Raw genomic sequence first — 254,181 nt, forward strand, 5'->3', positions numbered from 1 at the left:
AAAAAAAAAATTCTTAGCCCTCGCCGAAAAGGGTAAAGTTTTGAAACTGCATTTTTTTTAAGTTTTTTTGTTATTATATAATATTATTGTCGGGTCAGGCAGCAGTCAACTGTTAGGTATAGTAGCAAGCGACTCCTTCCCGGCCGCTCGCTTTCAACTAATTTAGCATATTAAGCTATCGAGCAGCCACTCAGCCTATTATCTAAGATATATCTCTGCTTACTACAGACAACATTTTTGTTCGTAGTTGCGCTGTAGCCCTTACTCCAAGCTTAGCTCTGTTGAATTCTAAAGGATCCGGAGGCCATGAAATCATTCATGGCGGTGTCGGGTATAGGCGATACTGGCTTTGCGACAGACCTTAGTTTGGATATTCCGGGAGTCTTTCTTTGCCTCATCCAGAGCTTTTCCGTCCATAGCGTATCGATCTTCTTATCGGAGCCATTCTCCTTGATGAGCTGCTGTATGAGCTGCAGCTCTCCGTGAGCGGACTTTATGGCAGCTAGCGAATCTCTGTATATGATGAGGACCGCATAGTTGGTCGAACCATTTGCTCCACCTTTCGCCACCCGTGTGGGTTGCAACGTTGTAACATTATGAAAATCTGAGCCAGTTCCGTGATGGAGGCCGGGGTCCAGATCCTTGCTCAGCGCAACCAGTGTGGCGCCCTTGTAGACCTCTCCAAGCTCGCCAAGCAGTTTTGTAGAACGCCGCGGATTGCTCGTCGTCGCACGTTACCCTGCAGACTAGGGCAGAGCCTGGTTTCTGACAAGGACCTCAAAACATTTCGTGGCTAGGGCGACTTCCACCCATCTCCACTTTTCTATATCTTAGCGTCAGGTTGGCTTCGGTCAACAAATCCTAGGAGTATGCGACTCTTAACAATTTATGCAAACGACCTCTTCGGCTGAGTGCGTAACCACTTTACCGTAGGTCGTACTTGAATGCCTTGAGAGTGTTCCCGATTGGGTTGCGGTCGCTCCTTTTTGGACTTCTCCGCAGGGGCTGGCTGCTTTGGCGCCGTGCCATATGACAGGAAAACGCTGCTGGCGCTCTCCACCTTTTCAGCCACTTCACTGAGCATTTAAAGGTTTTGACTCCTTCATGGCTTCTTAGAATCAGAGATGTCTCCTTCACTGCGTTGCACACTTTTGACCAAAATTATAATACCCTCTGCAAGAGTATAAAAATATTAGAATACTTTACAGCCCACAATTATACAGGGTGACAATGAATAACCCGGACAAACTTTGAAGCAATCTATCATAAATGTATTATGATGCAGACCTTAAAAAAATGCATTTATCGATAGCTTGTACTTTTCTAAAACAAATATATTTACATTTTTGTGATTCCCATCAATTTGATATTTGTTTGGAGATGTCTAAAAATCGTTGTGAAATTTTAAAACTGTTTCAACAAGGAAATCGCCAATGCGACATTGTTCGTTTGCTTGGAATACCAAAACAAACGGTCTCTGACGCTATCCGGCGATTTAATGAGCTTGGCCATGAAGGTGACCGTCCCGGACGAGGCAGACCATGTACCGCTAACACTTCCAGAATTCGCCAGATAGTGAAGACGCGGATCACTCGGAATTGCAGAGTCTCGGTCAGAAAAATAGCCCGTGAAATCGGAGTGAATCGAGAAAGTGTTCGGTAGATAGCAAAAAATGAACTTAATCTCCAGCCCTACAAGCTCCAAAAAATGCATCTTCTTACGGATGACAATAAGCGCGTGAGACTCCAAAGATGCCGTTAGCTAAAGCGTCGGGCCGCAGGACAAAAATGGGAGCGTATTCTTTTCACGGACGAGAAGATATTCACCATCCAAAAGGCGCGCAATCACCAAAATGACAGAAGCTGGTCTGCTAAAGCTCCAGGTACCTCTGCAATAATCGAGCGCCGTCAATTTGAGCAGTTTTTAATGGTTTGGGGAGGAATATGCGCCACTGGCAAAACACCCCTTGTTTTCATCGATCAAGGGGTCAAAATCAATCAGGAAGTGTACCGCCGGGACGTTTTGGAAACTGTTGTGCTTCCTTGGGGCCAGCAGCACTTCGGTGATACGGAGTGGACGTTTCAATAGGATTCAGCGTCAGCCCATAGAGCCAAATTGACTCAGGACTGGTGCAAAGCCAATTTCCCGGACTTTATCACATGCAGTGAATGGTCACCTTACTCGCCACATCTTAATCAGATGGACTATAGTGTGTAGTCTATTTTGGTGTCCAGGGCATGTGCTTAATGCCACATAATTTTGGAGCAATCATTGCTCCGAGAATGGGATCGATTATCGGAAGAACCTCCTGCGGCCCATTGCGCTAAATTTCCAGAAACGTTTAGGGCTCTGCATCGCAGCCCAAGGAAGCCACTACGAAACCAGCTGAATATAAGTTAACATAATACCTATTTAATAGTTGTGTATCTGCATTTTTTCTCAAATACAGTTCCTTAAAAAGTTATGATCAAAAATGTTTGTCCGGGTTATTTATTGTCACCCTGTAATAATTTTGAAATATCCGAATATTTTATATCTAACAATTCGGAACTAACATTTGATAACATAAATGCCATATATCCTTTTATTCAAATTAAACAAACCAGAATACCACTATCATTAATTGTAATCACATTAATTTCAACATATATAATTTGGGTATTCATTTCTAAATTAAAAAAATATGGTCAAACCATTAAACCACGGCTTAGAAATATTTTAAAAACAAATAATTTGTCCAATCAAGAAATCCCATATGAAGAAATAGCAGAGTTAACAGCTTAATTAAACTCCATGACTGCACCATTAAATTTTGTCTCTGAATCTGGTTTAGCCCATCAAAATATAACAAACAAAAGTTTGGGATATATTAAAAAAAAATGTATAGTTAAGCTCTTCTTTAATTAGTGGCTTAAAAAGAAGTGAAATGAGGATAAAATTTCTAATAAAAATTGTATCGTTATAATAGAAATAGTTGGCATTATAGTTTTTAATAATAGTTTATCTAATAAAGACGCTCAACGGGTCCCTCACGAAACACCCACAGCAGGTCTTATGAAATAAAAAGACATAAGAAAAAATCAAACCAAAAGGATCCTCTTGATATTATTGAAAAAATATCCATACTTTAGGAAATGAAATGAAAAAATACAATAAAAAATAATGCAGAGCTTCTGCATTATTCTGAACGATTGAGGAAAATAGGGAAATTACGAAAAATTCTTATTGTAATTGCCCTTTGCCTTTGCTGGGACCAACGAAGCTTATGGCGTGAGCAACGGAACCTTATGGCGTGAGCAATCACACACAACTCCGTATGAATGAGCATTTGCAAACACAAATGAGCAGCGAGAGCAATGGGATGAGCAACACTGCTTTAAAGCTTTCTTTTTGTCTATTTGGTACAGTAGTTTAAGGTACATTTGTTTTTGAAATTAAAATAAAATTGAAACTTATCTGACCAATTATGTCTTGTTATCCCAATTAACCCATCACTGCTACTTTGTGAAAACGTTGAACACGCCAAGTGTGCCGGGCTTACTGCCTTAATTTCACTATTGCTGCAATATTAATCGTGTTGTCCAGGACGAAATGAGATATATATGCTTTCATATATCAACAAATCTTAACTAAAAGGGTATATCAACTTTGGCTCCGCCCAAAGTTAGCTTGCCTTTCTTGCTTTTTTCATAATATCGAATAAATATTTTTTTAATTTTTCAGGGAGAATCCAACGAAGCAAGGATAGCTGTAGCCAATCAAAGGGCTCATCAACTTTTAAAATAATGAGATTCTATAATATGTCGAAAATATAACACTTCCCCATAATTTTTTGTTTTGTGTGCGTTAAAGCACTAATGAAACTGTCAATTTTTAAGTGCTCCAATAGTTTTTCATTTTTGTGACCAAATTATGTCAAAATCCAAATTTTAACCAAACTTTTACGCTTAAACCGGTTTTTTTAAAGTCATATAAGTAAATGTCTACATTGTTAAAATGGCTTTTTCAATAAGATTTAATATTTTTTTAACTTTTTAGAAATAAAATATGATTTAATAAATAGAGAAATTAAAATTGATATTTTGTTTATATTGAAAATTTTTTTGTTTTTTTTTTTAATTAAATGTTTTAAATATTGTAATTTTAAACGAAAATTCATATTATTGTTTTTGTACACATATACCATTGTACCTATCCAAGCCATTTTTATTCAATAATTGTTCTATATAATCTTTAATTCCACCTAATAATAATTAATAATTAATTAATAAATGACTATTAGTCAAATACAGTAAGAAATATTTCCGAAAGATTATGTTGTAGCTCGAATATGTTGTCCTATTTTGTATAACAAATTCATTCATTATAAATTAAATTAAAGAGAAATTAAGATAGAATATGTATCTCATACGATGAAAAAAGTCTACAAAATATAATAAAATAATTTTACTAAAAGCACTCATCCTTATGAGTCATTTCAGTATAATAGATATTATATATTTTGTGTAAAAACTGAATAAGATAAATTAAATGTATATAGGATTTACTTTGTTATTAATTATTAATGTAACTAATATAATTTACTATTTGATTGGGTTTTAATAACATTTTTTGCTCACTTTAAAATGTTATTAAGATCGTCAGATTTTTACGTTACCAATTAATTAATTAAGGTAACAAAATAGTTTTGACTTAAAAAATGATTGGATTAAAAAATAAAAGTTATGTTATTATTGCCTTTAATTGGTTTTATTGGTTAAGATCCTTAAATGTTAGCGACTTTAAGAAAAGTTGTCCCAACAGATTGAAATAATTTATTATAAAGACTACAATGGGTTGGGAAAGAATCATCTAATTCAAAACTGGTTTTTGGTGTGGGTAACAGAGTAGGAATAAATTGACAGTGAAATTTCAGGGGAAGAGAAATTTGATACTCCCTAACAGAAAAGAAGAGAAGACAGCCGTGTCGATTTTCTTCACTTCTTCTTAAACGAGCGGATGTGATTTTATGTTTGCACTGCGTTTTATCTAAATTTTGTTATTAACCGGTGTTTAATAACTTCATATCCAAGGTAAAGAAACTTTGCGCTCCACACAACAAAAAACGTATCGTTTCGCGTGTGCTGGGATGTATTTGCGAATAAATAAATTTTTAATTTTAATCCAAGCATAGCTCAGCTATTTTCTTTCCCTTTTTTGCTGCGAATTCTTCTACTCCACACTATATTATACCCCATCAGTGTATCTTATGGCCTCAAAACACATTGACCAAACTACGAGTCGTTTTTTATGCATCTTGTAAGACATCAGCTCAGAAGTGCCAGGAGGAGTTATATTCAATTCTTCTTTGGTACCGGCTAAACAGATTTGCTCTAATAGCCGACTTAAAAAAGATGTTTCGCCGAGTAATGGTAAATGAAGCCGATAGGCGATACCAGTTGATAGTGTGGAGGAAAGACCCATCAGAGTCCTTGAAACTGTGCAAGCTCATCATCGTTACATATGGCACTGCGCCAGCCCCATTCCTGGCCATATATTCCCTCGAGCTGCCGAAGTTATTGGGTCCGACTTTTACATCGACGACATGTTAACGAGTGATGGTTGCATTGAGGAGTTGAAGACTCAGGTTAACTCAGGTTCTTCATATCACTGGGTTTGAATTGAGCAAGTGGTTTTCAAACTCGCCTGAAGTTACTGCATCCGAGAGCACGGTTAAGCCAATAAGCTAAATAAAGCGTTAGGAATCGCTTGGGTTCCTAAAGATGATGTATTTAAGATCCGTAAAGGTCGTCTAGTGTGCGAAACCGAAACTCGCTGTGCTATTACGATGTCGGGAAACAACGGTGCTGCAACATATACATAAGTTTTGGGCTAAGCAGTCACAAACAAAACCACTTAAAATAATCATAATTCACTTAGTGTTAGAAGCTTGATTTAGTGTCTCTCAACCAATTTATGCTGAAATTTGTTGTTCTTTTTAGCGTAGTCCGGCTAAAATAGAAAACTACAAGAATATCTAAAAGAATTAACTAAAAGAATTAAAAGAATATCTCACAATAAAAATACGAGTGAAAAAAAAAATTCTTAGCCCTCGCCGAAAAGGGTAAAGTTTTGAAACTGCATTTTTTTTAAGTTTTTTTGTTATTATATAATATTATTGTCGGGTCAGGCAGCAGTCAACTGTTAGGTATAGTAGCAAGCGACTCCTTCCCGGCCGCTCGCTTTCAACTAATTTAGCATATTAAGCTATCGAGCAGCCACTCAGCCTATTATCTAAGATATATCTCTGCTTACTACAGACAACATTTTTGTTCGTAGTTGCGCTGTAGCCCTTACTCCAAGCTTAGCTCTGTTGAATTCTAAAGGATCCGGAGGCCATGAAATCATTCATGGCGGTGTCGGGTATAGGCGATACTGGCTTTGCGAGAGACCTTAGTTTGGATATTCCGGGAGTCTTTCTTTGCCTCATCCAGAGCTTTTCCGTCCATAGCGTATCGATCTTCTTATCGGAGCCATTCTCCTTGATGAGCTGCTGTATGTTTTCCAAATTCAGCTCTCAACCGGCTTGCCGTTGCTGCAGAAAACCCTACTTGGATGGGTCGTGTGTGGGTGCGGTTCACATGTCCAGAGAAGGTCACTTGTTTCCAGTGCCCACAAGGATGTTCCAAAAAGTGCCACTATGCTGGATGATCGGTTAGACTGTCTGCTCCGCCGTCTTTGCGAAATCGAAGACTACTCCGAGCCTATTGTGAAGCGGACGAAGGAGGAGTTAGATTGCGCATTTCGTGCAACATGTTGCTCGTCTGAATTCCAGCGCGTACGCTGTGAGACTTTCGCTAAAATGCGGTTCTAAGTTGCTGGGAGAATCTTACTACCAAGCCGTTTGACGATTTCTCTCCTTCAAAAGGAAGCTCTGCCGCTGTTCTCAATTGAAGGAGCAATTTGCTGCCTTCATAAAGGAGCATTTGGAGTTGGGTCATATGTCTCCAGTCCCTGCTGATGCGAGCGTCACATACCAGTCCTTTCTGCGACACCACTGCATTTTAGTGAGGACAGTTCAACAACCAAGATGAGGGTTATTTCTGATGGATTTACTGTCACCACTTCTGAATATTCATTCAGACAAAGTTTCTGCATATTCTGTTAAGGTTCCATTACTGGAGATATTTGCATAATGTATCCTTTCGTCAGGGTTTGTCCTGAGGACAGCTATCTTTAGTGCATTCTTTGGCGGGGTTCCATCCAAGATGAGTTACAGGTTTTTAAGCTGGATACTGTCACCTATGAAACGAAGCCTGCCTCGATTTTATCAGTTTGGGCAATACATCAATTGGCAGAGGATGAGAAATTAATGTTTCCAAAAGGGGCCAAAATTCTGCGTCGCGACTATTATGTGTATGATCCACTTTCCGAAGGCGACTTTATAGATGAAGCTATTAACACAATGCAGGAAACATCTGGAATCCTCGCCAAAGGCCAATTTCGGTTAAGGAAATGGTGCTTCAGTTTTGCTGACGCGCTGGATAAGGTGCCTGAAGAAGATTTGGAGTCTCGCTTGGGATCCTGCAACTGACCACTTGCTATTTTCGTTTGAAGGGATTCAGTCAATGTCAAATACCACTAGAAGCTGTTATCATCATTAATCGCCTCGTCAGCATGAACATCATTGAGAACCGGAAATGTTCCCAGCTCACGCAAAACTCTAAGATCAACAAATCGACAAATTATCCACGCCCAAGCAAGCAAATCCCAAGAATAAGGGATCCAGCTTCTACAAAGGCAGCACGTTTCACACCGCGATTGGAACCAGCGGTCCCCTTCTCGGCACTCAATGAATTGACTTAATATGATTTTAGTGCATTAGTATTAGCAAAGATTATACAGTACATAGATGGGACATCTCATACAAAGAAAAATTTTTTATGGCGGGTTCCAGCAGTGGAACCCGCTGGAACGAGCGGGTTCCATTGCGCGACAAGTTAAGTTTGAGAAATTTTTCGCGAGACAACGAATGAGGAATAGCCGAGTGGTAGAGTGCTTGGCTGGTGTGCAAAGTAAAACGAGTTCAAACCAGGCTCGGGACATCCATTTTTTTTTAATTTTAAATCTATTTATATTATTGTTTTATTATTTTAATGTGTTTTCCTAAATTTATAATCCAATAAAAAAAAATACAAAATTGTAAAATCACCTTAACAACGTCTCAGTTCGTAGTGGAACCCGCTGTAAAAATGTCTATAAGTGCAGGTTCTACGGCATTTTTGCAGGCCGCGTCGTGGAACCCGCTCTCAAAAGTTTTTATTTTTTCCGTCGTGGAACCCGCTGTATAATGAAAACATTTGAGAGCGGGTTCCACGACAAACGCCTGGCAGATGAGATAGGGAGAGAGAGAATTCTATTTTTAGATCGTAACATCTTTGGAACGATGAAAGTTTGAAACGATGTAAGAGTAAAGAGATCAGAAATATCTTTTACTATCCTTACTCGTCAACTCTGTTTTTGGCATAGACTCTAGCGTCTCCTTTAACACCAATTTTAAGTATCATAAAATCAACTTCGAGGGTAGCCTAGATGGATAGTGCGCGGTCCTTATTCTTGGGGTCCTGGGTTCGACTTCATTAGCGGGCGGTTGTTTCGATTTTGATAAAGTTTTAGTTTTATGATTATTTTTATATTTACTTTTATTTTTTTTATTATTTTTTTTGTTAATTGCATTCTATGGTACTACAGTTGTAAAAATAAGTGACGGACGTGTCGGATGACGAAATACCGGAAGGACTCCCTTGAAATTTTATTAGCATTTTATTAGCGGGACATAATGAAGAATTAAACAATTTTACAATTGTAAAATTAAAGAAAAATATTACAATAAAAAAAAAAAAAAATTATAATAATTATAAAAGAAAGAAAATGTTCAAAGTCCTAACGAGGATTTGAACACAGAAAAATCACACATAGAGTAACTACTCTATGCATTACGCTACCATCCTGTCTTGATCTGCATTGATCAAAAATACAATTTGTTCCACCAACTACCACATCGGCGCATCGAAAACAGAAACGCGAAATTGAAATTGAAATTTGGAAGCCAAAACATTTTTACTCCGTCGTGCGAGCAGTCACACATACACACATAGGCTCACATTTTTGTTGACGGGTACATGTAAAGAGTTCTAAAAATAGAATCGTATGCATGTGCGTTCCCCCCTCACCAACAAGCTCGACGCAAAAAGTTGACCGTTTTGGGCCCTGATGTCCCATCTATGTACTTTATAATCTTTGGTATTAGGAATGAATAATATAAAGTAAAATCAAGGTAAATTACTTTACCCTTTGCCCTAAGATGTTGAATTGGAAATACATTTTTACTGTATTATGAATAATTAGCCGAACGTTAAAGTCTATTTGAAATTTTTACTCTAAATATCGCAATACTCTTGGGCTTCCAGCTATAAACTAACGCAACATTGGGGTTTCTCAATTACTGGTGCAACACCTGAGTGTTATCTACTGTCCAGACGGTTCAGCTTGTGACATCTGGCTCGATTAAGGACGTTACACAACGGTCGGCATGTGACACAGCAGAGTTCGCCGTTCGTCGAATCCATGTAATAAGTCCCCCAAGTCTCCAATCAGTTGATCCAATATTTGACAGTTTTTACAGCAGATTCGCACAGCATACCAAAATGCGGAGCTAAAGGGGGAATAAATGACGTTGGATTATCCGACCAAATGTGTTTCATACTAACTTTTTCAATAAAAAAAAACCGAAAGCTGCACCAATCGCATTTAATGTTGGTCCTAGTCGATAGCAGAAAGTCATTCTTTCGACTGGGAAAGTACTTTGAACCACCTGTTTCACATCATAGTACGAAGATTGGATGAGCAGAAACATTGCACGCAGCTCAAAAGTACCTTTACTCCTTTTGAGGACTGAGAAGCAGCTGAGAGCCACTCATTGGGGTGGGCACCCCGGGACAATATATTCGAGGGATTGAAAGACTTGGGGAAATACCAATAAAACAAAAATAGTATTTTTGTTAAATTTATCGCCGCCAGAATGATGTATAAATACTTATAATCTATATGTCGGCGCACACTAAGAGGGTGTGGATGTTGGTATGAGTGTATGGGTATGCTGTCGTGGGAATTTCACCAGATGCTTTATTTTATCAGTATAGGAATATTGCATCAGCCACTAATTGTGCTGTGATTGGTATGTATGTTGTCGCTTTAAGAAGCGTCGTTTTAGCAGGGCGACAGAGTAGTGTCGCTGTCGCCGAGTATGGTTCGGTGGTAAGCATAGAAAGAAGAAGGGACGACGCAGGCAGTTGCGTATAGATCGTCTAGTGTGCGAAACCGAAACTCGCTGAGCGATTACGATGTCGGAAAGCAACGGTGCTGCAACATATACATAAGTTTTGGGCTAAGCAGTCATAAACAAAACCACTTGAAATAATCAAAATTCACGTAGCGTTATAAGATTGATTTAGTGTCTCTCAACCAATTTATTCTGAAATTTGTTGTTCTTTTTAGCGTAGTCCAATTAAATAGAAAACTACAAAGTTTTAAAAGAATATCTCACAAAGAAAATACGAGTGAAAAAAAATCTTAGCCCTCGCCGAAAAGGGTCAAGTTTTGAAACTACATTTTTATACCCTTGCAGAGGTTATTATAATTTTGTCCAAAAGTGTGCAACGCAGTAAAGGAGACATCTCCGACCCTATAAAGTATGTATATTCTTGATCAGGACCAAGTCAAAACTATATAAGTCATATATAAGTCAAAACGGCCGGGATAAGCCGACTATATCCTAACTACAGGGTGGGCCATTTAAAGTTGACCCACTCGATTCTTAAAACAAAATCAAAGAAAGGGGACAATTTTTTTTTATTCCAAAAATCATTTATTTTGGTCCAAGGAGATTTTTTACAAATTATTATTAAAAATGATATCACGTAAATGGGCACCTTTAGCTCTAACAGCCGAATGCATTCTTTTTTCAGCATTTTCCATGACTGCCTTATCGAGCAATGATAACCGAATTTCTGATGCCTATTATTCGTGAAAATGTCATGGATAACTTCTGGTTTCAACAGGACGGGGCAACTTGCCATACAGCTAGAGCAACAATCGATTTATTGCGAACATTGTTCCCTGGGCGGTTGATATCGAAAAGTGGTTATTTTGACTGGCCCCCAACATCACCAGATTTGACGGCACCAGACTTTTATTTGTGGGGTTATTTGAAATCCAAGGTATACGCTAATAAGCCAAAAACCTTAAGTCAACTAAAAGACAACATTAGACGTGAAATAGCCGCCATATCGTCTGAAACATTGACCAAAGTCATGGAAACGGCTGAAAAAAGAATACATTCGGCTGTCAGAGCTCATTTACGTGATATCATTTTTAATAATAATTTGTAAAAAATCTCCTTGGAATAAAATAAATGATTTTTGGAATAAAAAAAAAATTGTCCACTTTTTTTGATTTTGTTTTAAGAATCAAGTGGGTCAACTTTAAATGGCCCACCCTGTATATCCTATAGCTGCCATATAACTGATTGATCGGTAATGATATAACTTTGGTGTTTTTAGAGTTCAAATTTTACACGAGAGCTACTTTTGGCAAAATATAGCTATAGCTGCCATGTAACTGAACGATCGGAAGTGACCCAACTTTTGTGTTTTTGAAGATAGAAAGCTGGAAATTGGTACAGATTTTATTTTTGGTTAGTTAATTCGATCTACCAAATTTCATTTCTACCAAGTTATATCCTTTGACAATATCAACCATACTATGCTGAAATCGGAGAAGTCCAATAACACAATAGAAGCCATATCATGCTGATCCCAGCATTCCGGGGCGGCATGTACGGGCTTTATTTATCTTTTCGAGATATCGCTCCATCTTTAGCGCGCTTAGAATCCACCCAGATTTCTCCCTTTAATCTTCGCAAAGTTATACTTCTCTTTCTCTCCCCTTGTAAAGTAGTTCATTAAGAAGAGTCGTAGTGTTAAACCCTCAACATATTAGAAGTCTTCGGGAAGGGTTTTGGTTTAATTCAATGGTTTTATTTTATTTAAATTTCATCCGGTGCAACAATGGTGCCGCGTCCAGCAACTGCCGTGGATCGTTTCCGTTCTGTCTTATTATTTCTTATCAACTAAGTAAGGTCTAAGTCTCGTAGATGTTTATGTATTCCTATGCATATATTTATGCTCGCTTAGTATAGAGCGCGCAGAAAAATTAATATGCACTTTAGTTCATATACTTCAGGTCTGCATGTAACAGTTTATCCTGACACTTTCAACTTCCTCGGATTTCGTCCACTTGGTCAAAGAACTCGTATATTTATCGTTTGATTATTTATATGCAACAATATATGAAGTACAGTGCGCATTCGATATATGTGCATAATACATCTCCCTTCTTTTCAAAAATAACGTAATTACATGAAGTTATTTTTATACAATAGTAGTTTTGAAAGAAACGTCTTAAAATTTGTTTTTGTATATTGTTATATAGGTTTTTTTTTCTATGCATGCCTCTGCTTGGTGAATTTATGATATAAGATAAAGTAGAATTAAAATACAATTCAATGAATCGTCTTAATAATTGCAAAAAGCTACAAAATGTCTAGCGCTGTCCGTATTGTGAGGTAATTCATGATTATGTCATATTTCTTGTCATCTGGAAGCATTCCTTGATCGAGAATAGTCACCCCATGCGTAAAAAATTATCATTTTTCTGGATGTAACTTTAGATTGTATTTCCTGCATTTCACAAAATCATCTGCTTAGTTTTTAAGCATATGTTCGGAACAACCTTAAGTCATCCATATAAAGGAATACTTGTGAAGATTCTAATCTGGAGAATGCTATAGTCATCATCCTCTGGAATGAACTTGGCGCTAGTTTGGCGAATCTGGCGCAATCGCGCCAAGCGATATGAACCATTGCTTGTTGAACCACAGCGATATGAACCATTGATTGATTGCTTGTGGAGTTCAATTTGATGAAAACCAGACATTATATCTAGGCATGAAAAGTATTTTGCTCTTCCTCTTCCGTTGATCTAAATATCATCAATTCTAGGTAGCGGGAATTTATCCGACAACAGTTTTTTTTTTATTAATTTGGATAGTAAATTACTAATCGGAAATAGTTTGAACTATTTTGCAGTTTAAAATATTTCATATTTTATTTTTTTTATATTTATTATTTGATCAGTACTGGTCGTATTAAGTAATCGGATAATTGCATTTTTGGTAGTTGCAACTGTGTTTGCAACATAAATGCCATTTTGAATTTCCTGGTTTAAAATAAGTACACTATATTCATCTGATGATAGGTGCTTTTTTCGGACGACTTGGGATCTTGCTGGCAGAATTATGAAACTGTTACTTGAAGTGCATGTTATTGGATCTTAAATCGGATAATTTAAATTTTTTGGTCTAATTATAAGCCAGTCTTCTGATGGATTGATACATTTTTCCCACTTAATTTTTCAGTTATGTCGATATAAACCGTGTGCCATTCACTTTTGGAATTGGATGTAACTCGGCTTGTATCTTCCCCGATGAACCCTTAACAGTTTTACATGTAATGCAACTATTGACAAACTTCCTAACATATTTATTCATCTTAGCAAACCAATAGTATTGAATAGTAGTATAAATGTACCAATAATAGTATAAATGCATAATGGACTCGTGCACTTGATTTATTACTGACCATCGAAATGCATGGGGTACTATTGGCAGTAGGGATGTCGGAAATATATCAAAATATCAATATATCGATATATTTTCTCTTAAAAAAAATATTATTTTCGGAATATTTTTTGGGCAAAAATAGTCGATAATAATATTTTTGAGTTGGTATTTCCGATATTTTATGTTTGGTCACTCTTAAGCCAGAAATTGGCATTAAGTTATCTTATCACGCCTGGAAGTTCGGTTCCATCTGAACGGTTGGCTTCTGCCATTAAATATATTGTCTGTGACTCCCGTAGTCGAATGACAGACCAGCATATAACCGAAAGAGTTTTTTTTAAATTATTGAAGAAAGATTTTTTTTGTAATTAAGAGTAATTAGGATCATTAAATAAGTGAATTAGGTAATTAGCATTATTTAGTACATATTCCATGAATTAATTAAGTTTTAAAGAACTTTTTTTTTATATTAATTTTTTTTATAAATAAATTTGAATACAATGTCCTTAATAATTTTGTTATTTTTTATTTCAATGAACGTTAATAAAAGTTGCTTGAGAGTGGGTATAAATATTTGTTGTTTTTCAATTCACTTATTAAATAAAAAATAGCTCTTATTTGCAGTTCATGGCGGATGAAAACACATATTAAAACCTTTTTTTAAATTTACAAATAACCTTTTTTCAATTTTAGCTGACCATAAAATATATCAAAAATACTCGATATATCGATTTTTTTTTGTGATATTTCTTAATATTATCGTTTGATATTTTTTTCACAGCAAATATCATCAATACGATAATTTTTCAAAAACCAACAACCCTAATTGGCAGACAACGGGTTCTTCCATTTCTCTGAACTTTACGAAACAAGATACATTTTCTCAACTCATAAGTCTGTGCAACATCATCTGTCAACTCTTTAGAGTTAAGTTTGTTAATGATATCAGTAATTTCAGAATCCTGGCGCTGTTCAGCAGCAATCCAGTCACTTGAGATTTCTGCCAAGCTTACACGCTTTTTAGGGACTAACGACTTTTCAACTTTGCTGGCTTTCTGAATATGATTTCTCGATAAAAAATCCACATGCGCCATGCGCTTTCCTTCTTTATATTCTATTGTAAGTTGGAACGGCTGCAAATACGCCCACCAACGATGCACTCTTGGTGTTAGATAAATTTTTGTCCGCGATGATTTAAGAGAATTGCAATCAGTATACACTACGAACGTATGACCAACTAAATAATGACGGAACTGTTTAACGGATTCTACCACTGCCAAGGTTTCTAATTCGTATGAATGGTATCTAGACTCTGCAGAGTTTATAAGTAGTTTTATTAAAATACTCCATTACATGGGGACTACCATTGATTCGATGCATTAATATTGCTCCATAATCGTAAGAGCTTGCATCTGTGTGTAATTCTATTGGATGTTGCGGATCAAAAATAACAAGTACAGGCTCATATACAAGAAAAGCAATAATATTTTTTCTAATACTTTTAACTCGTTATTATCGGTTTCATAATCTGTGAGAACCGAGGCACGAATTTTCGAAAATAAGACGCCAATCCAATAAACTGTCTTACGCTACGAACTGTAGTGTATTTATTTATATAATTTTTCGCGGATAGACCTTAACTCTCCAGCTCGTACCTCATACTCCAAGTATTGTACAGTAGTTTCTAAAAATCCACATTTTGCTATGTTAAAAGTGAATCCCGCTGCAGTCAATACATTTTACAGACGTTTACAGACGTTTACAGACGTTTACAGGTGTCAAGATGATTTCGTATCCTGGACTAAGGATTTCCCTACCAATTACAATATCATTTGTGAGATGCTTATCTGCTATGACGTGAAACAGTATTTCTACAATATTTCCATTAATAATACATTTAGATAGTTTTTGTAGCTTACTGGAAATCCCAGACATCAAATTCTGGGATTTGCAACACTACTTCGAATAAGCGAACATTCAGCTACAGAGTCGAAACAAATAGGAAAGATCTCACCCTGATGTGTCAAAACTCCTTTTGGCTCAGCCACAAAACATTGATGACATTTATTCTCAGTAAGTGCTCCAGGTTTAGCTGCATTGTTCGTGCACCGATTCGCAAGATGCCCAAATTGTCCACACCGGTAACAGGTCACATTCTGTAAATCGCAATGCTGTTTATTTTTCGATCCAGACCGCTTTAATTTACACTCCGCCATTTAATGTCCTGGTTTCTTGCATAAGTGACACACAATTTTGTTTCAGTTCCATTTGGAGTTGACTTCTAGTTTGTACATTTGACGAAAACACCATACGCTGCAAACGGTTCTCAAAATCGACCATATGCGCAAGTATAGTGGATACAGCTATTTCCTCGACGTTCATATTGCGCCATTTTGTGGTCAATAACGTCACCATACGGCTTGGGTACACTGCAGGGCACTCATTGTGGGCTGGACGGCAATTCAGCAGATTCAGGAACATAGCTGCCGGCGTTTCCTTAATCTCGAAGCGCTGTATAAATAGTTCTTTAAACTGCTCCCAATTAATGCCAGGATAGCAGACTGCTCCCAAGCCACGCTGAAGCACTGCCCTGCATGCAACTACTCAACATCATGATAAGTGCGCTGCCATCAATCTTCTTATCGTCCATGAAAATGCTTGCCGTTGCACACCATTGAGTCGCATCCACTCCAGTTACATCTGGGTTAAATTTTGGCAAAACCACTTGATTTTGTGGACGCACAGACGCTTGCATAGCTTTACACCAGGGGTGCCCAGGCTCATTGCTCTCGTTGCTCCTTTGTTGTTGGAATTGCTCTTTCATATGGGAAATGAAATGTCATTTACCTTGTTGCTCCCAGCATATGCAAAGCCCAAATACTAAAACAATTTTTCGTGTTTTCCCTATTCTCCTCAATCTTGCTAATCCGAATGTATATAATGATATTTATTTGAAACTCCTTGTAAATGTTACTATAATTTTATTTTTCAGTGCATCGACATGAAAAAAATGGTGTAAATGTATTGGTGATTTTTTGCATTGGATTGGAGTTTGCTCTGCCGTATGCTGAGCTTGGGCACCCCTCCTTTACACATTTTGACGAAATTGCGATTTTGTAGTTCCATCATGGTACGCCACTGATCTTCACAAAATGCAGGAGTTGACACTGATCCCACTTCTGATGTCGGTTTCAAATTATGATTTTCCATATTTTGAACGGATTGTATACGGCGATCGTGCCACTGCCAACTTGAGACTCCTCCAGCAATTCTAGTTTACCGAAAATGTCCTCCAGAAAAGCTACAACGAACATACTTGTATCTCTGTCTCTCGCAGTGGCTCAAGCATACACGCACAAAAATTGTAGTGCCTATCTAACTTTGGTGATTTTAGAGTTAGAGAGTTCAAAAATGACATGAGAGTCATTTTTGGCAAAACATTACGATCTACCAAATTTTATAACGATCGGCTGACTATATCTTATAGCTGCCATATAACTGAACGATCGAAAATGCTTTTTGGTAGATATACCAACTTTGGTATTTGTGAAGATAGAAGTTTGGGACTTTTTTTAGATTTTATATTATAATAAATTGGGTTATATTATCATATACACATAAGGATCGGCCAACTATATCCGATGTTTGCGATATATATCCGGTTTTAACTCCCGGTATCCCCCGGTTTAACTCCTCCGGGTATATCAACTTCGGCTCCGCCCGAAGTTAGCTTTCCTTTCTTGTTTTTCTTGAATCTTCTCTTTGCGAGACTACAAGAGGTTTTTCAAATCTTATATTTTTAACTGAACTAACAGTCATATTGACTGATATAGAGATAGACGGCCCTAAAAATCGATTGCTGGGTTGGGAGGTCGTTGCGTCTCAGGCGGGATATGCTAGAAACCCGAGTCAATCCCCGACCGAGAAAATTTGGGTGCGAAGACAGTTTTTCTTTGTATGACTCTTTTTGCTTCTGGATTTTGTCTTTCACTGCGAGGATGCCCAGATCCCGGTGGATGTTTTCGTTGCGAACATACCAAGGTGCCCCAATGATAGTTCTCAAGATTTTTGATTGTGCGCGCTGTATGATGTCTATGTTGCTGTACAGTAGTAACTTGTAGTCCAGGCACAGTGACGATCGTGAGTTTATGATCCAGTTGAGGCTTCTGGCATTCAGTTTTAGGTGCATCTTCTTGCATTCGATGTGCTTACGTAAGGTAAGTCGTCTATCAAAGTGGACGCCAAGGAACGTTATTTTATGAACGTTAGGGCATGTTTGTCTATTAAGAGTAAACGTTATATGTTTACACTTTTGTTCGTTTATTTTAATGCGCCAGTACGACAGCCACCTTTCTACTACTATTAGATGATTAGCCAGTTGGATTGTAGCCTGCGTTGGGCATCTGGAGCAACTAAGGATAGCGGTATCGTCGGCGAACGTTGACGTTGTTAGTTGTGCGCTCGTAGGAATATCCGCAGTATACAAAACATATAGACACGGGCCGAGTGTGCTTCCTTGTGGAACTCCAGCTTCGATGATGTAGTCGCCCGAAGTAGGTGCGTTTCATCTCACTGAGAATACACTATTGTAGGGGTATGATTTCAGTAGCTTGTGGGTGTATATTGGCAAATGCGTTTTAATTTTGTGCATGAGTCCAATGAGCCAAACGAAACGAAAGCTTGAGATAGGTCGAGGAAAATAGCGCTGCAGTATTCTCGCTGTTCAAAGTCTGACAGTATTTCGGATGTTAATCTGTTCACTTGATAGTTTCGTTGTTTCTTCGGAAGCCACATTGGAGTGCCGGGATAATATTGCAAGCTTTCAGATGTGGTATTATGCAAGTTAACAAGCATCAAACAATATAGACAAACAAGATAGAAGGCTTATTGGATGGATTTCTTCCACTTTTTTGGGAAAAGGCCAATGGTAATGATTCCATTAAATAGTTTCCAGACGACCTTTATAGCGCATTTTGGAAGTTTGATCAGCATCTTTGGCGTCAATAGGTCATCACCGGGAGCTTTTTTGGTTTTAGCCCTCTTATCACTTTTCGATTTCGTTCTGCCGGAATGAAGGTGCGGCTGGCTGAGAGGAGGACTCTGGCTGAATTACTGGCAGGAGGAATGAATTTGAGGCTGGGTTTGGCTGAAAAATACTTTGGAGATGTGTGGCGAATGTTTCAGCTCGGTCTTCGTCGCTGCGAGCCCAGTATTCCAAAGAGTTTCTTATCAGGGTGGTCCTTTCAATTGGGGCGCTAAGATTTGGGTGGGCCCTCCACAGGGGATACTTTGTGCTTGTTGGCGAGAGATTCTGGATATACCTCAGCTGTGCATTTTCTTCCTGTTGGTGAAGAGCCTGGTCTAGTGATCGGGTTTCTTCGTTGTTGTTTTGAAGCTGGTGATCTACTGTTTTGCCAATTTCCCGCACGAGCTGTTGGAAAGGTCGATCTTCCCATGAGGAGGAAAGGATTTGGTTGCCGCAACGAATACTTCTTCCAGGGCGCTCGTAGTGTAGTCGATTTCCGATTCCATGTTAAACTCCGGGGTGAGTTCTATGTGGGCACTTACGTACTTTTTGCATTTTTTTGAAGAAGAAGAAGCGTTAGAAGCACAGGCGAGTGGTCTGCTGATAAGTACGAGACTGCTTGGCAAAAAACAAAAACTTAAAAGCAATCGGCGTTTTAAGTGACTCCGACTGATAAATACTCTGACACTTTCTCAGTATATTGATTTTTAATGATTCGTAAAAATATATATACAGAAAACATTTTACTACTAACACTTAATCTTATTCCTAAATAAATTAAAAACGTATGCTGAAATAATAAAAAATATAATATAAAAAATAATATAATTTCTTTCGTCATTTCATTAAATAACGAATACCCGAATTTTGTTAGGGTGGCAAGCCTGAAAAGTAAGAAAAATCCAAATTTTGTGCGCTGGCTTCGAAACGAAATCGCACGCACACATACACCCATGTATGTGAATGTGTGGCACGCATACATACGAAGATCAACCGAAGCGCAGGCCAACCTTCTTCATCGCGCTCCGTTTAGAGACTGAGAAACAGAAAACATTTAATGCGAGAATGAGCGTAAGATGAACGAACGATGAGCGTAAGAGAGCGTAAGAAATCCGCTCTGGGGCCTGCTGGGGCCTGTCGCAAGAAATTTTCGCGTCCATTTTCGTTGTATGAAATGGGTTGTCTATATGCTGTATGGTTAGTGGTAACACTAACCCTAACGGGCTCGTGCGAAACAAATGATCAATAAATATTATTTGTAAAACCCACACACAAATTATCTATTATTAACTTATACGGACCAGTCTGGGGTACACCTAAACAACTCCTTATCCCAACAAACAAGCGAGACAAGGTTAGGCCAGTTCGTGAAAAGTCTTAGTCTTAGAAGGGGTTTGCACAGAGCCCTGGCGCAGTATTTTAGCACACAGCCTGGTACTCCACCAGGGCCTGGCGAATACATGTGGATCAGGATCAGATACAAAACATAAGTCTAAAAGCCGACCTAGCGAATTTCTAACATAATTGATCTGACCTAGGGACATGCCAAACATGCCCGCGGTGAAGTCATGGTATAGTTATAAGTGACAAAGATGGTGAGTTACCGACGTTGGACCACTTTAATTCTGGGATATTAAAGTCGCCCACCGCTACGAGTTGGTCACGATCCGTCATAAGATTAGAGACGTATCGAATGGCGGACAAATGCTGCCAATATGTGGGCGGTTCAGACATAGGAAGTATATATGAACATGTCATGTATTAAGCTTTCACGGACATAGTGATTTTAACACAAATAAATTCTATGTCACCAAACTCTTGGGATTTCACCTCTTCAGAAGCAAGAGTAGAATTTACCGAAATGAGGACTCCACCCCCCCCCCCCCTTCGCTGAGGTCGATCCCGTCTAAGCCGCAAATTAGATTGCGAGGTATGTTTTTTGTCACCGCAAAATCAATAAGGTCTGGGAGCTTGCGTGAGTCTGTTGGCCAGTATGTTGCACTTCCAGAGGAAACATAGTCCTGTTTATTCTTCACATTTTAATTGCATTGTACAGTTGCCTTTCTTTGGGAATCTGGCGTATGTTATGGTAGTCTCCTGCGGCTAGAAAACGATCTCCAAGTTAATTGTAGAAGTCCATAATTGTCCTTCCAAGATTGAGAAACGAAGGCAGTAAACGGCAGCGATTGAAAGGATTCCGTTGCTTGACTGAATTTGTATCGATGTGGCCTCGATGTATCGATTCCATCCGGACGATCTGTGTAACATAACGTCAATATGGTGTTCGTTCAAGAATTGTGAAAATTCTAGTTTGATATTGATATTTGTAAAGTCTGCTTAGATTATTTAGACTGTTGTGCTATATGCAGCTGTATCACCATGTTTTGCTTTTGAACAAGTGTTTGCATGGTCGTTTTCATGAATGACATAAGCTCCATCATACTTTGTTGGAGCTGTGTTTTGCTGTGTGGCTGTTCTGGGGCCTTTTGAGCGCCTTGAGAGTTAGACTGAATTGGAATTTCCCTTCCAGATCGTAGAGCGTCGGCATAGGAGAAGCCGTTGGTGGTGTTAAGTGGACCGAATGGGGACCTCGCAGCTTTGGCGACGTAGTTTCTGGCGTAGTTTTTGACGCAATGTACGCATTCTGTGAATTTCGGTAGCGTGTTGCGGTTGCTTGACGCTTGCGAATCTTTAAATCCTTGTACACTATACATCCTCTATAGTTTACCGTAAGGTTACCTCCGCAGTTTCCACATTTCTTCACGGAACTGTCCTTGCTTGTAGTGCAGTAAGCGGAGTTGTGGGAGTCCCCGCAGACTACGCAGACAGCCCGAAGTGTGCCGTATGACCTGGTATGTCCATACTCTTGACAATAAATATCAAGAGTCATTGCACTGTACCGTTGCGTTTATGTGGCTCTGCGACAGTGATTTTTCGATGCAAAAGATATTGCAGCTTGTAGATTTTGTGGACTTCGTTCTTTTTCAGCGACCTTCTTTCTGGCTTAAGCTCGAACTTGAAAAAGGGTTGTGGCTTTTTATCTTTATTTAGAATGTTAATAACATTCTTGGCGGGGAAGCCCTTTTCTTTAAGGGCGGTTTTTATTTCCGCGGAGGTAACATCTTCCCTTTACTACCACTCGTACTTTTACTTTAATTTTACCCTTACTGCTTTTCAGCTGGTACGTGTAATAGTTTTTCTGAGCAATGTCCAGATATTTAGACACGATTCTGAAGTGCTCTTCAGTCTTGGTTTGAACCTTTGTTTCATGGATGTTCCCTTTTGTAAGCGGGACAACATGAAAGTTGTCACCGTTCCCGATCAACGCCGCAATTCGGTTGACCAGGGCACTCGAGCTTTTCTCCCTGATATAGATTGGAGGGGGCTTGGGTTTGTTTGCGGTGTCTCGGACTGATTGGTTTTCCTCAACCTCCGACGGTAGGGAAAATCTTTTACTACTGGATCTGCCTGGTTATTCGTCGATTTTCTGAAAGCGATTAATTGTTTTTTTTTTACTTGCCGGATTACTCTGCGGGCTAAGCTTGCGCTTCATTTGGGTGTAGAGATCCATTCCAGTCTGTGTTGACGGGGCCGCTTGGGCACTTTCCAAAGTTGTTGTTTTTGCACTCGCTGTAGTCGTTGAAATCGCGGTACCTTGAATTGCAGTGGTTGTCGCTGTGATTGCAGAAATTGAAGCACTGCTAATTGTTGTTGCGAATTTTGTTTCTGATATTGAAGGGAGGCTTTACACTGCGAACTCCATGACGCGGGAGTTGGAGTGTGCAAAGCGGGTGAGCAAGACCGTGCCCTTTGGGTTTCAGCGGTCAGTTGAGCCGCTATTTTTTTTTTGCTTGCAGGGTTACTCTGCGGACTAAGCTTGCGCTTAGTTTGGATGTAGCGATCCGTTCCAGTCTGTGTGGCCGGGCCGCTTTGGCACTTTCCAAAGTTTTTGTTTTTGTACTCGCTGTAGTCGTTGAAGTCGCGGTACCTTGAATTGCCATCTGAATGAATAGCGTCACGCAAGGGTATATAGTCCTCATATTGTAGCTTTGCCTGATTGAATCGGATGAACGCTAAACGTTCGGTCTCAACTTTGACATGTCGAAAGCGAATTTTTGAAATAGCCGACGGCACCTCAGAGTGACACTCTATTCTTGTGTACGAATCATCATACGATACGCATAATAATTCATTGCGCTTAGATTTTAATTTGTTGATACTCCTGAAAATGCAAAATGAAATGAATTATTAATGGAAACCAATAATAGCAATAATTAGTGTGTGAATATTGTACCTCTAATTGGTACAAAATGGTAGAAAATGGATCGACCATTTTCAATGTGATGTCGTATCCGTCTTGCTCTTGCCAATTGGATATCAATATCAATCCAAGGATTGGATATTGTAACGCATCGTACAAACCATGTATCTCGTTTAACAATTCATGATATTGCTTCTCCGCTGAACGACAATGTCTCGCGATTCGGTTGGATTGCCAACAATAATATCAGCAACATCATTAACAGTGGGTGCATTGAATCTTTGCACATGTTCACCTGTTGAGGTAAAATCCGCTCTTATGACTAAAATGTGCGTATCAGATGGCATTCGTTTCAATTCCGTTTTTAACATATTAGCCACAGCGTTATTACCGTAAATAAATTCTTGCAAATGTACAACAACAAATCGTCTCTTTAAATGTTGTGTTCCCTGTATATTGCATCGCACATTTAGCTGATCCACCGTCGACGAATTGAAATATATTTGCAGAACTTGATGCGATGCAACTGGTGTTGGCACAATTGAACCATGCATATGATACCTATTTTTCCTTGTATTTGTAATTGCAAACAATCATTTGTTGAAGAATACGGTGTAACTTCTGTTCTAGTGATGGTGTAGTGTGTGGTCGTACTTCCGCTTAGAAACTGATTTTATTTGGTGAAGTTCTCTTATAAGTAGGATACATGAAAACTAAACCTATTTAAAACTACTTATCAACGCACTGCACCTGACATGCTATGCGACCCTTTCTCAAGTGCGACAAGCGCACCATTTATGTCTTTACATGTGTTAGGCTGCAGGGGATCGGTTTTAGACCATGCTGTTTGTCTCGTATTTCCAAGGGTCCGATCCCTTGAAACTCTATCCTTGGAATTTATACCTACAGTTGTGTTTAATGCTTGAACAGTAGTTGTTATGTGTTGCAATTCATTGTGTTGGTTTGAGTAATTGGTTTTGTGTGCTGTATCTTTATGTTGAAGTTGTGTGTAGTATCTTTGTGTATCTTTCCATCAAACAATGTTTTCAGTGGCTGTGTGGTGTAAGTAAGAGACCCAGTTTGACTTTTCCACTTGCGCAGCACAATCCCGCCGTTTACCTTTTGAACTTTAACGCATTGCAATATCGGCATATAGTCGTCATTGGTCCAATATTTTTATTTTCATCATCACAGGAGTTCGCAGTGGGATCATATTGGAATGCCAAGCGATTGTATGAGGCCAATGATCTTCGTGTGTCCACGCGTTGCTTCAATCTAGCATTTTCTCTTATAACAGTTCGTCTTTCTTTTCTTAAGTTGTGTAAATACACTCCTTGCTGGCTTACATGTCTTGGGCAGCCGATGTTCAAACGTGGTCCACTAGGCATTTTGGACTATGGAAAGAGTGGTAAATTTCACCATAATTGCACGATCCACATAATTTACACAGTTCAACTTACCACCTTAATAACAAATGACTGCTGTTTAAATTGATTAAAAATACACGTGACTGATTTGATGTTTTCCAATTGAAATATTACAAAAAAAATTTTTTTTTTTCAAATTTTTTGTACAATCTGACAGAAAGCACAATGTTGGTTTGTCACATGAAATCAGCAGAGAACAGTTAGTAGCTGTCAAACAATGTTTTACGCGCCTGTGCCCTCTACTTAAAATATTGGTTTGTAGTATGATAAGTTAAATCTTGCGCCGCCTGGCCCCTTTCCCACGAATGCAAAACCGTGTAAATCGGTCAAGCCGTTTTCATGTGATGTCGTGACAACGGAAACGGGTTTCATTGTTATATATATAGAAGATAGATCAAAATATATAATTCCAAACACAAAAAACCTTAGTGCAGACTGACTACATTCTACTATACTAGTTTTTCTACATTCATTATTTCGCTGGAAATTGCACCAGCTTATTTGCAATTGTTAATAGATTAACTGAGCTTGTCATTTTATAATTTTTAGTTTATGATCTTTTTATAAGGTTGCCCCAGAATATGTTTGCTTTAAATGACGCTTATGTTTAAACCTTCTTTAAGTTGCCCGGAGATGGTTTAAAACACTTCCGTTCTTTCCAATATTTATTATTCTTGGATATGGCGATCTGACAAATAATAATTATATTTTTACTAGCTTCCCCCGGGTACTGTTTCGTTTTAGGGTCCGTAATAGTATTTTAGTGTTTTAGCGACTGCCCTTGCGATTTATTTATTGACATTGCAAATGCAAGCCGCACTGAAAACTGTACTCGTTTAAAGCTGAATGGCATGTCGTTCGCTATCATACGGATGCGTGGGATTGAAACATTTTCGCCTTTATACTTCCCTTTCAAAATTGTGGCTTCGATGACGTCGTTCAATAACTTCTTCACCGCAAGTCGGGTGCCATTATACAGACGTGGCTGGTGTATGTTCCGTAACATAATAATTACTGATCCAATTTTTAATTGCAGATTATGAGGTGGTAAGCCGGGCAATTTCAGCGATTTTAAAAATTTCTGTTTGTAATTGACAACTTTAACTTCATTGGTAATGGAATTAACGGATTTGCAATTCTTCAATTCGCCAGCTATTTTCTCTTGAATCTGAAAATTCATTTCATTCACAAATTAATTTTATTCACGAATTCATTTCTTTCATTCAAAATTTTTTTCTGCCAATATAACACGTTCGCTTAACCAAACGTGATTTACGTAATTTTGAGCAATGTTTGGAAAAACCATCTCCATGAGTTCGGTCCAGAATGTAATGTATCCAGATGATATATCAACAGCAATAATACCATTACCAATATCGATCAGTTATTGGGAAAACACTTGTCCAGAATGGAGATTCAGTTCATCAACAGGCGTTGAGCGTGGTACCACTGGCAATATTTGTCGAAAATCACCTGCCAATAGTATCATTGCACCACCAAACCGTTTTTTGTTATTTCGTAAATCAGGCATCGAGCGACCTAATGCCTCCAAAGATTTTTTGTGTGTCATTGTACATTCATACCAAATGACCAATCTGGTTTGCTGCAGTACTTTTGCCATCGCAGTATTCCTCGAAAGTCTCATTAATTTGAAGGTTCAACTGCAACTTGAGAGCTGAATGAGCTATTCGACCACCTTTCAACAACGTAGCTGCAATACCTGATGAAGCCAGGCTAATGAAATTCCATTTTGCGATCGAATCGTTGCCAAAATCAGTGATAACAAAAAAGTTTTCCCAGTTGCACCGGGAGCATCTAAAAAATAAAATCCTCCAGATCCATCGTTCACTACTTTCATGAACGTACCGTAGGCGTATTTTGTTGTTGATTTAAAAGGGGAACTGTTCTATCAACCATTTCTCTTAATGTTTCGGAATCGTATTGGGCTTCGCGTCTCAATTCTTGATCAAATGAGTCGTGCATTAGACGATTGCTATTTGTGTTAATACTTTGTTGGTAAGCATCAAGCATATGTCCTCAATTAAAATTCATGTTTCATTGTAAATTTTTTCGTTCATTTGCAAATTTGCATTTAATGTTCTAAGACACATCTGAAGATGAATCTGGTGTGCCATAATGTCGTATATAGGACATCGCATCTTGCGCATATTCACGCATGTATCGCGGACTTTCGACGTATTTTGCTGGGAGAATAGTTGTTCTGCCAACATTCTGTGCGTTTCCATCAGCATTAATGGCATACCGAAGATGAATGTATTCCTCGGAACGGAGTTTTCCCTGGTTCAACCTGATAAATGTCAATCGTTCAGTTTAAACTTTCACATACATATCCACAGAATATTGGTGAAATAGACGCTGACACTTTAAGATGTGATTGTCCTCATTTTGCCGAACCATCAGCCTGTATGAATAATAATTCATTGAACTGACTTTTTTGTTCGTTTCAGCACATGTAAAAAATTTTTTGTGTTAATAATATAAATTTTAAGTAAGTAAACATATATTTTAATGTAGTAAACATATATTGTTAATTTACCTGTAACTGGATTTATCATCTTAATTGAAAAATGATAGCCATCTTCACCCTGTCAAAATAGGATAGGATATCGTAAGGCATCATATGATCGATGTGTTTCAGACACACGCTGAAGTTGATAGTTCCGCCGATGTAAAACAATGCCTCGTTTTCTAAATTTTCTCTTACGACGACAATAGCAATTGTTGGCGCATTAAAACGTCCAGCATGTTTTCTTGCAGGCGGCTGATTATCTGATGGCATGCGGTCTAATGCAGTTGTGAATAATGCAACTATTCATTGTGTTGATGGAAAAATGTTTAATGTTGTTCCACAATGGATCTTTTCACTGAGTTGTTGTGTGCACAACGCTGATCGACTTCTCTTGTTGAATTGCAAAAATTTATAGTTTTCATCAGGCATTGGCAATAAGGAACCTGTTCTATGATATATTTGACCCTGAATCTGCAAGAATATAATTATGTAATATATAGCAAATTGTTTGCCACTATACTTACTTACCTTGAAAGGAGGTCAAAAATGGTCTCGAATTACTTTTGTTGTGCCAAATGACGTCATTTGAAAGCAATTATTGTACTGCTAAATATGAGTCAAAAAATGATTAGAATCTGGCCCATTTCCGGAAACCAATGAATGTAGTGGCTCTGGTGGTGGTACCAATGGCATCAATTTGACTTGGCCGCTGGCGCAACACAATCCAGGAACTTCTTTTTTGAAGTCCAATGCATTGCAATGTGGACACACAATATTCATTAGTCCAATAGCAACAATTTTCTCTGAACTGTAATCAATTGCCACATTATAACTGAATGCAGCTCTGTGGGGATTAAACCCAACATTTCTATGTTGATTTCGATTCCGTTGAAGTTCATTTCGCGCTTTGCGTTGCTCATCAGATAGATTTGCTCTTATATATCTTTGCCGTATTTCGAGTTCTGCGGCTTAAGTTTGTATGTCTGGTTGCTGGCATTGTTGGTTTCTTGTATTGGTTTCTGAGAAGACACCAATAGTTACCAAAAAACAGGGTTTGCATTTACTACTCCGTAGCAGCGGAAGCAGAGCCGTAGCAGAAAAATGAAAATGGAATGCTCTGCTCTGCTCCGAGCTGAATGAATTAAAAATGAATTTACTATTTAACGGCTGTGCCGGAGTATTGAAACCAAGTCCTCTTTATTGAGTTACGTTCTGATACAAACTGAAACTTAAAGCCAACAAAATGTATTTCTATGTATGCGCATCCGGCCAGAAGCTGTGTCAGCAGTTTGGCCAGAGCGAGCTCTTAAATAACCGGACATTGCCGCTGCTCCGTTAACTTCAGTTATGAAGAAGAATGAGGCCGCCCTTGGCCGACCCTATTTGGGCAATCATCTCCTTTAGTTGGGCCGCGGTTCTTCGGGGACTCATCGATAGGTCAAGCCGATGCAAATTAAAGCGCAGCATGTTGCTCCCGCTATGAACAGCATCTGATGTAACTGATGGTGGTTAATCTTCTCCCCGAACTCCATAATATGTTTCAGGTTACGTTCACTCAACCGGTGAAGGTAAGGGAGACTAAGGTAAGGCGTTCCATTACGTTCCATAGTAACGTTAATGGAGGGTGAGCTGGCCACTCCTGGAGCCCTCTTCCGGGTTGTGTCATGATTGACCCATCGGGTTTCATTGACAATGGCACTCCTTTCAAAGGTGACGAGATATGTGCCTTTTTTATGGACACAGGTGCCATTGTCCACAAACACGTGAGCCGAGCGATCATTTACAATTACTATTCCTTCATCAACGTAAGTGATGGGGTGTAAATCGCTTTATTGGATCGCGCAATACGCCGTGCCTCCAACGTGAAGCTCTTCGGCGCATGATCTTCTGCGAGACAGCCGGCAAAATTTAGCTCCTGATGTCAGGGAGCACTTTTCCACGGTGTGGATGTCACCGTCGCATTCGGCAATGACGTTGTCTTCCAGCCTGAGTATAATGTCGTGATGTGACACCGGGAAAACGGTGATCTTGCTGCAGGCCGACATTATTTTCGGAAACTTAATGATAAAATGTAAGATGTTATCGGACTGTAAAATTTTAACCGTCCGTATGGTCCGGACAAAATATCTCTAATCGCGGTCTCGGTGGGCTCTTCCATCCACACACCTTCTAGGTCTGCATGATCTAGGATGCTAGGGCTGACAACATTAACTTTGGCAAGTAGTACTGCCAGCATTAAACCCTGCAGCTCCATTGCTATCATCCTATTTCAAGTTAAAAGCATCTCGACTAGGTGCCCTGTATCAACTTGGGGCTTTTTAGCTGACCTCAGAAGTTGGTTGACGGCAGCGAAAATTTTATTAATTTGAATTTGTATTTTACTGTTAATATTGACTTGCCTATTGTTTGCATTTATAATTTGGATGTGCTGTAAATTTTGTTGAGTTTGGGTAGCCCACCACCAAAGCGTGATTAAAATAATAATGGAAGCAAGACTTATGCCAAGTGGCTAGGAAAAAGGACAGTAATAGAAAATATAGTTACGCCCGGCCTACCTAAGGTTGTCTTTGTGGACCACCCCCCTCTTAATGAAGACTGTGGTCCCCATGTCCGCTTCAACGGTTTTTTCTTCACATAACAGTGAGAGTTTATTTCCTAGGCTTCTGTTGGACTTCACTAGGGCTTTTTCGCCAACCTCGAAGACCCTTTTTTGCAGGGAGGCGTTTTCCCTGTCCAGGAACTTATCTTGGGCGTGTTTAATAGTATTCTGTATCGCGTATTGCGGGTCTTTCGATTCCGTTTTAACCGCGTCGGCTGGCCTATTGTCGTTGGCCGACGTGTAGCAGGGGTTTTCCTTAAAAAAATGAATGACGTCCGAATCATATTCTTGAATGGCGTCGTAATCAATTTCCTGATGGGCGGTTGAAGCTGCGCCGCTGTATTTCTCCCCGGTTTCGCCTGCGCTCTGCACGACGTGGTGAACCCTCTGCCTGTTGTGTAAGCCCAATCGGTCGGGCACGGCTGGCTCTCGGTTTCGGTATGACGAGGCCTAAGATGGATTAAGCATCTTGGACAGCGATGGGTCAATGTCCATGGGTTCGGGGTGTCTGCACTGCATGGAGCAGAGTGTACTTGCACCTTGTGTTGGTTGGTGTAGTATTAACTTTTGCCCGTTATTATCTGGGAATTTGCATGCGCAGAAGCCTATTGGCGTTCTTGCGGCTTCGGATACTGTTTCCTATCCCTGTCTTCCTGACCCTTCGCAAATGAATCTTTGAAGGAGTACCTTTCGTACTTTTCGGAGCATAATATGCGGCTACTACCGCTTGCCGCCAGGAGACGTATGCGTCCTTTGATCCCGTAAATTCGGGCAGGCACTAAACGGCATTTAGGGGCTCGTCACATTTGACATTATCCCTTATTTCTATTGGCTCATAAACCTTAACATATAAACGGGTTTCCGCTTGGGCGCGAGCGATTTGTACCTCATTGAGTCGGCCGTTCAGTTTCTGTATAGCTAGACGCTGCTCATTTTGTCTACGCTGGCTTTCAGGCTTTCCGCTTGGGCGCGAGCGATTTGTACCTCATTGAGTCGGCCGTTCAGTTTCTGTATAGCTAGACGCTGCTCATTTTGTCTACGCTGGCTTTCAGTGTTGGCTTCTTGAAAAGCCAGGCGCATTTCGTTTTCCCTACGCTGGTTTTCAATATTGGCTTCTTGAACAGCACGTTGAACGGCTGCCTGTATGGTGGCCGTCATTTGTTTCATGTTGAAAGCCATGTTCGCGAGTTTGGGAGCGCTAGCGTTAGCGCTTTTTGGGGTGGAAAATCTGGCCGGCCCTTCGGTCTCGGACTCAGAATCACTAGAGAGTTGCCTTGTACTCCTTTACTGGGGATAGAGATTGCTCATGTGGAGCTGTAGCCATAACATCGCCCAAAAGAAATAATGCATGCTCGAATTGCATGCCTATAGAGGTCTGAGCCGCCGCTTCAGTTATGTGTGCGAGCTTGTCGAACTGCGCTGTTGCCTTGCCAAAGTAGTGACAAGGTGGGGGGCGCGGGGACTGAGCCTCCGCTTATGACAAACAAGAAAAAATAAAAACAACAAAGTGCCACACACTGCATGTGCGGCCGTATCGTGTTCTCGAAAATGGAGTGGGGAAAAATAACGGAAAAGAAAAATAAATAACCAAGACAGCGCAGCTATTACCAAGAATTCTTGTGTAACCAAGAATTATATGAATTATTTCGGATCGAAATTTAAATTTTTTGACAGCGGTTTTTTCTCCTTGGTTAAGAATTTTTATTCCGCCCAATTAATGGGAATTTTTTAAACTGAAAAGGTTTATGGGGCTGCAGTTTTTTCTTTTCTTTTTTTTTTGCTGTCAGTGTAAGGAGCGATATTTCACTTTTTTTTTATTGAATGAAATTTATGATGCAGACGTAAAGGGTATTTATGTGGATAAAAAAGCTCACTTACATGATGTTTTCGTTGGGCGCCAGTAAATTATAATATGGTGTGGTATATTATTTTATAATCGGTTATCCCTCGCTGCAGCCAGTGGTGTCGGAAAAGCTAGAGAGATGATGGTGTAGTCGTCCCTGGCGGTTGCCGAGGGGGTTGCTTCTCCTCGTAGATAGTAAGCGATGTTTGGGTCCCTGGCGGTTGCCGAGGGAAATTCCTTCTATGGCAGGAATTACGGTGGTAGCACTTGCTCCATAATCACGGCCCTTGAGGCGCGGTGACCAATTCAATAAAATGAATTTACTCTTTAACGGCTATGCCGGAGTATTGAAACCAAGTCCTCTTTATTGAGTGACGTTCTGATACAAACTGAAACTTAAAGCCAACAAAATGTATTTCATAGCGGCCACGCAAATATGCAGTGCTCGCCACTATGTATGGGCATCCGGTCAGACGCTGTGTCAGCAGTTTGGCCAGAGCGAGCTCTTAAATAACAGGACATTGCCGCTGCTCCGTTAACTTCAGTTAACTTATATAGAAGATGTAAAATTTGTTAAAGAAAAAGCATGTGTTCCAGCCATCTACTATATTATTTTATTTAATCGTTAATCTAATAAGTCGAAAAGGCGCTTAAAAATTAAATGGTTTATTTTTGAGTAAACCAAACAAATTAATATTTGTAAGAATTCTTTTGTTTAATGTAGGTACATTTTCATAACTTAAGTTACTTTTTTAAAAGGTTCTACTCTGGGACACAATACTAACTCAAAACATTTTGCCGGTAAGGCCACAGATGCTTTATGGACAATTACTTTTGATAAATCTATACTTGTTACATAAAAATTTTGCAATATGTTTGCTAATAAAATAAATCCAAAACCTTTTACCAAATTTTGTCCAATACACGTGCGCTTACCTATACTAAAGGGAAGGAAATGAGTCACATTTTTTTTTAGCTTATATAATTTAATTTTTGTTGACTGTTTACCATTTTTTTTTGAAACGTTTTGATTAATTATTTTTTTATTGCCAATTCCTCTATCACTTTCGAACTCAATACCAGAGTCTGAGCCATTTGAACTTCGTCTATTTTTATTTGTTTTCAAAGAGTGGGTGTATTCTTCCAAAAATCGTTCAGGTTCAAACTTTTCTGGATTTAGCCAGTATTTATCGCTCATATTTAACGTATAGTTATTTATAAATATAATAGTTCCTTTTGTTACCCCAAAACCTGCAACTACTGTGTCTTCCATTGCTACATGTGGAACTATAGGAGAAGAAGAGCAGCGAAGTACTTCCAAAATAGTCGCCATGGTGTATGGCATTGTTTTCATATCTAAAAGGCTGATTCTTCGGGATCCCTTTTGTGATATATTGTAAACCTCTTTCTCAATTTTTTCACCAATCATAGGATTCTTTGCTATATATGACAGAGCTAACATAACTAAGTTTCCGACAGCTGAGTGTCCACCAATAAAATCTTCCAGCATAAAAATTATAGTGTTTCGGGATACATCCTTATCCTGCTTTAAACTCTTAAGCAAAGAATCAATAAAGTCTTTATCAGGTTCATCTAAATCCACCCTTTTCTCCCTTTGGTTGATAATTCTATCCAAAATAAATTTTCTTATTGTTGTAGACCAATGCATAATCTTCTTTGTGTGACAACTATAAAAAGGTTTAAGCCATGGCAAGAAATCGAGTGAATATCCCTGGTTAATTTCCCAAAATATTTCATCAAAGTATTCAACTATTTTTTGAAACTCTTTATCTTTGTAATTAAACCGAGTTGAACACATATATTGGCAAAACATATTGGCGCTCGCTTTGAGAATTAGGTGTTTTATATCGTATGATTTTTCAAATGATATTATTTTTAATTGTTTAATCAAGTTATCGATCTCTGTACATCCAATTTCAGACATTTTTGAAAAGTATGAAGATGATTCCCGAGGGGAACAGTGACGACGAGCTAAGTTTCTCCTCCTTTGTTGTAACTGTGACCAATCGCATAGAGCAAGAGCTGAAAAAAGTAAGTAAAATAATAAAGGAAAGTACTATATTTTGACGACTTCAAATTCTTCTAAGACTACAATTTTTTAAGCTATTTTCCTATAAATAGTGAAAACAGTTAAGAAAAAATTTTCGAAAGGAAATATTGTCGTATTGCAAATGCTGTGGCATTTTTAAGATGATCGCTGTTCTTGTAAACTTGTAAATCTTAAAAAATTTTAATTTCGGGTCCTATGGGCCGCCTATTGGCATGGGTCTGGCTCACATCGATTAGCACATGTTAGACATTAAACAACAGTAAAACTTCCACAACATTCAAATTTAAACATCAAAATGTATAGCAACCATGTAACACATTCCCTTATTCCATTTATCCCATTTCCTCCGTTTCACTCTAGATCAGTGGTGGGCAAACTCTCATTTTACATAGCACGCGAGTATATGGTAGGAAATTCTGCCGCAGCGCTGCCGGCACACTGACAATATGAACACTCTCAAATTTTTCTCTCATTTGCTCCCATTTTGATTCATAGTGTAAAATTCCTTCCTCTGGTTATACGGGATCTTCAGTATCTAATCAGCAAAATAGAAAGTCCTTGCTTGGTTGGATAAATTTAGCCTCAGGTTGGATAAGCCTTGCTTGGTTGGATAAAGATAGGATAAAGAAGACTCAGTGAGGTTTTCGTTTATTCTACCCCTTTTCCCCTTATACCCCTTATATTGTGTATATTGCGGTTCAGGAGATTCACAAACAACTTTAGAACGAACCCTTCAACAAATTTTACAACGAACTACCTACCGAACGAGCCGGGTAATATCGGATCCCTAATTTGGGAGAGCACCCGATAAAATATCATCATTTAGCTTAGGCATGGACGATTCCATATTTTATGTCTCGTCTTCCCCGTCTTTATCTCCCGTAGCTACAAAGGGATATTTAAAACATACATTCATAGATACAAAAATGCATGCCCAGTTCTTAAAGTTTTTCAAAAACCTATATTGAAATTGACACTATAAACCTATTATAGTGCCAAATATCCGTGTCATCTGTATCGGTTCGGATGACCAATATCGGTTTTGAATTATATTGGAATTTATGTTTTGGGACAGGACAAAAGATACTGCTGCCTTTCCCCGGTCTTTCACCACGTCCAATATAGTTCTTTAATTATATTGGCATATATGTTCTGGGACCGGTGAAAAAGCTCCCCGACTGGTGTCGCTGCACTCCTAAATGCAAAAGTAAAATACAGTAAACAGCATAGGAAACTTTCGCTACTGTGGAATATTTCTCCAAAATCTTAGCTAGTTATTGGATATGGATATATGGATATTCACATAATTAAAAAAAAAACCATATCGCTTCGCGTGTGCTGTGGTATATTTGGAGGCAAATTAATAAGTTTTTAATTTCCTTACAAATATCGCTCGGCTCTCCATCTTCCCTCTTTTTGTGTTGTGACCCTTTTTTCTTGTGCAATAGAGATTCTTATCTTTATTTCCGCAGTTTCCGTTGCAAAGTTCTCGCTTTGTTTTTATTTGGTACAGTAGTTCAAGGTATATTTGTTCTTGATATTTTTGTTACCTTTGATCTTAATATGAAATTAAAATTGTTCTGTTCAATTAAGACCATGCATAAGAGTCAATTAAGACCGCTGCCGGATTCCGTTTACTCATGATCCGAACCAGTCTTATAACTATGTAAACATTTAACGTAAACATGTATATTTTCCTCCGCTGCTTACCTTCCACCAATCCGAATCAGCATTACACATATAAGAGCCAATCTTACTTTTTGACCATCTTTTTCTAAAAGTGGTTTGTTATCGGTTCCTCTTAAGGGTTAAACCATTTGTTAACCAGGTCTCTGGAAACTTCTCATTTGGAAGGAATCTTAAACTATTTTCTGCATAAACAACGGAACAATCATACACTGCCAATTATAGAGACATTTCTAACTTGTCAGAAATTCAAAAGCTTTCTGAAAAACGAACTTCTTCACATTTGCAAGAAATTATTTTTTTTACTTTACATCTCAATAATTTCTTCATTTCATGAAGCGCCACACCTCTACCACCATTTTTTTGGGGGATAAAAAATCTTTTGTCATGGATGGATTCCGGACAAACAGATGCCATTAACAGATTTTAGTAAGGCATTTGAATCTGTTAATCAATTTTTCCCTTTTTAGTAACTAAGTCTTTTGGGTTTCCCAACTGATCTTCCTGGTATTATGTGTGCTGATACCAATATTAGCTTAATAGTAAGTGTCGGGTCAAGCAGCAGCCGCTAAATTAGTTATAGTTTATTTATTAAGCTAAGGTATGGATATATCGCCTTAGTTGGTCGCAAGCCGACTCTTTCTCGGCCGCTCGACTTCAACGGGCCTATTTTAAGAGAGCTTTATCTTCGCAATCACTATGTCGGGCCGCCCTCTCCGCTATCGACAGCTTTAGCTTCGCGTATGTCTAGTCGAGCAGCACTCTCTGTCCATATTAATAGTCACTACTTAGCACCATAAACTGGATGATCACAATGGTTGATCCCAGTTTCATCTGCCTGCAGTATAATTAAAATATAACGTAAAATAATTAAATTTCGCTTTTCATTTCCCGGCATTGAAAACTCTCAATGACCAAACAATTAAGCTTTGTCTTTAGTATGAATTCACTAGTGCCGAATCTAGACTTCAAAATGGTTTGAATACTCTTTAAAAAATGTGTTTAGAACAGTGGTCGGCACCCCAATACATTGATATGATTTTAACGCATTAGTATTAGTAACAAATAGCAGAAAGTAGGCTGCATGACGTTTCACACATTTATACTGTGTGTGTGTGGCAGAGCTTGGGCAGAGAAATTTCCTATGACCTCGGGATAGGGCCGTGCCGGCCCTACTGGTTTAGAAAATGACCTCAAGCCTAATAAATTGATTTAATGAGCACAAGTTAACTAAAACTTTATATATATCTTTGGCTCGTTCGATACTTAAGTATGCATCATTTGTTTAAAACCATCAAAATAGAGTACTTTTAGATCACATCAAATTTGTACAAAAAAATTTTCTGGAGGAAAAATTGATTGGAAAAATTGGTTGGAGGAAAGGTGGTTTGCAGTGGAAGCCGCCCGAAAAAAACATTTTTGTATAAGCTGTAATTCTCTAATATACATTATACAAGTATATCAGCATCCGCCGACATACCTCTTGGGGTAGCCCAAAATGAGTCTTAGCTTAAGCGTAAATGGGTATATGAAGCGGCAGAAGCATGTTTGGCCTTTATAAACCTAGTTAAAATTAATACATTTTACTAAAATAACTTAAAACAAATCAAATTTCTGGGACTCAAGTTGATACTTTTAATGTTAGACATTATGCCGTCAAAGTTAGAGCTACGCATGAAGCTCCACTTCTAAAAGAGGAATGCAGTTGCAAGCTTTTCAGTGACTGATCAATTTTCATCAATCATTCTTGCCCCAACAGATCAGAACGTGTCGAAGTCAATATGTCGGATGTGCATCGGATACGTTTTTTAAAAACTACTCTTTAGAGAGACGGCCCTCCACGAGATCACTATGTGCGTCGAAATAGAACTTAGTGACATGAAATATGCGCCTATTACTTTTCTAGACATTGAAAGTGCTCTTAACAACATCCTGCCATGTTCAATAACCAAAGCGCTAGCGGGACTAGGGGTAGACGATCAATCCGTGCATTTTATAAAAGTGTTTTTCTATCCCAGGTCCTGTTAAACTAGACTGTTGTCCAGTGTAAACCGTGTGTAAACTGTGACACGGATGGCGTCACTAGGAGGAGAGTCTATTCAAAGATTCGTTTGGAAAGACACTCCGCCAGGTGGTGTACTTTTCTCCTACTTTGGAACGTAACGATAAACAGGTAGCCTTCGTAGCAACTGATGCCCTAGACTAAATCGTCGACCTACTGCCTATTGCGATAATGGGGGTTAAGGTAGCTATGCTATCAGAATTTATATAACGAAAGTCGGGCTTATGGAAAAAGACTTATTATAGTCATACCAAGTTGGACTTATACCGTTCACGCCTATGGAGGGTACGGACTACTTTATACCCGTCGAGCATACTAACTGAAACTATCAGGTCTCCATCCCATCTACGAAAGAATGATATGTACTAATCCTGGAACCAGCGGATTCCCTCCATATATACACGGATGGCTTAAAGCTGAATGGCCAGGTGGGAGGTGGTTTTGACTGCGAGCGTTTTGTGTCTAAATGGGGTCCTTCAAAGCCCTGATTACTATCCTGAATCCCCAGCGCTTCCTGGCACTTAAGAAACGATTTGTACCTTCTCAGAAATTCAAGCAGCACGCAGGGCTTTTGAACGGTTCTCATCTAACTCTAGGATAGTAAACGACAGTCAGGAATCTCTGAAATAGATGCGGGGCAGCATGACATCCACCTCATGTGGGTTTCCGGACCATGAGGAAAATTAGTGTTAAATAGTGTTACACATTTGAAAACATACTTTAGTATATCAGTTGCCGGATCCCATAACACACCCAAGAATTTTTTAGCGACTCCTAAGCCCTTTGTGGATGTGGAACCGCCAGCTAAATGTATTTGTTTGACCGGCTTGAGAACTAAATTGCTTCTTCGTCTTCATTCAGGGTGTCTATATAACCGACGACATAACGATGGCTTTGTAGGCTCTTGCATCCGAATCATATAGTCTACCGAATTTATATCCCGGACGTAATGAGCTATACAAGGTGCGCAAGATATTCCTTGCGCACATTACAAACACATTGGAGCTTTTTTTTTCGCTAGTCAATCCCTAGAATACGCTGTGCATGGATGTCAATTTTCATTTATTCTTATCTGGTGGAACATCTCTGCTCTCTGACAGTGGATGTAGAAGATTCAGACCAGTAAGCATGAAGTTGTTTAAGAAAGCACCATAAGACATAAGGCATTCCGAAACAGTCGAATCTTGCTTCGTTTTGTTCTTCGGTTATGAGCTATGAAAATTGGTAGGTACCAGCTCTCAGGCAATTTAGTCTCTTAAGTAAGAGCGAAGAGTCCTTGGAATGACGGATTCTACGTTAAAGCTTTCCTTAGAAAAGTGTTTTCTTGGCCTTTTCCGGATGCTTGCCCTCCCCAGCCAAGTCTGCACTTGGATTCGATGGGGTCTGTTTACCTTTTTATACCCTTGCAGAGGCTATTATAATTTTGTCCAAAAGTGTGCAACGCAGTGAAGGAGACATCTCCGACCCTATAAAGTATATATATTCTTGATCAGGATCACCTCCTGAGTTGATATGAGCATGTCCGTCTGTCCGTCTGTCTGTTTCTACGCGAACTAGTCTCTCAGTTTTAAAGCAATCGACTTGAAACTTTCCACACACTTTTCTTTCCTTTGCAGTATATAAGTCGGAACGACCGGGATCGGTCGACTATATCTTATAGCTGCCATATAATTGATTGATCGGAAATGGTATAACTTTGGTGTTTTTAGAGTTAGAGAGTTCAAATTTGACATGAAAGCTATTTTTGCAAAACAATACGACGTGCCAAATTTCTTAAGGATCGGCCGACTATATCCTATAGCTGCCATATAATTGATTGATCGGAAATGACCCAACTTTCGTGTTTTTGAAGATAGAAAGCTTGAACTTAGTACAGATTATATTTTTGGTCAGTTAATCTGACCTACCAAATTTTAGCTTTCCTCTCTTGTTTTTCTTTTTTTTTATGTTAAAGGAAACAGGCTTGTTCTTCGATAAGTGTGACCGATGAGCCTTCATTTATAAATGCAAATGTGTCAATATAGGAAATGACAGTGTATATTTTTATCGGTTTGATAAGAAAAAAATATTCTCCTCTAGATGTATTACTTCGATATGAATAGACGATGTTAGGATTCGCACTGCCTTTATGCAGCAAAGGATGGTGTCTTGATTCGGATCCACTGATCTCGCACAGCTTAGGTAAGAAGCACCTGCGACCATGAATCTCTTTAAGCATTTTGGTGTTTAGTAAAAATACAAACTTTTGTATTTTGGAATATAGAAGATTGGGCCTTTTTATAAATTTTTTTTTCTAATAAAATGGTTTTATTATGAAATTATCATAAGGATAGGCCAATCGCAACCGATATTTGCGATACATATCCGATCTTAGCTGCAAGGGTACATCAACTTCGGCTCCGCCCAAAAGTTAGCTTTCCTTTTATATTTTGTTGTACTGTAGAATCTATAATTTGAGTTTTAATTTGTATTAACTTTAGGTGTTATATTTATAAATAATTACTATAATATGTATATAATAAACTTTGTGAAAAAAGAGCCACAATCAAAAAAATATATAATAATCGAATTGGCCACTAATCACACTATGGAAGGAGAGCTGTTAAATATTACACATTTATTTATTCATTAACAATGATCTGTTATTTCTATAATATTATAACTAAGAGTAAGGATAAGGATAAGAGTAAGGATAAATTAAGTTAAAAGATATTCCATAATTTTGGATTTAATTACATCTAGGGATAGTTCAGGGGACAATAAATGGGACAATGAGTTATAGTTTTTACAAATAACGCGGAATGGATCGTGTTCCGCAAAATTAGACCTAGAAATCGGTAACCAAAGGGGTCGGAAGGATCAAGTTACTCTATTAGGCACAGAAAACATTAATTTTTCAAGAAGTACTTGTGAGTCAACCTGTCCAAGAATAAGCACATGAAGTAGCATAACCCCAGCACAAGTACGGCGCTCTTTTAAAGGAGGTAGGTTTAGTAGTTTTAACCGGTAATTATACGATGGGAGGGAAGTGGCAGTATCCCAGTTTAAGCTTTTTAACGCAAATAGCAGAAACTGCTTTTGGACTGATTCAATCCTCCTTTGGTGAACAAGGTATTGCGGACTCCAAACGCTAGAACAGTATTCCAAGATAGGACGAACCAACGTTACGTATAGAGTTTTAGTTGTGAAAGGATCATCAAATTCTTTAGACCAACGTTTGATAAAAGCAAGCACGCCTCTGGCTTTATTGACTGTTAGTAATATGTGGTCGTTGAAGGACAACTTATTGTCAAAAATTACTCCAAGATCGATAATTAGGAAAACACGATCTAAGACGTTATTCCCAAGAGAGTACGAAACGATGTGAGGCACACTGCGATTGAACGTCATAACCTTACACTTAGAGCAGTTAAGCAAAAGGAGATTGTTTGAGCACCACAAGAAGACTTCGTTAAGGTCTAGTTGCAGGTGTCTATGAAGGAAATGGTCTGAGAAAGAAAGACATAACTTGACATCATCAGCATACATAAATGTAGTAGCATAGTTTACAACACTAGGTAAATCGTTGACAAAAAGAACAAACAGAAGAGGTCCAAAGTGACTACCTTGTGGGACACCAGATGAAACATTTATAATCTGTGATGAACTGTTTTTAAATAAAACACGCTGCGTGCGGTTCGATAGATAAGAGGTTAACCACTGTACTATATGTGGAGAAAACCCCAAAAGACACAGCTTATGAAGGAGGAGATGGTGGTTCACAGAGTCAAACGCTTTACTAAAGTCAGTGTACACCACATCAGTTTGCATGCGGCTCAGAAAACCTCTGTGGATAAACGAAGTGAATTTAAGAAGGTTAGTTGTGGTAGAGCGATGCTTGACAAAACCATGCTGTGAAGTGGAAATAATGCTTTTACAAAAATGTTGCAGTTGGAAAGTAACCAGTTTCTCAAGCAGTTTGGGAATCGCAGATAGCTTAGCAATCCCCCGGTAGTTCTCAATAAGTGTTTTAGAGCCTTTTTTATGAAGCGGAATAATAAAAGATTCATTCCATCTCTTGGGAAGACATGCCAGCTCCAAGGATAAGTTGAATAAGATAGTGAGAGGATAGCAAAGGATATCAGAACAGTACCTTAGAACACAGCTAGGAACATTGTCAGGACCAGCAGAGAATGATATATAAGATATTGCTAAAGTTGAACGTCATGCCGACCTGTAGCACTATGTGCTACTACTGTAGCACAGCCTACCTACTAGTAATAAAAGAAATGCGAATAAGACCGTGATGAGAAAGGAAACGCGTTATTGTTTCTTTGTCAAAATAGGTTATTTTAGTGGTGTGTAAGACAGCTGCGTGTTCATGGTTTCACTGCTAAAGAATAACTGACTCATATCTAAATACGACGCGGCGCCATGCGTATACAGAAAATTTAGGGGAATAGGACTAATACATAAGAAATGACGACGCGTCGATCTGTGTTGCCCTGGTTATTTGGTATACACACGAGTATAGTCTGAAAAGTACTTAACCTAACAAATAAAATTTGGAAAAGTGGCAATTTATTTCTCAACATAATCTCCTTTTAGCTCAATACACTTGACCCAGCGATGCTCCAACCTGTTTTACCCGTCTGAAAATACGTTTTCTTGAGGTCTGCAAAATAGGCCTCTCTTGCCTCTGTGGTGGAAACAACAAAAGTCACATGGGGCCAAATCTGGAGAATATGGAGGATGGTGTAGCAGTTCGTAGCCCAATTCGACCAATTTGGTCGTGGCGAGTGCGGAAGTGTGAGCCGGTGCATTGTCATGATGGAAGATAACATTTTTCGTCGCCTAATGGAGCCGTATTCGGCTGAATAATTCTGTATAGTACAGCCCTGTGACCGTTTTGCCCTTCTCCAGGTATGAAGTGTGCCCCTTATTCCAAGTTGATTCCTCCGTTAGATAGGGAGCTTTACGAAAGCATGGGAATGGCTCTTAGCTCGTTCTGATCATCTATTTCCTTCTTATCTTTGGCCGAGCAAAGAAGTATCCGTCATCATATTTTAAAAGGGAAGGAAAATTCTGCTTAGACACGTGTAGTGCATAAAGAAGGAAAACCCCATACAGACATATAGAAAAACCCTTGTGCAATTCGGCCTGAAATAAACATTATTTTAAATGTCATTGTCATTTTAATGTCATTGTGATCGTGTTGAGGGACAAAATTTATAAGGTGAGAGAATATATTAATAGTGCCAATATCCAACATGACCAATCCCTTGTCAGGTGGCACAGCATTACGTCGATTCTGGCCAGGTGCATCCTGATAGGCTTTCCTTTTGGAGTTTTGCCTCGGATCGGAGTAGGACAAGGTTGAAGCATTAGAACCGCCCTATCAACCGCCATGGAGTCAATTGGACTCCCGTAGTACTTCGTAATTTGACTTCGTACCCAACTTTGATATTCTCCTGGACCGCCGATTGTGTGACGTAACCAGCAGCCCTAAAATACATAGTACATAGTTACATCAGTGATATTCAGTGAGAAAACAATACCCTTGCCTGCGAGCATGTGTGTGTGAACACTTTCGGCAGTATTGAATTACGCAAACACTTCCACGGCAAACCTCGATAGCTGCGCCAAATTTGCATCGACTCCCCTCTAATTAAAATTACGTATAATTTTCCCTTATTTTAATATTATAAATTCTTAATTTTCTTAATATCGCACATATGTAAACTCTAAGGAGTATGGAATATTTAGCATAGGAACTTAGCTTAAGTTTAGTTTCATAAGCAAACCAACTTAGTCTCGAAAGAGAGATCATTCAGGTATTTTCTAGCTGTATCCCTTCTCTTTTTTAATAAATAACAGCGAAAATCACCTCATCCTTTTGGGCCCAAAAATCGATGCAGAGTCGGCAAAGCTGAGCGAGTAAACCACCGAGATTAATTGTTTAACTTGATTACAATGGGAAATCCGTGACATATTTTACAATTCCTTTTAAGTAATAGCTTAAGTTGTATTTTTTTTGGGACTTTGTACTAAAGCTATTTTTGACTATCTTTAACTATCTATAATGAACATGAGATAAATTCTTTTATGCTAATAACATAGTTGTTGAATATGGGTAGTGTAAAGTCTACATGGAAGGGAAGGGAAGGGTATAAACGAAGGACCACAACATCTAGCCCTTAATTTATTAGGGTCAGTAAAATCAACCACCCAAGGATCGGCCAACTCCTACCGCTTTCCTTTCCAACTTCCGTACACGGTCTAGTTTGCCGTGCCCACGCTCCTTTTTCGGCTGAGCCAAGCCGTCCCCATTGCTAGTTTCAATTAATCTATTGAAACATTTAGCTTTTATGGAGTGCTACCTGATATCCCTGAAAAAGAGTGACTTCCGAAAACTCTTAATGTTTGATAATGGCGGCAAATTTACAAGGACTATGGGCCTCAATTTAAGAGGCATTAAGATAATCTTTCATTTATGTTTAATTTAATATCTGTCCGTATTCACAGTGGACAAAAGTATATAAATTAGATTATGAAGCATTAAAATGCTAAGAAATTGAATTTAGTTAAACAGGACCCTAAACAGCTCCATCCTCTAACCGGAGATCGAGTAGGTGTGTTCTCTTTAATCTTCTTGTTGTGTTGTAGTTGTCTAGAAGGTTTGTGGCGTTGGGGTTTAGCCCAATTCTGTCCCAATCTGCCCACATACCTGTTGGCAAACCATAGGACGTCGCTGCTGACCAAAGATACTTTCAGTTGGGTGTGAATGACAATGTTCTTGGGGTATGGGTGGGCCACAAACAGCATCCTGAGCGCCCTGTCTTGCGCCAGTTGGGCGATTCTGCGGTTAGTAGGGCTCGCTGTGCGCCATATCTAGATCCCATACGCCCAGATGGTCTTAAAAATTGCTTTAATCCGCTTAGCAGCTTAATCCTCAGCTTTAATCTGGAGCGCTTTTCCAGTAGCCAGTAGTTTTGGGGCTGTTTTACATCCTTTTGTTTCCATTTGTGCGGTAGATGGAGTCTCTCCAAGACGCCTGTCCAGAGTTATTCCCAATTGGGAGTGGGGTCTGGTGGTATTAGATTATAGGTCTGACCTGCGGGCAATCCCCTCTTCTCGGTGACTTCGCAGGATTTAACACGATGCTCCGCCTGCAAATCGATGGGTTGAGAATGATTAGTTGGCGGTGATTACAGTCAGATGAATCCTGGGGCGATCCGGCCGAAGCTAGAAACGCTGTTTCATCGGATGTGGCCATCAGGAAATTTTTCTCCGCGAGATTGGGCATATCGGCGGTGTCTATCAGTAAATGATTTTCCGTAACCCCTATGGTCTTGACTCAGACCTGGAACGATCGGTTTTGCAGGTACGAGATGAGAAAAGCGTATAATTGGTGCGGCACACTTCTTTTCATTTTCATTCGGAGGCCAGGGTACCAGACGTATATTCGCTTATGTGCTCCAGTTTTCTCATCGAGTTCGCCACAAGTGGTTCTTCTGGGTGCAGGGTAGCCACATCAAATCTGGAATCCAACTATTCTTTGGGTGACATAAAGTCTCTTTATAACGAAAAGAAAATCTCGTCGACTGGCTTCCTTGCATCATATTCTTCTCCTTGGACAAGATTGGTTTTGCGATGACTGTTTTCTGAGAGACTCGCCATTTTTTGCAAGATTTAAACCATCTATTGAATCTTGTAAGTATCATCGCGATCTTTAAGCAATCATTGGATCCTATTATTGGGTCATTGGGAAGGTAAACGGTGACGAAGGCATTTCACAAATGTATCGGATGTGTCACAACTGCCAAACGTAATGTTTACAGATATGAGAGGGTTCTTGGGTTTAAAAAGCTACGTTTCGCGTCAAAGATGATGTTGGATCCCTTTAAAGATGATGTTGGAGGCCTGGCTCCAACTGGAGAGAGAATTTCAAGTCAAGCCACAACCGCCATCTACCCTTGAAAATAAATCTTAATTATCCTATGTTGTTTCCTAATAATCCTACTTGCCAACAGGTGTTACTTTGAGCTCAGTAGGCAATTTAATAATAGAGCTCTCTCGACACACAAAAACTATACTCTACAAGACGCTCATTCTTCCAGCAGTTGTATACGGCGATTAACGCTGGACAGTTGCACAGTCACATGCAGCTGATCATGGAGTGTTCGAGTAAAATTCTTCGCTAAATCTTTCGTCCAATCTTCACCAAGTGTATCTATGAGCTGGATAAGCTATATGGTGATGATGACCAGCCAGTCGAATAAAGACTCGAAGACTTCAAGTGGCAAGGTCATATTGCCCGTATGGAAGAAGACGGTATTGCCCCGCTCGTAAGGTGTTCGCTCGTAAAATGGCGATTGTCAGGATCAGAGGAGAGGAAGACCCCGGATGCATTGGCAAGACCAGGGAATGAATGCCTTGACAGGGACGCGAGGAGGAATATTCAGGCTTTGACCTGATAGGTTTGTAATGGCTCAATAATAATAATAATCCTATGTTTACTATATCTTCCCTATAGTTTTTATTCGTCACAAGCCGAACTTTTCGACACAAGCCGAACTGTTATTGTTTTTCGAATGGAGAAATAATATTTATAGAAAAATCTCAATGACTAGAAATAAATCTTCTTCCTTTAAGAACTGAATTAAGTTTTTTAAATTACATTTGTAGTTAAGTTTAACAATATAATTAGAAGAATTAGTTTGTTAACTTTATTTTCTATAAAATAAAATTTAATTGCCTTACCCGACATTTTAAATAAATGCTCGAAAATGTTAATTTTTATTTGGAAATCAAGTACAATATATTTTTTAAAATAAATTTTCACAATGATCTTAAATAATTTTTTTAAAGAACACACAAATTAAATGTACTTACAATTGTTTCGATCTCCACCAAATAATTTATGATATCGAATAAAATCCGGACGTCCACCAAGGTATCTTCCGTTCTTATTTAAAACCTCTTTTATTAAATCAATATTGTTAACCACTAAACACCGCGTGTGACCCAGAGTTAGAGAATAGATGTCTCCATATCGTTTTGTTAGTGAACTGAAAGCCTCGAATGGATTTTTTGAAAATCTACCGAGTAAGTCCAAGTTCCCCACAATTGGCCAAGGTAGTGGACCAGATGCTTGAATAAACTTTCTCATTTCATTTTTTTTATTGAAAAAACCGATTGAAACTAATGCTTTTTGTCTGAATTTTTTTAATATTAGTATGAAGGAAATCAAACTAATTATAAAAAAAAGAATGAATATAAGATAAAGCACCGTAAAAAGCATATTAACACGTAAAAATTGAGTATTTTGTAAACAGAAATCAATAAACTTGCTATTGATTGATATTATTTATTATTGGATGAAACTGACAATACTTGTTCTATGTCTAGCACATTCTGCCTAGTTGACATTTAAATTTTTAGCTTATAAGATCGAACGAATTTTATATGCACAACCACATTAAAAAATCGAGAACAAGTAATATATTTTCAAAAAAAAAATCGTAATAAATAAAATCGATTAAAATGCGCATACTAAGCAAACCTTTAAAGTGGTTCCTAAAAACTTGTTCAAGCATTGAACGCAATTTTAGATACAAGTTCCAAAGATAGAGTTTAAGGGATCGGACCCATGGAAATAAGAGATAAACAGCATTGGTTAAAACCGATCCTCTGCAGCCTAACACAAATAAATAAGTTTTGCGCTTAAATATGTTTTTATAAGCATCATAAACTATTTGAAAATATTTTGTTTAATTTATTCTTGTGTAGTTTAATACACTTTATAGCATGCCAAATTATGCATATAAAAAAAAAGGTAGGTCCCTGGCGCAGGTGATTTCGACTGCTAGAGTCATCCGAAACAAAAAATTAGAACAGATTATTGTTTTGTAAGCTTATGGCTCTGTCCCGTACTAGAATGAAATATTTTCATCAATAAACAACAAAATGGCGAACTCACAAAACAAAAAATTAAAACAATTTATCTTAAATTAATGATAAAAAAAAAACTAATCATTAAAAATAAATGATTCTAGTACGGGACAGAGGTGTTACTTTTAAGAACAACATATCCAAATTTCAGCTAGATCGGTACCATAGAATTTTGTGAATCACCTGCGTTGCACACAAAAATGTCGTTCCGAGAAAAACGCGTTTAAAATTTTGACGCTACCGAGTAACTCATACTATTTGGTGTAGGCACGCTCTCGATTATGGGCTGTATCTCTGTCATTATTTGATATTTTTATTTGAAACTTTAACAGTACATTCTTAATAAATTTAAAATAAATAAATTTCTAATCTTAATAAAATAGATTTTTTCAACCTCACACATGAGACTACATCCTTAAGAAAGGGTCGCGTAGCATGTCAGCGTGCACTGCAGCGTGCAATTTGTCTTAAGTAGATTTAAGATTTTCATGTATTTTTCGTGTAAGAGAATTATATGAAAATTAAACAGTTTTCCAAACGGAACTCATTACAGTAACTCCTTATTACTTGGCGCTCCTCTTGACAAAACTAAAAATAATCAGATAATCTGAGAGAAAAAGTCCTAACAAGAAAGGAAAGCTAACTTTGGGCGGAGCCGAAGTTGATATACCCTTGCAGTTAAAACCGGATATATATAGCAAACATCGGATATAGTTGACCGATTCTTATGAGAATATGATAATATAACCCAATTTATTATAATACAAAATTTAAAAAAAGTCCCAAACTTCTATCTTCAAAAATAGCAAAGTTGGTATTTTTACCAAAAACCATTTCCGATATTTCAGCTATAAGATACAGTCGACCGATCGTTATGAAATTTGGTAGGTCGGATTATCTGACCAAAAATAGAATCTGTACTAAGTTCAAGCTTTTTATCTTCAAAAACACGAAAGTTCGGTTATTTCCGATCGTTCAGTTATATGGCAGCTATAGAATATAGTCGGCCGATCCAAAAATAGCACATTAAATTTGAACTCCCTAACTTTAAAAACACCAAAGTTATACAATTTCCGATCAATCAGTTATATGGCAGCTATAGGATATAGTCGGCCAATCCTAGCCGTTCCGACTTATACACTGTGTGCAAAGGAAAGAAGGGTGTTTGCAAAGTTTCAAGACGATAGCTTTAAAACTGAGAGACTAGTTTGCGTTGATACAGACAAACTAGTCTAGAAACTAGACAAACTTATATCATTTCAGGAGGTAATCCTGATCAAGAATATAGAGACTTTATAGGGTCGGAGATGTCTCCTTCACTGCGTTGCACACTTTTTACCAAAATTATTATACCCTCTGCAAGGGTATAAAAACTAAAACTATGTACCTCTAGTCAGCGAGTTGAAAAATATGTTCCAAAAACAAATAAGAAGAGAAAGTCAGAGCAGACTATATATTGGCCTCTGTTTGTTTTTTTTTTTTATAATTCTGATTGCTTCATGGATTGCGATGGTTTCAGCTGTAAATACAGAGGAATATGATGGCAGGATATTAAAATATTTGTTTCCGTCGTAATGGCGTATGTTATGTTGGATGTTATTTTTGATCCATTACTGAATATGCAGTTGTGTGAATTAAGGTTTGCTTTTATGTCTCGTATAGTTTCTGTTATGTTTCTTTGAGTGTGTTGCTATTTTTATGCAGTCGAATCAAAACAGTCAAATTTTGGTTTGTTTTTACATTATTTTTGTAGATCGTAGGGTGGGTTAAGTTCCATGCAAAGGCTGTTTGGCTGTATGAAGATTTCGTTTTAGTTCTATTTGTGAGTAGGTTATTTATTGTATTGGATTGAAAGGCACACAGGGCTAGCTTAATGGGTTCAATTATATAATTATAATTATAATTATTTGAGATTTTTGATAGATCGATCCTATCCTATAACTGCCACATAACTGAATGATCGGAAACGCTACATCTTCCTTTCATAACTAGAATGCAGATGCAAGCTTAGGTATATTTTTTTAATTGATTTAAGCTTAAATTCCTAAAATGATCAGTCAACTATATCTATTACGTATACGAACTACCGAACTGAGCGGACGTGCTTTGTCCGAGCTCCGGGAAAACTGCACCATAATACAGTTAAACAAAAAAACTGGGGTAACCCAATATAAGCGAAAAGACGCTGAACTATAATTTACTAAAAGCAACAGACAAGCTTTTTATAACAGTTGTGATGTGCTAAACCAAAACTAGTGCATTGTTCAAAAAAAAAGTAAGAGCCACGTAATGAGCTCATTGAGCTCATGAGCAAAAGTAATGAGCTCATTGAGCAACGATCAAAAGAACGAGCGTAGAAGTTCAGTGAACCAAAGAAACGGCTTCTACTCTTACTTTTCAACCCGCGATACCGAAGTGGAAAAATCGGCGATTATAAGCAACCCGGCTTTACTGACCGCTGAAACCCAAAGGGCAACCCAAAGTGAGCAAGGTCTTGCTCACCCGCTCTGCTCACTCCGACTCCCGCGTCATGGAGTTCGCAGTGTAAAACCCCCCCTCCAATATCGGAAACAAATTTCGCACCAACAACAAGCAGCGCTACAACTTCTGCAACAACAGCGAAAACCCCTGCAACTCAAAGTACCACGACGTCAACGACTACAGCGAGTACAAAAACAACAACCTCGGAAAGTGCCAAAGCGGCAACGGCCACACAGACTGGAATGGATCGCTACATCCAAATTAAGCGCAAGCTTAGCCCGCAGAGTAATCCGGCAGGCAACAAAACAAAAATTAACCGTGTTCTGAATAACGATAATGAACCAGACAGATCCACTACTAACAGATTTGCCCTACTGGCGGAGGCTGAGGAAAACCAACCAGCCCAAGACACCGCAAAAAAACCCAAGCCCCCTCCAATCTATATTAGGGAAAAAAGCTCGAGTGCCCTGGTCAACAAAATTGCGTCGTTGATCGGGAACGGTGACAACTTTCATGTTGTTCCGCTTATCAAAGGGAACATCCATGAAACAAAGGTGCAAACCAAGACTGAAGAGCACTTCCGAATCGTGTCCAAATATCTGGACACTGTACAGAAACACTATTACAAGTACCAGCTGAAAAGCAGTAAGGGCCTACAAGTGGTAGTAAAGGGAATAGAACCTGATGATACCGCCGCGGAATTAAAAACCGCCCTTAAAGAAAAGGGCTTCCCCACCAAGAATGTTATTAACATTCTAAATAAAGATAAAAAGCCAACACCCCTCTTCAAGGTCGAACTCGAGCCAGAAAGCAGGTCGCTGAAGAAGAACGAAGTCCACCCAATCTACAACCTGCAATATCTTTTGCATCGGAAAATCACTGTTGAAGAGCCACATAAACGCAACGGTCCAATGCAATGCACTAACTGTCAAGAGTATGGACACACAAGGTCTTACTGCACACTTCGGGCTGTCTGTGTAGTTTGCGGTGTCGCCCACAAGTCCGCTTGCTGCACTACAAACAAGGACAGTACCGTGAAGAAATGTGGAAACTGCGGAGGCAGCCATACAGCGAACTATAGAGGATGTATGGTGTATAAGGAGTTAAAGAGTCGCATGCGTCAAGCGACTGCAACGCGCAACCAAAATCCACAGAATGCGTACATTGCGTCAAAAACTACGCCAGACGTCTTCTTCGCCAAAGCTGCGAGATCCTCATTCGGTCCACTAAACACCACCAACGGCTTCTCCTACGCCGATGCTCTACGATCTGGAAGGGAAATTCCAATTCAGCCTAACTCTCAAAGCGCTCAACAGGCCCCAGAACAGCCACACAGCAAAATGGAAACTATCATGCTTACCCTCCAACAAAGTATGATGGAGCTTATGTCATTCAAGAAAACGACCATGCAAACGCTTGTTCAAATGCACGCATGCACAAAAGTCTAAATAATCTATGCAGACGCTACGAATATCAATGTGGAACGCCAATGGTGTCTCACGGCATAAACTAGAATTGTCACAATTCTTAACCGAAAACCATATTGACGTTATGCTACTGGTGGACACGCATCTTACAAGCAAATACAACTTTCATATAAGAGGCTACACAATCTACCGCACAGATCATCCAGATGGGAAAGCCCACGGCGGAACTGGAGTTCTAATCAGAGAACGCATTAAACACCACTTTCACAAAAGGTTTGCAACAAACTTCTTGCAGGCCACATCGATACAAATTCAGTCAAGCAACGGAATCCTTTCAATCGCTGCCGTTTACTGCCCTCCTCGTTTCTCAATCTCGGAAGGACAATTCACTTGGGGATCGATTTATAGCCGCAGGAGACTACAACGCCAAACATACGCACTGGGGATCACTTCTAGTGACTCTCAAAGGAAGACAATTGTACAATGCAATTATATATGTGAAAAATAAACTGGTCTACGTTTCCCCTGGAAGTCCCACATACTGGCCAACAGACTCACGAAAGCTCCCAGACCTTATTGATTTTGCAGTGACAAAAAACATACCTCGCAATCTAATAAAGGCCAAAGCAGTCTCGGACTTATCATCAGACCACTCGCCTGTGCTTCTAACGCTTCTTCAAAGCCCAGAAATAACCGAACACCCCTTCAGCCTGACGACGCCAAAAACGAACTGGCTAAAACACAAAAAGTACGTGAGTTCCCACATAGAACTCGCCCCGGAATTTAACATGGAATCGGACATCGACAACACTACGAACGCCCTGGAAGAAGTACTCGTTGCGGCAGCTAAAATCTCCACTCCTCATAGGAAAGATGTAGACCGAAACAAACACTTCAAATCTAATCAGCAAATCGAACAGCTCGTGCGAGAAAAGAGGCGCACGCGTCGTGATTAACAAAACAGCAGATCAACAGCTTCAAAACAACGCCTTAAGGATGCAACCCGATCACTCGACCAGGCTCTTCACCAACAGGAAGAAAATGCACAGCTAAGGTACATCCAGAATCTTTCGCCAACAAGCATAAAGTACCCCCTGTGGAGGGCCCACCCAAATCTCAGCGCCCCAATTGAAACGACCACCCCGATAAAAAACACTTCGGGATACTGGGCTCGCAGCGACAAAGATCGAGCTGAAACATTCGCCACACATCTCCAAAGTGTCTTCCAGCCAAACCCAGCCTCAAATTCATTCCTCCTGCCAGTAATTCAGCCAGAGTCCTCCCCCCAGCCAGCCGCACCTTCATTCCAGCCGAACGAAATCGAAAAAGTCATAAGAGGCCTAAAACCAAAAAAGGCTCCCGGTGGTGACCTATTGACCCCAAAGATGGTGATCGAACTTCCAAAATGCGCTATAGAGGTCGTCTGCAAACTATTTAATGGAATCATTAATCTTGGCTATTTCCCAAAAAAGTGGAAGAAATCCATCATTACAATGATACCGAAGCCTGGAAAAGACCACACAATTCCGTCATCATACAGACCAAAAAGCCTTCTATCTTGTTTGTCTAAATTGTTTGAAAAATGCTTGTTAACTCGCATAATACCACATCTGGAAGCTTGCAATATTATCCCGGCACACCATTTGGCTTTCGAAGAAACAATGGAACCATCGAACAAGTGAACAGATTAACATCCGAAATACGCTCAGCCTTCGAACAGCGAGAATACTGCAGCGCTATTTTCCTCGAGTTTGGCTCATCGGACTCATGCACAAAATTAAAACGTATTTGCCAACATACACCCACAAGCTACTGGAATCATACCTCTACAATAGGGTATTCTCAGTGAGATGCAACGCAGCTACTTCGAGCGACTACACCATCGAAGCTGGAGTTCCACAAGGAAGCGCACTCGGCCCGTGTCTATATGTTTTGTATACTGCGGATATTCCTACGAGCGCACAACTAACAACGTCAACGTTCGCCGACGATACCGCTATCCTTAGTTGCTCCAGATGCCCAATGCAGGTAACAACCCAACTGGCTTATCATCTCACAATAGTGGAAAGGTGGCTGTCCGACTGCCCTCCGCTTTTACTAAACGGTATGCAGATCCCTCAAGCTAACGACGTAACGTACCTTGGCGTTCACCTTGATAGACGACTTACCTGGCGCAAGCACATCGAATGCAAAAAGATGCACCTAAAACTGAAAGCCAGCAGCCTCCACTGGATCATAAACTCACGATCGCCACTGTGCCTGGACTACAAGTTACTACTGTACAATTCAGTCCTAAAGCCAATCTGGACGTATGGCTCCCAGCTGTGGGGGAACGCAGCAGCAACATAGACATCATACAGCGCGCACAATCAAAAATCCTGAGAACTATCACAGGGGCACCTTGGTATGTTCGCAACGAAAACATCCACCGGGATCAGGGCATCCTCGCAGTGAAAGACGAAATCCAGAAGCAAAAAGAGTCATACAAAGAAAAACTGTCTTCGCACCCAAATTTTCTCGCTCGGGGATTGACTCGGGTTTCTAGCGTATCCCGCCTTAGACGCAAGGACCTCCCAACCCAGCAATCGATTTTTAGGGCCGTCTAACTCCGTATCAGTCAATATGAATGTTAGTTCAGTTAAAAATATAAGATTTGATACACCTCTTGTTAGTCTCGCAAAGAGAAGATTCAAGAAATAAAAGCAACGTTAAAATAAAAAAAAAAAAAAAACTATATCTGACGTTTACGATCCCATCCGATGTATATACCGTTTAGCCGATAGCTCCGCTTATTGGAAGTCCGTACGTTTTTTGAGTAATTGGATTTTCCAAGATTCTTCGTTTTTACCGTTTATTTACTTCATGTTTTATCTTTAAAACTAATTACAGTGATGTATAATAATGCGTGGTAAATTTACAAAAACGGTGCAGCGTCAGCGCTTCTGATTCTGGCGTTTTCAGCGGTATATAGGTCAGTGGTTTGCTGTTAGGGATATTATCTATCCATCCATCCTCGCCTCGCCATCTTCGGTATGTTTCTTCTAATATTTCCACTAGAAGGGAATTAACGGATCTGATCATCCGTTCCCAGTCCCCTCACATGTGATATAAACGACCATTCGATCTTTTTGTGTTTATTCTCTTTCTCGATCTGCGAGATTCTTTCTCCTCCTCCTCATCTCCTCTTGTAGTAGGCAACTGGCGCCCTTGAAGTTCGTTCCATTGTCGGATACGATTTTCTTGGCTACCTCTCTATTGGCAACGAACATCTCTAGCACTGGCACGAACGCATCTGTGGAGAGCTCAACTCTAAGTGCGCGGGTCGGACTGTCAAGCACGTAAAGAGTTCTTCTTCACACGTTGACATTTATGGGTGCAAAGAAGTCTTTACTTGTGTTTGTAAGCGGTAGCTCCTTGATCGCCAATCGTTACATCGGTAGACTGCCCATTTCCGGGATTTCCGGTGTCAATCGTTTGTTTCGGCACTGTTGGTATAATCTGGCCGTGCTTCTTACGCTTGCTCTTAGCCCAAGTACGCAATATAGCTGTTGCATCTCATTGACTACGACCCCGTATAGTTGGTGTTGGAATTTCTGTTGGTAGTAGTCTATTAGAAGATCCGTGATTTATTATCGTTGTGCACCTCCAGTGTAACCTTTTGGTTTTTATCTGTTACGCATAAATAGTTTTTATTTGGGGCCGAATAAATAAAAACGTTGCAGTTAAATTTTTAATATTTATTAGCGGTTCATCCGCCGAATGCCGAATATACAATTAAGTAAAGCTTAGCAAACAAAGCTCAGAGCTGTCTATTGCTACGTGGTCAAGAGGCAAGGCCGGGGGAGACACACACAAATACATGACAAGTTCTACAATGCTCCCAAAAGTGCATGCGCAACAAATACCAGCAAAGGGCATACAAAACTATGGAGAAACCAAACAAAAAATAAAATGCTTAAGATGCTTAAATTCTGAAAATTTTTGAAGCCTTTTAGACCTTCATCCTTTTTCTTTGGCTGCTTGTTCCAACATCCTCAACCCAATGTGCCAGTAATGTTAACGGATCTTCGCCATTAGCACCCGAGAGCCAGTATGTGGGGTTTCTCATGAAAGTAAGTCAATATAGCCGAAATGGCCGGATGGCTTCTTGGAAGAATAATAATAGCTCCAGAATAATAGCTCGGTGGTAGCTCGAATTTTAGGAACCGAAAAAGATTCTCAGTTTTCAGTCTTTATTTATTTCAGGCTTTGTCTTTATATGTATCTAGCTGATCCGCCAAAAGTTGTTTTGCCACCAGATGACTTTATAATTTCTGTAAAAAATTAACTCAGTTCTAGACTTGTGTTATAAAGTCATCTAGAGCGCTGCGAACCATGAGGAAATATAAAAATAACAAACGAAAAACATTATTTTTAAGTCATTATTTGATCGTAATTCAGAAAGTCAATCTCTTAGTGCTATAGGGTGAACCATATTTTTTGCTAATCCATCTTAAGCTAACACAAACAAACTAAACCCACTCGAGAGCATGCCACGTATAATTTTCCGTGTGAAAATCATGGTGTTCTTTAATCTAAGCCACAAACAGACATCGTTTGACCTTGGGATTTGTTGATAGTCATTGCAATTGCTAATCTAATCGGAAACTGAATACGGTTGAATTGAATTGGCGCATCTGTAAGTAAAATAGAAATCCGTGGTATTCGTATACTTTCACCTTTGAACTTTCCATTTAAAATGCTGGTTTCTATCATTTTTTTCATTAATTTTTGAATGACTAATCGCGTATCGTTGCGCAGTCGGGGCGGGTTCAAAATACGCAAGCCGGATTTCATTGTCCGCTACTGTATAAAGTCATCTGGAGCACTGTGAACCATGAGAAAATATAAAATTAACAAAAGGCAAACATTATTTTTAAGTTATTATTTGACCGTAATTCAGCAAGAATGAATCAAGGATATTATAATCACAACGTGCATTCACGCGATTGGCAATTGTGATTCCGGAATACTCGCCGCCCATAAAGTAGATTTGTAAGAATTTATGTGGCTCGTTTGGTATTGGCAGCAGTGAGTCCATTTTATGATAAACTTGGCCTCTTATTTTGAATGTAGAATTGTAATGTTGACCATTTGCATTAGTATTTCGAACTATATCTGTTGCTTCGAACGATGTCATTTGAAAGCATGACTGTTCGAATTGACTTCAGAAACACGTTAGAATCTGGATCCGTGCCGATAAGTAAGCCCTTCAATGGTTCAGGTGGTGTTTCAATTTCTGGAACCCATACCAGCTGGCTCATTTTTGAATTTCAGAGCATGAAAATGCGGACGTTCCTTGTCTATAGCACCAATTACCACTTTTGGGTGAGCATAATACTCAATATCAGTCTCATACTGGAATGCTAGACGCAGGAATGAATCAGATATATGTAAATGGTCGATGTTGTTCTTTTTTTCTGCGTCTATTAACTGTGAATCGGCATAATTGTCGTTGTTCTAACCTTTGACTTCATTGCGTTCAGCTCGTGTATCTTCTGGCTCTTCTTGATGCAATTGCGCTATTCTAACACGTACATCAGTATTTCGTTGCTGCATTTGTTCTTCGGTTCTTTGGGATCTTCTATTTCGCTCAAACCACCCCCTTTGCGTTTTCGTGGCATTGCTCATTGTACAAAACACTCATAAAAGGATTAATTTATTTACTTAATGATGAAGGATTTTTGCCCCATTTTAAATTAAGTTAAAATGCTATGGTAGCGTGAGTTTGTCAGTGTGATGAGGTAGTAACTCACTTTATATGCGATTTTTGGTAGTCCAACAGGATTTAAGAGGATGAAAAATAGATGTTGGCGGATTCTCAGACCTACTCTCAGTATGGTAACAAAAACTGTGACACGAAAATTTTATATATATTGATATAAAATATATTTATTTTAATACAATGCATACGTTAATTCAAAGTACGATGGGGTATGCGATGAGATGACAGGCGAGAGTAAAGCTCTAGCATTAATAAGTAAAATATGATATTTTAATTCTTTGCAAAGCCCATTTTTTTGTGATTTTTCCATATTTTTCTGTATAATATATATTTCTGCTTATTTATGCAATGCCTTTTGCCTCTTAAGAGATATTTCGATGTGATTTTTATACCCTTACAGAAAGTATTATAATGTTGTTCAAAAGTGTGCAAAGCTGTGAACCAAAGCTCCAACCATATTAAGAAATACATATGTTATTGATCAGGACCACCTCCTGAGTTGATATAAGCATGACCGTCTGTCCGTCTGTCCGTTCGTCCGTCTGTCTGTTTCTACGCAAACTAGGTTCTCATTTTTATAGCTATCGACTAGAAACTTGAATACAACCTTCTTTCCTTTGCACGCAGTATATAAGTCGGAACGACCGGGATCGGCCGACTATATCCTATAGCTGCCATATAACTGATTAATCGGAAATGGTATAACTTTGGTGTTTTTAAAGTTAGAGAGTTTGTATTTTGCCTAATTCATTAGGATTGTGCCTAATTTCATAAGGATTGGCCACTTATATCCTATATGTGTCATATAACTGAACGATCGGAAATGACCCAACTTTCGTGTTTTTTAAGATAGAATGTTAGAACTTAGTATGTACATATTCTATTTTTGGTCAGTTGATTCGAACTACCAAATTTCATATTATCATAAGCATCGGCCACCTACAGTAGTGGCCACAAGTTTAGAACACTATACTTCGCCAAACTTTAATGAAAGATAATTTCATTAAATGAAATTAATTTTAATGAAATTTAATTTAATCAATTTTTTCCCTTTTTAGTCCTTTTTTTCCCTTTTTTGGGTTTCCCAACTGATCTTCCTGGTATTATGTGTGCTGATACCAATATTAGCTTAATAGTAAGTGTCGGGTCAAGCAGCAGCCGCTAAATTAGTTATAGTTTATTTATTAAGCTAAGGTATGGATATATCGCCTTAGTTGGTCGCAAGCCGACTCTTTCTCGGCCGCTCGACTTCAACGGGCCTATTTTAAGAGAGCTTTATCTTCGCAATCACTATGTCGGGCCGCCCTCTCCGCTATCGACAGCTTTAGCTTCGCGTATGTCTAGTCGAGCAGCACTCTCTGTCCATATTAATAGTCACTACTTAGCACCATAAACTGGATGATCACAATGGTTGATCCCAGTTTCATCTGCCTGCAGTATAATTAAAATATAACGTAAAATAATTAAATTTCGCTTTTCATTTCCCGGCATTGAAAACTCTCAATGACCAAACAATTAAGCTTTGTCTTTAGTATGAATTCACTAGTGCCGAATCTAGACTTCAAAATGGTTTGAATACTCTTTAAAAAATGTGTTTAGAACAGTGGTCGGCACCCCAATACATTGATATGATTTTAACGCATTAGTATTAGTAACAAATAGCAGAAAGTAGGCTGCATGACGTTTCACACATTTATACTGTGTGTGTGTGGCAGAGCTTGGGCAGAGAAATTTCCTATGACCTCGGGATAGGGCCGTGCCGGCCCTACTGGTTTAGAAAATGACCTCAAGCCCAATAAATTGATTTAATGAGCACAAGTTAACTAAAACTTTATATATATCTTTGGCTCGTTCGATACTTAAGTATGCATCATTTGTTTAAAACCATCAAAATAGAGTACTTTTAGATCACATCAAATTTGTACAACAAAATTTTCTGGAGGAAAAATTGATTGAAAAAATTGGTTGGAGGAAAGATGGTTTGCAGTGGAAGCCGCCCGAAAAAAAATTGTTGTATAAGCTGTAATTCTCTTTAAAGAGAATTCGCTGTAAATTGTATAAATTCGCTGAACAATTTTTTATAAAAAAAAAAATTTATATCCCTTTTTTTTGCACGATTGCAGGGACCTGAGTCGGCCTTAAAGATTATAATTGGGGCACGAAAAATATGCCCTTCCATTAAGGGTAGAAGGTGACGATTCAGAACACCTTAAAACTTTTCGGTGTTCACAGTTCCATCAATTAATGCCAGATCACCAGCGCCATAGTAAGAAAAGAATCCCCGGACCATTCAGCATGCTCCTTGCCTGACCGTTCGCAGTAAGCAATTATTTTTGAAGCATTTGTCGCAGTTGGGGCGCACGTAGCTCATACTATTGTAAGCCAATTTGATTATTTTGGTGTCGTTAGAAAAAATGACGTTTCGCCAATCATGTTCAGTCCAAGATTCGTGCATTTTGAACCACTGTAGCCGTGCGGTCAAGACTGGGTTTTTCGCTGTTCGCCGGCCATGAATTTTGACTATTTTGACTCCTTTCGACTGGTAAAACTTGCTTCTTACATTTTTTTCTGATTTGAAACGATCAGTCATACTTAATCGTGAAAGGATTCGATACTCGTGGTAGTTGGTTTTATTTTTCTTTCCTGATCCTGGCAAATGCTTTAGGGTTCTGGTTTTCTCAAAATGTTGTAGGAAATCCTCAAAAGAAGACTTAATTAATCTAACGTTAAAGCTTATTCCTCGGAAGCTAAAAGTTTTGGATTCTTAGGCCAATATTGCCCCTTGGACATTTTCAGTCATTTTCGACGAATATAAAAAAAAATTTGTTGTATCATTAAATTATTTGTAACATAAATGCTTTCAGATCATGAAAGCTAAGTACCTTCCGGATATAACGAAAAAATGTCAATGCGATATAACCAAACGCGCTCCTACCACACTAATGCAAAGTTCACATTTAGTGCAATTACTTGTCAGCTAGTATAATAATACTAGGGTCAGCTAGTATAATATTAAATATTTTAATTGCTTGCGAAGCTCATTTAAAGTGTCAAAATGAAATTTTATATACATATTATAAACCAAATAAAAGGCATTTGTCGGTATGTTATGCATTGTCTGCTTATTTATGTAGTAGTTATCAGCCAGTGCACCGTGAAGGCCTTAAATTCTAGACTGCAGTCCTGTCCGTTAAAGAGATGACCATCATAGATCTTTTCCTAGAGCAGCTGTGCCCAATGGGCCATAGCCATGCAAGAGATTCGTCAGTTCTGGAGATTTTTGTATTTTCTTAGTGCTACCAGGTAAAAGTATTTCCTGCATTTCCGCCAACAAGTCGCTATGGGGTTTACTTGTACTTTGGTTAGTAGGAGAGCGTTGGTAGTACCTGCCCTTGCGAATTTTTCAGCGGAGCAACCATATGAGGAGAGCCTTGAAAGTACCTGTCCTTGCGAATTTTTCAGCGGAGCACCCATATGAGGGTGACATGACAACCATGCTGCTCCGCCATTTCGTTGAGATATTTGCGACAGTCATTGACTTTTCTAGAATTGGTTAAAAACCCGTCAAAAGGGTTCTCCCTCCCCATTTGCAACACCTTTGCTCTTGGATCATCTTTTCATGTCAGCATGGCTTCATTAGGCGTCTCTCTAATTTAGTCGAGTGATACAATTTAGACACATGATACAAATATACATGGTAGTCTCGTCGGCGGCAGAATTGTTTGGGCTCACTTCCCTATCGACCAGTACGCTCGAGTCGTCGTAAGAGAGAGGTTGTGCGCGGACGAATTATTTCTCGAAACGTTAACCCTTGTGCGCTACAAAATGTCATATTGGACATTTTTTTTTAACTAAGAAACTAAAACAAAAACTAACTCTAAACTACTCAAAATAAAATTATAAAAATAAATTTCAAATATTTATACATATATTGCATGCAATTTTGTACCCTATGCACAGCATAAGGGTTAAACAACACACTCTGTTTCTGTTTCTTTCGCACGTTCAGGAAAACACTTTTTCACTCGCACTCATTGTAGTGTCACTCAATAGGGGTGTGACGCAGCCGACGAGACTACCTTGTGTTCACACACTACCTCACTGTTCACACAGATACCTCACTAATTAACCGTTTCTCCAGCGCCCCTTGGTCGTCTGGGCCTCTAAGCTTTATAATGAACTTAGCAATGCTAGCTGATGCTCTAATTGATGCACAAGCCATTAAAAAATTCTGAAAGACCGCGAAAGAAGAGCCCTGAGTGTTGTTCTTTTATATGAGAAGATATAAAGTGAAACTTGGTATGACCATATTTAGTCGTTCTCCATAGGCCCGTCTCTCGTAGCCTAATTGCCGAAAACGTAACTATCTTGACCCCCATTATCTGTACATTCAGTCGAGAACAAAGGCTACCTGTAATTCTGACCTTCGCCATCCTCTGAGTTTTCCTAAACCTTTCCCTATATAAGGAATTTGTTAGGGCAGGCCACCAGACTACTACCCCGTAGAATAGGATTAAATAAGATAACAGTCATGTAAAGCTCTCTATTAATTTTTGGAGAAATAGCGTATTTAAGCCCAATCGCTTTACGACAGGTATAGAGCCGATAGCCGCTTTGTTTGCTCTATCCATTAGCTTCCAGTCCAGTTTTCTGTCTAGCGTAATTGTTTGGTAATTGGCGTCACCATTAGGGGTAAGAGTTTCTCCTGATAGTTTTGGAAGCCTTAAACTTAGAGGTTTGTATTTCCTAGTGAAAAGGACAAGTTTGGTCTTAAATGGGTTCGTTCGTAGACCGTTCTTATCTGCTCATGTTGAGAGAACCACCAGCTTGTACGTCATGCAGTCACACGAAGTTTGTGGAAACTTTTCAGTGAAGACAATTGAAACTTAGGCAATAAGCCGCTTAGGCAATAACTTTGCAGAAACTGCTGACACAGCGTCTGACCGGATGTCCATTCATAGCCGGCGAACACTGCATATTTGCGTGGCCTCTATGAGATACGTTTTTGTTAGCTTTAGTTTGTATTCGAGCTTCATTGAATAAAGAAGTATTTAATTCATAACTCCGGCATTGCCCTAAATCGTAAATTCACTTTATTATATTGGTCACCGCGCCTCAAGGACCGTGATAACGGAGCAAGTGCCCCCACCATAATTCCTGCACAAAAGGAATCTCCCTCGGCAACCGCCAGGGATCTTATCAACACAACTACCTGTAAGGAGGAGAAACTCCCTCGGCAACCGCCAGAGACGCCCACGCCTGCGACACCACTAACTGCAGTGAGGGGTAACCGAATATAATCAAATACACCCTACCACCCATAACATTACTAACTTGTATATCCCCACGTTGCATAGTAGAGGGGAGAATACACCTCCTTGCTTGACTCTCCTCCTACTTTCGCCTCAACAATCCTGTTTACCATGATCCCCCTTGTGAGGTGCACGGGTTGATTCCAGCATACCCCTTGTCCCGTCAGCGCGTTGGTTATTAAAAATGGCAGGATGTTGGTAAAAGCACCTTCAATGTCTAGAAAAACATTTAGAGAATATTCTTTTTCACTAAGTATGAATGTCGAGAGCCATCTCCGTGGATCGGCCTTTCCTCTACAAGTTTAAATCAGTGGTACTCAATATGATCAATTGATATAAATTTAATGCATTAGTATCTTAGTGAATAAGGCGGCTTAATTGTATAGTTTTTTCTACCGATCCAATATAAAGTGGCTTAAAAAAAGTTGATTATTTACGTTAATTTTGGAAAAAAGCCTATGAGAAGTATGGTGGAATTGAAAGCAGGGGAATCGAAGAGGTATGAGTAAAATTAAACAAATACATACATACATCAGCTATAGTAAAAACGATTGGCTTTCCAAAAATAAGACGAAATCCTGTACGAAGTTCAAACCTTCTATTTTGAAAAACTATAAAGTTGAATTATTTCAGGTAGCTCAGTTAGATTGCCGCTGTAGGATATAGTCGGGCGATAACTATGGAATTTGGTAGATCAGATCAGTAAGCCCAAAATAGAATACATAGAAAGTCCCATACCGCTAACTATCGATCATTTAAATGGCTGCTATAAGATATAGTCGGCTGGTCGCGGCCGTTGTCTATATACAGTGTGCAAAGGAAACAAAGATGTGTGCAAAGTTTTAAGTCGATAGCTTCAAAATTGAGATATTATTTCGATTATACACAGACAGAGGGACATGTTTATATCGATACAGAGGGTGATCGGATCAAGAATATTCATACCCTATGGGGTCACACTTAACGATGGCCAACTTCATAAGAATATTAAGATTCTTTAAAAAAAAATCGAATCGAAGCCTGCCGAAAACAAAACGCACAAACAGTTAAAATCGCCTTAAAATTACGTGCGCCTTAAACCTTTTTATTAACCAAACGGCCCTGAGAACTTAAATTGTTTCAGAATATTTCTGAAACAGTATTTATTTCATACGGAAAGCTCCATTTATAAGAGAGGCTTAAAGTTTTTTTCTTCACGATATTCGAATATTTAAACAGGTATATTTACTTACATATTAAATTAATATTAACATTATATTACCTTATACTTACCATATAGTACCTTATAGTATATACTTATACATATATTATGGATCAGGATCACCTTCTGGGTCGAAAAAAACATGTCTGTCTGTCTGTTTCTACACGACCTTGTCTCTCGGTTTTCAAGCTATCGACTTTAAACTTTAAACACATCCTTCTTTTGAACGCAATGTATAAGCAGGAGCGGCTGGGATCGGCCGATTATGTCCTATTAGCTACCAAAAAACAGATTGATCGGAAATTCCATTACTCAGATGTTTTAAAAGTTAAGTAGTTGGGATTTTCTAAGCAGTTCAGATTCCCAGTTGGGATCCCCAGTTGGGATGGATTCCATTTTTAGACACTTAATCTGACCTACCAAATTTCATAAGTATGGGCCGACTAAATCCGAAATGAACTGCAATTAACTGCATCAACTCTGGCCTACAAATACGATTATTGAATGTTTCCTACTGCTGAGTTAAAAAAGTTTAAATTTATTGTGAAACAGTTAATTTTATAAATTATCTGAGTAGAAGATTTTTTCTAAAATATTTTAAAAAACTTTATGTTTGTATAAAATTCATAATATGAAATTCTTTTTTTCCAATATTAATATTTTTTGACCACAGAATCAACAGGAAATTCGTACAATATAATATTCAATATCAGGACCAAACATGTTTTAATATTCAAACTCTTGTCTAATTTGAATTGTAACAATTTAGCTGTACAGTAAAATACGGCCCTACTTCCAATTCGGTTGGAAAAAAAAGAAAAGTTAAAAATTCTATAACTCTTCCTAAAATTATCCGCTGAGGCTACTTTTTGATTCATATGTGTAGATTAGCCATTGGGAATAGTTTGGCATCAAAACATTATCCAAAAACATTAACGAACTGGTGCTTACACCAGATTTCTGTTTTGGGGCGGAAGTGGGCGTGGAAAATTTTTCACACAAACTTGATCCGCGCGAATATCCTACGAGTACGAAAGTCTTTGAGATCCACTCTTTCAAAAGGTATATATGGGAAAAGCCCGTTTGTTTGGGAAAAGGTATATATTTCAAAACATTATCCAAAAACATTAACGAACTGGTGCTTACACCAGATTTCTGTTTTGGGACGGGAGTGGGCGTGGAAAATTTTTCACACAAACTTGATCCGCGCGAATATCTTACGAGTACGAAAGTCTTTGAGATCCACTCAATGAAGTCTTCTTTTTTTACACTAAAGTTAACGTTAGTCCGTGTGTACCTTTCAGTCAACGTTATCGCTGTTTTAGGTTTAATCATTTTGCTCAAAATTGCAAACAAGCTGATCAAAAATGTAGTAGCTGTTCATTATCTCATACCAAAAAGCAGCCAATTGGTTTGCGCTAACTGCAAACAATCTCACGTAGCCACCTCTCTTGATTGTCCTGCTCGTATAAGAGCCTATGCAATTAAAAAGTGCATGACACTTGAAAACTTATCAAAATCAGAAGCGAAAATTAGATATCCCTCTCTGTTTCAAATTTTAGATGAAGTTGATACTAACGACATAACTTTTTTCCCACAGCCATCATGGCAAAGGAAATCTACTACACCAATTTTACAAAATAACACCAAATTAGCCACGCAACATTTATTTGAAAATAACCCTTTTAACAAAGTTGTTAAGATCTCTCTTAACAAAAAAAATGAGGAAAACAATGCCAACGACACAATGATCAGCTGGAAAGCTGCTCTTAAAAAACATGAGTACTCTCTCAAAGAAAAATTCATTAATACCCAATCTAAAGATCCTTTTTCTGCTCAACAAGTTGAAATTCATAATTGCAACAACCCAGCTCTAGAAGCTGCAGAAAAAAGTTTAAACCAACTAGCCCTAGACATTTCCTCTTTTTTAGTCAACGAAAATTCGATATTAGTTCCTGAATCAAGAAACTTTTTAGTTAATTTAAAAGATCGTATTTCTATTACAAATTCAACAAGAAAGGAAAGCTAACTTCGGGCGGAGCCGAAGTTGATATACCCTTGCAGCTAAGACCGGATATATATCGCAAACATCGGATATAGTTGGCCGATCCTTATGATTACATCATAATAAAACCAATTAACTAAAATAAAAAATCTAAAAAAATGTCCCAAGCTTCTATCTTCAAAAACACAAAAGTTTATATTTTTACCAAATACCATTTCCGATCGTTCAGTTATATGGCAGCTATAGGATATAGTCGGCCGTCGGCTTTCCTGTAAAATTTGAACTCTCTAACTTTAAAAACACCAAAGTTATACCATTTCCGATCAATCAGTTATATGGCAGCTATAGGATATAGTCGGCCGATCCGGGCCGTTCCGACTTATATACTGCGTGCAAAGGAAAGAAGGGTGTGTGCAAAGTTTCAAGACGATAGCTTCAAAACTGAGAGACTAGTTCGCATAGAAACAGACAGACGGACAGACAGACAGACGGACAGACGGACAGACGGACATGCTCATATCAACTCAGGAGGTGATCCTGATGTCTCCTGGAGATGTCTCCTTCACTGCGTTGCACACTTTTGGACAAAATTATAATACCCTCTGCAAGGGTATAAAAATTGATTTAATTAAAAACAAGAAAGGAAAGCTAACTTCGGGCGGAGCCGAAGTTTATATACCCTTGCAGCTAAAACCGGATATATATCGCAAACATCGGATATAGTTGGCCGATCCTTATGAAATTTGGTAGGATGGATCAAAATATAATCTGTACCAAGTTCCAGCTTTCTATCTTCAAAAACACAAAAGTTGGGTCATTTCCGATCGTTCAGTTATATGGCAGCTATAGGATATAGTCGGCCGATCCTAATGAAATTTGGTAGGTTGGATCAACTAACCAAAAATAGAGTCTGTACTAAATTCCAGCTTTCTATCTTCAAAAACACGAAAGTTGGGTCATTTCCGATCGTTGAGTTATATGGCAGCTATAGGATATAGTCGGCCGATCCTTATGAAATTTGGCATGTCGTATTATTTTGCCAAAAATAGCTCTCATGTCAAATTTGAACTCTCTAACTCTAAAAACACCAAAGTTATACCATTTCCGATCAATCAGTTATATGGCAGCTATAGGATATAGTCGGCCGATCCCGGCCGTTCCGACTTATATACTGCGTGCAAAGGAAAGAAGGGTGTGTGCAAAGTTTCAAGACGATAGCTTTAAAACTGAGAGACTAGTTTGCGTAGAAACAGACAGATGGACAGACGGACAGACGGACATGCTCATTTCAACTCAGGAGGTGATCCTGATCAAGAATATATATACTTTATAGGGTCGGAGATGTCTCCTTCACTGCGTTGCACACTTTTGGACAAAATTATAATACCCTCTGCAAGGGTATAATAACCAATCGTTACAATAGTTCTTTAATGTTGCTTGTCTATATACTTTTCTTTAAAAAAAATAATAAATAATAATGACTCTTAAAATCCTCCAATACAATATTCAGAGCTTAACTGCTAATGACAATAAACATTTGTTAGAACTTTTTTTAGTTAATAATAATATAGACATAGCAATTTTGTCAGAAATCTGGATTCCAAACAATTCTATGTGTAGCCTAGCTAATTATAATTTTGTGTGCCGACGTGCCGACGGGTATGGAGGCGTTGGTATTTATTTAAAAAAAAACATATATGTTTTAGGAAAATTAAATGTGACATTATTATTGAAGCAGATGGTGTTTGTACAACGAATCTAAAAAACAATATAAACATTTTTAGTATCTATGCCGCACCCAATCCTAACACTAATTCTTTTGAACAAGGTTGTAACAATTTATTTTCTATTGCGTCTGAACTGAACGGTACTACTATTATAGGTGGCGCTTTTAATGCCAAATCTAGTATTTGGGGTAACAACACGCTTCATGCCAGAGGAGTCATCTTGGAAAACGCTCTTTTAAATTCAGGATTTTTCTGCATTAACAATGGCGATCCAACCTACTCACCTAATCCGTCCTATTTCTCTACCCTTGATGTCACTTTCACAAATAATAATCATCTTAGATTTAAATGGGCTTCAGTTAATTCTAAAATCACTTTCCGGTTTTAATTGAAGTGGATAATGTTTCGGCTTCTTTCAACTCTTATAAATATAATCACCCAAAAATTATTAAAGATTTCTCAAATGTTCATATTACTTCTTTAGACCCCCTTTTTACTTCATCTCAAAACATTCACGCCAATAATACGATAAAATTAAATGGGAACAATAGATACGTTCCTAATAAATATTGGGATGAGGTTTGTGAAAAACTGTTTAGGCTAAGAAATGCGTGCAGACAAAAATATTTTAAATCCAAGCTTTTCACAGATGCTATTGCCTATATTAACAGTAATAGAAAACTTAATAATTACTTTTATAAAATGAGAAAGAATAACCTAAACAGGCTTTTAGATGATTTATCTGACCCTACCTCAATGAAAGATATGTGGAAAAAATTCATTCCCTTAAACTGTATAAACAAATAAAACCTTCTAAAAGTTCATTTTCTGACTCGGACCACCAAGCTTTTCTTAGTCAAATAGCCACAGCTCCTAACACTGATACTTGTTCTGACGTTATTTTCCCTGACGACTCACTTTACACAAATTCTATCTCAAACTTCACATATCATGAACTTCTTGTCTTTCTCAAATCCCGTAACCCTGATTCTGCTAAGGGACTCGATTAGATATCATATAGAATGCTCCTAGCCTTACCTACTGTGCAATTAGAAAACCTTGTTTCCTTGCTTAATTCTACTTTAGACCAAGGTAATATTCCAGATAATTGGCGTAGAATAAAAGTTATTCCTGTGCCAAAGAAAAACCTTGACTCTTCTATAATTACAAACAATAGACCTACTTGCCTTCTAAGTGTAATATTCAAATGTTTAGAGGGCTTAATTAAATCGAGTATGGAGAATCACATTAATAGACACGAAATTCTCCCTCCAAGGTCCTATGCTTTTAGGAAAAACCATTCAACATCGCAATGTATCAATGATGTGATCAACACTATAGCTAATTTAAAAGCTCGTGGCTTCCATGTTACAGTAGCAGTTCTTGATTTACACAAAACGTTTGACGCGGTCAAAATTCCTATCCTAGGTAAAAAATTAGTTAATTTAGGTTTTAACCACTCCCATATTAAATTCATTATCAATTTCCTTAATAAAAGAATTTTAACTTTGGGCAAGACAGAGGTTACAGTCGACAAAGGGGTTAGTCAGGGAAGCTGTCTTAGCCCAATTCTATTTAATCTTTACACTCTTGAGCTTCATAATCTAAGCAACAATCATGACAGTACTCTTTTCCAGTACGCGGACGATTTTTTTTTAGTCTGCTATGACAAGGTTTTTTCGTTGGCTGAATCAAAATTAGAGCAGAAAGTGAATCTTTTTATGGAAATGTGCAATTTAATCAATCTTTCATTTAATGCAAATAAATCAGCCACTATACACTTTAACCTTAGGAGAAGACCTCTTAACGTACAGTGTAATAACATCACCTTAAATAATGTAAATAGTGTCAACTATTTGGGTAGAATCATAAGTTCTAACAACTCGTCTGTACCACATGTTAAAAAAATTATTTCAAAATCAAATCAAATAAATATGTTTCTACAAATGCTAAGTGTTAACTCCTGTCAAAATTATTTATCATCTCGCTGCTGAACTACCTCCCATTTACAGAATTGAATTCGCCACAGCTAAAGAGTTAGCCAAATCCTTCGCGTTCAAACTTCCATCTGCTTCACTCTTACCTCTTTCATACTCATACACTAAAACCAGCTATAGTAGAATCTATTCGAAATATATAAACCTTTTTAATCATATTGCTCCCATCAACCCTATTTTTACTTTCCCTCGCAAATTATCCCTAGACACAAATTTTTTTAAAGGTACCTGCGCTAACAAAAAGCAAGCTAATGAAGTCATTGTTTCTACTTTGTTAAACGAAAAATTTAATTCTTTTAATAACTTACACATGGAAATTTTTTACACGGACGGTTCAGTCTCGGAAAATTTTACAGGTTATGCATTTGTTCATTCAAAGTCAAATACTGTTGATAGTTTCTTTACTAACAAAAAGCTGTCGTCTATGACCGCTGAACTTTTAGCCTTGGAAAAAGCCATTGATTTTGCAATTTCCAACTGCTTTCCGAAGATAGCCATACTGACGGATAGCCTTGGCGCTATACAAACTCTACAAAATAACGGCTCCAGCAATTATATTGCCCAGGAAATATTCTCCAAAATCGAAAATTGTCCCACGCTCTCAAAGGTTGTAGTTCACCACATACCCAGCCATGCAAATATTTGGGAAAACGAAATTGCTGATAGAGCAGCAAAAAACGCTTCTATACACGGCTCCTTCAAATATGTTAGATGGACATTGAGTGATGCGATCAACTATATATTTCATTATATTCAAGATGATTGGGAAAGAGACTATAACGTTTTCTCTATGGAACGTAATAAAGGCTATTCAAACTTTAGGTCTTTCGTCACCAAGAAACCCTGGTTCTATAAAACGGATATTTTCGACCGTTTAGACACAAAACGATTAAATAGAATCCTTAGCGGACATGCGTTCGATAAGATCACTTTATCCAAAATGAATATTTTTGACAATGCTTTTTGCGACACATGCAATGCAGTGGAAAATATTTCACATCTTATTTTAAATTGTACAAAATACTCAAGCATTCGCCGCCATTTTCCAACACTTTTAAAATATAATGATATTTATCGCTTCTTTGCAAATGAACCAATCGACAACTACATATCGATAACGTCGTTCTTAAAGCAAGTCAAAATTAATTTATAAAAATTATTGTCTTTAATGCAAGCGCAATTTTTAGATCTCCTGAAATAAGATTTCATACATTGGCTGTGGCGTTAACCCGTTTAAACGAGGAGGCCAAATAATTCTTCCACTACAGGAAGTAACTTAATATAAAAAAAAAAAAAGATCCACTCTTTCAAAAGGTATATATGGAAAAAGCCCGTTTGTATAGGAAAAAGTATATAATATATGAGGAAATTTCTCCTCTAAAATCGGGCGATTTTGTTAAAAAAGTTGACATCAAAAATTAAAAAAAAAAACCTTTCAGTACTGGCGTCACAAAAGTTGCAATTTATGGGGCTAGACGGGGGCGTGGCAAAAAATTTGAAACAAACTTGAACTGCGTGGGCATTATAGGAGTCTCCATACCGAATCTTCTAGATCTTATTGTCTCTCATACGGACAGACGGGCGGACGCACGGACAGGCAGATGGACATACGGACATAGCTATATCGACCGGCTGTTGATACTGATCAAGAATATGATCAAATACCCATGACTACAATATACCTTCGTAACGGGTATAATAAATGTGGGTGTTTTAAATTTGTTTAGTCTTGCCTTTTATTTCAAGAATCTTATCTTTACGAGATTAACAAGAAGTGCATGAAATCTTAAATTTGTAACTTAACTAATATTCATATTAACTGATACAGAGTTAGACGGCCCTAAAAATTGATTGCTGGGTCGTGGCTGAAAGCCCCAATTAGTCCCCGGTGCTCTATATATATAGCTCTCTATATTTTTGATTGTGCGTGCCTTAGGATGTCTATGTTGCTGTTTCTCGATTTCCTCACATCTGGGAGCCTTACGTCCAGATTGGCTTTAGGACTGAATTGTAGAGTAGGATCTTGTAGTCCAGGCACAAAGAAGGTCGTAAGATTATATCTAGTAAAGACTGCTAGTTCTAAGTTCACCTTCTTGCATTTTATCAAGGTGAGCGTCTATCAAGGTGAACGCCAAGGTACGTTACTTTCTTAACTTGGCGGATCTGGGAGTAAACGTTACGCCAGTCAGGCATCCACCTTTTCCCTACCATAAGATGATCAGCGAGTTGGTTTGTTGTGAACTTGGAGCGACTAAAAATTATGGGATGCGATGCATCTCAATGATAATACCCTATCATAGGGGAACGACTCAAGTTACTTGAGAGTGTATGTTGGCAGATTGGTTTTAATTTTGTGCATGAGTCCATTTAGCCAAACACGATCGAGGGCTTCAGATACGCCGAGAAAAATAGCTCTGCAGTATTTTCGATGTTCATAGGCTGAGGGTATTTCTGATGTTATTCTGTACTTGCTCGATTGTTCCATTGTTTCGTCGGAAGCCAAATAGTAGTGCCGCGATAATATTTTAGGCTTTCAGGTGTAGTGGTATTCAGTATTATGCAAATTAATAGGCATTTCTAGAACAATTTAACAAGATAGTACGTTTGTTGGTCTGTACGATGACAAAATGGTGTGGTCTTATTCAGGCTCAACATAAAATGGATTTCTTTGACGCCTTTGAGAAATAGCCAAGATAAATTATCTTATTGTTAAGATTACAGACCCCAATAGCGCATTTCGGAAGTTCGATTAACATCCTTGGGGTCAATAAATAACCACCGAGAAGCCCTTCCATGGCGACGCTCTTTTGTTTAGGAGACGTCATGCTGCAGGTTCATTTGGTTTATTCTAATATTGAAAGAAGCGTCAATAGCACAGGCGAGTGGTCTCAAGATAAGTCCGAGACCGCCCTATGTTTTATTAGATTGCGAAGTATTTTTTCGCCACTGCAAAGTCAATAAGATCTGGGAGCTTTCGTGGGTCTGCTGGCCAGTCTGTGAATCCAGGGCCAGTATAGTTCCAAAAGAAATATAGTCCATTTTATTTCTCATATTTATAATTGCATTCTACAATTGCCTTTCATTGGAAGTCACGAGACGTTATCCCCAATGCTTATATTTGGCATTGTAGTCTTCTGCGGCTGTAAAACGATCTCAAAGTGAATTAAAAAAGTTCGTAAATGTTCCATTTGAAATTAAAAAGCGAGGAGAGCAGGGAACGGCAGCGATTGAAATGCTTCCGTTACTTGACTGATTTGGTATTGATGTGGACTGAAGGAACTTTGTTGCTAGCATTCTGTGAAAGTTGCGTTATATGCGTTCTCTGATTAGAGCTCTGGTTTTCCCGTGCCTGGACTACGTGCGATCTGTGCGGAAGATAGCTTTTTTTTAGAAAGTTGTATTTGCTTCAAAGTTAAATATCATAGTTAACGTTTGGCTATGTAGCTGTTATACGCCCTGTTGAGCGCTTTATAGATTGGGCTGAGGTGGATTTTGTATCTCAGAACGCAGAACGTCGGCATCCTCATTTCATTTAGAGGACCGAATGAAGACCTCCCAGCTTTGGCGAAAAATACGTCGTTTATAGTTTTTGATATTGGGCCTGTTGAGCGCTTGTGGATTGTGCTGAAGTGAATTTTTAATTCCAGATGGATAAAATAAGGCAAAAAAAAAAGGGTAAAATTTAGAAAAAGCATATAGGGGTGCCAAGAAAACCACTTCCACTCAACATAAGGGTGCCACACACTCCTTTTACTGATAATTTTACAAACACCGAAAATCTTTCCTGTTTGTTGCCCAAAATCAGTAATAAAACTTAGCTCAGTTTTTGGTGTTTTACGGGTTGAGGTTCACGGGATTGGGAATTTTTTTTTACCCTAATTCAAAGTACAAGTACAATAAATGTATTGAATGAAGTTGAAATTTATTTTAAACCCTTTTTTATTTTTATTGAACTCATCATTGGACCCCAAAGTTTTTTTTTTAGGCTAAACTGCTCAAAACTCCGTGACAGGCCGAAGATTTTTCAGTGGTTTGGAGCCATATCACTAGCGTTTTTTCGGGTACCCCTGATAAGCGGTCATGTCTAGAGCTTAGCAGCTTAGCAAACAACAAATGTACCATCAACAAATCAGATGCCAAAGGTAAATTGACCAATTCGTTTTAGGAAAGCGATGCCCCCGGAGATTTCGGCCATTTATATGATTTATTTATGTTATTGCGATAAATCACCTTGTGATTTAAGGGGGCGGAAAGGGGCGTGGCAAAAACTTACCAAAGCCTCCCGTCTCCATACCAAAGCATTTGCTCTAATAATCTCTGAGGTCCACGCGTTCATGCAGACAGAACGACGGGCTGCCAGACGGACAGACGGGCATACGAACATAGCTATTGTTACGTCGTGAAGCTAATTGGCAATGCCCGAGCGATTGCCACCTGACCGCTGACCGTGTGGCAACGAGAACTTATTAGAAGATTGGCAACTCAAAGGAGAAAGCTGAGCAGGAAGGCGTACAAGTTTTTGAGTTGTTTTTTAAAAATTAGTTTTGTTAAAATTGTTCTTTCTAAATTTGCTTTACATATTTTTTCATAAATTTCCTTTGTTTTACTTATTATTAAATTTATCATTACATCACACATATCATCTTGTAAATTCATTACAATTCATTACATTCATTTCAATTCAAATAAATCTTAAAAATAAATTACCGTATTTGCTAACTATAACTACTCAAAAAACGTACGGACTTCAACCGAGCGAGTCATTGGCAAGCTGGCCAATATTCTTAAAAACTTCACATTTGGAATCAAAACAATGTGCTTTCGACGTCCTCTGTGAGAGCCCTAACCTTAAGAACAGTTATCAAGCCACCACGAGATTCGTATATAACGTCAAATTCGGGCTACCACGCGGTGTGATGTAACCATCGGCATCAGTAACATGGATGGAAGTCATCGGCCCGGGAAGGGAGCGGCGGATAGGAATCTTGCGGCAGCGGCGGAACCAGACCTTCCGGACGACACTGCAATAGCGATCAAAAGAGATAACCATGTGGGAATACTTCAAGCTAGTCATGCGAACTCAGTCACGATCTCTACGGCACCCCTGACCGTAACTAGCGGGACTTTGGAGATCCTGGATAGAGGAGCTGCAGTGCGCGTCAGCGGCACAGGATGAATGGATCAAGACATTTTGCCAGTACGGAAGCAGAACGAAGGAAGAAATCTAGGATTTCTTGTACAGCCGAGTATCTTCTGATCTTCTGGTATCCGTGGTTCTGAATTCACGATGTAGGATGACATGCCCCGCTTGAGCCTAATCGATTTTTCGCAGCTGAAGAGAGCTGTTGCAACCTTCATTGATCTTTCTTCAATGTTATATTTCAGTATATATTAGCTCTCTATATAGTACCACCTTTAGTACCACCTATAGAACCACCTTTAGTACCACCTATACTTTGCGCTTTCGCTGAAAGAGAGCCCCTGGATTTTTTAGTATTGGAGGGAAGAGGTGAGGCATTTTGTATTTTCTACTAAAGACCACCTTCAGGCTTTTACTGCTTATCCAGTTAGCTAGGGTTTATAGTTTTGCGCTCATGAGTTTACACAGTGATTTAGGGCATTTTCCTATGAAAATATTTTACGGCGAGTAACAGGGTCCAGCTTTGCTAAGGGAAAGTGGGGGTAGTTTTTGTTTCTTCATTAGGGACATGGATCTTTATAGATCAAAGCTAAACGAAATGGGAAAAAGATTCCGAAATATTATTATGTAAACCTTCCTTTCTTTCTCTTAAGCAAACGGTCGTGTTTTTTTTTTGTGCGCACTGCGTTTTATTATAAATATTGGTATACCGGTGTTTGCATACTTGTGAATTAAATCTTGTGAATCTTAATAATCTTAAAGCCTAAACCGTATCGCTTCGCGAGTGCTGTGGTATTTTTGGTGTCGAATCAATAATTTGTCTAAATTCTATTCCAAGCATAGCTCAGCTCTGCTTCTTCCCCGGCTTGTCTCTATTTCTGCATTTCTCTTTTGCACTATTCAAAGCTCTCGCTTCGGCTTCCTATTTGGCTCAGTGGTTCAAGGTATTGTGTTTTTTAACTTTTTAAATATTAATTTTTGTTTTGTTAAATAAAAAAAAAATAAAAAAATAAAATGGAATTTAAACTTGTCTGTGCCATTAAGTCTTGTAACAAGACAATTTCCTCATCCCAGCCTGCCATCCATTGCTGGCTATGTGAGAACGTCGTACATGCCAAGTGTGCCGGTTTCACTGCATCAGTTTCGGATGCCATTTCCCGTAGGTCTGGGATACATTATAATGTAATAATAAGTAATAATAATGTAATAATTATTGTTGTGAAAATTGTCGTGCTGTGCAAGGCGAAATGAGGTCGTTCATGAGACAGACCAAAAATGGATTTAAAGAACTGATTACTGGTTTTCGTAAAATCAATGACCAGCTCTGTGCGCTTGACACTCAGTTTGGTGGCCTTCAGCTGCTAAATGAGTCCCCTAAGCATAAGAAATCCGGTGTTTCTGATCCGACTCAGCCTGCTCAGCCGACATTAATGCAGCAGCTTATATCTCTGGCCACCCCAAGGGCTAGAAATGAGAAAAATTCGTCAGAATTTCTCAGGGAAAATGAGCAATTGTCTGATATGTCCGCCATGGCATCCCTTCAAGTGATGCCACAGGTCCTAGGGAACGAAACCCCCCCTAGAGTCACCCAAAAGGGTATTCCACAGTCCGGACCACCGGCACCGACTGATGCTGCAGTTCTCGTACCTGCGACACCAAAACCCTTACAGGTGATTCCTCCATCGAAACATATATTTGTTTCTCGGCTTGCCCCTGATACTTCAGAGATTGATATCTCGGCTTATATCAAAGCCAAAACAAAAGCCGATATAAAGGTGGATGACATAACTAAATTTAAATATAATTATACACGGCGCATGTCTTCTTTCAAGATTCGTGTGCCCGCGATGATGTTCAAGACGATTTGTTCTCCCAGTTTTTGGCCAGAGAATCTTTTCGTCCAAGAACATCAGCCTAGTTCCGTGAAGAAAAAAGTTAAAAAACCAGTGGAAGTGAGACTTCCCAATATCGGAACCACTGACCAACACTCCACCTCTTCTTTGGCCACTAACCCAAAAAACTAGTTTCCCCACTAACTCTTACCTATCAGAATACTAGGGGGCTACGTAGCAAACTCCCCAAGCTATATTCTGATAGTTCTTTCTTTGCATCCCATATAATAGCATTTACAGAAACTTGGTTAAATCCGGAGATCTTTATCTCCGAAGTTTTTCCAAGTAAGTACACCACTTTTAGACGGGATCGATCTCAGCGAAGAGGAGGTTGAGTCCTCATTTCGGTAGACTCTACTTTTGCTTCTGAAAAGGTGAAATCCCAAGAGTTTGGTGACATAGAATTTATTTGCGTTAAAACCACTATGTCCGTGAAATCTTTATACATTACATGTTCATATATACCGCCTATGTCTGAACCGCCCACATATTGGCAGCATTTGTCCGCCATTCGATACGTCTCTAATCTTATGACGGATCGTGACCAACTCGAAGCGGTGGGCGACTTTAATATCCCAGAATTAAAGTGGTCCAACGTCGATAACTCACCATCTTTGTCACTTATAACTTACCATGACTTCACCGCGGGCATGTTTGACATGTCCCTAGGTCAGATCAATTATGTTAGAAATTCGCTAGGTCGGCTTTTAGACTTATGTTTTGTATCTGATCATGATGGTACCGCTCTCTCCAGAGCTTTTCCCCTTTCAACTCCAGAGGATCCATATCACCCCACGCTGGAGGTCTCTATCGAAACTATTCCTGGTATCGATCAGATTTCTCTATGCGTGGCAAATAAGATTCGCTGTTTCCGTAAAGCTGACTTTCGGAAACTTAATAGCCTTATCGATACATACGATTGGTCCGATATTCTGGCATGCACTGATCTTAACGTCACATTAGAAAAATTTTACTGTACTTTAAATAAATTTGCCTCACTAACCTAAAAAATATTAAAAATAGGCTCTTACTAAAATATAAAAAACCTGCAGTAGTGTTGATTTTTGAAGATACCTACTAGCTCGGTCGAATTTTACCGTGCATAACGCGGAATGTTATTGGAATTATAATTCCGCTGCCGGATACAATTTACTCAGGATCCAAAGCCGTTTTATAATTTTGTAAACACTAAGCGTAAACACGCATCTTTTTCACCCCTGCTTACGTTTGATAATTCCTCTGCGACCTCTGATCAGGCCATTGCCGATCTATTCGCAGAATTTTTTTCAAACAACTTATTCTCCGCCTAATTTGACAGATCAGCCTTACGCATATAACATTCTAGCAGCAAATCTTATTTTCTGTTCGTTTTTTTCTGAGAACAACTTATTATCTGGTCTTTAAAGGGTAAAACGCATTTATTCGTCAGGCCCCGACGGAGTACTAGGCTGTGTGCTAAAATACCTCGCCAGGGCTCTGCGCAAACCTCTTCTAAGACTTTTTAACTTATCTTTGGAAAGCTCGATTTTTCCCTTTAAGTGGAAGGAATCATTCATAATTCCCTTACATAAAAAAGGAGAAAAGTCTGAGGCTGCCAACTACAGAGGCATCTCTAAGTTGTCGGCAATTGCAAAGTTATTTGGAAAATTAATTATTCCTCATTTGCAACACCTTTGCTCTTCGATTATCACTCCTTGTCAGCATGGCTTTATTAAGCGTCGCTCCACCACCAAAGCAAAGCATTTGATTCAGTTAATCACTCACTCTTGTTGAGTAAACTGAATATGCTGGGTTTTCCTAAAGACCTCTTAACGTGGATCTCCAGCTACCTAGATGGAAGGACACAAAGAGTCTTATTTAAAAACATTGAGTCCCGTCTGGTCCGTGCTACATCTGGCGTCCCTCAAGGTAGTCATCTTGGTCAGTTATTATTTACGCTTTTTATAAACGACTTTCCCCCTGCTTTAACGAACTCTCTAGTTCTTATGTATGCAGATGATGTAAAGCTTTGTCTTCAGTACAAATCCATCTCTGCCCAATGCAGTCTTCAGTCTGACCTTGATAACTTTCAAGAATGGTGTTTAGTTAATGATCTAATACTTAATGGATTAAAATGCAAGCATATGTCTTTTTATCGTTCTTGCCCTCTGCAAGGTACTTATTCTATTAATGGGATTGCCTTAGAAAAATTAACCCAGGTTAATGATCTCGGCATCCTATTAGACATAAAACTTAAATTTGCCGACCATATTTCCATAATGGTTAATAAGGCTAAAGGAGTCCTTGGTTTTATCAAAAGGTGGTCAAAAGAATTTAATGACTCCTATATAACCAAAACATTATTCATTTCTTTGGTTCGTCCTATACTGGAGTACGGTTCATGTGTCTGGAGTCCCCAATATGGAGTAAATCAGGACCGCATAGAATCCGTACAAAAGAATTTCCTAACTTTTTCACTTAGAGGTCTAAACTGGGATGCAAATCTTCACCTTTCATCTTATAATAGTAGACTCTTACTCATAAACTTACCTAGCTTAACAAATCGTAGGACAATGCTCGGTGTAGTGTTTCTGCATAACCAGCCACTTACTGGTAGCCAGCATTTACTAAAACGCTTAAAATTTAACATTCCTAATAGAAGGACTCGAAACTTTAGTCCTCTGTTCCTTAGCCATTGTAGTTCGACATATGCACTGCATGACCCTTTTAGGGTATTATGTTCGAACTACAATGGTCTCTACTCTATAACATCTCTTTCCTGTCCCTCAAATTTAAAATATAGAATTTTAAATTTCCTTACTAACTCCTCCTTGCTTAATAATTGACAAATAGCTTAATATATTCTAACAAATCGTTTCTTGAGCCCTCGGTTGTCTGGGCCTCTAAGCTTTATGATGAATACAGGAATGCTAGCTGATGCTCTTATTGATGCACAAGCCATTTCCAAATTCTAAAAGACCGGAAAAAAAAAAAAAAAAAAAAAATTATTATGAGGGGGTGAAAACATTATTAGGCTAAGGATAATATTAGAAGTGTCTAGATGTTATTAAAATAGTTGGCGAGTTTCTCTCAGGTGACCAAAAAAAAAGATTATGCTTCAAATTTATGTTCATTATCTTTAGTTATAGAGCCCAGATAATTTACAAAATAAATGCATTTTAATCTTATTCTTGGTATAATTGGGTTTGTTCTAGTCGCAATCGTATTCATAATTGGTTTTAGTGTCTCATCAGGGTTTTTATTTTTTTTTTCACTGGAAGGGATATGTAAAAGTGTATGTTAAGAATAAAAAAAAAAAAATCCAAGACTCCACGCAGGCAGAAGTCGTTTTAAATTCGGTTAGCAGACAGGAAATGCTACTTTTGGGTTCGCTCTTTTTGACATGTTCCTACGTGGGTGGTTGAATGGAGTATATGTATTTTATTTACTACTTTTGTTAATTAAAATTAACTAACATAGAACCGAATTGACAGCTATGTTCCATAGAAGAGCGGGAAGGACCCCTCCTTGCTTCACCAACGGCCCGAATTTTTAAAACGGTTATGGTGTTCGGGAGAATGTTGTTTATGTCTATTAGGGCCACCAGGCAGCTTGGGGAATAGCGGGCAATGTTCTGCCCTTTTTTTTCTACTTCATTTTCCCTTTTTTTTTTGGTCCTTTGGATACAAGGGTTGAGTTTCCGTCCTTTGCCTTGTTCTGCACGAAGTTCTGCAACAAAGTTCTGCTTGCCGATTAGAATAGATAGATAATGGTATCTATGCAAGTACAAAATTTAAAAACCCTTAGGATAAAGCCTGGGTCAATAACAATGGCAAAAAAAGTAGTTGAAGACAGAAAATTAAAAATAAATACAAAGTTCTGCTTAATCGAGTTTCCCGACTATGTTATACCCGGTACTTACATCTGCCACCCACACTTTAACTAAAGTTTAAACTTAAAGGTGTGGACTCTTAGCAAATATTTTGTTTGTTTGATACTTTTTTTCTCGTGGAAAATAACACTGAAGCAGAATTAAAAACTAAAACTAAAGACTATAACTACAAAACTTGAACTACAACGGCTAAATAATATGGGACGAAAGATTCTAGTCTTTCTATTAGGAGCCTTAAAATGTAGGCATGTAAATGCTATTAATATCACCTCTCCGGAGGAGAGCCCTTGTTCCCATGTTTCCGGGCACCTATATGAAGTGGATGTCATTCTGCTCCATCACCTCGTTGTGAGATTTGCAATAGTCAGAATTGCATGTAAGTTCCAGAGTAAGTGCTGCTTGGTTATTTGAAAAGATACAAATTGTTTCTTGCCATAGTAGCTATGACTTCAGCTTGAAGTTCTGACTTAGACAAAGACACTCGCAGTGGAAACCACCTCCCACCTGGCCATTCAGACATCTGTGTATATATGGAAGGAGCCCTTTGGTCCCAGGATTTGTACAGTCTATTTCTCCTCTCGGTGGAATAGAAACTTGATAGTTTAATGTAGGATGATCGATGGGTATACAGTAGTCCGTATCTCCCACAGGCGTGAAATGGTGTAAGTCCATTTTGGTATGACCACAGTTAGTCTTTTTCCATAAGCCCGACTCTCGTAACATAATTGCTGATAGCGTAGCTACCTTGCCCCCATTATCTCTGAAGGCAGAAGGTCGAGGATGAAGTCTGGGACATCTGTTGCTACGAAGGCTATCCTCCTAGTTACGCCTCAACAGTCCTGTTTAACAGGACCTGGTATAGGTAAAAAAAACACCCTTATAAAGTGCACTGATTGACCGCCAGTGCTTTGGTAAAAAGACATGGCAGGATGTTGTTAAAAGAACCTTCAATCTCTAGAAAAATAATAGGCGCATATTTTATGTGACTAAGCTCCTTTTCGACGAACGTAGGGATCTCGTGGAGGGCCGCCTCCGTAGAGCCCTTCTATAATACGCGTGCTGTGATCCCAAAATGCATTTGGGTTGATGGTAAGATGAATGTAGAGCCTAATGACCGTCTCCATAGTCTTGAAGAGAACGGATAAATGACTAATTGGTCTGAAGTCCTTTGGAAAGCAGAGCGAGAGTTTTTCCTCTTTGGTTAAAAAGACATCCTTCGTGCCACACCTCTGGCACGTGAAGATTTTACTGATTTAGAGCGTCAGATAAGCCCCGGTTTTGGTTAATTGGGCCGGGAGATGCCAACCAGGCCTGGAGGTTAAACTGTTTATCGCCCAACTAAGATTCCTATTACTTAGGAGGTATTCGAGTGGACTCGAAAGATAACATCAAAGATTTACTCACCAATCTCGTTTGTGTCCGTGCTGCCCCACTGATGATGGTAGATGTTGTCGTCGCCCCCTAGTATCACTCTCGGCCATTTTGGAGTGAAGGTTTATCTGCAAGATTGTCAGAGACATCCTTGAGATCCTCCACCACAGTAAAATCTGCTTTCATTTGGGTGCTTTCCTATTACTTAGGAAATATTTTTGTTTTCTCCTGTGTGCGTCCTGGGAAGTGTGGATTTGTGAGATCCTCTAGGGCTTATCCTACGCAGTTCCTTTTTATACTGATTGAAATCCTTGTTTTACTGTTATAAAGGGCTCAAGTGTTGGCGACCACCATCGTGGTATCCTCCACTTGATACTGCCCGATCTGCTTTTGGGACAAACCTTATTGTATGATAAGATCTTCCCTGTTGTTAACGTTCCCTTTTAGAGGTTCCCCCAAGGATCTTTCTATTTTCTTCTTTTAGAACTCCCTGCTTACCTTTCTAGGATTGCGTACTGCTAACTGAGTGAAGTTCTCGAAATTGATCACTATTTTGAGAAGGGGAGTGTTCTCCTCCCCGACCGACTACGATTAGCCAGCATCCACAGCAGAGACATGCCCATACAGGGACCTGTTTCCAGCCGCCCTCGTGTGGCGATTATAGTCGCTCTATCAGCGACATGCATCGTTGCGACACGCATTTGCTTGCGGGGTCTACCCATTGGCAAAGGACGCACCAACAAAATAAACAAATTTTTAGTAATATAGGGTTCGTTAAATTCTTTGACCACCTTTTAATAAAACCAAGGACACTTTTTTTATAGACGACAAAGCTTAACAACATCTGCATACATGAGTACTAGAGAGTTCGTTAAAGAAGTTAATAAAAAGAGTAAACACTAACGTGCCAAGATGACTTCCTTGAGGGGAAGAGGAAATTTTTATTTTTAAAATAGACTTTTTGTGTTCTTTGCTTTAAGAAGCTGAAGATCCACGTTAGGAGGTCTGTAGAAAAGTTTACTCAACAGGAGTGAGGGATTGACTTAATGGAATGCATTACTAAAGTTAACTAATTTTTCAAATAACTTCGAAATTTCCGACATTTTAGAAATGCATCTGTAATTGGCAGCATCGGACTTTTCCCCTTTTTATGTAAGGGAATTATGAAAGATTCCTTCCACTTAGGGGGGCAAAACGCACACATGTTTAAAATTTAAGTGTATGTGTAGCAGAGAAAAAAAATTAGAGCAGAGCATTTACTGAGCGAGAAAACGTAGTTTTTCATTTAATTTTTTGTTTATTCAAAAGCTTTAATTGTAATTAAACATTTTTTTATACCCTTGCAGAGGGTATTATAATTTTGTCCAAAAGTGTGCAACGCAGTGAAGGAGACATCTCCGACCCTATAAAGTATATATATTCTTGATCAGGATCACCTCCTGAGTTGATATGAGCATGTCCGTCTGTCCATCCGTCTGTCCGTCTGTCTGTCTGTCTGTCTGTCCGTTTCTACGCGAACTAGTCTCTCAGTTTTGAAGCTATCGTCTTGAAACTTTGCACACACCCTTCTTTCTTTTGCACGCAGTATATAAGTCGGAACGGCCCGGATCAGCCGACTATATCCTATAGCTGCCATATAACTGATTGATCGGAAATGGTATAACTTTGACGTTTTTAGAGTTAGAGAGTTCAAATTTGACATGAGAGCATTTTTTGGCAAAACATTACGACATGCCAAATTTCATAAGGATCGGCCGACTATATCCTATAGCTGCCATATAACTGAACGATCGGAAATGACCCAACTTTTGTTTTTTTGAAGATTGAAAGAAGGAATTTAGTACAGATTCTATTTTTGGTCAGTTGATCCAACCTACTAAATTTCATAAGGATCGGACGACTATATCCTATAGCTGCCATATAACTGAACGATCGGAAATTACCCAACTTTTGTGTTTTTGAAGATAGAAGTTTGGGATATTTTTAGTTTTGGTTTTTGTATTATATTAAATTGGGTTATATTATCATATTTTCATAAGGATCGGCCAACTATATCCGATGTATGCGATATATATCCGGTTTTAACTGCAAGGGTATATAAACTTCGGCTCCGCCCGAAGTTAGCTTTCCTTTCTTGTTTTATTTTAAAGAAAGCTTTGCTAGCAATAGTTCTTAAACAAATGAAAAACTACGCTTCCCTATCTATGTATATTTTCTATGGAGAAAACTTTTTCCAACCCAATTTCGGAGAAAATTTTTATCAGTGGAAACATTTTAATTTTTAAGCTTGGGGTGTCAAATGAGTCAAAATAAGAGCAAATGAGAGAGCTTCTAAAAAAATTTTAAAGTGCTGAAACTGTCAGTGTGCCGGCAGCGGTGCGGCAGAATTTCCAATCCTATGCACGTGTGCAAATGAGAGCTCGCATATGAATTTTTAAACAGAGGGGGAAAAAATACATGTTTACGGTTAGTGTTTACAAAGTTATAAAACTGCTTCGGATCCTGAGCGCTCTAGCGCCAAGCTTCTAACTAAACATGTTAAAACTATTTAAAAGTGGTTGAATCGATTCTGCCGGCATCCTGCCGCGGCACGGAACATATTTTGTCTCGTGACTTCAACGCCCCCATTGGCCCCTGTTTGGTAAATCAAGCACTTTTTGCTGTAAGAATAATAAAGTATAAAATAATACCTTAGTAAAATAATACCTAAGTAATACAATACCTATCTTACCTTCTTGAACACACTAAGAAATTAGGCTTCTCAGTGAGGTCCGTTACAAAAATATTTAACGCATTATCACTAGAAACATTAGGTGTCTCAAATTCTGGTTTTGGTTTTTTGTACATCAGTTTATTTATTTTCAGATTAAATGGAAGTTGCTTTGCGTGGTTTAAAAAATATGATTAATTCTGTAAGCATGGAATACCAAAACATTATATTAATTTTGATGGTGATATCTATATGTCTCTATTGGATTTTTTTTCTTCCTTTTGAATGGAAAGAAGTAAGTCTTATTAACTTTTATTATTTAAAAAAAGAGTTTATAGGAGCGTTCCATCAAATTCATAGATTCCACGCGATTGCCCGAGCCCAGATATAAAAAAAAAGAGCTTTACTAAATATATTCCCGTTTAAAGGCCTTGATTATTCACAGTGAATTAATTACAACGTACTCTGATTCTCCATCAGATCGTGGCTGTACCTTCGTGGCTGTTATACAGTACAATGAAACAATAAACCGACATGAAAATATTGGCGACTTTCTCCGCTCGTCTCCGGTTTCAGCGCTTGTCCTTCCGCGCTCAACATGTGCCGTTCGCCACAATCAGTTCATAGTTCCCATCGTTCGGACTTGCGCGCTCGAGTTCCTTGGTTCTACGTGTCTCTTCTACTGCTTCAACGGCTGTCATGCCACTCGGTCGCCAGGATACACATCATTCTAACGTATGCCGGAAAGATATGAAGCTTTGATGCCTGGCAGCCGGACGAAGGGCCTTCCAACCTTTCAGGACACACAAACGGATCTACGAATGTTCGAATCTGGTCCCCGTGAACACAGTTGCCAGGTACCAAAGCTGTACGCTGTATGCATAGATATGCACTGTGAGGTTCGTGGCGGGCCTGATACTCGCCTCGCAGCCCATTTACGCTAGAGAATCAGTGTGGCTACAGACCAGCGAACCTTAACTGGACCGTAGTTTCCCCAGTCGGGTTCCTTGCCGGGCTTGAGTTCCCAAGTCGGCCACGCCCTACCCCTAAAATTCAGTAATGCGTACGCCTGAACGGTCCGTTTGTATGCTTCGTGGCAAGGCCATGGTTTGGCAATTGCCCAACTCTAACCTTCCTAGGGAACTCGCCAAACTCTCGAACTAGATTTGAAACTTCCTTTGGGCTGTCAGACTCTCCAAAAACTTTCCTCCAATTTAACACTTCAAGCTTCTTTAAAGAACTCGTCCCGGGTTGCCTTTATATTTCTCTTGATGCTTATAATCCTGCTTGATATAACTCCACACACTACCCCAAAACTCCCCTTGGCAGCTTACTTCTTGTGCCCTTTTGTTTTAAAAAGAGTTGGGATTTCTTGTTATACAGTACAATGAAACAATAAACCGACATGAAAATATTGGCGAGTATATTAAGAGTAGGTCTGTCCTTACCCGATGGGTCGGACCGGATGGTGAACTGGTGATTTGAGCTATGACGTAGGATACCCAGCAACTAAGCATAACGGCTGATGTGAAAATTCTCCTAGCATGTGTTATCACTAGCCAGTGCTAAGGTAAATGTCACACGGGCACCTTCTTTCTGTGAGATTGGTAAAGGTCCGTTTTTATAGATGTACCCTTTTTGTTGTCATGTTATGCGTTTAATCGAAGGTTGGGATAATAGTGGATTTTAAGTGAAGCCTTTTGATATTTTCTAGAGCAGATAAGATGTAGGACGAATCGGTATAAAACATAACTCGCAAATAACCGATTGCTGGGGTCTCAAAATAAGTGTTGTTCAAGGAGACCTTGAGCAAAAAGTCTGAGAGCAACCGTTTGCTTTGACGAGCAATATTTTTTTATTACTTTTCGCTCTGTTCTTTCCAGAACCATTTGACTTTGTGAGACGATTCAAAAAGTCTTTTTTGTATGTATGTATGTATGTGAAAGTTAGTGGATTTTATTTCATTTGCCTTTGTAACTCAATGCCATAGTCGTATGGCAGCTATAAGATAGAGTCGACCGATCCTTATGAAATTTGGCATGTCGTATGACTTTGCCAAAAATAGCTCTCATGTAAAATAGCTCTCTCATTTGAACTCTCTGACTCTAAAAACAACAAAGTTATATAATTTCCGATCAATTAGTTATATGGCAGCTATAGGATAAAGTCGGCACATCCCGGTCGTTCCGACTTATATACTGCGTGCGAAGGAAAGAAGGGTGTGGGTAAAGTTTCAAGATGATAGCTTTAAAACTGAGAGATTAGTTTGCGTAAAAACAGACAGACGGACAGACGGACGGACGGATGGACAGACGGACATGCTTATATCAACTCAGGAGGTGATCCTGATCAAGAAAATATATACTTTATAGGGTCGGAGATGTCTCCTTCACTGCGTTGCACACTTTTGAGCAAAGTTATAATACCCTCTGCAAGGGTATAAAAAGTTAACAGTTATTTGCGAGCTATGGTGTAAGGCAGTGGGGGTTGGGTTAGAAAAAGTTTTCTCCATAGAAAATTTAGATAGGGAAGCAACTTTTGATGTAACGAAATATCAAATAAAAAACTAAATTTTTTTTCGCTCAGTGAATGCTCTGCTCTAATTTTTTTTCTCTGCTGCACATACACATACATTTTAAACGTGTGTGCGTTTTTTAACGCTGATAATAAAAAATTTCCAAAGTGGAAGTAAGTCATTGTTTTTTCAGAAATATTCATTGTTATGTGGTACATTTTATTTTACATATCTATATATATAAAAATGCTCTGTTCGTATCTACGTCATTTATAGACTTGAAAAGTTCTGAACCGTTTAAGCCCAAATTTTTACCCAACATGCGTTGAGGTTCCAGCTCGGTTTGTGTCTACTTTTGATGTTGATAGCTTATCTGCGTTTGCGAATATATCAGTTTTTTTCGCGTTTCCCCGTGCCCCTACTTTTCTATTTAGGCAGCAGCTAAGAAGAAAATGTCAAATGAAAATGTCAAAATGTCAGAAACGAAGTCATTAGAAACGAAGTCATGCCACCCAAGAAGTCGAATTTTGGTCGTCTTACTCGCAATACAAAAGCAAAAAGACGTAACATTTCAAATAGGACTGACGAAGAGCGGGCCTCCATTCCACAGTGGTCCGGCTTGTATGAAAAGAGCGGCCAAAAATACTTCTAATCAAAGTAGGGACTTGAAACTTGGCACAAAATATTTTTATTTTTATTCTAAGATAATATGTTAAAATCAGCCAGATCGGGCAACTATATCATATAGCTGCCATTAAACTGATTGATCGGAAATGCTCTAACTTTGGTGTTTTTACAGTTAGAGAGTTCAGTTTTTGTACGAAGGCTATATTTGACAAAATAACACGACCTCATAAGGATCGGCCGACTATATCTTATAGCTGCCATATAACTGAACGATCGGAAATGGTATTTGGTATAAATACAAACTTTGGTATTTTTGAAGATAGAGGCTTGAGACTTTGTTTTAGATTTTTATTGCATCTAAAGAACATTATAAATAGAAACAATAACAATAAGAAACAGAAACAATAAATAGAATACAACATATACAACGAAACACAAATGCACATTGCTTCGTTTACTCCTTTCATCGCATTCATAACACGCTCAAGTAAACGATGACAAGCAAGGCTTCACAAAAAATCGCATAGCACTAAGAGGGGCAACAGGTGGCAGCTGAAATTGAAAACATAGATTAAGCATACATTCACTAATATTAACAATCAAGTTTTGTTTTACGCGTACGCACGCGTAACAACTTGTTGTCCAACTGAAAGCAACATATGAAGAAAAACACATCACTCACACATCACTTAAAACAATAATGCAACATATTATTTCATACAAATAACATAAATACACAGCGCATACCTTGCTTTTGGTAATTTATTACACTTTATGGCGATTAAACGCGATTTAATCTGGTTTTTAAGATCTTCCAAAGAGCAAAATTTTAAGCTGCGTGCGCTGCGATTTCCACGTGTTCTTATTGTCTCTTTTCTCTCGCTATTCGTAGCGCTTAAGAACGATGGAATGAAAAAATTCTTTTGTCGTTCTATTCATTGTTCTATTTCGAACCAGTTCATAAAATTAAAGCGGCAAATTTCAAACTTTTAATTTTTTATTTTTGGCCTATGAAACCGACCACTGTGCATTCGAGAGACTGAGCGGCTGAGAGCCATGCGGATGCACAACGCGGAGACAGCAGAAACGCGAGCAGCTAGGCTTGAGCGAACACGATTGAGAGTTAGGCAGTCGCGTTCTGCAGCAATCGATTTGATTCGGTCTCAAAATAATGAATGCGACAGGGCAAGGGTAGCTGAAGCGCGTTTACAGCTTGCAACAGATCGAAACCTGCAATACAATCGTCTTGCATCGTCTTGCATTCCGATATAATCCAACTGTTGATTACAGCTCGAATCGCAATGTCGTTATTGGCCGGATGAATCAGGTCTGCACACACTGTCAGACTCTCAAATTCAACAACGAACCACCAGAGCCTCTGCACTCTCTATTAGCTGGATCTACTGCTGAATCGAAGCATTTCCTGTCGAACATTAGGAAATACAACTCTTGCTTCCAAATGACGTCATTTGGTGCGGAAATTATAACTGCGCAATTCATGCCAACTTTTAAAATCAAAGGACAAATCTATCACAAAGCTGGTTCCCTGTTTCCGTTCTCAGACAGCGAACACAAATTTCTTCAAATGTATTTTATTGGTGATGACGGAGCTGAAGTCGATGCACGTTATGGAATCAATACCTCGGTGAAGAAGCCCATTATTTCGCAGCTGCAGAAGCTTTTTCACGAACGGAACCATTTGGTGCGTTTGTTCAAAACAGCAATCGATATGATGCCTTCGGATACTTATAAAATTGTCATTCATGCAGACAAAACGCCTGCTGAAGAACATATCAGGAGATACAATGCTCCAACTATAGACGAAGTGGCAATTGTCATAGTCGGGAATCAGTTCCAACCTCGAGATATTGTTCTACATCGACGAAACGATCGATTGGTAAACGTCGCAGAAACTCACCGTTGTTTCGATTTCAATGTGAGGATGGTAGATCCAGTCAATGGTGTAGAAACGAATAAAAAGTGCAGCGCGATGAACTTTTACTCATACCGATTAATGGTTCGGAGGACCGATGACAATCATATATTGAAATGTCGTCAGTTTTTTCATCAGTACATTGTCGATATGTATGCCAAAATTGAAACAGAACGTTTGCTGTTCCTCCGATTGAATCAGACGAAACTTCGGTCCGAGGAATATACCCATTTACGGGATGCTGTGATGAATGACCGTAACACAACAATCGTTGGAAAACTCACGATTTTGCCATCCTCATACATCGGTAGTCCACGCCACATGCAGGAATATGCTCAAGATGCCATGGCATACGTTCGTTGCTACGGCGTCCAGACTTATTTATCACCTTCACATGCCATCTAGCGTGGGACGAGATAGTGCAGCTGTTATTTCCTGGACAATCGTCTACGGATAGGCATGACATCACAGCCCGTGTTTTCAGACAAAAGCTCAAGTCACTGATGGATTTCATTGTGAAACATGGAGTTTTTGGATCTGTGCGGTGCTGGATGTATTCAGTAGAATGACAGAAGAGAGGATTGCCGCATGCGCACATACTAATCTGGCTATATGATAAAATTACTCCAGACGAAATCGAAGATGTGATATGCGCTGAGATTCCACGGGCCGAGGTTGATACGAATTTGCATGCAGTTGTCATCAAGAACATGATCCATGGCCCATGTGGTACCCTCAACCCAAGTTCACCATGCATGGTAGACGGGAAGTGTTCCAAGCGATATCCTCGAGCATTTGCAGCCAACACCGTAACAGGGAACGATGGATATCCTCTGTATAGGATATGTCTAAAGATGGCGGGACTTCGGCATTGTTAAACATGAGAATTGGTGATATTGAGGTAGACAATCGTTCGGTGGTTCCATACTCACCCCTATTGTCAAAATCATACAAAGCGCACATCAACGTAGAATAGTGCAATTCCGTGAAATCGATTAAATATATTTGTAAGTACGTGAATAATGGCAGCGATATGGCAGTTTTTGGTGTTCAGGCAGAAAATGGTGACAGCAGTACGAGTTGTCAATGAAATCTCTCAATACCAGGCTGGAAGATACATAAGCAGCAACGAAGCTGCACGGCGAATTTTTTCGTTCCCCATTCATGAACGCTATCCAGCTGTAGTTCACTTGGCAGTCGATTTGGAGAATGGTCAACGTGTCTATTTCACCGAACGAAATGTATAAGAAAGAGTCCTGAATCCGCCTGCGACAACTCTGATTGCCTTCAGATTTGACAAATCTCAACGGCATCACACATGCCACCTTCCGCAGTGCGTGCCAAGCATTAAATTTGTTGGAGAACGACCAACAGTGGGATATCTGCATGTCGCGGAACGGATTAGGCTATCGATAGTCAGGATTTTTATGAAGTCAGTATTTTTATGAAGTCTAGTATTTAGTTTAGGTTATTTGGTCGCACTAAAATCGGGTAAAATGGAACACAATATTTGGCGGATAAAGCACATCGATTTGCGCCATCACAGAAAGGGGAAGAGAAACTGCGGTATGTAGGATAAGTAATTATGTATCAGGTTAAGAACAATTGTCTTGTAGAATAAAACGCTCGTTACACACCACATCACTTCAACAACTGTCCTATCTGAGTGTTATAAGGCATTCCCGTGATCGGCCAAGCGGTGACAAATTCTTTTATTCGCACTCTGCAAGATGATGCCCACGAAGCACTCACCCAGGCGGAGCCCCAGGCTGGAAGCCTCGGGCGTTCCCGCAACTGCGACCACCACGGCCACAGCAACTGGCACCGCGACCAGCTCTGCGAGTGTGGCTGGTGATCGGCAGAGGCCACAGACTCCGAAGGAAAGTGGAACAGCCGCCAGGAAAGCGGCAAGTAACCTGCAGCCCGAAGCGACGGGGCAGACTACGGATTCCACAACTGTGGTGGCGACCTTAATGGAAAGGATCGCACGTCTGGAGTCAGAGCTGGCGAAGGCAAGAGCAAGTGGAGGAAAAGCAGAGGCCGCCAGAGATCCCGTTGGAATCGGGGCACGCGGCGTTGGAGTGAGCGGTGCAGCGAATACACCGCCATGTTCGAGTGGAACGCTGCCACATCATGGAGCAGCGCCACGGCAGAGTTTGAGCGAAAACCTGCCCAGGCAGATGAGGGACAATCTGCAAACGGATCTCGGAGTGACGCCATCGCTGCAGTTGCCGCCACAATGGAGTGCGAATTTGGCGCCGACGCTTGGCGGCCAAACGGGCAACCTGTGTCAACAACAACAATACTGGGCTATTCTCCGCCATCTTGTGTGACCGCCGCAGCACAGCCGGTGCTAGGTTATGTTCACCCAGAGGTACCTGCGCCATCGCCCATATCATATGGAGCGCCGACGACAAGCATACAAGGATGGACGCCACGCAATTTGCCGCCACAATGGAGTGCGAATTTGGCGCCGACGCTTGGCGGCCATTGGGCAAACGGGCAATCTGTGTCAACAACAACAATACTGGGCTATTCTCCGCCATCTTGTGTGACCGCCGCAGCACAGCCGGTGCTAGGTTATGTTCACCCAGAGGTACCTGCGCCATCACCCATATCATATGGAGCGCCGACGACAAGCATACAAGGATGGACGCCATGCAGACTACCTGATCTTCCCGATTTCGAGGGTCAGCCAGAGGAATGGCCAATATTCCTGTGTGCGTTCACGGAGACAACTGCAGCCTACCAGTGCACCGAGTTGGAGAACAACCAGAGGCTAGTGAAAGCCCTGAAGGGAGAGGCTCGCGAAACAGTGAAGTCGTTGCTCATCCATCCCAGCAACGTACAAGCTGTTATGGAGCAGCTACGATTCCGGTATGGACGCCCGGAGCAACTGATCCGCAGCCAATTGGAGAGCGTGCGCGAAGTGCAGCCGATTCAGGAGGCCAACATCGTGAGGATCGTGCCGTTCGCGACGAAGGTTAGCAACCTGTCAGCGTTCCTGCAGTCGACCGCGACCGGCAGCCAGCACCTAGCCAACCCAACCCTAATGGAGGAGCTGATAGCCAAGTTGCCGCTAAGCAAGAGGTTGGACTGCGGAAGGCACGCGGCCACGATACAGCCGTATCCGACGGTGGCGCACCTGAGCGAGTGGCTCCATGAATTCGCCAAACTGGTGTGCACTGTCACGGACGCCGGAGCCAGGGAACAACCGAAGCGAAGGATTCTGCACGCAAATAGTGTTCGCGAGGAGGAGCAATATGTCGACCGCCCCAGATGCTGCCCTATATGCGAGGGACAGCACCAGGTCAGGGAATGCAAGGACTTCATCAGCGCCTCTACAACGACACGGATCGAGTCCGCGAGGAAGCGACAACTGTGCTTCTCGTGCCTGGAGCCCGGACACATGTCCCGGTTCTGCAGGAAGAGCCGCGGATGCAACGTCCTCGGATGCCAGATGAGGCATCACCACCTGCTCCACGAAGTACCTGAACGATCCAAACGGCCGCCAGTCGCAGATGGGGGCCACAGGAGGGATCAGGACCGACAGCCGTACAGAGACGGCAACAATCGGAGGGGAGTGCCACGGTCAGTGGATTCCAGCGAAAGGAACCATCCTACGTCGGCCGCAATTGTAGACGCGCGACGTGAGCGGGATGAAGGGCGATCGGCATACGATCGCCAGGAGTTGCCGCACCGAAACCTCAACATTGACTCAATTGGATGCCACCTGCTGTTCAGGATTCTACCCGTGACGATGTGGACTTCGCGTCGGCTTACATCCGGATAATGGACGATTATGTCAAGAAGGGATACGCACGACGACTGGAGGCCCAGGAAGTCCAGAGGTTTCAGGAGGGCAAAGTGTGGTACCTGCCACACTTCGGAGTGGAAAACCCGAACAAGCCTGGGAAAATCCGGCTGGTTTTCGATGCGGCTGCCAAGGTGGACGGTGTGTCTTTGAATTCAGCGCTACTGAAAGGCCCACAGCGCTACAAGCCCCTCCCAGCAGTGCTCTTCCATTTTCGAGAAGGAGCGGTTGGAGTTTGTGCAGACATCAAGGAGATGTTTCATCAGGTACTGATGCAGCCGAAGGACAGATGCGCCCAGAGGTTTCTGTGGTGAGACGGAGACGACCAGCGAGAGCCGGACGTATACGAGATGGCAGTAATGACGTTCGGAGCGGCCTGCTCACCATGTTCGGCGGACTACGTGAAGACCGTGAATGCCTTGCGGTATAGCAGCACGGACCCGCGAGCAGCCCTGGCCATCAACGAATACCACTACGTGGATGACTACGTCGACAGTTTCTCCAGCGAGGACGAAGCTATCGCCATCTCGACACGGGTGAGAGAAATTCACGCTGAAGCAGGTTTTGATTTGTGCCGATTTACCTCCAGTTCGGCAAGTGTGGTCAGAGCGCTGAACCCACTTGAGTCCATCGCCAGCGTCGGATGGACCGAAGCTGAGGAGAAGGTGCTTGGGATGTACTGGCAGCCGGCTACCGATGAGTTCAAGTTCGGCGTCAAGTACCATCGAGTCCCGAGGAACGTGATGACGGGGGAACGAGTCCCTACCAAGAGGGAGTTCCTAAGCTTGGTGATGTCTACGTTTGACCCGATTGGGTTCCTGAGCTGCTACATGGTGACTGCCAAACTGCTGCTGAGGGAGATTTGGCGGAGAGGAGTCAACTGGGACGAGCCGCTACCGGATGAATTGGCCGCAGCCTTCGAGGATTGGCGGCAAGGGATGAGTCGGATCCAGGAGTTCCGATGCCCGCGCCACTACTTTGGCGGCGGACGAGTGCGGACGCTACAGCTGCACATCTTCGTGGACTCCAGTCAATCGGCGTTCGCAGCAGCGGCCTACTGGCGGGCCACGTACGAGAACGGAGACGTGCAGGCGCACTTCATAAGCTCCAAAACGAAATGCGCCCCGATGAGGACCATGTCGATCCCGCGACTGGAACTCCAAGCAGCGGTATTGGGCACGAGATTGATGGACACCGTCAAGCAGGAGCACGGTGTGGCGATCAGCAACTGTGCGCTATGGACGGACTCCAAGACTGTGTTGCACTGGATAAGCAACACCCACCGGAGATACAAACAGTTTGTCGGAAACCGGGTGGCGGAGATTTTGGAATCGACAGAGGCGTCCCAGTGGAGATGGATCCCGTCCGCCGAAAACGTGCCGGATGACGCGACAAGGCCGCGCAAGGCCGTGGACCTGAGCATCGGTTCGCGATGGCTAAGCGGACCGCCGTTTCTACGAGGACCAGAGGAGAGCTGGCCGAGATCGAGCGAGGACTGGATTCCTCCGACGACCGACGACGAGGAAATGAAATGTGAGTTTGCCTTGGTCACGGTAAACTTTATATCCCTGCAGAGGTTCTCCAGCTATAATCGACTGGTGAGGACGACTGCGTGGGCGCTCAGATTTGTTCGACGATGCCGTGGAATACGTCGCGATGAAGAGGTCTACGGATTGACCGCGATGGAGTGCGCTGAAGCAGAGCGCGCATTGATACGGCAGTCGCAGCGAGAAGTGTTTGCTGAGGACAGCCAAGGAAACGTCGCCAAGAACAGCCGACTGCACGGACTGTCCCCATACCTTGACGAGGACGGAGTATTGAGAGCCAGTGGAAGGATCGACGACGCGACGTGTGTGCCATACAACGCACGTCGGCCGATCATACTGTCTCACGAGGAGGCGCTGGCAGAGATGATCGTGCAGCAACACCACGAAAAGATGTGCCACCAAAACACGGAGGCGATGATCGGATCGATTCGGAGCAAGTTCTGGATAACGAACTTGTGGAGACTGCTACGGAGGGTGGTGAGCAAATGCAACGTTTGCAAGCTGCGGAAGGCACGACCCACACAGCCCGAGATGGGCCCCCTGCTTGCGGATCGACGAGAGGCCAACGGATGGCTATTTAAGTCTACTGGCCTGGATTACTTTGGGCCGCTCTTTGTGACAATTAGACGTCGCACAGAGAAGAGGTGGGTGGCACTGTTTACGTGCCTGACCACGAGGGCTATCCACTTGGAGATGGCTCACGATTTGTCCACCGACTCCTGCATAATCGCCATCAGGAACTTCATGACCCGCCGTGGACCAGTGGTCAGGATAAGGAGCGACAATGGGAAGAACTTCGTTGGAGCCGACCGCGAGGCCAAGAGGTTCAGCGAAGTGTTCAGCCTGCACAGATCCAGGGCGAGCTGTCGTCTAAGGGAGTCGAATGGATCTTCAACTGCCCGGCGAACCTAGCTGAAGGAGGTGCCTGGGAGAGGATGGTGCAGTGCGTGAAGAAGGTGCTGGCGCACACAATGAAGGAGCTCGCGCCCAAGGAGCATGTACTGGAGAACCTGCTGATAGAGGCGGAGAGCATCGTAAACTCTCGTCCGCTCTCTCATCTACCGGTGACGGTGGACCAGGAGGCTCCACTGACGCCTAACGATTTGCTGAAAGGAGCATCGGATATCCCAGATCTCCCCAAGGATGATGGACAGAAGCCCGTGAGATCCGCTACTAGAAAGCAGTGGCGCATAGCAAGGATGATGCGCGATCGCTTCTGGAAGCGTTGGGTGCATGAGTACCTGCCAACTCTTGTGCGCAGGGAGAAATGGTGCAAGCGCGTCGAGCCCATCCGTCGAGGAGACCTGGTATTCATCTGCGATCCAGCCATACCACGAAGGGAATGGAAACGAGGCGTCTTCCACGACGGTGTTCACCGGGTAGGATGGAGTACCTCGTCGAGCAGCGGTGCGGACTACCGATCGAGCCAAGACGACTATGCGCCCCGCTTCGAAGCTAGCTGTCCTGGACGTGGTGAATGCGGCTGCTTCACGGGGGTGGGGATGTCGCGGAACGGATTAGGCTATCGATAGTCAGGATTTTTATGAAGTCAGTATTTTTATGAAGTCTAGTATTTAGTTTTGGTTATTTGGTCGCACTAAAATCGGGTAAAAAGGAGCACAATATTTGGCGGATAAAGCACATCGATTTGCGCCATCACAGAAAGGGGAAGAGAAACTGCGGTATGTAGGATAAGTAATTATAATTATGTTATTACATAATTATGTATCAGGTTAAGAACAATTGTCTTGTAGAATAAAACGCTCGTTACACACCACATCACTTCAACAACTGTCCTATCTGAGTGTTATAAGGCATTCCCGTGATCGGCCAAGCAGTGACACTGCATTCATCATGCGTGCAACACGGCACATCCGCACCAAATTTGCTCATTGTTTGCAATCATATTGACTGCTTGCTTCCCTTCATCTCCAACAGAGTTATGGGAAAGATATCGTTCGCATATGGCTGAGGATATTTTGCACAGAGTACGTCTAGAAAATTCTGACATGACCATGGAGTTGACAGAAGAAATTTACAATGAAACTTAGGGATAAGGATTGAAGACAAGTGCTTAGCTATTGCAAATAAAGTGCTAAGTCAATTGGGAATGCCAGCACCTGCCTGAACTACGACTGCAACATTTGATGTGGATTTGCGCCGTTAGCAGAATTACAACAGTCATGATCTCCAGTCATATGTCAATCCCAGTCAATCCAACATTACGAAATTAAACATTACGTGAAGATGTCCTCATTCCTAGGATTCCTATGTTCCCGACTGATACACCGTTCCAGTTCAAGAGATTGCAGTTTCCCATTCGTTTGGCGTTCGCAATGACCATAAATAAAGCCCAAGGTCAATCTCTGGAGTTTTGTGGTTTGGATTTGGATGAAGATTGTTTTTCACACGGACAATTATATGTTGCGTGTTCCCGTGTCGGAAAACCAAATAATCTTTATATTTACGCGGAGAATGGAGAAACAAAGAATATTGTATACCCACAAGTATTACAGAATTAAATGAATTTGAAAATTATTCTTTTTTGTTTGACTTATTTCTTATGCGTGCAACCACAATATGCCACAGCGAAACGTGGCAGGGTACTGCTAGTTTTAATTATAAGAATATAAAAATAATTTCCATATTTATTAATAAACAATTTCCCAGCGAAATTTTGCCGCTAAAAAAATGTTGTAAAATAATTTAATTTGGAAAAACTTAAAAAAATAAACAAAAAAAACTAAGAAAATAATAAAAACAGTTAAAAACCATAAGTAAAAAAACACTTTCATAATAATTAAATTATAATAATAATTATTTAATTAATTAATTTAATAAATTATGAAAGATTTAATAAATAATTAAAGAAGATTTAAGATTCATTTTCATAAAATAATTCAACTTTCGGTCAATTCCTTCATTATTAAAGAAGTATTAAAGAAGCGTTTTGGTCAACAAAAGAAAATAAATGAATGCATAGAGTGTGTTAAAAACATTCGGCTGCATTCCTCATTCCAAAAGCACTCTTCTTACTTCCCACCCCAATTCACTTAATTTCAAAGCAACAGAATGCCCATGAGTTATAATGCTCTCTTACTCTCTCACTCCTTCTCACTCAATTTGTTGTGTCTCTTGCACTCATTCATTCTATTCCATTCGAATGTATTCTATGGCTGAGGCAATAAGAATGTATTCCTTCAGACCTCTAGTTTACGAGCTCGTTCTTGCAGGCGGTGAATGCGTGGTCGGCTTCTGTAGACCAAAGAATCGGGGTTTTGTCGTACTTTTTATTGCCTTGGATAATTCGAATAGCCCAAAAGGCGTGATAATTGCTTTTTTGGAAATATCTTGTGGTTCGACAGGAATATGGTGATACGCTTTTTTGCAGGTTGATTTTCGAAAATATTTTCTTACCTCGTTACATCCAGTATGTACGGAATCTGATATTGATCCGGCACTGTTACGTTGTTCATTACTCAGTAGTCGCCACACGGTCGCCACCCTTCATTTGCTTTCTTTACCAGGTAAATGGGGTGGACCAGTTGCTATTTAAGGGACGGCATATTTCTTTCTCGATGAGGTAGGAGAACTCGGATTGTCCAGCTTTGTGTTTGTCGGGCGCGAGCTAGAGTAGGCGGGCCGTTGGATGTTGCTGGCAGCCGATTCGAGTTGATCGTTGCGAGATCGCGATATTCGTGAAGCAATCTAGCTTATTGGTTAATCGTGTCGTAGGATAAAATTGCGTTGATTTTCCGTTGAAGCGCGTGACATTTTGTTTCGAGCAGCGTAGTTCGATCGATGAATTTGCGTCATATCATATCGATTAGTAAGTGGAAATGTTGAAGAAAATCGGATCTAGTGATAGCGCAGTTGACGTCAGCTATCACGAAGGTTCAAACGAAGTTTCGTCGCAATCCCAGTGACAATGCTATGCGTTTTTCTCCATAGGTTTGTATTTTCGTGCCATTGGCGGGGAAAGAAGCTTTGGAGTGAGCATAGTTTTTGCGTTTTTGCAGGGTGGCATCACTGAAATGGCGGCGCCGGTGTCGATGAGAAACTGCGTTTTGGAGAAATTGTCGTTGATGGCGAGGCGGGCAATTGTGTTGTGGTGTTCTTCGTATTTGTCTGCCGAAACCGAAGACTGTTTTAGTTTTTTGGTTCGGATGAAAAAAAGCATGGTTGGCGACATTTTTTGGCGGCGTTGCCAAACCAACACTGCGGTACCAACACATGTCTGCAGTTATGACACTGTTGCGATCGGTTCGCAAGCTGTTCTTGCAAGAACGGTTTTTGAACAGCGCGTTGATTTATTGTTCAATCGTCGAAAACGGCGCTGCTGGTTGGCGCCGACTTGGGTTCGACGGTGCGTACCTGATGAAAATCACCGACTGCCATCACTTTGTCTGCCAACTTAGCTAAGTTTGCTAGGCTGGCGTCCGATGTTTGCAAGATCGCTTGAACTTGTGTTGGTAAGCGCTGCAGCCACAGTGCTTTCAAGAAAGATTCGTAAACTTTGTTTGTGGCGAGTGCATTTTACTCGTTGAGCAGTTGTGCGGGGCGCTTGTCACCAAGGTCGGGCTCCGTTATTAACTTATGGATTTTCTTTTGTTCGCTTTCGCAGAAGCTTTCCAGAATTCACGACTTCAAATTTTCGTACTTTCCTGTGCGTGGTTGGTTGAATCGGCAATTCGGGCCAACACCCAACACCCAATTGACGCTAGGATCGAGTTAAATTTCGTTTCGTCCGAGGTTATTCCCGCCAGAACGAAGTTGTCGAAGTTGTTAGGCGAGAAAGAGTGTGTGTTGGAGATGTACTCCCGCAATATCGATACTCGCGTAAGTTATCGAGTTTGCTCGTGCTAACGATAACGGATAAAGACTGCCACAGACACAATCCACGATCTGAGCCACTTCTGAGAGTTTTCCTGTTAAATTTTAGCTTGAAGTTCGTTAGAGGAGCGCTTTCATTGAACAGATCTATTGTTTTTGGAATGCATATAGGGAAGTGCGTATCCAGTAGCATAGCTAGAGATTGAATAAGGTTCAACAGGTTTAAGACACACTATGGTCCTTTTCGTTTCAGCTCGCCCACTCGCGTAAGTTATGGAGTGGCGTTGGAGTGGCATCTAAATAAGAGACCCATGTCGGTTTTTTTGCTTTCTTCTGCTTTGCTTTGCCTCTAGTCTAGTTTGATAGTTTTGACGATTCGTAGGCCATGTTGGATTAAAGTACGCGAATTAGAGTCGGCTGAAGCTTCGCGGTAGTCGCAAAACTATTGTAACTATAACTATGGAGCAAAAAAATGCTTAGGTGCCGTTTTTTTGTATGTGGTCACTTTTCTAGAAATTGCTCGTAAATGCCATGGTGCCTAGAGTAGGTCTTTATCGGCTATGGGTTTTTAAAAAAATCCTCTTTGTTCATGGCACCAATGAGTGTAACGTCAGAAAGGGACCGTCTTGCCGAACGGGTAGCCAACTTAAACCTAAGCCGGTGGGCACTCCATTCAAGCAACTGGCCAGGTCATCCTGAGACCTTGGACCCGTCTTTCTCGACTAGCTGTTAAGATTATTTGCCTGCGACAAACGAGAATGTGACTGATTCTGAGAATGAGGCTCCCCCTGAAGTTGATGTACGCACGCCCACACCTAACCCCGAAAGCAAGAAAGACTCCCCCGCACCCACGATTTCCGGCTGCCTCCCTCACCAACAAAGGACGTTCTGTGTCTGCATCCTGACTTTACGCTCCCACCCGGAAAATGAAAAAATGCAAAATCTACAAATGGAAAATGAAAAATGATCAAAGTCGGACTGGATCGGAGCCGTTGTAGTTGTTTGACGCCGTTCCGACCTTGCATACGATTTTTTTTCGCCTACCTGGTGAACGAGCCATTCGTGAAATAGAATCGTCTTCGTGAACCTTATCGAGGATCAGCCCCGGAATTACTTGGCCAGGAAACTCGAGTCTGAAACGGGGTTATAATAAAAAATACCCATTTCCCCTGCCCTTCGATAGCCCGTTGGTTGCAACGCCCCATACCGACAGGAACAGCTTAGATGCTTGAAAAGATTTAGCAAGTGAAGTGTCATGGAAAAAAGAACAAAGAGCTGCCGACACGTTCTTTAGTTTTTCTTATTTCTAGCGTTCTCCCTCAGTTTTTGTCAGCCCTTGCCCTAGGCCAGTGGATGGCAAAACGCAAACATGTTTAAAATTTTAGTGTATGCGTAGCAACAACAAACAATGACAGCCGAGTATTTACTGGGCGAAAAAACGTATTTTTTATTTCATTTTTCGTTCATTCTAAAGTTTGAATAGTCTGAATAATATTTTAAACTACGCTTCCCTATCTATTTTTTCTATGGAGAAAACTTGTTCCAACCAAATTTCAGAAAAAAAAAACAGGAAAACATTTTTTTAAGTTTAAGGGGACCCCCCCCATTCTCGGTTTTAAAAAATCGATTTTTTTTTTAAATTTAATTCGAACTTGTAACTATTCAAGAAGGTTCCCTGAAAATTTCAAGTAAAAATTTCAAAAACTCTTGAAGATATAGCCGATTTATGGTGGAAGCCTCAGGCGACGGCGAGAGCCGTCTCAAAACTTTAAACGCATTTTTCTCGAAACAGTGTTTTTACGACTGGCGCATGAGGTTACTCAAAAACTATTAATCCAATCGGTTCCAAATTTTAACACGTTATTCTATACATATATAGCTCTCGTATGAATTAGGATAAATCAAATCGGTGAAGATCTTCTTTACTTTTCAACTCGATTTGTGGCTGAAAAAAATGAAAATTAAAAAAAAAAAATTTCAAAGGTCTGCCATTTTGTTAATTTTTGAGCGAAGTTAATAATCCTAGTTCATACGAGAGCCAAACATGTACTTTTTCTAATCCCGTTGGAGTTTTTGGATTCAGATGTTCCAGTGAGCGGAAATCACATGCGCCGCCGAAAAGAAGGGCTTTTCTTTGATCACAAAAAACAACAACAAAAACAAAACAAAAAAAAATTCTGTGAAATGATTTTCTTCCTTTTTGTGTCTTAATATATGTAAGCACAGTTACAACCCTAAAAAATAATTTATGTTCATTTGCCAGCCCATTGAAAATCGTCAAAATTTAAAATCGAGAATGGGGGGGGTCCCCTTAAGCTGTCAATTGATGCAAAATGGGAGCAAATGAAAACTTCTAAAAGTGTGATCACAATTTGAGTGTGCTCACACTGTCAGTCCCCCAATGCACGCATGCTATAGGAAATAAGAGTTTGCCCCCCAATACCCTAGGCAGAGGAGTATCGTTTCTGTAGCACAAAAGAGTATAAAAGACTAAGTGCGAAGAATAAAACCCTTTCTATAAACGGGCGTATTCATATGGTAAGGCTGGCGGTAGTGTTTATTTCCAAAAACAAACAGTACCCCAGTGATAAGCAAAACGCACACATGTTTAACATTTGAGTGTGTGCGTAGCAGCAAATAACATTGAGAGTAGGGCATTTACTGAGTGGAATAACAATGTTTTTTATTTATGTTTTTGTTAATTCAAAAGTTCAAATGGGCACTTAAAAAGACTTTTAGTCTTGCTTTTTACATTAAAGAACGCTTTTCTAGCAACAGTTCTTCAACAAATGAAAAACTACGCTTTCCTATCTATATTTTCTATAGAGAAAACTAGTTCCAACCAAATTTATAAGAAAATTATTCTTTTTGTGTTTTTTAAGTTTGGGCTGTCAAGTAAGAAAAAATGGCAGCTTTACGGTAGAACTGCCGACCCTATGCACTATGGTCCAGCCGACCACTTTTGTTGGCCAAAATTCGTTGTTATTTAATTTTAGATATTAATGAGATTTTGAAAACATTTTAACAGAAAAAGAGTGACCATAAATGTTTTGTACCAAAAATATGCATAGATGGCGCCACATTCGCAATGTCAGACAAAAGTCAGCTGTTAAGATGCAAAGGCTCGTGCAGTGAAATAACGCACTCTTAAGTGTTATTTTCAATAAAAAAATTTGTTAAAAAAAAAAAAATTGAAAAAAAATTTGTGATGGGTTCTAATCAGTGGTCTTACAAGTGTAATATTTAAATTAAATTTCTGTAGCAGCACGGCGTTTCATGCTTATGTTTAAGTAATGTTTAAGTAAAGTTTATGTAATGCTTAGTGTAATGTTTATTTATTAGGCTTAAGTTTGTATAAAAGCTTAGTTGATCGCAAGCTGACTCTCTCTCGGCCGCTCGACTCAACGGGCTTTCTATAGAGAGTTTTAGCTCGGCAATGTCTAGGTCGGGCCGCCCTCTCTATTTTCGAGAGCTTTAGCTCGAGGTGACTTGTCGGGCCGCCCTCTCTGTGTATTTACTTGATTCCCTGCATGCACCATAAGCTGGTCTATCGTCTGATCATCCGGCTTCATCTGCATGCAGGAATAAACATTTGTAACGTTTTAAATTAAATATAAATATCCACTTTCAACCACTTTTTTTGGAATTGCATTTGCATTTCTAGTTCGTAATCTCAAATTCAACAACTCATAGTTGTTTTCCCTGTGGAAGTCTATCAAGGGCCAAGTATCTAAGAGCAATACTATTGTCGAACTTTTTAAAATGGCAATTTCTGAGGAAATTATTCCAAATTTTGAAGATGCTGGCAAGAAATTTTTTTATCGTTTGGCGGCAAGATGGAAAAGTTGCAGGCATAATGCAAAAGTATTTCAAAGCAGACATTCTGATTGGCTAAACACACAAACGTGGTTATCAGTTGGCCAGTTGTAATATCTCAAGGAGGAGACACAACTTTATTGATATAGGCAGCAAGGATGGCCGCTCGAAAACAGGGTAAAAACGCCCTGTTTACCATTTGTGTTACATTTTACAAATTTATTCCACTCCGCTTTTGAAGACAACACCAATTGCGCCTAACGAAGCCTTAGCCTTGCTACTTGATAAAAACCTTAGCAAAGAGCAGTATTGTGCAATAAGGAAGCAATCCAAAGAAAATAAAAATCCAAAAAGAATAAAAATAATCCAAAATGATAAATATTATTTTTGTAAAGTAACAAAAAAACATTCATTAAAATGAACAATTATATGAAAAGCCTTCGTGTTCAAAAAAACCTCAAACTTAAAAAAAACAATGGGGGGTGACTCTCCCGTTTTCCCCCATTTTTCCACTTCCTATGGATTAGATTAATTAGATTAATTAAAAAAATTAGTTCTAAAAATCTTGTTTTATTCGTGAGTTATTAATTTATGCCAACAAAAGTGGTCGGCTGGGCCATAGTGCTATGCACGCGTGCTATAGAAAATGAGAGTTTGCCCACCCCTGCAGTACCTACTCGGTTGACTCCCTTAATAAAGAGATCGAACACAAGCTAAAGCTCTGGTGTTTATGTCCAAAACCTAAAACATGTGTTTTCAATTTGCTGTCAGAATATTCGAAATATAATATTTTCCAAAAGTCAAATTAATTTTATACGACTAGTGCCTTTTTTGAATTTGGCGCAAAAGCTCTAAACTGAAACCTTGCCTAATTCATCTGTGACCGATCAGGTGTCATTCTGGTTCCAAACTACTCAATCTACTGTTCTGATCATCCCTCTTTCGCTGGTGGTTTTCTTTTTGCTGAAAAAAATCCATTTTCCTATGAGTTTAACCGTGCTATAACACAACTGAAATTAAATTTTTTGCGGCTAAGATTCGCGTAGGTTTCTTTTATTAGAGACGGAGCACGAGAGCAGCCGAGGCTGCCTTACTGTGGTGGAGTTTTATTTACAGAATTCACAAGGATATGCAGCGTAACACAGAGGCGTCCGTTGTGTAACCATCCTTGGGAATCTGAGGTTTTATTCTCTGAGACCAGTTCCTCTGTGATCGTAGCTGTTAGTTCACCGTGAGTGGCATCTATGGCATGAGTGGCATCTATGGAAGTTTGACGCCATTATAGACCTCGCCCAGCTCCCCTACCCCAGTTTTACAGAGCCTCACGTATCGCTCGTCGTCGCACGACACCACTATTACCTTGATACCACCTAAAACTAGGTTCCCTGGGCAGGACCTCGAAACATTTCTTGGCTAGGGCGGCTTCCATCCATCTTCACTTCCTAGATGGTATGGTGAGATGGTATTTGGGGTGGGAGGTCGGTAAGTGAAGTGGTGTGGGAAGGGAGAGTGGGTGAGGCTACTTATTAGAGGCGGCAACACAAACGCACCGCTCTGACGGCGTGGATACCCGTAATCTGTCGGTGGCTCTTTATTTACCAGGAGGGCTCATCGAGGAGAGTCCTACTATGAGTCCTTCGCTTTATTCAAAGCCTTCACAGGAAAGGCCGTTCGATATCAGAGATAAGAAGCGATCTGCCCGTTAAATTATACGATGCGGCGAGTAGCACGTTACAATTCCTTGTAAGCCGCAAATAATCAGAGATTTGCCACAGATTTTTAGGTTTGTCGCCACAGGACCGGTTAGGAAACGTAAGGCAACTAGAGTTATGTCGTAATTGTTATTCGTCGAGCTGCCGTGCGTATGAAGGATCCAAGGTCAGCCCCCTTTGCACAAGGTTTTTAATTTTAGCAGCGCCATTTCTTTGTCAGCGCCCGCACTGGTAGCTAAGGATTGCTTTGGAGATTTGGAGTTGCTAGCCACCGCCACCATTCATAAGTCTTCATTCAAAATAAGTGTCCTTAACCTCAGTTTCAAGATAGACTTTAGTGCTTGGAATATTTCCACCAATTAAAGATTCAATTTCACCTGCTTTAACGAGCTTATTTAATTATATTGAAAAATCCATATTTCTACTCGGTTTTCCTCAATGGGCAAAACAACTCGTTTCGGATGGGTTGTTTTTGGAGGCGAATGCATAAAATTTTTTTATGGTTAACGAGCGGTTTCGACTAGGCAGCCCCCTAGGTCTGGATGAGCTGAAGCCGTCTTCCCATTTATCTGTGACCGTTGCACCAGTTGGCTGAGGACGGGGCCGATGATTATACAGTGGAAGGCCAGGATCTTATTGCTGATGGTTATTCCAAGAAAAAGCATTTGAATAGGAGCAAATCTCAGCGCTCCTGTCAAGCGGCGAGGTTCGGCTGCGGAAGTGGTGCTCCAATATTCGTAGCGTATTATCTAGCATTCTGTGAACGGCGTCCAGAACTACAAGGCAGTCAGTCCACAAATTGCCCCTGCTTGCTACCCCTTCAACATGCAGTTAAAAGCTCATCTCTTAAGGGGGGAGTATAACGGGTCATACAGGCTCCGAAAAATCTTCCGGCAAAAATTTATTGACCTCAAGAAATATCCGTGACGTCACTCGGTTCCCTGCGCCTCTTCTTTTATTTCGTCGCTCGTTCTTCAAACGCTCAAAATATCGTTTACATACATCACCTAAACCATTTGTATCAAATCAGATGTAATAATTTAAGTGTGGGCATTAAATAGGTTAATTAATTAATAAATAATTTTAGATTATAATAAAATTTACCCTAAAATTTAGAAATTCGCCATGAAACTTTATTTTTGTTCTAAATACAAGAAAAGATTTCAAGTTTCTAGAATATTTTTCTGAAAAAGAGATATAGTCGTCCGATCGTTATATAATCTGTACTAAGTTTCAGCTTAGTAAAACACAAAAGTTTGGTTATTCTCGATCATTCAGTTAGATTGCAGCTATAGCATATAGTCGGCCGATGAATGAAATTTTATGAAATTTTGCACGTCATATTATTTTGTCAAAAATATCTCTCATGTAAAATGTAAACTCTCTAACTCTAAAAACACCAAAGTTATACCATTTCCGAGCGATTCCGGCCGTTTCGACTTATATACTGCGTGCAAAGGAAAGAAGGGTGTGTGCAAAGTTTCAAGACGATAGCTTTAAAACTGAAAGACTAGTTTGCGTAGAAACAGACAGACGGACTGTCGGACATGCTCATATCAACTCAGGAGGTGATCCTGATCAGAAATATATATATTTTATACGGTCGGAGATGTCTCCTTCACTGCGTTGCAAACTTTCGGACAAAATTATAATACCCTCTGCCAGGGTAAATTAAGAAAATTTTTCTATATTTAAGGAAAATTATGACCTATATTTAGGAACTATTTTCTCAATAATAGGAAGGCTCACCATAAAAAGAAACATAAAAGAAACCCTAAAAAAATAGAAAAAAATGTATATAATATAGAAATTCTTTTCTTAAAATGCACAGTGTTACCCTTTAATTCAGGGAATAATCTTTGCCATTAAAGTCCAAAATAGGGCGAATTTCTTAGTTTTAGTCTTAAATATTTTATTTTTATTTACAAAATAACAATAACACAAAATAATATTAAAGTTAACTATCGCGGCGAACACTAGCAAGAAGGCCTTCAGCTCTGTTTTTTTTGTACATTTTAAATTTGAAAGTACAGGGTGACAATAAGAAACCCGGACAAACTTTGAAGCAATCTATTATAAATGTGTTATGATGCAGCCCTTAAATAAATGCATTTATCGATAGCTTGTACTTTTCTGAAACAAATATATTAACATTTTTGTGAATCCTATCAATTTGATATTTGTTTCGGGATGTCTAACAATCGTTGTGCAATTTTAAAACTGTTTCAACAAGGAAATTGCCAATGCGACATTGTTAGTTTGCTTGGCATACCAAAACAAACGGTCTCTGACGCTATCCGGCGCCTTAATGAGCTTGGCCATGAAGGTGACCGTCCCGGACGAGGCAGACCATGCACCGCTAACACTTCCAGAATTCGCCAGATCGTAAAAAAGCGGATCACTCGGAATTGCAGAGTCTCTGTCAGAAAAATAGCCTGTGAAATCGGAGTGAATCGAGAAAGTGTTCGGTTGATAGCAAAAAATGAACTTAATCTCAAGCCCTACAAGCTCCAAAAAATGCATCTTCCCACGGATGACAATAAGCGCGTGAGATGGTCATAATCAATCAGGATGTGTACCGCCGTACTGTATTCTCAAATACAGTTCCTTAAAAAGTAATGATCAAAAATTTTTGTCCGGGTTATTTATTGTCACCCTGTAGTTGCATTCTTTGAAAAATTTATCGATTTTAATAATATTGGGAATGGATATTTCGAGATGGGATGATGGAAGGGAATTTGGGCGTTTCCTAATACTTTATAATCTTGGGCAGGTGTCTAATAAGGTGGTGGTGGACAGGATTTGTCCACAAAGTTGGCAATTAGGCCGGTCTTCACCTGAGAGCAGGTGGATGTGTGTGGCTTTGCAGTGTTCAATACGGAGACGAACCAAGAGCGTAGATTTGCATTTTGCAGGGTACCAAAACCATCTCCAAGTTGGGATTTACTTATTTGTACCCATGATGGAAAGGATGCCCAGCCATCGATCCTGATGTTATTTAGGTAGATGAAAAGGTCTCTCCTTATGTCTTTTTGGTTTGATGGGATAACCGTTATGGTTGGAGATATTGCTGTTAACTTAGCTGCAGCGTCCACGAGCTCGATGCCTTTTATACGAGGGCTGACAATAAAGTAAGGTCTCCAACGCTGCTTCGCCGGATCACGCGCTAGGCGAAATCTGGCAACACCGCCGTGTTCCGTGATTCGCCCACTACCACTTTGCTGCTGGGTGAGGCTTCCCCGACCGCTCAGTCTTGGCTGAGCAGCCGTAAACGATGGAGGTACCCCTCGCGTCAGCGTCCAAGTGCGAATTGCGTTCTGTAATACGTTTTTTGAGTGCGAAAAAGGTGACACCTATTGAAATCCATCGTCAACTAGTTGAAGTTTACGGAGAAAAGTGTATGGACATAAAAAACGTGCGTAAGTGGAGCCGCGAGTTCAATTCCGGGCGCACTAATGTTCACGACGAGGAGAGAGGTGGCCGACCGTCGGTCTCGGATGCGATTGTCTCGGATGCGACTACCACATGTTCCCCGTGGTAGTCACATGTTCTGCCTCCACTGCTTGAAAAAACATCTCGGAGGGAAGAAGTTTAATAGTGACGCGGAGGTTCAGAAAGAGGTCATCACCTGGCTGCGCGAGGCGGACGGAGAGCGATATTCTGCTGGCATAGTCAAGTTCAGCGTGCGGATGCGCAAGGTGTTGGAAAAAAATGGCGATTATGTAGAAAAGTAGCCAAGATCTAGGCCTTTTCAACGGTGTATCGCTTTTTGTAAATAAATGTCATTTTCTATGAAAAAAAAAATTGGAGACATTACTTTATTGTCAGCCCTCGTACACTTGTGGCTAGGCACCCAGAACAGCACCAGCTTCATGGGCCTCTGTATTAATGAATCTCGCTTTTTGACCCATCGGTGAATAGCGACGTTTTTAAATATCGGCTTGCTCGTTTCGTTGCCAAAAACTTTGCGATAGGACACAACAGGAGTGATATACTGGGAAGTTTTTGAAGTTTAGTCTGAATGGTAGAGTCCCGTAGTAGCCAAGGTGGTGAAGGAAGATTATGGTTGGTGGGCGGCAGGTGGATGTTTAAGTGCTTGGCAAGTGTAATGCAACTCCGAAGGGTGGAGATGCATTTAAATTTTTTGCGTTGCTTAACAATTTTTAGCAAATCATTTTGCAGGAGTTTTTTGGGGGAGCAAAAGAGTTTTGAGATGAGTATTGCTATGGAGTCGGATACCAGGTTTTCAATAGACGGAAGCCCGGCTTCAGCTAAGATGCATTTATATTGGTGATGTCAGAAATGCATTGTTGCTACGTCTAACAGCAGTGTGATAGCCAGGGCTAAGTAGTCATATATGCTGACTTGCAGCCCGAATATAGGCAGGCCATATTCAATTTTAGCAAGTATTCGCATTCAATTAAAAGTGTATAAAAGGTTAAGCTATGATATGTACATTTTTGCGTTTTACATATGTGCAATATTTTACATTTGTTTGGTGAAAGTGATGCACCAGAACCCAGCCCCCAATTACAAATTTCATCTAGTATAGTTGTTAGAATGTTATTTAATTGTACTAGGTCTTTAATTTTTCTTACAATAATAGCGTTATCTGCAAACATTATTAATTTGACTTGTTTATGCTTTGCTATTGTCGGGTCAGGCAGCAGCACGGCGTTTAATGTTGATGTTTAAATAATGTTAATGTAATGTTTAGTGTAATGTTTATTTATTAGGCTTTAGTATATACAAGTAGCTTGGTTGATCGCAAGCCGACTTTCTCTCGGCCGCTCGATTCACTAGCTTTTTTTAGAGAGTTTTAGCTCCGCAAATGTCTAGGTCGGGCGGCCCTCTCCATTATCGAGAGCTTTAGCTTAGCAGTGACTAGTCGGGCCGTCCTCTCTGTACTTCACTTGAGTCTCTGCTTGCAGAAAATTCACATTTTTTATAACCTTTGCAATTTGCCTTTTTTATTTACGGTCAAGGAAAAATCTTAATGACCAAACAGCTATGACGTTATTAATTTGTTCGAAAGCTATTATAAACAGAACAATAGATAACGGGGATCCTTGCGGAATTCCGTTGTGAAGTTTAAAGTAGGAAGAGAGGACATTATTTATCTAAGCGCGAAATGAGCGCTGCGTCTTTACTAAGCTAAAGACTTTCCTACCCACCTATCCTGTTGCAAGCTGTTGAACAACCGTATGGACACCCACGCGATCGAAAGCTTTTTCAAAAACAGTCGCCAACAGGGTGACGTGATTTTTTGTGGAAAGAGCATCCGACGCAAGGTGCTGCAGGAGCAGCAGGGAATCCATGGAAATTGTGCTGCGGCTTAAAACCGGCTTGGTTCGGACTTAGACGTTTAGTTTTTGTTATATACCACAAGAGTCGACGGGCTAGCATTTTATCGAGGGTTTTGCTGAGGCATGAAAGCAGAGAGAAGGGGCGCAAATTTGACACTTCTGATGGCGGTTTGTTGGGTGTATATATAAGAGTAACTATTGCAGACTTCCAAACATGGGGAAACTTTGGTTAAATATTGAATATTGAAATATTTGGCTTTGGCTGCTGAACCTAAGTGCTTCAACATGGGATATGAAAAGCGGTCGTAACCAGGGTTTTTCCCCTTGGCTGTTAGTAGAGTTGCGAGTTCAATGACAGAAAAGTCCTTTCAAGTTGTCGAGCTGCCAATGTTAGGTTGTTTGGAGAGTATATATTGCCTAGTAACGATAGTTTTAGTCGGGTATATTCGGTGGTGGAATTTTCATCCATAGAATATTCCGACCATTTTTTACCAAACCCGTTAGGAATTTCAAATGGTTCTGTGTTGTTGAGCTTGGATATATTGGATATATATACATTGTTTTGATTATATATTTAATTTGTTGAAATCCTACAACAAATTTGTTGGGCTCCTACAAGTTTTTTAATGTCAGCCCAAACCTTCTTTGTTGTAGCCAGTGGCGTTATGTTGGAAGTAAAAGCTTCAAACGATTTCCTTCTTGCTGTTCTAACGGCTCTTTTAAAATATGCGTTGGGCTTTTTATAAGCAATAAGGTTTGCGACGTTCATTTGATGTTTGTATACATGCCAAAAATGTTTTTTTATTGAAGCTTTTGAAGCTCCACCAACAAATCTTTTTTGAATAAGTAAACGACTGGGTCTCGGGTATTGAAAGGTTTTCAGCACTTCTTATGCATATAGTGAATTTGGCTACTTGACATGGGATGTTATTATCGAATGGAAATTGTGAGAGATTCTCACAAACTGAACTAAATTTATCCCAATTTGCCATCTCTATTTTGTATTTGGGGAAAAATTTTTTTTTTTGCGAAATTATGTTGTTGGGTTAAATTTGTGAGAATCGGGAAGTGATCGCTTCCGTAAAGGTCAGGGAGGGCCGACCATTTACAGAAGGGGTAGATGCGTGGAGAGGTTAAAGTGAGATCAACATTTGTGAAAGTCTTGTGTGTGTTAAAATGGGTAAATGAGCCATCATTTAGCAGTACTAAGTTGACTGCCTCGATTACTTTACGCCCTCTGTTGTTTGTTTAACATGATCTCCAGGCATAGCTCCAGGCGTTAAAATCGCCCAAATTTATTAAAGGATGGTTTGTATGTTTAATGGTTTTTATTTATTTATTTATTTAGATTTATTTTTTTTTTTTTATTTTTTTTTTTTTAAGATTAATTTTTTGTCCAAAATCTAGTTAGATAGCGATGTGCAAGATATTAGAGTTTTGGGCGGATTGTATTAAAGTGTGGGGTAGGTGCCTTCTAACAAGAATACCCACTCATTGCTTCGAATTTAAGTTTAGTAGAAAATTAGTAAAATAACCAATATATTGTTTTTGGGCAGATTATATTTTTTTGATTTTATGGTAATTGGGTCTCCTGAAGACATATAATATCTGGGCTTTTATTAGCTATTAAGATTTTTAATTCATCTTATTTGTTCATATAGCCATTTAAGTTCCATTGTTTAACTTTAATTTTCATGGATAAGTGTTAAATAATTTAAGTTATATGTCAACAGAGGCTTAGTTATATTTTTTTTATAATTGTGATTTAATTTATTTATTAATCTGACATTGACCTGTCGGAGTCAAGATCAGAGATGTGTTTCGTTTTGTTTGTCATTAACTCTGGGGAGCCAATGTCAGAGTTAATATTTTCGAGGTTTATGTTGTTTAGTGTAGAGGTAGTGAATGTAAAAAAGAGTGGGAATGATTGTTAGTTGTGGGTTTTGATGTTGTCGCGAGTTCAACTGGAGCAGCTGATTTTTTTGTAGAGTTATTGTGATGTGATTTAGAATTTTGGGGAGAGGAAGGGAGAGGAAAAGAAGAGTTGTCAGAAACGTGACGTAAACGTGTAAATTTTTTTGTTGTTTTTATTTTTAGTATTTATTTATGCTGTTTGAATGCGTTACAATGCTTATCAGAGGCGGCGTGAGCTTCGGAACAATTAACGCATTTGGGGGTACAGTTACCGGAGTGGGGAGCTCCACCGCATGTATTGCATGCTGGCTCGTTTTTGCAATTTTTTGAGAGTGGCCAAATTTTTGGCAAGACTTGCACCTCATTGGATTAGAGATAAATTCCGAGACTTTAGCATTATGCCATAAGATACTAATTTTGGGAGGGAGATTCAAGGGAGATAAATCAAATGTAAGCAATATGACTCCGCTGGGCTGCGGGCCTTTTTCAGTTTGCTTCAGGAATTTGTGCACTGAGGCGACTTTTTGTGGGCTAAGATTCTCAACGATTTCGTCTTCGGGGATACCGTTTAAATAGGGTGCGTAGATGGTCCCTTTTATGGAATTTAAAGATCCGTCAAGCTTGCACTTAAATTCGCATAAACCAGGAAGTTGTGTTGTTTTAATAAACGCGTTTGGATCTGTTTCAGTTTTAACTAGCATTAACAACTTTCCGTCTTTTAAAGTTAAACAACTTTCCGTTAGAAATTGAGGCAAAATAATTATTAATAAGCTTAAGCGTTTTATGAACCGAAAAGCAATTGTATTCCGAAATAGGATTGTCACACTTTTTGGCGGAGATGATAACATATTTGGGGTTCGTTGTATTTTTTGTTGGAAGTTCCGGGAAGTTAGAGCAACGAACCGATTGCTCCCAAAATTGGGTGGCCCAGTGCTCCCCATGTTTGTCTAATTAAGACTAGGTTATTCTTAGGTAAGGCACACTTCGCGGCCGAAGAATATAGAGGAGAGACCCTTATTTGTTTTTGCGAACGAAAGCAGCAGCGAAAGGAGGATCGAAATCACTGATAGCGACACTATTTGATTAGCAACTGACGTCTGCTCAAGATGAGTTTGAGCGCATATAAAAATTGAACAGAATTAAAGGGAAATCTGAACATTAATTTCAGGTACTAAATATTGTAGCTTCTTGTGTTGCCTCAGAATATACGGCTTAAATCTCAAAAAAGAAAAAAAATTAGAAGGATAACGAGGAAGAATGGTTGTGGTTCTAGAGACCATTGTTGGCCCTAAGAGGGTCGTGTTGTGCATAAGTTGACCTACAATACCTAACAAATAGGGGACTACAATTTCTAGTCCTATGAAAAACGTTAAAATGTAAGCGTTTTAATAAGGGCTGGGTATCTACATTACCATTAATGCATAAACAAGAACAGAAGATACAGACCTTTGGAGCTAGAATGTCTATTCTTAAAACATTTAAATGTTTAAAATTTTTCGTTATGCTTTTAAATAATATCTTCAATATTCTTTATTTTTAGCGCGGTTCTCAACCAGAAAGTATTTTTCGAAAGGACTCTAAACGATTTACAATTAATCGATTCCGAAAGGCAAAACAAGATAACTTTAACAATATGCCACCTCCTTATCCTAATGGCTGGTATGGTATAGTAGAATCGTGCCGGCTTAACATTAGTGAGGCAATTTTTATTTCTTGCTTAGGGGAAAAATTAGTGGTATACCGCACTCAAAATAATAAAGTATTTATTGTGAATGCATATTGCCCCCATTTAGGAGCCAACTTTGGCGTTGGGGGTCGGGTAGACGGAGACTGCATTGTTTGTCCTTTTCACCAATGGAGCTTTCGTGGATCAGATGGAAAATGCATAAAAATTCCTTATAGTACATCAGGTAAGTTAAGATAAGACACATATCTATATACTATGAATATTATCTATCTATATCTATATCTATATCTATATCTATATCTATATCTATATCTATATCTATATCTATATCTATATCTATATCTATATCTATATCTATATCTATATCTATATCTATATCTATATCTATATCTATATCTATATCTATATCTATATCTATCTCTATATCTATATCTATATCTATATCTATATCTATATCTATATCTATATCTATATCTATATCTATATCTATATCTATATCTATATCTATATCTATATCTATATCTATATCTATATCTATATCTATATCTATATCTATATCTATATCTATATCTATATCTATATCTATATCTATATCTATATCTATATCTATATCTATATCTATATCTATATCTATATCTATATCTATATCTATATCTGTATCTATATCTATATCTATATCTATATCTATATCTATATCTATATCTATATCTATATCTATATCTATATCTATATCTATCTATATCTATATCTATATCTATATAAAAGAAAGTCGTGTTATGTTACACCACTTATAACTCAAGAACGGCAGAAGAGATTTGAGTGAAAATTGGTAGGGAGGTAGCTTAGAGCCAAGAGACGGACATAGGATACAGCGGGAATTTTACTCCTCCGAAATGGCTGCTCTTATAGTAATGAATAACAGTAAGTAGGCTGTGAGCGTAACGTTATGTGTCTGTCATATGCCCCTGAAATCGGGCCCCGCCGACCACTTATCTATAGACAGCAATGCCAAGAAAACGCAATTGGGCCAATTTGAGTCGTCGAACGGTCAATTAGAAAGCCGATTAGATAATAATAAGAAGATAATAAATATACGTATGGCGCAGTTACGTGAGGCACAATTGAAAGAGGCACGAGATAAACGTAATAAACAAAGAAAACTCCAACGAAGAGAAGCGCTCAGATTCATACTTACAAGAAGAATTAACCAACAACGTATAATTTTTAACTATTTGCCACCTGCTACTATTTGCCAACAAGAAAGGAAAGCTAACTTCGGGCGGAGCCAAAGTTTATATACCCTTGCAGTTAAAACCGGATATATATCGCAAAAATCGGATATAGTTGACCGATCCTTATAAGAATATCATAATAAAACCAATTCATTACAATAAAATATCTAAAACAAGAAAGGAAAGCTAACTTCGGGCGAAGCCGAAGTTTATATACCCTTGCAGTTAAAACCGGATATGTATCGCAAACATCGGATATAATTGGCCGATCCTTATGGGAATATGAATATAAAATCGAATTTATTACAATACAAAATCTAAAAAAAGTCCCAAACTTCTATCTTCAATCATACCAAAGTTGGTATTTCTACCAAAAACCATTTCCTATTGTTCAGTTATATGGCAGCTATAAGATATAGTCGGTCGATTGTTATGAAATTTGGTAAATTTGGTCGGATTAACTGACCAAAAATAAAATCTGTACCAAGTTTCAGCTTTCTATCTTCAAAAACACAAAAGTTGGGTCACTTCCGATTGTCAGTTATATGGCAGCTATAGGATATAGTCGGCAGATCCTTATGAAATTTGGAATGTCGAATTATTTTGCCAAAAATAGCGTTTAAAATTTTAACTCTCTAACTTTAAAAACACCAAAGTTATACCATTTCCGATCAATCAGTTATATGGCAGCTATAGGATATAGTCGGCCGATCCGGGCCCTTCCGACTTATATACTGCGTGCAAAGGAAAGAATGGTGTGTGCAAAGTTTCAAGACGATAGCTTTAAAACTGAGAGACTAGTTTGCGTAGAAACAGACGGACATGCTCATATCAACTCAGGAGGTGATCCTGATCAAGAATATATATACTTTATAGGGTCTCCTTCACTGCGTTGCACATTTTTGACCAAAATTATAATACCCTGTGCAAGGGTATAATGATATGCAAGTTTCTGACTATATGATTACGCGTGTAAGCATAAGATTTCTATGTCATGTCAGTGGATTTGTTTTGTATCTCGGCGATTTGAATTTCGATTCGAAAAAGTCGACTATTGCAGAATATGTTGGTTTTGGTAGAGACACATCATTAGCCATCTAAAAAATATATTATTTAACCTTCCACTGTTATTCTTTCACAGAATTCATGAAAAGGAATTTATACATATTATATGTGGAATTTTTCACTAAACCGGATTTGTTGCTTGCCTAAGTCCTGGCATCGCGTCTCTTTTACACCAGAATACGTGCTTAGACAGCAGTGTAAGCACTGGCTTCGCGGTTGAGTTTACGGTTCGCTACCGTAATTGTTGGCCGTTCGTTATTTTCGGGGGCACATAAGACCAAGTCCCTTATTGCTTCAAGGAAAGGCTTTTTTATATTCATTTTCAAATTTTAAAAATCAAAAATAAAAATCTCTTTGTTCTTTAACAAGTTACATTTCTGTTATTGTCGCCGGAATCGTTCAGGACCAATTGAACCTAACCGGCGTTTAGAAGATGGGGTGTCTATGGTACATATGGGGTATGGGCCTAGACTATATACAATAATTTACAATTATTTACATATATTTACAATATTTGTTTACAACACGGGAAGACAGATCGCAGGGGTGGAATCTCTTTGAAAGTCTAAAAGTTTTCGGGTCAGCCAGCGTGCGAGCCAGTGGATTTGGTTGACTCGTTAGCCTATCCGCGTACCGTCGGCTGTGTTGATTTAAGAGGTCGCCCACCGGAACAAGGTGTATGTCTTTTTGGATGGCCTGGTTTGTCACATACCAGGGAATTCCGGATGCCTGTCGAGCAGCACGTGCCTGCACTACCCTGAGCCAGTTTAGCTGGTGCCCCATAATTCGATCGCATATGTCCAGGCTGTCGTCGAAAGCTGGAGTCTTTTGGATCTCAGGAGCCAATCGAGCTTCTGGAGTTTTCGAACGGACTTGGCTTTGATCTCCGTGATATGGGTGTTCCATATGAGCCTGTGATCTAAGTGTACACCCATGTAGCAGTAAGAGGTGGCGTTTTTAATGGTGTCACCATTGAAGGTATGCACGATGTCGATCACAAGTCTTAAAGAAAAAGTTACGCATGCCGACTTGCTGCAATTTATACCTATGTTCCATTGCTTGGTCCAGGACTCAAACGCACTCAGCCAGTCCTGAACAGCATCCGAAGCTGTCAGCTGGGACGAGTGGGATGCAAGCAAGGCCGTGTCGTCAGCGTAAGTAGCCAGAAGCATACGAGCGTCTGTGGTGGGCGACGGAACTGGCATATCACTTGTGTACGTTGGGGATAGGAATGGATCAAGTAGACTTCTTGGGGCACTTCTGCGTGAATTTGTGCCAAGGTGGATCGTGAGTCTCTTACTGCTACAACTAAGGTTCGATCGGCAATGAAAGACATCAGGATGGCGAAATAGGTTGCAGGGAGAAGTTCCTTGATTTTGTAAAGATGGCCTTCGTGCCTCACCTTTCCAAAGCCTTTTTTTACATCAAGGAAGTCGCCTGCAGTATGCAGTTTATGCTCGAGTCCGTGGGTGATGTGGTTGACCAGGCTATGGACTTGTTCTGGGCAGCAATGGGATTTTCTGAAGCCGAACTGGTGTCGAGAAATATGGCCTTCTACTTATGGCAGTTCCAACAGCCGACTGAGTAAAATGCACTCGAACACTTTCGACAAAGTGGATAGCAGGCTGATTGGGCGGTAGGAATCGATTTGAGAAAGTGGCTTGCTTGGCTTTGGGATCATGATAATCCGGGCTTGCTTCCACTGTCTTGGAAAATGTCCCAGGATTAGCATGGCTTAGCAGATGTTCAGCAAATTTGTATTGGGGATTGGACAAGCGGCTGTCTTTTAATTCTTCTCGTTAGCTTCCATATCGAAAAATCGCTGCAATTGTCCGGGCCAGCTTCCTCTAGCAAGGTATCAATGTTCTTTTGCCGGGTTTTCGCTAGCAACCTGCGCAGTCTATTAGTAATGCTAGATAGACGCTGTGGGATCGCCTGACACAATGAATTCCCTTCTAAGGTGCCTTTTTAGATCCAGCAGTGCCCTTTCCTCCGGAGTTAATAAGGGTGCCCTTCTATTAGGTGGGAGACCAGATTGGCGCTGAGGTGGCATAGCCCCAGAGGGGCGGCTTGAGTAATTGTGGAAGTGAAGCTATCTACGTATGCATCCAGATCGCTGCAGGTTGTTATTGGTATGTTGAGCACGGTGTGAGCATCGATGTAGGACTTAAAAGTGGCAACGTTTGCATGTACAGGTAGTATTTTGGGGACTCCTTAATGGAATTGAGCTTCTTCATTTATTAGGAAGAGCCACGGGAGGTGGTATAGCTACACTTCCAAATGATTCCTTTCCAACGTTGGGTGAGAGATTGATTGAAGGAATCGTGTTCGATTAACTAAAAAAGTTAAGCTTTGATTGGTTATTTTGCCTAAATGCGACTTGCAGATATTTGCGTCATCCTCTGAAGTTGGCCGCGTGAGAGTTACCGCAGTGAAAGCAGCAGCTAGGGTCGTTTTTTTCAAGCTTGCACTTTTCCAAGGTGGTTTCTAAAGTGGGTAGGGTGGTTTTTGTAACGTGTAACGTTGTGTGTTGAGAAGATCCCGTCCTTGCTGGGGCACGCTATAGAGTCCGGATCTTGCTCGTCGGCTTAGGGGGGTGTGGTCTTGCTTCGTACGGATCGCACAAGTTACATATTAATAATCTAAAAATACGAATTGAGCGTGATAGCGAAAAATAAATTGCAAGATAGATCAGGTAAAAATTTATAGAAGTCCCAAATTTTAACGGAGAGAATAGAAACGTGTATCAGCGAAAGTGTGAGCGAGGCGATACCACTGGTATAGATGTGGTCGGGATTAGCCCTTCCAACCTATTATCACCATCCTTGAGATCAACTCTGGTGACCCCTTTTACCCCCGACCGTTAATACCTTAGCTGAGTTCAAATAATCAAATTTTAGTTAACTTTCATGATTCAAGGTTGACAAGGTTTAAGTTTCAAGATAAACTTAAAATCTAACATATTGACTAGGAATAAATTTGTTCAAAATTAAATGGTAAAATTAAATATAAACGGAAAAAAGTAATAGTAAAAAAAATTGGATCATAATAAATACTAGGAGGTATTTAAACTGAATGTATGTAAAGGATTTACAAAAATAGGTTTACGGTTTCTATCAGCATCTTCAAGCTGAGCTTACAAAAAAAAAATATAAAAATTGTTTTATAAGCTGGGAATAATTCAAAATTTGTTTACGTTAAATTGTTTTCCACACAAAAGTTAAAGCTTATGAAATACAAAGAAAGTCGAATTCTTTACATTAGATTTTACTCACGACGAGGGAATTTCCATAATTTTGCAGAGTTTTAGATCTTTAGTTCTTATTTATGTTTACATTCTTTGTATAGGTGAATTTTGGAGAATGTAAAATAATATAAAAGCATGCAATAAAAACGAATCACGATGTTTACTCCAGCCTAGAAAGATCGATCTTCCGAGAGCTGAAAGCTGTAAATTGACCCAAAAGTGACTCAACGCTAAATAAGTCTTGCAAAACTAAAGTTAATTTTTAGTTCCGATTCTTTTCCCGAGAATCGGAAGAAACCCCGATTTCTTTTCTTCTTTTTTATTTTTTTTTTAAAAAGTTCCTTCAGACCACCGCTAAATTTTCTCCGCATTCTCTGCAGATGTAATGCTGTGTGCAGTTTGCTTTTGTATGTCCGTATTCCTGACATATATGGCATTGTACAGTATCGGATTGCTTGCGTGGCTTCTCCCAGGTCGCTATGCGTCTGCAAACCGCAGAGATGTTTTAAGAAGCTTGTTGCTGTCGGTCTTCTTAATGTCCACAAACCTCAGATAGTGGTCTTCTGGCAGATGGTGATGGTTAAAAACAGTTCCTTTTTCGCGGAAGTGTCTGTCAACAAGCCTGTAGGCGTCGGAGGAGTTGCACTGAACGGCACAGTCACCTGAGTTCAGCGCTTTGATGGAGTAAGAGTCTCCAATAAGAGCATTCAGCTCACTGCAGAAAGCAGAGTAGCTGACCACACCAGGAACCATAATCCTTGGAAGCTTGGGAGATCGAGCGGCTTGCGGTGCGGCTGTTTGGGCTTGTCCTGAGCTGTTGGATTTTGCCGGCAGCAAAGTTACAAGTGCGACGTTTTGGCGCGGTTTGTCACGGCTTGCGAAGTGGATGGCCCGACGTCGATTTATTCCTCGTCGCTTAGGATTATGAAGCGGTTTCCAGATTTGGCGGTATAGCTTGTCTTCTTTTGGCTGACCTTGGGAGAGAGAACGGTACCTGCTCTCTTCTTAGCTGTTCCTTTGATTGACTTTCCGGTGACTTGCTGCCGGCCTGGGGTGGGGTGTGCTATGATGGTGTGCTAGTAGAAGCAGAAACATGACTCGTACTGGATGCATTGGAACCCAAACTGCCATCCGAGCTGGTTGTGAACGTCATTTGAGATGAGATCGAGGACGTTACAGTACAAGTTGTGGTGCAGCTTGTGGGAGCCCATCTGGTTGTACTTAAGCAGCTGTCCGTTAAACTGTTTTGCAAACTAGCTCGTAGTTCAGCGGGAGTTGCTCCAGCAGTATTCCTCATTGATTTAAAATCGATGGATTGTTGTTGGAGAGATCTGCCCATTTTTAGCCATTAGCAAAAACTTTACCAAATAAAGTTGAGTAACTGTCTGAGATGGAAGACAAATGCAAAGCCGGTCTTACGACCGCCTAGACTTAGATGCAGGATAAATGTCCACTAAAGTGTGTCGCTGTTGCTTAGCTCAGACACAAACCGGTTGAAAGGTTAAAGCTTTAGCAGTAGATGGCCTCGTGGAGATCAATAGACCCATAGAAATTGCCGGAGCCCAGTGCTTGTGAAAAAACAAACTGTGGAATCACCTATAGCTGATTCACTTGGGGATTGTTTACGTCAAGATAAGTAGGACAAATGCAGTCCCACCGTGAAGGAACTTCCCGAAAGACTTGGGGTTTTTTATTCAACTACACTTGATGAAACACCAAAAACACGTCTTACTCTTGCCAAAGCTCCACTCGATATGATAAAAATAATATCGAAATATTTCTTAAGTGGCGAATAAATAAGCAGAAATATATATTCTAAGAATAAATACCTTTCATTTGGTATATAGCAGTGGGGGGCATACTCATTTTCCATAGCGTGCATAGGTTAGGAAATTCTGCCGCAGCGCTGTCGGCACACTGACAGAGTGAGCACTTTCAAATTTTTTTAGAAGCTCTCTCATTTACTCTCATTTTGACTCATTTGACAGCCCAAACTTAACAATCAAAATGTTTCCACTGAGAAACCAATTTCTGAGCGGTTTGGAAAAAGATTTTTCCCTAGAAAGTATAGATGGGGAAGCGTAGTTATTCATTTGTTTAAGAACTTTTGCTAGCAAAGCTTTCTTTAAAATAAAATATACTATTTTAGTGCCCATTCAAAATTTTGAATAACTGTTCAAGCATTGAACACTATTTTTTATAGAAATTCTTAAGTTAGAGTTTCAAGGGATCGGACCCATGAAATACGAGTCAAACAGCATAATCTAAAACCGATCCCCTGCAGCCTAACATAAAAAACACAAACACAAGCATAGTAAATAACAAACATAAGTGCATTCGCTTGTCACACTTGAGAAAGGGTCGCATAGCATGCAGTGCGTTGATAAGTAGTTTTTAATAGTTTTAAGATTTTCATGTATCTTACTTATAAGAGAACTTTGACGAATAAAATCAGTTTCCATAAGGAGCTCATTGGAGTAAGACCTATTTATTTAGGGCTCCTCTTAACATTTGGTCCTTCGGGGCACCCTGACGTTTTCCCCCCTGTGGTAAGAGACTCAGGGTTAAAAAACTGGCACCTATAAGTGGCTGTAGAAAAAATGCTCAGCCCAGGGTAGCTAAAAAATAAGACTGCGATCTGGGTAAAAAAGAGCCCAGTTTAAAAACCGTAGTCCTCTGTTGTTTCCCCCCAAGAGGTAAGGGACACAGAGAATAAAATTATATAAATGCACAATGGGCATAAAATAAAAAAAAAAAATTATAAAAATGAGTCAAAAAAAAAAAAAGGCTCAAGGAGTATTCTCAACCGTATTTTGGGGCTCCTATTAAAATTGGCACCTAAATAGTGGCTAGATGTGCATTGACACAGTCAGTCTGCGAAGATGGCTGCGAACTGGGCATAAAAGAGCTCAGTGTAAAATCGTAGTCCTCTGTCGTTTCCCCCCAAGTGGTAAGGGACACAGAGATTGAGAATTGCCATCGAGCAATAAGTGCGTTTTTTATTTAGCGCAGGGCTATCCGAGGCCTGAGTCGGAATATTTATTGAAAATCTTTGGGCTGGAATTCAGCCATCGGATCTCCAAAGCGATACGGCGCAAGGAGTTAAAAACACAACTTGTGTAAAAAAAAAAAAGTATGTTTTTTCGGAACAACACCGGAAATTCATTAATATTGAAAATAATATATGGCATGTTCGAGGCCAAATATCGAGCAAAAACAAAAAGTCGGGTTCCTGGGAACAACGACAGCCAAAGTCTTTGGCATTTTATACGGCGGGACCAACGTCTGCGGCAGGACCACCGGCGAGTAGAATAACATCAGCGGCAGAAAAAACAACCAGCTACACCATTAGAAGCATCCAGGGCGGATCCTTTTACATCATCTGCAGAAGGAACACGCATCAAAAAAGGAACATTTAAAAAACTGTATGGTATAATAGAAATTAAAAAAATAAATATTTACAATTTAAAAAATAATAGTTAAAAAAAAAAAATTTTGACAAAAAAGGTAATAATTATCAATTAAATTTAAAAAAAATGCAATTTTTAAAAAAAAATTAGCCCTCAGTAAAACTAAAATTTAAAAACTACAGTCCACTAAAAAATCGAAGAAAAAATAAATTTTTCAAAGTAAATCTCAAATAAAAAAATATATATACTAAGGCACTTTTGTGGCCCCTTGCAGGATGTTCAAACATTAGGTTGAACATAACATATAAAAGCTTAAATAATTTTAAAATATTTAAAATTCAAATTAAATAATTCTTGCACAAATTATTAAAAGAAAAAAATGTATTAACAAAATACAAGAACAAAAACAAACATTTATACAGTCCACTAAAAATTATAATCGAAGAAAAGGTTAAAGTAACATCAAATTTATCCAAAAACAAGAAAGGAAAGCTAACTTCGGGCGGAGCCGAAGTTTATATACCCTTGCAGCTAAAACCGGATATATATCGCAAACATCGGATATAGTTGGCCGATCCTTATGAAATTTGGTAGGATGGATCAAAATATAATCTGTACCAAGTTCCAGCTTTCTATCTTCAAAAACACAAAAGTTGGGTCATTTCCGATCGTTCAGTTATATGGCAGCTATAGGATATAGTCGGCCGATCCTAATGAAATTTGGTAGGTTGGATCAACTAACCAAAAATAGAGTCTGTACTAAATTCCAGCTTTCTATCTTCAAAAACACGAAAGTTGGGTCATTTCCGATCGTTGAGTTATATGGCAGCTATAGGATATAGTCGGCCGATCCTTATGAAATTTGGCATGTCGTAATGTTTTGCCAAAAAATGCTCTCATGTCAAATTTGAACTCTCTAACTCTAAAAATGTCAAAGTTATACCATTTCCGATCAATCAGTTATATGGCAGCTATAGGATATAGTCGGCCGATCCGGGCCGTTCCGACTTATATACTGCGTGCAAAGGAAAGAAGGGTGTGTGCAAAGTTTTAAGACGATAGCTTTAAAACTGAGAGACTAGTTTGCGTAGAAACAGACAGACGGACAGACGGACAGACGGACAGACGGACATGCTCATATCAACTCAGGAGGTGATCCTGATCAAGAATATATATACTTTATAGGGTCGGAGATGTCTCCTTCACTGCGTTGCACACTTTTGGACAAAATTATAATACCCTCTGCAAGGGTATAACAAGAAAGGAAAGCTAACTTCGGGCGGAACCGAAGTTTATATACCCTTGCAGTTAAAACCGGATATATATCGCAAACATCGGATATAGTTGGCCGATCCTTATGGGAATAGGAATATATAATCCAATTTATTACAATACAAAATCTAAAAAAAAAGTCCCAAGCTTCTATCTTCAAAAATACGAAAGTTGATATTTCTACCAAAAACCATTTCCGATCGTACAGTTATATGTCAGCTATAAGATATAGTCAACCGATCGTTATGGATCGTTATACCGATCGGATTAACTGACCAAAAATAGAATGTGTACCAAGTTCCAGCTTTCTATCTTCAAAAACACGAAAGTTGGGTCATTTCCGATCGTTCAGTTATATGGCAGCTATAGGATATAGTCAGCCGATCCTTATGAAATTTGGCATGTCGTAATATTTTGCCAAAAATAGCTCTCATGTCAAATTTTAACTCTCTAACTCTAAAAACACCAAAGTTATACCATTTCCGATCAATCAGTTATATGGCAGCTATAGGATATAGTCGGCCGATCCTGGCCGTTCCGACTTATATACTGCGTGCAAAGGAAAGAAGGGTGTGTGCAAAGTTTCAAGTCGATAGCTTTAAAACTGAGAGACTAGTTTGCGTAGAAACAGACAGACGGACAGACGGACATGCTCATATCAACTCAGGAGGTGATCCTGATCAAGAATATATATACTTTATAGGGTCGGAGATGTCTCCTTCACTGCGTTGCACACTTTTGGACAAAATTATAATACCCTCTGCAAGGGTATAAAAATATTAATCAAAAACACATCAAATTTACGCCTCTTTTTGTGGCCCTTTCCAGAATGTTCAAGCATTGAACACTATGTTTTATAGAAATTCTTAAGTTAGAGTTTCAAGGGATCGGACCCATGAAATACGAGTCAAACAGCATAATCTAAAACCGATCCCCTGCAGCCTAACATAAAAAACACAAACACAAGCATCGTAAATAACAAACATAAGTGCATCCGCTTGTCACACTTGAGAAAGGGTCGCATAGCATGCAGTGCGTTGATAAGTAGTTTTTAATAGTTTTAAGATTTTCATGTATCTTACTTATAAGAGAACTTTGACGAATAAAATCAGTTTTGAAACGGAACTCATTGGAGTACGACCTTTATTTTGGGGCTCCTCTTAACAATAACCGAAAAATAAAAAACTAGTTTTTTTCCCACTGCTTTAAAGTCACAAAAGCTGTGCGCTTGTAGATTATGGAATAAGAGGGATTCGGAGAGTATAACTCACTGACCATATCCAAACATCTTTATCCACGTAGCCCACACTCAGTGGAAAAATAGGATTTCGTCTTTAAACCAATTCTGAACGTACTTCAAAGTAGATCAAGAAAAACTTTACTTGTTTCAAGAAAAAAAATTCTTTATTTATGTACGAATTTTTTTCTTAAAAGCTGATTTTAAGATAAAAGCTTTTAAATTAAGCTTTCCTATAAATTTCTCTTCTTTTCCACTTGCTAGACACGCCTTTTTTGGTTGATTTCAAAGGCCACAAAACTAAAAAGTTAAATTTTTATACCCTTGCAGAGGGTATTATAATTTTGTCCAAAAGTGTGCAACGCAGTGAAGGAGACATCTCCGACCCTATAAAGTATATATATTCTTGATCAGGATCACCTCCTGAGTTGATATGAGCATGTCCGTCTGTCCGTCTGTCCGTCTGTCCGTCTGTCTGTCTGTCTGTCCGTTTCTACGCGAACTAGTCTCTCAGTTTTGAAGCTATCGTCTTGAAACTTTGCACACACCCTTCTTTCTTTTGCACGCAGTATATAAGTCGGAACGGCCCGGATCAGCCGACTATATCCTATAGCTGCCATATAACTGATTGATCGGAAATGGTATAACTTTGACATTTTTAGAGTTAGAGAGTTCAAATTTGACATGAGAGCATTTTTTGGCAAAACATTACGACATGCCAAATTTCATAAGGATCGGCCGACTATATCCTATAGCTGCCATATAACTGAACGATCGGAAATGACCCAACTTTTGTTTTTTTGAAGATTGAAAGAAGGAATTTAGTACAGATTCTATTTTTGGTCAGTTGATCCAACCTACTAAATTTCATAAGGATCGGCCGACTATATCCTATAGCTGCCATATAACTGAACGATCGGAAATTACCCAACTTTTGTGTTTTTGAAGATAGAAGTTTGGGATATTTTTAGTTTTGGTTTTTGTATTATATTAAATTGGGTTATATTATCATATTTTCATAAGGATCGGCCAACTATATCCGATGTTTGCGATATATATCCGGTTTTAACTGCAAGGGTATATAAACTTCGGCTCCGCCCGAAGTTAGCTTTCCTTTCTTGTTTTATTTTAATTTACGGTGATTATACTATGATATTTTTTTTTATCGGAATTCGGAGTAGAAGGTAAAAACAATTGTAATGAATGATATTCAAATTTATTTTTTCCTCCTTATTATTATTATTTTTTTTTTTTCCCAGTCTTTCAGAATTTTAGAAATGGCTCGTGCACCAGCTAGCATTCCTGCATTCATCATACTGCTTAGAAGCCCAGACGATCGGGGGGCGCTTGAGAAATGATTTATTAAACTATATAGAAAAGATAGAATGAAAACTAAGAGGAAATAGTTAGGAAATTTAAAATACTTCTTTTTAAATTTAAAGGAGACTCTTTGTGTTCTTCGCTTTAAGAAGCTGGGGATCCACGTTAGAAGGCCTGTAAGAAATTCCAGAAGATTCAGTTTGATTTACTGAATCAAATCCTTTACTGAAGTCTGTGTAAATGACAGCAGTTTAAATCCCCATTGAAAGCCATCTATGACAAAGGATGTCAACACCAGTAACTATTTGGTGGTAGAGCGACGTTTAATGAAGCCATGTTGATATGGAGAAATTATCGAAGAGCAAGGGTATTGCGTATGAGAAGTAATTCATTATACCCTTGCAGAGGGTATTATAATTTTGTCCAAAAGTGTGCAACGCAGTGAAGGAGACATCCCCGACCCTATAAAGTATATATATTCTTGATCAGGATCACCTCCTGAGTTGATTTGAGCATGTCCGTCCGTCCGTCTGTCTGTCCGTCTATTTCTACGCGAACTAGTCTCTCAGTTTTAAAGCTATCGTCTTGAAACTTTGCACACACCCTTCTTTCCTTTGCACGCAGTGTATAAGTCGGAACGGCCCGGATCGGCCGACTATATCCAATAGCTGCCATATAACTGAACGATCGAAGATGGTATTTGGTAGAAATATCAACTTTCGTATTTTTGAAGATAGAAGATTGGGACTTTTTTTTGGATTTTTTATTTTAATAAATTGGTTTTATTATGATTTAATCATAAAGATCGGCAAACTTTATCCGATGCTTGCGATATATATCCGGTTTTAACTGCAAGGGTGTATAAATTTCGGCTCCGCCCGAAGTTAGCTTTCCTTTCTTGTTTTTCAAATAACTTGGGAATTGCCGAGATTTAATTTAGAGGTGCCTCTGTAGTTGGCAGCATCGGACTTATTCCCTTATTTATGTACGGGAATTATGAAAGATTCCTTACACTTGGGGAAAAAATCGAAGATAAGTTGAAAAAAAAGAGTAATTTTAGACGGAGAGTAAGTTGCTTGAAAAAGTTTTGCGAATAAATCGGCAAAGGTCGGATCAGAATATACAAGTTTTAACTTAGTAAGCACTAAGTTACTTAACTATATTATCACTATTACTTCGTAAACCAAGGAAGAATTGTTGAAGCGGACAGATGTGTGTCAAATGCACGCATGAGTCAAAAAATGTATTTAAAGTATGGTACAATTTTAGATGGTAAGCTATCGACATTGGTCCACTTTAATTCTGGGTTTCTGTTGATTTGTTCGCCCATAGCTACAAGCTGGACACGATCAGTCATAAGATTAAAAACGGACTGAATAGCGGACAAATGATGTCAATGTGTGGGCGGTTCCGACGGAGGCGGTATATATAAACATGTAATGTATAAAGATTTCTCGGACAAAATGATTTTAATGCAAATAAATTCTATGTCACCAAACTTTTGTGATTTCACCTCTTCAGAAGCAAGAGTAGAGTCTACCGAAATGAGGACTCCACCCCCCCTTCGCTGAGGTCGATCCCGTCTAAAAGTAGTGTACTTGGAAAAACTTCGGAGCTGAAGATTTCCGGCTTTAACCAAGTTTCTGTAAAGGCTATAATATGGTATGCAAAGAAAGAACAGTCAGAATATAGTCTAGGAAGTTTACTACATAGCCCTCTAGTATTCTGATAGGTAAGTGTAAATGACGATATTAGTTTTTTGGGTTAGTGGACAAAGAAGGTGGAAGGTTGGTCAGTGGTTCTGATATCGGGTAGTTTAACTCCCTCTGGTTTTGTAACTTTTTTCTTCTTCACGGAACTAAGCTGATGTTCTTGGACAAAAATATTCTCTGGGCAAAAACTGGGTGAACAAATCGTCTCAAACATCAGCGCGGGCACACAATTGGTTTGTCTCATGAACGACCTCATTTCGCCTTGGACAGCACGACAATTTTCACAGCAATAATGAATACCAGACCTGCGGGAAAAGGCATCCGAGACTGTGGCAGTGAACCCGGCACACTTGGCGTTTACGACGTTTTCACATAGGCAGCAATAAATGGTAGGCTGGGATGAGGAAGTTGTCTTGTTACAAGACTTCATAGCACAGACAAGTTTAAATTCCATATTTTTTTAATTAATAACAAAAAAAATTAACAAGAAAGGAAAGCTAACTTCGGGCGGAGCCGAAGTTGATATACCCTTGCAGTTACAACCGGATATATATCGCAAACATCGGATATAGTTGGCCGACCCCTGTGATTACACCATAATAAAACCAATTAATTAAAGTCAAAAATCTAAAAAAAAAGTCCCAAACTTCTATCTTCAAAAATACGAAAGTTGATATTTCTACCAAATACCATTTCCGATCGTTCAGTTATGTGGCAGCTATAGGATCCTAATGAAATTTGGTAGGTTTGATCAATTGACCAAAAATATACTAAGTTTCAGTATATTTATAAATAAATAAAAATATATATACTCTGTACTGAATTTCAGCTTTCTATCTTCAAAAACACGAAAGTTGGGTCATTTTCGATCGTTCAATCATATGGCAGCTATAAGATATAGTCGACCAAAATTTACATGTCGTAATGTTTTGTTAAAAATTTGAACTCTCTAACTCTAAAAACACCAAAGTTATACCATTTCCGATCAATCAGTTATAAGGCAGCTATTGGATATAGTCGGCCGATCCGGTTCCGACCTATATACTGCTTGAAAAAAAAAAGAAAGGTGTGTGCAAAGTTTCAAGACGATAGATTTAAATCTGATACACTAGTTCGCGTAGAAACGGACAGACAGACAGAAAGACGGACAGACGAACATGCTCATATCAACTCAGGAGGTGATCCTGATCAAGAATATATATACTTTATAGGGTCGGAGATGTCTCCTTCACTGCGTTGCACACTTTTGGACCCTCTGCAAGGGTATAATAAATAAAAAGTTAAAAAAACACAAAATACACACAAATCCAAATAGGAAGACGAAGCAGGAGCTTTGGAGAGTGCAAAGGAAAATTGCAGAAATATAGATAAGACGGGGAAGAAGCAGAGCTGAGCTATGCTTGGAATTGAATTTAGACAAATTATTAATTCTCCTCCAAATATACCATGTGCCCGCACGCAAAATAATCAGTTCATAGCCTCCAGGTCAAACCCTGAAGTCTTCTTCTCGACTGCAGCCAGATCCTCACTAGGACTTATAAGCTCAGACAAAAATGTCACATACGCAAGCGCTTTAAAATCAGGACTGGCTACCCCAGCCTCAAAAAGCTCTCTGCCGCAATCAGCACACCAAGAACCGAACACGGCTCAGCAGTATCAACCGCCGGAGCAGCCAAAAAGTAACTTTGAAGCTATGATATGCAGTCTACAACAAAGCCTTACGGAGTTTATGTCGTTTATGCGTACAACTATGCAAGATCTAATGCGAAACCAAAATATATTAATACAAATGCTGGTTTCACAACAATCCAAATAATGACTTCCCTACGAATATCTATATGGAACGCTAACGGCGTTTCGCAGCATAAACTCGAGTTAGCGCCATTCCTACTAGACAATCAAATCGACGTAATGTTGCTTTCAGAAACACATCTTACGAACAGATACAATTTCCAACTACGAGGATATTCATTCTATGGAACAAATCATCCAGACGGTAAAGCACACGGCGGGACTGGAATTTTAATCAGAAGCCGTATCAAGCACCATTATCATACGAAATTTGGAAAAAACTACTTACAGGCCACATCAATAAATTTACACCTAAATACTGGCAAGCAATTAACTCCAGCTGCCGTATACTGCCCCCCACGCTTCACTATAGCCGAAGATGAGTTTATGCAGTTTTTCAACTCACTCGGAGACCACTTCATAGCAACAGGAGATTACAATGCCAAGCACACACACTGGGGATCTCGTCTCGTGACCCCAAAAGGAAAGCAGCTCTGTAATGCAATTATCAAAGCTAAGAACAAGCTAGACTATGCTTCTTCTGGCACACCAACATACTGGCCGGCAGACCCAAAGAAACTTCCCGATTTAATTGACTTTGCGATTACCAAAAAAATCTGATATGCGCCGAATGCCTTTCGGATCTTTCATCTGATCACTCGCCTGTCCTTTTTACTCTGCTCCAACACCCAGGAACATGGGATCATTCATCAAATCTGACCTCACATAAAACCAATTGGGTTCAGTACAGGAAGTACATCAGCTCACACATTGAGCTGAGTCCTCACCCCAGCGACGAAGCCAACGTAGACAGTTTTGTTAATTCGCTGGAGTCTGTACTCGTCTCTGCAGCTCGAGTTTCAACACCTCAAACTATAAACACACAACGCATTCAAAAGAAGACAAATCTACAAATCGACCAGCTCGTCCTCGAAAAGCGACGCTTACGTCGAGAATGGCAATGTCACAGATCGCCATCTGCTAAGCAACGCTTCAAACATGCCTCACGTCAACTTGATCAAGTTCTACAGCAAGAAGAAACGTATGTCCACCGCCGCTACATAGAGCAATCGTCAACTAACAGTACGAAACACTCACTATGGAGAGCTCACCCAACTCTGAGCTCACCGAAAGAAACCGTGATGCCTATTAGAAATTCCACAGGCGGGTGGGCGCGCAGCGACGCAGACAGAGCCAGCACGTTTGCATTTTTAAACACCTTAAAAATGTCTTCCAACCAAATCCTGCCACCAATGCGTTTACCTTGCCGACTCTATCAGATGAGCCCCAGCCTCAACATGAGCCGATTGAGTTTCGCCCAAACGAAATCGTTAACATCATCAAATAATAATTATTTGATAAACACATACCTGAGAATCCAGGAAGGAATCCCGTCACACCAATTTGGGATTCGTGAAAAGCATGGAACAATTGAGCTGGTCAACCGGATAACATCTGAAATTCGGAACGCGTTCGAAAAACGAGAGTACTGTACTGCCATATTCTTAGATGTCTCTCAAGCATTCGATAGAGTCTGGCTGGAAGGTCTAATGTACAAGATCAAGACAATGCTCCCCTACAGCACCCACAAGATTTTGGAGTCTTACCTTCACGACAGAAAATTTGTCGTGAGGTGCAACACCGCTATATCCGATGATTACACTGTTGGAGCTGGAGTTCCTCAAGGCAGCGTGCTAGGGCCAATATTATATGTCCTCTACACAGCAGATATCCCGACAAGCACACGTCTAACAACATCCACGTTTGCCGATGACACAGCTATTCTTAGCCGCTCAAAATGCCCGATTCAAGCAACTGCGCAGCTAGCTCTTCTTATGGTCGATGTCGAAAAATGGCTGTCAGATTGGCGAATTAAAGTGAACGAACTAAAATGCAAGCATGTTACGTTCACTCTGAATAGGCAAAACTGCCCGCCGATAAAATTAAACAACACTCTACTCCCACAAGCAAACGAAGTAACATACCTAGGAGTACATCTCGACAGAAGACTCACATGGCGCCGGCACATTGAAGCCAAAAGAACACACCTAAAGCTAAAAGCCAGCGGTCTTCATTGGCTTATCAACGCTCGGTCGCCTCTTAGCCTTGAATATAAAGTCCTGCTGTACAACTCGGTACTAAAACCTATATGGATGTACGGCTCCCAGTTATGGGGGAACGCAAGCAATAGCAACATTGACATAGTTCAAAGAGTTCAGTCGAAGATCTTGAGAACAATCACCGGGGCACCGTGGTACGTTCGCAACGAAAACATACACCGCGACTTAAACATTCTACCAGTCAAAGAAGCGATCGCAGAACAGAAGGTAAAGTACTTAACCAAGCTATCGGTGCACCCTAACCACCTGGCGGGAGGTCTAACAAGGTTGAGCAACCAATCACGCCTTCGTCGCAATGACTTACCCACCCAGCGACCGACCTGAGGGACGCGCAACCAAAATGCAGTCTTAGTATACTGTTAGTTAAATTTTAATGTTAAGATTCGTCAACTTATTGTTAGTCTTAAAACTAAGAGTAGATTCAATAAATAAAAGCAAAGCTATAATAAAAAAAAAAAAAAAAATATACCACAGCACTCGCAAAGCGATACGGTTTAGGTTAAGATTCTCAAAGCTTAAGATTCTCAATAGATTCACAAGTAAGTAAACACCGGCTTACAAATATTTATTATTAACGCAGTGCGCACAAAAAAAACACGACTGTTCGCTTAAGAGGAAGAGAGAGAAGTGGAATTGTGGTTTCGTTCCTTTTGCAATAAAGCGCCCACTTTTTTTACACAAAATTAAGTCTTGCACTTGAAAGAAAAAAAAAACCGTCGTTTAAATCCATCAGGATTAAATTAATAACTAAAAAATATAACAACGTAGCTCGCTTCGTTGATTTGCTCATCGCTTCTCGCATTGCTTCGCTTCTCCCGCGCACTCTGACATCAGCCTTATATATTTATATTAATATTTAGTTATGTCCTCCACCTTTATATCGAATTTTTTTTATTGGATATCGGAACATTTAAACAAATATATGTTTCGATGGAGGAATCACCTTTAAGGGTTTTGGTGACGCAGGTACGAAAACTACAGCCTCAGTCGGTACCAGTGGTTCGGACTGTGGAGTACCTTGTTGGGGGACTCTAAGGTGGGTATCATTGACTAGGTTCCGTGGTATTACTTGAAGGGAGGCTACGGAGGACATCTCGGACAACGGCGAATCGTTCTTAGTTTTAGCCCTTGGGTTGGCCAAAGATATGAGCGGCTGCGTTTGTTTTTAAAAATTCTCAGATTGAAGGACATTATTAAAGATCACCATTCAAAATTCTTTGACGCTGGTCCCTTAATGGTTAAGGAGTACAGTTAAAAAGTTTCTAGTCCTTCTACCAGGAACGTTAAATTTTAGTCATTTTAATTATAGTATGATAGTAGATGCTGGCTATCTTAATCACCATTAACAAAGTGCATCAGAAAAGGTTTTAAAAGAAATGATTTGAATCCTAATTTAGTCCTCTAAAAGCAAAAGTCAGAAAGTTTTGTAAAGATTAATGTGATCTCGGCGTATTTCAGTGAGTTAAATCGGTAACTAAAAGTCAATAATCGTTCATAACTAGTGTGAAATGTAAGAAATGACTTCCTTGAGAGGCCGGAAGATTGAGCCGGAATTTTGGAGGGAATTTATGGTGGCTGTCGGGTCAAGCAGCAAGCAACTAATTTAAACATAATAATTAAGTAGTAACTGATGTTTTGTTGGTCGCAAGCCGACTCTCTTTCGGCCGCTCGGCTTTGCTAATTCGGCGTTTAAAGTTAGCGAGCATCCGCTCAGCCTATTCTGGAACTGCGCTCGCATCCTAATTTGGATTTCCCATATTGTTCATAAATCCTCATAAATCCTAATTTCATATGCGGCCTGAATAAAGTTTATAACGTTGAACTTAATTAAATTCTTCGTTTTCTTCAATGACCAAGGATTGGTGAACCCCGACGTGATCGTTAATATATTTATATACACATAAACAAATTACTAAAACAAAAACAAAACAATTTTGTAAACAGTGTTATGTGAAAAATTATCATACGTGGCTAATAAGTTTGTTTACAATAATAAACAAATTATAATATATTATTATTTTATACATACATACAAGCATAAACATAAACGTTAGTTAACAAGCACACGTAGATATTTACGATCCACAACGCAAGTGCATTCGTCCGCGCATAGACTTCAAACAAACATACGATCCACAACGCAAGTGCATTCGCTCGCACATAGCTTCATATATATATATACATTTCACAATTCCGCTACGGTTCTGACCGCATAGTGGGACAGATCGTGTTCGCCGCGAGCAAATAAAATTTATTTCGGGTTGTTCGGAACTCAATATAATAAATCATGAACTCCAGCGGCGCCGTCACAGGAGCACTCACTCCAACCCGGAGTGTTTTTTTAAAGTGAAAGGCCCTGGGAATTCTCCAGGACTTACAGAGGATCCAAGGAGCTCTTCAGCCTATTTCCAAGGTGGATAATGCCATGCTACACGTGCCACATGGTCAGATAGCCACCATGTTCAGCGACTTCAATTCTCAAGCTTGAGGATTTGGACATTTTGCAGATCAGCAGTGACCTTCGATGGACTGTTTCGGAGCTCGTAGCGACGATGCAGGCGGAAATTGAGCACGAGACGACCCTTCGCTCATCTCGAATTGCTGCCCACTCCACCCTTGCCAACGGAATGTCCACCATGCAGGCTGACCCAGGGTTAGGTCAAAGTTTTCAAGTGCTGCCTCCTTTGCCGCTCCCTACGTTCAGCGCTGAATACTCGGAATGGGCTGAATTTTACTCGATCTTCTCTACAATCGGCGGCAGCAATCCTCGTATTAGTAAGGTGGAAAAGTTGCAAAGAATGCGATCGTGCCTTCGGGAGTCCGCTTTCGAAGCAGTTCGTTCCTTGGAAGTCTCCGACGAGAACTATGATGTTGCGCTGAATTTATTGCAGAAACGATTTTATAACCGTCGCTTAATATTTCAGTCACACGAGATTCTGGGCCTCAGTCTGTTGGAAAGTCGCTCAATAGCAGCTCTTCGAGGTCTTTCGGACAAATTCAATGCCCATATGCGAGCCTTACAGAATTTGGCTACATCAGTTCAGATCGCCAGCTGCATCATCGTCCAAGTTTTGCTTCAAAGATTGGACCCAGCTACCCAGGCCAAGTGGGAGGAGAGTCAAAACTCCTCAGGTTCAGACGCCATCCCTACTTGGGAATCGATGGCCGAATTCTTGGAGCAGCGGTGTAGGACGCTGGAGGCTATGGACGTGGCCATGGCTGCATACGCCCCGGGCGCTCATGTGGGAAGGCGTCGAGGTGCAAATAATAGTAGAGCATCCTTTATTGTAACTAATTCGCTTCCCTCTACCTGTGCGCTATGCGGGGGATGGTCCCATATAATGTCTGCATGCCCCCGATTTCTATCAATGCCCCCTGAGATTCGCCTTGGTGAGGCGAGGCGACTCGGTCTTTGTCGGAAGTGTCTGCAAACGGGCCATCACATGCGTGAGTGCCTCGCTGCTAATTGTCGCAGTTGTGGAAGGAGGCATCACAGTCTGCAGCATTTCCTGGAGCCGCAGGCATCTAGCGGCCAGCCTTTGGTTGGTCCTCCCACGTCAGCCATAGCCTAGGTCGCCGAGGCTGTAGTCTCTTCGCCGTCCACTGCTAATGCACTAGTTGCTCAAGGTCGCAGCGGCGATATATCGTTGCTTGCTACAGCGAACATTTTTGTTCGTAGTCGCGATGGATCCCTTGTTCCGTGCCGAGCTCTGTTGGATTCTGGATCTCAGGCGCACGTGATCACTTCCCGGCTGGCAAGTCAGCTGCAGCGCCGGAGGTACAAATCATTCATGGCGGTGTCTGGTATTGGCGATACCGGCTTTGTGACAGATGGATTCTCTGTTGATGTTCTTCTACGTTCCCACTGTTCCGAATACTCGGCCCTGGTTAACGCCGTCATCACCGCCAATATCACGGACCTGCAGCCTAGCTTCAGTTTGGATGTCTCCAGTTGGAATATTCCTGGCAATCTTTCATTGGCTGATTCTGAATTTTTCCGCCCACAGCGCATCGACCTTCTTATCGGAGCCAGTCTATTTTATGAGCTGTTGTGTGTTTGGCAAATTAATCTCTCAGCCGGCCTGCCATTGCTGCAGAAAACTCGACTTGGATGGGTCGTGTGTGGAGGCGGTTCACATGTCCAAAGAAGATCACTCGTTTCCACTGCCCACTAGGATGTTCCGGAGAGCGCAACAATGCTGGATGATCAGCTGGATTCTCTGCTCCGCCGGTTTTGGGAAATCGAAGACTGCTCCGAGCCTATTGTGAAGCGGACGAAGGAAGAGCTAGATTGCGATGCGCATTTCGTGCAACATGTTGCTCGGCTGGATTCCGGCGCTTACGGTGTGAGGTTTCCGTTAAAATGGGGTTCTAAGCTGCTGGGAGAGTCGTACCCCCAAGCCGTTCGACGATTTCTTTCCCTCGAAAAGAAGCTCTGTCGCCGTCCTCAATTAAAGGAGCAATATGCTGCCTTCATAAAGGAGTATCTGGAGTTGGGTCACATGTCTCCAGTCCCTTCTGATGCGAGTGTCACTGGTCAATACTTTCTTCCACACCATTGTGTTTTAAAGGAGGAAAGTTCAACAACCAAGCTCAGGGTTGTCTTTGATGGATCTGCTGTCACAACTTCTGGGTATTCATTGAATGACGTGTTGATGTCTGGCCCAGTTATTCAGCCAAAGTTACTGCATATTCTGTTAAGGTTCCGATGCCATCGGGTGGCCATTACTGGAGATATTTGTAAAATGTATCGTTGCGTCAGGGTTTTTCCTGAGGACAGCTATCTTCAGTGTATTCTTTGGCGGGATTCCACCCAGGATGAGTTACAGGTTTTTAAGCTGGCTTCTTGGAAGTATAATTGGATGCTGACTACCAAAATCCAACGACGAATTTTTTAGCCAACCGTCTACGCGCAACAGTCCAAATTTGTCCAAGAAGGGAGAGGATGAGGCAAGGGCACTGGATACCGCTATCTCTTTTCCATTTTGAAGAGCCTTTATGTCCTCCCAAAAATGCACACGCTGCACTAGCCGCAATAACAGCTGTGTTCCAGATTTTATATCGCTAGCCGTAACACCGTTGTGGTGAATTCGTTGAGAAAACTTGTATACGTAAGCGAATACCCTCTGCAGTGCTGGAAACGATATAGCGTACTTAGAAACCGCTGTTATATCCACGTACGGAGACTGAATTAGCAGGACCCTTGCACGTAACTCCAGGGTTGATCTCTCAGATGGACCGCGGTTAGCCACGCCTCTTGGGATCCAATGAGAAACGGACCGTGAGACCACAGCTAATTTCCAACCAATTCATTGGGAAGAGCACCACGTGACAGGATATCTGCTAAGTTCAAAGAAGTGGGAACATACCGCCACTCCAATTCTCTAGTTAGCTTCTGAATGGTCGAAACTCGATTGGCGACGAAAACATTAAACCGAGAGGGTTCTTCTCGAATCCAAGACAGAGCCACAGCAGAATCGCACCAGCAAAAATACTTTCCAACGTAGACCTTCAACTGCTCTACTTCCGACATAAGTCGCATGCCCCATACGCCTCAATGCTGGCGTCACAGAATCCATGGACCTCCACCGCGGATTTCAATGTTAGCACCCATCTAGGGAATTCGGCGCGCTGCGTACTAACAAAGCTGCTACAAATCATATTCCAGTCGCAGTGAAGAGCTTGAGGAAGACTTTCATCTCAGGACAACTTCTCACGGCACAGTTTCTGGAGAAAGATCTTTGCCTTTGAAATTACAGGACCAACAAGGCCTAAGGGGTCATAAAGCCGAGCGACTGAAGAAAGCACAATGCGCCTAGTGGGCTTTGAGATTGACTGAATCCCTTCAAAAGAAAATAGCAAGCGGTCAGTTGCAGGATCCCAAGCAAGACCCAGTGTCTTTGTGAAGTTGCTGCCATCATCAAACCTTAGGAACGACTCTCGATCTTCTTCAGGCACCTTATCCAGCACGTCAGCAGCTTTGGAGCACCACTTCCTTAACCGAAAATGGCCTTTGGCAAGGATCGCGGATGTTTGCTGCATTATGCTAATAGCTTCATCTATAGAGTCGCCTCCGGAAAGCAGATCATCCACATAAAAGTCGCGACGCAGAATTTCGGCCCCCTTTGGAAACATTATTTGCTCATCATCTGCCAACTGATGCATTGTCCGAACTGCTAAAAATGAGGCTATACTGAGGCTAAATGAGTTACGCAGGCTATAATTATTGACTTCCATGAGCGAAATTTACATACGGGACCTCGCGCACTGTTGAAGCACATTATGGCTGATATCCCGGAGCAAAGAGTTAGCGGCTCCCAGGTCTTTGGAGTCACTGGTGTGGATTTTTGTGGACCGTTCTATTATAAGCCGGAAGTGCGTAATAAGGCTCCAGTAAAATGTTACGTTAGCGTTTTCATTTGTTTTGCTACCAAAGCCGTCAACTTGGAGCTTGTAAGGGATTTGTCCACAATGTCTTTTTTGCAGGCTTTGAAGCGGTTTATATGCACCCGCCGAAGGCCTTAACATATTTGGTTTGACAACGCAACCAACTTTGTTGCAGCCGAAAACGAGCTAAAGGAGCTGCGCCGATTATTTCTAAGCGAAGAGCATCAACGGGCACTGCTGGAATTTTGCTCTATGGAGTCCATCGAATGGCATTTTATTCCTCCTCGATCTCCGCATTTCGGTGGTCTGTAGGAAGCGGCTGTTAAAACCGCCAAGCACCATTTTTACCGAGCTGTCGGATCTGCAGTTCTTGGATTCGAGGAGCTGCGAACGCTGCTGTGCCATATTGGGGCTGTTATAAATCACGAGCCTTATTGTCTCTTTCTGACCCCGGCTCATTTTTTAACTGGTGGTCCGTCAGTCAGCTTTATCGAGCCGGATGTCACAAAGCTGAACTTCAACCGGTTGGACAGCTGGCAACGCGTGTCTTCCCTGCAGCAGTCTTTCTGGTCCCTATGGAAGGAGGAGTACCTAAGCCTTCTCCAGCAGCGCTCCGGTCCTGCCTTGGCCCCGAACGATGTGGTGCTAGTAAAGGACGAGAATCTACCTCCGATGAAATGGCCGCTTGCGAGAATAATGGAGTTAATCCCTGGTCGGGATGGTATCTTTCGAGTGGCGGTGATAAAACCCTCATCTAGAATTACCAAGCGAGCATTGACTAAGCTGTGCCTTTTGCCCCTTAAGGATGAAGTTGGAGTAGAAGCCCCAACTGGGGGGAGAATGTCGGATCAAGCAGCAAGCAACTAATTTAAACATAATAAATAAGTAGTAACTGATCTTTTGTTGGTCGCAAGCCGACTCTCTATCGGCCGCTCGGCTTTGCTAATTCGGCGTTTAAAGTTATCGAGCATCCTCTCAGCCTATTCTGGAAGGTTGGCGCCACTCTCGTTCGTCTTCTTACTGCGCTCGCATCCTAAATTGGATTTCCCATATTGTTCATAAATCCTCATAAATCTTAATTTCATATGCGGCCTGAATAAAGTTTATAACGTTGAACTTAATTAACTTCTTCGTTTTATTTTAATGGCATTGAAAATCATTAATGACCAAACAGTGGCATATCTGGCAATCCAATCATCTTAAAATTCGGCAATGAACTCAATTTCATAATTTTTACTTTCGTCATTTTCATTTATCCGAGTAGCATTTAAATTAGTATTTTCCATTTTAATTACAGGCAAATTGATTTTGTTATTGACATATAACCCACCGAGTTTTAATATCGATTTCTACTGTTTGAATAGTTGCACTGTACGATTGTTCGCCCTTTTCGGTACTTCTTCGGCGATATAAGTCAATATGTATGATTGTGTCGTTAGGGAAATCTTTAGGAAAACGTTTCTCCATTTCCCGTCTACCATCCAAGGTGAAATAATACTATCGATGTCTTCAGAACGTATTTTATCGACAAACCAAATTAAAACGTGAGCATAAGGTAATCCACGATGTTGCCACTCGACTGAATACATACAACTACATTTGGGCCCAAATACATGCAATTTAGTAACAAAGTTCATTAACGACTTTAATTTTTGATAAAACACACGTGCTGTAATGTCACTCTTTATCTTCACATACATGTCGACAATAAATTGTTGACAAAGCTCACGAAATCGTAAAATGATGTATCGGCCGCATCAAATCATTTAACAATATGAATAACAAGAAAGGAAAGCTAACTTCGGGCGGAGCCGAAGTTGATATACCCTTGCAGTATAAACAGGATATATATCGCAAACATCGGATATAGTTGGCCGATCCTTATGAGAATATGTTAATATAACCCAATTTATTATAATTTGGAATCTAAAAAAAAGTCCCAAACTTCTATCCTCAAAAATACCAAAATTGGTATTTCTACCAAAAACCTTTTCCGATCGTTCAGTTATATGGCAGCTATAAGATATAATCAGCCGATCGTTATAGAATTTGGTAGGTCGGACTATCTGACCAAAAATATAATCTGTACCAAGTTCCTGCTTTCTATCTTCAAAAACACGAAAGTTAGGTTATTTCCGATCGGTCAGTTATATGGCAGCTATAGGATATAGTCGACCGATCCTTATGAAATTTGGCATGTCGTAATTTTTTGCCAAAAATAGCTCTCGTGTAAGATTTGAACTCTAAAAACTCTCTTTAACTTTAAAAACACCAAAGTTATACCATTTCCGATCAATCAGTTATATGGCAGATATAGGATATAGTCGGCCGATGCCGGTCGTTCCGACTTATATACTTCGTGCAAAGGAAAGAAGAATGTGTGCAAAGTTTCAAGTCGACAGGCGGACAGACGAATATGCTTATATCAACTCAGGAGGTTATTCTGATCAAGAATATATATACTTTATAGACTCAGAGATGTCTCCTTCACTGCGCTGCACAATTTTGGACAAAATTATAATACCCTCTGCAAGGGTATAAAAATCATTCGAGCTAACGTTCAGATTTTTTTTGGCTCTTTCAATAATTAAAAATTTTTCTTTTACTAATACATTAATTATGTTTTAAATAATGAATGAACTAGCTGTTACGAGATCATGTTAACGCAATATCCATCTTGTCCCTTCTAAAAAATTTGTGGATATTGATGAGCGTCATGTGGCGATGTGATGAACTGAAGAACGTTCTCTCCTTTTCGAATCACAGGATGAAAAATATGTGCATTAAACTTACGTATATGGTCTCTTGCTGGTATACTATCAATATTGATGACAATAGCGTGAATAGATCACTTTTTAGCTTGTGCATGGACTTAAATAACTTCTACAAGTCATTGTGCTCATTTAACAAAGCGTCCAGCTAGTCGACGGTACGCCTGGCAAAAGGTGAATTGAGATTATGGTACTCGCAATGTTCATCGACACGATTGGCGAGGTGACGTGGAAAATACTTCCCCCCCATAAACAAGATTTTTAAACAATTATGAGATTTGTTTGGCATTGGCAGCAATGAACCCACTTTGTGCCCTTGTGAATCCTTGGCATTTGAACGTGGGATAAAATGGTTGCTCGTTAACAAGTTCGGAAATATTGTCAACTTTTTCTGTTGCTCCAAACGATGTCATTTGGAAGCGTGCATTGAATATATGAATTGACTTCAGGAACAGGCTAGAATCTAGATCTCTGCCGAGAAGTAAGCCACGCAATGGTTCAGGTGGTGTTATAATTACGGGTAGTTGTATTTTTCCTGATGAGCAACACATCCAAGCTGGTTCATTTTTAAATTTAAGTGTATGCCAATACATGCATTCTTTTTCTAAAGTACCTATAATCACTTTGGAATGAGCATAACATTCAACATCCGGGTAGTCGAAGAAATTATCCCTAGGTAAATGTTCGTAAACTATGAATCTAAGCATTTCCCTTCGTTTATGTTGTCTTTGCTGATAAGGTTTATCTCGTGCCACTTGCGATTGTAATTGACGTTACTTTTCACCTAATCTCTTCTATCTCGCGCGGCCACAGAATTTGATGACTCAAATTGGCCTGATAGGAAATTTTTCTGCCTGAGTTCTGCCGCACACACACACTAACACGTTAGAGGGATGAATAAAAGATTGATTGATTGTTAGATTGTCCGATTCTCAGACCTGTACATAAAATTTCTAAAAAATCGGTAAATAATGACTAAGTATAATGACTACGGAGTATAATGAACAACACAGCGACATGAGAATTTCATATATAAAAAAACATAAATATAACGTAGATAAATATAACGAAATATAATTCAGGAAATTTAACAAAAAAAATGCGTAGTTTTAAGCCAGGATCCCCGAGCAATAGGTTAAGAACTTAAATTTAAATATAAACTTAATTTTAACACACTAGGAAATTCAAAGTCATGTGTTTGTACGATAATTTAAAAAATTGAAAATATTATGATCTAAATGTCATAATTTCTCTAGTTCCCAGATCAGCAAAGGTAAAGAGCTGGATTTCGCAGGAAACTAATGGAATTATATTTGTTTGGTATCACATCGATTCAACCGAAAAACCCTGGAGTTTTCCTATGACAATTAGTGACAACCAATTTATTTACCACGGGCGGAACGAATTTTATGTAAATTGCCATATTCGAGAAATACCAGAAAATGGAGCGGATACTATCCATTTTAATTCGATTCATAATGAATGTTTTATGTCCGGAAATATTACCAAAAGCAGTAAATTTTTCCAATACTGTCACCATAAATGGAATTCAAGGTATCAAACCATATTTTAACATTTTTCTCTCTTAAGCTTAAATTTTGAAAATATCCAATTGCTTATTTATATATTTTTTATACCCGGTATTTGTAAAGTACAAGGGTATATTTTATGAATGTATATATGGTATAAGCAACATAAAGAAGTAATTATCTCCGATCCCATAAAGTATTAATATTCTTTATCAGGACGTCTGTCTGTCTGTCGAATTTTAGACTTTTATTATATATAACTATATATAAAAAAGAAAGGAAAGCAAACTTTTGGCGGAGCCGAATTTAATTGCAGTTAAAATCTGATATGTATCTTGTTGAGATAGACAGTAAAATTGCTCTCGCGGTATCTGGCATCGCCGAAGTTACAGAACCGATAGTTTAAGCCTGGGTGTTGAATCTCTGTAAACTCAGCCGGTAACCATGTGCCTAACGGAAAGGGTAGTACTTCCTACTGAGTATCTGTTTCCCTTGCTAAACGTAAATAAGCCAGGAAAGCTTCGCATAGTCTGGAATGCGACCGCGAACTGGACCCCAGATGACTTGAAAGTTTATTCTTCCTGCATCTCCCCACATAAGTTGGGAATGTGAGCGCTTAGTGCCTTCCGTGCCACTGGGAAGGAGTGCCACTAGGGAATAGCAGGATGGAATCCCAATAACTGGTGGACTCATTCTGAAAGCGATGGCTACAAGAATACTTGCAGTAATAACAAGGCGGACCAAATGGTGCGAGAAGAGTAAGCCCCTTGCAAAAAGGAGTATCATGTATGTGTGGCAGCCGCGTAGCCAGTTTTCTTCAGCTCTGAATCAAATCGTCACAAGAGATTGGAATAGTATTCTTCCTTAATTGTTCTTCCTTTTTCCAGATAATCCACATGAATGACACCTCCTGCATCCCAGAAAACGGTTGCCGTCACCTTGTTGGCCGAAAAACAGATCTTTGCCTTTTTCGGTGCCGTTTTTCCAGTTGAAATCCATTGCTTTGACTGTTCCTTACTCTCTGGTATATGGTGATGAATCCAGGTTTCGTCAACAGTCACAAAACGAAACTCTCCTTCGCAATGTGCAAGCGGTTGCGTTTATTTTCCATTGTCAGCAATCGCGGCACCCATTTTAACAAAAGCTTACTCATGTGTAAAAATTCTTGTATAATATTTCCAACCCGTTTCCGAGAAATGTTTAGAGCATTTGCAATCACTCGCAGTTTGATTCGTCGATCATCCAATACCGTTCCATGGACTTTTTCCACAATTTCTGGGTTGTCACCTCTATGGGGCGACCCGGGCGATCATCGTCAAAACTGCTTGTTCGCCGCGTTTAAATTCAGCAGTCAAATATTTTATTGTTGAAAACGATGGAGCTGAATCCTTATAAACATTGTCTAACTCCTCTTTAAAATTGTCGTTGGATTTCTCTTTTAAAGAAATCTTATGACAGCACGATATTCGATTTTATTAATGTTGACGACAATGCAAAAGTGAATGCGCTAAAAGTCCCACCAAAATTACCAGTGTTGATAAAACTTCATGAAACTTTCACAGTAATCAGCTGATAGAAAACACTAATCCAATTTACGAATTAAAAAAAAATGTTCTTTGTTAGGTCGACTTTTTATCTGCCCACCCTCGTACAAGTGCGAAGTGTTGCGATAGATAGTAAAACTAATCCCGCGGCATCTAGCAACACCGAATTTACAGAACCGATACTTTAACCCCGGATGTTGAATCTCTGTTAACTCAGCCGGCTACCATGTGACTAAGCTTTCTTTTCTACTTTGACATTCGAAGGACTCGATTTAATAATGAATTTTACGATTATTTAATTTATCGGAACTTAAAGTGCTTATCAGTGCTTATAAACTGTATCAACTGTTAGCCCAACTGCCCTTGCCTTGACCGGCTTATGCTCATGTGCGAACAAAAACAAATAAACGATCAACGATCTACACGGGCGTCATTACTGGGGTGGGACTAAAAACTTCGAAAAACCGAAACACACCGCAAATATCGGAAATAAGGACCTGATCTCCATTAGAACTTCATATTAAAACCAATTTATTAGAGTACAAAATTTAAAAATAAAATCCCAAGGTTCTATCTTCAAAAAAACCAAAGTAGGTATCAAATACCATTTCCGAACGTTCAGTTAAATTGCAGCATAGGATATGAACGGGCGATCCTAATGAAATTTGGTAGGTCGAATCGATTGGCCAAAATTGAACCTGTAGAAAGTTCAAACGTTATATCTTCTCAAATATTAACCTTTTAGTTGTATGGCAGCTATAGGATTTTCGGCAGCTCCCTATGAATCTTGATAGGTCGTACTAATTGTAACTCGAGGGACTAAAAGCAACCCCCAACTAAAAGCTATGTAATTTTCGATTGATCAGTTGTATGATCGGCTATAAGATATTATCGCATATATTGTCCCGTCTGCGCGCAAAGTAAAGAAGGATGTGTGCAAAGTTTCAAGTCGATAGCTTTAAAGCTGAGAGACCAGTTCGCGTAGAAACAGACAGACAGACAGACAGACAGACGGGCATTCTCATGCTCATGCTCAACTCAGGTCGTGATCCTGGTCAAGAATATATATACTTTATGTAGTATATAGGCACCCTTTTGGACAAAATTATAATACCCTCTGCAAGGGTATAATAAATATTTTAGATACATTTTATAGCCACACACTTTGGCCCATTCTTAATAATAGATAATTTTAGATAATTTTTTTAACGTGCTCAAAACATATTATCTCAATTAATATTAATGGATCCCGTATCCCGTTATTAATATTATTCTATTTTGCGGTGACAAAAATATACTTCGCAATCTAATAAGTACCAAAGTAGTCTGGGACTTATCATCAGACCACTTGACAGTGCTATTATCGCTTATACAAAGCCCAGAAATAAATGAACACCCTTTCAACCAGGCGATCTGCTATTTCAAAGGAAAGCCTTAAGAAAGAAACCCGATCTGGATATTTCCTCACAGGAAGAAAATATACATCTGCTGTACATCCAGAATGTTTCGCCACCAAGCAAAAATTATTTTCTGTGGCAAAGAGGTAGCTTCTATCTAAATTAGTGGCAGAACAAACGAGTTCGAGGAAGGATTTGGCTGAAAGACACTTTGAAGGTGTGTAGCGAATGTGCCAGCTCTGTCTTCGCAGCATCCCGATGAGTTATTTATCGGTTTGGACGTTTTGATTGGAGCTCTTGAATATATGTGGGCCCCCTCAAAAGAATACTCTGTACTTGTTGGCTGAAAATTTGAAATGTACCATGCTGTGCATTTTCTGCCTGTTGCTAAAGACCCTGGTCGAGTGACCGGGATACGTTTTTCTTCCTTCTTGTTTTCTTTGAAACTTGTGATCTGCTGGTTTGGCAATGACAATTTTTGGTAGACAATCTTCCTTTTTTTACCATCTTAATGGGAGAGGCAACAATGAAGGTTTGGTTTTGGATTAGCTATAGGAAGAAATCCTCATCCCCTTTTATCATTGCGGCAAAGTTTTCTACGTTTCGAGTTCCCCGAATAATGTATTGGTTACAGTTCCAATGATGTTCGACGGTGATCTACGTTCCGAAAGGGAGTGGCAACCTCCGTGTTTGAATAGTTATTTAAAGCTAAGTGTTTCCATTTAAAATTAATTTACGAAATATAATAAATAGTAAGAAAAAATATTCGGTCATGAACTACGCCGAACAATGCTGACCACAAACAACACCAACAAAAACTTAAGCTGATTTTCCAATTCACCAAAATATTGTAACATAATCCAAACTTTTATATTGATAATTGGTTGAAGAAGACCCCGCCACTGTGTCTTAAAACAAGTGTTAGTCTTGATTCCCACTATGCGTCAACACAGTAGCCTTACCGTGGTTTGCTTATTTTTATACGCTGGGTGTATTTGGTCATATTTTTGCGCCTCAAAGAAATCTTCTTGTTTTTTTTTATAACCAGAACCAGAGAGAAAATTAGATGTTATTGGGCATAGAAAGGGTGACACTGTTTTTTCTCATGGTCCTTCAGAATAGAGGAAATGGCTAGTGCGAATCCATAAAACTTGGAGGTCCAACCTACCAAGGGGCGCGTCCTCAAAACGTACGGAGAATATCGTTTAAAAAAATAAAAAAAAAGTTCAAAAACAGACAGAAAAAATAGAAAGACAACGAGGATTAATTGTTCTAATGACGTAAACAATTTAAAATATATGTTTTTAAATTTCAAGCATATGATTCGGTAGAGACCATTTTAGTTCGGACATATGATCCTTGTCGTCGCTCGTGTGGTAGTTGCCTATAATAGTCGCGCCATTGACAACACTGCCGGGTTGCAATCGTAAAAGGTATATTTTATTCAGTGGGGGGGTTACAATATTCATAAATGATTCAAACTTAGTTAAGTTTAACCTCCCACAACAATTCACAACAACTTAATTCTATTGTGCCTGATTCTCCATAGGGTCTTAATACAAAACGATGAAAAAAAATACTAATTTATCGATATCGATATCACTTTCGACCTCCGTGAAGAACATCTTCACTTAAATCCAAAACCGCCAGTTTTGAAGCGGGGCGCATTATCCAGCGAGATCGATCTCCATCAATGATTTGCACGCTGGCTTGCCTGATCTCTCCATCCACTCCAGCAAAGGCTTCCTCCACGACGTCTTTCCGCCAGTCTCGACGCGGCACAGCTGGGTCACAAACAAAGACGACATCTCCTAGACAAATCGCCTTCTCTATGCGGCACCACTTGTCTCTCCGTGTCAGCGTGGGCAGGTACTCAAAGACCCACCTCTTCCAGAAGCGGTCCCTCAGCATCCTCGCGAAGCGCCTCTTTTTCCTTGTGGCTCCTTCCTTTACACCGGCGGGAAAGCTGCTCCATTGCGCAGATCATTCGGCGTAAGAGGGGCTTCCTGGTCCGCACTACCCGGCAGGTGGGCAAGCGGGAATTCACAATATTTTCCGCCTCAATCAGGAAACTTTCCATAACGTGCTCCTTCAGCGCCGCTTCCTTTATTGTGTGACGCAGCACCCTCTTCATGCAATGCACCATTCGCTCCTAGACTCAGCCCTCGGTCGGATTCGATGGGCAATTAAAGATCCATTCGAGCCTGACAGCTTCACATCGACGGCAGATGAAATTCCTCATCACAATAATGCAGGAATCCGTGGATAGGTAGTGCGCCAGTTCCAAATGAATCGCCCTGGTCGTCGAACAAACAATGCCACCCATCGCATACTCTTGCCTCACTTTGCCGTAACCGGACGTGTTTCTTCGATCGCTCTCGCCAGATTGCATTTATCTTCGATCTTAGAATCAAAGTTTTCTCCTTTCGCGAGAGGTGGAAGTCTACGATTACTTCTAAAAATATATTTTACTTAATAAGATCATTAAACTATTTATTTCCTATATAGACTTTTAATCGTTTTTAGTTATTTCTGTTGCGCTTAACCTACATTCTCTCCGAGCTGCAATCTCTGGACGTAACCCGTTACATCGTAGTAGTAGTAGTAGTAGTCCAGACCGGTTGAACGGCCAACCATTGGCCTCCAAACGATCCTCTGACAGGGGTTCCATTATCAGTGGCATCGGCCGCGCTTTCTGCAGCTTACACTCACAGCATCCAGAAATCACCTGACGGATCACTCTTCTAAGTCTCGTAACCCAGAACCTGGTCCGGATCTCCGTGATCGTAGCATCTTCATTTTGATGTTTCATCCTTACGTGGGCATCGCGCACAATCATCTCGGGTTGACTGCCGGTGCGAAAGGATCCCTGGCCTCTTTGCGCTGTACGGTATGCACACCGCCGAATCAATCCTGTCGTACGCTCGCAGGACTCCATGGCCATCTAGGTATGGCGCTAGTCCACATCTTCCGCTTCTTTTGGTGACTTCCAGTCCGTTCTCAGCGGCCCGCATCTCATCCGGAAACGCCTCCTACTCAGGAGGTCACACTCACACTACGCTGCCTCACACTCAGCCACAGTGACGCCGTAGCTCTCCAGCTCATTTCGGTGTCCACGGTATCAGTGCGTGAACCTTAGGACTCAGGCCGTTGTCCTCACCAATCACATCTGCAACGATATAAACGAATCACTTGCTCTGACAAGCACAAACTCACTCGGCAACTCTTCTTCATCCTCTGCATCCGCTTCGTCGTCGGGTGTAGACCCTGGCCAGGTACCTGCGGTCTCCTCAGGAATCCTGGTCCTCCTAACCAGCGTGACTCCTCGCTTAGGTCCATGCTGCACTGCGACCGAGTCGCACCATCCCCCACGTTATCGGCAGACGGTAGACGAAACCTCAAGTCGTTTATGGCTGGCTACCACCACAAATCTTCCGTTCGGACTCGGCCCATCCAATACTCTGGGAGTGATCTCTGGGTCCGAGAATCCTCAGCATCCATTGCACAGCTCGAGTCCGCCTTCCACATGTATCTCCTTCACTCGGGTAGATACTTCAATCGAATCGATCTCCTCTGTCCATATAGTCGTCCACGTAGTGATACTCCACAATGTCTTTGACAGCTCTGGAGTCCGATGCCAAAAATCGTCTGGCATTCACGGTCTTGACGTGATGCGCCGCACTCGGTAAACAAGCAGCTCCAAAGATCATGACGCACATCTCATAAACTTTGGAATCTCGTTGGACATCCCCGCCTCTCCACAAGAATCGTTAGGCACATCTATAAAATATCTCCTCGATGTCACTGCAGACTCCGACAGCACCTTTCCTGAAATGGAAGAGATAGATGCCAAATGCTTATAGTGCTGTGGCCCTTTGCTCAGCGCCGAATTCAATGAGACTTCTCCGACTCGTGACGCCGCATCGAATACCAATCGAAATCTCGATGTCGAAGTAGTCCTCCGCCATGCGTTCCACCTTATTATCCAATAAGACGTGGCTAGCAGACAAGTCCTCGGTAATGGCGTACCTCGTCATTCTCGTACAGGAACAAAAACAACCCATCCAAGTTTGGTTGCGGCTGCATAGGATTCCTGTCTGGCAAACCGTCTCATTTTCAATGGCAATCCTAAATGCCCATAGTCCAGCCCAATAACCAGCTTAGGTAGTGCTTCTCATAGGGCTTCATCGGTAGTGATGCGTCCTTGTTGACGCTCCTCACGTCTCTTCGATGCAGACTCTGGTTCGGCAAACTCCCAAAAGTTCCCAACGGCATATACCCTTTTCAATGCATGTCGGGTGGACGCACCTGCTCCACTAATTTGCAGGCGTACCACGTTAGTAGGATCTCTAGTGGTTCTACCTCCAAACCATTGGGTTTTTAGCTGACGACGTTCTCCATGTAGGCCTAGCTCCTCAATCAGCTCTTTATCGACCATCGTCACAGAGAAACCTTCATCCAGCAGCGCGTAAGTATCCACCTGCTTCTCACCTCCGTATAGCATCACTGGCAATAGTAGTCGGTAGTAGTCGGTCGGTCGGTAGTCGGAACAGTAGTCGTTCTCCGTTCTCTTCGACGCAGCTGAAATTCCTTTCCGGCATCGTCTAAGCATCCACAGATGACGATGCTCCATCGCTTTGGGAAGTGAATTTCTATTAAAGACAAAGCTAAACATCGGCTGCATACATAAGTACATACAACTCACTAATAAATAGAGTAAGCAATAACGGACCAAGACTACATTCTTAAAAGATTCAGATGTAGCGCGGACCAAGCTGGAATGTATTTTTTTAAATAAAAATCGTTGTGGTCTGTAGGAAATTTCAAAAGATTCAGGTTACTCAACAGAAGTGAGTTTTTAATTGCGTTACTCAAGTCTGTGTAAATAGCATAAGTTTGAAATCCCTTTCGGCAAAGGATGTCAACTCTCAAACTAACTACTAATTACGCCTAATGACGCGCTTCGAAGGGAAAATATGTTGCAAATGAGGAGTAATCAAGTTTTAAAATAACTTTTGAATTGCTGACTATTTAGAAATGCCTCTGAAGTTAGCAGCATCTCAATTGTTTCTGTTCTATATAAGGGAATTATGAAGGAATCCTTCCACATAGATGAAAAATAGAGGTTTAAAAAATCATTTGAAAAGTCTATGTCGGGGCTTGCACAGTTCCCTTGCATAGTATTTTAGCACATAGCATGGTACTTCATCGAGGCTTGGCGAAAAAACGGGGAACAGAAAAAACTTCACCTTTGGAAGATCCAATAAAAAAAGATCCGATTTCCGAAGACAGACGGGCAGTAAATAAAATTGGCTGATTTAAAGATTTATACGTAATGTTAATCCAAGAAAGATTTTAAGCCAAGAACGATTTTTTTAAGCGAACGGATGTTTCCACGACACTTATGATTATAAAAATGTATTTAAAGCAGTAAAGAGCAAAACCCATATTTTAGTGTAAACGTTAGCAGCAAAAAACACTAAGAGCTAAGCCTTTACAACCGAAAAAACGTAGTTTTTTTTTCGTTTTTAGTTAATTCAAAAGTACGAATGGGCTCTACCATAGTGGATTTTATATTAAAGCAGTGGTGGGCAAAACTAACACATGTTTAAAATTTGAGTGTGTGCGTAGCAGAGAAAAACAATGAGAGCAACGAGTTCACTGAGCGAAAAAAAACGTTTTTTTTATTTCATTTTTCGTTAATTCAAAAGTTTAAATGGGCACTAAAGTTGAGTATTTTATTTTAAAAACAGCTTTGCTAGCAACATTTCTTAAACAAATGAAAAACTACGCTTCCCTATTTATATTCTCCATGAAGAAAACTTTTTCCAACCCAATTTCTGAGAAAATTTTTCTAAGTCGAAAAATTTTGATTTTTAGTTTGGGCTGTCAAATGAATTAAAGCGAGAGCAAATGAGAGAGCTTCTAAAAAAAATTTGAGAGTGCTCACACTGTCAGTGTGCCTGCAGCGCTGAGGCAGAATTTCCTACCCTAGCACGCGAGTAGCTATGTAAAATGAGAGTTTGCCCACCACTGTATTAATGACAGCATTTCAGTTCCTGAAAAAATTAAACGCTACCCTTCCCTATGTACATTTTCTACTAAAAAAAACTGTTCAAACCTAACTTCTAACCACTAAACCAATTTTTCTCAGTAAAAAACTTTTTTTTCCCCGTTTGGGATGTCAAGAAAGGCACAAAGAGATCAAATGAGAGAGCTAAAAAATAATGCTCAAAAATAGTGCTCACACTATTAGTTAGCAGACAGCCATACAGAAACAGCGAATCTTATCTGCCATGCAATGGAACTTCTAATGGACACCAGATGTGGTTTCAATTGAAGCCTCATGCTTGGTCCTCTGGGGTTGAAAGGGGCAAAGCTCTGGAAAGAGTGGTATCCTCAGGGTCAGATAGGTATCCTCAGGGTCATTAGTCTAATACAAAACGTAAAAAACTTAGTTTTGCTTTGACTTTTCGTTAAGTCAAAATTTGGAATGGGCACTAAAATAGTGTATTTCATTTTAAAAAAGGCTTTTCTGGCAACAATTCTTAAACAAATGGAAATCTTTGCTTCCCCGTCTATATTTTCTATGGAGAAAACTTTTTCAAACCCAATTTCTGAAAACATTTTTCTCAATGGCAACATTTTGATTTTTAAGTTTTGGCTGTCAAATGATTCAAAATGAGAGCAAATGAGAGAGCTTCTAAACAAATTTGAAAGAGCTCACTCTGTTAGTACTCACACAGAATTTCCTACCCTAGCGAACTGTCAAACAAGCCCCCGTTGAAATTGTGGTGTGTGATAAGTGATAATGATGGTGAGTTATTTACATTAAAACTCTTTAGTTTTGGGATTTTAAAGTCAGCCAGAGCTAAAAGCTGGTGACAATCGGAATCGGATTAAAACGGATGGAATAGCGGACAAATAATGCCAGTATGTGGCCGATTCAGACGAAGGAGGTATAAATGAATAGGTAACGTATAAAATTTAACCGGACAGAAAAATTTTCAGAAGATTGAAGATTGGAGTCTACCGAAATGAGGACTCCTCCCCTCTATGCAGAGGTCGATCACGTATAAAAGTGGTGTACTTACTTTAAAAAAGCGGGTCTCCTGTTCTGTCGAACCGAAACGATCAGTTCAGCACCTGCCTAGCCACTTTCGCAATGACCACCTGAACCAGGACCTACTTCCTTGACTGTGGCTCCATGCTTCGTTCTACTCTCGGCCCATTCGGTCCCTCTCTGCCTGGGGGTGGACTTTTGCATAAACCTCTCCTGGAACACGTGCGCCACTGCCAGCACTTCGTCGTTCTCGGTCTCGTCGACCCACTTCGCCAACAGGGATCATGGTTTTCACGGTTCCGTCTGCTGGTCTGATGGAGTTCTATGCATACTTTGCTCAGCTCCTCCTGTTTTAGAGTGTAGATCCAGTTCTTTCATCCTATTTATATGCTTCGTTACTTCTACACTCAATTGAATCACATAGTTCAGCGCCAGATGTAACGAACTATTTTACTTTATACCGCTTTTTTCCGCTCGGCTCCGTCGTCGGCGAATCCGTTTGGTCGTTCCTGTTGCTATTGTCGCTACTGTTGCTCCGTCGCCGCTGCTGTTCCTGTAGCTTTGTTGCCGTTGGTTCCCCTTCCTTCCTTTCGGGACACACATTTGGGTCATCTGCGATTGGTCTTCACCCAACGGCCACGGAAACACCGTGCATATGCGCTAGCGAGTCCATATCGGGAGTTAGCCGCTGGTCGTCGCACCTACGTTACACCAAGGAAACACCGCACATTTGCGCTAGCGAGTCCAGATCGGGAGTTAGCCGCTGGTCTTCGCACCTTCGTTACACCAAGGAAACACACGCATACGCGCTAGCGAGTCTGATTCGAGAGTTGGCCGATGGTCATCGCACTTCCGCTACGCCAAGGAAAAACCACGCATACACGCTAGCAAGCCCGGATCGGGAGTTACCAGACATCGCGCCTCCACTACAGCCAGGAAACACCGCGCATACCCGCAAGTGAATTCGGATCGGGAGTTTCTTGACTGGTTACCGGGGTGTTTCCGATCGGTTTCTTAACTGAATGTGAGTTCACGAGCCGGCCTTCTTAATTCGGTAAGGCGTACGAAAGACTTGTCCCTTACTCGTTTTGTGGCAAGGCTACCTGCCGTGGTCGGGAACGGCCCAACTCGACTCTTAGACCCTGGGCTTTAGAGGAAGCGTCCTGCAACGGATCCTATCTTAGCTCGTCTTTTACACTCTACTCTCCTTGGGCTGTTGGACTCTCCAGAGGCGGTCCTTCAACTTAAACTACTCTAACTCAACGCCACAAGCTTCCTAAAAAGACTCGTCTCGAATGGGCCTCCTTACATACTGATTGGAGCGCTCGGTAATCCTCCTGGGTTCTGCTCCTACCGTTAATCTAGCTTCCAAAATCACGCCATCTTACATACTGATTGGAGCGCTCGGTAATCCTCCTGGGTTCTGCTCCTACCGTTAATCTAGCTTCCAAAATCACGCCATCTTTCCGTTGGCGGGTCGCCGTCCAAGCCTCCTCGACCCTCCCGGCCACGGGCCTCTGCTGTTGCTATGCGGACTCCGATGGTCCGCTACACTTTGCGTCCCCCTTTCCTCCTTGCTGCTTCACTGATGTTAGCCTCGCCGCTTTTTCTAAACACGGCTGCGCTTCCGCCCCGAGGACCGTTACGTTCCACGTCGTCTCTGCTTTTAACCGACGCGCTGCCCCCCTCACTGCTCCTTCTGTCACGCGGCAGAGCTTCTCGTCTTAACTTTCTCCCCATCCCCTCGTACTGAATGTTTGAAATACTCAAAGCGATTGACCATTGATTGAATCCCCAATCTCGCACAGCTTAGTTGAGAAATACCTGCGACCAAAGATTATAAAGTACATGGATGGGACATCAGGGCCCAAAACTTTTTCGTCGAGCTTGTTGGTGAGGGGGGAACGCACATGCATACGATTCTATATTTAGAACTCTTTACATGTATCCGTCAACAAAAACGTGAACTTTTGTATCTATGTATGTGTGACTGTTCGCACGACGGAGTAAAAATGTTTTTTCTTCCAAATTTTTATTTCAATTTCTCGTTACTGTTTTAGAGGCGCCGATGTGGTAGTTAGTAAAAGAAATAGTATTATTAATCGCCGCAGATCGAGACAGGGTGGTAGCTTAATGCATAGAGTAGTTACTTACTCTATGTGTAATTTTTCTGTGTTCAAATCCTCGTAAGGACTTTGAACTTTTTCTTTCTTTTATAATATTTTTTTTTTTTTGTTCATCTTTAATTGTAATATTTTTCTTTAATTTTACAATTGTAAAATTGTTTTATTCTTCATTATGTCCCGCTAATAAAATTTCAAGGGAGTCCTTCCGACATTTTATCATCCGACACGTCCGCCACTTATTTTTACAAAAATTGTAATAGAATTCAATTTAAAATAATAATAATAACGTAAAAATTAAAAGTACAAAAACAAAAAAATTAATAAAAAAAATAAAAGTAAATATAAAAAGAATCATAAAACTAAAACTTTATCAAAATTGAAACAATCGCCCGCTAATGAAATCGAACCCAGGACCCCAAGAGGACCCACTTATTGACCCGCGCACTATCCATCTAGGCTACCCTCAAAGTTGATTTGACGATACTTAAAATTTTTGTTAAAGGAAGCGCGAGAATCTATACCAAAAACAGAGCTGAAGATGAAGGATAGTAGAAGATATTTCTGATCTCTTTGCTCTCACACTGGTTCTTTGAAACAACTTTCATCGTTTCAAAGATGTTACGATCTAAAAATTGAATTCTCTCTTTCCCTCTCTCATCTGCCAGCCGTTTGTCGTGGAACCCGCTCTCAAATGTTTTCATTATACAGCGGGTTCCACGACGGAAAAAATGAAAACATTTGAGAGCGGGTTCCACGACGCGGCCTGCCAAAATGCCGTAGAACCCGCACTTATAGACATTTTTACAGCGGGTTCCACTACGAACTGAGACGATGTTAAGGTGATTTTACAATTTTGTATTTTTTTTTATTGGATTATAAATTTAGGAAAACACATTTAAAGAATAAAAATATAATATAAATAGATTTAAAATTTTAAAAAAATGGATGTCCCGAGCCTGGTTTCAACTCGTTTTATTTTGCACACCAGCCAAGCACTCTACCACTCGGCTATTTCTCATTCGTTGTCGCGCGAAAAATTTCTCAAACTTAACTTGTCGTGCAATGGAACCCGCTCGTTCCAGCGGGTTCCACTGCTGGAACCCGCCATAGAAAATTTTTCTTTGTATGAGATGTCCCATCTATGTACTTTATAATCTTTGCTAGAACTTATGTATGCAGATGTTGTTAAGCTTTCAATACAAATCCTCTTCTGCCCAATGCAAACTTCGATCGGATCTAAAATTTTCAAAAATGTTTCTTAGTTTCAAAAATGTTTCTTAATTAATGGATCCAAATGCAAACTTATGTTTTGGTGTGTGCCTTTGGTTTTATCAAAAGGTGATCAAACGAATTTAACGACCCCTATATTACTAAAAGCTTATCGATTTCTTTGGTTCGTTCTAAACTAAAGTACTGTTCATGTGACTGGAGTTCCCAATGTAGAGTATATCAACACCCCGAAAGAATCCGTACCAAAGAACTTCTTTACATTTGCGCTTAGAGGTCTTAGCTGGGATGCAAATCTTCACCTTCCCTCTTATAGAGCAGACTCTTACTAAAAAACTTTCCAACTTTGAAAAAATCGTAGGACAATTCTGGTTGTCATTTTTCTACCTTACCTCATTAACCCTTTCATGCCCACTGTTGCCTATTGGCAACATTGACTTTAAATTTAAATTTCGGTTACGATTCAAAAATTTTGTGAACTTTTTTTTTATAAGGGATTCCCCTTATTAATGTTCTTTCATTTTTGGTAATTTTTGCGAATGCAGCTGCAGCTCGTGCTGAGTTATCACTAATTATTCGAAGCGACCACAGCTGCCGAAAAATTTTGCCAAAAAGTGTCCGTGAAAAAAGTGCGATTAACTAAAATTAGTGACTAATATTAAAAAAATAAGTACGTACACATCTTTAAAATAGGTAAGACTGTGATAAAAGTATAAAATTGGGCTTGAAAATTGTTTTATAAAGAGTGTGGATTTTTTCAAAAGTAAATGTTGCCTACCGGCAACATTGGTCACAAGAGGTTCATGACTAATAAATTGTTTGTGCTCATTAGGCATGCGTCCGAAGGGATTAAATGAATTGGAAATTCGAAAAATTTGCGAATTCGATTTGGAAAATTCAAACGACAAGGATGACGATGAAGAGGCAGAGGTTAAAATGGATGTCTTGGAGGCATTCATAGAAGAAAGTCTGCAGGACATAATACAGCAAGGTGGAAATATTGAAGATGAGCTTATGAAAAGTACCGTGCTTAATACAATAGAAGGCGACTTTGATGAAACAGTCCAAGAAGTTTATGAAAAAATCAATTTAAATAGTTTGAGATGGAGACATGCCTCAAAAGGACAGGAGATAGACACAGAATGGAAAAGCCATGTGACTGCTGGCATCTTAAAAAGTCCCGTTGAATATTTCAATTCATTTTTTGATAATGAAATTTTTGAAAAGATATGCTTGGAAACTAATAAGTACGCTTTTCAAGATAAAGGAGTGGAGCTGAAGTGTGAGGTATGGGAGTTGCGAAGATATATTGGTATACTGCTCTACCTAGGCGTAGTCAAAATTCCAACAACGCGTATGGCATGGTCAAATAATTTTAAGTTATCCGCAATATCAGACGCAATGCCACGAAATAGATTTGAAAAAATAAAATAAAATTTTCATATAAATGATAACTTAAAGCAACCCGGAAAAGGGGAAGATAACTATGACAAACTTTATAAGATCCGTCCCTTACTAAATAAATTAAAAGAGAAGTTTAATGAAATATCTCAAGAAGAATATCAAAGCTGTGATGAACAGATGATTTCATTTAAAGGTAAAATTAGTTTAATTTATTTTGCAATATATGAGTTTTTAATTTAATATCTATTTCAGGTCATCATAGTTTAAAGCAGTATCTCCCTAAAAAGCCGCACAAGTGGGGCTTTAAAATGTTTTCCAGAGCTGGGGTGTCTGGCATTATATATGATTTTTGTCTTTACGTTGGAGACGGGACCTGTAAATCGTATGGACTTGGACTGTCTTCAGATATTGTTTTGCATTTGGCTTCAAACATTCCTGACAATCAAAATTTTAAACTATTTTTTGATAACTGGTTTACTTCAGTAAGCCTGATGATAGCATTAAAGGAAAGAGGTATCTTAGCAGTTGGCACTATTCGCAATAACCGTCTAAAAAATGTCAATCTTCTTAATGAAAAACAGTTGGCTGACAAAGGCAGGGGATCTTTTGACATAAAGGTCGAAGCAACCTATAACTTGATTTCGTGTCGCTGGTATGATAAAAAATGTGTTCAGCTAATTTCAAATTATATTGCTGATACACCAGTTTCTGAGTGCATGCGTTGGTGCCGCAAAGAGAAAATCATGGTTAGCTATTGTCCAGCTATTGTAGATAGGTATAATAGAAACATGGGTGGTGTTGATCTATCAGATATGCTATTAGAATTATACAAAGTTAATCATCGCTCAAAAAAATGGTACATGCGAATCGTTTATTGGTGTATAAATGTGACAGTGGTGAATAGTTGGCTACTGTACCGCCGAGATCATAAGCAATCATTTAAAAGAACAAAACATATGCCACTTATAAGTTTTCAACTAGATATTGCCATGGAGCTACTTAATGCTAAAGTGGTTAGATCCCGAAAAAGGGGTCGGCCTGCATTTGGTTTACTAAATTTTAACTCTCCAAGCTCATCAACCGATCTTGTAGATCAAAGTTCTCCAGCTTCTTCCAAAGGGATTGAATCACCAAAATCTTCATTCCCAAAGAGGTCTTATATTATGGCTCCAGCAAAGGCAATGAGATACGACCAAATTGGTCACAGGGTTCAGTGGGGATTAAAAGGTAGATGTAGAATGTGTACTAAAGGCTTTCCCAGGTCAAAATGTTCGAAATGTAATGTCCATTTGTGCTCAAACCCAAATAAAAATTGTTTTTTACTGTATCATACTAATACTAACACAGAAAAATAAAGATTTTTAACAAAAATCTCATAATTGTTTTTGCTTTTAAAGGTAATATTACTCATACGTACGTACATAGTTACATATATGGATGGACAAATGTTACCAAAGGACATACCAAAGGACTTAGAGTATCGAAAATCAAAATGAACGCTAATTGGGGCTCCTATTAATCATTTATGGCGTTAAATATTTTCTATGTGTTCCCAGTTTAATTTGGGCATAAAAGGGTTAATGAGGATGTAGATAGCCAGCATTTACCAACTCGATTACATTTCAATATTCCGTCTAGAATGACAAGAAGTCATTTATTCCTTAGCCATTGTAGTTCGATGTAGAACATATGTACAACACGACCATCTTAGGGTCTGTTGTGACAAGTGCCTTTTATGCGTGGAATGTCATAGTTGAGCACAATTCTGCTGGTGGTTTTGAATCCAAACGACTAGCCAGAGTTATGCATTGAACTTCATTTATTTGTAGCAAGTGAATGCTAATTTAATAATGTTGCTTATATTGGTTAGGTTCAATTACTTCTGAATGGGTCAGCTTTAATCCCTCGTGGTTTATCCCTGTCCTTCTCCACCACTCCGATCGCCGTACTTGCCTCACGACTCTTCTTAAACAACTACTTTACTAGGGAAGAGAAAGAAAAGTTAAGCTTAGCGAAAATTACAGGGCGAAATCTGGGCCGCATATGCCGCCCCCGGAATGCTGGGATCAGCATGATATGGCTTCTATTGTTTTGTCGGACTTCCTCAGATTTCGGAGTAGCAGTGGTGGGTATTGGCAATGGACATAACTGCGACAGCGAATCTCTTATACGTTCCAGAAACGGTTTTCAGTGAGGCGACACGAACTAGCCCATCTTCTCCAGGATGCAAATCGATTATTCGAGCCATCGAATAATTCGTTTGGGGGAAGCTGGTCATCCTTGATTACAACTAAATCGTCAATTTGCAGATTGGTTTGTTCTTGGCGCCATTCCGGACGTTCTTGCAGATGTGAAAGCCAATCTGGGCCCCATCGATGCCAAAATGGTCTCAGGAGCCGTTGACCGTCGACGAAGCGTGCGTTGATGGACTTGTCTGAAAGAGAAGGTTCCGAGGGTGCCAATAATGGTCCTCCTATGAGGAAATGCTCAGGAGTAAGTGGGGAAAGATCATATGGATCAGCTGATAAGGGACAGAGTGGACGTGAGTTTATACATAGTTCGATCTGGGTAAGCACCGTGGAAGGATCGATTCAGATGAGCTATTAAGGCCTTTGCGTTCGCCTCCCACAGTCCCCCAAAATTAGGACGGTGCGGTGGGCTGAAATGCCACTGGATTCCACGGGCCGAAAGAGTGGGTGCGATGTCCGTGTCGATGGAATTTCGAAACTCCTTTTGCCAGATGCGAAGAGAATTGTGAAATTGGTACCCCCATTGCTGTATAGATGCTTGCACAAACCTCTACGTCCGATAAATCGTTGAAGAGCCCAGAGAAAGTGTTGCGTAGATAGTCCTGTGACTGCTTCTAGATCAGAGGTCGGCACGGCCCTATCTCGGGGGCATAGGAAATGTATCGCCTTGATTGCTAAACATATGAACACTGCGATATTGGCCTTGTATGTGTGATGCCCACGAAAACTGGAGGCTTTCAAGTAAAAGGTGACCGTGTAGTCGACGCAAACATATGCTGTGATGTTGGTTGGTTTTCTTCTTTCTTTGTGATGCTTGTCAGATGGATGAGAGTACGTGTTTTTCCGCCACCGATTCTCATCCTCCCGTAGCCACTCGGAACCAAGCCACTAAATGTCATGCCTGGCTAGCTGGTGAGGAGTAAGACCCCTTGAAGCGCAATCGGCAGTGTTTTCTCCCGAAGGTATGTGCTGCCATTGGGCTGTCGTACTTTATTCCAAAATCTTGCCAATTCGGTTGGAGACGAAAGTCTTCCAACGTGTCGGATTTCCATCAACCCAATATAAAACAATTGATGCATCAATCCGGAAATTAACGGACATGGGAATTCCGGTGGATAAAAACTGTGTTAGTAACCATTTAGTTAGTTGGGCAGCCAGCACTTCACCAGAGAGTTCGATTCGAGGAATTGCTAGTGGCTTAGTGGGCGTGACTCGACTCCGTGCTGTCAATGGGGCCGTGCTCACTCTCCCGGATTGATATTGTATTTGGAGATAAACACAGGCTGCGTATGCTTGCGAGGAGCCGTTTCAAAATACCTGTAGTTGGTGTGACTGTGGTTCACCGGTCTGTGGACCAAGCCATCGAGGTATTTTCAACTTCTCAATGTTTGGTAATTGATGTCTGGGTCGGATGATCGGATGTCTGGGGTCGCCACTGCTAGATTTTTTAGAATACTTTATAATACTCTTGGCAACAGTAGTGACAGGAACTATAAAGCCTAGGGGATGATAGAGGCGAGCGACTACTGAAAGAAAGGAACGTTTAGTTAAGGAGGCAGGAAGGTCAAATCGAACCTTGAAGCTATAAAAATTCTCGTTTGAGCTCCAGTAAAGTCCCAGCCTTAGTGTAGCGATAAGTTGATCTCGTATTTCCAATGCTCCATGAATAGTATTGTGACCAGTTTGGACGTCGGCGACATGTACTACATTTAATAAGACTGGAGCTACTAATGGGTAGCGATGTTGTTCGTCGTAACAGTATTTAGGCTGTACTCGGCTATTTCGTTTTGGTCATTCCTCCATAAGATGCGTTGAAATAGAGCGTCATCCTAATGCATGTCGATACAGCGATACATTCGTAGGATATCTGCTGCAAACACGTAACGATGTATCTTCCACTTCATGATAACTCCTCCTACATCATTTAGTAGCGATGGCCCGATGCACAATATATCGTTAAGAGATTTTCCTTCTTCTTGTTCTTCGGCTGTTAACGAGAGGACGTTAAGCTGATTTAATCGAGTTTGAAGAATCCCTTTACCAGGGCATCCAAATTAGTCTGATGGCATCGAAAGGTTACCACATTTGCCCTTGTTTCATTGCTATGGCCAAACACGATTCAACCTAATTGAGTGAGTTGAGCAATAGGTTGATTTGGAGCTCCTTTCCGTATGTCTGGCAGTAAGAAATATGGTATTAGATCCACTCCAAATAACGCGTCGATGCGGACTGGTCTGGTAAAGGTGGGATCGGTCAAGTGTAATACCTTAAGATGCTGGCAAGTGTCCACGTTGACATTGCTCCTTGGTAAATGAGAGGTTATCGACGCTGGTCGCACCAGATGATGAAATTGAGGGTGCGTACATGAGCCTATGGAGAACTCTGTACTAAATCTACAGATGTTCCTTGAGTTATCACCGACCCCGGTGATCTGTGCTGTGACTCGGTGACGTGGAAGTCCCAGTAACTGACTGGCTCGTTCTGTTACTATCGTACCCTCAGAGCCATGATCAATCAAGGCTCGAATAACGGCAGTTTGTCCGGTGCTGTTATTATGTAGTTGTACTTGAGCTGTGGCCAGCAAAATGGATCGAGTTGACTGGGTGGCAGTGGCCATCAGCACTTCAGTTGAATCGGAAGATTGAGCAGGATCGAAGCTCTCCCTTGCTACGTTCTGAGTAAACGGTGATGTGCTGGTATGCGTCGTGGGCAAGTGAAGCAGGGTATGGTAACGATGTTCGCATTTGAAACAATTTTTGTTGCTGCCACACTGCGAAAAGGGATGATTGATGCTGAGGCAATTTAAGCATGCCTTTGATGCATATGGTCAATATCCCGTTTGAGGGCAAAACAAAATTTTTTGTCCTTGGACAAAAAATCAGGACATCGCCGCAAAATGTGTTGCCCCTTACAGTTTATGCAAGAGATGGGACCGCTGGTTCCAGTCGTGGTGTGGAACGGGCTGCTCTTGTAAAAGCCGGAACCCTTTTGGAACTTTGGCGTGGATAATTTGTCGATTTAGGGAACATTTCCGGTTCTCAATGATGTTCATGCTGACGGGGCGATTATTGAGGAAGGTTTCCAAGTCGAGGAAACTTGGTATGTCACTGGAGTTTCCCAAGCAATGTTCCCAAAGCGATCAAATGATGGACTATCCATTGCGTGCTAGAATGGATATTCGTTTTGAGACGATTGAACTCGTTTGTGCATACGTTGGTTACGTTCAGCATATGTTTGATCTCTGATGAGCTTTTCCTTGAGATAAAGGGTAAGTCGTAGAGGGCGTTCATGCGGTGCATGAATTGTTAACGGGGGTTATCATAGCGTTTGATGATAAGATCCCATGCGATCTTGTAGGCGCCATCCGTTAGTTCCATTTGGTGTACATGCTGCTCTCCTGCTCTTTAGGCAGAGCTTGCTTTAGGAAATGCAACCGCTGAAGATATGACAACGCCTGGTTCTGGTGAATGAGTTGCATAAACAGATCATGGAAAGCTGGCAAATCAGTTGCCACCCTTTGCCATTGTTTCAGACTCTGCACTGGAAGTGCTCCTTGGCTTGGGCTTGCTCATTTTGCGTAGGCTCTCAAACTTATGTACCTCAGGGAAAGAAGTATATGTGCATTGAAAATATTTAAAAAAAAAACATAAAATAATTATATTAGGTTTTTGATTAAATTTATTTATATTGCTGGAATACATATTAACAAAAAAATAATAATATAGTTTTCGTAAACGTTTAACTTTCAATTAAATAACGAATTTTAATTTCATATGAAATAAGTATATGTGCATACTGGCCGAAATTTCGAAATACAGGTTGAAACATTTTTCAACCATTTTAAGTACACTTCTTAATAACTTATATGACTTCCTTTCTTAATAAAAATTTGATTAATCCGATTGGGCATTGAAGTTGCTAAGTTTATCAGAGTTGTCAGATTAATTTGATCCCATTCCTTGATCAAAGCCTTTTTAAGGTCATTAACTGTGTCGAACTGGCGGCCATTCTTGTAAACTTTATTAGAAAGAATTCCCCAAAGATCTTCTATTGGGTTTAGGTCCGGACTGATCGCTGGCCATTGCAATAGCGGTATTTTTCTAGCTGCCAGAAAGTCCTTGATTTTGCGAGCTGTGTGGGTTGGCTCGTTGTCTTGCTGGAATATCCACTCATCCCCATAAATGTCTGCAGCAAATTCAATGAGCAATGTTTCTACTAACTCTATATAAATTTCTGCATTTGTTCTAGTCGGTATAAAATACAGTGGAGACTTCCCAGCATACCCAAATCCTGCCCAAACCATTAATGATCCTCCACCGTGGTTTCGTTTATGGCAGACCTGCAGTGGTTGCCTTTTGTCGGGCCAGTACTTTTGACAGGAGTCAGGGCCTTCTAAATTAAATTTTTTTTCGTCCGAACTTTCGTCGCGATTTAGTTGGATCGCCAACAATAATTGCAGCACTGGGTGCATTGAATCTTAGCACATGTTCACGTGTTGGGGTACAATCCTCTCTTTTGACAAATTTTTGCGTACCCGATGGCATTTGTTCCAATGCTGTTTTGAACAGCGTTATTAGCGTACAAAAAATGCTTGCAACTGTTCAATAACTCGTTTTTTTAAATGTTGTGTTCCCAGTATATTGCACCGAACATTTAGCTGATCCAACATCGACGAAATGAAATATATTTTTAGAAATTGATGAGGTGCATCTGGTGTTGGCACCATTCAACCATGCATATGATATATTTGTCCTTGTATGTGTAATTGCAAACAATCTTTTATTTAAGAATACGGTGTAATTTCTGATCTAGTGATGGTGTAGTGTGTGGTGTATATGTAGTTGTTATGTGCTGCAATTCATTGTGTGGGTGTGAGTAATTGGTTTTGTGTGTTGTATCTTTTACCTTGCAAGTCGGCATGAAGCCGCCTCCTTCTTCTTTCTAGTCCTTCTATTGTTAAAATTAAAGAGTGTTAGTAAACGCTGGCTATCTACATCCCCGATAATGAGGATATGCAGAAAAACTACACCGAGCAATGTCCTACGGATTCTTTGCACGGATTCTATGCGGTCTGATATACTCCATATTGGGAACTCCAGATACATGAACCGTACTGCAGTATCGGACGGACCAAAGAAATGAATAAGGCTTTAATTATGTAGGGGTCGTAAAATTTGACCAGCTTTTTATGAATCTAAGGACTCCATTAGCCTTATTACCCATTAAGGAAATATGGTCGGCAAATTTAAGTTTTGTGTCTAAAAGGAGGCAGAGATCATTAACCTGAGTTAATTTCTCTCAGGAAATCCCATAAAGAGTGTTTGAAGCCTGCAGAGGGCAAGAACGATAAAAAGACAAAAGTTTTCATTTTGATCCATTCAGTATTAAATCATTAACTAAACACCATTTTGAAAGTATTCAAGGTCAAACTGAAGACTGCATTGGGGAAAGATGGATTTGTACTGAAGACAAACCATCTGCATCTTCTGCATACATAAGAACTAGAGAGTTCTTTAAAGCAGGGGGTAAGTCATTTATGAAAAGAGTAACTAGCTCAAGATCCACGTTAAGTGGTCCGTAGAAAATCCCAGCACATTCAGTTTACTCAACAAAAGTGAGTGATTAACTGAGTGATTTCGGCCGGGCGCCAATGGGCCCGGGTCAAGAGCTGCTCGGTGGGTGATCGGTGCCTTCCCGATCGCGTTCCTAAGCGGGCGTGAGTTCCCGAGTCGGCTTATCCGTGCCCTGCAGGACCACGCCTGTTGGTTGCGAGTCAGGAACCCGCGTGGCGTACGCCAGACTTGTTCTTTCCTCACTTCCTTGCAAGGCTACCTGCTTTGACCGGGAATAGCCCAAACTCGACTCTGATACCCTGTAGCTGTCGAGGAAACCAACCGACGCCGATCCTTTCTCGTCCTGTCCTTCTCGTCCTCCGGAGCAAACCGGGCTCGGGATCCTGAGTTGGCAGTTGCAGGACCACGCCTGTTGGTTGTGAGTCAAGAGTCAGAGTGGCGTGCGCCAGACTTATCCTTCCCGCACTTCCTTGCAAGGCTACCTGCCGGGGCCAGAAACCGGTCTGACTCGTCTCCTGTCGCCTAGGTCTTTCCACGGAACTGTCCTTGTACTGATCTTTTCTTGTCTCGTTCGTTCTCCTTACGTTTGGCTGTTGGACTCTCCAAAGGCGGTCCTTCAACTCAAACAATCGAATCCTTTTTAGAAACGCTCTAACACTTGAATGGCGGACTCTCCACAGGCGGTCCTCCAACTCAACGCTACAAGCTTCCTAAAAAGATTCGTCTCGAGCCGCTCCAATGGGCCTCCTTTTATACCCTCTGGAGCGCCCGTTAATCCTCCTGGATTCTGCCTCCTGGCTGCCGTTACTCCTGCTTCAAATATCGCGCCACTTTCCCGTTGGCGGGCTGCCGTTACTCCTGCTTCCAAGATCACGCCACTTTCCCGCTGGCAGGTGGCCGTCCGTGCGGCCGTTGCCCCTTTCCGTTCGGCCGCTGACCCCTGCTGTTGCTATGCGATGTGCCGCTGGCCTCCTTCGCCTCCCCTGTTGCTCCTTGCTCCTTTGCTGCTACCAGTCTTGTCGCCCATCCTGAACACTGCTGCACGGCGGGCTCGTGTGCTCACCGTTGCCTCGGGAGCCGTTACGTTCCACATTGACTCCGTCTTCCCACTCGATGATGGAGCTCTGCCCCTCACTGCCTTTCCATTCGTCCACTGGTGCTCCGGGGACCGTTAGGTTCCACGTTGATTCCGTCTTCCCACTGGGCGGCGTAACCTTGCATTTCCATTTGTCTGCTGGTGCTCCGGGAACCGTTACGTTCCACGTTGATTCCGTCTTCCCACTGGGCGATGTAACCTTGTCTTTCCATTCGTCTGCTGCTGCTCCGGGAACCGTTACGTTCCACGTTGGTTCCGTCTTCGTACTTGATGGTGAAACCCTACCCCTCCCCGTTCGTATTGGCCCTTGGCCTATCTCCTGCGGCCACCTAATGATTGGCCACTGCTGTCTTAGCGTGTGAGGAGACTAATTCTCCTCACACTTCCCCCCTTCTTCGGGAACGACAGAGACACTTGCCAAAGTAACGAAATCTCTGTACCCACTCAATGCTCACCGAAAATAAACTGTGACTGATCGCTTTCCTCTTTGGTGTGGATGCCCATCCACTTCCCCCCTCCTTCGGAAGACGGCCGATGGCTTCCCCCTATCGTTGGCGTTGTTTGGTAGTTTTTTTTCTTTCCCCCTTTTTTTTCCCCCTTCTACTTTACTAACCAATTTTTTGTTTTTTTTTTTTTTCTACTTTACCAAACCTTTACCTTTTTTTTTTTTATTTATTTATTATTTATTTTTTATTTTTTTTTTTTGTAATACTAACTATGCTAACCCTTTTATTTTTTTTTCCTAATAGAAGATTTTTTTTTCCTTTTAATACTACCTGCACTAACCCTTTATATATTTTTTCCTTTTTTTTTGTTTGTAATACTAACTTTGCTAACCTTTTTTTTTTTTTTAATAAAAATTTGTTTCCTTTAATACTACCTGTATTAACCCTTTATATATATATATATATAAATTTTTTTTTTTTTTTTTTTTTTTTTGAATCCTACCATTGCTAACTCCCTTTTTTTTTAACTCACCCGGAAGCATGTGGCACCCACCTGTGCCAGGATGCACCACCTTCCGGGCCGTCCTCGCCGTCTCGTCAACTCGGCCTTTATTCTTGCGCCAAGCTCCGGCGGCCAACTGGCCTCTGGCACCTCTCGCCCGCCTCCGTCTGATGCCTGCCGCTCCAGCACCGGCCTTGCCGGCCGTTTGTCCGGGCATGACACCTGCCGGGCCAGCGCAGGCCTCCGCGGCTCCGGCCACACCCATGACCCCTTCTCCCATGGCTGCTCCTCTTTCTGCTCCTGTTGCGGACGTGGGGTAGGGGGCACCGCAGGCCACGGCGTCGCCTGCCGGACCCTCTTCTGACTCGGGGCCGCCCTACATGGCTTCTCCTCCGGTCTTTCCGCTCTTGGGCGTGGCGTCGGCGGTATCTTCGACTTCCACTTCGCTGCCTGCCGCTCCCTGCCGGCGGCAGCCCTTCTCCATGGCTTTTCTTAATTTTCCCACTACCGGCTGGCGGGACAGCGCGTCGGTTGAGCTTTCCCTTCCGGTAGCTGATGACGTAGTCATACTGCTGTAGTTCGAACACCCACCTCGCTATTCTGCCAAGTGGGCTCTCGATGTTATTAAGCCATGTGGTCCGTGATCACGTCGAACTGGTACCCCTCCAGGTAGGGCCTCATTTGCCTTATCGCCCATACTATGGCCAGGCATTCCTTTTCCGTTGCGAAGTAGTTTTTCTCGGCCCCAATCAACGTTCGACTGGCGTACGCGATCACTCGTTCGCCCTCCTCGGTGTCCTGGGTCAGGACCGCCCCGACGCCGTAGTCGCTGGCGTCCGTTTGCAGCACGAATTTTCTCTCGAAGTCTGGGCACGCTAGCGCTGGATCCTCCGACAGCCGTGACTTTAAAGTCTCAAAGGCCTCTTGGTGCTTGGTTGTCCATTCCCACTTTGTTCCTTTTCGAAGAAGATCGTTCAGGGGCTTCGCTATTCCTGCGAAATCTGGGACGAAACGCCGATATCACGATGCCATCCCTATGAACTGGCGCACTCCCTTGACGTTCGTCGGGGTTTGTAGCTCTGTAGTCGCGGCAACCTTTCCCGGATCCATTCCGATCACTTGGCTTGTTATCCGGTGGCCCAGGTAGAGCAGCTCCTGCCTGAAGAAATGACACTTTTCCGTATTTATCCGCAGGTTTGCCGCTCTCAACCTCCTGAATACCTCTTGTAGATTCCGCATATACTCCTCCTTGGTGCGTCCGATCACTATGATGTCATCCTGATACGTGAATGCGTGTGGAGCCATATTCGGGCCTATGACCTGGTCCAGGGCCCTCTGAAACGTTGCCGAGGCTGAGTGCAACCCAAAAGGCATCACTTTCCATTGGTATAGACCCTTCCCTGGGACGGTGAAGGCGGTGAATTTCCTGCTGCTTTCCTCTAGGGGAATCTGAGGGCTCGATGCATCCCTTTTCCAGCAATTCCTCCACCTTTGAGTTTATCTCCCCCTGAATCTTCGGATTTTTGGGGTAATACCGTTGTTTTATGGGAATGTCGTCCTTCATCGTGATCCTGTGCTGCGTTATGTTCGAACAGCCCTTCTGGCCTGCGAACGCCTCCAGTTCTCTTTCGAAGAATCTTTTAACACGTTCCTCTTCCCATTTTTCTGGGCATCCGGCTACCGCTACGGACAGTCTATCCTCCAGACAGCCGGCCCATCTTTTCCTTTTGGGTATCGAAATCCGGTGGCCTGCGCACGTCAAGGTTGTGCCAAACTCACTGAGGAAATCCCATCCTAACACCAGATTGTCCTCCATGCCTGGCATCACCAGCAGGTTTAGGGTCTTTGTCCGATCGCCGAAACTTATCCTTGCTTGGAGCACGGCGCGTGTCTCCGTATGGCTTCCGTTAGCCAGCTTCACTGGTCTCCATGTTGCGATTCGTTGCCCGGTGACCTCCGGCCTCTCCGCTAATTCTTTGGAAATAAAACTCGCCGTCGCTCCTGTGTCCAGCATGGCCTTTATCTCCGTGCCCTCGACCTCGATGGTTGCCGTCAGCTGCTGCTCCTCCTCGGATAGTCCTCCTATTAGTTTTGAGAGGCAGCACCGTGCGATCCCGGCTCTCATCCCTGTTGCTGAGACCGCTGTGCGTTTCCCGCCCTCTGGCACCATTCCGTGCTCCTTACCCCTATTGTGCCGCACATCTTGCAGAACACTATTCGTGGGTTCCTGCATCCGCTGGCCCAATGGCCCATGCCACCGCATCTGTTGCATGCTTGTGCCGGGTTTTCCACAGAACCCTGCCTTGGCCCTGCTGCCCACTGCTGATTAGGCTGTTGCGGAGCTGACTTATGCTGGGTCTCAGGCTGCCATCTCGGCATCAAACTTTGGTTCGTGCTGTTCAGTTGCTCCGGTGGGCCTTGGCGCGGTTCCTCTCTTTACCACCTGGGTGCCCATTGTGTGTTTTGGACGGCCTGGTGGTGGAACTCGTCCCGTTGCCCTTTCTGGGTCCATTGGTTCCTCTGGTACCTTGCCGCTTCACTATGCTGCGGTTCTTCTCTCTGCCACCTCTCGTTTACGGGCGGCTGACTGTGGCTCCACCTTTGTTCTGTGGCCACTTGCCTGTTAAAGGCCTCTTCCTCCTGCGCTAATTCCTCAAACTCCTCTGCTAGGCCCATCACCTTCTCTAAAGACGCGCAGGCGTATGGCCTTATGAACATCTTCATCCTTGGTATGCAGTTTTCGACGAGCCTCTCGGTTACTTCTTTCGTGGTTTTCCCTAATGGTTTCATTAGTGACTGAAGGTCCACCATGTACTCTTTGAAAGGCTCTCCACGACGCTGCTTCCGTTGGCGAACATGGTCTGACAACTTTTCGAAGTATCCTTTCGGCAGGAAAAAATTCTCGAAGCTTTCCTTGAACCTCGCCCATGTTGGCCATTCTTCGTCGTTCATGATGAACCATCTTTGGGCCCTGCCCTGCAGTAGTTCTGGCATGGCTCTGGGCAGGGCATGGCGTTTATGGGGGATCGTGTTTATGTCTAATCCGTATGTCTTTGCGGACCACGGTACTCGGTCCAGGAACTCTAACGGGTCCCCTGTGCCGTCGAAACGAAACGACCAGTCTTGCACTTGTCTGGCTACTTTGGCGTAATCCACCGGGGCCGGAACATACTTTCTTGATTGCGGCTCTATGCTCCTTCCCATTCTTGGATCTGGTACCGCCAGGCTCTCTATAAACTTCTCGGTTTCGCTGGCCGCTCTCTGCCTGGCGGTTGATCTTTGTCCAAACCTTTCCTCTAGGCCGTGCGTTAACGCCAGTACCTCCTCTTCCTTGGATTTGTCGACCCACCTCGCCACTGAGGATCTCATCGCTTCCACAGTCCCGTCTGCTGGTAGACCGAGCTCTCTACACACTTCGCTCAGCTCCTCCTTTCTCAATGTGTAGATCCAATTCTTTCTTCCCATCTTTCTGCTATGTTATTTTCTAGGCTAAATGCAATCACGAAGTTTGGGCGCCAGGTGTAACGAACTATTTTCTTTGCTTCCGCTCGCCACAGTATGCCGTGGCTTGCTCACAGAGTCTGCGGGTTAGTTCCACCGAATTTATAGTTCGACGTGATTGCCCAAGCCCAGAAATAATACAAATAGCTTTCCGTTGTGCAGTCTCTTTATTCGCTGCACTTTCTGCTTACAATGATGGTTTACGCGGGTTCCCAGGAATGGGCCCCACTCCTAATGATCGTGACCCTTGGTGTCTCCTTTGGCCGTCCTGGTGATCTGCTCCGTTGCTGGTGTTTCCGCTGTTGCTCTCGTTGCCGGGGTTCCTCTTCGTTGATCCGTCGTCAAGCCTTCCACCTCTTTTACTTGGTCCGGTCTGGCCTTCGGCTGTGCACTGAAAAGCCTCCACTAAGTCGCCGGGGATACCGCGCCTACGCGCTGTACTGCCGGGCTCGGGAGTTGGCGGGCTGTAGCCTCCGCTGCACCAGGATAAACGCCGTACTCTGCGCGCCAGCGACACTGGTTCGGGAGATAGCTACTGACTGTCGCCTCTGCACCACCAGGGAGATATGCCGTGCATGCGCACCGGTGGACCTGGTTCGGAGTGTGCGGCCTGCAGTAGGCTCCGCTACGCCAGGAAAACGCCGTGCTTTTCGCACCGGCGAGTCCGGTTTGGGAGATGGCTACTGGTGGTCGTCTCCGTAACCCGCTGTGCATGCGCACTAGCGGCCCCGGTTCAGAGTTTGCTGTCTACAGCCGGCTCCTCTACGCCAGGAAACGCCGTTCCTTTTCGCACCAGCGGGCCTGGATTGGGTGTCGCCGAAGTCTTGTCAGTTCCGACAGGGTCGGAAGTCGCCTGTCCAGGACCGTATGTCACGCCTCCCTTTCGGTCGGGTGACATCCGCGCGTACGCGCCAATGGGCCCGGGTCAAGAGCTGCTCGGTGGGTGATCGGTGCCTCCCCGATCGCGTTCCTAAGCGGGCGTGAGTTCCCGAGTCGGCTTATCCGTGCCCTGCAGGACCACGCCTGTTGGTTGCGAGTCAGGAGCCCGCGTGGCGTACGTCAGACTTGTTCTTTCCTCACTTCCTTGCAAGGCTACCTGCTTTGACCGGGAATAGCCCAAACTCGACTCTGATACCCTGTAGCTGTCGAGGAAACCAACCGACGCCGATCCTTTCTCGTCCTGTCCTTCTCGTCCTCCGGAGCAAACCGGGCTCGGAATCCTGAGTTGGCCTGTCCTTTCCGTTGCAGGACCACTCCTGTTGGTTGTGAGTCAGGAGTCAGAGTGGCGTGCGCCAGACTTATCCTTCCCGCACTTCCTTGCAAGGCTACCTGCCGGGGCCAGGAACCGGTCCGACTCGTCTCCTGTCGCCTAGGTCTTTCCACGGAACTGTCTTTGTACTGATCTTTTCTTGTCTCGTTCGTTCTCCTTACGTTTGGCTGTTGGTGTAATAAGCTTTTAAAACAATATATAAATAGTGTTTGGTCATTGAGCGTTTTCAATGCCGTAAATAAAAAGACGAAATTTGTTACTTTTGAACGTTATAAAAAATGTTTATTCCTGCATGCAGATCAAGCCGGATGATCCGCAGATAGACCAGCTATGGTGCATGCAGGGACTCAAGTAAAGTACAGAGAGGGCGGCTTGACTGGTCACTGCGAAGCTAAAGCTCTCGAATAATGGAGAGGGCGGCCCGACCTAGACACTGCGAGCTAAAACTCTCTATAGAAAGCCCGTTGAGTCGAGCGGCCGAGAAAGAGTCGGCTTGCGATCAACAAAGCCTTTGTACAAACTTAAGCCTAATAAATAAACATTACACTAATAAATACACTAAACATTACATAAACATTATTTAAACATAAACATTAAACGCCGTGCTGCTTCTTGACCCGACAAATAGTTTTAATTAAAGCCATGTGCTTTTATGTATTTTTCCATCTTCCGCCACGCTTATTAGTGTGACCATTTTTCGATAACATTATAATACTTAATATCTACCAAACTATAAAAATACTTAATTTACACTATTATTACACGCTTTTTTTTTTTTTTTTTTTTTAATCTTAACGTAATTTCATCCGTATCTTTGAGGAGGCTTTATGGATCTTCCAGATCGCGAAACTTGTATCTCGGTTCCAATTTTAGTCTCGTCCTCGTCTACCAATTCGTCTTCATTTTCAATTTCTTCACAATCCAATTCATTTTCAATACTTTCATTAATAATATTCTCAGTCTTACTTAATCTAACATAGTTTTCGGGTTGTCTTAAATTACTATTAGCTATAGGAATCTCTTTGTTTTCACTTAACTTTATACTTATACTATCATGAAAATAGTCAATATCTTCACCGGCGTTTCCTCCACTTATTTTATTCATAAATCTTCTATTTCTTCTGAAGTGGTTATTAAAATCATCCCTTATTATATAAGACCTTTCAATTACTCTTTTTTCGACTACTCCTTTAACCCACTCATTTTCTTTTTTTCTAAACTGAACCCTATCACCTTTAACAAATGGACGCAGGCTTCTTGAGTGCATGTCGTAGTATTTTTTTTGTTTCTTTTTTTTTTCGATAAACTTCCGTGAGATTATTTCTTCATTAATTATCTTTCTATATAACGCAGTCTTCTTTATTGGTAATTTGGTCTTGCACATTCTTCCAAAGAATAATTCGCATGGTGCTAGATCTAAACTTGCTACTGGGGTAGCGTTGTATTCAAGAATCCTATATTGATAATCATTTACTTGTGAGCAACGTTTTAGGATATTTTTTGCTATTGCCACTCCTTTTTCTGCTAATCCATTGCTCTGAGGATAATTAGGGCTTGAAAACTGGAGTACTGCATTACACTCATTGGCAAAAGATCTGAACCTAAAGGAATTAAATGGACTGTTGTCACACTTTAATTTTGATGGGTAACCATATTTATTAAAATTCGTTCTGAGTTCTTCAATAATATGTGAAACCGATTTTCCCTTAAGCTTTTCGATTTTCCAAAAATCGAAAGGAAATCCTTACCACCGTAATGAAAGATGTCCATTCCTACCATGTGAAAAGGGTATTCAGGTGTTTCGTCTTCTACCATGGGTTCCTTCGGATTTTTCCTACCAAACTTCTCACAAATTTCGCAAGCGAATACAAGTTCTTTTATCTGGGAATTCATATTTGGCCAATAATACATTTTACGTGCTCTAGCTAATGTTTTCTCTATCCCTAAGTGAGGGTCGTGTACCTGTTTTAAGATCTGCTTTTGCAATTTAAATGGGATTACTAATCTGCATAAGCGAAATGTTCAAAATGCAATTCTGATTTATGTTTATAGAACGCCTGACAAAACTTATCTAACTTACGAACAGATGGCCATCCTTTTTCTACGAACTCAACAATCTTCTGATAATTTTCGTCATTTGCCAAAATTTTGCGATTACAATTGTAGTTTTCCTCCGATAAGCATGCTGCTCGGGTCACTGTGTTAATCACTGTGGCTAAGCCTTGAATTTCTACTTCATCCGGTAGTTGCGCTCGTGAAAGACAGTCAGCTACTAACATATCTTTTCCTGGTGTGTATTTAACGGACAAATTAGTATATTTCAGTAGATATAGAAGCATTCGTTGCAGCCTCATCGTTACTGAATCGATGTCCCGCTTTAGAAGAACTTCCAAAGGCTTGTGATCACTTTGTACTAAAAATTCCCGACCATAAATATAATAATGAAACCTTTCACAGGCAAAAACAATGGCTAGTAGCTCTTTTTCTATTTGAGCCCATTTTTGCTCAGTTTTTGTAAGGGTTCGCGAGGCAAAACTAACTGGGTGTCCGTTCTGTAGAATAACGCATCCAAGACCATCTTTTGAAGCATCCGTTTGGATAACAACAGGCTTAGTTTTATCATACACCGGCAACACTGGGTCATTGGTTATAATTTTAAGTAAGTCATTAAGTTCGTTTTGATGTTCTGTTGTCCATTCAAAAGGAGTGTTAAGTCTGGTTAGATTCCTAAGCTTTGCGGTTCTTGAGGACAAGTCCGGGATAAACTTAGCTAAATACTTATACAGTCCAAGAATGCGTAACACTCCAGCTTTGTCGCTTTGTCGCTTGGTGTTTTAATTTTTTCAACTGCTTCCAAATGCTTTCTATGTGGTTTAATTATTCCTCCGGAGAGGACGTGACCCATAAACTCAATTTCCGCTTTCCTATATTGAACCTTGTCGGGGTTGAAACGTATTCCATTTAGTTCTGCGCGTTTTAAAACTTTCAAAAGTGTTTCATCATGGTCTTCAAAACTTTCTCCTAAAATTCCTATGTCATCAAAGTATATAATGACATTCGGTAAATCCCCAAAAATTTGTACCATGTTCCGTTGAAACATTTCAGGAGCACTATTAATTCCAAAAGGGACTCGATTGAATTTGAATCTACCAAAGGGAGTCATAAAAGTTGTTAAGTCAGAGCTGGCTTCGTCTAATTCCATTTGCCAAAACCCATGGGAAAGGTCTAGAACAGTAAAAACTTTCTTACGGGATAGCTTTGCCATAAAATCTTCTATTGTTGGTATTAAGTAATGTTCTCGTTTAATTGCATTATTCAGTGGCTTGGGGTCTAAACAAAGTCTTAGTTTCCCATTGGATTTTTCTACTACTTGCAGGTTATTTACCCAACTGGTAGGATATGTCACAGGGGATATAATTTTTTCTTGTACCATATTGTTCAGTTCTTTTTCCAATCTTCCCAGTAAACTTTGGGGAAACCTCTTTTTATAATGCAGAACAGGCTTTGAATCACTCCTCAAGACAATTGATTGCTTATTTGGCAGTTTGCCAAGCCCTTGAAATAACAGTTTAAATTTTTCTAAAAACTCCTCTTTTTTAGTCGGTAATTTATAGAGTGAGTCTATATTTAAATGTTTAATTAGATTTAATTCAATCAACGACTTAAGACCTATTAAGGGTTCACAGTTTGAATCAACAACTAAAAATTCGATATTGTTGCTACTTTTTGAATTTAGATCAATACAATTCGCCCTCGCCAATCCATAGTTATTAACTTCGACATTGTTATAATCAAAAACCAGGAACTTTTCTTTCTTAATTTCTAATTTTAGATTTTCTGCTATATTCATTGGGATGCAGTTGACGTCTGCTCCAGTATCTACCTTAAATTTAATATCTCTTCCTTTTATTCGAAAGGTTTTCGTCCACCGTTCACCACTTCGTCTGCACTCACTTATTCTAGAACTATTAGTTAAAACAAGATCATTTGCTTTCATTTGCTTGCTAAAATTTCCAGTTTTACCTGACTCTAGCCAATTAATTGAAGATCCAGAGGGTTGTTGTTTATCTCGTTTCTTCTGCTGCTTACAGTATCTCGCAAAATGTCCGCGTTTTCCACACGCATGACATGTCGCCTCCTTGGCGCGGCACTCGACCAGATGATTTTGGTTAAGCGTAGCTCCACAATTATAGCATTTGCGAGCAACCGCATTTATTGTACTGCTCTCCAACAAAACACGTTGCTGATTTTGTAAAATGGAGTTGTTTTCCGTAGCAGCTTCATAGGCTTTGCACTCGTTTAGCACATCCTCTAGCTTCTTATTTTTTGAGTCCAGAAGCTTTAGTTGTAGCCTTTTGTCGTTTATGCCAATAATGATACGACCCATTAGCATCCTTTCTTCGTACTTCTGGCCACAGGTACACTCAAAATCGCACGACTGCATTTGCTTGCGTAGTTGCGTTTCGAATTCAATAAAAGGCTGTCCATCTGCCTGTATAATATTATTGAATTTAAAGGTTTCCATTGTAGTATTTCGAAATGGAATACTATGGTTGTCGAATGCTTTCAGCACATCGTCCAGTGAGCGACTAACAGCTTTTGATGACCAAGGGTCTGCTGACGTTGCTGCAGTTCCTAACATACTGCTTGTTGTTCCATCGTTGGGAAACAGTGCATTGTAGATTCCCGTTGCTTTAGATCCCGCCAACCACAAGAATGTGGCTATCTTCTTAGGCTCTGGATCCGCATCTTTTCCAGAAGCCAACATGTACATCAGAAAGCTTTGTTTCCACTTTGGCCGTTCTTGTGCCAATATTGAGCAATCCAACTCTGATAGTGCTCGATCCATTCTAACAATTAATTTTTTACTTCTGACACCATGTAATAAGCTTTTAAAACAATATATAAATAGTTTTAATTAAAGCCAAGTGCTTGTATGTACTTTTCCATCTTCCGCCACGCTTATTAGTGTGACCATTTTTCGATAAAAAACTATAAAAATACTTAATTTACACTATTATTACAGTTGGACTCTCCAAAGTCGGTCCTTCAACTCAAACAATCGAATCCTTTTTAGAAACGCTCTAACACTGGAATGGCGGACTCTCCACAGGCGGTCCTCCAACTCAATGCTACAAGCTTCCTAAAAAGACTCGTCTCGAGTCTGGGCCTCCTTTTATACCCTCTGGAGCGCCCGTTAATCCTCCTGGATTCTGCCTCCTGGCTGCCGTTACTCCTGCTTCCAATATCGCGCCACTTTCCCGTTGGCGGGCTGCCGTTACTCCTGCTTCCAAGATCACGCCACTTTCCCGCTGGCAGGTGGCCGTCCGTGCGGCCGTTGCCCCTTTCCGTTCGGCCGCTGACCCCTGCTGTTGCTATGCGATGTGCCGCTGGCCTCCTTCGCCTCCCCTGTTGCTCCTTGCTCCTTTGCTGCTACCAGTCTTGTCGCCCATCCTGAACACCGCTGCGCGGCGGGCTCATGTGCTCACCGTTGCCTCGGGAGCCGTTACGTTCCACATTGACTCCGTCTTCCCACTCGATGATGGAGCTCTGCCCCTCACTTCCCTCACTGCCTTTCCATTCGTCCACTGCTGCTCCGGGAACCGTTACGTTCCACGTTGATTCCGTCTTCCCACTGGGCGATGTAACCTTGTCTTTCCATTCGTCTGCTGCTGCTCCGGGAACCGTTACGTTCCACGTTGATTCCGTCTTCGCACTCGATGGTGAAACCCTACCCCTCCCCGTTCGTATTGGTCCTTGGCCTATCTCCTGCGGCCACCTAATGATTGGCCACTGCTGTCTTAGCGTGTGAGAAGACTAATTCTCCGCCGAGAAAGGATCGGCGTCGGTTGGTTTCCTCGACAGCTACAGGGTATCAGAGTCGAGTTTGGGCTATTCCCGGTCAAAGCAGGTAGCCTTGCAAGGAAGTGAGGAAAGAACAAGTCTGACGTACGCCACGCGGGCTCCTGACTCGCAACCAACAGGCGTGGTCCTGCAGGGCACGGATAAGCCGACTCGGGAACTCACGCTCGCTTAGGAACGCGATTGGGGAGGCACCGATCACCCACCGAGCAGCTCTTGACCCGGGCCCATTGGCGCGTATGCGCGGTGGTCACCCGGCCGAAAGGGAGGCGTGATATACGGTCCTGGAAGGGTGACTTCCGACCCCGTCGGAACTGACAAGACTTCGGCGACTCCCAATCCAGGCCCGCCGGTGCGAAAAGGAACGGCGTTTCCTGGCGTAGAGGAGCCGGCTGTAGACAGCAAACTCTGAACCGGGGCCGCTGGTTCGCATGCACAGCGGGTTACGGAGACGACCACCAGTAGCCATCTCCCAAACCGGACTCGCCGGTGCGAAAAGCACGGCGTTTTCCTGGCGTAGCGGAGCCGGCTGTAGACAGAAAACTCCGAACCAGGTCCGCCGGTGCGCATGCACGGCATATCTCCCTGGTGGTGCAGAGGCGACAGTCAGTAGCTATCTCCCGAACCAGTGTCGCTGGCGCGCAGAGTACGGCGTTTATCCTGGTGCAGCGGAGGCTACAGCCCGCCAACTCCCGAGCCCGGCAGTACAGCGCGTAGGCGCGGTATCCCCGGCGACTTAGTGGAGGCTTTTCAGTGCACAGCCGAAGGCCAGACCGGACCAAGTAAAAGAGGTGGAAGGCTTGACGACGGATCAACGAAGAGGAACCCCGGCAACGAGAGCAACAGCGGAAACACCAGCAACGGAGCAGATCACCAAGACGGCCAAAACAGACACCAAGGGTCACGAAAATTAGGAGTGGGGCCCATTCCCGGGAACCCGCGTAAACCATCATTGTAAGCAGAAAGTGCAGCGAATAAAGAGACTGCACAACGGAAAGCTATTTGTATTATTTCTGGGCTTGGGCAATCACGTCGAACTATAAATTCGGTGGAACTAACCCGCAGACTCTGTGAGCTAGCCGCGGCATACTGTGGCGAGCGGAAGCAAAGAAAACAGTTCGTTACACCTGGCGCCCAACGTGGGGCAACCATCGAGGTCGAGGGCACGGAGATAAAGGCCATGCTGGACACAGGAGCGACGGCGAGTTTTATTTCCGAAGAATTAGCGGAGAGGCCGGAGGTCACCGTGCAACGAATCGCAACAAGGAGACGAGTGAAGCTGGCTAACGGAAGCCATACGGAGACACGCGCCGTGCTCCAAGCAAGGATAAGTTTCGGCGAACGGACAAACCTGCTGGTGATGTCAGGCATGGAGGACAATCTGGTTTTAGGAGTCCGGTTTGCTCCGGAGGACGAGAAGGACAGGACGAGAAAGGATCGGCGTCGGTTGGTTTCCTCGACAGCTACAGGGTATCAGAGTCGAGTTTGGGCTATTCCCGGTCAAAGCAGGTAGCCTTGCAAGGAAGTGAGGAAAGAACAAGTCTGGCGTACGCCACGCGGGTTCCTGACTCGCAACCAACAGGCGTGGTCCTGCAGGGCACGGATAAGCCGACTCGGGAGCTCACGCTCGCTTAGGAACGCGATCGGGGAGGCACCGATCACCCACCGAGCAGCTCTTGACCCGGGCCCATTGGCGCGTACGCGCGGTGGTCACCCGGCCGAAAGGGAGGCGTGACATACGGTCCTGGACAGGCGACTTCCGACCCTGTCGGAACTGATAAGACTTCGGCGACTCCCAATCCAGGCCCGCCGGTGCGAAAAGGCACGGCGTTTCCTGTCGTAGAGGAGCCGGCTGTAGACAGCAAACTCTGAACCGGGGCCGCTGGTGCGCATGCACAGCGGGTTACGGAGACGACCACCAGTCATCTCCCAAACCGGACTCGCCGTTGCGAAAAGCACGGCGTTTTCCTGGCGTAGCGGAGCCTACTGCAGGCCGCACACTCCCAACCAGGTCGCCGGTGCGCATGCACGGCATATCTCCCTGGTGGTGCAGAGGCGACAGTCAGTAGCTATCTCCCGAACCAGTGTCGCTGGCGCGCAGAGCACGGCGTTTATCCTGGTGCAGCGGAGGCTACAGCCCGCCAACTCCCGAGCCCGGCAGTACAGCGCGTAGGCGCGGTATCCCCGGCGACTTAGTGGAGGCTTTTCAGTGCACAGCCGAAGGCCAGACCGGACCAAGTCAAAGAGGTGGAAGGCTTGACGACGGATCAACGAAGAGGAACCCCGGCAACGAGAGCAACAGCGGAAACACCAGCAACGGAGCAGATCACCAAGACGGCCAAAACAGACACCAAGGGTCACGAAAATTAGGAGTGGGGCCCATTCCCGGGAACCCGCGTAAACCATTATTGTAAGCAGAAAGTGCAGCGAATAAAGAGACTGCACAACGGAAAGCTATTTGTATTATTTCTGGGCTTGGGCAATCACGTCGAACTATAAATTCGGTGGAACTAACCCGCAGACTCTGTGAGCTAGCCGCGGCATACTGTGGCGAGCGGAAGCAAAGAAAACAGTTCGTTACACTGAATCAAATGCTTTGCTGAAATCTCTGTAAATTACATCGGTTTGATATCCCTTACAAAAGCCATCTATGACAAAGGATGTCAACTCCAATAAATTGGATGGAGTGACAGGTGAGACAGGGAGAGATAATTGAAGAGCAAAGGTGTTGCAATTGAGGGGTAATTAATTTTTCAAATAACTTTGGAATTGCCGACAACTTAGAGATGCCTCTGTAGTTGGCAGCATCGGACTTTTTCCCTTTTTTTATGTAGGGGAATTATGAATGTTTCCTTCCACTTAAGGGGAAAAATCGAGGTTTCCAAAGATAAGTTGAAAAGTCTTTGAAGAGGTTTGCACAAAGCCCTAGCACAGTACTTTAGCACACAGCCTGGTACTCCATCGGGGCCTGGCGAATAAATGGGTTTGACCCTTAGAAGACCAGATAATAAGTTGTTCTCAGAGAAAAACGGACAGAAAATAAGATTTGCTCCTTGAATGTCATATGCGTAAGGCGGATCTGTCAATTTAGGCGGAGAATAAGTTGTTTGAAAAAATTCTGCGAATAGATCGGCAATGGTCTGATCAGAGGTCGCAGAGGAATTTTCTAATGTAAGCAGGGGTGAAAAAGATACGTGTTTACGCTTAGTGTTTACAAAATTATAAAACTGCTTTGGATCCCGAGAAAATTGTATCCGGCAGATGCGAATATAATTCCTATAACATTCAGCGTTATGCACGGTAAAATTCGACCGAGCTCATAGATATCTTGAAAAATCTGGTTTTTTTATATTTTGGTAAACGCCTATTTTCAGTATTTTAGGTTCGTGAGGCACCTTGAAAACCAAGGAGGATTTGTTGAAGAGAGCGGATATTTCCATGGCACACATGATTCAAAAAATGTATTAAAAGTGCAGTAAAATTTTTCTAAGGTGACATTAGCATCGGTGCATGCCAGAATATCGGACTAATCATATGTATCGATAAGGCTATTAAGTTTTTGAAAATCCATGCCACGCATGGAGACATCTGATCGATACCAGACACATACCAGACACATACCAGACAGATACCAGACATGTTTTCGATTGAGACCTCCAGCGGAAGTGATATCAGATACACAACATAAGTCTAAAAGCCGACCTAACGAATTTCTAACATGGTTATTTAAGCCTAGGGACATGTCATGCATGCCCGCTTGACAGAATAATATAATAAGAACATAGGAAAATCCGTGATAAGAATAAAAATATTAATGTCGCCCACAGCTACAAGCTTGTCATGATCAGTCATAAGATTAAAAACGGATTGAATAGCGGACCAATGATGCCTTGTAATTTGACGTCTTCAGAAGCAAGTTGGGAGTCTACCGAAATGAGGACTCCACCCCCTTTCGTTGAGGTCGATCACGTCTAAATGTGGTGTACTTACTTGGAAAAACTTCGAGGCTAAAGAGAGAACTATCAGAATATAGTTTAGGGAGTTGGCCACGTAGCCCCCAAGGTACTTGGTGGAAGGTGGAAGATTGAATGATTCTGATATGGGGAAGTTTCACTCTCACTGGTTTTAAAAATTTTTTCTTTATAGTACTAGGCTGATGTTCTTGGGAGAAAATATTCTCTGGCAAAAACTGGGTGATTAAATCGTCTTGAACATCAGCGCGGGCAACACTAAAGACGTGCTCTTATATATAATTATATTAGCCGATATTATTATAAGCCGAAATAACAATCTCTGAAGTATCAGGGGCAAGCCGAGAAACAACTATATGTTTCGATGGAAGAATCACCTGTAAAAGTTTTTGAGTCGCAGGTATGCCGGTGGTCCGGACTGTGGAATACCCCTTTTGGTGACTCTAACGGGGGTCTTCTTTTTCTTCCTTCTTTCTTTTTCTATAGTTCGGTAGAAATTTTATTATTTGTCAATTATTTTTTGTAATTTGGTTCGCAGTTTTTTGTATTTTATTTTTGTTGCACTTATTCATCCATTTATTTTTCTCATGGCAAGATTGATATTTTATTTTGGCTTAATTTTTGGTTTTAAAATATTCATGTAGTATTTTATTTTTTCTGAGTATTTTTATATGGTTGGTATATATTTATATATGTTTTTTTTTTGTTTGCTAGCTTTATTTATATTTTGCTCGTACGTGATTGTTATATTTACATAGGAACTCTTATTGTTCCGTGTCTATAATTTTTTTTATTCGGAAATTTGAAAATATCTTTTTTGTTTCGATATTTTAATAATCCACCGTTAGGCGCCAATTAACAACACTGCACTATGGCAAAAATTCCCAAATTGCGGCACTTTTACCACTTTTGAAGATCGAAATTTTATACATATACCTAAAGAATTAATATAGAATTTCGGTTTTTTTTTTATTTGGACCATGCCTTCCTTTCCAAATACCATTTCCGATCGTTCAGCTATAAGATGAAGTCGGCTGATAATTATGAAATTTGGTACGTCGAAGCAACTGACCAAAAATAGAATCTGTACAAAATTCTAAACTTTCTATCTTCAAAAAACAAGAAAGCTGGTAATTACTAAATTTATATTTTTAATATTTTTAAATAAACCGACTAAATTTTTCACGTGGATGGTAGTATTCATCGTCAAATCGCATGAAATTGCAATCATTCATTTTTGTCTACGTTGGCAAAAACAAGCTCGCCAATGGATGGCGGAAGTGTTTGCGCAGCGCAAAATGAGTAAAAAATTTATGCAATTAATGCAAATTATATATTTTTCTTTTTTTCTAAGCAAATATTTATTTCCATCATTGCAATTACAGAGCCGCTGACGTTGTCTATTGACATGTTGATTGCTTGAAAGTTTATCGAAAAATGATGTTTGCGCGCATGTTGGCTCTAGTACAGATCATAAAACCAAATTAATAACAAGTGCCTAAATAATTTAAGCAAAAAAGGTCAAAAGTGAAGTGAAAGCTATTTTTGCATCTTCACACTCCCCTAAAAATCATTCTATCGTTAGGGTGTGCAGGTACCAGCCTCCGAATGAAATATACCCTTTTCCTATCTGAGTATATTGATTTTAATTGATTCGTAAAAATATATATATTTAAAACATTTTACTCCTAACACTTAATCTTATTCCTAAATAAATGTACAATGTGTGCTGAAATATTAAAAAATATAATATAACAAATAATATCATTTCTTTCGCATTACACCCAATAATGAATACTCCAATTTTTTTAGTTTAGCAAACCTTAAACGTTACAATAATCAAATATGTATATATATATGTGAATGTGTGACACGCAATCATACAAAGATCAATAGAAGAGAAGACCAGCCTTCTTCATGGTGCTCCTTTCAGAGACTAAAAAAAAGAAACCTTCAATAGGATTATGAGCTTAAGATGTACGAAAGATGAGAGTAAGAAAGAGAGTAAGATGCTCTATGGGGCCTGCTCGCAAGAAATTTTTGCGTCCATTTTCGTTGTATGAAATGACTAGTCTATATGTTGTATGGTTAGTTATTCAACTTAATTAACCGACTAATTAATTAACCATTATACAACTTTTTAATCTCAACTTGTTCTTCTTTCTCTGGAAGCGCTGATCAGAGTGTCTTTGGCCAGGTACAAACATAATGTAATCCGCGAATACAATACTGAACGATACCTTACAGACTGCTTTATTCGTTCTGCGACATCGGGAAGCAGTCGAAGCGGAACGAATCATCCTTGCTCGATCGTCAGTCCGTACCGCCGCTCGGCTGGTCACTCCATCTACTCCCGTGAACACCTCCTCCACGATGCCTCGTTTCCACTGTCGTCGTGGTGTGGCCGGATCGCAGATGAACACCAAATTTTCTCAACGCAGGGGTTCGACGTAACCACACCATTTCTCCCTGCTCACAAAAGTAGACAATTGGAATCGAATATGTACTCTAGCCAGCTCTTTCATTGTATGGGCCAGCACCTTTTTGACGAACTGGACTCACTGGATCCCAAGATCCATTCGACTTCTTTCGACGACAACTCGCCCTGGATCTTCTCTGGCTCGAAAACGTCTAACAGTTGGCTTCCAGTCTGTCTCCTGGCAAGGGAGCCAAAATTGGCTGCATCGGATGTGCCCTCCGCAACTTGCACATGCGGCACTCAACCGCCACCTTCCGTAACAGCCTTCGTAAGATCGTTATCCAGAATGTCTTCAGTATCTCGCCTATGATGGCGTTCTGGTTCTGATGCCCCATCTTCTCGTAGTAGTAGCTTACTACCATGAAAAAAACGGTTTCGGGTGAATGAAAAAAAATTCGTACGCGCTATTTCTTTGGTTGCATCGCATTTTGATTTAAAATTTGTACTAAGCCTAATTATGTCATACATTTTCATACAAACGTTGATTAAGAAATTATATTAAGAGATCGGAAAAAAGAATAAATAGTCAAAAGCTTTGTAATCTACAGCAGCATTATTTTCCGGCACTGAGTGGACTTAAAGTGCGAATTTGGGACGTTGGGATATGTCTATTCTTTACCCTTCCACCATCTTAAAACATCAAAATCATCTATATTCTTAACCATTGAACTACGGAACTGAGCGGACGTGCTTTGCCCGAGCTCCGGGAAAACATAAAACAGCTAATCCAAAACCTAACAAGGGCAACCCAATATAAGCGAAAAGACGCTGAACGCTGAGTGCCCACATAGAACTCGCCACGGAGTTTAACATGGAATCGGCCATCGACTACTCTACGAGTGCCCCGGAAGAAGTATTCGTTGCGGCAGCTAAATTCTCTACTCCTCATGGGAAAGAAGTAGACCGAAACAAATACTTCAAGTATAATCAGCAAATTGAACAGCTCGTGCAAGAAAAGAGGCACACGCGTCGTGATTAGCAAAACAGCAGATCACCAGCTTCAAAACAACGCCTTAAGGAAGCAACCCGATCATTCGACCAGGCTCTTCACCAACAGCAAGAAAATGCACAGCTGAGGTACATCCAGAATCTCTCGCCAACAAGCACAAAGTATCCCCTGTGGGGGGCTCACCCAAATCTTAGCGCCCCAATTGGAACGACCACCCCGATAAAAAACTCTTCGAAGACGAAGACCGAGCTGAAACATTCGCCACACATCTCCAAAGTGTCTTCCAGCCAAACCCAGCCTCAAATTCATTCCTCCTGCCAGTAATTCAGCCAGAGTCCTCCCATCAGCCAGCTTTACCTTCATTCCGGCCGAACGAAATCGAAAAAATCATAAGAGGGCTAAAACCAAAAAAGGCTCCCGGTGGTAACCTATTGACGCCAAAGATGGTGATCGAACTTCCAAAATGCGCTATAGAGGTCGTCTGCAAACTATTTAATGGAATCATTAATCTTAGCTATTTCCCAAAAAAGTGGAAGAAATCCATCATTATAATGATACCGAAGCCTGGAAAAGACCACACAATTCCGTCATCATACAGACCAATAAGCTTTCTATCTTGTTTGTCTAAATTGTTTGAAAAATGCTTGTTAGCTCGCATTATACCACATCTGGAAGCTTGCAATATTATCCCAGCACACCAATTTGGCTTTCGAAGAAACCATGGAACCATTGAACAAGTGAACAGATTAACATCCGAAATACGCTCAGCCTTCGAACAGCGAAAATACTGCAGCGCTATTTTCCTCGACGTATCTCAAGCTTTCGTTTCGTTTGGCTCATTGGACTCATGCACAAAATTAAAACGCATTTGCCAATATACACCCACAAGCTACTGAAATCATACCCCTACAATAGTGTATTCTCAGTGAGATGCAACGCACCTACTTCGGGCGACTACATCATAGAAGCTGGAGTTCCACAAGGAAGCGTACTCGGCCCGTGTCTATATATTTTGTGTACTGCGGAAATCCCTACGAACGCACAACTAACAAGGTCAACGTTCGCCGACGATACCGCTATCCTTAGTTGCTCCAGATGCCCAACGCAGGCAACAACCCAACTGGCTAATCATCTTATGATAGTGGAAAGGTGGCTGTCCGCCTGGCGCATTAAAATAAACGAACAAAAAAGTAAACATATAACGTTTACTCTTATTAGACAAACATGCCCTCTGTTTCACTAAAGGTATGCAGATCCCTCAAGTTAACGAAGTAACGTACCTTGGCGTCCACCTTGATAAACGACTTACCTGGCGTAAGCACATCGAATGCAAGAAGACTACAAGTTACTACTGTACAATACAGTTTTAAAGCCAATCTGGACTTATGGCTCCCAGCTGTAGCAATAACATCCCAGATGCGAGCAGCAATAACATCCCAGATGCCAGGATCTGGGCATCCTTTAACTTCGCGTATGACTAGTTGGGCCGCCCTCTCTGTTCATCACTTGAGTCCCTGCAAGCACCACAAGCTGGTTTATCTGCTGATCATCCGGCTTCATCTGCATGCAAGAATAAAAATGTATAACGTATTAAAATTATATAAATTTGGCCTTTTATTTTGGTGCGGATTACGGCACTGAAAACACTCAATGACCAAACCGCAACCATAGTTGGCCTTCTTGTTTTTCTATCAGAATTTTTTTAATGCTGAATTTCATTGAAAGCATTGTGAAATTTGAATTCAATCTTGTTAGCCATTTTTAGAGAGGTGTGCAGATGATTCTATAAGTTAGCTTTCTTCAAATATTTGACCATTTTGTTGCACTTTTTAATATATCAGCAACTTCTATCAATTCCTTAAAAGAGTTCTCCAAAACGTTGGCAAGCAAATGGATGCTGCAGCTTAACCTAATATTGCTCTTCAAAGCTTTAACGATATTTGGGCCTCGATCGGTAACGAACTTCATTTGGTCCAAATTATGTATGCCGAATTCAGCAAACAAAGTGTTCAACTTATTTAAAACATTTGGGCTAGTTGAACAATCGAAGTCCATTGCGGTAATACCTAAGATTAGATCTACCAATTAAAAATCTTTTTGGTAGTGCAAGGTGGCACCTTGCGATGAACGTAACAGTCCGTCGACAAGTCAACTGTGGCAGTTTCTCCACCACTATGAGAAACTTCGGCTATCTCATCTTCAATAATTTGTTTTTTCCATCTGCCAACTTTTGCGTAGCTCGAGACACCGTTGTTGCATCAGACAGAACAACTCCTTCCTTATGTCTTCCACCAATATTGATTAAAAACATTGCCATGTTCCTAAATCCATTGGAATTGATTGTTGAAAAGAGTTGGCAGCTCTGTGTCACCAATTCCACACCTGCGTCCACAGCATCTTTTTCCTTCATGTTTCGCAGTAGTCAATAATATTGACTCTTTAAACAACTTGCAGCATTTGTGTCGGTATTTCACAAGAACCTGACAAGACCGGAAATATAAAAAAACAAGAAAGCAAAGCTAACTTCGGGCGGAGCCGAAGTTGATATACCCTTGCAGCTAAAACCGGATATATATCGCAAACATCGGATATAGTTGGCCGATCCTTATGATTACATCATAATAAAAACAATTAATTACAATAAAAAATCTAAAAAAAAGTGCCAAGCTTCTATCTTCAAAAATATGAAAGTTCATATTTCTACCAAAAACCATTTCCGATCGTACAGTTATATGTCAGCTATAAGATACAGTCAACCGATCGTTATGAAATTTGGTAGATCGGATTAACTGACTAAAAATAGAATGTGTACCAAGTTCCAGTTTTCTATCTTCAAAAACACGAAAGTTGGGTCATTTCCGATCGTTCAGTTATATGGCAGCTATAGGATATAGTCGGCCGATCCTAATGAAATTTTGTAGGTCGGAATAACTGACCAAAAATATAATCTGTACCAAGTTCCAGCTTTCTATCTTTAAAAACACGAAAGTTGGGTCATTTCCGATCGTTCAGTTATATGGCAGCTATAGGATATAGTCAGCCGATCTTTATGAAATTTGGCATGTCGTAATATTTTGCCAAAAATAGCTCTCATGTCAAATAAGAACTCTCTAACTCTAAAAACACCAAAGTTATACCATTTCCGATCAATCAGTTATATGGCAGCTATAGGATATAGTCGGCCGATCCCGGCCGTTCCGACTTATATACTGCGTGCAAAGGAAAGAAGGGTGTGTGCAAAGTTTCAAGTCGATAGCTTTAAAACTGAGAGACTAGTTTGCGTAGAAACAGACAGACGGACAGACGGACAGACGGACATGCTCATATCAACTCAGGAGGTGATCCTGATCAAGAATATATATACTTTATAGGGTCGGAGATGTCTCCTTCACTGCGTTGCACACTTTTGGACAAAATTATAATACCCTCTGCAAGGGTATAAAAACAAAACGAACACTTAGACTAAATGACAACAAAATCAAAAACAAGCTTGTTGCAAAATACAACAAGGAGCTCGCAAAGAAATTTTTATTGTACATGCAGTCGTAACGCTCACATCGTGTTGTCTTGTCGCTAATCGTTTACTCATACACGATCAGCTCAAATTGATCCGAATGATTCTTTCGTCAACACATGCTCATTTTTATAACCTTGCAGAGGGTATTATAATTTTGTCCAAAAGTGTGCAACGCAGTGAAGAAGACATCTCCGACCCTATAAAGTATATATATTCTTGATGAGGATCACCTCCTGAGTTGATATGAGCATGTCCGTCTGTCCGTCTGTCCGTCTTCTGTTTCTACGCAAACTAGTCTCTCAGTTTTAAAGCTATCGACTTGAAACTTTGCACACACCCTTCTTTCCTTTGCACGCAGTATATAAGTCGGAACGGCCGGGATCGGCCGACTATATCCTATAGCTGCCATATAACTGATTGATCGGAAATGGTATAACTTTGGTGTTTTTAGAGTTAGAGAGTTCAAATTTGACATGAGAGCTATTTTTGGCAAAATATTACGACATGCCAAATTTCATAAAGATCGGCTGACTATATCCTATAGCTGCCATATAACTGAACGATCGGAAATGACCCAACTTTCGTGTTTTTGAAGATAGAAAGCTGGAACTTGGTACACATTCTATTTTTGGTCTGTTAATCCGATCTACCAAATTTCATAACGATCGGTTGACTATATCTTATAGCTGACATATAACTGTACGATCGGAAATGGTTTTTGGTAGAAATATCAACTTTCGTATTTTTGAAGATAGAAAGAGAAATATAATTGCCGGACCGAAAAATTTTCGGCCCGCGAGGATAAAGTGAAGTTAATAAGTGCAGTCAGGGCGAATCCCAAAATATGGGATTTGGCCCACAAGGGGCATTTTAATGCAATAAGCCATAGGTTTTCTTTTTCTTAATCAGCTCCATAGCGGCGAAATATATAAAGAAAAGACCAAAATCCAATCGGTTTGAATTCATTTTTACTTATTTGTTTTTTTGTTTTCCAAACAACAGCGCATTCGTTTTCCATGAGTCCATACACCTCACTGTCGTTATTGTAACGCTTGTATCTGTAGAAAAAAGGGTAGTTGGGAAAGGTGCGCATTCTAGGAGACAAGTTTTAAACTAGAAAGTGGCATAGAGAGATTAGGTAAAATGGCAACTTTCCGTTGGGGCATTGTCTCTCAGCGCCAAATTTTGGCGTCTGTGCATTCATTTCCTCATTGCACCTCAGTTGAGGTTTCAGATTCTGTTGAGTGTATTGGTTTACCTAAGTGCGTTGAAGTTTAAAGATCGGCGAACAAGGACCTTATGTTCAGAGGCGAAAAGATCAAAAAGAAAAGCCCACCGTTTTTGTGCCCAGTGTTGAATCCGTGGAGGCAAGGAAGTGCGGCGGGTCAGTTATGAATTCTTGCCAAGTTTTCTTTTTCGTGATTAGGCTAGGCAACGGGATAGATATTACCGGAACGGAGGGAAATTCAGGCAGACCCAAGAGGTCGGAGCGGATCTGAGGGACTCCGGAAGCCCACGGCGCAAAGCAGCAGGAGCAGCGTTCGCCGGAAAAATACCAGTTTGAGGATAATAAAAAAAAAAATAAAAAATAAATAAATAAGAATAGATTGACCAAAACTGATAAGCTGAGGGGAAAAAAAGACTCAATCGGCGGGCTTGAGTTTGACTCGCTAGGCCCACCGTCAAACACTTTGCTCGAGCGGGCGGTTTTGTCCCAACCGCGCTCGGTAGCGCATAATTTTTAGCGCCGCGGTAGCGCCGCGAAGCAGAGTAAAATTAATTAAAAAGACCAACAGTTTTCCGGCGGAACAGTGGCCCGAGAGTGACCCAGTGTACTTCGGAGGCATTCGGCGACCCCAGCGCGATAATCCAGAGAACTTTTTCCGGGGGAAAATCGGTACAGCCGAATCTACGTGGGATTTCGGTATATGGATAGGTGTTAGTTTAAGTAGTGTATGTTTTATTAGTGAGTAAATTTTATCTTTATTTTTGTGATCGATGATGGCCAAAGAAAATTCTAAGCGATTAGAAAGATATATGGAATGAGCAAAAAAAAAAAAAATTTGGTTCGACGTGATAGTGGGGCTATACCTAAACTTTCTAAAAAGAAAAAAAAAAACAAGAAAGTAATAAGAATAAGAATTTCCATGGCCCCATAGTGCATTACATAATAGTGAATTTTCCTTGTTTTTTTTTTTTTTGTTATTGTTAAGTCCCAAAATTTTCAGCCACCGCAAGTCCGAGAAAGGTCTTTCGACGATGGATTTACCAGTTCCGTGGTGAATGTTACACAATATCAATTTTAGTCACAAAAAAAGTAAATGAGACCGAAAGAATAAAAAATTGGTAAAACACGGAATATTTCCTAAATATGATGGCCAACTTAAAATTTCAATAAAACTAAAAAAAGGAAATTTTAAAGTAATTTAAATCCTCAAGTCAAAGTCGTTCGAACCATTTTATTGGCAAATTTGTTCACTCATGTTCGAGCGTATGTCGTTTACATGTTTGATGTAATTTCCATGTAATTATGTTTTAATATGAAGGTCTTGCTCATGGCTTGGTTTTTTTTGTTGTTTTGAAAAGATAATGCTTTTAATCATCTTAGCTTTAGGATATTTTGCCCACGGAGGTACAACATATAAATGTTTCTATTATTATTATGTTTACTTTAGTATTTACTCCATACAATTAGATTTAGTTGGCATGTACGTTTTAGGGCTAAAGCAAATTTTTATTGTATTTCTTTTAGTAAATCTTTTAATACATTTTTATAATGTGCTTAGTAACTCTATTTTTTTGACCCGACATAACAGGCCCCCTTGAGACCGTTGAGGTAGGGGCTATTATTGACATCATGGTTTCTGTCCCCCACAGGTTGGGTGGGCAAACAAAGCCTCGCAACATCTGAGGTCGTGGACGCTCGACGGTAGAGACCGATGCGAGGGAACCCTCTTATCTATCTTCCCTAAATCAATTTTCCAGATGGCCTCTTACCAAGAGAAGCTTGCCCCATGCAGTTTTTTTTATGTTGACAATGAGCAAAGGGACTTTGGGGGGGGCGTGGCAAGAACCAACCCCAATAGCTGGCGAACTAGAGCCAGAAGATTTGACAACTTCAGCCTCCAATAATTTTTGTTACAAATGACGCCCAACTTCAGGGCCATGTTATGCAACGTAGCTCACCATCACAACTACTCATTTTGGCCAGAGTTTGCAAAACAGACCTCACATTAGGAGAAATCAATATATTTATACCCTTGCAGAGGGTATTATAATTTTGGTCAAAAGTGTGCAACGCAGTGAAGGAGACATCTCCGACCCTATAAAGTATATATATTCTTGATCAGGATCACCTCCTGAGTTGATATGAGCATGTCCGTCTGTCCGTCTGTCCGTCTGTCTGTCTGTTTCTACGCGAACTAGTCTCTCAGTTTTAAAGCTATCGACTTGAAACTTTGCACACACCCTTCTTTCCTTTGCACGCAGTATATAAGTCGGAACGGCCCGGATCGGCCGACTATATCCTATAGCTGCCATATAACTGATTGATCGGAAATGGTATAACTTCGGTGTTTTTAGAGTTAGAGAGTTAAAATTTTACACGAGCGCTATTTTTGGCAAAATAATACGACATGCCAAATTTCGTAAGGATCGGCCGACTATATCCTATAGCTGTCATATAACTGAACGATCGGAAATGACCCAACTTTCGTGTTTTTGAAGATAGAAAGCTGGAACTTGGTACAGATTATATTCTTGGTCAGTTAATCCGACCTACCAAATTTCATAACGATCGGCCGACTATATCTTATAGCTGCCATATAACTGAACGATCGGAAATGGTTTTTGGTAGAAATACCAACTTTGGTACTTTTGAAGATAGAAGCTTGAGACTTTTTTTAGATTTTGTATTGTAATAAATTAGATTATATATTCATATTCCCAAAGGATCGGCCAACTATATCCGATGTTTGCGACATATATCCGGTTTAAACTGCAAGGGTATATAAACTTCGGCTTCGCCCGAAGTTAGCTTTCCTTTCTTGTTTTTGGTTCATATAGCCACAAATGGAGTTTGATCTCGTTTTGTAGCTCATACTTTTTTCAACCTCGTTCGAAATTCGATCAGCCGCTTAGGAAACGGATAGACCAAGTACTGAGAGGTAGGGTCGTCCGGCCACGGTTTGACCTAAACTCGAGCGAGTGGGGAAAAAAATCCTTTTAGAATACCCTCTATCCACATCAGGTTCATACGTTTTGTTATAATATGCATAAAAATTGAAGGCATTGGGCATAGAATTGGGCTACTTACAACCGCATTTCCTGACCACTGATGATATTAAAACGCAGTGAACAAGTCAAATTAAAAATAGGAAAGTAGCAGCATTAGTTTTATCAAAAAAAAAAAAAAGTCGCTTAGGAATTGCAGTAATTATTTTCATGATGAAGTGTTAGCTGACCACGAAATAATGAGAAAACAAAGTTTTTAGTGAAGTGTACGAAGCTTGGATTATAGGCAAAAGCGATCAATCGCAATCGCCTAACCATTGTCGGAAAGCCGCAACAGCTGTTAGGCGCCACTCATGTGCATTTTTATTCATTCTTCTTTTCTTTTCCTTTGCATGCAGATCTTATCTCAAGGAGTGTAGTTATGCTCAGGGTAATTATTTTATGATATATTTGACTTTGCGATTTTAGTTTTTTTTTTCGTTTTTTGCCGTTATTTAAAAAAAAAAAGAAAACAAGAGAGGAAAGCTAACTTCGGGCGGAGCCGAAGTTGATATACTCTTGCAGTTAAAACCGGATATATATCGAAAACATCGGATATAGTTGGCCGATCCTTATGATTACATCATAATAAATCCAATTAATTAAAATAAAAAATCCAAAAAAAGTCCTTCTCTTCAAAAATACGAAAGTTGATATTTCTACCAAATACCATTTCCGATCGTTCAGTTATAGGATATAGTCGGCCGATCCTAATGAAATTTGGTAGGTTGGATCAACTGACCAAAAATAGAATCTGTATTAAGTTTCAGCTTTCTGTCTTAAAAAACACGAAAGTTTTGTCATTTTCGATCGTTCAGACATATGGCAGCTATAAGATATAGTCGACCGATCCTTATGATATTTGGCATATCATAATGTTTTGCCAAAAATAGCTCTCGTGTCAACTCTAATTTAAACACTCTAACTCTAAAAACACCAAAGTTATACCATTTCCGAACAATCAGTTATATGGCAGCTATAGGATATAGTCGGCCGATCCGGGCCGTTCCGACTTATATACTGCGTGCAAAGGAAAGGGTGTGTGCAAAGTTTCAAGACGATAGCTTTAAAACAGAGAGACTAGTAAGCGAAGAAATGGACAGAAAGACAGACGGACATGCTCATATCAACACAGGAGGTGATCCTGATCAAGAATATATATACTTTATAGGGTCGGAGATGTCTCCTTCACTGCGTTGCACACTTTTGGACAAAATTATAATATCCTCTTCAAGGGTATAAAAAATTGTTATAATTAAAATTATTATTATATACATTGTGGATAAAAAAAAATAAAATTTTTTCAAATCAGGCGATCATAGCAGTTGGTTTGTTCTACCGGTTTCTGGGTGGTCAAACTAGGTCAACTTCTGGGTGGTTCGATCAAACCGAAGTTAAGCTAGGTCAATTTTGTATTGGTTCGAGTAAACTGTTGTGGGAAGCAAAAGAAACAGCTGATCCAAAGTAAAGTTCATCGACCTTTTTGTTCGGTGAAATCGCATATTACATCTGTTTGAATTCCTTTTTTTCATTTTTATTTACATTTTTTTAGATTTATTCTAAAAAAATGCAGAGAGGCGCGGACGGACTTGGATATCCGAGAAGCCATTCAAGATAGGAAGCAGCGGGAAAGGGAAGGATTCGATACGTTCTATGATGCAATAGAAGAGTTAATGGATCACCTAGACATGCCACTAACCGAAATGGAAGTGGTGGAAATTTTAAAAAGAAATTTAAGGCCAGAGATAAGGCATAAGATTCTGAATATTCCAGTCCGTTCGGTGTGTTTTAAAGTGTTTTATTTTGGCTGTGGCGCCCCAAATAATTACCATCATACTTGTCCGAATTGTTTAAAAAACGGGAAAGCGAACACCTCTTAGCAGGCAAGTGTTCTGAAGGGCAAGTCGGCAAACGGGGACCTGAACTAGTAGTCCAGTTCAGACTTTAAAAGACCCTGCGAGTTCACCTACATCTGAACCGATCAAGGAATTTTGTCCAAATCTGATGGTTCCACAAGTTGCAGGTTTAAAACCGAACGTGAAAGAAAAAGTAATGTCTAGAAAAACCAACAGAATAAGGTCCAATTAGAATAATGTTAAAACTATACATAAATACAATTAGGTTCAAAAACAATAATATTCGTCCGTATTCCGAAGTCATGCTCCTAGATAGGGTAGGGGTTGGTCTGTTAGACACGGGGGCGGCTATTAATGTGATTGGTGGGAAATTGGCAGTTAATACGAGGTAAAGTTCCGTTCAAAAGAATAACAACAGTTGCTACCACGGCAGATGGTCAAAAACAGGTTGTAGTAAGGAAGCTTTAAACGGCCGTAAAGTACAAGTAAGAAACCAAGGATCTCGAGTTCCATATCATACCATCCCTGAATCAGGATTTGAATTGGGTATTACTTTCTGGACAGCCTTTAGTTTGCTGCCATCTTCCATGCAAATATCAGAAATAGCGTCAAATTCACATAATCCGACGGAGGGTCAGCGATGCAGGGCGGTTTAAAAGCTTCTTTACAAAGAAATCGATTGAATGTTGGAAAGGGGGGTGATTGAGGAGTCTCAAAAATATCGGCCATGGCACTTCCCCAAAATTTAAGATCTCTTCGGCGTTTTCTCGGAATGGTGGGGTGGTATCGCAAATTCATCAAAAACTTCGCATCAGTATCGGCTCCACTTACAGATTTGTTGAAGCCAACTCGCCCAGAGGATTTTACCAGACCTTTCTTCGTGCAATGCGATGCAAGTGATTCTGGAGTGGTTGTCGTGCTGGTGCAAAAGACAGATCAGAGTGACGAGTATCTCATTGCTTTTGCTTCAAAAAAAATAAACAAAGCCCAAAGGAATTGTTCGGTCACTGAGCAGGAGTGTCTCGCGGACATAATTGGCATCAAGCGATTCCGGTTGTATATAGAAGGCCACTCAAATGGCTCACGAATCAGACGGATCTCCACTCGCGCCTAGCTCGATGGGCGTTAAAGTTGCAAGGTTTCAAGTTCAACATTGAACACAGAAGTGAGAAAATGAATATTGTACCGGATGCTTTTTCTAGGGTCAATGAAGCTGAATTAGCTGCCATAGAGGCTTTTAATAGATCTGCAAGCACCGGAATTCAATTCGGCCAAGTATTTAGAAATTGTAGTCAAGGCCAATCAGAATCAATTGCCAGATTTTAAAGTGGTAGATGGACTCGTTTATCGAAGAACAGAACATGCAAAAGGAGACCAGATGCATGATATCTTCAATTAGCAATTATGGATTCCCGAGGAGCTAGTTGCCAAGGTTCTAAGAAAGAATCATGACGAGCCTCTTGCTTTTCATGGAGGTATTCACAAGACTTTGAAAAGGGTGAGGCGATATTACTATTGGCCAGGGTTATTCAACGACGTGAGGTCGTAAAAACTCAACGACCTCCAATGGGTGTGGCTCCTGTATCAGAGCGATTTTTCCAGCGTCTTTATATAGATTTTCTCGGTCCGTACCTCCCGTCTCGGAGTGGGAACATTGGAACATTTATAGTGTTGGACCATTACTCCAAGTTTTTATTTTTAAAAGCGGTATAAAAATGCACGGCAGACGTAGTCATTAAATATCTCCATCAAGATCTTTTCCACACTTTCGGCGTACCGGAAACCATTGTATCCGATAATGGAACGCAGTTCAGGGTTGATACTTTTCAGAAATTTCTAAGGGAATATTCTAAGTGCTTATTCGCCCCAGTCGAACGCATCGGATAGGGTTAACCGATCAGTCATCGCAGCGATAAGATCTTATATCAGACCTGATCAAAAAGATTGGGACGATCAACGCAGAAGTCTTTGCTGCGCTCTCCGTACAGCGGTTCATTCTGCGTTGTGTACTAGCCCTTATTACATGACATTCGGTCAAAATTTCGTCTCCTCAGGGTCATCATACAAACTGTTGAGAGCTTAGGGAAAAAGGCTTGCGAGGTTCTGAGAAAACAGAATGAGAAGAATGACCGTCAGTATAACCTACGGGCTAGAGAGGTAGCTTATAAAGAGGGGCAAAAAATATTTTACAAAAACTTTAAGCAGAGTAATTTTGCGACAGGATACAGTGCCAAATTAGGCTCAGCATTCATAAAAGCTAGAGTGCGCAAAAGAATTGGAAACCCATGCTAAGAGTTAGAGGATCTGCAAGGCCATCTCCTGGGAAAATTTCACGCTAAAGATATGAGACAGTAGCCAAGGCAGATACAAGCTGTTGGTGAAATCTGTCTTAGGGTGTCAAACCCCAAGCCAGATTCTTGGCGGAGGGGCTTCTATCTGTAGAAAAAAGGGTAGGTGGGAAAGGTGCGCCATCTCATTGCACCTCAGTTGAGGTTTCACATTCAGTTGAGTGTATTGTTTTACCTTAGTGCATTTAAGTTTAAAGATCGGCAAACAAGGACCTTTCCAGAGGCGAAAAGATCAAAGAGAAAAGCCCACCGTTTTTGTGCCCAGTGTTGAATCCGTGGAGGTGAGGATGTGCGGCGGGTCAGTTATGAATTCTTGCCAAGTTTTCTTTTTCGTGATTAGGCTAGGCAACAGGATAGATATTACCGGAACGGAGGGAAATTCAGGCAGACCCAAGAGGTCGGAGCGGATCTGAGGGACTCCGGAAGCCCACGGCGCAAAGCAGCAGGAGCAGCGTTCGTCGGAAAAGTACCAGTTTGGGGATTATAAAAAAAAATAAAAAATAAATAAATAAGAATAGATTGACCAAAACCGATAAGCTGAGGGGAAAAACAAAACTTGAGTTTGACTCGCTAGGCCCACCGTCAAACCCTTTGCTCGAGCGGGCGGTTTTGTCCCAACCGCGCTCGGTAGCGCATAATTTTTAGCGCCGCGGTAGCGCCGCGAAGCAGAGTAAAATTAATTAAAAAGACCAACAGTTTTCCGGCAGAACAGTGGCCCGAGAGTGACCCAGTGTACTTCGGAGGCATTCGGCGACCCCAGCGCGATAATCCAGAGAACTTTTTCATCGGTAAAATCGTCGGAAAATCGGTACCGCCGAATCTACGTGGGATTTCGGTATATGGATAAATAATCCATATAAATTTAATCTTTATTTATCCAAAGAAAATTCTAAGCGATTAGAAAGATATATGGAATGAGCAAAAAAAAAAAAAAATTTGGTTCGAAGTGATAGTGGGGCTATACCTAAACTTTCTAAAAAGAAAAAAAAAAAACAAGAAAGTAATAAGAATAAGAATTTCCATGGCCCCATAGTGCATTACATAATAGTGAATTTTCCTTGTTTTTTTTTTGTTATTGTTAAGTCCCAAAATTTTCAGCCACCGCACGTCCGTGAAAGGTCTTTCGACGATGGATTTACCAGTTCCGTGGTGAATGTGAATGTACTGACCTTACACAATATCAATTTTAGTCACAAAAAAAGTAAATGAGACCGAAAGAATAAAAAATTGGTAAAACACGGAATATTTCCTAAATATGATGGCCAACTTAAAATTTAAATAAAACTAAAAAAAAGGAAATTTTAAAGTAATTTAAATCCTCAAGTCAAAGTCGTTCGAACCATTTTGTTGGCAAATTTGTTCACTCATGTTCGAGCGTATGTTCGTTTACATGTTTGATGTAATTTCCATGTAATTATGTTTTAATATGAAGGTCTTGCTCATGGCTTGGTTTATTTCTTTTAGTAAATCTTTTAATACATTTTTATAATGTGCTTAGTAACTCTATTTTTTTGACCCGACATAACAGGCCCCCTTGAGACCGTTGAGGTAGGGGCTATTATTGACATCATGGGTTCTGTCCCCGGGATCTTGATAGCCACAGGTTGGGTGGGCAAACAAAGCCTCGCAACATCTGAGGTCGTGGACGCTCGACGGTAGAGACCGATGCGAGGGAACCCTCTTATCTATCTTCCCTAAATCAATTTTCCAGATGGCCTCTTACCAAGAGAAGCTTGCCCCATGCACGCAGTTTTTTTTTATGTTGATAATGAGCAAAGGCACCTTGGGGGGTGTGGCAAGAACACCACCCCAATAGCTGGCGAGCTAGAGTCGGAAGATTTGATGTATTGCGTGCGGCACCCCTCCCAAATTTGACACCTCGCCTAGAGCTTGAATTTCGTATTATATACGACTTTTAGCCCCCAATCATTATTATTAAACTATATTGGCCGCGACGCCGTTGGAAGAATCTTAGTACTCAAGCTGTGGTCCTTACTAGCTGGTTGTAGTTTGAAATTCTCTGTAAAGATATAAAAAAAAAACCGTTTGCAATCACTAAGGCAAACTCACATGGCATCTTTTCCTCGTCGGTTGCCTCCGTGCGGCAACTACTACTCGAGGAACTCCTCAGCCAATTCTTTTCTGGTTCTCGTAGGAACGGCGATCCGTACAACCATCGTGACTCAGGTCGACGTAGCGTTGGGGACTGGTTTTTGGTAGTGCGCATCCCAGCACCCAGGGCTACTTCCGTCAAATCCAGGATTTCTGCCACCCGGTTTTCAACAAACTGCTTATACCCCCGCCGATGTGTGCTGCATATCCAGTGCAGCACGGTTTTTGAATCCGTCCAAAGTACGCATCCGTTAATCTCAATACTGTGTTCCTGTTTCACAGCGTTCATCACCAGTGTCCCTAGCACGGTCGCTTTAAGTTCCGGTCTACGGATTGACATCGCCCTCATCGGAGCACATTTCGTTTTGGTACAAAAGAAACAAGCCTGCCCATTGCCGTTTGCGAAGGTGGCCAGCCAATACGCCGTCGCAAGAACGCGGGCTGGCTGGAGTCCACGAAGACGTGCAGCTCAAGTGCTCTTACTCGTCCAGTACCAAAGTAGTAGCGGCGACGCCAAAGCTCTCTTACATAGTTTATCTCTTGCCGCCAGTGATCGAAAGCTGCGGTTAGCTTGCCTGGCAACGACTGATCACAGGTGGTCTTCTCCGCCAAATCTCTAGCATCGCGTCAAACGTGGACATTACAAGGCTAAGACATGACTATTTCCTTTTGGTAGGGACGTGTTTCTTGCTAGGAACGTTGCACTGAATCTAAAGTCATCTGTATTGGCCGGATGCCAATACATGCCCAATTCTTTCTGCTCGGATTCAGTCCACTCGACGTTCTAGTTGGTTCCTTGCTGTCTTGGCACAGATTGAATACCTTGCATGTATTTCTCTTACCCGTCTGCGAAGCTGTCTACATAATCGCCCTACACTTATGTATACATAAGTGGTACTCATCTATGGCCAGGACCGCCCGGGAACCAGTGCACATTGGGCGGAAGCGTAAATTTTTTGGCATAAAATTTAAAATTATTTTGTTAAATTTCTTTGTTTTTTTATTTTTATTGTTCTGTTTAATCTTAAGTATGGAACATATTCATCAAAGTATGTAGAATACTGTTTAAAGTTTCAAAATTGTGTTTGTGTTTGATTGTTTGATTTTGATTAGAATGTAGAACTATAAAAAAAATGTTTGTTAAAAAAAAGGTTTGTAATTCAAAATAAATTTAAAAAAATTAAATCTAATAAGTACAGGAACCATATTTAGTAAAAGTTGTAGTTCTTTTTATTAAAAAATTTAGTTATGTAAAAGTAAGTAAAAATGAAAATATGGCCCACTGTAGATGTGTTACATACGAACGAAAATTTGTATCTTCCGATGGAAAGTTGACCATCGGAAAGACATAGAAAAGAAAATAAAAATCTTAAGATATGATTATTATTACATATTATGATATTAAGTTATGATAGTTATGATTTTACAGGCTATTATTAAAATAAACCTGGGGTGTGAAAAATGGGGTGTCAAACCCCAAGCCAGATTCTTGGCGGAGGGGCTTCTATCTGTAGAAAAAAGGGTAGGTGGGAAAGGTGCGCCATCTCATTGCACCTCAGTTGAGGTTTCACATTCAGTTGAGTGTATTGTTTTACCTTAGTGCATTTAAGTTTAAAGATCGGCAAACAAGGACCTTTCCAGAGGCGAAAAGATCAAAGAGAAAAGCCCACCGTTTTTGTGCCCAGTGTTGAATCCGTGGAGGTGAGGATGTGCGGCGGGTCAGTTATGAATTCTTGCCAAGTTTTCTTTTTCGTGATTAGGCTAGGCAACAGGATAGATATTACCGGAACGGAGGGAAATTCAGGCAGACCCAAGAGGTCGGAGCGGATCTGAGGGACTCCGGAAGCCCACGGCGCAAAGCAGCAGGAGCAGCGTTCGTCGGAAAAGTACCAGTTTGGGGATTATAAAAAAAAATAAAAAATAAATAAATAAGAATAGATTGACCAAAACCGATAAGCTGAGGGGAAAAACAAAACTTGAGTTTGACTCGCTAGGCCCACCGTCAAACCCTTTGCTCGAGCGGGCGGTTTTGTCCCAACCGCGCTCGGTAGCGCATAATTTTTCCTCGCCGCGAAGCAGAGAAAAATTAATTAAAAAGACCAACAGTTTTCCGGCAGAACAGTGGCCCGAGAGTGACCCAGTGTACTTCGGAGGCATTCGGCGACCCCAGCGCGATAATCCAGAGAACTTTTTCATCGTATATAAATTTCAATCCATATAAATTTAATCTTTATTTATCCAAAGAAAATTCTAAGCGATTAGAAAGATATATGGAATGAGCAAAAAAAAAAAAAAATTTGGTTCGAAGTGATAGTGGGGCTATACCTAAACTTTCTAAAAAGAAAAAAAAAAAACAAGAAAGTAATAAGAATAAGAATTTCCATGGCCCCATAGTGCATTACATAATAGAGAATTTTCCTTGTTTTTTTTTTGTTATTGTTAAGTCCCAAAATTTTCAGCCACCGCACGTCCGTGAAAGGTCTTTCGACGATGGATTTACCAGTTCCGTGGTGAATGTGAATGTACTGACCTTACACAATATCAATTTTAGTCACAAAAAAAGTAAATGAGACCGAAAGAATAAAAAATTGGTAAAACACGGAATATTTCCTAAATATGATGGCCAACTTAAAATTTAAATAAAACTAAAAAAAAGGAAATTTTAAAGTAATTTAAATCCTCAAGTCAAAGTCGTTCGAACCATTTTGTTGGCAAATTTGTTCACTCATGTTCGAGCGTATGTTCGTTTACATGTTTGATGTAATTTCCATGTAATTATGTTTTAATATGAAGGTCTTGCTCATGGCTTGGTTTATTTCTTTTAGTAAATCTTTTAATACATTTTTATAATGTGCTTAGTAACTCTATTTTTTTGACCCGACATAACAGGCCCCCTTGAGACCGTTGAGGTAGGGGCTATTATTGACATCATGGGTTCTGTCCCCGGGATCTTGATAGCCACAGGTTGGGTGGGCAAACAAAGCCTCGCAACATCTGAGGTCGTGGACGCTCGACGGTAGAGACCGATGCGAGGGAACCCTCTTATCTATCTTCCCTAAATCAATTTTCCAGATGGCCTCTTACCAAGAGAAGCTTGCCCCATGCACGCAGTTTTTTTTTATGTTGATAATGAGCAAAGGCACCTTGGGGGGTGTGGCAAGAACACCACCCCAATAGCTGGCGAGCTAGAGTCGGAAGATTTGATGTATTGCGTGCGGCACCCCTCCCAAATTTGACACCTCGCCTAGAGCTTGAATTTCGTATTATATACGACTTTTAGCCCCCAATCATTATTATTAAACTATATTGGCCGCGACGCCGTTGGAAGAATCTTAGTACTCAAGCTGTGGTCCTTACTAGCTGGTTGTAGTTTGAAATTCTCTGTAAAGATATAAAAAAAAAACCGTTTGCAATCACTAAGGCAAACTCACATGGCATCTTTTCCTCGTCGGTTGCCTCCGTGCGGCAACTACTACTCGAGGAACTCCTCAGCCAATTCTTTTCTGGTTCTCGTAGGAACGGCGATCCGTACAACCATCGTGACTCAGGTCGACGTAGCGTTGGGGACTGGTTTTTGGTAGTGCGCATCCCAGCACCCAGGGCTACTTCCGTCAAATCCAGGATTTCTGCCACCCGGTTTTCAACAAACTGCTTATACCCCCGCCGATGTGTGCTGCATATCCAGTGCAGCACGGTTTTTGAATCCGTCCAAAGTACGCATCCGTTAATCTCAATACTGTGTTCCTGTTTCACAGCGTTCATCACCAGTGTCCCTAGCACGGTCGCTTTAAGTTCCGGTCTACGGATTGACATCGCCCTCATCGGAGCACATTTCGTTTTGGTACAAAAGAAACAAGCCTGCCCATTGCCGTTTGCGAAGGTGGCCAGCCAATACGCCGTCGCAAGAACGCGGGCTGGCTGGAGTCCACGAAGACGTGCAGCTCAAGTGCTCTTACTCGTCCAGTACCAAAGTAGTAGCGGCGACGCCGAAGCTCTCTTACATAGTTTATCTCTTGCCGCCAGTGATCGAAAGCTGCGGTTAGCTTGCCTGGCAACGACTGATCACAGGTGGTCTTCTCCGCCAAATCTCTAGCATCGCGTCAAATGTGGACATTACAAGGCTAAGACATGACTATTTCCTTTTGGTAGGGACGTGTTTCTTGCTAGGAACGTTGCACTGAATCTAAAGTCATCTGTATTGGCCGGATGCCAATACATGCCCAATTCTTTCTGCTCGGATTCAGTCCACTCGACGTTCTAGTTGGTTCCTTGCTGTCTTGGCACAGATTGAATACCTTGCATGTATTTCTCTTACCCGTCTGCGAAGCTGTCTACATAATCGCCCTACACTTATGTATACATAAGTGGTACTCATCTATGGCCAGGACCGCCCGGGAACCAGTGCACATTGGGCGGAAGCGTAAATTTTTTGGCATAAAATTTAAAATTATTTTGTTAAATTTCTTTGTTTTTTTATTTTTATTGTTCTGTTTAATCTTAAGTATGGAACATATTCATCAAAGTATGTAGAATACTGTTTAAAGTTTCAAAATTGTGTTTGTGTTTGATTGTTTGATTTTGATTAGAATGTAGAACTATAAAAAAAATGTTTGTTAAAAAAAAGGTTTGTAATTCAAAATAAATTTAAAAAAATTAAATCTAATAAGTACAGGAACCATATTTAGTAAAAGTTGTAGTTCTTTTTATTAAAAAATTTAGTTATGTAAAAGTAAGTAAAAATGAAAATATGGCCCACTGTAGATGTGTTACATACGAACGAAAATTTGTATCTTCCGATGGAAAGTTGACCATCGGAAAGACATAGAAAAGAAAATAAAAATCTTAAGATATGATTATTATTACATATTATGATATTAAGTTATGATAGTTATGATTTTACAGGCTATTATTAAAATATCTAGATCTAAATCTAGATATCTGATACACTATGTCCTTAGATCACGCATACAGGTACCATTTAGTACGATGATTTTTTCACTTACATTAATATTAACATGGAAACAAACTTTAAATCAAAAATAATGATCGTTAATTTTTTTTTTTGGCTCAGATAAGATTATTTTTGAATTATTTCTTTTTGCTTAGAGAAAAATGAAAATTTTGTCATTTTTAAAATAAAATTCCTTACAAATTTTATTATTTACTGTTTCTGGTATACATAATTGTGCTTTGGATGGAGAGAGAGAGCCCAATCAATAGAATTGATTTTTGTAATTTTTTAGTCTTGCTAACCTATGAAAATTAGGATATTCATTCAAGTTTTATAATCGATTTAAATTAAATACAATATTTTTTTTTAAATATATACATACTATGCAAAAAAAAAAATAAATTAGTACTTACATAAATTTGAGCTGATGAAAATAATATTTCCTTTTTTTAGTTGGATGCCATCAAAAAATGCTAAGCATTTAGCTGAAATCAAACTTAGCCATTCCTTACAAATATTTGGACGATTTAACTGCTTTCGAATGGATATCTCAGGCTTGCAGGTATGATGCTTCAAAGTTTTTTAAAAATACTGAACGTTTTTTTTAAGATTGGTCCTTCATATGTTACCATGGAAATAAATTCGTCAATATTTGGTACATTTCGAATATGCCAAACTATTACACCAATTGAACCTTTATTGCAAAAAGTTATTCATAGATTTTATGGACCCCGTTGGTTAGCTCCGTTCATGAAAATCTTTATATGTGGAGAAAGTATTATGGTAATTAAAGACAACATTTAAAAAACCGACCAACTGTTGATATTTATTAATTTTTTAAGTTTCAACGCGACGTAACTATATGGAATCATAAAGATTTGCTTCCGAATCCAATTTTGGCAAAAGAAGATACAGCAATCAAACAATTTCGAATGTGGTATTCGCAGTTCTACACATGTAACAGTAAATCTCTTACAGATGAGACGACAAACCATTGGTAATATGGAGAGCTACCTCGATATAATAATCTTGTCTTAATTATTGTAGTTAAAATAAAAAGGCGTTTGTTATTCACAATAACTTTTATTTAATTTTTTTCAATTTCGGTACTTTTTATTCCCAGTATTTGTAGAGTACAAGGGTAGTACAATTGTTTTCGTGTTAATGTATGTAACATAGAGAAGTAATCATCTCCGACCACATTATGTATACATACTCTTGATCAGCATCAACAACGAGTCGATAAAGCCATGTCCTTCCTTTCGTAGGCTGTAGGCTTTAGTTCAAGTTTGTTTCAAATTTTTTGCTACGTTCCTTCCGCTTCGTTAAATTTTTAATTTCTGTAGCGCCAGTACAGAGAGGTTTTTTGAAAAACTTTTCTATAGGTAATTTATACCTGAAAAACGAATTTCATCCAAATTGATCGATTTTTTGAAGAGATATGTATGTATACCATTTCCCATGCAAACAGGCAAAAATTGTTAATGTGTGGATCTCGAAAACTTTAAAATATATAACTAGAAGAGGTAGACAAATGTTTTAATGCCATAATGTTCCAATGGCTAATCTACACCTACAAATAACAAATCAATTTAAAATCAAATCAAAAACTTTACACTTGTAGTTTGCTTCCCCACCGAATCGGAAGTAGTGACGTAGGAAGTAGGGGGCCTTGGTTGTTTTTTTGGCCAAGCGCAAAAGTATGAAACAACAATTTTTGCTGACAATCCAAACCGTTAAAGTTTAAACTTTAAATCTTTAAATTGCGGTGGGAAGAGATGAGTACCGGCATTAATAAAGTCAGGAAAATTGACGATAGCCGTTTTTCTTGGTTTTTATTCCCTTAATTGCAGTGTACGGGAGTTACGCTAAAATAGTTTTAATGTACTGTATATATAATTAATAATTATTAATTATAAAATTTATTCATATTGAAACAGTTATAATTTGGCGTTAAAAAAAATTGTGCATTCAATAAAAAGGATGCAAGCAAATCCATATTCTGCATGCAGAATAAAAATTCTTTTGGAGTTTAAATGAACTAATTCGTCTTTGTATTTTGGTGCGGATTAAGGAAATTTGAAAAAAAAATGTGTAATGCCTTCGTTTTCTTTCCCCTCAATTGGCCAATTTTGAATCACAGAGCGCAAGGTCCCGTATGTTCCTCATATGTCCCGATTCCTCAAAAACAACCATGACCTTGTTTGTTAGGCCTTAAAAAACCAGTGGTGTGGCAGGAAGTTGGTGGCAAAAGCAGTGTGATGGCGAGCGAGCCCACCTGCCAGTGCCCGGCACTCAGCGGAAAGGTACGTTACAGAGATTTCCCAAAGCCATTTTTTTGAGTAGCTAACGAAGGCAAGATACCTCGAGACATGTGGAGATGGGTGGGAGCCACCTAACCCCCGAAATGTTTCGATGACCCAGACTCAGCCCAGGGAACCAGGCTCAGTCCCAGTCTGTAAGAACGTGGGACATCCCTTGTAAGCACCCAGCCAGAATCTGAATTCCGAAAACAATCATGGCGCCGGGCCAGATTCTCACCATGCTCCAAAGGTGTAATCTAGGTGAATTGACGAGTGTGGAGTGAAGCTGGAGCAGATGGAGGAACCCACCAACCAGGTGTTCTTCATAATAAATAAAGAATCGCTATTTTCTGTTCTGTCGGTTCTGTCGCAAAAGCAGCTTAAATGGCTAACCCTTTGTGTCGCTGCATGGCAGCTAGTCGGATGGATGACTAGTAATATCTTCCTCCTTCCAAAGTGAACGGTAGTGTTTTTGTGTGCACTCCCTGTATGATAAATCTTAAACCGTATTGCTTCGTAACTTAAACCGTATTGCTTTGCGTGTGCAGTGGTATATTTGGAGGCGAATTAATAGTTTGTTTAATTTCAATCTAATCATAACTCGGCTCTGCTTCTTCCACTTTTTTTATTTTTTTCCTTGTACAATAGAGCTTTTTTCTCTATTTTTGAATTTTTCCTTGCTCACTTCAATCGCTCTCTTCAAACCTCCCGCTTTGACTCTTTTTGGTTCGAGGTTTATTGGTTTCAAACTTTTTATAAAAGATATATATAAAAAGTTTGAAACCAATGTACCTTGAATAAATAAATAAATAAAATGTAAAATGTAAATGTAATGCAAATTTAAATAATAAAATGAAATTCAAACTGGTCTGCTCAATGATGTCTTGTTATAAGACAATCTTCTCATATCTCATATCTCTGACCACCCCAAGGTCTTGAACAAAGAACAACTCGCCGTCAAAATTTCTTAACGCAAATGAGCAATTGTCCGATATATCCTCCGTGGAATCCCTCCAAGTGATACCAAGGGTCCAAGTGAATGAAACCCCAGTATAGTAGTATAGTATAGTAAGTCACCCAAACGAGTATAGTATTCCATAGTCCGGACCCCCGGTACCGACTGATGCTGTGAGTCCTCAATCGAAACATATATTTATTTCTCGGATTGCCCCTGATCTCAATTTATATCAAAGCAAAACAAAAGCCGATATAAAGGTAGAGAACATAGCTAAATTTAAATATAATTATATACGGCGCACGTCTTCATTCAAGATTTGTGTGCCCGCGCTGATGTTCAAGACGATTTGTTCACCCAGTTTTTTGCCAGAGGACATTTTCGCCCAGGAACATCAGCCTAGTACTGTAAAGAAAAAAGTTGTAAAACCCGTGGGAGTGATACTTCCCAATATTAAATCCACGGACCAACCTTCCGTTCTTCATCGTTCACTAATCCAAAAAACTAATATCGTCACTAACACTTACCTATCAGAATACTAAGGGGCTAAGTAGCAAACTCCCTAAACTATATTCTGATATCCCATATTAGAGCCTTGAGAGAAACTTGATCAAAACCGGATATTACTTTGTAGTAATGTATAATGTACATTACTATATTATAATATATACCTCCTTTATCACTTATCCCGCACCATGACTTTGAAAATTCATCAGCGACCTCTAATCAGGCCATTGACGAATTATTAAAAACATTATTCAAATAACTTATTTTCTGTCCGTCTTTCTCTTAAAATAGCTTGTAATCAAATCTTCTAGGGGTCAAACCAGTTTATTCGCCAGGCCGGGATAGAGTACCAGGCTATGTGCAAAATTACTTTGCCAGGGCTCTGTGCAAACCTCTTCAAACACTTTTCAACTTATCTTTGGAAACCTCGAATTCCCGAATTCTTGCCCCCTTTTTTGACGAACTCTGTATTACTCATGTATGCAGATGATGTTAAGCTTTGTCTTTAATACAAATCTGCTTCTGCCCAATGCAAGCTTCAATCTGATCTCAAAAATTTTCAAAAATAGGGTTTAGAAAATGATTTAAGACTTAATGGATCAAAATGCAATCCTATGTCTTTATATCGTTCTTTCCCTTTCCAGGCTACATATTTTCTGTATGGGATTGCCTTATTTTCCTAAATTAACTCAGGTTAATAATCTTGGTTTTCTATTAGAAAAATGAATTTAACGACCCCTAGTACTGACTAAAAAATTAAAGTCTTCTATTACTTAGAAAAATAAGAAAAAAAATAATTATAAAAGAAAGAAAAAGTTCAAAGTCCTTAGGAGGATTTGAACACAGAAAAATTACACATAGAGTAACTACTCTATGCATTACGCTACCATTCTTTCTCCATCTGCGGCAATTAAAAAAACTATTTGTTCTACCAACTACCACATCGGCGCATCAAAAACAGAAACGAGAAATTGAAGTTGAAATTTGGAAGCCAAAACATTTTTACTCCGTCGTGCGAGCAGTCACACATACATACAAAGGTTCACATTTTTGTTGACGGATACATTTAAAGAGTTCTAAAAATAGAATCGTGTGCATGTACATTCCCCCCTCACCAACAAGCTCGACGCAAAAAGTTGACCGTTTTGGGCCCTAATGTCCTATCTATGAACTTTATAATCTTTGGTACAACACACTCTCTTAGGGTCTTATGTTCGAACTACAATGGTCTCTACCCTATCATCGCTCTTTCACATAAAAAGCAATTATTTGAAAACATGTAAAGCTTTTTAGTTTTTTTCCGCCGTTTCGTTTTTATAAGAGGAAACACTGGAGGAACTAAAAAAAGCGTCAACCGTTACCATTAACGACCGAGCAGTTTGTTTTTTGTAGCGGATCAGAGAGCAATCGTGGCTATAAATATAAGTTTATGGAAAGGAAGGAGTAACGGTAATGGGCACGATCCAATTTAGTATTAGGGCTCCGGAAAAGGGATTCTAGATCTATAGCTTTGTAATTTAGCTCATCTGTTGTGGAATGCGAGTTTCCAATGACGCAGCTATCACACTGCCACATTAAGTTCGGAATCAATTTAATAGGCTCAGAGTGCCAATCGACATAGGCGTTGTTCCCTTCACCACTGCATTCGATGCAAACGAGAGGCGTCATGAGGCGTCAGAACGAGAAGTTACGTACAGAAAACTATAGGCAAGTTAAATATATGTAATAATTTCATTCAAGCATAAGTTGCCAATTATTAATTTATCTAAAGCAGTGCTCGGGACCCCAATACATTAATATGATATTAAAGCATTAGTATTAGTAACGAAAAGCAGAAGGTAGGCTGTGAGCATGATGTTTCACACATTTATACTGTGTGTGTGTGTGGCAGACCTCGGGCAGAGAAATTTCCTATGCCTGCGGGATAGGTCCGCGCCGACCACTGGTCTAAAGCTAGCAAATAGTTCTAAACTAAGAGCTATCGTAGGAGCCATATCAGCTACTGCCTTCGGCTCGCAGATTGCACATAATATTTAATTTAATACTTAAAAATAATACACTTATTTCTTAAGTGTGAGAAATGGTCAGTAACATTTTCATTCGGGCTTTGACCAGAAGGGTCTCAGTAAGACATAAGCCCATATATTTTTCTCAAATTTGATTACTGTTTGTCTGATAAAGTCAAACTTTTTTTAAAAAAAGGAAGGGAGAAGATCGGATATACCATATATACATCCCAAGTATTGGAAATAGTTGGCCGATATTATAGATTAAAGTTCCTTATTGTAAAAAAAGTCCCAAGCTTATATTATCTTAACACCGAAATTGGGTCATTTCCAATTATTTTCCGTGTTCTATAGGAACTATTAGAGTTAGACGCCCGATCCCGTCAGTTCCGACAAATAAGTTAACAATGCAATGAGCAGGTGATCTGAGGTGATCTGAGCTAACAGCACGAAGACGAACGGCACATGAAGTCTTACGACGGGTGCTGGTCGTCGGCCGCGATCTGTGCGAGTTAGGGTTACGATTAAGCCCTTCCTCTCTTATGTTAATTAGTTCTGAGCTGGCAGGCATAGAATAAAGGCACCCCTACTAAGGGCTCCGTACTATTTTGTCAATCACCGCTGTTTAGGTGAGGGACCGTTGTGCCGCTCAGCTGTGCATAACAGAGCATTCGCGCTGAAGAGCGCATCCGCACTCCCCCTCTGTGCACTCTCTCTCGCTCGTCGGCCGTCGTCGATCGTCCGTTTAGTTTTCTAGTTAAGTTTTAGTCTCTTGTAAGCAGCGAATAAAGCTGAAAGCTGAAAAATAAAGCTTTTTTCCGGAATCTTTTGCGGCAGCAACGCCCCCCTACAACATTTTGATCCTTCGAGCCGGATAATTTTTATACCCTTGCAGAGGGTATTATAATTTTGTCCAAAAGTGTGCAACGCAGTGAAGGAGACATCTCCGACCCTATAAAGTATATATATTCTTGATCAGGATCACCTCCTGAGTTGATATGAGCATGTCCGTCTGTCCGTCTGTCCGTCTGTCCGTCTGTCCGTCTGTCTGTTTCTACGCAAACTAGTCTCTCAGTTTTAAAGCTATCGTCTTGAAACTTTGCACACACCCTTCTTTCCTTTGCACGCAGTATATAAGTCGGAACGGCCGGGATCGGCCGACTATATCCTATAGCTGCCATATAACTGATTGATCGGAAATGGTATAACTTTGGTGTTTTTAGAGTTAGAGAGTTCAAATTTGACATGAGAGCTATTTTTGGCAAAATAATACGACATGCCAAATTTCATAAGGATCGGCCGACTATATCTTATAGCTGCCATATAACTGAACGATCGGAAATGACCCAACTTTCGTGTTTTTGAAGATAGAAAGCTGGAACTTGGTACAGATTATATTTTTGGCCAGTTAATCCGACCTACAAAATTTCATTAGGATCGGCCGACTATATCCTATAGCTGCCATATAACTGAACGATCGGAAATGACCCAACATTCGTGTTTTTGAAGATAGAAAGCTGGCACTTGGTACACATTCTATTTTTGGTCAGTCAATCCGATCTACCAAATTTCATAACGATCGGTTGACTATATCTTATAGCTGACATATAACTGAACGATCGGAAATGGTATTTGGTAGAAATATCAACTTTCGAATTTTTGAAGATAGAAGCTTGGGACTTTTTTTTAGATTCTTTATTGTAATTAATTGGTTTTATTATGATGTAATCATAAGGATCGGCCAACTATATCCGATGTTTGCGATATATATCCGGTTATAGCTGCAAGGGTATATAAACTTCGGCTCCGCCCGAAGTTAGCTTTGCTTTCTTGTTTTTGGATATTTTTACCAGCAGATCCCGGCACTGTTCCGCCAAAAGATAAGTACGACATTTGTTCGTCTCCGTCTCTCTGTCGGTCTTCAGCAGTGGTCCGAACATTAAATTTCGTTCACACTGCTGCCAGATTTGTTTTTCCTTCCGTGTCAACTCCGAGTGAAGTCCGAGTTTTCCGACACAACGGCAGTTAGAGATTGTCTACTCTTCTTCGTCTTCAAATTCTGCAAATTTTTCCATCCGTCTCCATTTTGTGTGCTTCGCCATATTCCTCGCCGTTTTTGGCCTCTCCGTTATCCATTCGCTTGCCAACGGTCGAGGCATATGTGCATCCATATACATAAATACACACATACATTTTTTTTGTTGCAATTAATCCGCAAAAAAAAAAAGTGAACAGTGAAATTGTGTGGTGACAAAAAAGGGCATAATTAATATTGGCCAGCCGGTGTGAATTAGTTCCGGAAATTTCCAAATTCACCGAACAGTCCGCCGCTGTCGTAATATTTATTTTTTTTCTTCGCCAATTTTTACCACCAAATAACTTTTCTGCTCCCCCACTGTAGAGGTAACAGTCCACTTATCAACGCTCTACTGTGCCTACATATGCCCCACATGCCCTTACATATATCCTGCACTTACATGCATGTCCATTTATTTCCAAATATTTTCTGCCTCCAATTTCAGAAAATGTACAACTGATAAAATTAAATAAAAATAAAATTTTCTTAAAACCAACAATTATTAACCGCCATTCCACTACAAATCCGTGATTGTGTCGCTTAAATTCTCAACCTAGCCCCCGAAGTAGCCGTGTTGTGTTTTTTGGTGCTTTTTTTTCTTTTGGGGCGTACGACCTAACTTCAAAAAAAGGAATCTATTAAATATAAATTTATATATTTCTAATTATAACCACCACAATTTATTTAATTATTATTTTCCGTTCGAGCGAAGGGCCAGTTTTGTTTTAAGGCACCTTTCCGGCCACTCAACAATTAAAGTCGAAAATTATTAATAATTTAACTATCAACCTTCTGTCCGAGTAGAGCTGCGGTTTCAACTCCACTCTTCCGGCTCCATAATTATTAAATCCGACAATTAGTCAAAAATTAATTAATATTAATTATTTATTTTTCTTTTTTTTCGTGTTAGATTAAAAAGAGGTTAGGTCCTACAAGAGGACCTCTCCCTTGCTATCTACTGATGTGCCCAAGAGTGTGCTATTCTTCCTGCGGCGGCTCGCAGTCCCATCCAGATTTACGGATGAAAGCTACGAGTCTGCGTGGAGCGATCTCCGCGAGGTCTGTTAGGTCCGTGAGTGTTGCTGCGCCCAAGAATTTGAGTCGGCTGCGCCCCAGCGCAGGGCATTGCCACAGGAGGTATGCGACTGGCTCTTCCGCTTCTACATCCCCACGTCTCCTGCAGTAGTCATAATGTGGCACCGCTCGTCTAGCCGCGTGTGCTCCTATTAACCAGTGTCCCATAATGTCCTTGACTGCCAGACTACAGTCCTGCCTAATAAGGGCGATAAGCATCATTGATCTCTCCCTAGAGCGGATAGGCCATATCATGCGTGAATTCCTGCAGTTTTGGAGATTTCTCCATTTTCTCAGTGATGCGCGGTCAAAGTGATCCCTGCATTTTAGCCTACACGTAGCTAAGGGGATGCCTATTGGTTCCTTCTCCGGGAGGAGAGGATTGGTAGTACCTGCTCTTGCTAGTTCGTCGGCGGCGCAATTACCCTCGTGGTCCCTATGTCCGGGCACCCATATGAGGTGGATGTCATACTGTTCTGCCATCTCGTTAAGAGATCTGCGACAGTCATTTACTGTCCTGGAGTTGGATGAGAATCCTTCAAGGGCTTTGAGAGCCGCTTGACTGTCTGAGAAGATACAGATTGTTTCTTGATTGACAGTAAGTGCTGGGGAACTAAGTGCTTCCCTATTACTTCTGCTTGGAACACACTACAGTGGTCGTGGAGTCTTAAGGACTCATTTAGACACAGCCGTTCGCAATGAAAACCGCCTCCCACATGGCCATTCAATTTTGAACCGTCTGTGTAAATATGGAGGGAACCGGCTGGTCCCGGGATTTGCATGGCCCATTCCCCCTTGTTAGAATGGAAACCTTGTATTTTAAGGTGGAATGATCAACAGTAACGCAGTAGTCTGTAGCCCTCGTTGGCGTGCAGTGGTGTAGGTCCAACTTGGTATGTCCATAGTCGGTCCTTTTCCATATGCCCGTCTCGCGTAGCCTAATTGCCGATAGCGTTGCTATCTTGGCCCCCATTATCTCTACCGGTAAAAGGTCGATTATGAAGTCTAGGGCATCAGTCGGTGTAGTACGTAGGCTGCCTGTGATACAGACCTCCGCCATTCTTTGCGTTTTCCTAAGTTTCTCTCTAATTGTGGAGTTTGTGAGAGCAGGCCACCAAACCCCCACCCCGTAGAAAAGGATGAGTAACCGCTGTGTAAAGCCATCTTACAATTTTTGGGGACATTCTCCATTTAGGGCCAATGGCTTTTCTATCCATAGTGTTTGACTTCCAGTCCAGTTTCCTGTCTAGCGTAATCCTTAGGTACTTGGCGCTACCGCTGAGGGTGAGTGTTTCTCCTGATAGTTTTGGAAGCCTTCAAATTGGTATTTTGTACTTCCTGGTGAAGAGGACAAGCTCGGTTTTGGATGGGTTTACACCTAGTCCATTCCTAACTGCCCATGTTGAGAGGACCCTAAGTTTATCCGTCATGCGGTCACATAGAGTCTGGGGAAATTTCTCAGAGAAGTGCGCCTCCTTGCGGAGTGCCTCTTCTGACGTATCTATGAATAGATTCTCCTCCTAGTGACGCCTCAACAGTCCTGTTTACCAGGATCTGCTTTATAAGGCGTACGGATTGATTGTCTTTTCCTAGGCCCGTCAGCGCATTAATTATCGAGCTTGGTAGGATGTTGTTGAACCCACCTTCTATGTCTAGAAAAGCAATGAGTGCGTATTCCTTGTCACTAAATGCCTTTTCAACGAAAGTAGTGATCTCGTGGAGTGCCGTCTCCGTGGATCGTCCCTTCCTATACACATGTTGTGATCCCGAGATATCATCTGGGTTGATAGTAAGATTAATACGGAGGCTGATTAATCTTTCCATTGTCTTAAGAAGGAAGAACGACAGGCTTATTGTGCCTTGGGTATAAATACGACTTTCGTCCGCAACCACATTGCGGCTACGAAGCCTATTCTGAAAATTGCAGAGAAAGCTTTCTTGACCCAAGACCTCAGATTGGGTCCGGCTTTAATTAGTTGAGCCGGGACAATGCCATCTGGGCCTGGGGATTTGAAAGGCTTGAAGCTATTTATCGCCCAGCTGAGATACCTGTCACTCAATAGGTATTCAAGTTGGTTAGGGAGTGACAAATTTTCCCCTGTCTCTGCGTTTCCAGGGTTGTTTCTTCTAGAGAGCATCCCGGGAAATGTGCCTCTGTGAGAGCCTTTAGGGTTTCTTTGCTGGACGATGTCCAGTTACCTTTCGAGGTTTTAATGTATTCTACGTCTGGTGCAGTTGTTGCGAGGACCTTTGCAGTTGTTGCGAGGCCTCTGATGTTTGTTGAATTTTTGTGCAGAATTTGGTCCAGGCATTCCTTTTTGCCTTACTTAGTTCTTTGTTAAATTTCCTAAGGTTCGCTTTACACGTCTCCCAGGCTGTCTCCGCGTTTGTCTTACTGGCAAAATTAAAGACTTTGCGGGCCTTTGTTTTAAAGGGCGCAAGTGTTTGCGACCACCATGGTGGTTTCCATAAAAGCTTTATTGAATGACCTGGAGCACGCTGCCGTAAGCGTGTCCACCATGGTATCCAGAGCTTCCCTACTGTCAACGTCCCATGTTGGAGGTTTCCCCAAGGAACTTTCTAGTTTTTTCCTGTATAACTCCCATTTCGCTTTTCTCGGGTTGCGTACCGTTAGTCGATTAAAGTTCTTAAAATTAACCACTAATTCTATGTATCGATGGTCCGAGAAAGAGTGGTTCTCTGGGACTCCCCATCTAACAATCTTGTCTGCTAGGGATTCAGAGTAAAAAGTGATGTCAAGTACTTCCCTTTTGTTCTTGACTATGAAGGTGGGTTTTGTACCCCTGTTACCCACCAAAAGATTAGAGCCTAGGATAAAGTCGAAGATTGACTCACCCCTCTCGTTCGTGTCAGTTCTTCCCCACTGATGATAATGGGCGTTAGCATCGCAACCTATGATCAGGTCGATCTTGTGCTTCTTGCTCTCTTCCACCAGCTGTTTGAGTAGCGGGTGCGGGGGGAAGTCCTCCTGGTCGTGGCCCATATACGCCGAACATAACCTTAGAGGGCCATTTGGGCTCTGAACGTGGTCTGAAATTGGGTAGCAAAGGTTAAGGTTCTTGTTTGCGAGGATGCAGGCTCGCCTTTTACCTGTTGTATCGGCTTTACAGAGCCTATACTCCGACGCCCCCAACCCAAGAATCCTGTTTCCAAGGTTCCAGGGTTCCTGGATGAGGGCCACATCAGCTCTACTCTCGGCGAGTTGGAGTAGGAGGGCAGCTGACGCCGCTTTACTGTGATGTAGGTTTATCTGCAAGATTGTCAGGAACATTCTTACAATTCTCCACCACAGTAACTTCTGCCTCCGTCTCGGAGCTCAGCAAAGAGTCCTCCTCTATTCCGACTCCACTAAGTGCCCTTGCCAAGTCGCTTTCCTCCGAAGTGTACCCTTCCAGGATGTCCTCCTCCTCATCCGACATTCCTTCCGGGTGCCCCTCTTCGGTCGGCTCCTCCAAGTCTGGCTCTTGCGTGTCTGCCTTCAGCCCGATACCTCCTGGCTTGGTCTTCGCATCGGATTTGTAGATACGGACCGAAACGTGTTCAAATCCGTACTTCAGCCGGTGCTCCGACCTTTCCAGGGCTTTTACGGTCTCCTCGTTGAGGATGAGGACGACCTGCCTCCGCAGTCCCACCACCTCCTCGACCTTGGCGACTCTCCAGTCCGCCGTGGAAAGCGTCGGATTGCACATCCTAAGCATAGTTAGGATGGTCTTAGGATAGGCTGGCTTTTCTGTGAGCTACATGTGCTCCCTTGGTTTACTTGGGAGCTCCTCCCAGTCAACCGCCACCAGCTTTGCCCCGATGTAGACCTCTCCAAGCGATGCTAACATTCGCTAGTAGGTCTCTATCGATAGCGCATCTTGGCAGGCAATTACCATGGCGCTACCCTGATACCATCCTGCGTCTTCGCATTCTGGTGGGGGTCCTCCGCTCTGCAGCATCTCTTCCACGAAGCGTCCATGCAACTCGTTGACCACTCGTCGCCAAAGGTCCTTGGGGATGAGCCCATCCTTGGAGCCCTTGTCCAGGACGCCAATTAGGGTTCTTCCCTTCGTCACCTCAGCGAACGAGCGGTTGGGCGGCTGCGGCTGGGCCTTCCTCTTCTTGGCCTGGGGGGCTTCTTCTTCCGTAGACCTCTGCCTTTTCGCGCTTTGCGCGATCTCCTTGGCACGGTCTGACCCAGCACGTTTGTTTGGATCCAGCCTCGCTCCCGCCTTTTCCGGATTAAAATCGGGCAGGATCTCCCTTGCCCACTTAATGATCTCGGCCTGGTCCGGGATGGCTTTGGCCGATGGGTCCGCCCTCATCAGAATGAAGGCTGATCTACTCCTATCTTTATAAGAGCCTTTACGCTGCATTGAGTGAGACGCTCCCGGACCAGGGTTAGCCTTAGGGGGCCCGCCGGTTGGTTTAGAGGTTGACCCTGGGGTCTTCCTCTCCACGCCGTTCGGTGGTCCTATGGCTAACCCCGCTTTGGAAGAAGAAGCCTTGGCAGCCTCCTCCACACCGGCGCGTCAGGGAGTGCCAGCATCCATTAGCCAGCATCCTTGGCAGAGACATGACCTTACCGGGACCTGTTACCAGCCGCCCTCACGTGGAGAGTATAGTCGCACTACCAGCGGTGTACACAGTTACGGCACGCAATTGCTTGCGTGTAGGTCCTGTAGTATGCACATATATTGAATACCCACTGTACCGAGAGTACTTAAAGGGTGCGCACTGTAACACTTTGTTGCACTATTTACATAATCCAAAGTCCCGGTCATAAACCCAAAGTGGCCGAAATATGAACCGATCGTTAGTGTCGGCATAATCGTAACAAACGGTCAGCATATGCATACCCCTCGTGCCTCCACTTGAGAGTTCATAACAACGTATATTATTATATTCCTTTATACATAAGTACATAGCCGTCTCTCTGCCGCCGCCTGCGAGCAGCGCTGTTACGAGACTTACTTAGACTTAAAAAATATTGTAAAAGAACAGACCCAACTTGATCGTTGGAGCGGCACCTCAGCTGCTCCTTCTAAATAAAAACCTAAAAATAATCAAACCACGGAGTTATCCTATGACATGGCGACCGTGACAGCGATGGAAGGATATGGAAGGACATCGAAGGACATCGAGGGACAAGAAGGACACACCGAGAAGGACCCAGGAGGATAAAAAAAAAAATTAAAACAAAACATAAACTGGAAAAAAATCTGAGTGAGTAGAGTGAAAGCAATGGGAAATCGCGGAGGAGTTGCGAAAAAAATAAAAAAAAAGGGTAGCACACCTAAAGTGGCTACTCTACGTAAATACTCCAAAACTGCAAACAGAACTTGATTTTCTGCAAGAACAATTAATAAGTAATAAAAATAAACGCCCGAAAATTCCCGCCAGTCACTCACTGCCAATAAGAAAAATTATTGAAAAACTAATAACAACAAAACCTCCATCACCCAAGCCATTACCAAAACTTAAAAAGACATGCCCGAAGGATTGCCCTGGACCACTGGACAGCCCCCACTGCAACCACACCTGTGCGAGGACCGGCACCAGTAACGCCTGAGCCCAAAAGGCCCCGGACAGCAGCAGCAGCAAATAGAGTGCGGGAATACGCCACCTCCTGCACCACCGAAGGGAACGTCAGCGTAGCCAAACCGGCGACGACCAGCTGACGTAGAGGGAAAAAAGGAAACCAACCGAGCTGAAAATTTTTTTTTTACTCATGCACTGCGTTGCATAATTTTTTTTTTAAGCTAAAAGGTGTCGCCAGGAATCTAATCGGTAATGAAACCACAATTACTGAGGTGATTGCTAGACTAAGAAGCAACGTCAAAGGCGAAACTGTTGAGGTATTATCACCGAAGCTGATGAATCTACAGCAGCGCAATACAACGGCTAACCAATACACACAAGAAATTGAGCAGATGACGAAAGCCTTAAAAGGTGCATATATATCAGATGGTTTAACGTTAGAGCTAGCCTGAAGTTATTCCATGCAGCATGCAGTCAAAGCAATGACTAAAAATTGCACAATCGATAAGGAAAAACTTATCATGCAAGCTGGCACCGTCTTATATTATAAAAATCATCCACAGCGCGGCTCAAATCGCGGACGTGGAAGTTAAAGAGGTAGCTTTCGTGGTAATCACAATAACTAAAACCACAATAACTACAACAACGATAATTACAACAACAATTATTAAAATAAGAAAAGAGTGCAAGGCCCATATAGAGGAAACTATAGAGACGGTGGTAACTGGAACCGAGGCCACAATAGCAATAACCAAGGCAATGTTAAACCAAAATAATAACCAAATCACATCGGAAAACTTCCAAAACCCTTTAAATACTCAAATGAACAACAAATGAAGTCAGAGTTCACACCATTAATCTCAGCCAAAATATATTCGTTTCATTTTTTAATGTAGCTACTGGGAAAGAACTTATCTTTTTAATAGACACAGGTGCAGACTTTTCCATTTTAAAAGAAAGTTCGGATAACTTCCAAAACATCAAAGATGATTACATCATAGACATAAAAGGCATAAGTCAAGAAATAATAAAATCCAAAGGTTTAGTTTCTATAGAGATATAGACAACCTAATACATAATTCCATAATGGATGAAATAATAATAGGCATCGACTTTATCAAAAAATACAACTGTCAATTAAACTTCAAGCCATCTGAAAATTGGCTTATAATTAAACCCAATAATTTAAAATTTGCAATTAAGTACCAACAGCTCATAGTTCTGGCAATAATTCAATACTTCTGCCAGCAAGATCCCAAGTTATTCGGAAAATTGAACTTAATTCAAAAGAAGACAGTGTATTAATTCCAAATCAGGAAATTCAACATGGTATTTACGTTGCAAATACCATAGCAACATCCAATAATGCCTTCATAAGACTTGTTGCGGGAATTCGAAGTTTTTTAGCGCCGCCCGAGTAAAGACGCCCGTGTAGATAATTGTTTATTGTTTTCTTCATTTATAACAGGGCAGTAGCAAGGGCTAACAGTGGTGCATTCGGTAACCACTCTTTCACTCCAAGCAGTGATAGCAGCACTTTAAATTCCTAGTGAATTAATAGTTGTACAATTCATAATCAAAACTTAATTCTATATTCTCCTTTTACGTCCGCTTCCCTCGAGTGTCCAATAGAAAAGATAGCTTAGGCACATGGTTACCGGCTGAGTTAACAGAGATTCAACATCCGCTTAAACTATCGGTTCTGCAACTTCGGCGTTGCCGGATGCCGCAGGAGCAGTTTTGCTATCTATCGTAACACTCCCCACTTGTATATTCCGCCAGGGAAACTAAACTACTCTCGATAGATAGAACTGCCAGCTTCGTCGCGGGTCTCGTATAAACGCCAGATTGGGTCCTCACCGCGGCGCTCCTCACTTGACCGTCCGAGCTAAGGTTCACCTTCAGGATTCTTCCTTTCGGCCACTGGCTACGCGGTTGTCCGGGATCGCACACATACACGATATGCCCTTCTACAAGAGGCTTAGCCTTTTCGCACCACTTGGTCCGCCTAGTGATCACTGGCAGGTATTCTTGAAGCCATCGCCTCCAGAACGAGTCCGCCAGTTGTTGTGATTCCATCCAGATCGTCGGTCCTCTTCCAGTTGAGCTTCCAAGCAGGAAATGATTCGGTGTCAGTGATTCTTCGTTCTCATCTTCCAATGGAATGTATGTTAGGGGTCGCGAGTTGACGATCGCCTCCGCCTCATAAGAGTGGCTCTCAGCAACTCATCCGAGGGTCGTTTGTCAAGGAGGATTGATTCCAACGCCGTCTTCACGGAACGCACCAAGCGCTCCCATGCCTCACCCATGTGGGGAGATGCGGGTGGAATGAACTTCCATGTCATCTGGGGTCCAGTGAACTCGTGAGAGAGTAGATCCTTGTCCACATCTTCAAACGCCCTACGCAACTCCGTGCAGGGTCCTTGAAAATTGTTGCCGTTGTCGCTCCAGAGTTCCACTGGGCACCCTCGTCGGGCCATAAAATTGCGCACCTCTAGATGTGTTGCCCTTGTAGAGAGGCAGGTGAAGAGCACGCCGTATCGTTTCTCTGAACTGCGTCTGACCCGCACCATCAGGCCCAAAGTAGTCCACACCCGTGTAGCTGAAAGGTTTATTAAAGGCTGCTACTCTTGGAACCGCGCGGCGGTTTGGGGACCGCTTGTCGGTTCTTGCGTTGCTGGCAGGAGCGTAGTATCCGAGCAAGGGTGGATCTCAGCTTTGGTATCCAAAATTTTTGTCGTAGTTCGTTGACCACCGTCTCGTGATTAGCGTGCAGAAATCTTCGGTGAAATTCCTTTATGATAAGCTGCGTAATGTGGCTGCCGCAGGGGAGTACGACGCGGTCGCTTTCCTTGATCATCTTGGCACGTTCATCCAGCTTTAATACGCCATCGGAATCCATATACGGTCCCAGCTTGTATAGTAGGTTATTCTTCTTCAATGGTTTTCCTTGTAAGATTAACCGTATCTCCGTCTGGTAGTACTCCGCCTGAGCGTACGACCACAGAAGACTCTCCGCGACCCTGGTATCTTCTTGTGATGGCTGATTTTCGATGTCCGATCGTTGTAGAGCCTTGGCCTTCCATCGCCTCATACACCATACCGTTCTTGCGGTACTCCATAGCAGACGGGTCCAGATTGAGAACCGCTCAGAGTCTATGAGGGTCGCGCGGCCTACGTCTGTGAATCCGTCACATACGCCGATGAATTGCGCCTTCAGTTCCATTCCTGACTCGTCTCCTTCTTCCTCCTCTGTCAGCGGCCAAAACTGCCTCTCTTGCCAAAGAAATCTCGGCCCGTTTAACCAACGACTTTCTCGCGTCGTCCGCCACGTTCTCGGAGGAAGGTAGTACCGTCTAGAATCTCGATCACACGGAATGCTACAAATTGTTTGTACTTCCTCTGGTCCGATCGCAGCCAACTCAGCACGGTCCTCGAGTCGGTCCAGAAAGTCCGTGTGCTCAGTTTCGCGCCAAGTGAAAGCTCCAGAGTTTGAGCCAACCTCGCTCCAAGCACTGCTCCCATGAGTTCAAGCCTTGGTATGGATGTCGGTCTTAGAGGGGCTACCTTGGTTTTGCTGCCCAGTAGACTGCAGTGGATACCTGCCTCATTTTGAAATCGTATATAACTCACGGCGGCAAATCCATTCTCGCTTGCGTCCACGAAGGTGTGCATCTCCACTTCTGAATCCATCAGCGACTCCTTCATGTGGCATCTTGGGTTGGTCATTTTCTCAACGTCCGGGATATACCGAAGCCATCGCTTCCATTTAATCCATTCTGCCTCAGGTATGGGGTCATCCCAGGTACATCCACTTCGCCATATTTCCTGAAATATTATTTTTGCATACATCACGTAGAAGGATATGAGCCCTAAAGGATCATATATAGACATCAACACACTGAGAAACTCTCGTTTGGTGGGTCGTTGCCTTCCTTGGAGAAGTTCTTTATGGCGATATCGTGGGGATACACGGTAGCGGATGAGATCTTCCTTCGTGTCCCACCACATTCCCAGCACCTTCTCGGTCTGTCCATCCGTTGTTTCGTCTAGTCTCACTAGCGTGGGTGCTCCTTCGCCGAGTGCGCTTAATACTTCTCTGGAATTCGATACCCAGTTTCGAATGAGGAATCCGCCCTGAAGATGAATGTAGTGGACCTGACGCGCGAGGCTTATAGCTTCTTCCTCCGTGTCGACGCTGTCCAGCATGTCGTCTACATAGTGATTCTCCAATATGCACTTCACCGCTCGTGGGTATTCCTTCTTGAACGACTCTGCATTTCTGTTCTTCACGTACTGGGCACAGCTGGGGGAGCAACTAGCCCCAAACGTCATTACCTGCATGGCGTAGTTCTCTCTCCGTTGTGTGTTTGGGTCTATAAATACAAAGCGTTGGTATCTCTGATCTTCTGTGTGTATCCTGACCTGATGAAACATCTCGGCGATATCGCCGCCGATAGCAATACGTTTCTCTCTAAACCTGTGAAGTATTGGTACCAACTGCGCTAGTTGGTCAGGTCCCTTCAGCAGCATTGTGTTCAGCGAGATCCCTTCCGTCTTTGCAGCCGCATCCCAGACTATGCGAAGCTTTCCTGGCTTGTTCACGTTTAGCACGGGAAAGATAGGTAGATACCAATATGGCTTTTCCTCAGCTTCTTCCGACGTAATGGGCCGTGCATATCCTTTCATCACGTACTCATCTAGCTGTCGGCGAATTCCCTTCGCAAGCTCCGGCTCGCGAGTCAGTTTCTGGTACAGGCATCGTGCCCGCTTTAGGGCTGTAGGTAAACTATCCGGCAGCTTGTCATCTTTATACCTCCACAGCAGACCTGTTTCAAATCGGCCATTTATACGCCTCGTGTTCTTCTCCAGCTGCTGTATAGCCAACTGGTCATCATTGGATACGCTCTTGCTATTCATCTCTGGTCTAGGGCCGCCGTCCGACCACATGCACTGCTCAAGCATGCGCAAGATCTCCTTGTTCTCGTCAGCTTCACATGCACATATGTGAAACACGTGGTAGTTTGGGGTTATGTCTTCACCCACACTGTTGGAGCTTCTTCCTTTAATCGTCCACCCCAATCGGGTCTTAGCGATCGGTTCTTCTGTTGTGCCTTCTTTGGTGCGAAGCACGCGCCCTAGTTTGCAATTATTGAGACCTATCAAGAGCCTGGGCTGTGCTGAGTCGTATCCGGACAGTGGTAGTTGTCGAAGGTGTGTGTGTTGTGCTTTTAGGTGGGTTATATCCAACGACTGTGACGGGAGATCAAGAGACTGGACAGAGTGAACGTCGCGAAGATCATATTGCTTCGTTTGGCCAATGCCGGAGATCCTTAAGTCGAGTCAGACCGAGCTGTCCTCATACCGGTGCATGCCGGCAGTCCACTGCATACATAGAGGCTGCGGTTGTCCCTTCACTCCAAGGTCTTCTAGCAATGGGGCGTCGATAAAGGTTAGAGATGACCCGTCGTCGATGAAGGCATATGTGTTGACTTGCCTACAATTTCCATAAAAAGTCACTGGCAATACCCTGAACAGCATTTCCACACCTTCTTGTCGGTGTGCATGGCACCTGGCTTGGACGGGAGCCGTGCTGCCGCGATGCAACAGGGGATGATGGCGTTCTAGGCATCGATCTATTCCGCAAGGATTGGGGACGCCGCATCTTTCCACCTTGTGGCTCTGGAAACATCTCCAGCACAAGCCACACCGTCGAGTATCATTCCAGCGATCGCGGGTCGTTATTTCCAGGAATGCTGGACACTCCTGCAGGGTTCTGCAATTGCGGGTGCACAGCCGACAGCCTTGGCGCACAGCGTGTGTATGTACCGTGCCCCTTCTTTTCGTTCTTGACGACGAGCTTGGGACTATCACATGTCTCGCTCCTTCTACCATCTGCGATAGCCACGTACTAAACTTTCCCAAAATACATACTGTTAGAGAGGCTTTGTGCATTCCCCGAAACGTCTGAACCATCGATGGCAACTTGCTCACTAGCTCCTGCGTGAGCGCTGGGTTGTTTAAGTACTGGTCCAACTTGGAGGCTTTCATCGTAGGACAAACATTTTGCACCTCCACCCAGAAGTCAACCAGCATTTCAAGCTTATTCTCCCTCACTTGAGGAAATTGTTTAATCCTTGTCGCTTACAAGTCAATGATAATTCTGGGTCGCACAAATCGCATTCTTAGCGTGGCGATTATCTGTGGAACACAGTCCGCATGCAGCATTAGACTTTGTACTGCGTTCTTGGCTGGTCCTTCCAACGCATGCCGAAGCCGCATTAGGTTCTCGGCATCCGAGAATCCGCATAGCTCCGTCGTCTGTTCATACGTTGCGATGAATAAGGACCAGTCCTCCGGCCTTCCGGAAAAATTCACCAACTCAGCCACGCTAGTCATCCTCGCTGTCAATTGTTCGTACGATGGTCTGCCCACAGGCTTAGTGACCCTAGCAGCTGAGTTGTCCTCCCCACTGGTAGAAAAGAGCCATGGGGGCCCAGCGTGGGATCTCTGCGTACTGCCGTTTCTTCCCGAACGACAACTTCACCAATTGTATCCGTACCAGCATTCTGGTACCGTGTACTAGATGCTCCAGGCATCTTTTCTGCGTGGCCAGTCTCTGATATCTTCTCCCTTGGGAGCTTGCCCATGAGCGCCTTTCGCCTGTGTAGAAGTTGTTGTCGCAACTGCAGCAACTGATCTTCTTCCTCCAACAACCTTAGCTGCGTCTGCAGGTCCTGCGCTTCCTTCGAGGCCTCGTTGACGTCATTAGTTCCGATCCTCATCTGGTCGCCACCTGAGTAACTCTGGTAGTTGTCCCCAGCCGTCAGGCTGGTCAGCTTTTCTGTCCTGATCAATGTCGAGTTCTGTGCATGGACGTCTACGTCACACTCTGCACAGATCCAGCCGCCATCCTCTAGAGCAGCACACTTAGGATGGCACATGCTCACGCAGCCGGCGCCGATACAGCCAACTGTACCGTACTCGTCCTCCACTTCACAAAGGAAGCATGTCGCCACCAATCTTGCCTCTCCACCGGATCCAGTAGGCATCTCCATGTTGATTTCGCTCTCTGACTCAAGTATTCTCCAAGAAAACACCAAAAAGGAATTTAAAGAAATGTTGCGGGAATTCGAAGTTTTTTAGCGCCGCCCGAGTAAAGACGCCCGTGTAGATAATTGTTTATTGTTGTTTTCATTTATAACAGGGCGGTAGCAAAGGCTAACAGTGGTACAGTCGGTAACCACTTTTTCACTCCAAGCAGTGATAGCAGCACTTTAAATTCCTAGTTAATTAATAGTTGTACAATTCATAATCAAAACTTAATTCTATATTCTCACTTTTCGTCCGCTTCCCTCGAGTGTCAAATAGAAAAAAAAAGCTTAGGCACATGGTTACCGGCTGAGTTAACAGAGATTCAACACCCGCTTAAACTATCGGTCCTGCAACTTCGGCGTTGCCGGATGCCACGGGAGCAGTTTTGCTATTTATCGTAACAAGACTATTAAACTATTAAAATCAAATACCGACCAAGTAGTCAGTACAGATAACCTAACATATGAATCACTTTCGAACTACGATGTAGTCAACACCAATACAGACAATAGATAAAAATCCGTACTATCACAACTATCAAAAAACTTCCCTCCACAATTCAAGTCTCAGCTTACTAGCTTATGCACCCAGTATAGCGATATATTCGGATTGGAAACCGAATCAATAACCACAAATAATTTTTATAAACAGAAACTGAGATTAAAAGATGATGAACCAGTTTATACAAAGAACTATCGAAGCCCACATAGTCAGGTGAACGAAATACAAAAGCAAGTAGAAAAATTAATCTAAGACGGGATTGTCGAACCGTCAGTATCCAAATAATAGCCCATTGTTACTTGTTCCTAAGAAATCATCCCCCGGATCAAATGTAAAGAAATGGCGATTAGTAATTGACTACAGCCAGATAATTAAAATTGTCTATCTGATAAATTCCCATTACCTAGGATTCATGATATTTTAGATCAACTAGGCCGAGCAAAATACTTTTCATGTCTTGACTTAATGTCAGGATTCCATCAAATTGAACTAGAAAAAGGTTCAAGAGATATAACGTCTGTTTCAACGAGCAACGGCTCACATCGCTTCACGCGATTACCCTTCGGATTAAAAATAGCTCCTAATTCGTTTCAGAGAATGATGACTATTGCGTTCTCTGGTCTAGAACCTTCTCTAGCATTTCTTTATATGGATGACTTAATAGTAATCGGTTGTTCCGAAAAACATATGCTTAAGAAGTTAACAGATGTTTTTAAGAAATGTAGGAAATACAACCTAAAGCTACATCCAGAAAAATGTTCATTTATTATGCATGAAGTGACTTTTCTAGGTCATTAATGCACTGATAAAGGAATACTTCCAGATGACAAGAAATACGATGTCAGACGTTTCGTAGCATTCTGTAACTATTATAGACGTTTTATAAAAAATTTTTCCGATTATTTACGGTACATAACAAGATTATGTAAAAAGAATGTTCCTTTTAAATGGACGGATGAGTGTGAAAATGCATTCCAATACTTAAAAACCAAACTTATGGAACCCACCTTGCTACAATATCCAGATTTCGAAGAAAGCAGACGTACCGCGCAGGCGCTCCCGAGTGACGCGGCCAAACACTGCAGAATCTAGAAAAGGAGTGGGTAATGGGTGACCGGACAGCTGGGGACGGACTCACCTGCCGAGCGAACCATAACACTCCCTGGATAGGTCACTAGATGGCCTCCGCGAAGATTCGGATACCCGCCAACCGCCGAGGTAAGAGGCGCGAAGAGAGCTTTCTCTTCTAGGAACTCTCTTTGCGACACCTTTCTCCTGAGTTGAAGAAGCTAAGCAAACGTGGCTGCCCCCACCAGAATTGCGCAGGTCATGGCAGCTGATCGTAACCAGCTGGCGGGCAGTGTTGGGGAACGTCCTAACAGTGTCTGCCGGTAGAGGGCGCTAGATCTTGACCAAGGGCACCAGGGCTGCCAAACGTCGCAATGACGCGACTGCAGGAGCCCGCTAGAGAGCGCCAGCGACTCAAGGCAAAGCAGAAGGGTAGCATACCTTTCAGGGCACAAATGCACAAACCCCCAAAATTTTGGAATGTCGTCGAACAACGAAATTACTCAAGGTGGCAGCCACAGAAGTGGAAATCCATCCGTGGGAGAGACCACGGCTAGGGCAAGGATTCTGGAGGCCCTAAACAACATTCAAATTATACCTAACAAGGCGGTGCCTCACTTGGCCGCCCTGGAAAGGAACACTACAAGTGCAGAAGAGCTAAAGAGTGCCAAAACGGGAGACCCGTTCAAAAAGAGCAATAAAATGCGGCGCTCGCCGCTATTTGCGTCACAGGCTGGCGGCTCAGCAGGCACCGGCAGCCCAGCACCGGTAGAGAAGGAAACGCCAAAGAGGCCACGGGAAATGCTTAGCCCGGACAAGGACCAGAAGGCGGCTCCCCCGAAGAAAAATAAGGCTGGCAGCTCGCCGGCAAGAAGCGAAGAATGCCTGACGGAGCTGGGCACGATAGTGAACGAGCTGCTATCGTGGGTCACGGAAAAAAATAAGAGGCATATTTCCGCAATGCAAAGGAGCCTGATAACCAGGCTGAAGGACATCCACTCCATTATGGTCGGCAGTGTTCCAGAGGAGCATGCGCGACCGGTCATCATGCCCAAGCCAGTGTGCCCCAGATGCGAGAAACCCGGCATCGATACCGTGGAGAAAGAGCAGCAGACCCTTCCGACGGAGGTCTGGACCCAGGACCAGGCTGTGCAGACCGGCAGCATCCCGAACAGCACAGGCCCCTGGAGTGCACACCGGAAAATTACTGCGAGGGACTCGGGGGCCAAAGTAGCAACGGCCAACACGGCGGCAAGGCCCAAGCCAGCTGTTGCAAACCCGGCTGCCGACAAAGGAAGCTGAATGGGCTGGAAAGAATGGAAAGAAGGACTGAATGGACCAAGGCCAAGCCTAGAAATCCCGAGAGGAGACGAGCCACACCCGACGTCATAGTGATCCAAGCAGCAGGCATGACGTACAGTCAGATCCTAAGCATGGTAACTCGCAGGGAGGACGGGAAGCTACACGACCTTGGCCTATGCGTCAAGAAAGTGAGGAAGACAGCCAAGGGCGGGCTTCTTCTGGAATTGGCTAGGAAGAAGGAGAACTCCACACAGGCCCTTAAATGTTGCATCGAGGAGGTCCTAGGGAGCAAGGCAGAGGTGCGGGCGTACTCGGAGGAGACCAAGGAGTCGCTCGTCAAGCTACGAGGACTCGACGCACTAGCTACTTCGGAGGACATCATCGGGGCTATCGCGCAGCAGGCAACGGTGGACCAAGGCGCCTTGAAAGTCAAGAAGCTGAGAAGCAGTTATGGCGAGACGCAGACCGCTATCGTGGCTTTCCCCGCGAGCCTTGCCAAGGCCATCATTGCTGTGGGCAAGGTGAAGGTTGGGTGGTCAGTATGCCATATGAAGGAAAAGGAGGTCGTAGCTCGCTGCTACAGGTGCCTTGGGATGTGGCACATCGCAAGCGCTTGCAAGAGCTCGAAAGACAGGAGCGGCTGTTGCTTCCGCTGCGGAGACACGGACCATAGGGCGGCCACCTGCAAAAAGGACCCTCGATGCTTCTCGTGTGAAGATAAGGGCCGGAAGGATCAGAGTGGCATCAGACTGGAAGCAGAAGTTGCCCCATGTCAGCGAAAGGAGGTGGACCTAGGACGACATGATGCTAGTGCTTCAGCTGAACCTGAACCACTGTATGGCGGCTCAAGATGTGCTGTCGCAGACTGCGAGGGAGACGAAGGCGGACATAGCGCTCCTAAGCGAACCCCATAGGACTGGCTCAGACAACCGCTGGGCAGTTGACCTATCGGGGAAGGCTGCCATCTGGAGCTGTGGCGCAACCGGCGTGACAATGAGGGAGTGCACAGTGCGGAGGGATTCGTAAGGGCTCGAATAGGTGAGGCATGGCTTTACAGCTGCTACAAGGCACCTAGCCTAACCACCAACGAGTTTGAGCGCATGATGGACTGCCTAGGAAATGATATCAGAGGCCGTTCTAACGTCCTTGTAGCAGGGGACTTCAACGCATGGGCGCAGGACTGGGGCTGCCCGAGGACGAATGCGAGAGGGAGAGTGGTCAGAGAAACCTTTGCCTCACTCGATCTCGTACTGCTGAACAAAGGGAACCAGCACACCTTCAGCCAGAGCAGGTTCCATAGACCTGACGTCCAGCGGAGAAGCCGCTACCGTAGGAACCACGCTCCCGTTTACTGGTGGAGCTACGAGATTGGCTCCATCCGAGCTGAGTGCATGAAAGCAAGGAGACTTATGCAGCGCGCGAGATGCAGCGACGCCGTTGAGGAGCGGCACGTAGCCTTCAAGGACCAACAGGAAATTCTCTCTGGAACTATGGAACCGGTCTAAGCCTAGCCCCGCAAAAGATCGAAGCGGTGCTGGTCAGCAGCCGCAAGGTGCTGGAAACGGCGACAATTCGGGTTGGTAGAATGGCCATAACCTCCCAGCGGGCCATAAAATACCTGGGCGTGATGATCGACGCCCGGCTCTCCTTCCGCGAGCACCTTGATTATATCCAGGGCAAGGCTGCAGCCACTACCAGGGGCCTCGCCAGGATCCTTTTAAACACCAGAGGCCCCAAGCAGATCAGGAGAAGGCTCCTCGTGAGCGTTGCCTCGGCGCAAATTTTGTATGCAGCGCCCATCTGGGCTGAGGTAGATGCAGTTTACAGGCTGGGTGCTATAAAAGTCGCGTCCGGCTTCACGACGCCATTCTGGTCATTGCGGGGATGGTCCCGCTGAAGGAGCGCGCTCGAGAGCAAAAGGAGCTTAAGGAAACCCGTGCTCGCAATGAGGGTTCCGGCGGCACCCCCAATACAGCTGCAAGGGAGGACGCCAAGGAGAGGTCGCTCACAGAGGTCTCCAACTTCCCCAACGCATTAAGAGCATTTACTAAAGGTGAAAGTAACAAATGTACTACTGAGCAGGAATTAGCTGCAATTCACTGGGCGATATTACATTTCAGACCATATATATATGGAAAACATTTCTTAATAAGAACAGACCATAGACCTTTAATATACCTTTTCTCAATGACCAATCCCAGTTATAAACTGAAACGTATGAGGGTCGAACTACTTCAAAGAATAGGACTTTACAGTCGAATATTTAAAGGGAAAAGATAATCATGTAGCTGATGCGTTATCAAGGATAACCATCAAAGATCTACAAAATATAACTATAAATATATTAAAAGTAACTACAAGATATCAAAGTAGACAAAAATTCCGCGCGGAAATTAAGAACGCGAATTGCCAATGCAATCCTTAAATAAAGCTAAATAAATCCCACGTATACGACGTCATAAACAATGATGAAGTACGTAAAGTAGTACGCAGATAAAAAAATATGTTATGTTTATTTAAACAAGGCAGAAAAATTACTGCAAGATATGATGTTAGCGATTTATATACTAATGGAGTTATTAATTTAGATCAATTTTTCCAAAGGCTTGAAATGCAAGCCGGTATACATAAAATAAATATCTTTGAACTAGAGGTCTGCATGATTGCACTCAAAATTTTCGGTTATTTGAGTACAATAAGTTTAAGTCGCAATTGAGCGTGCCAAACCGTTTCAACAAAGTGAACTGCGGATTGGTAAGGGTTGTTTTCGTTGTATGCGAAATGAGTGAAATTCAAACCAATGTGGAATGGATAGAATGAGTGAATGCAGAGTAAATGCTTCGAGTACTCGGATAAAATTTTGGCATTCTCGTCATTCATGGAAGGTAGAGCAGAAGCTAAAACTAGTTGCACAATTTTTTGTATACCTGCAAGCAGCTCGGCAAGCAGGTAGCAAGCAGCTACCTGCAAAGAGCCTTTTCAGATGCTAGAAATTTAATTTCTGAAAAGCGATGTATTATTGCTAACAATGCAGATACAATAAAAAAAATTATGTTTTTGCATTCTGTTATGAAAAATTAAATAAAGGACATACAAACATATGTATATATAATAATTAATCCATGCCTTTCTATTTTTCTATTTCTTGTATTGAAAAGCAACACAAAAACAAAAAATAAGTCACAAATGCGACGCACAACTAACCGAGTACTCGGTTACAAAACTCATTTGGTTATTGCGTCGCCGTTCGGATAGAGTAAATTTTTTACTCATACCTTTACCACATTTGCCAAATCCGTTTCACTCAATGTCTCACTCAGTCAGTCAGAACTTTGAGTGAGAGTGCCAAATGCTGCTTTGACTGTATTCATGCAGACCTCTACTTTGAACATACTTCAATAGAAAAATTTAAATTAATGGGCAACAAAATATTGAAAAAATTAAGAGCAGCGCTACTCAACCCGGTGACCCAAATAACAAATTTAAAAGAAAAAGAAGCAATTTTGTCTACATTTCATGATGATCCATTTCAAGGAGGTCATACTGGCATATCAAAAACTTTGGCCAAAGTAAAAAGACACTACTACTGGAAAAGCATGTCCAAAGATATAACTGAGTACGTAAGAAAATAACTAAACACACAAAGACCCCTTTAACAATTACAGACACACCAATAAATGCTTTCGACAGAGTGATAGTGGACACTATTGGTCCACTGCCAAAATCAGAAAATGGCAATGAGTATGCGGTCACTTTAATATGTGATTTAACTAAGTATTTAGTTGCCATACCTGTTCCGAATAAAAATGCCAATACTGTAGCTAAAGCAATATTTAAATCTTTTATCCTGAAGTACGGTCCAATGATGACGTTCATTACGGACATGGAAACAGAATATAAGAATTCAATTATAGACGATTTGTGAAAATATTTAAATATTACATCCACAGCACACCACCACCAGACAATTGGAACAATAGAAAGAATTCATAGAACTATCAATGAGTACATACCATCTTACATATCGGTTGATAAAACTGATTGAGACGTATGGCTTCAATATTTTGTCTTCTGTTTCAACACGACCCTCTCTATGGCACATACATATTGTCCATATGAGCTTCGACAAGCGCTGACCAGCGAATTGGACTCTGAGAATGCCCACGGGCCTAAGCCTTTTAAAGCCTAAGGCGTCCCGTGCCATTCTGGCACATACATATTGTCCATATGAGCTTCGACAAGCGCTGACCAGCGAATTGGACTCTGAGAATGCCCACGGGCCTAAGCCTTTTAAAGCCTAAGGCGTCCCGTGCCATTCTAAGGGCAAAGAGTGACGAATCCGTCAATACAATCCCGGGTCCTTCACAGAGACAAACTCGTTCCGTTGCGAAAATGGCTCAAAGTGCGGTCGAAGTGGCGCTGAAAAAGTTCATCGCCACAACTGATTGAATTAACCAATTTGAGGCTAACTCCGGGCGCCCCAGAAACGGAAACAGGCTCCCAATACATGTGCGAAGTCCACCGGGACCAAATTTGGGGCACTGTGGAAGATGGTGGAGAAGAGCTAGGAGAGCTGCTCAGATTTGCTAGCCGTGTCCGACGACAATGCGGGCACCTCGACAGTGCTGGAATCGAAGTACAGTTACAGTTACTCCGTGTATATACGAGGTGTATGGCGCAGCTTCGGGAGAAAATTGCCTCCAAATCCACTCAGGCTTCCGTCAATGTCCACACAATCGCGTTCTCAGGCTGCCGGTTACCTCCAGTGGATACCGAGGTCTTTGAAGGTGGGCCACCAAAGATAATTACCCGCAGAGACTTGTTTACTGCCATTTACATCCAAAACTCGCGGCTCACCCCGGTAGAGAGGTTGTTCCACTTACTGTCCAAAACAAGTGATGACGCACATGCCATTGTTTCTAAGGCTCCGCTTACTTATGAGGGGTTTGTCGCCGCGTGGCAAAGCCTCACAGACCGCTTTGAGAACAAGCCCTAGAACAAGCTCTCTGACAGCTCTAAAAATGTCCTCCATCAATGTTGAGGCTTGGGACTGCCTCCTGGTATTTATGATTTCCTCAAAGCTCTCCAAAGTCATACTTTCTATGTGGGAGCAATCCGTACATAATAAGGCCGAAATTCCAACATGGAAAGAGCGCCATCGCCCTCTGGAGGCCATCGAAGATATCAGGCCTAGTGGCTCCGTGCAATTTCCTCATTTCCTCAATTTTCTCCGTGCACTCAATTCATACGAATCTGGAGTGGTTCCGGGCCAAAAGGGTTGCGATCTCTGTTCAAGGAAGAACCACTCCATTCGCTTATGTCCGCGTTTCCTAGAAATATACGTAAATGGGCGCTCTTACTTCATTAAGAGGAAGCAGTTATGTTTAAACTGTTTTGCCCGAGGGCACCAGGAACGAGACTGCACGAGCGTTTATACCTGCTTCACATATCACAGCCGACGTTACACCCTCCCGGAACCGCGGCAATCCGTTTGCTACCGCTCCAAGTCCGCCTACGGCCAAAAGAGCTCGACCCGCACAGACTACCAGAAGCACGAACGGCTCAGAGGATCAGTCGGATGTGCAGGTGTGTTTCGCTTCCAGGTCAGGTGCCGTCCTGCTGGGCACGGCCCTTATTAACGTGTGCCATTTGGGGTGCAGCTTCCAGGCACGAGCACTAATAGACTCAGGGTCCGAAGCGACTTTCATAACGAAACGACTGTTCAACATTGTCAAGCGTCTTTCACGAAGCGCCAGGTCCTCTCCCAAATTGCCAAATGGTTCGGTCCAGCAGGTTGGCTCGCTCCTTTCATTGTTCGGCCGAAAATGTTCATGCAAGACATTTGGCTTCTGGATTTAGGCTCCCCCAAGATTTCTGTCAGCGATGGGTTGACTTCCTAAAAAATTACTCGGTGCTCGATCAGATTCGTGTTCCTCGGTGGGTAGCGCAGCAATTTACGTTCGTGTCGAGGTTGGGTCCACGGTAATAGTGACACTGCTGACTGCAAAGACTCGAGTGGCCCCAGTTAAAATGGTGTCGCTCCCTCGGCTAGAGCTGTGCGGTGCCTTGTTGTTGTCTGAGGTGGCCACCGCCGTTCTGCCAAAGATGCCAGGGGCCGCGTCTGCCCTATACTGTTGGACCAACTCGACTATTGTCCTCGCGTGGCTGCAGAAGCCAGCATGTCAGTGGAGAACGTTCGTGGCCAACCGGGTGACCAAGAAATGGGCACATGTCCGCTCCGAGCAGAACCCAGCGGATCTCGCTAGCCGGGGCGTAGCTCTCCAAGGTCTTGCGGATAACCAGTTGTGGTGGCACGGTCCTGACTGGCTACAAAGGCCTTGCAGCGATTGGCCCACTCAAGGCAATGATGCCCCCGTGACTGAACTCGAGAAGCGAGCAGTCAAGGTCTATGTCGCGAAGGCGCCCCCCGAAGATCTTCTTGAACGTTTTTCTACACTCAACAAGGCTTTACAAGTCCTTGCCTATATTTATCGCTTCATTCAGCGCGCGCGGAAGATTCGATCCCCGTTCGAAGAGCATCTGACAGCAGTTACGTCGGCTGAACGTCTTCTAGTTTTCGTCACTCAGCGCAGACACTTCGTCTCTGAGATGGGCTGCTTAAGCGTAAAGCGTCTAGTATCGGCATCCAGTCAGATTCAAAATCTGAACCCCTTCGTGGATTCGCAAGGCCTGAGCTTCTCCAATATGACGAACGGCACCCTATAATCCTTCCGTACGACTTCCATCTGTCTCGACTCCTGGTTCAATTTAGTCATCGCATTACGCTGCACGGTGGCAATCAGCATATGATCCGTCTGATCCGGGCCAAATTCTGGATTCCAAGGGTGAGGAATTTGGTCAAGTCCGTCGTCTATTCTTGTAAAGTATGTGTCATCCACAAAAATAAGTTGCCGACCCAACTCATGGGAGAGCTACCTAAGGAACGGAAAACTATACGGGGAGGGCCTGTCTCATCACAAAGAGTTATGTGTTCGTGTTTGTGTGCTTCTCCACTAAGGCCATCCATTTAGAGCATACGTCGGACCTTACGACCGAGAAATTTCTGGCAGCTTTCGCACGGTTCGTGTCCCGGAGAGGAGGCCCTCAAGTGCAGTCCGACAACGGGAAGACCTTTGTGGGGGCAGCTGGCCTACTATCCCGCGATTTTCTCCAGAGCCTAAAAGGGGCTGTGACCGGTGCCTATAGTCACCAGCAGCTTCTCTGGCATTTCATTCCTCCGGGAGCTCCCCACATGGGGGGCCTGTGGGAAGCAGGCGTCAAGAGCTTCAAAACCTTGTTCAACAAGTCCACCGCCACGCAGAAATACACCTTTGATAAGCTGGCTACTCTCCTGGCGAAGATCGAGGCGTGCCTGAATTCGCGGCCACTCGCGCCAATGTCCGAAGACCCTGCTGATCTGTTGGCTCTTACACCCAAGCTTTTTCTTGTGGGAGGCCCACTTTTCGCCACGGTTGAGCCCGAGATAAAGGGGGATACCACTCCCATCATTAATCGCTGGCAACACCTGAAGGCTCTTCAGCAGCAATTTCGGCTGCGATGGAAGGAAGAGTACCTCAAGGAGCTCCATAAGAGGAATAAGTGGCGAGCCCCTACGAGAGATCTCCGCGTTGGGGATATGCTCGTCATCAAGGAGGACAACCTTCCGTCCAATGAGTGGCGATTACGCAGGGTTGACGCGGTGTATCCAGGATCCGATGGCCATATCCGCGTGATCGACATCCGCACTGAGCGAGGGCGAGGTCAAGCGGCCCGTTGCTAAGGTCGTGCTTCTTCCGTTGGAAGCGTCAGCCTACCCACAATAATTCAGCATTTCTTCCGCGCCAATGTTCCTGTCCATTGTGTTGTCTTCTAGCTCTGCCGGTAGTTCCAAACAATAATTCTGATAACGTTATTTGTTTTTTCATCATATTTCCGCCAGTCATAGTCAACACAATATCGCCACGCCCACGCAACGCCCAGTCACTGGAGTGCAGATGTACTCGAGGAATACAATCCTACCGATGCCGAGTCTGCAATCCATTGATGAAGTGTCGACGCTTCCTACGCCTTAGTGCCGAGAAGCGGCTCCGGGCGGTTCTTGTAAACCGGTATTGCTCAAGCTGCCTGGCCCACGAGCACTCCGACGTATCGTGTTGGCGTGGGGACGGCTGTAAGACGTGTGGTCAAGATCACCACACGCTGCTGCACCTCGTAGAGAAGCCACGGGCTCGGCGCAAGGCACGTCAAGAGGAGCACCGGTCACGGAGCACGGGAGACAGGACACGGAGTGTCTCGGTTGGTGCCCGGCCGTCATCTGCCAACTCCCGGCGCGGTTCGGAGGCTTCTCGTCCTTCGTCCTCCACCTTCCGGCACTCACAAGCCGATCCACGGCCACCGACTACCCGGCGCTCGTCGGCAACTCCTCGGCATTCTTCCGCCACTGGCCGGCAGTCGTCAAGCGCTCCACGGCTTTCGTCCGCCACTCATCGGTTGCCGTCTACCACTCATCCGCCCGCGTCATCCGCGCCTAGCCAATTTTCCGTCCCTCGTCGAGGAACCCCGCAGGACGCGGTCGCTGCGCCCACCCTGTCGTCACTGCTTCAGCGAAACAGCGTCAACGTGCTGCCGACTTCACTAGTGCGCATAGACACCGGGACCCGGATCTTCGACACGGGAGCCCTCATCGACCCGTGCACGCCCTCGTGCTGCATCGACGCACCGCTAGCGGCGTGTTTCCGGCTGCCCACTACCAACGTGGGGGACGAATAAGTGTGTTCGGCCACCGTGGGGTCGAGATAGCGTTCGGCTGGAGGTCATCTTTAAGATTGAGCCTCACGTGCGCGTTCGTACGCCGTCCCGAGAGCTGAGCGAGGCGGTACGCACAATTCTTCTGCCCATCTGCCAGCGACGATCTCCGTCATCCTGGGAGCGGATATGTACCCGCGAATCATGCAGCCGTGGATCATGAAGATCCAGGACGGGCTGCCAGTGGCCCAGAGCACAGTCTTTGGATGGGTCGTGTCCGGAGCCCGTCACCAGTTATAACGACGAGAGAGCTGTTCCAACCCGAGTGATTTAGGTGACAACGGGGCGGGATGTTTAGGTGAGGGGCCGTTGTGCCGCTCAGCTGTGCATAAGAGAGCATCCGCGCTGAAGAGCGCATCCGCACTCCCCCTCTGTGCACTCTCTCTCGCTCGTCGGCCGTCGTCGATCGTCCGCTTATTTTTCTATTTAAATTTAAGTCTCCTGTAAGCAGCGAATAAAGCTGAATGCGTACAACCCGATAACGCCATCTTCTTATTTCATCATTTTTTTCCGGAATATTTTGCGGCAGCAACGCCCCCCTACAACAACCGCAATAGTAATAGCTGGAGCCACGACCCGGCTACCATCTTACAAGAAGAGGTACAGCACAGTCATCGTCACTGATCGTGGTCACCTCCTGGTCTCGATCGGTACTTCACATTTCAACACGACTGCAGGGGCACCTACCAAGTTACCGGCCGTTGTGGGCAGCAACTTGCCGCAACGGGTACATCAGAACCAACACATCCCTGAGCAGCACTTGCCACGGTGGTAACCTCCTGCAATAGCTTTGCAGGTAGAGAATATTGTGGGCAAACACGCTGCCGCAATATCTTGTAACCTTATTATATATACTGCTTGCTAAGAATGGAAGGGTGTTCAAAATTAAAGTTCGATAGCTTGGAATTCGCCAACATACATCAATTCTGGGCCGAAGAGTGAGAAAATGTCATCATTAGTGATTTAAAAAAAAAAAATTATCTTAGACGGACCAGACAATTCAAAACAATATTGGAGAGATTTGCGCCAAGATGTGGATGTGGTAGTATAATGGCTTTGGATGTGGTAGTATAATGGTGTGGGCCGCATTCTGTCATAAAGGAAAGACACCTATATGCATTATATCCACCAGAATGAATGTCAATATGTATGTGCTCTTGGACAATGAACTTATAGAGTTTGGTGGAAATTTGTATGGCGACGATTGGATTTATCAGCAGGATAACGCGTTAATCCACACGGCAAAGGTCACAAATGATTCCTATTTTTTTTCACAAATGAAAAATTCCTATTTTGAAATGACCTGCGCTGAGTCTAGACTTGACTTGATACCTTTAAGTTTCATAGATGTTAATCAGATTTATAGACAAGAAAAGAATAATACACATATAATTATTTGCTAAGAATATAAGTTTTAATTTTGTTTTTTAGGTACAAAAAATTTTAAATTTTTTAATTTTTTTTTTTTATGTTACATAATAATAATAATAAACCTCTATATCAAAAAGTACTATTTTAAAAATTTGTAAACTTTTATTTTGCAAAAACGGGATGCACTAATAATTATTTGTATGAGGTAGGATACCTGTTGAGATCAGCCATTCTAGTGCTGACTTTGCACCAAATATAATTATGAACTTTAAAAAGGCATAGCAGGAGCAGTTAAATCGGAACAATTCAGCTCCACAGACTAGGGTATTGGGCATAGGGGAGAATCTTTTAGTTAACACCAACAAGAGATTAGGAGATAAGCTTACGCCTCTGTATGTTGAAAATAGGGTCGATGCTGATACTGGGACAACGCTCTTAATTAATGGGAGGGTGATCAACTAAAAAAAATGGTTTCTAGGCTAAGCGTAACAAATTATGGTAGGTACCCTAAATTCTGAAAACTTGCAAAGGTAGAGTCCTATCATCGATTTCGAGTGCAGGCTCAGAACAACCGTAGTCAATAAAAGTATAAAGGAAGCAACTACTTAAAGGAGTGAATCTTGTCATTTATGAAGTCTCTTTTCCGCGAAAGCGTAAAATGATAAATTGAAAATAACTTATTTTTCCTCAGTCTTTCAAAAGTAAATGTTATTAATAATTTAAAGTTAACGCTAGTGTCCCAAAGACGATTCTGAAAAAAGGTTTCACAAAAGTTAACTCAGAAAGCTACTTTATGTCGCTAAGATGAAAATACTAAATTGTAAGAAATTATTGAATTTTGTAGAAAAAATATTTGTAGAATAAAAATAAAAAAAGACTGCAGCATATAACGGAATCGCAATTGCTTACAATCAAATGCCAGCTGCAACAGCTTTAAGTTACTTCGCGTTTCGCGTATCGATAAACATAGAGATTTATCTGGCTTTCTGACCGGAGGCGAAGCAGAGCCTCGATAGTGATGGCTCAAATCCTTGCCTACATGGATATGGCCGAGGACGTCAATGTTTTGAAGAAGGGCAGTAGTTAATAATGCAACGGTGATCTGAGCTAAAGCATGTGCTCGAACGGCACATGAAGTCTTACGACGGGTGCTGGTCGTGTGCCGCGATCTGTGCGAGTTAAGGTTACGATTCTTCCCTTATGTTAATTAGTTCTGAGCTGGCAGGCAAAGAATAAAGGCACCCCTACTAAAGGCTCCGTACTATTTTGTCAATGACCGCAATAGTAATAGCTGGAGCCACGACCCGGCTACCAGCTTACTAGAAGAGGTACAACACCGTCATCGTCACTGATCGTGGTCACCTCCTGGTCTCGATCGGTACTTCACATTTCAACACGACTGCAGGGGCACCTACCAAGTTACCGGCCGTTGTGGGCAGCAACTTGCCGCAACGGGTACATCAGAACCAACACATCCGTGAGCAGCGCGTGCCACGGTGGTAACCTCCGGCTATAGCTTTGCAGGTAAAGAATAAACGCTGCCGCAATATCTTGTAACCTTATTATATATACTGCTTGCTAAGAATGTAAGGGTGTGCAAAATTGAAGTTCGATAGCTTTAAAACTGAAAGACTACTTCTGTTGGAATTTAATAACGTGTTATAGCTGCAGTTCCCTTTTCTTGTAATGGTAGCTGAACCGGCTGAATATGTAGCTGAATTCTTCCGTTGATGCATTAAAGCCAAAAACATTAAAGTCTATTATGTGGTAAGCTCAATACTAAATAAAATAAGTTATATACACCCAGCGACAGAAAAAAAAAGGCCTCAGTCTGAATATTCACGTACTTTCCTATAGTATTGGGGGTGGCTATTGGCCCCCTCTCCTATACTCCGCTCCAGGGCTAGTCCTGACGACGGCGACCTTGACCCTTCAGTCCTCGCCGGCGTGCGTTGCTCCGACCCTATCAGTGAGCCCCTGCTGTAGGGGCAAGTGATCCTCTGCGGTAAGGACCAGCTCGCCCGTCCGGATATCGTCTCCTTGATCGCCACTTCGACCGCGCCTGTAGGTCCAAGATGAGGCCCAACAGGTGCCCGGGAGTAAGCGCCTCGCCGTCGCTTGGGTTCTGACTCAGAGAGATGCATATTGCGTGAACGCGTCGACCTCCTCCTCGATTTTCCGACGAAGCTTCGCAAAGTGGCGACTCGCTCCAACGAAGTTCGTCGCGTTGACGCATTGCACTATCTGCGGACAACTTCGGCTTCCAACGAACCTTTGAACGAACCCTTAATGCAAGCCAACAAAAAGGAATCAGTTGAAAGGTCGGAAATTACTTCTAAATGGACAACAATTACATTTTTTCGAATCTTTTCTATTTCTTCCTGATACTTGAGCTCTGGGACTATCTCGACTATTTTCTTAAAGGCTTCATTATATTCGACAGGTGAGGGAACAATATCAGATTTCACTACTAATCTTTTGATACCCTTATAAAGCAGAACATAAAAACGAACACTCGCAGCAGTTTTAGGTGAGAGGAATATCGTTCTATCACTCTCAATAAATGTGAGGTAGAGACGATTGCGGTTAATACGACCGCATCCTTTTTTGCTTTTACCTGGGAGCTCGTCGGCCAATTATCTTCCTTTAAAAACGATGGACCTGTAAACCAGATCGATTCCACAGTCTCCTCTACGTCTCCACCTCTGGACACTATATCTGCCGGATACTGTTTAGTTGGTACATGCCGCCACGTGCTATCATCTGACCACTCTTAAGTTTCAGCTACTTTATTCGACACGAACGTTGATAACGACAATGGATGGGAACGAGGTGACTTCTGAATCCGACCATTCGATCGGAGCCTTCGGATAAGAGCCTTTATCTTGTGGCAGAGATTTGCGAGAAGGTGAGAGGCACATAACTCAAGACGGGAGAGCGTCTTTGTCTTGAGCGGCGCTACTTGAGACTTTGCAGTTAACAACGTATCTTTAATACCTTCTTCAGACTCTTAACGAATATAGACGCAGGCTCCATAGGCTCTCATAGAAAAGGCATGAAGGCATTTGAATCGGTGACACCGGCTCGGTAAACACGAATCTCGAAATTAAGACCCATGACCCATTAAGACCCCTTTTACCCAAGACTGAAGCATCAATTTAAAAAAAAATGCATCATCTTTAGGAACCCAAGCGATTCCTAATGCTTTAGTCCAGTGGTCGGCACGACCCTATCCTGCGGGCATAGGAAATTTCTCTGCCTGTGCTGTGCCACACACATACAGTATACATGTGTGAAATGTCATGCTCACAGCCTACTTTCTGCTGTTCGTTATATATACTAATGCGTTAAAATCATATCCATTTATTGGGTGCCGACCACCGCTAGTCAGCTCTATTATGAGCTCGAGTCAGCTCATAATTTCTGTACAAAATTTACGCAATTCTAGACTTATGTATTATAAAGTCATCTGGAGCGCTGTGAACCATAAGGGAATATAAAAATAACAAGAGGCAAACATTATTTTTAAGTTATTAGTTGATCGTAATTCAGCAAATCTAAGCCACCAACATCGTTTGACCTTGGGATATGTTAATAGTCATTGCAAATGCCAATCTAATCGGAAGCTGAATACGACTGAATTGAATTGGCGCATCTGTAAATAAAATAGGAATCCTTGGTATTCGTATATTTTCACCTCTGAACTGTCTCTGATTTTTTTTTTTTTTAACGTTGCTTTTATTTCTTGAATCTCTCTTTGCGAGACTAACAAGAGGTGTATCAAATCATATCTTTTTAACTTAACTAACAGTCATATTAACTGATACATAGTTAGACGGCCCTAAAAATCGATTGCTGGGTTGGGAGGTCGTTACATCTCAGGCGGGATAAGCTAGAAACCCGAGTCAATCCCCAGCGAGAAAGTTTGGGTGCGAAGACAGTATTTCTTTGTATGACTCTTTTTGCTTCTGGATTTCGTCTTTCACTGCGAGGATACTCAGATCCCGGTGGATGTTTTCGTTGCGAACATATCAAGGTGCCCCAGTGATAGTTCTCAAGATTTTTCATTTTTCATTGAGCAACTAAGGATAGCGGTATCGTCGGCGAACGTTGACGTTGTTAGTTGTGCGTTCGTAGGAATATCCGCAGTATACAAAACATATAGACACGAGCCGAGTGCGCTTCCTCGTGGAACTCCAGCTTCGATGATGTAATCGCCCGAAGTAGCTGTGTTGCATTTCTCTGAGATGTAATGTGTCTAGTCTTCCAGGGATTCCATCCAGTTGGTATCAAGTCGATTTGTATGAATATTCTTTTGAATTCTTTATTATTGATCTTTATTTTTTTAGCTCCCAAAAGGTTCTTCTCCTTTACAATATTTCTAGGAGTTGGGAAGTCTAGGTCTCGTAGCTGCGCTGCCAACAGTGGCGGCGGAGAGAAGGTTATATATTCTTAAGTATATAGCTATGATCGCTTAAGCGAAGGTTTATGCACATACAAGTGGTTCGCTCGTATTACATTTATGCTGAATATGCAGTTTCAGCGTGCGGGTAAGGCACAGCGAGCGTTTGGATATTCGGTCACTTAAGGTTTATGACCCAGGCTTCAAATAAAATTAACAAACATAAACACTGCGACAAAGTGTTACAGTGTGTGCCCTTTAAGTACTCTTGGTAAAGTGGGTGGTCGATATATGTATTTCTATATACATATGTATGTGCATATTACAGAGAATACTTTATTGTAGAGGTATGATTCCAGTAGCTTGTGGGTGTATGTTGGGAAATACGTTTTAATTTTGTGCATGAGTCCAAAGAGACAAACTCGGTCGAAAGCTTGTGATAGGTCGAGGAAAATAGCGCTGCCGTATTCTCGCTGTTCGGAGGCTGAGCGCATTTCGGATGTTAATATGTTCACTTGTTCGATGGTTTCGTGGTTTCTTCGGAAGCCAAATTGGTGTGCCGGGATAATATTGCAAGCTTCCGGATGTGGTATTATGCGAGTTAACAAGCATTTTTCAAACAATTTAGACAAACAAGATAGAAGGCTTATTGGTCTGTATGATGACGAAATTGTGTGGTCTTTTCCAGGCTTCGGTATCATTATAATGATGGATTTCTTCCACTTTTTTGGGAAATAGCCAAGATTAATGATTCCATTAAATAGTTTGCAGACGACCTCTATAGCGCATTTTGGAAGTTCCATCAGCATCTTTGGGGTCAATAGGTCACCACCGGGAGCCTTTTTTGGTTTTAGCCCTCTTATGATTTTTTCGATTTCGTTCGGCCGGAATGAAGGTGCGGCTGGCTGAGGGGAGGACTCTGGCTGAATTTCTGGCAGGAGGAATGAATTTGAAGCTGGGTTTGGCTGGAAGACACTTTGGAGATGTGTGGCGAATGTTTCAGCTCGGTCTTTGTCGCTGCGAGCCCAGTATCCCGAAGTGTTTTTTATCGGGGTGGTCGTTTCAATTGGGGCGCTAAGATTTGGGTGGGCCCTCCACAGGGGGTACTTTATGCTTGTTGGCGAAAGATTCTGGATGTACCTCAGCTGTGCATTTTCTTGCTGTTGGTAAAGAGCCTGGTCGAGTGATCGGGTTGCTTCCTTAAGGCGTTGTTTCGAAGCTGGTGATCTGCTGTTTTACTAATCACGACGCGTGCGTCTCTTTTCTTGCACGAGCTGTTCCATTTGCTGATTAGATTTGAAATATTTGTTTCGGTCTACTTCTTTCCCATGAGGAGTAGAGGTTTTAGCTGCCGCAACTTCTTCCGGGGCGCTCGTAGTGTAGTCGATGTCCGATTCCATGTTAAACTCCGTGGCGAATTCTTTGTGGGCATTTACGTACTTTTTGTATTTTTTTGTACTTTTTGTACTTTTTTGGCGTCGTCAGGCTGATGGGGAGTTCGGTTATTTCTAGGGTTTGAAGAAGCGTTAGAAGCACAGGCGAGTGGTCTGATGATAAGTACGAGACTGCTTTGGCACTTATTAGATTGCGAGGTATGTTTTTTGTCACCGCAAAATCAATAAGGTCTGGGAGCTTGCGTGAGTCTGTTGGCCAGTATGCTGCCCTTCCAAAGGAAACATAGTCCAGTTTATTCTTCACATTTATAATTGCATTGTACAATTTCCTTCATTTGGGAGTCACTAGAAGTGATCACCAGTGCGTATGTTTGGCGTATGTTATGGTAGTCTCCTGCGGCTAGAAAACGATCTCCAAGTTGATTGTAGAAGTTTATAAATTCTCCTTCCGAGATTGAGAAACGAGAGCAGTAAATGGCAGCAATTGAAAGGATTCCGTTGCTTGACTGAATTTGTATCGATGTTGCCTGCAAGAAGTTTGCTTCAAACCATTTCTGAAAATAGTGTTTGATGCGTTCTCTGATTAGAACTCCGGTTCCGCCGTGGGCTTTTCCATCCGGACGATCTGTGTAACATAACGTCAATATGGTGTTCGTTCAAGAATTGTGAAAATTCTAGTTTGATATTGATATTTGTAAAGTCTGCTTAGATTATTTAGACTGTTGTGCTATATGCAGCTGTATCACAATGTTTTGCTTTTGAACAAGTATTTGCATGGTCGTTTTCATAAATGACATAAGCTCCATCATACTTTGTTGGAGGGTAAGCATCATAGTTTCCGTTTTGCTGCGTGGCTGTTCTGGGGCCTATTGAGCGCCTTGAGAGATAGACTGAATTGGAATTTCCCTTCCAGATCGTAGAGCGTCGGCATAGGAGAAGCCGTTGGTGGTGTTAAGTGGACCGAATGAGGATCTCGCAGCTTTGGCGCAGAAGACGTCTGGCGTAGTTTTTGACGCAATGTACGCATTCTGTGGATTTTGGTTGCGCGTTGCGGTCGCTTGACGCATGCGACTCTTTAACTCCTTATACACCATACATCCTCTATAGTTTGCTGTATGGCTGCCTCCGCAGGTAGCACACCTAAAGTGGCTACTCTACGTAAACACTCCACCTCCCGCGTGGGCTACAGCCCAAAAACTTCAAACAGAACTAGATTTTCTGAAAGAAGAATTATTAAACAACAAGAATAAAAGCCCAAAAATTGCCACCACTCACTCAGTATCGATTAAGAAAATTAATGAAAAAATAATAACAAAACCTCCACCACCAAAGCCATTACCAAAACTAAAAAAGACGTGCCCGAAGGATTGCCCTGGACCACTGGACAGCCCTCACTGCAACCAAACCTGTGCGAGGACCGGCACCGGTAACGCCTGAGTCCAAAAGGCCCCGGACAGCAGCAGCAGCAAATAGAGTGCGGGAAAACGCCACCTCCTGCGCCACCGAGGGAACGTCAGCGTAGCCAAACCGGCGACGACCAGCTGACGTGGGAAAAAAAAAGGAAATCAACTGAGGAGAAATTTTTTTTTTACCCATGCACTGCGTTGCATAATTTTTTTGATTGCACTGCGATGCATATTTTTTTTATACTATAATATTTTTTTGAAAAATTGAGCGGAACCTCTTTTGCCCAATTTGAAAGTATGGCCCGTATAGCTGTACAAATAATAGGTAGGAAAAAATGTTAGATAAGAAATAAGACAAAATTTAGGAAAAATTTTTTTTTAAATTAAAGGAAAAAATACGATAAATCCTAAAAATTTATGTAAAATTTTAATGAAAGAAAAAAATAAATTCAAAAATAGCATAAATTCCTAAAATTTATGAAACATTTTAATACCCTTTTAATGAGAAGTAATAGCATAAGTAAAACAGATCAAATAAATGATTCTGACTATTACTTCCCAGAAAAATTAAGTTACATTACAAAATATGACTCAGAAAAATATAATTGAAATTGGAAAAACAAAAACATATAAACTATCTTTTTTTTTTTTTTTTTTTTATTTTAACGTTGCTTTTATTTCTTGAATCTTCTCTTTGCGAGACTAACAAGAGGTGTATCAAATCTTATATTTTTAACTTAACTAACAGTCATATTGACTGATACGGAGTTAGACGGCCCTAAAAATCGATTGCTGGGTTGGGAGGTCGTTGCGTCTAAGGCGGGATACGCTAGAAACCTGAGTCAATCCCCGAGCGAGAAAATTTGGGTGCGAAGACAGTTTTTCTTTGTATGACTCTTTTTGCTTCTGGATTTCGTCTTTCACTGCGAGGATGCCCAGATCCCGGTGGATGTTTTCGTTGCGAACATACCAAGGTGCCCCTGTGATAGTTCTCAGGATTTTTGATTGTGCGCGCTGTATGATGTCTATGTTGCTGCTGCTCGCGTTCCCCCACAGCTGGGAGCCATACGTCCAGATTGGCTTTAGGACTGAATTGTACAGTAGTAACTTGTAGTCTAGGCACAGTGGCGATCGTGAGTTTATGATCCAGTGGAGGCTGCTGGCTTTCAGTTTTAGATGCATCTTTTTGCATTCGATGTGCTTACGCCAGGTAAGTCGTCTATCAAGGTGAACGCCAAGGTACGTTACGTCGTTAGCTTGAGGGATCTGCATACCGTTTATTAAAAGCGGAGGGCATGTTTGTCTATTAAGAGTAAACGTTATATGTTTACACTTTTGTTCGTTTATTTTAATGCGCCAGTCGGACAGCCACCTTTCCACTATTGTGAGATGATTAGCCAGTTGGGTTGTTGCCTGCGTTGGGCATCTGGAGCGACTAAGAATAGCGGTATCATCGGCGAACGTTGACGTTGTTAGTTGTGCGCTCGTAGGAATATCCGCAGTATACAAAACATATAGACACGGCCCGAGTGCGCTTCCCTGTGGAACTCCAGCTTCGATGGTGTAGTCGCCCGAAGTAGCTGCGTTGCATCTCACTGAGAATACCCTATTGAAGAGGTATGATTCCAGTAGCTTGTGGGTGTATGTTGGCAAATACGTTTTAATTTTGTGCATGAGTCCGATGAGCCAAACTCGGTCGAAAGCTTGAGATACGTCGAGGAAAATAGCGCTGCAGTATTCTCGTTGTTCGAAGGCTGAGCGTATTTCGGATGTTAATCTGTTCACTTGTTCGATGGTTCCATGGTTTCTTCGAAAGCCAAATTGGTGTGCCGGGATGATATTGCAAGCTTCCAAATGTGGTATTATGCGAGTTAACAAGCATTTTTCAAACAGTTTAGACAAACAAGATAGAAGGCTTATTGGTCTGTATGATGACGGAATTGTGTGGTCTTTTCCAGGCTTCAGTATCATTATAATAATGGATTTCTTCCACTTTTTTGGGAAATAGCCAAGATTAATGATTCCATTAAATAGTTTGCAGACGACCTCTATAGCGCATTTTGGAAGTTCGATCAGCATCTTTGGGGTCAATAGGTCACCACCGGGAGCCTTTTTTGGTTTTAGCCCTCTTATGACTTTTTCGATTTCGTTCGGCCGGAATGGAGGTGCGGCTGGCTGAGGGGAGGACTCTGGCTGAATTACTGGCAGGAGGAATGAATTTGAGGCTGGGTTTGGCTGGAAGACACTTTGGAGATGTGTGGCGAATGTTTCAGCTCGGTCTTCGTTGCTGCGAGCCCAGCATCCCGAAGAGTTTCTTATCGGGGTGGTCGTTTCAATTGGGGCACTAAGATTTGGGTGGGCCCTCCACAGGGGGTACTTTGTGCTTGTTGGCGAGAGATTCTGGATGTACCTCAGCTGTGCATTTTCTTCCTGTTGGTGAAGAGCCTGGTCGAGTGATCGGGTTGCTTCCTTAAGGCGTTGTTTTGAAGCTGGTGATCTGCTGTTTTGCCAATCACGACGCGTGCGCCTCTTTTCTCGCACGAGCTGTTCGATTTGCTGATTAGATTTGAAGTGTTTGTTTCGGTCTACTTCTTTCCTATGAGGAGTAGAGATTTTAGCTGCCGCAACGAGTACTTCTTCCAGGGCGCTCGTAGTGTAGTCGATGTCCGATTCCATGTTAAAATCCGGGGCGAGTTCTATGTGGGCACTCACGTACTTTTTGTATTTTAGCCAGTTTGTTTTTGTCGTCGTCAGACTGAAGGGGTGTTCGGTTATTTCTGGGCTTTGAAGAAGCGTTAGAAGCACAGGCGAGTGGTCTGATGATAAGTCCGAGACTGCTTTGGCACTTATTAGATTGCGAGGTATGTTTTTTGTCACTGCAAAATCAATAAGGTCTGGGAGCTTTCGTGAGTCTGTTGGCCAGTATGTGGGACTTCCAGGGGAAACGTAGTCCAGTTTATTTTTCACATTTATAATTGCATTGTACAATTGTCTTCCTTTGGGAGTCACTAGACGTGATCCCCAGTGCGTATGTTTGGCGTTGTAGTCTCCTGCGGCTATAAATCGATCCCCAAGTGAATTGTAGAAGTCCATAAATTGTCCTTCCGAGATTGAGAAGCGAGGAGGGCAGTAAACGGCAGCAATTGAAAGGATTCCGTTGCTTGACTGAATTTGTATCGATGTGGCCTGCAAGAAGTTTGTTGCAAACCTTTTGTGAAAATGGTGTTTAATTCGTTCTCTGATTAGAACTCCAGTTCCGCCGTGGGCTTTCCCATCTGGATGATCTGTGCGGTAGATTGTGTAGCCTCTTATATGAAAGTTGTATTTGCTTGTAAGATGCGTTTCCACCAGTAGCATAACGTCAATATGGTTTTCGGTCAAGAATTGTGACAATTCTAGTTTATGCCGTGAGACACCATTGGCGTTCCACATTGATATTCGTAGCGCCTGCATAGATTATTTGGACTGTTGTGCTACGAGCAGCTGTATCACCATGTTCTGGTTTTGAACAAGCGTTTGCATGGTCGTTTTCATGAATGACATAAGCTCCATCATACTTTGTTGGAGGGTAAGCATCATAGTTTCCGTTTTGCTGTGTGGCTGTTCTGGGGCCTGTTGAGCGCTTTGAGAGTTAGGCTGAATTGGAATTTCCCTTCCAGATCGTAGAACATCGGCATAGGAGAAGCCGTTGGTGGTGTTTAGTGGACCGAATGAGGATCTCGCAGCTTTGGCGAAGAAGACGTCTGGCGTGGTTTTTGACGAAACGTACGCATTCTGTGGATTTTGGTTGCGCGTTGCGGTCGCTTGACGCATGCGACTCTTTAACTCCTTATACACAATACATCCTCTATAGTTTGCCGTATGGCTGCCTCCGCAGTTTCCACATTTCTTCACGGTACTGTCCTTGTTTGTAGTGCAGCAAGCGGACTTGTGGGCGTCCCCGCAGACTACACAGACAGCCCGAAGTGTGCAGTAAGACCTTGTGTGTCCATACTCTTGACAGTTAGTGCATTGCACTGGACCGTTACGTTTATGTGGCTCTTCAACAGTGATTTTCCGATGCAAAAGATATTGCAGGTTGTAGATTGGGTGGACTTCGTTCTTCTTCAGCGACCTGCTTTCAGGCTCGAGCTCGACCTTGAAGAGGGGTTGTGGCTTTTTATCTTTATTTAGAATGTTAATAACATTCTTGGCGGCGAAGCCCTTTTCTTTAAGGGCGGTTTTTATTTCCTCGGCGGTAACATCAGGTTCTATTCCCTTTACTACCACTTGTAGGCCCTTACTGCTTTTCAGCTGGTACGTGTAATAGTTTTTCTGTACAGTGTCCAGATATTTTGACACTATTCGGAAGTGCTCTTCAGTCTTGGTTTGCACCTTTGTTTCATGGATGTTCCCTTTGATAAGCGGAACAACATGAAAGTTTTCACCGTTCCCGATCAACGACGCAATTTTGTTGACCAGGGCACTCGAGCTTTTTTCCCTAATATAGATTGGAGGGGGCTTGGGTTTTTTTGCGGTGTCTTGGGCTGGTTGGTTTTCCTCAGCCTCCGCCAGTAGGGCAAATCTGTTAGTAGTGGATCTGTCTGGTTCATTATCGTTATTCATGACACGGTTAATTTTTGTTTTGTTGCCTGCCGGATTACTCTGCGGGCTAAGCTTGCGCTTAATTTGGATGTAGCGATCCATTCCAGTCTGTGTGGCCGTTGCCGCTTTGGCACTTTCCGAGGTTGTTGTTTTTGTACTCGCTGTAGTCGTTGACGTCGTGGTACTTTGAGTTGCAGGGGTTTTCGCTGTTGTTGCAGAAGTTGTAGCGCTGCTTGTTGTTGGTGCGAAATTTGTTTCCGATATTGGAGGGGGGGTTTTACACTGCGAACTCCATGACGCGGGAGTCGGAGTGAGCAGAGCGGGTGAGCAAGACCGTGCCCTTTGGGTTTCAGCGGTCAGTAAAGCCGGGTTGCTTTTAAGCGCCGATTTTTCCACTTCGGTATCGCGGGTTGAAAAGTAAGAGTAGAAGCCGTTTCTTTGGTTCACTGAACTTCTACGCTCGTTCTTTTGGTCGTTGCTCAATGAGCTCATTGCGTGGTACGTATTTTTTTTTTCAACAATGCACTAGTTTTGGTTTAGCACATTACAACTGTTATAAAAAAAAAAAAAAAAAAGCTTGTCTGTCGCTTTTAATAAATTGTATTTCAGTGTCTTTTCGCTTATATTGGCGAAAATATAAGCGAAGTGAAGTTTTCCCGGAGCTCGGACAAAGCACGTCCGCTCAGTTCGGTAGTTCGATTAATTATGAAACTATCTAAAATGGGTTTAGTAGACACGAAAGTCGTAGATTCCACGGCAAATGTCGTTAATAAAATTGAACCAGGAAAAATCGATCTTCAAACAATTACAATATTGTTAATGATAATCGTCATTATAATGTTAGCAAGCGTTTTGCTAAAATTATATAAATTATACAACAAATGTTTAAAGAAAAAATTCCAGAGTCAAGCAAATGACCTGGACAAAATCTAAATAAAAAACCAAAAAAAAAAAAAAAAAAAAACAAACAAAATTGTTATACACAAATGTAAACACCTACAATCTAAGACAATGAAATAAAAGAAAATAAATATTAAAATATATTACGTAATTATCTCTACAAAAGTATGGCTAAACTAAAGGCATGGATTGGAAAAAATTGTACGAGGAGTTATCAATAATTAAAACAAATTTTGACAAATCGTACAAGTCCCTAACTTAGAATAGACCCATTCAAAAGAATACGGTTAGGAAGCACGTTGAAATATTAGTAGAGTGCTTTAATGAAGCGCGTATGCTAACACATGATCATAGAGAAAGATTAAATCAAGATCATTGGTCACAGGTATCGAAACTTTTGATACGACTACGATCTAATTTAATATTTATTAAACAAAAGTTCAGTTTAGAAATATCGTTACCAACCGTTCTAAACACTCCAATAGCAGTTGACACTGCACCTGACTCGGAATCAACAGAAACGAAAGAATCTGAGTCAGAAGAGCTTCCCAAAGTAAACCCCAAAATATAAGATACAGATTTAAATAATCTTACTATTCCGGCGGTATACACTGATCTGGATAACTCTACAGATTCAGATACTTCGAGTGTCATAGAATACAAGATAGATAAATCCATCACAATGGCACAATCAAATATTGATTTTATTAATACAGCATCTAAGCTTATACCAGTTTTTGATGGTAAGGCTGAAAATTTAACAAGTTTCATTGATGCTTTACAAATAATACAATCAATAAAAGGCGAGCACGAAGAATTAGCTATTTCCATCATTAAAACAAAGCTAAAAGGTGTCGCCAGGAATCTAATCGGTAATGAAACAACAATTACTGAGGTGATTGCTAGACTAAGAAGCAACGTCAAAGGCGAAACTGTTGAGGTATTATCAGCGAAGCTGATGAATCTACAGCAGCGCAATAAAACTGCTAACCAATACACACAAGAAATTGAGCAGATGACGAAAGCCTTAGAAGGTGCATATATATCAGATGGTTTATCTTTAGAGCTAGCCAGGAATTATTCCATGCAGCATGCAGTCAAAGCAATGACTAAAAACTGCACAATCGATAAGGTAAAACTTATCATGCAAGCTGGAACATTCAGTACGATGAACGAAGCCGTTTCCAAATTCGTTAATAGTTGCACTGAAGCAACTGGGCAGTCAAACACTGTCCTATATTATAAGAATTATCCACAGCGCGGCTCAAATCGCGGACGTGGCAGTTATAGAGGTAGTTTTCGTGGTAATCACAATAACTACAACAACGGTAATTATAACAACAATTATCAGAATAACAATAATTATCAGAATAACAATAGAGGGCGAGGCCCATATAGAGGAAATTATAGAGGCAGTGGTAACTCAAACCGAGGCCACAATAGCAATAACCAAGGCAATGTAAGATTGACACAAAATAATAATCAAAACACATCGGAAAACTCCCAAAACCCTTTAAATATTCAACAATAAATGAAGTAAGAGTTCACACTATTAATCTCAGCCAAAATATATTCGTTTCATTTTTTAATGTAGCTACTGGGAAAGAACTTATATTTTTAATAGACACAGGTGCAGACATTTCCATTCTAAAAGAAACTTCGGATAATTTTCAAAACATCCAAAATGATTACATCATAGACATAAAAGGCATAAGTCAAGAAATAATAAAATCGCAAGGTTTAGTTTCTATAGAGATACAGACCACCAATTACATAATTCCACACGATTTTCATATCTTAAATTCACATTTCCCAATTCCATGCGATGGAATAATAGGCATCGACTTTATCAAAAAATACAACTGTCAATTAGACTTCAAGCCATCTGAAGATTGGCTTATAATTAGACCCAATAATTTAAAATTCCCAATTAAAGTACCAATAGCTCATAGTTCTGGCAATAATTCAATACTTCTGCCAGCAAGATCCCAAGTTATTCGGAAAATTGAACTTAATTCAACAGCAGACAGTGTATTAATTCCAAATCAGGAAATTCAACATGGTATTTACGTAGCAAATACCATAGCAACATCCAATAATGCCTTCATAAGATTATTAAACACAACAAATAACGACCAAGTAGTGAGTACAGATAATCTAATATATGAATCACTTTGGAACTACGATGTAGTCAACACAAATCCAGACAATAGAAAAAAATCCGTACTATCACAACTGTCAAAAAACTTCCCTCCACAGTTCAAGTCTCAGCTTACTAGCCTATGCACCCAGTATAGCGATATATTCGGATTGGAAACC

The 254,181-nt window shown here is 41.4% G+C and overlaps 6 protein-coding genes and 3 long non-coding RNA genes across 12 annotated transcripts; 3 read left to right on the forward strand and 6 right to left on the reverse strand.

The window, feature by feature from the left end:
- Positions 1 to 9,296: 9,296 nt before the first annotated feature.
- Positions 9,297 to 24,605, reverse strand: LOC108132095 (uncharacterized). Of its 3 annotated transcripts, XR_011442749.1 has the most exons (4): positions 24,468 to 24,605; positions 24,127 to 24,401; positions 9,750 to 10,002; positions 9,297 to 9,694 (listed from the first exon to the last, which is right to left on the reverse strand). It is a non-coding gene; the product is annotated as an uncharacterized lncRNA (long non-coding RNA). The 3 variants fall into 3 exon arrangements; XR_011442750.1 differs by lacking the exon at positions 9,750 to 10,002 and having other exon boundaries at positions 9,320 to 9,694; XR_001773678.3 differs by lacking the exons at positions 9,297 to 9,694; positions 9,750 to 10,002 and having other exon boundaries at positions 23,662 to 24,401.
- A 7,392-nt stretch (positions 24,606 to 31,997) lies between these two features.
- On the reverse strand, positions 31,998 to 46,644 carry spok (spookier). The gene is made up of 2 exons (XM_043211912.2): positions 46,100 to 46,644; positions 31,998 to 33,449 (listed from the first exon to the last, which is right to left on the reverse strand). The coding sequence occupies exons 1-2, from the start codon at positions 46,506 to 46,508 to the stop codon at positions 32,146 to 32,148; spliced, it is 1,713 nt and encodes a 570-aa protein (XP_043067847.1). The 5' UTR covers positions 46,509 to 46,644; the 3' UTR covers positions 31,998 to 32,145.
- LOC138926283 (uncharacterized) lies at positions 32,881 to 42,376 on the forward strand. Of its 2 annotated transcripts, none has more exons than XR_011442752.1 (4): positions 32,881 to 32,993; positions 33,066 to 33,264; positions 33,348 to 33,458; positions 41,813 to 42,376. It is a non-coding gene; the product is annotated as an uncharacterized lncRNA (long non-coding RNA). The 2 variants fall into 2 exon arrangements; XR_011442751.1 differs by having other exon boundaries at positions 33,066 to 33,276; positions 41,813 to 42,374.
- Positions 46,645 to 84,231: 37,587 nt separating the features above from the next.
- On the forward strand, positions 84,232 to 205,648 carry nvd (cholesterol 7-desaturase nvd). Its single transcript, XM_070279921.1, has 6 exons — positions 84,232 to 84,258; positions 113,614 to 113,983; positions 142,581 to 142,878; positions 205,022 to 205,130; positions 205,178 to 205,351; positions 205,411 to 205,648. The coding sequence occupies exons 1-6, from the start codon at positions 84,247 to 84,249 to the stop codon at positions 205,567 to 205,569; spliced, it is 1,122 nt and encodes a 373-aa protein (XP_070136022.1). The 5' UTR covers positions 84,232 to 84,246; the 3' UTR covers positions 205,570 to 205,648.
- Positions 171,130 to 173,032, reverse strand: LOC138926284 (uncharacterized). Its single transcript, XR_011442753.1, has 2 exons — positions 172,821 to 173,032; positions 171,130 to 172,418 (listed from the first exon to the last, which is right to left on the reverse strand). It is a non-coding gene; the product is annotated as an uncharacterized lncRNA (long non-coding RNA).
- LOC122321861 (uncharacterized) lies at positions 174,346 to 177,200 on the reverse strand. Its single transcript, XM_070279922.1, has 2 exons — positions 176,275 to 177,200; positions 174,346 to 176,216 (listed from the first exon to the last, which is right to left on the reverse strand). Exons 1-2 carry the CDS (start codon positions 177,098 to 177,100, stop codon positions 176,206 to 176,208), a joined length of 837 nt encoding a protein of 278 aa, XP_070136023.1. The 5' UTR covers positions 177,101 to 177,200; the 3' UTR covers positions 174,346 to 176,205.
- A 15,129-nt stretch (positions 205,649 to 220,777) lies between the features above and the next one.
- Positions 220,778 to 221,607, reverse strand: LOC138926312 (uncharacterized). The gene is made up of 2 exons (XM_070279995.1): positions 221,320 to 221,607; positions 220,778 to 221,236 (listed from the first exon to the last, which is right to left on the reverse strand). Exons 1-2 carry the CDS (start codon positions 221,605 to 221,607, stop codon positions 220,778 to 220,780), a joined length of 747 nt encoding a protein of 248 aa, XP_070136096.1.
- A 727-nt stretch (positions 221,608 to 222,334) lies between these two features.
- LOC122322275 (uncharacterized) lies at positions 222,335 to 226,092 on the reverse strand. The gene is made up of 4 exons (XM_043213991.1): positions 225,482 to 226,092; positions 225,183 to 225,395; positions 224,384 to 224,810; positions 222,335 to 224,287 (listed from the first exon to the last, which is right to left on the reverse strand). The coding sequence occupies exons 1-4, from the start codon at positions 226,090 to 226,092 to the stop codon at positions 222,335 to 222,337; spliced, it is 3,204 nt and encodes a 1,067-aa protein (XP_043069926.1).
- Positions 226,093 to 235,806: 9,714 nt separating this feature from the next.
- On the forward strand, positions 235,807 to 236,780 carry LOC138926313 (uncharacterized). Its single transcript, XM_070279996.1, has 2 exons — positions 235,807 to 235,845; positions 236,019 to 236,780. The coding sequence occupies exons 1-2, from the start codon at positions 235,807 to 235,809 to the stop codon at positions 236,778 to 236,780; spliced, it is 801 nt and encodes a 266-aa protein (XP_070136097.1).
- The last annotated feature ends 17,401 nt before the right edge of the window (positions 236,781 to 254,181 follow it).

This window comes from Drosophila bipectinata, chromosome 3L, assembly GCF_030179905.1.
Source record: "Drosophila bipectinata strain 14024-0381.07 chromosome 3L, DbipHiC1v2, whole genome shotgun sequence".
NCBI classification, from domain to species: Eukaryota; Metazoa; Arthropoda; class Insecta; order Diptera; family Drosophilidae; genus Drosophila; species Drosophila bipectinata.

Coding starts and splice junctions, on each gene's coding strand:
- LOC138926313 (XM_070279996.1), top strand. CDS start 235,807: ATGATCCGTCTGATCCGGGCCAAATTCTGGATTCCAAGG. Junction 235,846..236,018: donor CCAAATTCTGGATTCCAAGG/GTGAGGAATTTG, acceptor TTCTCCACTAAG/GCCATCCATTTAGAGCATAC.
- LOC138926312 (XM_070279995.1), bottom strand. CDS start 221,607: ATGGTGCGGGTCAGACGCAGTTCAGAGAAACGATACGGCGTGCTCTTC. Junction 221,237..221,319: donor GTGAGGCATGGGAGCGCTTG/GTGCGTTCCGTG, acceptor CACTCTTATGAG/GCGGAGGCGATCGTCAACTC.
- nvd (XM_070279921.1), top strand. Junction 142,879..205,021: donor CACCATAAATGGAATTCAAG/GTATCAAACCAT, acceptor TCCTTTTTTTAG/TTGGATGCCATCAAAAAATG. Junction 205,131..205,177: donor TGGATATCTCAGGCTTGCAG/GTATGATGCTTC, acceptor GTTTTTTTTAAG/ATTGGTCCTTCATATGTTAC.
- LOC122321861 (XM_070279922.1), bottom strand. CDS start 177,100: ATGGATCGAGCACTATCAGAGTTGGATTGCTCAATATTGGCACAAGAA.
- LOC122322275 (XM_043213991.1), bottom strand. CDS start 226,092: ATGGAGATGCCTACTGGATCCGGTGGAGAGGCAAGATTGGTGGCGACA. Junction 224,811..225,182: donor CCCAGAATTATCATTGACTT/GTAAGCGACAAG, acceptor CCGCAATTGCAG/AACCCTGCAGGAGTGTCCAG. Junction 224,288..224,383: donor ACCGGTATGAGGACAGCTCG/GTCTGACTCGAC, acceptor CTCCCGTCACAG/TCGTTGGATATAACCCACCT.
- spok (XM_043211912.2), bottom strand. CDS start 46,508: ATGCTTTTTACGGTGCTTTATCTTATATTCATTCTTTTTTTTATAATT. Junction 33,450..46,099: donor TGGTGGAGATCGAAACAATT/GTAAGTACATTT, acceptor TACTTTTTTCAG/CTCTTGCTCTATGCGATTGG.